At 35.2% G+C, this 243,278-nt stretch overlaps 3 protein-coding genes and 1 long non-coding RNA gene across 5 annotated transcripts; 2 read left to right on the top strand and 2 right to left on the bottom strand.

The window, feature by feature from the left end:
- The first annotated feature begins 31,704 nt into the window (after positions 1-31,704).
- On the top strand, positions 31,705-47,417 carry LOC136033366 (uncharacterized). Its single transcript, XM_065714155.1, has 4 exons — positions 31,705-31,907; positions 35,669-35,894; positions 37,717-37,922; positions 44,966-47,417. The coding sequence occupies exons 1-4, from the start codon at positions 31,719-31,721 to the stop codon at positions 45,326-45,328; spliced, it is 984 nt and encodes a 327-aa protein (XP_065570227.1). The 5' UTR covers positions 31,705-31,718; the 3' UTR covers positions 45,329-47,417.
- A 4,790-nt stretch (positions 47,418-52,207) lies between these two features.
- Positions 52,208-61,023, bottom strand: LOC136032901 (uncharacterized). The gene is made up of 3 exons (XR_010618805.1): positions 60,890-61,023; positions 56,444-56,508; positions 52,208-52,353 (listed from the first exon to the last, which is right to left on the bottom strand). It is a non-coding gene; the product is annotated as an uncharacterized LOC136032901 (long non-coding RNA).
- Positions 61,024-63,927: 2,904 nt separating this feature from the next.
- On the bottom strand, positions 63,928-117,448 carry LOC136032900 (putative phosphatidate phosphatase). 2 transcript variants are annotated; one of them, XM_065713334.1, is made up of 7 exons: positions 117,114-117,448; positions 114,167-114,318; positions 108,682-108,850; positions 83,581-83,731; positions 76,709-76,766; positions 69,447-69,623; positions 63,928-68,713 (listed from the first exon to the last, which is right to left on the bottom strand). In XM_065713334.1, exons 1-7 carry the CDS (start codon positions 117,163-117,165, stop codon positions 68,561-68,563), a joined length of 912 nt encoding a protein of 303 aa, XP_065569406.1. In that variant the 5' UTR covers positions 117,166-117,448; the 3' UTR covers positions 63,928-68,560. The 2 variants fall into 2 exon arrangements, with proteins under 2 accessions (XP_065569406.1, XP_065569405.1); XM_065713333.1 differs by lacking the exon at positions 114,167-114,318 and adding an exon at positions 111,670-111,821 and having other exon boundaries at positions 117,114-117,445.
- A 4,858-nt stretch (positions 117,449-122,306) lies between these two features.
- Positions 122,307-232,655, top strand: LOC136032898 (GDP-fucose transporter 1-like). Its single transcript, XM_065713332.1, has 7 exons — positions 122,307-122,408; positions 127,273-127,362; positions 130,019-130,220; positions 158,506-158,644; positions 162,146-162,232; positions 175,649-175,941; positions 232,338-232,655. Exons 2-7 carry the CDS (start codon positions 127,280-127,282, stop codon positions 232,539-232,541), a joined length of 1,008 nt encoding a protein of 335 aa, XP_065569404.1. The 5' UTR covers positions 122,307-122,408; positions 127,273-127,279; the 3' UTR covers positions 232,542-232,655.
- The last annotated feature ends 10,623 nt before the right edge of the window (positions 232,656-243,278 follow it).

Below are 243,278 nucleotides of genomic sequence, written 5' to 3'. Positions count from 1 at the left end.
ATCAATTTGTGAACATGGTTAACTTGGGAGTTTGCTCTTTCCACATTTTCGCTTTTTTGGCAAGTGTATTTGGGATCTCCCATTAACTTGGGTCAGGAATTGCTCTCCTTTCATGCATAAGATCACAAACAGTCTAATAGATATGTCTATTAATCTTTCTATTAATATTTCTAATAGCCTTTCGAATAATATTTTTATTCCCGATTTTATTCTTATCACCAAGACAAGGCTGAATGTCTGGTTTGAAATAGCAGAAACTCGTATTAACAAGAAAGAAAGTCATCACGATATTCATTACAACAATGAAATGTGTATCTTTAGTTGTATTTTGGGCATAAGAGGGAGAGGAGGGCTACAATGTCAAAAAAATGACCATGATACTTGAAAATAGCCTGGCATAATGTCTAAAATTCCGGTTTAAGTAATTTTTTCCTCTCCTTAATGCTTGAGTATGGCCATGATTATAATTGAAAGTTAGCTCCTTTTAACAGTTTCAACTATTTTTTAGCGTCATCTCTTCAAAATCCTTTATAAAAACAGCAAGTATTGCCTATAGCCTGATATTATGTCTAGCCATTTTGAAGGGGCTGGGTTTTTACCCAAAGCAATACATTAATCCTATTATAATTGCATATTTAAAAAATAATTATAAAGAAAATAGCTTCTACTATCATTTACCTATGTTTTTATTATAAAATTTTCTTCCTGACTTAGACCTGTTTCTTTTTTATATAACTTTAATATGACTGTTGACTGAACAAGATTCAACTGATAGAAATTGCTAACTATAGACAAGATAGTGCAAAATCTGTTTGCTTTCTTGAAAAAAAATGTTATCTGAACTTACTATGCAAGTAGGCGAAACGGGTATTTTCTTATTCTAATAAGTGAACGATTTTGTGATAACAATCAATGATCGCTATGTCCAAGAATGTCGATACTCATGTCCATGCAATTAAATCGGGAAAACCGGAAATCTTACATGGGCAATAAATAGATTACTCAGGAAATGTGCAACGAATTTACTATTCATAAAGATGGGCGTGATTTGCTAAAAGACAGGGGACAGAGGGCTGCTGCTCCTCCCAGACTTTCGTTTTGCCACCTTAAAGCACCATTATAATACTATTATACAATCAAATAGTACATTTATGGGACCAAATGGCTTTTTTTAGTTTGTACAGTCATTTTTACTTGATTTTGGAAAATGGGCTACAACTTCCCTCTTCCTCCCAAGATTTTGATGAAATTCCGCTACTGCTCATAAGAGTAACATGAATTCAACTAGGCCTACGTTGCCCGGGCAACGTGAAATGTTGCGGCAACCTTTGTCCGGCTTCTCCGGCTAAAGTGTTGCGGGAGCAACGCTTTGGTTTTGTTTCTTCGCTATCGATTAGTAATCATATGATCAAAGGCTATTCCTCAGCATTGAAAAAAACAACAGCAAAATAATATCGAAAAAAGGGACTAAATTGACTTTGCAGCCAGTTGAACTTTATTTTTTCCAGTCGTAGACATCGTGACGGATGAAAACTCAGAACAATATCTTATATAATCTAGTTGGTATTATAAAGCTATCCCTAACTTTTCAGGATCAAAATACCATAAATGACATTCTATTAATTATTACGGAACTAACTCATTGTTTTACATTTTCGTTTGTGCTTGTTTCTTCACTATCGGTTAAATGATGAGGTTGTCAGCCTATCGAAATTTTTAAAACGGTATGTTCTAACAAGAAGGCAATCAGTTATCACATGACCAAAGGCTATTCCTCAGCGTTGAAAAAACAACAACTACAAAACAATATCGAAAGAAGGGACTAAATTGACTTTGCAGCCAGTTGAACTTTATCCTTTTCAATCGTAGACATCCTGACGGATGAAAACTTGGAACAATATCTTATACAATCTAGTTGGTATTATAAAGCTATCCGTAACTTTTCAGGATTAAAATACCATAGGTGACACTAAGTATTACGAAGCAACCTCATTGTTTTACGTTATCATTTGTACCCGTTGCGTAAACACTTAATTCCGTCAGATTTAAAGAGATCGAGTACAATGTGCACCAATTTACACAAATTTCTAGCCCAAAGTGAACAGGTTCTTACTTAAAAATCCCTTTCCCGCGATAAACATCAAGTTCACCGGATACAAATAAATGGGTACACCAACTAGCAAAAGTTGTAAACCCATCATCGCTGAAGGTGATTGTAGCCCAACAGCCGACTATTAATTACAAGTCCCCAATATGTCTTACCGCTGGAACCAAATTGGTTTAACTATCAAATACACCGAAAACAAATAATAGGTACACCAACTAGCAAAAGTGGCAAACCCCTCATTGCCGAAGATGATAAAGGGCTAACCGCCGTTTCTCGCCCAAAGTGAACCAATTCTTACTTGTAAGTCCCTCTCCCGTAATAAACATCAAGTTCACCGGAAACAAATAAACGGGTACACCAACTAGCAAAAGTTGCAAACACGTCATCGCTGAAGATGATTGTAGCCCAACAGCCGATTATTACTTATAAGTCCCCTACATGTCTTACCACTGGAACCAAATTGGTTTAACCATCAAATATACCGGAAACAAATAGTAGATACACCAACTAGCAAAAGTTGCTAACCTTTCATTGCCGAAGGTGATTATTACCTAACAGCCGACTATCGCTTACAAGTCCTCCAATGTCTCACAATTTGTATCGGCCTAGATTTCGTTTCAGTGTGTACCTTAGTACTGAAGTTGTCAACCCGTTAAAACTTTCAAACTGGTATACCTCACGAAGGAATTTTTACACCAAAAAATGGATGTCATATACTTCGATCAGCTCATCAAGAGCTATCGATTGGCGTTGAAAAAAAAATTATAACTGTCTTAGTTCAAAAGTTGATTTTTTTTTTTTGCCGTAGGCCAACTTTCTAACGTCACCACTTAGAAAGGAGCAAAGGATAAGCTCCAATTTTTTAGCAATGAGAATATTTTTGAAGTTTATTAGGCACAACTTATGCCATTGTTCTACCGCAATCCCAAGTCCGAAAAACCGAATGATAAACTCAGCTGAAATCACGAACAGAAATGGATAGAAACAATAGATGGCAGCAGTTTCGGACCCGTGGGAAAATGCCACATTTTCGCTTCTTTAAATTTTTCTATTTATCACTCAAAGTAGATATATTGGCTGTGGGGCCGGGTAACTGCTGCATATATTTAACACTTATAGATTTTAGGCCATCTTCAAGTTGAAAGTGGTACCTGCCTGATTGCCTGCTAGAACGGAGATTTCCACTCGAAAGCAGAAACATGCATTGATGAAACGACAGCTTGGCGGCACAATTTCAGATACTCCTCTCTGACATATGCTATATACTCCACTTCACTTCGCACACCATAGGCTCTGGCTCGTGGACAAGCAAAAACCATCCTTTTTGGCCCCAGGCAAGAGTTCTACGGAGCTTTCCAAAATGTAATGTCATATTCATTAATCCGGCCTGAGGTCCACACTTTCCGTAAAAACTGCAAAGGTTAGACCCTTACCAGTTTCCAGGAATAAGCTGAGATCGACGGCATAGAAAAAAAAACGGGAAAAAACCAAAGTGTTGCTCTCATAACACAAAAACGTAGCAAAAGTGTAATATTTTAAGGACCGTAACGTAAAAGTAGCCTTATACTAAAACGTACTTAAAAAGGTACGAACGTAATCTCTGTGGCAATCCTTTTCACAGGATGTTAATGCATATATAAGCAAGGATATAAAACATTGAAAAGCATTCGGTATGGCTTTCAAATGTGTAGAAAATTATCAATCGGATCGTTGTTCGATTCGTCATTTCAAAATATTGCTTCATCATAGAAATGGAGTGCCTTGAATTACAACTGTTTGTTTTAAGGGGTCTATTTTCAGTATTTTATGCAATACATCTGGATAAAAGTTTAAAGGCAAAAAACGAGTTTTTTTTCATTGTCAGTCTTTAACCTACTTTATGCGAAATAGAATTCCTTTGGGGACTTGAATATATTAGTTTCAAGCCGACTAAAAACGACATTTTCGCTCATTTTTGGGCCCCATTTTTGGGGAGCACCTGCCTCAACCTAATTTTTTCGCAATAGGGTCACCCCAGCCTAGCAATTTACGCATTTAAGTTTCAAGTCGATCGAAAAAAATGTTTTTCGCCCTTTTTGAGGCCCCGTTCTTGAGTTTTGAGACAATTAATAATTTTTTTCATTTTTTTTTTGTAATTTTTGTGAAATAAGATCCCTTTAGCCCAATAACTTATTCATGCACATCTTAAACTGCTAAGGTACAAGACTTCTAGTTTCTTTTTGGGTTCCTTAGTACAAGTGTTGGGTTGGTACTTAAACACATGTATTTAAGTACAGTTCCAAGTACTTGAATAAATACTTAAAGACATTTTTTGAAGAACACTTTAAGTACATACTTAAATACATTTTTTGTGTTTTTATCTGTAATTAAGTACCAAGTACATTTTTCTCCTGAACTTCTTGAAAGTCATCTAGAAATTAGAACAAATTTCAAAATGATGTGCTTACTATAAATGAAGAACTCGATTTTTATGTAGAATTACTTATTTTTGAGGCGACGAATTTGAATGTAAATCGATGCTGGTGTTTCCTGAAGAAATCACTGGCCTGCTGAATGTGTGAAAATCTAATCCAAACGCAAAATACCTCATACAATTTTTGAAATTGGAAAAAGGAACTGTCACCATTATAGTTGGAATTGGGTATGCCATTTCTTGTTGCGTGTATGCCCTCTCTTGCATCAGACATTTGTCAAATACAAGGAGAAAGAAGAAAAAAGTCTTCTGAAAGGAAAAGACTCCTACTGGATGATGAAGGAAATGAAGAAAGCTTGGAAGAAGGGGCATAGCAAAATTCGTGTTCTATTCCAAGTACAAGTAGCTCTGAAAAGCTGCAAAATTATGAAAGAGCAAAAAACCTAAGTGGAGAATTTTTGGAAAGAGACTGGTGAAACTGAGAAAAAGACAAGTTTATGATTTGATAGTCAACTATGTTTTTGAGTCTACTTAAGCCCTTTAAGCATAGTTGAGAAACCTGCCTTCAGAAAACTGCTTAAAGGATTAGCCCCATATGCAACCGTAATGACACGAAAAGCGCTACTTTCGTGATTTGAACCGAAGTAAATAACAATGAAAAGATCATTCACAGAACCATATCGTGAAACCGACCATCTTTGCACCCCTGCTAATATTGGGAGCAGAAATCATAAAAGCTACATAGGGTTTTCGGCCCATTGGCTTGACTCTGATTATGTAAGGAAGTCGGCTGCAATTGCGTTCAGACGTTTTATTGAAACCATGATTTTTCTGCTTGTGCTTCTAATCTAAATCAAACTATGAAGAAGTTAGCTTGTATCAGACAAAAAAAAAGTCAAAACAGTCGCCGATAATGGCACAATTTTGTTAAAGCTTTAAGGAAGTATGCTGCTTCGTCAGTGATAAAGAAAGAGAGTGAACTGCCAGTTTTTAGTGTTTCAAAAAATTTTGATAATGGGTTTTACTGTGACAAAGACACTGTTACCATAAACTATGTTTGTCACATTCTTGACAACAGCATAGATGATACCAACAGTGAAAATTTTATCTTCCAGATTATTCGAGAAGCTGCAGTCATACACTGAGCCTGGTTACACAAAAAGATAGTGAGCGAGTATTTGTTAATGTTTCATTTGAAAGACTTTATTAATCCACCATGTCCGAATGTTAAAGCACATGGAATGCGACAAATTATAGTACGAAAGCTGCTGACAAGTTTTTAGAAATTACAAGAAGGCAACAAGTCGTACCAAATGCTATACACTGAAACTATCTCCATGATGTAGTAAAGTGTGTTGCAGACATTTGAAGCGAAAAAGTCATCCAGTGCCTGTGATGAACTGAAACTTTCAAACTTGAAGATGGTGGAGAGGGATCTGCTTAAGGAGTATATGCTTATTACAGATCCACTGTGCCAAGCCTTAGATTTTTTGCAAGGCGAAAACATTGCTATCTTGGTGCTGGTTAGTCAGTACTTTATGGTTTGGAGGGTAAACTAAAGGACTTCGGAATATCCGGATTGTCAAGCATGCTCTGCTATTAGTAGAGACCATTTTAGGTGGTTTGTGATCAACACTTGTCGCATGTTTTCTCAATGGAATTGGAAGAGAAAGTCTTCAGTGAATTAGTCATAGCTACTTGCTCTCACCCGAGTTTCAAATTACGATGGTTGACTCCAGCCTTGCAAGGGTAAAAAAACGAATAATAGACAGCTTAGAAATGAAAAAAGTGGTCATGCTTGTCTTCAGTGATGAGCTGGCTGAAAGTACTGAGACATCTGGCACAAATGAGACTAATGATTTATTTTTATTTATGGAAGATGATGATACTGTCAGTGATCAAGAAGCAAGTATAGAAACTAATCTCAAACCTGAATTCTCCAAATTTATTCAAGACAAGAGGAGGACCCTCGATTCTCTGTAAAAACATCCAAAAGTTGGAAAACTGTTTGAGAGCTTTAATGCCCCTCTCCCATCATCTGCCCCTTTTGAACGCCTTTTTTCCGCAGCAGGAGATGTACTGACTACAAAAAGAAACCGCTTAGAAGATGCTACCTTTAAGTAGCTTTTGCTACTAAAAGTAAACTAAGATGTCATGACTCCTCATTAAAATAAGGACTTTTTCAGACATCTTTTTCCGAAGTAGTGGGATATTAAACTGTGCCGTTGATGATAGTGCTATTGCAACTGTTTGAACAAAGTTTTCATGGTTATGTTCAGTTGTCATTGACAGGTTATGGCACCAGATTCCGGAATCCGGGCCAATGAAAGCCAGTCATCTGTTGACAGATCTGTCAAACTATCAAAAAATAACCGGTCCTCATTGGCCCAGATTTTGGAATCGGGTGCCAGAATCTGTCAATGAAGACTGAATTTTAGTTTTTTAAGTAAATGTAATACATTGTTCAAATTGGTGTGATAAGCAATGTTACTTCATTATATCCGAATATAATAAAACAGCCACATATAGCTAATATTTTGTTCATTTTGACTTCCATGTGTTTCTTGACGCGTTGACACTATCAATTAAGCATTCTGATTGCTGATGCATGCGAGAAAATAGAACCGAGGTTCATTTTCCTTACTCCTCTTATCACGTCAATGTGAACAATGCTTAATGCGTCTTTCAGACGGGCGACATAAGGAAAAAAGTTCTGAAATAGGCAGAAAAGCCTATTTGACATAACGATTAGATATTTCATGCTTTTTACGTCATCCGTCATGCTCACCCAATGAAGCCGCAATGAAAGTCTATATTGGTATAATTTTTAGACAGTTTATATTAATATAATGAATGAGAAGCCGGCTTTTTGTTTTTTGTTTGCTATAAAAGTTCTAGTATAATTGAAGTTGAGTTATTGTGGGTGGTACTCAGAGCCGTCTCAAGGATTCTCGTTCGGGAAGGATTTTACTGAAAAATTTGTTTGGAGGGGGTACCAAAACATACTCTCTGATGAACTTTTACTAATAGTCTCGAGTAAGATTAGGGCTTTTTTAGATGAATTTGCAAGTCGGAGAAGCGTTTTGGGGGAGGGGTGTCTGACCTGTTACTCCCCTCTTCCTGGATACTATCTTGATGGTACTAGAATGGAGGTCCTGGTTAGTTCTCCAATATATTCTTTACCATGCAAAGAAAGCCTTCAAGCCATATACTTCTGTACACAAGTACAATTTACTTCTAGTACTTAGTATTGATACATAATTACAGTTTTGGTTGAGTACTTGATACTTATAGTTAAATATTCTTTCGGAGTGCTTGATCCAGTGCTGCTTAGTACCTACTTATTCTCCAACAAAAATGTGCTGCCCTTTTGGTCTGTGGATTCATCCCTGAAAGCTTAAAGCCGTTCAGATAGCCAAGACAAATATGCCTTCGGCATCTTATTATAGAAGTCTATATCTGAACTGTACAAAATTCACACAATTTAGCACCCTTGCTTCTAAGACTGCTTAGGTCATGTCATCCCCGGCAGCATATCTATTTAACCTTTTAAGTTTCTAGACCCAACTGCTATCTGAAAAATTTTCCAACGCCATGGGTAGTTTCACGAGGGAGGGGGGATGGTGTTGGATGCAGGACTGCTATCCGATTACTTATGGTACGTAAATTAATTACTTAATCTTTCTCAACTTTACTGCTTCCTAGATAAAGTTTGTTTAAAAGTTTTTAATGACAAGTCAAAAAGAAAACTAGGACATTTTAGTATCAATATAGTATGCTATCGCCCTATCGTGAAATTCAATTATCCTCCCTCTCTCTCCAACCCTTCAAAGAGTGTCATGTGTACCTTATTATTCGCTAGAATAGCATTTGCATCTCACTGAAAAAGACATGTGTTTCAAACAGTGTGTTTTTTTATGTCGAAACACTGACAAGAAGAAAGAAAACAGCTAGAGTAACATTCTAAAGTAAAGGAAACATTGTGTTTCTTAAAATCATCGTGTGAGTGACTTTTACATTTTCAATTGAAATTTAATATTTTACAAGGGCAATTATTTTGTCAAAACTTTTAATTTTGATTCTATCTATTCAAATTGATGCTTAAATACAACTTCTCAAACAAACATTGTTAATTTTGAAGCCATCTGTTTACTTATGAACTGTGGAGTGTTAACAAAGGATCTTCCAACTGATTTTCCACATGTTGGAAAGCGTTATGTTTGAAAAGACGAAAGCATGTATAGAAAGTAACTGTATGCTAGACTTATGAGACTAAATTGGTTGTTTAAAATATAAGGATATTGGTTCTTGGAAGTATCAAAAGTTTTGATTTTTGATATTGTAATGAGAAAAAAAACTATTAATTTTTTTCATTAAAGTGCAAATGATACTCTGGTCGATAGAGAGTTTAAGGAGGCAGTTGTTCGACTCTTTTAAATTATTGTTTCGTTTCAACCTCAATTTTATTCGTATTTAATCTTATTTCATTCTTATTAAAGTATCAATCTTAAAGTATCAATCTCTAACTTCTAATTTTTGGGAGGTTAACCATTTTTATTCTTAGTTACTTCTGATGGTTTTAAGCTCGAATATTTGACTTTATTTTCTCTCGTTTTAGCTCTTAGTGTGTGTCTACAATTCTCAGTAAAAACTTTTTAAAATATCTTTTAAATTTGTTTTTGTTCCTTTTTAGTTGAAAGTGTTTTATTTTAGGTTAAATATAAGAGTATTTGCAAAGTCTTAGCAGGATACCATTCTTCGAAGGGGGGTATCTGAAGTATATCGCTGCCTTCCGAAAGGTGGAAACCTTTCGGAAGGCAGCGAAAGGTAGGCAGAATGCAAGACTTTTAGTAAGATATCATTCTTCGAAGGGTGGTTTCTAAAGTATCATACCCTTCCACCTTTCGGAAGGCTGCGAAGAGTAGGCAGGAGGAGGGTAGGATAACTTTAAATCCACGGAGAGGGTGTCCTTCCCACTCTACTTACCTTCTACCCTTCCTTTTATCCTTTTGAGATGGGACATTCTTTTTAGATAGGAAAAAGTAGAAAAGAAAAGTAGCAGCGTAAAAGGTTTTACCATACCCAATACCTCCTTCTGCTCTTCTATTTACCCACCGTCCCATCTTCCCTATGAAAGGTAAGGTAAGCCTTTTATCCTACCGACGCATTATCCCCTACCCTACATTTGAAGGTAGCATACCCTTGATAGAAAGGTAGAAAAGTAGATGGCCTCCTTCTAAAGCCGAAGATGGGCATCCTACTTAGAAACGGAAGAAAGAATGTTGGAAGGTAGGAATGGTGGGTAGGAAATCACTCACTGTAATTAATAGGTTGTGTACAAGGATGCGTGTTTATTTGTTTTTTTGTGTTTTTTTCGGGGTGATCGTATCGACCCAGTGGTCCTAGAATGTCTCAAGAGGGCTCATTCTAACGGAAATTAAAAGTTCTTGTCCCCCTTTTGAGTGACCAAAAAAAATTATAGGGCAACTAGGCTCCCACGCCCATTTTTTTTCAAAGTCACCGGATCAAAATTTTCAGTTGGCAATTTTCCTTAGCATGATCGAAAAATCAAATACCTGTGTCTTTGAGGAGGACTTAATCCCTCACAGTCCCCGCGGGAAGGGCTCGAAGCTATGAACTTTGCCCATTGTTTACATACAGTATTGGTTATTCGGAAGTATAAAGACGTTTTCAGGAGGATATTTCTGGTGGGGGTGTAAGGGGTATGGGGCTACGTGGGAGGATCTTTCCATGGAGGAATTTATCATGGGGGAAGAGAATTTCCATGAAAAAGGCGCTGGATTTTCCACCATTATCTAGGAAAGAGAAATGAGAAATTAAATAAAATAAAAAGTTTTTCAACTGAAAGTAAGGTACAACATTAAAACTATAAAAGGACAGAATTTATTACGTGTATGAGGGTGTTCATCTCCTCCTTAATACCTCGCTCTTTGCGCTGAAGTATTTTTGGCAATTTCAAAAGAGCTATTTATTCTAATTAAACGGCCTTTGTGATTCAGGGGTCATTCTTATTAAAGAATTCCAATTAAAGAATTGGAAGAAACTTGGAGCTTTAGTGTAAAGAGCGAGATATTGACGAGGGGGCGAACCCCCTCATTCACATAAAAAAATATACGAATATAGAAGTTCGTTACGTCAGTTAATTCGTAAGTTACGTGTATCTATTACTAATAAAAACGTTCTTAAATAAAATTATAAGTTCTAATGGCCTTTGAAGTAGCCAAAAAATTGAAGGGCAACCAGGCCCCCTCCCCAATCCTTTTCTCTCAAAATCTTCCGATCAAAACTTTGAGAAAGCCATTTAGCCAAAAAAGTAAAATTAAAAATGCAAATTTTGTTTTAGTTACTCATGTACAGTCAGCCAAAATCAAAACCTGCATTAATTCAAAAACATTCAGAAATTAAATAATTTTTTTTAATAAAAAAGTTTTTTAACTGAAAGTAAGAAGCAACATTAAAACTTAAAACGAACAGAAACTATTCTGTAAATGAAAGGGGCTGTCCCCTCCTCAACGCCCCGCCCATTACGCTAAAGTATGACTCTTTCTCACATCTCTACTTTTTAAAACAATAGAAAACTTTAGCGTAAAGAGCAGGGCGTTGAAGCGGGGACAGCACCTTTCATATACGGAATAATTTCTGTTAGTTTTAAGTTTTAATGTCGCTCCTTACTTTCACTTAAAAAAATTGTTTTTTTTTTATTTAATTTAGACAAAGCCTTGATAAAGGTGCTTCGGGGAGATATCTCCCTTTTTATTACATAAAACACTTCTTATATTTATTTTAAAGTTTCATTTATCTAAAGTGAATTGCCTCACATTTCATAAAAACTATATGAAGTAATGCGCGAGAACAAATCAGCTATATGAAGGGGTGGCGAGAGGCAGATGCCTCACAGAGTGTATTTTAATGGCCAATTGTTCTAACTCTCATTGAACCTTCATATAAGTATATAATGCGTTCTGAGAAATGAGGGGGAGGTAGGATTTTATATCTAACCCCTCTTAACGTCCGGGAATATTTTTGGCCTACACTTTTATTACTGGTACTGGGGAGAAGGGTAATAGTATCACCTAATTGTTACAATATTCTTTCTATGTAGCATAAATATTGCGTTGACAGGCCTAGCAGCACAGAGGGAGAAGGCAAGGGAGGGCATCATGGGCCTTGCCAGGAAAGTCTTGGGGATTGGGGGGTGACAAGTACTACCATGGGTTTCGTTTTCACCAACTTTCAAAAGTATATTTCCTCTTTTCCTATTCACAATGTTTAAATGTGTTTAAACATACATATAAAATGTTCTTCAACATCAAAGAACACTATTGTGGAGGTCGTAATGCCTTCAGCCAGGTAGAAGACCAAGTCACGCAGAACTTCCATGCACATGAACAATAAAATCAGTCTCTGTCTACCCGAATTTCTTAAGTAAAATTATTACTAAGAACTCATTCAACAAAACTACTCTTCATCGAAAATTTTGACTAAATAATCAGATCTTGTCCAAAATTTTACTTACAATCCAGTATTTGAATTTTCAATCAGAAAAACGGAAAATCTGAAAGCTACCCTCCAATTTACAATTATTGGTACATACACTTTAACAGTAATAAACTATGAGCTTTTGTGTCTGGTAATCCTTATTATATCATGGTTAACCTTGGGCATAATTTAAAAAACCATCAGAAATTAAATTAAAAACAACTTTTCAACTGAAAGTTAGGAGTGAAAGTTATAAAAAAATTCATTTCCCATATAAAGGGGGCTACCTCTCCTCAAAACTCCGGAGTCATGGTATATGACTTCTGGACTATTCTGAACAAAATGGCTTTATCAAAATTCTGATTGGAGAGTTTGGGTAAAACCGGTAAAGGGTCACTTGTTGCCCTCCAATCACGTTTGACTCTCAAAAAGGGCACTAGAGCTTTTAATTTGCACTTGAATGAGTCCTCTCTGAAGTTTACAGGGCCACCCCTTGTATATGAAGTGGCTTTTGGAAAAAATATTAATACATTAAACTCTTACTGCTCTTTTTTTGCGACGCAATAGCATTACCATTGACTTAAACGGGTGAGTAGAACGTTTAATTTTCCTTCTAATAAACATCTGGAATTATCCAAGGAAAATAATGAGGATTTTTTTTTGGGGGGGGATGAATTTTCCACGGGAAAATTTTCCAGAGGGAGCATCTAGACCTCCTTCTACTAACCCACCTTTCAATCTTTTCTAGGCAACGGTATCCTAATGCCTTCCCACACTTCCTAACCTACCCTATGGGCTTTAGGCCTTAGGTAGGCAGGGAAGACGAGGGAGAAAAAGAGTACAAGAAAGGCTTAGAAAGGAAGGACTTAGCGTGGAAGGCATAAAGAGATTCGTAGAAGGTTCCTTACCAACCTTTCACCTCTTTATACCCTTCTACCTACCTTCCCTTCAATTTTTGCTAGTGAAAGGTAGCCTTCTACATTTCTTTTCTTATAACTTTATATAGCCTTCGAAAGTCTGATACCCTTGATGAATAGGTAGAAATGTAGATAGCCTCCTTCTAAAGCCAGAAAGTGAACCCTACCCCAGGGGATGATGGAAGCGTTAAGGGATAAAAAAATACCTATATACCCTTCATTTTTCACCAGCCATCAGGACCGTCACATATGGGGCGGGAAGAGCATGAAAATAGTGACATAACATATACCGAAACCTCAGTCTCGGACGGTATATGCATCGGTTTTACTAACTCGAGCAGTGATTTTACGTATAGTATTTGAAACGGCCATTATGCTGATTATTAAAAAAATATAGTCGGTAATTTGACTAGAAAGTCAGTAAAATCTCTCACCCCTCCAAATATTTTGGCTAGCAATAACCCTGCCTACCACGCTACACAGCCTTCCATCTTAAAACATATCAGACATAGGGTAGGTAGGTAAGGAAAGGAGGGGATGGAAGTACTCTTCCTAGGAACGATGAGGAAAGGGCTTTAGAACGACGACCATATGGTGGAAGGCTTAAAACGAAGAATATAAGTGTCCTACCTACCCTAAATTTCTCCCACTCTTCAACCAACCCATCCTTCCATCCTTCCAAGGAAATTCTAGAATTCTACTTTTCTACTCTGCTCTTTATGGGCTTAGAAAAGTGTAATGATCATAACTTTGCTGGTCAGTCAGGTCGATCAAGGAGGCACACTCGTGCCTCTTTAAAGAGGCGGACCACGACAATGTTAAGCGATCTTCGGTTCCAGTGGTCGCAGAGGGATGGGGAGGGATGAATTTCGTAGCCCGAGCTCCAACTAAGAAACCTGCCAAATTTCATCCCCCTCCGACTTTTCCTTCATGGGGAAAATCTGGCCGAGAGTTTTGACCCCCCAGCCCCCCTTTAACGTTGTCCGATCGGGCTGAAATTCACAAGTTAAGGTCCCCTAGGGCCCAGGAGCTTATCTGCGAAATTTCAGCTCGGTCCGATAACTCCTTCCCCATTTTCCAGAAACCACGCATAGCCACATAATGTTCATGTTCTCCTTTTGTTTTGTTTTTTCCGCCACGGCTACAGGTCACAGCCGACATCGGATCTGGATGTACGAAGACTCATTCGACGCGGAATTCTCCGAGTAATTTTCCTGGAAAGTTTCGTCGGAAAATCTTAACCCCCCGATTTTCTAGCTTAGAAAAACCCATTTCCCCATAAGAGCCCATGTTAATTTTTGAAATTCTTAAAAGTTATTTATACACATGCAGGTATTTCGACTTCAAACATGCCCGGTTAGCTCAGTCGGTACAGCGTGGGACTTTTAATCCTAAGGTCAAGGGTTCAAGTCCCTTATCGGGCGGTTTTTTTTTTCACAAAATATGAAAAAAACTTCGTTTTCTTAAAGAGTTAAAGAGGCTGCGTCCCAAAGTCGAACCTTAAAACGTACAGGAATTAGGAGAGGCAGTCCTAATTCCTGTACGAGGAGTACAGGAATTATTAAATTACATCCACCATGGAATGTAGAAAAACGTACAGAAATAATATGAAAAAAACTTCGGTTTCTTAAAGAGTTAAAGAGGCTGCATCCCAAAGTCGAACCTTAAAACGTACAGGAATTAGGAGAGGCAGTTGGGGGGCTGCCACCCCCCAAACTCCCCGCTTTTAAAGACTCTTTTGTACAGGTTTTTTGTTGTGGGGGGCTCCCGCCCCCCTAACCCCCCGCTCTTGGCTTCGGAAAGGCCCTCTTTTAATTAACAAAACCCAAAACCTGTCCAAAAGAGTCTTTAAAAGCGGGGGGTTTGGGGGGCGGCAGCCCCCCAACTGCCTCTCCTAATTCCTGTACGTTTTAAGGTTCGACTTTGGGATGCAGCCTCTTTAACTCTTTAAGAAACCGAAGTTTTTTTCATATTATTTCTGTACGTTTTTCTACATTCCATGGTGGATGTAATTTAATAATTCCTGTACTCCTCGTACAGGAATTAGGACTGCCTCTCCTAATTCCTGTACGTTTTAAGGTTCGACTTTGGGACGCAGCCTCTTTAACTCTTTAAGAAAACGAAGTTTTTTTCATATTATTTGAAATAAATGGTCTCAAACTGATGCTCTGCTATCAAACAGTTCGTGGTAATGAACTGTAGTAAGGAGCAACCCGGCTCAATAGCAACCAAAACTCTAAAAAATTGAATTTTGATACCAATAGCTACATCAAAAGAATCGCATTTTAATGCTGATTTTAAATATATAAGTTTCAAAAAGTTTAGTCCTACCCATCAAAAGTTACGAGCCTAAGAAAATTTGCGTTATTTTAGAAAATAGGGGGAAACACCCCCCTAAAAGTCATAGTCTTAACGAAAATCACACCATCAGATTCAGCGTATCAGAGAACCCTCCTGTAGAAGTTTCAAGCTCCTATCTACAAAAACGTGGAATTTTTTATTTTTTTTGCCAGAAGCCAGATCACAGATGCGTGTTTATTTGTTTGTTTGATTTTTTTTGTTTTGTTTTTTTGTTTTTTTTCCCAGGGGTAATCGTATCGACCCAGTTGTCCTAGAATGTTGCGAGAGGGTTCATTCTAACGGAAATGAAAAGTTATAGTGCCCTTTTTAAGTGGCCAAAAAAGTTGGAGGGCACCTAGGCCCCCTCCCACGCTAATTATTTTCCCAGAGTCAACGGATCAAAATTCTGAGATAGCCATTTTATTCAACGTAGTCGAAAAACCTTATAACTATGTCTTTGGGGACGACTTACTCCCCCACAGTCCCCGTGGGAGGGCCTACAAGTTACAAACTTTGACCATGGCTTACATATAGTAATGGTTATTGGAAAGTGTACAGGCGTTTTGAGGAGGATTTTGTGGTTGGGGGAGGGGTTGAGAAGAGGGGGATATGCTGGGGGAACTTTCCAGCGAGGAATTTGTCATGGGGGAAAAAAATTTCCATGAAGGGAGCACAGGTTTTACTAGCATTATTAAAAAAAACAATGAAAAAATAAATATGAAAAAGTTTTTTTTCAGCTGGAAGTAAGGAGCAGCATTAAAACTTAAAACGAACAGAAATTATTTCCCATATAAGGGGCTCACCTCCTCCTAATACCTCGCTCTTTATGCTAAAGTATTTTTAGTAATTTCAACTATTTATTCTACGGCTTTTGTGATTCAGGGGTCATTCTTGATGAATTGGGACAAAATTTAAGCTTTAGTGTAAAGAGCAAGGTACTGACGAGGGGGCGAACCCCCTCATATATGTAATAAAAACATGAGAATACAAAAGTTCTTTACGTAAGCTAATTTGTAAGTTACGTATATCTTTTACTAATAAAAAGATTCGTAAAAAACTAAAAGTTCTAGTTGCCTTTTTAATTAACCAAAAAATCGGAGGGCAACTAGGCTTCCTCCCCCGCTCTTTTTTTTCAACAGAAAAAATTCGATTAAAATTATGAGAAAGCCATTTAGCAAAAAAAAAAAATATGCAAATTTTTTTAACTGAAAGTAAGGAGCGATATTAAAACTTAAAACGAACAGAAATTTCTTCGTATATGAAAGGGGCTTTAGCGTAAAACTTTAGCGTAAAGAGCGGGGCGTTGATGAGGAAGCAGCCCCTTTCATATACGAAGTAATTTCTGTTCGTTTTAAGTTTTAATATCGCTCCTTACTTTCAGTTAAAAAAACTTTTTTTTTATTTATTATTGTTTAAAATGGTACCCTTCAGGTGGTGCAACAAGAGAGTATAGCTCAAAAGTTTAGCCATCTTCCTTGCCCGACATGTACAAAATCACACATAAGAAACTACTTTTGAATTATACAATGGCTATTGACAAGGCCATATTCAGGGGGGGGGCTAGGGGGTTTGATCGCCCCCCAATGTTTTTTCGAATCGGATGAACATAACAAAAATAAATATAAACTAATCTTTGATGCGTTTTAAGGTTTTTTTCTCGCGCACCCCGACATACCCTTTTGTACCCCCCCCCCAAGTAAAAAACATGGATACTGCCCTGGCCATAAACAAATAGTTTCAAATATCCTCCCCTTAAAACTATACCCCACAACAAACAAATTCTGGCCCTTTGAATTTTGAATATGAGTATAATAAAGGTAGTCTAAATTTATAACCTGAGATATTATTTATCGCTTACTGAAATAAAATATAAGCTGAGGGTTAGGCAGCAGAAAAAATCTTTGTGATAAAAGATAAACCTCTTTTTAGGGTCATCATTTGGGAGTCAAAATTCTTGAATTCCCATCCAACGATCGGGTTTTAGCTCAGTAGACTAAGTATTGCTATTGCTACATTATAGGAAGTGTAAGCCACTCTTGTAGCTAAAAATAAGCCCAGACTTCCTAGTCATCGAAAAAAGCGTAGATTTTCCGCTTGTGGAAATCAGTTAGCTTCACCTAAAAACAATGTCAAAGAAATTGCGTATTTGGAGACCTTCATATTATTCCTTTCTATATAGCAATGGTTTTTAACGCAGGTGTTTCCCGGATTAGCCCCGTGTCATTTTGCTAGGTCAATTAAAGATAGTAAATTAGTTTTTTTTTTAATCCGCCTAATTACTTTCGACAGCCGATAATGCTCAATTACTGTGTTCCAAAACCTTTTACTTAGAGATGCATGCATTAATCCGAAGCATGGTAAGTTTATCCGAGTTTTAGTCAGTTAATAGACATCCGAGGATAAAGACGGAAAGTAATATTAGGTTTTAATCACACAACTTTGTGAAAGGTTAATTTTTGCCGCCGAATTGAGAGGTATAGAATTCCCATCAGCAGCAACTTCAGCTGTAAACACTGTCAAAGAAGTGAATAAAATCGTACCAATCAAGCAGACATCGAAAACTGGAGTCGCTAGCCTAAGACCCGTCTCTTCTGTCACAGCTGAAATACAAAATACTGAAGGGTAACGTCTCTTAATTTTATTTTTGTTTTGCCAGGGCAACCCTGTCTTTTGCAATAGCCTTCCTGTGTTTTTACATTCCTTTTTTCATTTTGTTTCTCCCTTGCTTCCTAGCTAATTTTATCTCCTCTCGCGCAATCGTTCCTTGATTTATTGTTATTAAATATCAAATGAATGAATGTTTTATTAACTATTACCACTAATTTACAAAAACTATATATGCACACTACCGCCCGGGGAAGGCTCAAACAGCCTGATATTGGACGGCTGAAATACTCTGATTCTCAACCTATTTATTTAAAAAACAAAAAATAAAGAAGGACAAAAACACTCTCACTCAATTACCCCTTAATACCAGAATATATATTAATAAAGGCTAATAATAATAATAAAAAAATCTCCCCACCCCCAATGAACGTTTTTTAATTTTACTTTAAATGACCCAATGTGTTCCGCCTCCCGAATGCCAGCTGGGATATCATTCCAAATGGCCGGAGTTAAATACCTTATTCCGAAAGCTGCACGTGTGGTGTCTCGGTACTCAACAATAAAATTATCCGCCTCTCTAGTCTCATACCTGCGGAGTGAACGATTTGCTAGAAAAAAATGGTAAAAAATGGAGGACATACATCATTGCAACATCGATACGCAAAAACAATAGCTTGATAATCTCGAATCTGACCAATATTAAGCACTCATAATTTCTTAAAACATGACGTGGTATCATTTACATTTTCTGCATAATTACCAAGAAGACGTGCTGTTTTATTTTGTACGATCTGCGCTCTTTTAAAATTTGCATAGAATTTACTAGACCAATGGACACAACCATAAAAAATATAAGGCGCAACAATGATATGATACAATAATAAAAGAACCGATATATATTTTATCACAGTTTTGAATATTTCGACCATAGGCAGCGCAATAGCAATGCCTAACTAAAGACCGATGTGGGTACAATGCATTATTTATTTTTTTTTTTTACTTTTTTTTTTTAGACCAGGGAACTTCGCATGGAAACAGCTGTCGTAGAAACTTTGAAAAGAGCTTCTTTGATTGGGAATTGGAAGGGTCTGTGCCCTTTTTAATAGTCGAAAGTGATTGGAGGGCAACTAACATCCCTCTCACGCCCGCCATTTGTGCAAACACATCTAATCAAAATTTTGAGATAACCATTTTGTTCAACGTAGTACAAAGGTCCGAAAATTATGTCTTTGAGGACGACAGCCCCCAGAGCCCCCATGGCAAGGGTTGTAAGATATGCCCTGGGGCACATACAGAAAGGGTGATTTTATAAACTTTGGAGAGGGCTCATTCAATTGGTAATCAGAAGTCCTAGTGCCCTTTTTAAGATTCAAAGTGATCCGACGGTGGATACCCCTCCCCCCCCCCCCCGACACCTCGTATTTTCCTAAAACGCATCCGATTGAAACTTTAAGATGACCAGTTTTTGTCGTAAAAACTGCGAAAAAGGCTAATTCGATTGGAAATTGAAAGGGCCATTGCCCTTTTTAATAGTTGAAAGTAGTTAGAGGGTAACTAACCTCCACCCACGCCCACCATTTTCCTAAGCATGTCCAATCGAAATTTGGGATAACCATTTTGTTTAACGTAAATGAAAGGTCCGAAAAATTATGTCTTTGTAGATAACAACCCCCCAGAGTCCTTAGGGCAAGAGTTTCCAAAATACACCTGATACAAATTTTGAGATGGCTATTTATTGTCTTAGAAACTTCAAAAAGGCTCATTCGATCGAAAATTGAAAGGACTATTGCCCTGTTTAATAGTCAAAAGTAATTGGAGGGTAACTAGCCCCCTCCCACGCCCACCATTTTTCCAAATACGTCCAATCAAAATGTGAGATATTTATTTTGTTTAACGTAAATGAAAGACCAGAAAAAATATGTCTTTGAAGATAACAAACCCCCACCCCACCCCCAGAGCCCTCAGGTCAAGGGTTCCCGAAATACACCTGATACAAATTTTGAGATGGCTATTTATTGTCTTAGAAACTTCAAAAAGGCTCATTCGATTGAAACTTGAAAGGACTATTGCCCTTTTTAATGGTCAAAAGTAAATGGAGGGTAACTAGCTCCCTCCCACGCCCACCATTTTTCCAAACACGTCAAATTAAAATTTGGGATATTTATTTTGTTTAACGTAAATGAAAGACCAGAAAAATTATGTCTTTGAAGATAACAACCCCCCCCAAGAGCCCTCAGGTCAAGGGTTCCCGAAATACATCTTCGACAAAGGCTCATTCGATTGGAAATTAAAAGGGCTAGTGCCCTTTTTAATAGTCCAGAGTAACTGGAGGGTAGCTAATCCCCCTTTCACGCCCACCATTTCCCAAAACACATCCAATCAAAATCTTGAGATAGCCATTTTGTTCAACATAATTGAAAGCTCTAAAAATTATGTCTTTGAGGATAACAAACCCCCCGGACCACTCAGGACAAGGGTTGTAATTTATGCCCTGGGAGCACATAAGATATATATATAGCAAGGGTGATCGTACAGAATTTGGAGGGAGCTGATTGGATTGATAATCAGACGTTCTAGAGCTCTTTTTAATATTCATAGTAAAGAGCCAAACAGAACACGATTTGCGCTTTACTGAAAAAAGGTATTATTTTTTTTAGACCAGGGAGCTTCGTATCAAATGAGTTGTTGTATAAAATTTGAAAAGGGCTCATTCGATTGGAAATTGAAAGAGCTAGTACTTTTTTAATAATCAAAAATGATTGGAGGGAAACTACCCTCCCACGCCCACCATTTCCCCAAGCACATTCAATCAAAATTTTAACATAGCCATTTTGTTCAACATAGTTGAAAGATCTGGAAATTATGAACAGCCCTCAGGGCAAGGGTTGTAAGTTATGTCCTGGGGGCGTATAAAGTTTCTATAGAGAATGTGGTCATAGAAACTTCAGAGGGGGTTCATTGGATTGGTAATCAGAAGTTCTAGTACCCTATATTAGATCGAAAGTGATCAGAGGTGGGGTATCCCTCCACACCTCGTATCTTCCTGAAATAAATTTGATAGAAATTTTAAAATGACCATTTATTGTCATATAAACTTCTAAAGAGGTTCATTCGATTCAAAATTGAAAGGGCTAATCCCCATTTTTATAGTCAAAAGTGATTGGAAAACAACCAGCCCCCCTCCCGCGCCCACTATTTCCCCACAAACATCCAATCAAAACTTTGAGATAGCAATTTTGTTCAACGTAGCTGAAAGCTCTGGAAATTATGTCTTTGAGGATGACACCCTCCCCAGAGCCCTCAGCGCAAGGGATGTGTTATACCCTGAGGGCATATAAGGTTTTTATGGAAATATAAACCTTCGAAGATCGAACAAAATACTTAGGAAGGGGCTCGTTGGATTGCTAGTAAGAAGTTTTAGTGCACCTTTTAAGATTTAGAGTGATGGGAAGTTTGATAGCCCCCCCCCACACCCCGTATTTTCCCAAAATATATCTGATGGAAATTTTGAGATGGTTGTTTGTTGTCGTAGAAACTTCAAAAAGGTTCATTCGATTGGAATTGAAAGGGCTAGTGCTCATTTAATATTCGAACGTACATAGAGAACAAATAACCCCCTCTCGCGCCCACTATTTCCCTAAACACATCCAATCAAAATTTTGACATAGCCATTTTGTTCAGCGTAGTTGGAAGGCCCGGAAATTTTGTATTTGAGGATGAAAACCCCCCTACTTCACCCAGGGCAAGGATTGTAAATTAAGCCCTGGGGGCAAATAAGGTTTATATAGAAAGGGTGATCGTATAAACTTCGGAGGGGATTTATCAGATTCCTAATCAGAGCATTTAGTGCCCTTACTGAGATTCAGAGTGATGGGAGAGTGGATCCCCTACCCCCCGCACCCCGTACTTTACCCAAACGCGTCAGATTAAATTTTGAGATAGCCATTTGTTGTCGTAGAAACGTGAAAAAAGGCTCATCCGACTGGAATTTGAAAGGGCTAGTGCCCTTTTTCATAGTTGAAAGTAATTGGAAGGCAAATAATCCCTTCCCACTTCCACCATTTTCCCAAACACACTGTCATTGAGAAAGGGCAAGCGAAAAGACCAAAAAAAAAAAATTAGTGAAAACAGGTGAGCTTTTCAGAAAATGTTGAGGAGGGTACTGAACTAAATCAAAACATGTTATGTGTTTACGGATTGTCAAAAGGGCGTAGCTCATGAATGACAGAGTATATCAATTTAGAACTTTCCGGGAATGACAAAGGAACATCATCAAATAGGGAACATTCGTATGCTAACACTGCAAGTACAATTACCACTAGTCCCTGGCATCACATCAATAACGAGAAGGCCTACGCGATCATTGTTGACCGGAAACATTTATTTTTTGATCAGTATTTCTCAAGTCCAATCTTTAATTTACAACAGATTTGGGCTTATTCATTAAGCAGAAACTTCGTGAGTCAGTCAAAAAGTGATTAGAAAGCAATTAGCCCCTCCCTCCACGCCCACCATTTCCCCAAACACATCCAAGCAAAATTTTGATACAGCCATTTTGTTCGACGTAATTTAAAATTCCGGAAATTATGTCTTTGAGGATGACGACCCCTCCACATTCCTCAGGGGAAGGGTTATAAGTTATGCCTCGGGGCATATAAGGTATATATAGCAAGTGTGATCGTGAAAATTTCTGAGGGGGCTCATTGGATTGGTAATAAGAAGTTCTGGTGCCTTTTTAAAGATTCAGAGTGATCGGAGGGTGGGTACCCCCTACGTACCTCGTATTTTGCCGAAATGTACGTAATAGAAATTTTGAGATGGCCAATTTCTGTTGTAGAAAATTCAAAAAGAACTCATTCAACTGCAAATTGGAAGAGCTATTACCTTTTATAATAGTCAAAAGTGATTGTAGGGCAACTGGCTCCCCTCCCACGCCCACCATTTTCCCAAACACATCCAATCAAGATTTTGAGATAGCTATTTATTCAACGTAATTGAAAGATCCCGAAATTATGTCTTTGAGGATGAAAATCCCCCCCCCCAGTTCTCAGGGTAAGGGTTGTAAGTTATGCCCTGGGGGCATATAAGGTTTCTATGCAAAGGGTGATCTTATAAACTTTGGAGTGGGCTCATTGGAAAGGTAATCAGAATTTCCATTGTTTGGGGGTGAGTGAGGGTGTTTGCACCACCCCCACCCACCCCCATCCCACACATACACACAACAACCTCTTATTTTCCCAAAATGCATTTGATTGAAATTTTGAGTTGGAAATCGGTTGTCGTAGAAAAACCGAAAAAGGCTTATTAGATTGGAAATTGAAAGAGCTAGGGCCCTTTTTATTATTCAAAAGTGATTGGAGCACAACAAGTCCCCCCCCCCCCGACATCTATTCGCAAAACATATCTAATCAAAATTTTGAGATAGCTATTTTGTTCAGCGCAGTTGAAAGGTATGGAAATTATATTTTTGATAACCTCCATAGGCTACCTTCTCAAAACCAGAACATAAATTGTACTTTACTGAAAAAATGGCTGTGGATTGTCAGATTAGTATACATATACTGATATATATTTCTTAAAGTTTTAATAATTTTTTATTAGCTAGAGTTTAAATATTAAAAAAATTTTAAACTTATTTTTAAACTCAATTTTAAACTTGAATTTAATTTCTTTTATTTATTGGATGGATTTGAGTCAAATACAACGTAGGTGGGGGGGCTACCTCCGATGACTTTAACTCTTAAGAAGGGAACTGGAACATCTTATATCCAATCTAATGAGCCCCTTCACAGTTAATACGATCACCCTTTCCATAAACATTGTATGCCCTCGGGGCATAACTTACAACCCTTGTGATGAGGGCTGCGTTGGGAGGGGGTTGTCCTCCTCAAAGACAGAATTTTCAGACCTTTCAACTATGTTAAAAAAATAGCTATTCCGTAACTTTGATTAGATACCGTTTGGAAATTGAATGGCGAGGAGGGCCTTGTTGTTTTCCAATCATTTTTAACTATTAAAAAGGCCGTTTCAATTTGAAATAGAAGGAGCCTTTTTGTAAGTTTTTACGACATCAAGTGGCCAACACAAAATTTCTATCACATGCATTTCAGGAAAATCGAGGTGTGAGGGGTTATCCACGCTCCGATCACTGCGAATCTAAAAAGGACACTAAAACTTCAGATCACCAATCCAGTGAGTCTCCTCCAAAGTTAATACGATCATTCTTTCCATATAAATCTTATATACCACCAGGGCATAACTTACAACCCTTGTCCAGAGGGCTCTGGGTGGTTGTCATCTTCAAAGACATAATTTTCGGAACTTTTAATTACGTTGAACAAAATGGCTATCTGAAAATTTTTCTGGATGTGTTAGGGGAAATGATGGGCATGGGAGGAGGGGTTAGTTACCCTCCAATCAGTGTCGACTATTAAAAAGGGCACTAGTCCTTGCGATTTCCAAGAAAACAAGTTCTTTTCGAAGTTTCTATGAAAACAAATGACCATCTTAAAATTTCTATCAGATGCATTTCGGTATAATCCGAGGTGGGGGGGGGGAGTATCCAGAATTCGATCACCCTAAATCTTACAAAAGGCGCAAGAGCTTCTAATTACCAATCCAATGAGCACCCTCCAAAGTTTATACGGTCATCGTTTCTATATAAACCTTATATGCCCCGAGGACATAACTTACAACCCTTGCTTTGAAGGTTGTAGGGGGATTGTCATCCTCAAATCGTAGTTTCAGGACCCTTCAACCACGTTGAACAAAATGGCTATCCTAATCTTTTGATTCTACGTGTTTGCGAAAATGGCGGACGTGGCATGAGGGTTAGTTGACCTGCAATCACTTTGGACAATTAAAAGGGGCACTAGCACTTTCAATTTCCAATCGAAAGAGCCCTTTTAGAAGTTTCTACGACAGCTCATTCAATACAAAGTGCTCTGGTTTAAAACCAAAATAATTAAATAAATAATACATTATTCCCACATCGCTCTTTACTATGATCATAGTTGAAAAAATGTTTGTTTCGCATATTTGAAAAAATGTCAATGTTTCAGAGTAAAAGTGAATATGATGCATATAACCAGACTACAACATGGATTGAATACAATAATAAAGCATATTAGGGACAATGGATCGACTCATCTCATGAAAAAAGAGTGAAAATATATATTATTCTATTATTACATGTCTGACAATGAAAAACGTTCTATAATTATTTGTTTTCTAGTTAGATATTTTAGTCTATCTCTAGGGAACTAGTAGGCGTTGAGTGTGCACAAAGTAGGAAGAACCTTGGCTTTGTTATTTCAGTGTATAATTGATAGTGGGAGTGTCAAAAAAAAAAAAATGGATGGATTTGAGAAACAAAAAATCGTGCGGAATCTTGTAACATTGGAAAAATGCTTGAATCTAAAAGATCAATTTCAGAAGTTATCAGTGCAAACGGAAATATTCCCTGAAAGAATGTTTTAGAAAATGATTCTCAAAGCTTGCATTATTGTATTAGGCTTTTACTTTGTGGTTCAAATGCCTCTACTGGATTTATCGTCATACTAATTGAAAGAAAAACTACAAAATGACATTGTGGATTTGCTTTTGAACACTACCTAAAACATTAAATTCTTTATGTTGATTTAGACTGCAACTGAATGATTTTTTGTGAGATAAGTCGACAATTTAAAACATCCAGTCCACACGGAAATAATCGAGTAATCACTTGATTACTCCTCTCTCACTAGAAGTAGAAAATAACATTGCTATTGCTCGCAAGTCATTTCCAATTTTGCAGTGTGAGAGTCAAAAGTGGAAAAATGTTCTCCACATGTCCACTCTGCTTATATACATTGGGCAGCTGGTCATCATATGAGAACTGAACTAGTATTAATAACTCTAACAAAAGTGTAGATTATGCAATCCACATAAAATGCACAGAAGATATGCTGTGCAAATTAAGCATTATAATTCCTGTCCTGAAAAGGTTTGTGACAAAATCCTAGAGGATACCCATGTTCTAATTGCCACTATGATAAGTGTGATCAATGGGAAAAATACTTACCCTGGTTCGATCGGAAAAAAATTAATTAAGGCATTTTACTTTACTTATAAGGGCTTTGTATCGCTGTGGATTTAAATTGTTTTGGGAAGAAGAATTTGGACCACGTTAAAGTTTTCGAAACACCAAGAGACTATGGTGTTTACGTCATCGTTGTAAGGACAATGGTAGTTATGATCATAAGCCTCCTGATTTTTATTTAGCTTGTACAGAAAGTGATTCTTCATATGAGAATATCGTGTGAGACACTGCTTCAAATAAGCAAATTAAAACATGTGAATTTTACAATATGAATCATAATAGAATCATTGGCTTCACAAAGAGATGTCATAAAAATGAAGGTACTTTATGTTGTGGCAAATGTGAACCAGACTTTGCGCAACAAGATCAGTACAAGTTGAATCATAATATATTTTCCACCACTATTCGTTGTCGATGACCGTCTAAATGATGAAAAAAGAAATCTAAAAGATGAAGACAGCGGATATTTTTATTGTATATATCTGTTTTATTAATAAACAAATTTACAGACACTATTAAAACAATTTATTCTTAGGGCATGAAATCAATATTATACAGATAGGACGGGATATTTTAAATTATGAAACCATTCAATCGAGGATTTTTTTACGTAAATGTTGAGAAATTCGTTGGAAGTATAGTCAAGGTCTCAAAAAATTAAATATGTTAATGCATGGAAACCATAGCTTTTGGTTGATAAATCTTGTACTCATTCCGATTTTGAACAATAGATTTTCCACTTATTTCAAGGAAATTTGTGACGTAAGGGAGTGTAGAATGCATACGGTAGACAAAATGGATAAAAAAAAATTCTATATTCTTCACTGTTCGAAACATGCATAGCCAATATGTCGTCTGTACCGTCGACGGTTTGCTATTAAAAATAATATCTGTGTTGCTAACATAATAAATATGTTCAAGGAAATCCGAGGGTATGCAATAGGATTTGTATTTGGATATGTATGGTTCCAAGTTGAATGCGTCGATTATTTGTTTTTGTGTTCATGGTGCCAAATCTAGCAGAGCACTGCAGTCAGAGGTAATTTACCAATAGATTTCACAGTAATTTAATGAGGTTGATGGAACCCTCTCCGTAAATGGTTCGGGAAAGGTAAAGTCTAAACATACAGTGCACGTTGGGGAAATACTCATATCTTGATTACCAGACAAGCTCAATACAATAATACCGTGACTTTTTGCGAACATTGTATCGGTTATGCCATTTTCAAATAGCTATGAATCTTGATCCAGGGATTACATTGCAATTCATATAGCTTCCTATAGGATTTATCAAAGGATAAATTTTAGAGAGGAGTTCCATTTACTTTGCACACAAGAGAGGAAAGTCCAAACATTATAAATTTGTGTAGAGAACTTGTCCATGATCCTATGGCCCAGGCACTTTTTACAAATGCCCAAGCAAGTTTTGAAGGAATTTCACCACTGATAAATGAAGAGTCGGTGTAGGTACTTGAACCAGTGGTAATATGTCGTTGATTGGAGATTTTGTGAGTAACTAGCAGTTTGATTTTATTTCCAGTGTGTCTTAACTTTTAATCGCCAAAGCAGCAGAACTCATAACCTATTGCTTTCGTGCATAAAATACTTCCAAGGTGAGATTGACATTTCCACGAGTGCTTCATCAAATCTTTTTTTTCAAAACAAAATTGGACTGAGCGAGTTATAACTTTAGGTCAATCTTAACATTGGGAGGCATTCATTGAGGTACAGTTTACCAACGAAATGATACTCCTTGCTCACCACCCAGGTGAGTTCACCATCAGTATCAACATTTGATCTATGATAATAGCCCATCGGCTGACCTATTAATTTCTTATAGAGCATTGGATTCATCACCATAAATTGTATGTAGCTTGCAGAGTTTGATAGATTGTTGCTAGTGCTCACCAATGCTCCATTTATGTAGATACATACTTGTCTAAACAAATTGTGTACTCCGCAATTTTAATAGGATAATCCATTGGTAGCGGTGGAAGTTTGATTGTCAGACTTTTTTCTCGCAAGAAGTATGTGGATTATACATCTATAAAGTAGTCTTCAATATGAATAAATTTAACAATGCATTTTTTCAGAGAGTGGTCGTTGTGGGTAGAATTGTTCATAGCAGCTATGTTGTACGCTGACATCTATACTTTTTACCCTGAAAATATATAGAGATGAGGTGGATGTGAGATGGGAATCCCTGTAGGGTAGATACGTCATTTCAGTCTAGGAACAGAAATACTTTTTCGTTATAAAAAATATGTTTCTTGGTTAATTTTTTTCTTTGGTAAGTGATATCATTCGTTTTTGACCTGAGTAGAGACTAACGAGTGATGAGGTGTTTCTCGACCTTTTTTAAACCTTTTCTACTTTGTCGTGATTTCAATCACTCACCAAGGGATCGTGCGCTGGACATGAAATTTTGTGAGAAACTTTCTTTAAAAACTTTGCCAGCCCACCAATCGAGCACTGTAGAGGCTGCAAAATCCGCAGCAACTGGAGCAATATATTTTTCAGCCAGGGGTAGTGCAGAGCAAAACCAACTGCCAAGATCATAGCCCGATATTTACGATTGACTTTTGTAATAATCCATTCCATGACCCAATTGTCGTGGTCTTAGAGTAGCAACATAGCAATGAATATCAAACAAATTTATTTATTTTTTTGGAAATCTCGTTGTTTAATGAGTCGAATATGACATATAATGACGACCAAACTTTTTGTTATAGCTAAAGGATCCCCTAATTAAGTTCTTAATGATAACTGGCAGAGTTCCAATACGAAGTTTTTGCAGGAAAATACTGAAGATTCTTTATATTGTAGTGATAAACATGTTCGTAGATGGTTTTTCATTCAAGAACACGAAGGAGGGGACCATTTGAATTGTCAACTCTCGATGTCTCAACAAAGGATGAATAAAGAAATATACAACTGTCCTAGAGGAAACCGGGTGGATAATTTGCAAAAATAGGACGATCTGTCCCACGCACAGTTCCAGCATTTTTACCATTGATTTTTCTTTATTAAACAAGAAACTTCTCACAGGTTATCATTGAGATGAATAATTTCATTGTCACTGTCACTTTATCTCACCAAGATCTATTGAACAATTAAACTGGAATGCACCATTCTTACGAGGAGACATTTTTTCTATTGATTGTACGACACAAATCAGTCATACTACCAGATTATTTGTATTTTAGTGTGACACAAGGGTATTCACTAGATCTAAGTGCTTCTATCAATTCATAGTTGACAAGGAGTGACCAATCAAATGGTCTGAATTTTATCTCATATCTACGGTCTTTTCTTATGATATAATATGTATTTTTGAGAATACAATCGACTATAGCAGCTTCATACTGATCCTCGTTGAATTTAATATCAGGGGAGAATTTTGTCCAAAAATCGCTTATTTTGCTCAAATCACTTGTAGAGGGGATAAGAGACATTGCACATAAACGTCACATAGAAGTCATTGGGCATTGTGTACGTTTTCGACGGATATCCATGTATCAAAATCAGAGTTGTATCCTATCCAACGAGCTAGCCACTGTATCTTGCCCCTATGAGTACGACTCTTTAATATCTTTTCAAGAGGATATGTTCCATTTTTATTAGCCTTTTCAAAATAATAATCATAAAACTCGCAAAGAATCCCATCGTCTTTTCTGTCACTTAGACAATATGTTATGGGTTTACTGTCTAAGATTCTGGACGATTTAAAAAGTTCATCTGACGCTAAGTAATTCCCCTTTTTCAACAACATTAGCAGTTTGATTGATTTGAACAGTATCACAGAGAATGAATTCCTTCTTTTTCGTTTTCCTCCCCCTTCATTGGAATATTGTTTAAGAAAAGCGTCAAGTGCATCGGCATCCCTTTGATGAACTTCCATAGGAGTAGAATCTGACAGGGATAGATTATGAATCAACTTGGTTTTATCCAAAACATAAATAAAAGCAACAGTGTTTTTCATTTTACATGGAAATTAAAAGTCGAAAAGTTTTTATCAATCGTTCAGCCAATGCTGCCTTTACTGGACTATGACTTTGACAGAGCATTGTGTTGTATTTCAATAAAACATTCTTTAAATGTGGATTAACACACTCACTACCCCAATCCGTTTGCATATTCTAATAACCTGTTCAGGATGGATTTAAGGCCTTTAGCGACTTGATCACCTCTCTTCGACTACAATGGAATGGCAAATGGAAAACGACTAAAAACACTAATTGCAAGTAGAATGTACTTATATGGCTAATTGTGACACTGTCGAATCTCATCTAGAGTTAAAATATCTGCTTGTAATATTAATAATGGGAAAAAGGCTTTAGTCCTCTGATTGTTACTTCCACAAACTATGATTACTATACAGGTTGTAACTTGATTCATTCTGTAAATGCTCTGCCGCTAGCTTTGTTTCAAGTCCAGTGACTTGAGCAAGTGTATTGTGTGAACTTAATTTCCCACTTCATCAATATTCCCGCTAAAATATTTAAAAAACAAACCATTTTGAACCTAAACACGCAGTGAAGTGTCCACTTTCCTTTTGCGCATTAACAGGCAGGGGTGAAGCGGTGATATTAAGACGCCAACGCTTGAGTTCTCCCACTCTCGTCAAATCATCGACATTTCCAGTTATTGTGCTAGTATTCACAAAAAAAGGATTTAAAGTCTTCTTTTGATATTTGACTGAATTTCATTAATCGTTCCAAAATGATTCTAAGTCAGAAAATTGAATAAATTCATGAATTAAAATCAATGGTCTTGCCCGACACTTACTGTGGATGGGCCCAATTTGGCTTTGGAGGCTTGTTTGCCCACCATTCCACGCAAATTAACGGTCTTGAGTCAATTCTAAATTCTTGGTCAACCTGCCTGTGACCAGAGGTAGGCATTCCTTGTTTACCTCTCATTCCAGGCAATCTAACGGTCCTATGTCAATTTTAAATTCTTGGTAAACCTGCCTAAGACTTTAGACAGGCGTTCCTTTCTAAAAGGTAACAGACAAGTGGTGTCTCAATACGACAATCATACTTACTCCTGCCGTTTACCCGTGCCATTTGACCGAACACTTGGAAAACTTTGGGCTCTATGACTATCTTCTTCAACAACACACTACAGACATTCTTTTCCTAATAGAAAAAAACACGAATGACATTTATATTATCATCATTTTGTATTTTTCAAAATATCACAAGTGATTCCCGAAAATTTTAAGTGATTTAAGATCACAAAAATGCGAAGTCCCGTAAAAAATTATAATTCAGAAAAATTCGAAATCTCAAAAATCCTGTTATGCTCACCAGGTGGGTACCGTGCGCCAGGCAGCTTGTATCCAAAGGCTCATTTCACTGAGAAACAACAGCTGGCAAGCGTTTCTTGTAAATATTTTTATCACCAGAAGCTAGGATAACGCTATGGGCTGCGCTTGTACTAATTGAATGGGTTCACTGTAGAAATATGCATACAATGTTTCCAAAAATTTTTATGGCTGTCGTAGAAGTATAGCTGAATGCAATGGGCTAGTAATTCCAATAGAAATTTCGGATAGGGCTGTATTAGAATTCGTTTACGGGATACGAGGAATTGACACCTCGAATAATACACCAGGATAGGGCTGTATCGGGATTCGTTGATCCCGTACTACTGCTTTCTTTCTTTTAGCGAGTTATAAACAAATCATTTTTTGAGTGTTCAATATTTGATTCAGATACTTTTTTTCTGTTTTTAGATTGCTTGGAAACGATGGACACCGAATTGTCAGTACTTGAAGGCATTGGCTGGATGATGATAATTGTAACTATCGTGTCAGTAATACTCAATATTCTTAGTACCTACTGTGCCTGGAGTTCTCGACAGACGTCAAGAACTTTGATTGACTACTTTATAGTGTTCTACAATGCTTCCCTTCTCCAAACTGCAACATTTGCACAAGTAAGTTCGAATACAAGCTCTTGACGCTACCGTGTTCGATCATGAGTTGTGTTTTCAGCCTCTGGGTTTGAAGCGGGTTTTGAGCTGGCTCGCCAAAATTATTTTCAGTGTCTCCGTGTTTAACCCAGCCTATATTTAAAGTTTTTTCATCTTTCGAGTTCCAAGTGTATTGGACACGAAATCTTCAAAATTTTAATGTGCCTGAATAGCATGGTTAAACACAGGTTCTAAGAAGGCCCAAACCCGCATTGAACACGGTGCTCAAAAATAGAATCTACACAACCGTGTCAGATGTGGGTGGCCTGAAAACAGAGCTTCGAAGACTGCATTTAAAATCTTTTATAGCCCACTAGTGGGTTAATCAGACCCATAAAAGTTCGAGGTCAAGGCACGTGTGGAGGAAGGGGGTTCGAGTTCCAATCCCCAAACAATTTGTGATCTCCCTTCGGTTTTCAGATAATTTGCCTGTTCCTTTTGGGGATGAATCTGCCTCCCCCCCTCGTCAATAAAAAAGGAATTAAACGTACACGTCCATTAACATATGTTGCAATTCATTTATTAGAAGGTATTATCTACAAGGCGATGGAAATATTAATAACCCATGTGCAAGACTTTCGCTACTGATGCATTTATATCCAAATTTTTACTGTATTCGATCTAAATTTTACTTTCTACAAATGTTTTTTTTTAGAAAAATTTAATTATAAATGAACATTTAACTTGCCAAAATGAAGACATAAAAATACGTTAAAAATTAAAAGCTTGATGCGGGAAAATTGCAACCACCCTTAGCATATCTTACATAAGATGAGTTTTTTTTGTTTGCTCCTGTCGAACTTTTATTACTGCTACTAAATAAGCATTAAAACCCGAAAATCACTAAGAAGTCTTATGAAAATAATTAATTTTTCAATACAGTCCTTCTTTGAAATTAGCTGTTCACTTGACTCCTAAGCAAATTTTGAAAAATTCACCCTAAGCGAATTTCCACTTTTTCCACAAAAATGATGGTAAAAAATCGACCTTAATTCAGAAGGTTGTTACGGTTTTCTTCACACTGTCCACACTTCACACTGTCCAAATACTTTACCCACACCCACCTCCCTAATGTGCAAATATATAGCCCAAATTATATATTCCTCATCTATTCAGTCCCTTCTCTGTGTTTTATCTCACGCTAAGTTGAAATAAACAAACGAAACAAACCGGTTCTACAACGCGTCAGTGGATGAACAACTTAAGTGGTCAGGGCTCTGTCCTAAAGCACTGCAAATTTTTCCGTCGTTTTAAGTTTGGCTTATTATTTATTTCCGAATGTTTTAGATTTAAACATCATCCTTTACTTTTCTTTTATTGATTGAAATCTGTTTTATATTGATCTAGCACCAGAACTACAATAAATAACGTTTTGCATGGCACACTGGAAAAAAAATACCATTACTCAGCTGGAAACGGTAACGTCTATGGGCATTTTTATAATTCAAAAGAAGCAAAAAAAAATCCCACAAAATCATACAAAAATTATTCATTCAAGAAGAAATGAATGAAACCAGGTATGTCCGTTAATTTTGAAAACGCCCTTAAAATGATTTAATGGAAGGCATTTGATTCCGGTTGTTTGAGCTTGTGTGAGAGAACAAAGACATTTTGTTGAAAATAGTTGCTCAGATCGGCATATAGCGCAGGACTGCGTATTATTTGATATTTTTCTATTATTTGAAATGGGATAGAGGTTATTTTAAAGAAAAAAAGTAGTCAAATCAGTTCTCACTAAATAATAAACAAAAACAAGTTTTTTTCAACTGAAAGTAAGCAGCAAAATTGAAACTCAAAACAGACAGAAATTGTTCCGAGTACAAAGGGGTTGCCCCCTCTCAAAACTTTACTCTTCACGCTAAAGTTTATGACAGTTAAAAAAAGAACAATTTCCTAGTCTATCGAAACGGCCATTGTATTTCAGGAGTCGTTCTTAAAAAATTGATACAAACAGTAAAACTTTACCGTAAAGAGCAAGCTATTGGGGAGGGGGCAACCCCTTAATATACGGAATAATCTTGGTTCGTTTTGAGTGTTAATGTTACTCCTAACTTTTAGTTGAAAAAAATTGTTTTTTTGTTTATTATTGAGTAAGGAAGTAATTTTATTACTTTTTATTCTTGAAATAGCTTCTTATAATAATACTTCCAAAATAACTTCTTCTAATATAATTATTGTATAATTAATAATTATTAATTTATAATTAATAATAATAATTATTATTAATTGCTGATCATTTTTCATGTAATACCCGTAATCAGGCTCACCCTAAATAAAAAATTCATTCCCCTCAAATAGAAAGTCCTCCGTTGGAAATTACTCCCACATAATATAAACTCCTTCCGTAAAAATTCTTCAGAACAATTCCATCCTCGCTACCCCCCCCCCCCCCCTGTAAGATTTCTTGCAGAAGGTTCAGCCTGAAAAATTCTTCTTAGTGTACTTTCATTTGAAAAATATTTTAAGTTCTAATCGTATCCGATCATACCGGAAATCCTCCCTTCCGTGAAATTATTTCCTGGAAATCCAAATACGCTGAAAATTTCGCCCGGACAATTCCCTTGGAAGATCTTCATATGTAAAAATGAGTACGCAAAGAGAAATAAGACAAATAAAAAGATTTCACACATCCCTTTCCAAATCCAATCCCCCCTTTCTTCCAAGTCCCCAAAGTCTAAAATTCCCTCTGGAAAGTTAATCACCAGAAATTGTACTCCACACTGAAAATTATCCCCACGGAAACTCACCCCAATCATAAAAATTCCCTCCCCTACAAAAAAATGTATGTATGCTTTACAATAACAAATATTATACGTAAACAACGGGTAAATCTTATAAGTTAAAAGTCAATCCCCAGGGTGGTGAGGGGTCATATAATCTCCTAAGGTTTCACGAATTTTCAACTCTAACGAACAAAATGGCTATCTCAAAAGTTTGATCGGATGATTTTGTGGGGAAAGGGGCTTGGGTGGGGGCTAGTTGCCCTCCATTCTTTCCATTCGCTTCAAAAAGACACTGTAAGTTTTAATTTCCGTTCAAATGAACCTCTCTCGATGTTCTGGGACCTTTGGTTCGACATGATCACCCCTGGGAAAAAAAGCAAATAAACACACATCCCAGGTCTTTCTTTTGAGGAGCTTGAAACTTCTACCGTAGGTTTCTCTGAAACGCTCAACATGATGATGGGATTTTCATTAAGTTTATTTTACATTTAGGAAGTGTTTACCCCCTTTTTGAAAATCAGGCAAATTTTCTTGGGCTGGTTGTCTTTGATGGATATCACTAAGCTTAATGAATCTTATATATTTGGAATCAGCATAGTAAGCCAATTCTTTTGTTGTATTTATTGATATATAAAATTATATCTACTAGAGTTTCAGTTGCTATTGAGGCGTGTCGCTCCTTGCTTAGAATTAGTTACCACAAACTGTCTGATCAGTGTCTGATCACTGTCTGACAGTAAGTCTTTGCTTTCTCTCCTTCAAATTCAATGTAGGATTACCACCGATTCATAGAAGCAAATGATTTCAAGTGCAATAAAATTATCAAAATTCAATGATATTGACTTAGAAAAAAATTGGTCTCTCATGCAACCCCTCCCCCCTCTGGCCACAGCTTATAGAATGATTGGCCATAGAAAACTAGGGAGGGGGTTATCACTCTGTTTTAAAATACAATGCTAGTTCATTTTCAGGGACTAAGACTGATTGTACTTATTTCAACAGGTGTTAACTGTTGTAAGGATAGCTACTTGGAAAAATGATGACAGCGTTAAACCTTGGATTTGTTTAGGAATTTATCTTTCTTCTACATTTGGTGCAATAGTGGTCGAGGTTTGCTTAACAGTCATAAGCATACTCCGCTACTTCTTCGTCTTTCACACTTCTTACGGAGTTTGGATTATACAACACGAAAAGGGATTAAGGATTTCACTTTCATTTTTTGTTCTAGGTACAGTATATTGCTTTTGTTTCTTAGCATTCTTTTTCTATTTCTTGCATTTCTTCTAATTCTCCTTCTTCTCCTTCTACTCGGCTACTTTTTCGTCTTTCACCCGTCTTACGAAGTTTGCAGGAACAAAAAAAATGTTTACGGAGAATGAGAACAACAATGCTTGTGAATGTGACGTAATTCACATGTAAAATGATTTTCAGTAAGTAAGGCTCTAAACAAATTTTCACAAAGGCGTGACCTATCTAGATCGTTTTTTCCAGGCCAAAAATGTTAGTACGTCATTAAAATATGGAGCCGTTCTCGAAAAAAAATACATACCTCGGTTCAAAAATCCCACTTCTTGGTAAATAAAACTGCACTGTAAAGAATACGGCACTGAACTTTACAATCCCTACTGACGCTGCTGAACTCCGTTGCATGGCCCTTCAGCCAAGAAGCGCAATGGGGGGGTTGGGGCCAGCCATCCTGTGCTTTCACACAGCCCTCCAATTTTTCTTTCTCAAATTTCTCTAGGTAATGACTTAGAGCTTAAAGAGTCATGCCACAGACCCCCGTCTCAAAACAAATAGCCAGCAGCACCAGAACCCGAACTCGCATCACAAGTCTTCACACAAACTCGAACTCGCATCACAAGTTTAGCGTGCTAACCATTCGACTAAAACGGCTTTATATATCTTTTCGTTCTCTCTCTCTCTCTCTCTCTCTCTCTCTCTCTCTCTCTCTCTCTCTCTCTCTCTCTCTCTCTCTCTGTGTATATATATATATATATATATATATATATATATATATATATATATATATATATATATATATATATATATATATATATATATATATATATATATATATATATATATATATATATATATATATATATATATATCTGGTCTTCTGTGTTTCTACTCTTTTAAAAAGAAAATATTTTACGTAAAACCTAACAAATTCATAAAGAGTTTTTGTAAAACAATCCCTGGTGCTTTACACATTATGGTTAATATAATAGCCGTGAAACACTATGAATACATTCTTTAAAGATAGCTGAAGTTAGCTTTTGGCTGTTCTTTTTCGGTCATCAGTCTATGAAGTTACAACAATCATCGTGAATGATACCGAAACTCTTCATAGATACAAACGATTAGGAATTCCCACAGTAATGACAAAGCTACAAATCTAACAATTTTATGGAAATATAGAATTATAGGAATTTACTTTTCTATAGAAATATATTAAGCTCAGATAATATATGAAGATATTTCAATGATTCCATCTTTTCCAAGCAAATTTAGTTTCCTTGATCCATTACTGCTAAAATCGTGAATAAAGTATAGACATAATACATGATGAAGTCCAACTTGGCTAAAGACATATTACGATGTAAACATTATAGAAGACATTTCTGAGAAGCAAGGAAGGAGTCATCGGACAATTTTTGGTAGATATCCATTCCTAGCAAAGCTTAGATACCAATATACAGTTATGAAAACTCGATTTAATTTTGGGACACAGTGCGCGGTAGCGATGCTAGCGACTGGAGACAGGAGACTGGTATTGATATCTAATTGGTAACAGGAAACTTGTATTGGCATCTAAGCTGTGTATGCAACAGCTGTGTATGCGTTCCTGCCTATGGTGTTGTAGTACGATCTACGCGTCAGAGCACGGGCTTGGAGGAGGCACCAAGTTCAGAGCTCTGTACCAAAAGCTTCTCATGGGCAAGATAGGACTTTTCATAACTGTATTGGTATCTAAGCTGTGATTCCTACCCTCCAATGTATATACATAACTTTTCCCCTTCTTGTCAATTCGTTTTCTTTTAAAGGTGTTGCAGCATTAAGGATGGCTTCAGATTTTTTCCTCAATCCCAAGTCACTTTACATGATTTGTATTGATAAAGAAACCATCGGGACAGATTCGCTTCTTGAACCTAGTATAATCTTGTTCTATGTATACTTTTTATTCACTTACGGAATTGACATGTCACTGATGGTTAAGCTGTGGGTTAAGCAGTTCAAAAGATACAGACAGGTAAGAGAATCTGCTTACTTTAAAACTGACTGCTAAATTAATGTTGCTGAGTCTCTTATTTGCATCTCGAAGTGAACTCGAATAAAACTTTAAAGAAAACTACTTTCGGTCAAACTGAGCTCAAATCCATTGGTTTAAGGTATGCCTAGTCCACATTATAGTCACATTTGTCCATAAAATTTAAACTACGTGCGACCTCACCGTCTCCGTCCGCAATTTCTCCAGTTGCACATTGTTCAAGTTTCAAGCGTAAAATTTTAGATGGACCAATCAGAGTCGAGATTTAAGGCTTAATTTTTTGAAACTAGAAAAAATGGGAGCTTTTAACAGCAGTTTTTTTACACGTAAATCTGACAAAAGTTAAGAAGACGTGGTATTAGTAGAGTGCAGCTGAAAACAAATTAGTGTTTGATTAAACTCTTTAAATCAATTTCTTGCGATGAGCAGCTAAGGACATTAAGTTGAAACTTGTATGGGATACTGAACCAGATCAAAAAACACTATGTGTTTCCAGCTAGTCAACAGGGTATACCAAGAAAATCTCGGGAACAGCTAAGACTATTAAGCTGAATCTTTCAGGAAATTTCAAGGAGAATGTTGGACAAAATCAAATGACACAATCTGCATCCAAGCTGTCAAAATTGGCTGCAACATCTAAAGAAAGGCTAAAGATATTGAGTTGGAACTTTGAGGGAATGTTAAAGTAAATCAAAAGACATTGTGCATCCAGGGTTTCAACATGGCGGATCTACATTATCCGAGGAATAGCCGAGGGAATTATGTTGAAAGTTTCGGGAAATTTTACATAAACGTTGACCTAATTCAGAAGACACTATTTGCAGCCAGATTATCAAAATAGTCAATCCGTAATCTCTCTGGGACAGATAAGGGTATTAAGTTGAAACGCTAAGTGATTGTTTAACTATTCCAAAAGAAACACTCTACGTATAGGATATCAAAATGCCATTTTTGAAATATTTTAGGAACAGTTGAGGTTACTAAGCTAAAACTTGTATGGAATGTTGATCGAGTTCAAGAGACACTATTTGCAAACATATCACCAAAAGGGTATATCTGGAATATATTAGGAGAGGCTAAAAGTATTAAGTTAGAAATTTCGAGGGAGATGTTGACATAAAGAACACTACGTGTAAATAGCGACCAACTTCAAAGAAGATACTTATTTCAGCGAAGTTCAACCAGGACTGTTGAAAGTTCAGCCAGTCCTGATTACATATTTTTTCTGGTGTTGTGCTGAAGACGGCCCTTGGACATAGGGCCGAAATATCTACTAAAATGAATACCACTGTCTTGGAAAAATATCCCTATTGTTCCTAAGTTGTGTTTGTTTGAGACAATATGTGCATCCTCGTTGTCAAAATGGTGTACCTGCAGTATCTCAGGACCAGTTACGGTTCTTAAGTTTAAACTTATAGTTTATGTAAAACACATTAAATGGAAACATCTGCAGTATCCTTAGAACAGAAACGGGTCTTCGAAATTCAAAATTCAAAGCATGGGTGCCTTTTAAGAATCAGAAGTGATTGGACGGTAACCAGCCACCCTCCAGTGCCCTATTTTCCTGCCCATATCCCAAAAAAAAAATTCTCAAACTAGTCTAAGGACTCAAAAAATATGCCTTAAGGGACGATATGACCTCCACGACCCTGTGAAAAGAGTCTTGTGTGTCCGGGTAGCTTGAAACTTTAGAAGATGATTCTTTGAGTGAAGAAAATCATCCATTTTTTGGGGGGTGGGAGGGGTCTTAAAATTTTTTGGGGGTGGGAGGGGGTCTTCCTAATTGGTCTGATTTCATCTGAGCTCTTGCAGATTGTTTGCTAAGCCAAGTAGCTAAATATTCCCAAAAGTACACATGCGCATACCCGAGTAAACCAAAGAACGCTGTCTACATCAGATTTTTCACATTATTTACGCTATCTTGGGAGCAACTTAAGGGATTGATTTGAAATTTTGGGTGAGTTTTGGGGCTCAGGTTCTGGAGGGATTCAGAGTTTGAGTGAGGGAGGGATTGAGGTAAATCGTAAAATTTGACGTGTATTTAGGCCTTCGAAATAGCACGTCTGCAATAGCTTGAGAACCACTGGGGAGGGGGTAAATTTGAATCTTTTGCGCAATATTGGAGGAAGGGAGATAGTTGAGAAAGGGATATTCAAATTGGTGCTGGGGAACAGGGTGGGCTAACTAATCTTTGTCTTCAAATCATTAATAAATAATGTTTTTTGCACCCTGAGCTCCTATGACACTTACAATTTATGCAAGGTTAAGTAAATAGATTGACCAGGCTTAGGGCATTGTTGGGAGTGGGTAATTAGACATTGAGGTGTGGCCTGAAACTGAGGAATTATTGGGTGGGGAAGGGAGTCAAAGAGATTTAAAATATGTGACATTGGGGACCAAAGGGAGCTTATCAAGGACAATGCATTTCTAAAGAAAAGTGGTTAAGTTGTTAGGCATGGTTAAGTAACTAGATTGACCACGCTTAGGACGGGGATTTCAACTAGATTTAAATATTGGATTTAAATAGAGGATTTAAATATTGGATGGGGAGGGGAGTCAACTAGATCTATTGGGACCAAGGGGACCTTATCAAAGACAATACATTTCTAAAGAAAAATGGCTAAACATGGTTGTTGCAGAAGAAAGGAGCCCATAGTTTCATTATAAACATTTGCTTTGGTTTTGTTCTAAAAGTTATTACCATCAGTGCCGGGAGTTTTGTTTTATAATGTGAGTTGTTCTTATTTGTTCTATTGTTTATATATTTTTTTCGTTGTGTTTTAGTTTTCGTGGTTTTCTTTGTGATTTTCATTACGATTCTAAGACTTTTAGTGGGTGCTACCCCTTATTTTTGAAAATAAGGCACATTTTCTCAGGCTCGTAACTTTTGATGAGTGAGACTAAACTTTATGAAACTTATATATTTAAAATCAGTTTGAATATAGTTAAAAAATTCGATTCTTTTGATGTATATATTGGCATCAAAATCCCGTTTTTTAGAGTTTCGGTTACTATTGAGCCGGGTCGCTCCTTACTACAGTTCTTTACCACGAACTGTTTTATAATCAAATACTAGTTTTTCAAAATTTTGCTTCTTTGTTGAAAAAAGGAGATAATACAAAATTTAAACTGCTAAAACTAAAGTGATTACTTGCTTCTTTATTTTCCTTGGTTGTGATTTTTGTTGATTTCACGATTCTTAAATTTCACTTCAAAATACGCACGTGTGCTCAAAAAAAATATCAAATAAATTGTACAAGGGGGAAGTCTCCGCAGCCAACTTCGCAGTTCAGGTCTTCGCACTCAAGCCAGATTCAATGGATTAGTCCCGGTTCCCAACAAGAATTTCCGTAATGGTACTGTAATTTCTGTAGGTTGCCTCATTGTGGTAAAATATTTTGTGGCAAATTTCAAATGGTCACGCCCCTTCGTGGATCCCTCTTCCACTATTTATAAAATTCCAGCTATCTCCCTGTTGCAGTGTTGATTAGAAGTTAGCACCAGAAATTTTTGTATTCTATAAAATTTAATCCAAACGCCCTTTTAGAAATCCGGGAAAGGCCAATCAGTTAAGTCATAGGTCATACCTGTGATTTGGGATAGTAGCAAACCACTTCGACGCACTATTTTTCGAAGTTGATCGAGGTACTGAGAAATATGCACTTGATCAAAGAGCATGGGAAACTATAAGAGTGGAAATTTCGGCGATTTGACATGGAAAGATAAGAATTGAAATCTACTAGCGCCAGACGCAGCGTAGTGGCTGGCGAAATCATTATAATGCCTTTCAATAAGTAGAAAACGTTCAAGTCGAACCGAATAATTGGTAAACGCCTAACCAAATAGTATTGAAAACTCATAGTTTCCCAAGGTCTTTGGGCCTGATCTGTATATTTACATCACCTAAAGGTGAAGTCTCTGTGTAAGTCTGAAAAATCAATATTTGGCTGTTTAGGGTGGGTTAACTTACTGTTTAAAAGACATATATAAGGCCTAACCTATTTGTCTATGATGCCAAAGGGTTATGACAAATTGCCTTTAATTAGATTAATTTAAATTCATTAGGCTTTAAAAATACCAAATTTCGCCAGACGCTAGATGGTGTTGGTGTTTTTTTTAAACTAGCACCAGTTTCCACTCTTATGAGTTACCAATACTCTTTGCACTGGATCGTTAAAATAGAGAAAATAGGAGGAGCTTTTATACGCACCAAGACTGCACTAAAAGATATTTTTTAGGATCATCGTAATGTTTGAATTGTTTATAGTGCCCTAAACGAAAAATAAAATCACGATGAATGATCAAGTCAAAACTAAAACATAGAGATTACCACAAACACGAGTAAGGCTAAAGTTATAAGCCTTCAAGGCGTAATTTGCGCTCTGTTGAAACAAATCTTATTTTGAGTAACGCCTTTTTATATATGATAACACCAAGAAAAAAATTACCATAAAAACCAGGATTGCTGAAGAGCTAATGAAAGCTGACTGATAGTATTATTTACAATAATATTCTTTCCTGGAAGTCTTAGCAATTTTGGAATCATTAATGTTATGGAAGAGATAATTTTCAAAACACATTTTATTTTCACTAAAGCAAAAATGACATTCTGGTCTTTAGAAGGAATAGGGGCTTTTAGCCCTACTACTGTTTGCGGTAGCTTTTCTTTGTTTAAGTTTGAGTTCATTTTTCAATGTCATTTCTTTTCGCTTCGGGTTTCAGTTATTCATTGATAGTAAATTCTGCTCCTTTAAACTATCATGTAGCTTTTTTCTGCTCGTCTTTGGTTCAATAAAGTTCTTTACTCTCTTTTCTTTGAAAAATTTTTGTTCAAAAGGCTTTTTTTCATTAAAGACTTTATAAGTGGTCTATAATAGTGATTTACCTTTGGACTACACATCTGTTTAGGGATGAACGTACCAGCATGAAATCTGATACCGGAAGTCTGTTTAAATAGCTGTTAGATAGCCCTATGCTTTTTGGCCATCTCATAAGCTTTACCCGATAATATCACGGTCTACCCCGACCGAAAAAAATGTTTCATGAGAAAAATCGGGAAAATCTGCCCTTTGGCCTTAGTCTGTTTTGTTTCTTAAAAAGGACACACTTAAAAGGCCACTTCTTTTCAAGTTTTCATTCAAAAAAATAAAGAATCAGCTGCTTACACAAACATTCTTCTCAAAGAGATATACAAATAACATTTTTGAAGATAAAGGCTCGGGTTTCAACTTGTTATACCCAGGGAAGATTCTGTTTATACAAAATTGCGTCTACAAAAGGCTGGACTCAGTAGAGTTGTTACTTAGAGTGAGTTTCAGATCATTATAATAAAATATCCAGTGTTTACCCATATGGAAAGATTCATTTCTTGAAGTAAATCCCAATAAAATTCTATTACCCAAATATTGGTCTCAAATATGGTTATCCTTGCAATATAGTATCATGTCATTTATTGTATATAATTTACTAAACGTTATCCAACTAAAACTCAAAGAAAAGGAAATAAATAAATTAATATCTAAAACCATGAGAAATCAAGGCATGAAACAAGTTAAGCTTATAACATATAGAACTTGCTTTGATTAAAAATAACAATATTTAAAACAAACCGAAATTCCCACTAAAAAGAAACTTTTGATCGACCCGATTTGGCATTACTGAAAATAACATAACGGATTTTTTTTTTATTATCTCATTGAAAATTAGAACTGCTCAAACTCTAAAGATTCCTCTTTTTGTAATGTCATTATATTTCGAACAATCGGTTTAGTTTCAAAGTCTAATATGTAACAAACCTGTATCGATAATTCGTGCCTTTTCATTACGTTTGTTTCAAAGGTATGAAAAATTCATTGGCAATTCATCTGTTGATTTACCAATTCAGAACAATACTTCCGAGGACTAATCAAATTGCTTTTAAAATTACAAACTGACAATTTATTGAGGCAAAAATTTTCTATACTCCCAAACGAAATATATATATATATATATATATATATATATATATATATATATATATATATATATATATATATATATATATATATATATATATATATATATATATGAAGACACAAAAAATTCTAGATGGGCAATTACCCCCCCCCCCCCAAAATGGCAATTCTAAGAATCAAATGTAAAAATATTGACAAAGAAAGTGTACTTAAAAAAAACTAAACTGAAAGTCACGAATTTACTTGTAAAGTTATATATTTTATTTGTGAAAGTCATGTATATATTCTAAGAAACGTTTTTTCCCACAAAAAAAATAGTCGAAATGCATTTCGCATTCGATAAAACCCAAAAGGCATCATAAGTTTCAGAGGTAGGTGGCTCAACTCTTATTGTAGCATCCTTTATTAGGTTGAAGCTACCGCAGCAACCATGGTTCTATTCATTCTAAGTTTTGTTGGATTACTAATTTTCAAGAGTAGCAGTCGTTTTAGGGGGAGGAAAAGATTAGTTTGCCTATATCTGAAGCCCTTTTAAAGGGTAGAATCTTACTATGTGTCAAATACTGAGTAGAATATTATATTAATGCGGAACTGATTACGTGTAGCTCTTTCCAATGGGTGCAATTTATATGTATGCAATTTTCTTTGGGTACAATATATCTTGACCCATTCAGGCTTTATGTTTTAACTTTCACAGATGACGTACGAATATTCATCTTTCTTTTAAGTTGGCTTATTTAGGTTCAAGAGTAAGAAAACAAGGGACAGTAAGAGGCATATCCACGGGAACCTGAAGTAATTGCCAAGTTCTGATATTGCTAGAAATGACCGGGGTGCTTAAAGATTTGTTACAAAACATCATCACTTTTTCGAAGAAATTGTTCTCACCGTGCGTTAGATAGTGACAAAACCATTACATCAATTTAGAACCAACTATGTAAAACCAACCCAATGGTCATTAGCACATATTGATGTTAAGGCAATCTTCCTCAAGTACAATATGCCTAAACCCACTTAGGATTCATGTCTGAGTTTGTAAGATGAAATAAAAATATTCATCTTTTTTTTTAGGTTGGCTTAATGAACTTGAACACAATGAACACCAGAAGACAGCAAAACCTTCTCACATTCAGTGGAAATGCTCTCTGTCGACTCTTTATGTTTCTAACTTACGTTCTTATATATGTGCAATTTGGTTTCATGAAAAGCAGTGCCTCAGTTTCTTCTAGTAGGCAATTTTTTGGGGTCACCTACCTCTTATATTTTATGATTTTCACTGTCATTGTACCTCTAGTTCAATTTTTTACCAGTCCACTCATGAGACTACCAATATTTTCAGTTTACAGAAAATTAACAAAAGCGCCGTCAAATGATATCATACACATGTCAACAAAGCGTAAAGAACCTTTTGTAATCTCTACCAGCAGAGACTAGAAGTGCACAATAATTCGGCATCTATTATCAAACATCTCGGGATCTATTAACATTTTATATTAGTTCGTGGACTTTTCTTACCTCCCACTCTGTGGACTTTTAATCTAGGCCTTGGAAACCATTTAATATCATAATTTTTTCTTCTGTCAGCCATCCCCTACTCCCAAGAAAAAGGGCATGAGTACGTCCCTAAGCTCTACCTTTTCTTCCTGCATTCCAGCTTTCAACCTACCTTGGAAATTTGTTCCAGTTTTTAGCGGAAAAGATGTCCCTGAAATCTACAATTTGTTCACTAATTTTTGACCATTTGTGTTTTACCTACTTTTTACAATATATGATTTTAATTGTGAATTTATCTTTAGTTTTTATTGTTATCAACCCATCGACGAGGCTGCTATCCTTTCCAGTTAACACAGAATTAACAAAGCGCTGTCAAAAGATGTCCCCCACGTGCTTACAAAACACAAAAAAAAACTTTTATAATCTCTAATGGTAGACCAGAGGGACAATAATTGGGGATCTTGACGATGCTTGGTCACTAAGGTGAACGCTTTTTGGTAATATAAACAAAATAAGTCATGACAGATATTATTGGACTATACTAGCCTAAATGGCAAAAATCCACAACAATCGAACTAATTCAATCTTTTTTTAGTGTGCTAAGGTTTGCTTTTTTATTACCCTGTGGAAAAACTTTTTTGAATTTGATAAGCCAAATTCAGTTCTTATCATCCCAAGCCAATAGCACTGTTTTCATATGTTTATGCACAAGTATTCGCTTGTTAATCCAATTTATTGGTTTAGCAACTTTAGTTCTAAAACATCGACCTTTCCAGGGCAACCCGTGTTATTTTCTAAAATTTAAAAACACCCATGAAAGAGAAGAATTGAATAAAAACTGTATTACATTACGATACTGTGTGAATATTCATAGCAGCAATTTCTTTCCATGACAACCTAGGGTTTCTGACAAATCAGAAGTACTTATTCCATCAATTTGGTAACATAGTAAGTCGAATCCACTCAGTATGCGAAATAGCAGCATATGCACTTTAGATATACCCTTATGATGCACAAACACCTTACCCCTAGAATAGTTTAACTAAATAGTCCAAAAAAGGATAAGGGAAACGCAAAAGCCTAACGTGGTGAGAATAACCAAAAGTCTTGGAGATTTCTTGGAAAGTTACCATAGTTGAAAAGTTTTGCATGACAATATACAGGAATTGGTTAAGTTGATTAAGGCAGGACGGACTCTCAAGGAATTTTCCTATACCTCCCACGTTAAACATTTGGAGTTTGCCTTACGTTCCTGACTTGAGTGATCTCGGCGGTTTTTATTTTAACAGATAGAAAAAAATCCTGTGAATATTTTGATCTAATCAAATCTTAAAGCCAACGATTATTTTTTTTACAATTCCAAAATAATTATAAAACCTGTTTCGGGTTTGCATTCTAGATTGCTACACTTGACATTGTTGTTGTGGGGTATCAAAAAATAGAGCAAAAAATATTCTATTCAACATTCATAACTTATTTTTATAATATATACTTACTTGTTGCAGTCCCTTCAAATACTTTACATATTCGTGTTCCGAAGTCAAAAATTCACCTAAAAGACTAGATGCAGCTGGTATCGGAGCGCGTGAGAATACATGAATTAGACCACGGGACTAACGATTCGGATTGTTCTTGAGCGATTCAGTGAAGTATTAGTTAGTTGTAACTAGAAATTGTCGACGGAAGGTTGCCAAGAAGTATGGAGATACGGGAACCGTTTATATGAATCCAATTATGCTAGGTGTAGGTAGTTGTCATGTGTAATTACTGTCTTATTCGAATAAAGATTAAAATATACAAATACGCAAGCACCACTCAAGCTTTAGAATTTTTTTTTTATGGACCCGTATAGATAAAATAAAGGAAATTGGTCACTTCGCTGCAAGCAATTATTTAGATTTTATTTGTGTAAATAGGTCTGCATGAAGTAAAAACCCAAAAACATGTACTTTTTATTTGTAATCTCCACAAGTTTTTACCGCACCCTGGCAAATAATGATGACCAGACCACAGGCACGCACACAGGGGAGGGATACGCCCTCCACCCCCTCCCCCCAAACTTTGCAAAATGCTTACTTTTCCCTACTAAATGTTTAATTTTCCCGTGTTTTCCTGGTATTTCTTACGTAAGAGTTGAACCCCCCCCCCAAAAAAAAAAAATCTCAAATAATAATTTCTCTAATTTTCTCCTCGAATAATAGTTCTTTTGCAGATAAATCTTCCTATTTACTTGCAAAATTACGAAGAATAACAATGCAATAATCGTAATTTTGAGTGAGAGACCCCTTGAGTTCAACCTTCTCATATTTGTTTAGTGGAAGCGGCAAAGAAAACTGATAACTTTGTTTTGACTGATTTACTGTATCTGAAAAAGAATTGAATAGGGAGTAAAATGTCTAGACTTCGGCTAGGCCTTAAGCACTCATTCCATCAATATTTAAACAACGTGATTTGAGTTCGTTATTTGTAAAAATACGTTAGGCGACTTGAAAACACCCTTAGAGAGCATAAATACTTTACCCATTGAATAGTTTTACCAAATAATCCGGAAGTGGGTAATAGAAAACAGAAAAGTCCCACATTATAAAAACGGCCTAAAATCTTCAGCCATTTCTTGGGAGATGGCGCCAGCCAAAAGCATTAATGGGGCGAGACAGAGGACTAAGACATGCCCAGGGGTTTAAAAATCCAACTCGATTTGAGTAGTGAGCACCTTGAAGTGGCTAATACTTAGCTAGTAATAATGAATGCGAAAATAATGTTTTTGAAAGCATGGCATTTCCTTCTTCTTCTTCGGATGAAACTTTTTTTTCGAAATTAATGGTGTAAAAAAAAAAAGGAAAAAACTGAATACTCTTAATTTTGCCTGTCTCTAATACTTCAAAGCAAACTTCAGATATTTTGGTCTATTTAAATAAAGTAGCTTTCTTTTATTTAATTATTCCTCAAAAAATTCCAAGAGCCATTTTAGTGAGGTCACTTGAGGCTAATTTACAGGCACTAGAATTGTGGAAAGCAGAAACATACTGAAAACTACACTTCTTTGATATTATCATGTCACATCGGAAAGTGTTAAATTTAAAATAGCGCTGCCCAGAGAAAAAAAAAATGTTCAAATCTTACAAACTGTTGTTTTTGACAGGTCTTTTCATACGCGAGAACCATAACTGCTAGTGATTTTATTTATTGGTTGTAAAAAAAAAAATAGCTTTTAGGCATATTTGTCAATGCTGCTAGGTTGAAATTGTGAAAAAAAGCGCAAAATTTGACTATCTTGTTAACCTATCAAAATTCAAACATTAGCAATATGCCAACTCCCAGACAACTTAAACCTTTGTATGAAAGCTTCACCTTCTTAACCTACTAACTGCATTACGTTTTTGGTGTAATTTTCCACCCATGTTTCGTTTTTTTTTAAGCATGGCTCCTTCTGCAACCCAAAACTGCCCAAGGAGATCTCTCACTAAAACTGAATTACTGATTAGAAGACTCATACGATTGTGTAAGTCTCCATTAAAACAGTTTGAACAATCAAATCTCCCTTTCACTGCTCTTGGTATCTTAAGGGATACTTAAGTTGGTAGATGGCGCTGTTGCGCTAGCACAGCTGCAGAGCCCATCTACCAAGTTTAGCTTAATAGTGCCCAATATATGTGTGCTGGTTCGTCAATGGCGTCACCAGTTAAAGCAGTGGCTATCCTGACAGTTTTCTGTGCCATCAATAAACAAATTAAGTACAGGAAAGGTGCTTTATTTGACCTTTCTTCACCCCTGTATAAGGTGGCGCCATCCACTTTTTCGAACTTGGTGACTTTTAATCTTCTGACGAAGCCACCAAATGCTGCTACCGTCCCTTTTTTTAGATGTCAGCACTGTTCACAGTAGCCGCCTCCCATCCTAAGACGTTACTTTCAACGCTCGTCGTGGTCTTCCTCGTTTGCAACACTAGATCGCTGTGCAACAAAACAGATGATTTTGAAGCTGTTATTCACCACTGTTATTTTCTTCTTTTTTTGTGTTAGTTTGTAGCATAGTGAAGCAACGCAAATTAGCTGTTAGCTACGATGTTGTTTAAATAAACCTATCTCTCTCTCTCATAAATGGATGTGGGATCGGACGGCACTCTATGGATAATATCTTAAGATGCAAAATTTATTCGGCGAGAATTTAAAACAATAAATTTTCTTTTAAACACAGAGACTCCAAACCATCGTTTAAAAAAGTGATTCCATACCGATTTTGGGCCATGCCCCACCTAATCACTTCTCAAATTCTGGTACCCTCTCCTGATATTTAAACTTCATTATTCCAAATTTACGCGTATTCACCTGAAAGAAGCTTAAAAGACCATTAACCATTAAATTTGTATCCTTTTTTGGTTCATCCTTTAGGCAAATTTTATACTGATTAAAAACATTTTCTGAATACAACACCTTTTATACAACGTATAACGTCATTGCAACACTACCATACATCTTTTTTGCTCTTTAAATTCGTGAGTTTGACATTATTTCCAGGAAAATGTTCTTTTTTCAAAATTAAGGCTCTAAAGCATAGTCAGTCAAAAGGTACACGTCCAGTCTATGAGCCACCAAAACAACGCCGTTCCCCACTGGTGAGACCTGCGTCCCACACCGGGGATCATGGCTCTACAGGCTTTGAATTTTATGCAGTGATGGTCTATTCTGTGTTTGAATTTGCAATTAAGAGTGTTCATTACAAAGAGAGTCGGCGAAATTAGTATCGTTCCGACTTAGAGCTCAGTCAGAGTCGAACCAGCAGTAAATGGGTACCTGGAGAAATATAGAGAAGGTAGACAGGAAGGGTGTGCGAAAGCACAGGGTGCCTGGCCCCAATCCCTTTTTACACTTCCTGGCTGAAAGGCTACGAAAGAGATCAGCACCACTGAAAGGACTGTAAAGTCTAATGCCGTATAACAGCCGTTGGTGAATTCTATGTTACGGTCTGGGTAACTTAGAGGTGTTAATACCGATGGACGGTTGGACGTAGGTCTTTGCTGATATATATCTTATTCATTGTTTCTTTCCCATTGATTGAAAGTCACCTTTGTTTTGGGTTCTGTATTATTTATATTTTTCATGGTTTTTTGTCGAACTACTGCTTAAAATCAAGATATAATTTTATATACATGTTATTGTAAGTTTTGAACCCTAGTTTAACAGAATTTTCTCTTTACAAGTAAAATTAAAGGAAAAACGTAAATTTTCATTTTTTACTTACATACATGCATATGACCATTCATCTGAGATTTTAATATTTTCAGTAACAATTGTTTGTATTATTATCATTTGATTTTGACACCACTGGCATGTTTCTTTTGTCTAGCAACAGAGTTAAGATAAAGAAACACGGAACAATTTTAGTTACAAAAATAAGAAACAAATTCAGCCAATACAGGTTGAGGAGGAGGGGTCCGACTAAGGGTGGTTTCAAGTACCCTTCCCCTTGTTAAAATTTGAGAATATCCACCCAAGAATGCACACTCTGAAAGTTTCACCCCCCCTCCCACTTAAGGATTTCTGTGTGCAGCAATTCACATGTGTTATTGAAGAAGTATTCTAAATGTAAAGATACATTTAAGGAGGCTTCTCTCTTAGCTCTGGGATCTATTACGGTTAATACTGGTTTCATTTGTTTTGTTGTTCTTTTTTTAACGTTCCCGAAGGTTATCAGGAAAACGAGTACACTCTTAAGAGCATATATCTTTTCGTGCATTCCACATACCCTTATCTAAAAAAAACCTGATCCCCCCTCCATTATCCCCTACTTTGTTGCTATATGCAAATATGAATAAGAAAACTACTGCCAAGTTCGACAATGGGAACAACTCAAGAAACAATTGATCAGAAAAAAGACAACTAAAAAATCTACTCATCAGCTATAAGGGGGAGGGGGTACTATTTTAGTACTATTTTCATAAGCTTACCCCTCCCATCCCCTTTTGATGAGCATTAGGGGTATTTTCTTCAAATTAAATAAAAATCTCTGGTTTTTCGTAACTGGATTTTACACAAATCATTTTCACAGAAATGTTAATGTCAAAATCTTCTAACGAATGTCATCTTTTAACGTGTCAAAAGCATCTAAGCTTTGAGCTATCTTTTGCAAAGTTATCATTTTAACACACAGAGTAGCCTTGTTTTTGCATTATATGCAAAAATCAAAGGGTTAACCATGCCTCACTGATTCATAAATGGTAAAACAGAGTGAATTTTATGTATGGCAAAACAAAGCGTAAGTCCAAGTTTCGATAGAAAAAAATCACAATCTGCCAAAAACTTCTTTGAAATTTTTATATCATAAAAATCATTTTCTACTCAAATACAAGTCTATAGGTAATTAAGATTTTAAGACTAATTACTAATAGCAAGAAACCTGCAGATTGCCAAAAATCCATACCAGCAAACAAATCGACAGCCAATAAGCCTTCATTCAAATAATGGTATGTAAAAGACTAGTTGTTAAGATACCAACAGAAATATGTTATCCTAAAATAACTAACTGATCTTACAAAAAAAGAAAAATTAAGCAACTCCAGAACGTTTTCCAGTAGCATTTACTTTTTATCCCTTTTAACTCCTGATGTGAAAGATATAAACTATCACATCTGTCAAATAAAAGGGGAAGGCGATTGTTCTTCAAGGTCCTCTAGGGAAGAAACCCCAAGTTCCTGCTTCCCCCCCTTCCCTCTGACCGCATAGGACGGACCAGTGCACAGGGTATTTTTGATTTTAGAAGACACACCTACACAGATTTTGGGTCCTATAAACTTTTCGTCTATAAACAATAAAAAATAAATTTTGATTGACCAAGTTTATTCATGGTAAGCAAGTCTATGCTGCACTTCTTTCTGCCACACGTTTTTTATGAACCTTGATCTGCTGATTTCTGCTTAGATTTCCCTTCTTTGATCTCTTCATATTTCGCAAGAATTTACGGTCAACCTAAAAATTAAAACCACTATTAAACGCAAAGAAAAAAGTATAAAGTCCTGACAAGTCATTGAAACAGACTATACTTCTTGGTGCATAATTTCTAACAACGTTAAATGGGATATACATGTTTCAAATATTGCAAAACCTGTGCTATTTTAAATTTCTGGACAAATTTAATTGCCCAGGAATACTTTCTCTCTGTGTTAAATTATCCTTTGTCAAGCCGCTATTAGAATACGCACCTATTCTAGTTCAGGCAACAAAATAGAATTGGTTCGGAAGTGTCCACACAGAATCGTTTGCAAAGAGAGTAAAACCCCCGCCATCCTTCCTCCATAAATCCGTAGGCCTTGTCGCCTTCAAAGAAAGGAATAGAAGGGTAGTATTTGCTTGTGATTCGCTAAGTCCATCCCTTTCAATACCCACACTGAGGATAAATTCATGTGTTTTTCACAACCCTGCTGGATTCCATCTCCCCTGCTTAGTCTTGTCAGCAGTTTCAATTTAAAAGCTGATCCATACTGTTATTGATAAATTTCAAAGGAGATTTTCCCTTTATCAGGAAGCAGCTTAATAATTCATGTTATAGGTAATGAATTAGTTATGGCTCCTTCATCTCTTTTTCAGTTGTTTGCATATATCCCTTTTCTTCTATTTTTTTTCCTCCTTTGTGCTACTTCTTATCTTATACCTTGTTTAATTTTTGCTTTACTCTTCTATGATATTGAGGGTGCTAGGTCTATTCCAACCTTGGAAAATACCAAATATAAAATTGAGCATCCACAGAAGAATTATGACAAAAAAAATAATGAGAAAAAAAATTTCGATTGTTATATCTATATTCCAAAATATAGGCAGAGTAAGTGGTGTATGACATGGATTGGTAACTACGACCCACGGATCACGGCAGTGTGACCCGCAGTCAACCTGATGTTTTATTTCAAAATTTATATTCAAAATTTTATTTTACTTTAATTCTTTTATCATATTTCCAGAGGTTGAGGTTAGGTATGGAAAAAGTTCCAAAGCTACCAGTAGCAGAGTTCAACATAATTCCAAAAGCTGCCGACAATTCTGCAACACAACTAGTGTTTTGACAGCTTTTCTTTGAGCAAAAAGTATCTTTATATGTAAAGATGGTATTTTCAGACAAAATCTGCCAACAAATATGAAAACTGCCAACAAATATGAAAACTGCCAAGTAACATTGCTACTTCGCTACCCCACTTTTTGCACAGCGGGTTGAGACACCATAGCAGGATAAGATAAAGGTTGACGCTAGGGCTATAGGGGTGGTATCAACCCTAAAGGTAAACTTATGAGATACTTCTAAGGTTTTTTGACAAAATACGTAGACATCTTAAAATTTTGGTATTTGATATCATAGGGATTAAAGGAGGCCCGGGTAGCAGAAAATGAACCAGATGCAAGCTGAGTATCCTCTAATAACTTTCAGCCTTCAGAAAGGACATTAGAGCTGTCAATTCCAAATCAAATTAGCCTCTTCCCAGGTTCCTAGGATAGCCCTTTCTATTTGAAGTGGGCGGGAAGACGTTTTGGTACTTCTCGGGCCCTTTTTGGGGCTTTATTTTGAGGGGAAGCAATATTTTTAATAGTCTTCCTTTTGTACTGGGGTCTTCTTAGCCTGAAGTCTCATATAACTTTGAGGCCAATCAAAAAAAAAAAAAAAAATCGTCCCTCTTTGTTAGAGGAGGTACCAATTTAAAAATCCATTGTATGTTTTTTTTAATCAGCCCCCTTGGCCCAAGGACATACGACTGTAAGTTTCAAATTGATCAGGGAAAAGAAAGTTTTCCAGATTTGCGATAAAAGAAGTAAACTAAAAATGTAAAAATGCTATAAGACATACTATTCCACATATTAGGCCTGTATTTCGAATAAAGGTAGACTATTCCAAAATGGGGTTTATTCCTCATTATTTTCATTTGTCATGCCTCCTTTGTGGCTGCTCAATCCTACATATGAGCGGGGGGGGGGGGTTATTTTTAGGGGGAACAAACTAGACACCACAACTGAGACATTGAATAAGTGAGCTCCTAGCTCACTTTTTTGCCATCAATTGTAAGAAGTTCATTATTAATTCTTAGAGAAGAAATTTTCCATGACACATTTACGAATCTGTGTGATTTTTTTTTTACCATTTTTACATTTAATAGATTTCTTTTGTTTTTTAACATTTGTCTGCTGTCTTGATTGTTTGTGCTCTATTTTCTTCTATGTTGACATAAGAACTGAATTCAGCTCTCTTAAAGGTAGCATTAGTCTTTTGAAAATAAATATTTGGAAGTGAAGAAAGTGTTAGTAATACTTATGAATGCTAGGCTACTACTCTAGATATCATTCTATATATCCATCCCATACAAGATAATTCAACATAAATTCAATAGTTGTGAATAATTCAATACAAATCTTATCCCATGACAAGCATGCAGACCTACATAGGGTTGACAATAAACATAAAGTTCAATAATTAAGCAGATAAAGTCTTTGTTTGTAATAGCTAAAATTGATGTTTTTTTTGCTTCTTTGATATTCTTCATTTTATGGTGATTTCTTTTTTGAACTTAAGAAATTATTGATATTTGTTTGTAATTTTCCCGCAATTCTTATTAATGTATTGGAAATGCTAAAGTACTCGGGAAATATCTTATTTCATTTCATAGAAACTTCAAATTATTACAGCCTAGACTTATTCTGTTTACTGCTCTTAATAACAGATTTACTTTATAACCTTTCATCTTAAAAATAGCCTTTATCTGGATCTAATCTTTTTAAATGGATCTTTCACATTACTGTTCACAGAAAAAAAAAACAACAAATAAATGCATAAAAGGTTATATAAACAGAACCTAAAGGAGTATATGACAGAGTATCCACTCTAAACAAACAGTGAAACTCCAACAGAAAAAAAAGTTTATGGCCTCTACATCTCCAGAAACATGAGAATCGTAACCTGATTACTCTCTTACATTATAAAATTATATTTCTACAAACCATAACACTTTTTCTATGTTGTTAAAACCAAAAGAATTTCCCATCAACCACACCAACTCATTCTCTCTAACCTTTATCGTTATGGATCTTGGCTACTACTAGTAATATAAAAAGCTCATAACAGCACACGGCCAAATAAACACATCCTGAAAGTCAATTTCTGGGTTCTATTTACCTTAAGGATTACCACTATTCAATGGAGAAAGTTGTTTGACAGACAGGTTGAAAAGAAACTCCCCCATTTTTCCAGATATTGTTTTGCTAACTGCACCATCAATGCATTGCAATCTTTGATGGAATATGACAAAAGGTCGAGAGAATCAGTATAAAAAAAGACGTATCTAACTGAGTTATAAAAAATTAAAAATCAAACACTTAATGGGCTACTGAATCTTACACACAAAAAAACCATCAATTGTCAACAGTACAAGCCAAGTGACATTCCGCCAGCCACAGATATTACTTGCAGTACATTCCTGATATGATCAGTCAAAGCATTAGGGAAGGTCCGATTGTTCAAAAATAAGATTAAAATCTGATAGGCCTATCAAAGACTATGTAAATTTCCATAATAAGGTTTTGATCACAGTTTTCTGGCAGCAATAGAACTGACACCAAAAAAGAATATTTTTTGGTATTAATTTATAGTACCAAAAAAGTATAAACAATAACAGACAACTGAAACCATATATCAAAATGGAGATGCCTTTTCTTGGAGGCACATTCTATCCATTTTACTTTTATTTTCTGTTAATAGAATTGTCAGATTATGGGATTAAAATGGTCCTTATCAGTGCTCTGTATGAGAAGAGGAAGATCTTGTACATTTATGGGGACACACAAGGAGCTAATAGATTTCAGTGGAGGGTAATTTCACTGTCTTATGGAGGAGTGGATTGGTTTGGAAATCTTTTTAAATAAAAATTCTGATGATTTTTAAGATTGAGCATTAAGGCAAGGGGTAATTATTATTATGTGTGACCATATTTTTTTTTCATTGCTCTGAGAGACTTTTGTTACAATTACTATCTATCAATCTATAGTATACGTGTTTAAATATAAATGTTAGATGTTATATTCTTACTCCTTTCATGGAGTCACCTGCATTTCTCTTGGGTCTCCTGATTCCATTGCGGTGATCTTTTCTACCTGAAACAAAAGAGATCAGTAAAATTTACCTCAAATTTGTGAACTAAAAACATGGCTCATTCATCTGATTTTATGGGATAAAAGAACAAATGCAAAATTACAAACTTTATAGAAGAGGAAAAATACAGTTTTAATGGGTTTTTTCTTCCTTAAATTGTAAAAATAATAACAAAATAAGATAATGACACTCAACTTATTGAACTCCCAAATCATTCCTTGGGATATTAAAGATATTCTGGGATATTAAAGATATTTTATATTGATTTACCAAGCTACTTAACTGTGAATAGATTATAGGTCCCTTGGAAGCTTATATACAGTACAACAATGTTTAGATACATTGGAGAAAAACATCTTACATCACAATCTCTAGCCCACCAGACAAAATTTGAGGTATCCTTGGCCCCCAACTCTTCCTGAAAGTTTCAACTCGATACCCCAAGATACTGCAGATGCACAATGGTCATAACTTAGTGCTTCATAGAGTCTTATGATACACTCTGCTAGTTAAACATGAATAAACTCTAATTTCCATAAAGGCTTATATTGCAAAAAGTCTAGACAGCTTAGACATGTCTAGCCACTTTCTCAAAACATACAATTTTTAAGTCTTCTTGCCCTGCCCCACTGTACTATCTTTAAGTTTCAAATATATACCTCACACCATTCCTGAGATATTTATACATGCTATTTTTATAGCCTGGGTATGCAGTGTCTTTAGATTTATCTTTATTTCTGCCCCTAAACCAAAGGTTTAGGTCCATTTAATCCCCAATCCCCCTGAAACTTTCAGACTGATCTCCTAAGCTGTTTCTGAAATTTTGAGAATACTACTGGCCCAAGGACTTTCACATATAAGTTACAAGCCAATTGCAAAAAAAAAGCTTTCTGGTACATTTTTGGAAGAGGCAATGTCTCTGGGCTAAAAAAAAAATTTTAGGCTCCATTGGCCTGGAGGCCTGCAGGTTTAATCTTCAAGCTGTTTGAAAAAAAAAAGAAAGTTCTTGGCCCATTTCAGGCCCCATTCTGAGATGAACCAAGAATTTGTTTTTCCCTCTTTTTTACTGTCCATTAGGACCCCATTGGCTCCAAAACTTATGGGTATAAGTTCCAAGCTGTCTGGATTTTTTGGGAGGGGGAGTTTTTGCTGGGCTCTATTTTCTTCACTTCTGCAATTGTTATTACTTGACTCTGCAACTTATTTTCTCTCTCTAGTCTAAAAGTCACATTTGTAAACAATTATATTTCAGAGAAAGACACCAATTACCATTTGGACATGTTAAAGGAATATGAGCAATGAACATCTCCACATCAGTAAACTACTGAACATGAAAAAATGAATACATAAATTAAAGTCTTTTATCTTTGTTGGGTCAAAAATTTTTTAGACACAAATAAAATTAAACCCTAAATGATTGTTCTCACATCAGTAAATTGTCACAAAAAAAAAAGAAATAATTAATATACAAAAAATTTACATCCAGCTTACCAAAAGTTGTAAATGTTTCTTGAAATTCTGGTGAGTTTTCTCTACATAGAATTTGCCACAGTCACATGGTCTTTGATAGACACCTCTTTGGCAAGTAACTGGAGTTTTATCTTTACCATAATTTAGGAGATTTATGATTTTCAAATTACTGATAAATACAACATACAGATTATTTTGTGTCCATACTTTTTTAAGATTCCTAGTGATTTTTGGGATATATGGGAGGTAAATTATGTTTTGGGGCTTATCAGGATTCTCAAAGGATAAATTATTGTTGATTTAATGGGAGGGTCTTTTTAGTCTATGGTTAATTGTAATATTGATAAATAAAAGAAAATATCCATTTCCAAAAAGTTTGTCCCTGATAAAGTTTAGTTTCTGCTGTGATATAGGAATCAGAACAAATGTTTAAGACACTATCATTAAGAGATATTACAACAGCTCTTTTAACTTGTGAGGGGTGGTTTGACTTAAAATGCAAGTATCTATTGTTTTGTGTTGGTTTTCTGTAAATAGTAAAATTGAGTTTATCTAAGCTACAAACAATTAGGACATCTAGGAATGAGATTTAATTTCCAATTTCAATTTCTAAGGTAAACTGTAAATTCCTATCATATTTATTAAAGTGATCTAAAAAAAACCTAAGTTCATTTTACCCAAAGTTTCAAGCGAAATTACATCATCCATGTAATGTCCCAAAAGATATGTTTCAAACAGTACAAATTTAATGCCCAATTTTTGATGTGCTCTAAATAAATATTCACCAGTAACCAGGAGAGACACACACAGGGGTAAGCCATTTATTTGTTGATAGAAAGAATTACAGAATTGGAAATCTAATCCTGTTGCTGAAACTTCCATTAAATCATAATTTTCATTTATTTTACTTTCTAATAATTGCTTAGATACTGCTACATCAATATTTGTATACATAGACACAATATCAAAGCTACTGATAATTGTATTCTCTGAGATATTTATGTTTTTTAGTTTTTCAAATGAATCTACCAAATTACATACTGACAAATATTTCCTATCAATACAGATTACATGTCACAGATCACAATAAAGACACTATTTCCTATCTATACAGATCACAAACTGAATGTATTTCACCCCATGGTCTGAGAAACCAGTTATTTCATTAGCATTAAACAAACTTTACTTCTCAACAGAACTTGATTGTGGTGGCTAAAAGACACAAGTACCTAACATACTATTCAATGCCTTTTTTTATGCTCTTGAAGAATATAATAATTGCTTCTCTTGCAAATTCAAATCTAAGCCTGTTGTGAAATCTTGAAAATAACCAAAAAATTCTAGTTTTAGGGTATAAAACAGGCTTAATACATTGGTTTTAAACTTACTATTAGACTACAAATCCAGTTTTTAAACATAAGCCTATATAATCCATAAATATTGGTTTATCACAATTAAGTTAGATAGAACATTCAAAACAATTTCTCTATTTTTCTATCTGCCATGTTTCTTCTGTCAGCTTTGATATTTTTTGAAATTCTGGTGAAATGAGTTTTTAACCAGCCTAACAGAATAAGAAGAATGTATGATAGATTTGTTTTAATTTTTTTTTATCCAACTTAATCTTGACAGATCAATGTTTGCAAATTATCCAACTTTAAAAAAATAGATTCATAAAGAAACAGTAAGTTTGTTACAAATGTCATAGCCCATTTTTATATACATAATATATAGGCCTAGAAGGAAATTATTATATTTAAGGGTCCTAAAAGGACTTAAAACCTTATTTGCAATAAAAGCAATTATTATGGTAAAATTCTAGTTTAGTGACTTTTGGCTATCTCAGAAAGGGGTTAGGTTAGGCAAATGAAACTTTAAGGAATGTATCTACAGGGTAAAGTATATCCCAGGAAGGTATTTTAAGGTACCCACCTTGGTAAAATTCTAGTTAATTAACTTATTGCTATCTTGGAAAGGATTTAGGTTAGGAAAATGAAACTTTCAGGAATGGGTCTACAGGCTAAAGTATGTCCCAGGAAGGTTTTTTAAAGTACCCACCTCTACTCCTTCTCCCTCTAGAGGGACCTGAAATTTGCCTACATGACAGCTCTATACCTATTGACATTTTGACAAAACAACATTTTACCTTAATTTTCAGTTACCAGTTGCTTTTTCTCTGCCTTTAGTTCTGAAAATTTAATTTCTGTTATTTGAGTAGAATGTTGAGCCATATCAGAACACACATATTTTCAAAGGTCAGGGCCCTCAAGAGAGAGGAGTGGAGGTGGGTACTTCAAAATACCTTCCAAGGAAAAACTTTAGTATGTAGATTCATCCCTGATAATTTCATTTTCCTAAACTAAACCCTTTCCGATATAGCAAGAAATCAATTAACTAGAATCTTACCAAAGTTCACTATATATGTAGGTCAATAAATAAACTGCTAAATATATACACTGAAAGTTTCTTTTTCCCAGCCTAACTCCTTGCATAGGCCAAAAGTAGCTAAACTAGGATTTTACCCAATCTAAGGATTTCTTTAAGGCCTAAGATACAATTTCTATCAAATAGCGTTAGCCTACTCAACTATGAAAGAACACATGAAAAGGCATCAAGGTATATATTCACTTTCACCTTAACTGAATTATGTTGTTAACTGTAGGTTTACTTCCCTTCAATGGATGGACCACACATTACAATTCAGGAGACCAGGAGGCAAAATTGAATTGCCTCGATAGACTACTGCAGCTGCTGAATTAGACAGGCTGCTTTCTAACATAGCCAAAAGTCCCTCATTTAGAACTTTACCGATTTTGTTGATCAAAACTTCTTCAAATAGCTATACCAGAAGTAAACAATTTACATAATTTAACTTGACTATAAAATGAAGTTCTGTATTCTTCGAGTACGTACTTTGATTGTGTGCAGTATGATTCTTGGATTTTGCCATGATTAAGTTCGATAAAAATTTCAGAAGAATTCGCCACCAACGTTAATATGACCTGCGCTATTTCTTCCTTAAAAGTTTATGGCGATGGCCATAAATAAAAATAATAGATGGCAAGAACATTATCAAATGTTTCTGACACTTTTTCTTACCAATCACTGGAGATAAGATATAAGTCGTTCTTGAGATATTGCTTTGTCACCTTTTTGAAAATCTATGTGCTCATATACAGTTTTTGATTTAGTTCAACATCTGCCTGTATATTCCTTACAAACTTCACTTTAATACTCTTAGCTTGCGTAGTAGCAATATAAGCAGTATCTGCATAGCACCTTTGGGGTCTAAAATCAAATTTTCAGAACGCTAAAAAGATAAACCGTTACATAAAATAGCCTAAAGAAGTTAAACTTTCAGAATTTATTTTGTGCTCAACTCTCGCTTACTGTAAATAACACAGCAACTTTAAAACGAAATAACAAAGATATTTTTTACTGACTGTTATTTTGTTCATTATATTAATATTTTTTTTTCATTATATAGGTCAGAACACATTTAGATAAGATTTAATCAGCTTTTAATCATCTAAGGTTTAAGATCAAATATTTAGATAGAGAGAAAGTTACTATAAATTAGTGACCTAGTTTCGTAACTTAATCTAGTTTAAGGTGAAGCAGTATATGATGGGTATTTCCTGTTTTGTTTGTTCATTAGTTTCATAATTTAGATACAATGAAAAAGTTAGAATTCTAATTTTTACTAAATTATTCGAGCGAGACTTTGGACTTTGTTGAATTAAAAAAAAAGTTTTCTTTTTTTTGCTCCGTACAGTTTTTGATATACTATTTCTCTCCTGTTTTCACGTTTTAAAAGAAATGGAACTCTTTACTCATTTCTCTTTTTTACTCATCCTTCGTTTAACGAATTTCCTGCTCATCCAAGCTCCTCACTTGTACTGCCTCTACTCTTCAGTCAATGATGTACCTCATAAGTCAACTTGAATGAAGCAAAAAAAAACCCCAAGACTTTACTTTATTTTTACTTCATTGCAATGAAAATTGAAATAATTGTTTAAATAGAATGATGTTTACCTCGATGTGTCTTCGCTTTGAATAGCACAGAGTTCCTTTTTATCATATAGAGTAAATTTGCATAAAAGAAAGTAAAATCTAAAGTATTAGTTTGCTATGAATGGCCAGATTTACCTGTGTTTGAATCCTGGGCCACAAATGTTCTGTGAACTTCCAAAGATTATGAAATATCGGATTATTTCAGTACTGAAGATTGACAAACACAGGTTAAAATCTTGGAGAGTAGCTTAAAGAAAAAATAAAAAAGACTTTTTAGCACTTTACATTTAATTTTTTATTTAAAGAAAAAATATACAAAAGACTTTTTAGCGTTTTGCATGCGTACTTGTCAAAACCCTAAATTTCGCATACCTTTTGTATAGTTTAAGATTTAATTGAGCTTATTTTGAATATAATGCGCCAATCAGCTAGTACAAAGAGTTCCACCTTCTAATTAAAATAAGCTGAGTTGAACATAAGATTTATCTTCCCTATGAAACGCGATTTACGAAAAGCCTATAGATGTAACCTAAACTACTTTCACACCTTTCTATTCTCCGACCCAGAATCCTGATATTGCTAAAACTTTTTTTTAGTGTCATCGAAAATCGCTTAAATCATAGGAAGATATTCTCATGTTCGAATCTTTCTGTGTTGGAAATTTATGATGACGAAAATCGCAAAACAAATTTTGAAATGTAAGTCGGTAGATAGATAAAACTGAATGCGAGCAATCAAACGGCATCTAACGTTCAACCGGTTATAAATTATGTTCATAAGTTTTTGTGTCCCTGTGTCTGAGATGGCCTCCCACGCCCCTCCTGCCCGATGTTTTTGCACTGTCCCAGCCTTACGAGCTCTGTTCTCTGTTGGGCATAATATTGTTTATGTATTTTTTAAGTTGAATAAAGAAAAAGTTGAAGTTGAATAAGATTTAAAACTACTACTAAAATATTTTGCCCATTGTAATATTTTACGTATGAAGTTAATTGCTTTATTTTGGCGGATTGCAGGAACTGTAGAAGTTCAATTTTGTATAATTGAGTTGACCAAGGTACGCATTTTTGGTTTTCTGTGGCGTCCAACAAGGAACTGTTATGCTTCATCCTCAGGATTAATGAAGTACCTCTAGAGCAGGACGAACGATGGAAGTATTTAGATGATATTTCTCTAGCTGAGTTAGTATATGGAGTAGGTAAAAGCCACACTTACAATTACAAAAGCAAGTTACCTCTGAAGTCGCTGAACTGGAAAAGATCTATGTTCAGTATATATATTTCTTTTCTTACAAAAAGCCTAATTGTGAACTTCTACTATGAACTTTCACCGCCTATAGACCAAAGCCTAAGCAAAAAGCCCTACCTTGCTAGGGCTAGTGATCTCTTCTCATCCAAATTGGCATGAAAATACAAGATTGGTGATAAGCAAGACAAACGGTGCTAACCAAATGCTTGAAACCCGAATGCAATTCTGGTTTCCACAGGGACAATAAAACTGGTCTTCATTTTCATTTGCCTACTACTATAACATCCATGTCATGTTTGACATTTCGCTGAGATAAAAGAAGAAAGTAATGAAACTGAACGGGTTCAGAAGTGATAACTATGAATCATCTACGGAGCTTCCCCATGTCCTAACTTTTTTTCTCTAAAAGTAGTTAAACTTGATCCTCTTTCTGTCAATCGTGAGAATATGTGTCTGAAATTTGGCTCGACCCTCTCCCCCCATCTACAACAACTTCCTCTCGCCTCCCTTTGTCTTGCACCAGAACTTTTGATTTTTTTTAAGCACATACCTTTTAAATCTTTCGATTATTGTCTGTTATTTATTTTGATCAAAACAATCAAGATAAGTCTCATACTTACCAGCCTAGATACTGTGCACATTAAGAACGCGCGAAGCAGGTTACTTCCGAATAAATTAAAAGTAATACTAAATAGGCATACTTTAAATATATATTAATAAAGATTAGATGATAAAATCTGGAAAATTGCACTACAATTCAGCTTAAAGTATCTCACTGGAATGCAAGATAAAATAAAGTGGCGAATGAAAACATCACCTGAAAATTCAAAGATTAAAACAAAGATTAAATTCAAAGACCATTAAATTTTTATCTAAACAATATGAGTAACTTCTATGAGTGGGAACTGGCGCTAGTGGAGACAAAATAAAATAATTAACACAATCTAGCATTCGCCATTTTTCTTCTAAACTAGGGCCAATTCCCATTCTTATCTTACCCAAACCTTTTGTCCTAATCATTAAAAGCTCAAATAATAGATTATACGATTTTAAAAAAGAAGGTAAGATGTCTTATACATTGCAATACTGTCACCACTAATGACAAATTAAAACCCAATATATATCAAAATGATTTTTCATTTCATGCGTAACCACAGAAGTTTTTACATAGGAAGAGGAGCCAGCCTGAAAGCTCGGAAGAATTAAAGGTTTATAATTAGAATTTCTTCCTAAAAATGGTTAACATTTCCACTCAAAATTAAAGATCTGATAATTTTAATTGACTTTAGTCGTTCACACAGGATAGAAGGGGTGGGGGTTATCAGTCTTATCCATTATGGACAGTGAGATTATAGAAGAAGAAAACGATGAAGTTATTTGGAAATTTATGGGAATAGATAAAACTGTGCTTTGTCTAATGCTTATATTTACTAACACTTCTAAGAAAGATAGTAGTGTTATAGAATAGAAAAGTTTTTATGAAGTTCCAAAGGGATATATCATTCTGTACCACTACGTTACTTCCTTCTTTTCAGAAACACCGGTTAAAATAGGGATTTTTGAAATAGGCTGTTTAAATATAATTGCTATAATATTTAACAAAATTAGACAAAAACTAATTGATCTTAAAATTAGGGTATACTAGGGAAAACATCATCCACATTAAAAAATTACAGTGAAAACTTTCATACTGTTGGTGAAAGATTATATTTTCAAGTGAAATATACTTTATTTCCTAAAAGAGATGCATAACAATATTTCCCACAGCTTAGATATCAATATACAGTTACGAAAACTCCTATCTTTCCATTGAGAAGCTTTCCTATCAGAAGCTTTTGGTACAGAGCTCTGAACTTGGCGCCTCCGCAAAGCCCGCGCTCTGACGCGTAGATCATACTATAACACCATAGGCGGGAACACAATTTAGTTTTGTTGCATAAACAGCTTAGATACCAATATTGGTATCTAAGCTGTGCTGCCAGTTTCCTGTCTCCAGCCGCTAGCATCGCTACTGCGCACTGTGTCCCAAAAATGAATCGAGTTTTCATAACTGTATATTGGTATCTAAGCTGTGATATTTCCATTGAAGTTAATTAAAAAAAAAAAAAAAAAAAAAAAAAAAAAAAAAAAAAAAAAAAAAAAAAAAAAAAAAAAAAAAAAAAAAAAAAAAAAAAACTTATAGCGTATTTCATTACCATTTTGCATCAAAAAGAAATTCTTTTTTTCTTCTTTTTAACAATTTAATTATTACAGCTTTTCAGTTCCACCACTAGCACAAATTCACTTCACGTAAAAACCATCAATCCTACATAAATTATAAATTCCAGAAGAAATAGTAATACATATAGATCCCTAATGGCAAAATTAAGCTGCACATTAAAGCGTAGCAAGTAAGGAGACCTATTTACAGCATACTATAAAAAAGAAAAACAGAACAACTTAAATAACTCCCAAATAAACAACTGAATAAATAAAATAAACAAACAAAAAACCGATTGGGTTAATGAATGAATCTATTCAAGCAAAGAGAGAAACAAATCATCAAAGTGTATTCTGACTTCCAGGTCAGACGTTGAATGATCAACGAGTCAGAATGTATTCTGATCAACTTCAAACAAAAGTTGAGTTTTGATTCGGCAACAGAGTTTTACGTAACCGGAAGAAAAGTTCGGGTCGAATTCGATAAATTTCCGTTTCCGGTCAATAAAATAGTGCTTTTTTATTTCTTGCTCACACAATGGCTAAAATATACTATTAGTATTGTTTTCAGATATATTTTCGAAGGATTCTTGTCCAAAAAATTTCGGAAGACTTAAGAGTTTCGCTTTCAATCCAGCATGACAGCCCGGATTTGCATAACCACGTCGGTTAACTGCTTTTACTTGAAATTATTTATCTTTTTCCGGTTGAGCGACGAATTTGGGACAAAATTTACCTCTTAAGTTAAATTCTGACAGAAGTCGAATTTTTCTGCGGTAAACGAATTTTACGTAGACTAAATAAAAAATATTAAACTGCCACATGGGCAAATATTTGGTTTGGTTCTGTACTGGATCAGAATTGAAAGATTTGATTTTCTGGCCGGAATATTGCGTTTAGAAAAAACACGACCTTTCTTTTTATGCACTGTTAAAAAGGAACAGTGAACTTGAAAAGAAACAAAAACATTCAAATTAAATGAAAGTTAGGCAATGTTAAAAGAACAACCATAAACGACATCTGATTGAATGATAGCTAGGAACGAACCAAATTCCTCCCTCCCCCTGTTTATTGCCCTTTACCTTGTTGGTAGGTAAAAATAATAAATTTTACATACTTTCCGCAAAAAATAAAAAAAATCTCTCAACAAAGCAAAGTGCGTGACTAGACTGTTAGAAATAGACATGATTAGCATGATTGACATATGAAAATGAACATAACATCCGTCAAAGACACATATAGGTTAAAACTTTTCAGTTTTCACCATATTTAGAAGATGTTTCGACCTGTCTGCTTTCAAAAACATAGTCATTTAAATATCTAAATTGTAGGCCCGTAATAATTCCTTCTTGACTTTTTTTAAACGTCCATTGGTGGAGAGCCTCTTTTAGCAGAAATTAATTCGAATTCATCAAACTAAGTTGGTTTAGATAACCAATCCAAATTAAACAATAAACCAAACGAAGTCTCAATTGATCTTGCGGGAAAAGAATAAGAGTATTTTGACCTACTCAATCCTTAATTGATACTTTTAGCCTTTCTTCGTGAAAACAACAGTTTCGTGAACACGCGTTCAATTGTGCATGCTCTAATTAATTTAATTTTGTTTTGTTGGCATTCAATACTGAATCAAATAATTGAATTATGTTTCAAAGCGTTTTCTGAAACTTACTGCTAGTATTATTTTCATACTGTATTTCAAAGATTATTAAGCTGCAATCGGCCCTTTTACTGATAGAGAATTCTTGTTGTATTTATCAATTAGGATAAGCTAACAACATTTTTCATTAGTCTCAAAAGTTCCAAGGAGTTTTTTTTTTTTTTTTTTTTTTTTTGGCAAGAAATATTTTATGTTAAAACCACGTTGAATAGAGCACAATAATTCATTTAAATTAATTATAATAAGCTATGTTGAGCATAGAGGTTGTCAAAGTGCACATCTAAAATATTTTAGCCATAAGCCGAATATATACATGATGCATCAAACAATATCCCTTCAAAAACCCTACTGAAAAATATGATAAAAAGAGAAAAAATATTCATGGTGCCAGCAAAAGCTGATAAACTGTCAGGTGCACTTGCATTATCAAATTAAACCAATAGTAAAAATGGTTGAAACTTTTCTTAGAGGAAATTAAAGGTGGGCAATTTCTATATTCCAAATTTGTATTGAGATATCAATGCATATTGTCAAATATGGTACAATATACGAACTCTTCCAAAATTAGGCTTCTTCACTGCCCGTCAACAGACGTTCTGAGCTTAGTTTATCATGTTTATATATATATATATATATATATATATATATATATATATATATATATATATATATATATATATATATATATATACATTCTGCTTTACTTTCTTTAATAACTAGCTAAAAATCATCCTTGTTGGTTAGGTTTTTTGTTTTTTCTTAATTTGGATTTTTCTTGCGTCATAGATTGGCAGTGGTGTTAAAAAAATTATTGAAAAGGATTTGAGGATAGCCAAACAACATATGTTCCTATGTTCACTTACACTCTTTTAAATTTCTCTGCTAATGGGTGGCCATGTCTGCCTAACCTTGTCTACTGGTTTATCAATTAGTTCTGAAGAGCAACGCCAGATTGCACGACATATTATTTTATAAATACCATTTCATTATTTATGCTCCAATAGGAATATGTAAATTTCTAATTTAGAAAAGATAAGAAAAGAAGAAAAATGGATTAAAAAAATTACTTATTCTTTTCAAAAAAAAATAAGAAGAAAGCTTATACGTGGTAGTTACACAAAAATTGAAATAATTAATAAGGCACTTTCCTTTTTTGACCAGAAAAAATAAATTGTACGTTTATTTACCCACTGATAGTGACAAAAGAAAGGAACAGGTATATTTACCTACATTTCCAACACAAATTATTTTTATAAGGAATCTATTCTAAAAGTACATTTTGCGGCAGTATACGTTGAATTTCCCATCCATCCTTACCGAAACAAAACTTAAAAAGAAGCCATGTTTAACTTCACGGATGGGCTAGTAAAGACAATAAAATACATATTATAATCAACAATAATCATTCCTCAGAATATAACTGGGCCATTCACCGGTTTACGTTGGCGTACAAAGAACGGCTGAAGTCACAAAATATTGTCTACAATCACTGACTTCATAGGGGAAAATTCGGAACTGGTGGCTGCTGACCTCATTCCGTTAAGCTGGTCCATTTTTGTGTCACCAGTTAATAATCTATCTTCAGGCACGAATTTGAAAAGGTGGGATACGTATAAAGCCTGAAAAAGACAAGTAACTAGAAGGGAATAAAACCTAAATCCCTGGAACTTAAGGAGAAAATTATACATGCTAACTTACTTACAGATATTAAACGCAAGAAATATTTGGACTGTCCACTTATTATGTTTTCAGACAATTAAACTAATATTTGTGCAAATAAAGCTATTTAAAGATACGTTTTAAGTACACCATTAAACAAAACTAAGGAGTCGAAAATTTGACGAACAAGTTTAGATGTGTCTTTAGTGGAACTAAAAAGTAAACCAGTACATTTTCTCTTATTTTAAATTTCATCAAAATATATTTCAAAATATAATTCAAGAAGAAGAGAGATACAACAAGGGGCTAGAAAACTCTCATTGACATAAAATCCGCACCCTCATATATAAAGGAGAAGATCAAGCAGGGGACAGAGAGAGAGACAAGGGATTGAAAGAATGAGACGGAAAAGAGAGAGAGAGAGAGAGAGAGAGAGAGAGAGAGAGAGAGAGAGAGAGAGAGAGAGAGAGAGAGAGAGAGAGAGAGAGAGAGAGAGAGAGAGAGAGAGAGAGCGAGAGAGAGGAGAGAGAGAGAGAGAGAGAGAGAGAGAGAGAGAGAGAGAGGAGAAAGAGAGAGAGAGAGAGAGAGAGAGAGAGAGAGAGAGAGAGAGAGAGAGTACAAAGTGATACGTAAGGGAAAAACGGATGGCAAAATTTCATGTTGTCAATCTCACAAAACAGAAGGATCTCTTACAGTTAAAGTGGCAATGGTAATTCCGAGTGCAGCACCAGCCAAAACATCACTCCAATGATGCTTATAATCTGACACTCTGGACAAAGCAGTGAACCAAAATAGAAACAAAGCTATGGCTTGAAACACAGGTCGCAGAAATTTTGAGCCCTTCCAAGTCATTCGAGCTTGCAAATAAATCTGGAAAAGAAAGAAGAAATGTAAAAGAAATAATAAAGATCTGTGTAGCTAGATAGACTCAGAAGCTACGTTTCTAAATTTTTATTGAAAGTATTACTTAAAACAAAAGCGAAAATACTTTGAAATATTTAAGGAAATGAGCCGAACTTAAACTAGCTCGAGGACAATTTTCTTTCTTCTTTTGCAGATCTAAGTCCATTTCAACTCCTATCAGAGCTCAGTTTAATAAGGATTAAAATTAGAATCACACTATAAATAACGTTCGTAATTTGTTGGGTTGAGAAATGTTCAGCTTTCAAACGGAAACTGTCATGGCTGACAAATTGGAGTAAAAATAAAAGGCATAATCTTTTAAAATTAGAAAAGATGAAAGCATGAAACATGATAATTCTTATCTTCACGATAAATGTTACAAAATAAATAAAGACATAATACTAGTAGACTACACCATGCATCAACTTGGTTCTGATGAAGGTTTCCGAACAAATTACTTGGTATAGCAGTTTCACTCTTTTGAACAACAAGTGTTCATTTAAAGTCAAAGAAAAAACACACACTATTCATAAATCTTGGCTGTTTTGTTAACAGTTATACTTATGGTGGGGGTTTGGTTATAGGGGGCCATATGTTTTTCAATATAAAGTAGATTTGGTTGGTTGCTCCCATACAAAGGGTAAAATTTCGTTGATTTTTTTCTTAATTCCGTTGATTTTGAAATAAAATTAAGTGGCTGTGGGCATCAAGCCATGGCTAATTGTAGAAAAAGCCAAGACAGATAGTCCGATTGAGTGAGAGGCCAATCTGGCATAATCCCTAAGTAGGATTGTGTAAAAAAGATGTCAGTTCGTTTGTTAATATATAAGTCTATCTACCATCGCTTTCTACTCGAGCTGTTTTGTTTCATGCAATTTGGCTATATTTTCCAGGAAAATTAGTGAACTGGGTTCAATTCTACACTTTCTCTTGTTTTGATAGGATGAAAAGTAGAGTGCCATTTCCGGTTGGCTTTTTCTTACAGTACGATTGGCATTTTCTCTGAATAAATGGAAGTTGAGGGGGAAGAATAATAAAAGAACAAATTTCTACATCACTGAGCAGCCAATACACCTAGATTTTTCAATGATAAAATCTGTTATGAAAAGTAAGGTAAATTGGTGGGAAATTTCAGTCACTTTTTGAATTTGAAGATAAAAGGATTACTTCTACCATAAATTCATAAAAAGTATATTTGTGTATATCTCGTATAAAAAGTATATCTTGGCCTACTACTTTCTCGCTCTGACTACATTGTAAAAAAAAACAAAAAAAAAAAACAAAAAAAAACAAGACACTAGAAACTTGCCACTTTAACAGATTTTCGATTCAAGGAAAATAGACCTTAATTGAGATCCATATTTTAAAAGATCAAAATTAAGCTGCTTTGGATTCTAGTTCTCATGACCTATACTGCACTTTTTAGGTGTGCTAGCAGTTAAGTCGCATTAAACTATGGTGAATTGTGTAGAGTCCTCTTTTATCAGGTTTTAACATTCACCTTTAATCTTAAGGGTCAATTTTTTATCTGAAAGTAAGGAGCGACATTAAAATTTAAAACGAACAGAAAACGAAAAGTATATGAAAACGAAGTATATAAAACAAAGTATATGAAAGGGGCTGTTACCTCCTCAACGCCCCGCTCTTTACACTAAAATTATTTCTTCTGTTTCAAAAATTATAGTTGAGAGAAAGAGTCAAACTTTAGCGTAAAGAACAGGGCGTTGCAGAGGGAACAACCCCTTTCATATACATATTAATTCCTGTTCGTTTTAAGTTTTAATGTCGCTCCTTACTTTCAGTTAAAAAAAATCTTGTTTCTTTTTTATTTAATACTCTTAAGGGTCAACACTCTAGCAAAATTGCTTTATAGCAAACAGTATAATTGGCTTTTGTATATAGTGAATATATCACTCGATGCCTTTTTTCTGCTTTTTACGATTATAATAATCGCATCTACTGGAAATTCAGATTTGAGCATTTTTTAACCTAACCTAACCTTGTAATAAATAATTTTAGCACTGAGAAAATGTAGCATTATTTTTTCGATGGAAAAGATGGCGCTGAGAAAACATAGTATTATTTTACGGAAAATGACCGATAAGTCATATTCTAATTGAAAATTTGTCATTTTGAAGAGCTCAAAAAGTGCTTAAATCTGAATTTCCGGTAGAAGCGATTATTATATCTGTAAAGAGCATAAAAAAATGCATCGAGTGGTATATTCACTTTATACGATAGCCAGTCATATTTTTTGCTATAAGTTAACCGCAAAATTTATACCAGTAACACTAAAACTACCTCAGTAATCAACCAATGTGAAACTCAACCAGCACAAAATGTACGAAAGGATGGCAAAAGAAAATTTCAGCAAATCCCACAGATTGTACTCTTCGCAAAAAAAAACTCCTTTGCTGTTTAGTTTTTGCACGGACAAGTTTTGTGTGAATTGAGTTCATTGACTCATAATAATAAGCCTATGCTTAATTTAGCATCAAGTTTAATTATGATTATCTAGAGTACATGAGAGTTGAGCTTGGCTGAGTTACATTTAGAGGAACTGAATTATTTTTGTCGTTAGAAATTTGTCTGGGTAGAATTATCCTGATTTAGATTGTCTTTGAATAAATTTGAAACGTAGAAATTTATGGCTTTGAGTTATGTTTGATTTAACTTTTTGGATTGAAATGCAGTGGCTGAGTGCTGGGATAGTTGAGCTTTACTATAAAACAATTCAACCTTTTTTTGCTGGAAAGATTGATATTCTTCTAATTTTCTAAAATTAATTTCCGCTGATTTTTAAAGTCCGTTGATTTTTTAATTAAAATCAAGTGAGGAAGAAGTTGAGAGCCACGGCTAATTGTAGGAAATGCCAAGACAGATAGTCATAGTGAGAGGCTAAGCTGGCATAAGCCTTTTCAGAATTGTATAAAAAGTATGCCATTTCACTTTTTGATAGTCTATCATCCATCCATCCTAGGACAGAACTATGGTAGATAGTCCTTGAATACGGGTAACTCAAAAAGTCTATCAGTTAACTTTTCATCACAGTCCACCAACTTAATTCTTAATTGATTCAATTTTAATTTGTGACAAACAACTTTCATTATTATTTTCAGTATTAATTGGCCTGGACATTTTTGTTTTACTGTCGCCAATAGCCGTCAATGCAACCTAAACGCTATATTTAGTTAGCCATTAAACAATGCCCTGCTCTACGGATAGGCCACCAAAAATACACACATCTCGCTGTTTTGGGTAGCATGTTCCATGTATGGTTACCACCACCCCTCCTTACATTCATTGATCGTCTTAGGCTCTAATGTCACCGGTACAATATAGTCAGACCTGTTGAAAAAAGCCAAAAATTATGATATTGTTTCCTTGGTTTAAACTTCAAACTTGTACTACAGCAGCCAAAATTGGCCAAAAGCAGTCAACTTTCCCAACCCAATTATGCAAAATTACACCCAACTATAGTCCAATAACACTATAGCTTCGCGCCTTACGACAAATTCATCATAAATATATGAAAAGATTCTGTTATGAGCTTCCAGCCTTTCTAATTTAATGAAAATGCGCCTTAAATATTCGCTCTAAAACTTGAACATTAGGTTTAACTAAATCATTAAGTTTAAGCTTGAAAGTTGAACATTCCTAAACCCACCTAATTACATGCTAGATACACAATCGGCGCTGTAATCGCGCGTACCTTTAATTTAAGCCACAAGTTTGACTCTAATGTGACTGGGGCAAAAGGCTTAGAGAAATGCAAGATATTTCCTTACAATTGGTCCTAGATGATATTAAATAAAAAAAAACGCAAGTTATTTCAACTGAAAGTAAGGAGCAACATTAAAACTCAAAACGAACAGAAATTACACCGTATATGAGAGGGGTTGTCCCCTCCTCGACGCCTCGCTCTTTACGCTAAAGTTTGACTCTTTCTCATAACTCTACTTTTTAAAACAATAAAAAAACTTAGCGTAAAGAGGGAGGCGTTGAGGAGAGGACAACCCCTTTCATACATGGAATAATTTCTGTTCGTTTTAAGTTTTAATGTCGCTCCTTACTTTCAGTTGAAAAAGCTTGTTTTTTTTATATTTAATTTCTGAACGTTTTTAAATTAATGCATGTTTTGGTTTTAGCTCACCGTACATGAATAATTAAAACGAAATTTGCATATTATTTTTTTGGCTAAATGGCTTTCTCATAGTCTTGATCGGATGATTTTGATAAAAAAGGGGTAGGGGGAGGAGGCCTAGTTGCCCTCCAATTTTTGGTTACTTAAAAAGGCAACCAGAACTTTTTATTTTTTACGAACGTTTTTATTAGTAATAAATATGCATTAATTGTGGATTAACTTACATAACAAATTTCTATATTTGTATATTTTTATTACATATATGAGGGTGTTTGCCTCCTCATCAATACCTCGCTCTTTACACTAAAGCTTGAATTTTGTCCCAATTCTTTAAGAATGGCCCCTGGATCACAAAGGCCGTAGAATAAATAGTTGACATTACTAAAAATACTTTAGCATAAAGAGCAAGGTATTGAAGAGGAGACGAACCCCCTTATATACGTAATAATTTCTGTTCGTTTTAAGTTTTAATTCTGCGCCTTACTTGTTGAAATTTTTCTTTTTATTAGTTTTCTCATTTTTGTTTGTTTAAATAATGCTAGAACATCCTGCGCCCCCTTCATGGAAATTCTTTTCCCTCATGATAAATTCCTCCATGGAAAAATACTCCCACGTAGCCCTCCCCCCACCACAGCGAAAAAGTCTCCCTGAAAACGTCTGTACACTTCCCAATAACCGTTACTATATGTAAACAATGGTCAAAGTTTGTAACTTGCAGCCCCTCCCCCGGGGACTGTGGGGGATTAAGTCGTCCCTAAAGACATAGTTATTAGGTTTTTCGACTATGCTGAACAAAACGGCTATCTCAAAATTTTGATCTGGTGACTTTGGGAAAAATGAGTGTGGGAGGGGTCCTTGGTGCCCTCCAACGTTTTTGGTCACTTAAAAAGGGCACTAAAGCTTTTAAGTTTCGTTAGAATGAGCCCTCTCGCGACATCCTAGGACCACTGGGTCAATACGTTCACCCCTGGGAAAAAAGTCCCCGGGGGAGGGTCTGCAAGTTAAAAACTTTGTCCATTGTTTACATATAGTAATGGTTATTTAGAAGTGTACAGACGTTTCCAGGGAGACTTTTTCGCGTTGAGGGATCGGGAGTCGGGGGGAGGGGGTTACATGGGAGTATCTTTTCATGGAGGAATTCCTCATGAGGGAAGATAATTTCTATGAAGGGGCTGCAGGATTTTCTAGCATTATTAAAAAAAAAAAAAAAACAACGAGAAAATAAATATAAAAAAAGTTTTTTCAGCTGGAAGTAAGGAGCAGCATTAAAACCTAAAACTAGCAGAAATTACTACGTATATAGGGGTTCGTCTCCTCCGAAATACCTCGCTCTTTACGCTAAAGTATTTTCTGTAATTTCAACTATTTATTCTATGGCCTTTTTGACTCAGGGGTTATTCTCAAAGAATTGGGACAAAATTCAAGCTTTAGTGTAAAGAGCGAGATATTGACGAGGGGGCAAACCCCCTCATATATATAATAAAAATACACAAATATAGAAGTTCGATACGTAAGCTAATTCGTAAGTAATGAATATTTATTACTAATAAGAACGTTCGTAAAAACATAAAAAGTTCTAGTTGCCTTTTTAAGTAACCAAAAATTGGAGGGCAACTAGGCCTCCTCCCCAACCCCTTTTTTTTATCAAAATCGTCCGATCAAACCTATGTGAAAGCCATTTAGCCAAAAAAATATAATAATATGCAAATTTTGTTTTAATTATTCATGTGCGGTGAGCCAGAATTAAAAGATGCATTAATTCAAAAACGTTCAGAAATTAAATAAAAAAAGAAGTTTTTTTTAACTGCAAGGAGCGACAACTTGCAATTAAAAAAACTTTTAATTAAGAACGTTTGATAAGATGGATAAATAAATTATTTGGACGGCGGCCGCTTACTGAAAAAGCTCTTTCAAATGTTCTTACAATTATCGCAATATATCGCAAATATATATCGCAAATATATATATAATACCATATATCGCAAAAATAACAGGTGTTATGTTCTGAAGCAAAACAACCACAAAAATCCTGACTTTTTAGAAATAACAATATAAGATGGGTTTGGTTTTATGCTTCGAGGCACAGTTTGCCTCGCACTGCAATAGTTTGCATACATGGTGGATTTTAAAAGAAAACAACACTGGTTGCGTATGAAATAGAGAATAAGCGGTTTTAAATAGAAAAGTATATTAAAACCGTCTTTAAGGAACACCATTTTTCTTTCGAAGAACAAACTCTTCTTGGGCCATACTTAATATATCAATTAATTATTTAATTTAGTAAAACAAAAACATTTGTAAAATATATACTTAATTTCTACATTATTTTGTTATTTCATTTTCATTTCACTCAAAAGCATTGAAAAAAGATTGCTAATAAAACTTTTCAAATGTCAATTCTTGAGGCAATCCATCTAGTTTTCAGCGAAGTTTAATCGAAATTCTAGCTGTTAAGGGGCTTGAAAGATTCAGCCACACAACCATAATGTGATAATTACTGTTCATATTTAGTTTAATTTTATTATTCATTTTTTCTATGTATAAATTATTCATTCTTTGTAATTTCTGTTCGTTCTCAGTTTGACTAATATAGTGACTTCATTTTTACTCTTTCCGGCTTTACATGTCGCTCTTTACTTTCCTTTGACACAATTTTTCAGAAGGTATTTATTCAAATACAAACAAAGCTTCAAAAATCGCACTTTTCGAAAACAAAACCATTCATCATTCCCAAATCCTCCCTACTAACAAGTTATTCACTACAACTTGGGGAAATAAGAACTATATAACATAATTTTTTCAGTGATTTTGCATTTCCTTTTTATTGGATATTTGCAAAATGAGTTTCTTTTTTGAAGACAAAAGTTGATAAGAAAAACAAATATTGATAATATTAAGTGTAACTTACCGCTAAATACATCATTGTGTAGGCACTAAACGATGCATGACCCGATGGAAATGACAGCCTGGCAATAAAAAAGGCCTCATAAATACTATAAAATAATATTATCAAGAAAATATCACAGATTGGTCAGCAATTTCTCAAATATGTAAGATAAAACAACAAACGTGGATTTTTTTATGACTGTTGATCCGCACGATGATTAGTGCTTGGTGGTGCAACCTTTTTTTTTTTACAAACAATATAAAAGAAATAAAATAAAAAAATATAATATAAATATAAATATATAAATATAAATATATATAATATAATATATATATATATATATATATATATATATATATATATATATATATATATATATATATATATATATATATATATATATATATATATATATATATATATATATATTTATTTATATATTATTATTTATTATTATTTATTATATTATTTATATATTATATTTATTATTATTTATTATTATATATATATTTATATATATATATAAATATAAATATATAAATATAATATAAATATAATATAATATAAATACAAATATAATAAACAAAATATAATAAACAAATATAATAAACAAATATAATAAACAAATATAAAAGAAATATAATAAACAAAAAATTGTATATGAATACTATTCGGGAAAGGGTTAAAAGTTAGCGGGATTGGCGCATATGTCCAGCAGTTTAAAAAGTGAGCTATTTGCAGGCAAAAATTTTATTTTCTTCACCGATCAATTTTTCAATTGAAGAAGTCTACCAATTTTTTGACTCATATAATCTTTTAAACACTAGTTAAATTTTCACGTAGAGTTGGGGGGGGGGGGGGGGTTGAAAGGCGTGTGGACTGGCCGCTTCTTTCATATACAGAGTAATTTCAGTTCATTTTGACTTTTAAAGTGACTCTTTATAATTATTTAGATTTTTTTTAGCTCAATTTAACTCAAAGAATCAGGTATCAGCGGTCGTTATGTTTTGCAAATATCATGGTCAAAGTGGTACCTGCAATCTAATAAGGGACGAATCACGGCTCATAGCATTCGAAAAAAAAACGTGTTCTTGATTAGTCTCAATAGCAACATGTTATTTCGAAAATAGATTTAAAGGAATTTTGAAAAATAGACTGAAACTCTCTAAAAATGACATTGGATCAAAAAAAGTACACAATCGGAATCGCCTTGGCCAAAAACCCATTAGGGGAGACTTATAGTCCCCTGGTTGAACAAATCGCAAAATTGCTTTTTTTTTGTACAGACAGTAGTTTACTACTATGTCCTCTTGTTTTTCTCCCCTTTTTTTCTCCACTGTTAGCAGGGTGTTGGAACATATCCTCCCCGTGGAATCTAATGACTTGAAAAACGGGGGGAGGGTTGACTTAATTATGCTCTAATCATAACAAGCTGCTCTCCAATCTTTTCGATCACTTCGGCTAGGAGGAGAAGTTACCTCCTGGATTTTTTTTTCTTCTCTAGATTTAGATTTTTTAAGGTATTTTCATTGCAAAAAACCAAAAAAAAAAAAAAAAAAAAAAAAAATGCCCGCGTCGACTTCGAAAAATAAAACACCTCTCCCTATACTTTCATCAATTGACCTTCCCTGAAATAATTAAATAATATTCAAACTTTTTTTCACGTGCTTAATAAAATTTAAATGCATAGGCGATCTATCGCCTTTGCTATTTTTCTTTTAATAAAAATTGTCGAATGAAACTGTTTTGAAGTCTGAAGAACCACCAACCTGATGACTAATGTGACTAATGACAATCATCATGACTAATGATGACTAAACGCGAATTTAATATATTCAGAAGATTGTGCTTGATTTACACCAAACTCAATATCTAAACAATTTTAAAGTCAATAATTACAAATATGTGGACTAAATTAAAACGTAGCATGTTGGCTAAAAGGTCCTCAATCGTTCTTTTTCTAATTTTGCAAACAGTTTTTATCGAAAGAATTCTGAGGAATTTGACTGGAAACTCGTAGAAATATTGCATTATAGATACCTAAACGAAAAACACAGTAAATACACATTTTACATATGTTGTTTGACTTTAACCTAGGTTCATCTTTAAGATTTTTTGAAGTAGCTAATTACAAATATGAGAAAAGAAATAGCAACCTCAACATATTAACAAAAGAAGATACCCAGCACAAATTTTTCAGAAGTGTTCTATGATTTCAACAATAATTAGATCTAAGTTGCATAGGCAACGTGAAGTGTAGTGGCAACCTTCGTTAGGCTTCGCCGAGTAAAGCGTTGCGAGAGCAACGCTTTGGTTTTGTTTCCTCGATTTGATTAAACGCTGAAGTTGTTAATCTGTAAGGATCTTAAAATAAATACTAGGTACACCAACTCGCAAAAGTTGCAAACCCCTCATCGCTGAAGATGATTGTAACCTAACAGCCGATTATTACTTAAAAATCCTCTACATGTCTTACCACTGGAACCGAATTGGTCTTACCATCAAAAACACTGGAAATAAATAATAGGTACACCAACTAGCAAAAGTTGCAAACCCCTCATTGCGAAAGATGATTATGAGCTAACAGCCGACTGTTGCATTAGAACTTCCCTATATGTCTCACAATTGGTATCGGCCTATTTTTTTTGTTTCAATGTGTACCTTACTACTGAAGTTGTCAGCCCCTTTAAATTTTCAGAGTGGTATATCTCATGATTGAATTTTTCTACCGAAAAATGGATGACATGTACTTTGATCAGCTCATCAAGGGCTATTTCAAGTTTTTAACGTCATCATTTAGGAAGGAGCAAAGGATAAACTCTAATTTCTTTAGCAATGGGAGAACTTCTAAAGTTTAACAGGAATATTTGATACCATTTCTGTATCGGCCTATTTTTGGTTTCACTATGTACCTTACTATTGAAGTTGTCAACCCCTTTAACTTTCAAACAGGTATATCTCATGAAGGAATTTTTCTACCAAAAATGGATGATATAGGCTATACTTTAATCCACGCTTCAAGAGCTATCGACTGCCGTCGAAAAAAAATCTATCTGTCTTAGTTCAAAAGTTGACTCTTTTGCCGTAGGCCAAGTTTCTAATATTATCACTTAGAAAGGAGCAAAGGATAGATTCGAGTTTCTTTAGCAATGAGAGAACTTTTAAAGTTTAAGAGGTATATCTGATACTATTTCTCTACCGCAATCCCAAGTCCGAAAAACCGAACGATAAACTCAGCTGAAATCACGAACAGAAATGGCTAGAAACAATAGATGGCAGCAATTTCAGTCCCTACTTTTTTATTTCTGTAACTTTTTCTATTTATCACTCAAAGAAGATGTGTTGGCTGTGGGGCCGAATAATAGCCGCATATTTTTAACACCTATAGATTTTAGTCCATCTTCAGTTTGAAAGTTGTGCCTGCCTGCTTGCCTGCTAGAACGGAGCTTTCCACTCGAAAACAGAAACATGGTTTGATGAAGTGAAAGCTTGACTGCAAAACTTCAGATACTTCTCTCTCACATAGGCTATAAAACTCCAAGTCACTTCACACAATATAGGCTCTGGCTCAAGGACAAGCAAAAACCATCCTTTTTGGCCCCAGGCAAGAGACCTTGAGTCATTTGAATCCTTTTGAAAGCCCATCAAAATGATCCATATGAAGTGGAATAGAACACAACCCTCCTTAACTCCTGTTTTAATACGAAACCAGCAGCTAATCAAAATCTTGCTCATAACCTATAAAACTGAGGACCAAAGGCGTTTGATATCAGGCACTTCTAAATTATTAACCTAAGAGTGAAAAATTAGTCGACACATCCTCTACCCTTTCTGAAACCGCACTGTTCTTCTCTTATCACTTTGTCTACAGCCTCTCTCAGTTTAAAAGGTATCATATTACTAAGTAATTTGCTACCTACAAAGACCAAGCTAATGCTTCAATAATTACCACACTCACTCTTATCACCTTTCTTGTACAGTGGTTTAATCAGGGTTTTCCTAAAATCGCTAGGTACTTCCCCTTTTCCAAAATCATATTCGTAATCTTCCGTAACTTATTTCTAACCTATGAGCCATCATAGTTAAGAAACTCATTTACCGCAGTTTTCTAAGACGTTTCAGAAACGAAAATGAATTGTAAGAACCAATTCTTACAGAAAATCTAAACTTTGGAAAAGCAAACAGTTATTGTTAAGCTGGAGGACATAGTAAGGGAAATCGAAGTCCGGCAGCTGGCAATGGAAACGGTGGGGAGGCCAACCCCACCATTGGTCCCCCAACCATAAATGGAGCATAATTTTTGGGGTAAATAGCGATGAAGACCACACTGCCTTTCCACCATAAACAACAAAATACAAGTAGAACAATAGGGATATTTTTTCTATAGGATAGCAGAACTTTAAATGACCCTACATTTAAGGGCGTTCCTCATCGAAACAAATGAAAAAAAGTTCGTTGAAAAGTTGTTTTTAACTATTGTTATTCACTTGTATGAATTACCATTTTCCACCTCACTTGATGTACCAGTCCTGGTTGAACTTCTCTGAAGTAATGATGCTAGGATTGTTTTTAAAAGATTTTAGTTCTAATGATCGTATTTTAATGTGAGTTTCCTTCATATTTTTTTCATTTGTTTTGCTGAGGGATGCCCTTTGATATAGAGTCGAAACATTCATTTAAAGTTGGCATTCCACAGTCTTATAGAAAAATATTACCTATTGTTCTACTTATATTTTGTTGTTTTAAGTTTTTGGGGTGTAAAGGCAATGTGCCTATAAGGCCTGAGCCTCGACCCGCTGATAGTGGGTCCACCCCTCCTAATAATAATACAAACTAAATAGCAGGTTTTTTTTTTTTTTTTTTTTTTTTTTTTTTTTTTTTTTTTTTTTTTTTTTTTTTTTTTTTTTTTTTTAACGAACTACGCAAGGAGATGAGTTGTGATCATAAGCCGCAGCTTTTCTTTGTAGTGCGCGATGGCTTCCAAAAGGCAACGCTATAAAAGTCTGTGTGAGATAAAATGCGTTATTTCTGAATGACACCTATTGTCTACAAATATGTTATTTTCCATTTATTCTAATTCGAGGGTTGATGAAAATAGCCTAGTTTTGCAGCATATTTGCCATAATCAATAATAACTGAATCTACATAAACTGAATACTGAATCACTGAAGTAATAATACTGAATATGAACAACTGAATACTGAAGTAATAATACTGAATCAACATAAACTGAATCTAAATTTGTGAAGCCCAAGTTTAATTATTTTCAAAATATTGGGAAAAGTCGCAACGATGATTGAAAAAATTTGCACTGTCGAAATTACGAATTTCAGAGGAAAATTTTTAAATATTTGAAACATTATATAACCTTATTGTAACAACTGCACACTAAAAAGCAGTTTCAATTACAGTATGTCTTTCTAAACTATGAAATAGCTTTAAAGACGCTTTTCAGGATATTTCTTTAGAATATCTTCAGAATAATTTCTTCAGAAAGAGGATATCTTTTTCAATGTAAATTAAAGATTCTTTTTTGTCAAAGTTCGAAAAGAAGACATTTTTAATTTCAATAAACTAGCAGTTCAGTATAATTCAATGTGACACCAATTTGGAAAAAGGCGCTTGGAATTGCCCGCAATTAATTTTTGACTGCGCTGTCAAAAGGATTATTCAAGCGTAAGCGAAAAAGTCATACACCTTTAATGTACACGTCACCGCTTATACATATGAAGCTGCATTCCCGCATGTACTTAAAAAATTAGGATCGTAAAAAGATCCGTAATGCGTTCAGGCATCCCTTATCTGACTTATCCATTTAATGGTACTTGTCCATTATTCAGAACACACCCAGGAATTGATTCAATTTACCGGTACACGGGTTGAAACAACTGAGACGCAATGGGAGATAGATAGGATATATAAATTTGGGCTAAACATTTGCACATTAGGGGGGGGCTGGGGTTAAGTAAAGAAGGGCTGCATGCAAAATGTAACCTATCCTAAGCAAAATACCAACTCTATATATTAAATATCTAATTAAAATGTATCTACAATGTAGTTTCCACTTAGCCTAAGCTACTAGTCTCCAAATACAGAAACCTAAACCGGTTTTTGTCAGACCTGGCAGTTCAAGATTCCTGGGTGTGTTCTGAATAATGAACGCACAACATACTACTCACCTATGCACGACCTAGAGTCAAGGCAGAAAAGGGCAGTTACGATTATCCTAATATGTAGTGACATTCTCTACCAAGAAGCACTCATTAAACTTGAAATCCATTAAATTGAGCAAAGACTGAGTCATCTTATCATGAGATTTGGAAAAGCATTGCTGTCAAACCCAACCTACCATGATATTCTCCCCGCAGAAAAAAACAGGCAAAACCTCAGAATGACTCTCTCTCACTCTCTCACAGTAATTACTTCTTGCCAGAATTTTTGGGTATGAAATAAGCCAACAAATAACCGGATTTCATTTGAAAATAATAACTGTTTTATAAATAATTATGTGTGTGTTTTTTTTTAATATGCTGTGTTATAAAAAATATGACCAAAAATGTTGGCAAACTTTTAAGGACTACCCCTTGCTCTGAGATCTAAGGACTATTCTTCTTTACTTCTCTTTTCCTATTTTGTCCGTAAAAACGTGAACATATGATTTTCTTTAAAATGTAATATCATGGTTGCCCCCTTAGGGGCAACCTAATAAAGAACGAACCCTAGCCCATAGTAGCCAAAAATTTAAAAACCCATTTCAGAAAAAAAATTGCCCAGTGGAGAGCAAGTAGAGCGAGGAACAAAAGCTGGAAAATTCGAGTGATTAGCTAATGTGGACATAAATTTTTTTTTAATTAATGACATATATACGTAGATGAGTAAAAAAAGGTATTTACCTTGAGTTTTTGAGAAGGTATGCGTCTCCCTCGACACATGTGAAATCTTCAATATATTTTGTTGGGGAAACACCTGGAGGACACAGCAATTCTAGGTTAGGTTTACAAACATCCATAAAATGCGGCCTGAGACGACCAATTGAATACTTCCCTGTAAAGACATTTATTTATAGTATATATGCATTTTTGCTACGCTCTTACGAGTTGGGTAAAACTTTCGAGGAGGGGGTTCAAATACTGAACCTCACCCTCTGGACAGGGCCTTACGTACAATGTGAAGAGAAAACTCAAGGAAATCACATCACTACATAATTAACATACCAGATGGATGACTAATATTTTAAGCAATTACATCTAAATAAAATTTAAAATCCGAATTTAGACTAAATTTTGCACAATATTCACAGCATAATTATTGTAAATTTAACATATCTCCAAACTGTATTAATTTTAGACAATCATGGGAGAAGAAATGGGGCAGAAGAGAGACAAATCCCCCTACCGCCCACCTAGAACTCCAAATTCACATTATATAATCAACGAGAACTTTTTGTATGTTGTAATTTTTCCGTTGGATATTCACTGGTAGATGGTTGAAAAAGCTGGAAGTAAAGAGAAACTTCCGATATCAATATTTACGTTTCGATATTAAATATTGATTTTTGGTCCGATATGTAGATACATCAATTTTGATATGTAATATCGCCCAACTTTAAACTTTTGAATTGAATTCTTAGAACAAGAAGCTGTCATCTAACCGTAAAGTGATTTGTGTCAATTCGCCTTTATGGTGTTTATGTTTTCTGGAAATTGGAAGTAGGGTAGTGGGTTTATTATATTATAGTATTGCAAAAAGATAATAAGAGTATAGTAATCAAAGAAGATTAATGTTGAGGCTACTTGAAGACTTACAGTTTTTGGTGATTATTGATGAATAAAGATTATAAATGAATAAATACACCCCCTCCACCATAGAATCGGCTGCCCCTCCTAGACAGGACGGTGTCTACGCCCATGAACACAATAGTTTGTGGCAAATTACTAACGTTACAAAATTTTTTAGACTAATTTGACACTTCAATTGACAATTAACCTAATAACTTTTAAATTTTTCAGACCAACTTAAATATTACAAAGAAAAGTTGCAAATCAGGTTTTGTATACTTCAAAAATTCATGGTATTCTGTTACTAAGAATGTAGTAGGGTTAAATGTACTTAGTGAAGTTACAAAAAAATTGGTCCACGGCAACCCTAATTTTTATTGTAAAATTATTTTAGTGTTACCCTGTAGGGTGGTAGTATCATGAAAAAACCATTGAAAGGAAAGAAAGGGTGGCACAAAGCTATTGGCAATTAAATCTTAATAGACAAACTTAATAGTAACAGAATTGCTTTAATCCTTGAAAGTAGATAAAATAGTGAACAGATACTAAACTGTGACTGTATGCCACAACCTGGGGCGCAGCTAAGGAGGGGGGCAAAGTTCCAAGGTGTTGACACTTCGGAATTTAGCTTATGTGTCAGTATTCGTTGACACACTGGATGATTTTGTCAGTACATTCTTCATACCCCCCAAGCTCAAATCCCAAGCTGCGCCCCAGGCCACATCTACATAATTCTGCTCGAATGGTTTTAACGATGCCAAAAAATATCCCACGCTTTTCGAAAAAGTTTAATAATGATTTTTGAGTTAACAGATTGTAAATCTGAGGCTAACACTGCAATACAAATGTTAAAGTCGAAACAAATTAAGTAAATATTTTATAAGTAGTAGGAAATGTTTCACTTAGTTCAAAGAGCTGCTTTTTGCCTCGTGTCCCCTCCAATACTCACCCCAACCCCACCTTCACTTATATAAACATATCGTACCCCATTTGACACACGATCATTCAAGGATTGTTTAGGATATCGTCCTAGATGATTAAGCGTTAATTATTACAATTGATGAATAACCAGCCTAAATGAAAAATCCACGAAATAAATATTTTTCAAATGGTGTTACTATCCCTTGCCCATCGTTAACGTTTTTGTGCAATTATACAACCCTAAACATAAATGACACTGAATTAACTCTTAGACTAATTAAGTAATTCAAATTAAGCTTCAAAATTGTTAAAACCAAAAATTTCCCAGGAGAAGTAGAGAAAAATTTTAAGCTTAAAAGTGGCAGAAATTACCTTATATAAGATATGAAGCCTAAAATGAGCAAAAACATAATTCTAGTTTGAACACAGTGGCAGTTTTCCTCTCTCTTGCGTCCGCGCAAAATTTTGATTAGCACCCACCCCTTGTCTCCCAAAAATTTTCAGGCCAAATTTTAACAAAAATCTCATCTACTAACTAATTAATTTTCTATTTTTTAACTAATTAGTAATTCATTTTTAATATTTTGTAAAAAAAAAGGCCAAAGATCACATAACAGGGCCTTCGGGGTTGATAATCCACTAGAGTTTGGGGCTAAGGGTTTAAAGTTATGCACCTGGAACATATAAGGATTTTATGGATGAGGTAGCCGTATAAACTTTACAGGGGACTCATTTGATCGGAAACGTAAAGTTCAAGTTCCTTTTAAGATTTAAAATTGATGAAGGGCAACTGCCCCCCCCCAACACCCTCTTTTCCCCAAACGCATCTGATCAAAATTGTTAGATAGGCATTTTGTTCACAATAGTCCAAGAAAATATAACAATGCCACCAGGGTGGACACAGCCCCTATAGTTCAGGGACTAAGGTTGTAAGTTATGCCCCGGGGCATATATGATTTTTTTGAACGGGTGGTTGCATAAACTTCGGATGTGGTCACTTAATTGAAAGTAGGAAGTTTTAGTACCTTTTTAAGAGTCAATAGAAGGCAACCCGCCCCTCCCCCAAAAGCCCTCATTTCCCAAAACACATCCAATCAAAATTTTAAGACAGCTATTTTGTTCAGCATTGCTCAAATGTCCATTAATCATGCCCTTGGGAATGCCACCCTCCCCACAGTCTTCATGGCAAGGACCGTAAGTTAGGCAATTGGTTCATTGTTTACATACAGTATATGCTATTTAGTAAGGTATGCATGTTTGACCTTTACTTTTCAAAAAGACCTAGGGCATTCAGGTGAGCCTTTCACATAATGTTGAGGGGAGCGTGGGAATGAATGAGTACATTAATTTGAAACTTTCAGAAAATTATAAAGGAAGATGAAGATGATCAACTGACCAAAAAGGCAATATCTGCACGCTACCACGGCTACTACAACTACCCAAACTACTACTAATATCACTACTACATGTACACTATGGAGGGGAAATTTGAACTAAATCAGAAGACACTATGTGCAAACACACTGTCAAAAGAACCTATCTCAAGAATGGGTTTGGGTATTCAGCTGGAACTTTCAGAGAATGAATAAATGGGAAAATCATTTGACCAAAAGGAAATATGAGCACCTAATACTAATACTACTATCACTGCTATTACTACTACTACTTCAACTACCACTTCTATTGCAACTACTTGTAAGGCTAAGAGCATTAAGATGAAAATTTCAAGAAGTATATGAACATACAGGCTATCAAAGGACATATTAGCAACGTCATAGCAACGACTTTTTGTATTAAGTTGAAACTTCCAGGACTTAACGAGAGGGCTGTTCAACTGACCAAAAGGCAATACGCTAATACTACTTCTAATGATACTAATACTAATTCTGTGACTACTATTTCAACTAAACCTAAGAGAATGAAGGTGAACTGAATCACAATACACTGTCTTTAAGCATGTTTCAAAAGGGCGTATCAGCGACATATTAGGAAATTAATTAAAGATTTATTGATTATTTTCATTTATTAATTGCACCTTCTATGTTATTTTAATAAAAATAAATTTTCAAAAATTGCAAAATGATTATAACTGTTAGATTATTTAATCTAAATTTTGATCCCCTAAAATTTCTGCACCCAGGACAAGTGCCCCCCCCCCCCCCAAAGCCTCGTCTGCTTGAGCAGTTGTTGTTTAGGCTACACTTTAGTTTATGCCTCCCTTTGATCTGAACACTATAATAATAAATTCTTAGTACATTCCAGACGAACACATTCGAAGAATTCCTATTTATCGGAAATTCACTGTAGCTTCCGCTTTAATTGTATTTCAGCCCCCTCCCCCTAATAGCTAGATATAACCTGAGGTTGAGGAAGATTGTCAAAACTGCCTATCAGCGATATCTTAATAAATTAATTTAAAATGTATTAATTATTTGCATTTATTAATTGCGCCTTCTATTGTATTTTAATAAAAATAAAAATTCAAAAATTCCGAAATGATAATAACTGTTAGACTATTTACTTGAAATTTTGCGTCCCTAGAATTTGTGCTCCCGAGGCAAGTGCCCCCTCCAACTAAAACCCCCTCTGCCTGAACACTTCAGTTGTTTAGGCACCAGTTTACTTTATGTTTCCCTCTGAACTGAACACTATAATGAAAATGTTCTTATTACATTTCAGTCGAACACATTTGAAAAATTCCTATTTATTGGAAATTCAGAGCTGCTTCCCTTTTAACTGCATTTAAACTCCCTCCTCCCTCTAATAGCTGGATATAATCTGAGGCTATAACCAAAAGTTCGTTAATTTTTTTTTTAGTTTCCATTATTTTTCACTCACAGTTGACTCATAATGCGAATTTGAAAAACAAATAACATAATATCAAGACAAAGAGGAGGGGGCCTGGGGTGCAGTTCAACTGAGAGCGACCCTGAAAAACAAAAAAATGAAATCGGTACTTTTGTCTTATTCAGAACACAATCGAAAAGTGAAGTTAGGTTAATCATAATGAAATATACGATAATACGATAAAAATACAATACTTTAGTAACAAAATTATGGAAACTACAACAAAGAATTATTTAGGGGTGCCGCAAATTGTCTGATCTGCAGATCCCAATTGTCGAGTGTGTACTGGATAAGAAACAGGTACCTTGAAGTCTTCTGAATTCAGTGGACTACGAATTGTGCTAATGTTCAAATGAACTTAGAAAATAGCGTTACCGTTGTTTAGTAGTGACAACTTAGGCAATATACGGAGGAGCATATTATTAGCAACCAGAAGGGGTGGCCATGAAAAAAAAATCAAAGGTAAACAACCGTTATAGCTTTCATTTTTGTTGTTTATAAAATGAGTCATTTGATTTTTTGCCACATCCGCCTAACTTTCAGTAGAAGAGATAAGAAATGTTTCTTTTCTATAAAGTACAGGCTTAAAACCGCACTATTATTTACCTTATCAATTAAATCATAGGCCTTAAGAATTGCATAATATTTATGTTAATGCAGCATAGAGGTACAAACTAGAAGCTATCGTATGATTTTATTTGGCTACTATTTGCTTTACTGATAACTTAATTGATGCTAGTAAAAGGAATAGCTGAAGGTCCATTAACAACGAAACTTTAGTATTGCTGAGATTAGGCTAGTACTAACTTGAACCAATCAGAATTTTCTGGATCCAATCAGAATATCTTGGGAAAAAGCTGATTGGCTCAAATCAGCGTTAGCTAAATCTTAGCATTAGTAAAATATCATTGTGAACAGACTTTAAGCATACTTTCGCAGGCAGTGCAATAGCACTGCCTTAATTAAGAGCGAAGTGGACACAATGTATTATTTGTTTCTTTGTTTTCTGACCAAGGCACTTCCCACAGAAAAAATTTTCATAGAAACTTCGACAGGAGCTCTTTGATTGGTAATTGAAAATTCTAGTGCCCATTTAAGATCCAAATTAGTGGGGGGCAACAAGCCCCCCCCCAGGTCTATCTTATCTCCAAACACATCTTATTAAAATTTCGGAACAGCCATTTGCTTAGCACGTTTAAAGGTCCAGTAATTATGATTAACCCCCCCCCCCTCTAGAGCCCTAGAAACTTCGACAGGAGCTCTTTGATTGGTAATTGAAAATTCTAGTGCCCATTTAAGATCCAAATTAGTGGGGGGCAACAAGCCCCCCCCCCCAGGTCTATCTTATCTCCAAACACATCTTATTAAAATTTTGGAATAGCCATTTGTTTAGCACGTTTAAAGGTCCAGTAATTATGATTAAACCCCCCCCCCCCCTCTAGAGCCCTGAAGACGTGCTATAAGTTATGCTAGTTGCCGATTGTTAACATACAATTTACGGAATGTGTAGACGCATAAACTCCGGAGGGGATTCAATTGATTGAAAATGGGAAGTTCTAGTGCTTTTTTAAGAATCAAAAGGTATTCTTAGGCAACTAGCCCCCCTACACCCTCTTTTTCCAATATGCATCTGATCAAAATTTCGATATAGCCATTTGGTTCTAAATAGTCCAAAGATCATACAACAATGCTTCCGGAGTTTTTACACTCCGATCGAAATTCGGCCATCCGATCAAAATTTTGAGATCGCCATTTCGATCAAAATAGTCCAAATATCATACACAAATGCCTCCAGGGTTGGCAAAACCTCAAAAGCATGGGAGCTAGGGTTGTAGGCTACGTTTCCCCCAAAAAGCTAGACTGACATTTGCGCCTGATGAAAATCACCATAATTTGCGTAAGAACATGATCCATTGCTCAATCAGTCAGGACCGCAGTCTTTGCTCTTGCCTACTATAATGAAATGATGCTGAATTCCCTGCATGCTGTGACACATCGAAAACTTTATATAAGCTGATAAAACACTATTTGAAAATACAAGCCTTTTCCTAAACAAAATTCAAGAACGGGAACCATTAGCTATTATTCCTCCAAAGTGATTTAAAGCTGAAACTATTTGTGATATGGGATTAAAGCAATAATACAGTGGGAAAACGGAACAGTGGAAGAAAGGACTTGTGGTTTCTTTTTTTCCAGTAAGTCAATTTTAGTTATTATTAAGTTATTGTAATAGAAAAATATTGTAATGTAAGATTTATTGTAATAGAAAAAAGAATAGAAGCAATTGAATTGGAGCAAATCACATTAGGCTTACAGTCTGAATTCTCCGGGAGTCTTGTAAAATTAAATGAAAAAAACTGTGTCTTAAATCGATGGGTATAAAACACAGTTCCACCTTGTGTTCAGTTTGAACGTCCGGGTGGTATGAAAGTAAAGTTTCCATGTGGCGAATGGATTGAGGAACTAGCATATAAGCCTCCCCCTCCACAGCTTCTAGAAGGGCTAAGAAATGAATGTTTTTAGTTTATTTATTGATTAATTATCTTCACTTTTTCGCTTGGTTTAATCAAATAGATACAGAAAAGTTAATGAAGATAAATTTAGAATGTTTTGGTTAATGCTGCTTTTTATTCGTGAGTAAATAATTTGATGTTTTTGTTAATCAGGAAATTCTCTGAGTGGGTGGTAGCAGGCTGATGTCTTTTTGAATGGTCTTGCTTTGTGTCATGAAGCTTTCATTAATATATTTTTTTATATGTACGTCCGCTTTGACGATATATATATATATATATATATATATATATATATATATATATATATATATATATATATATATATATATATATATATATATATATATATATATATATATATATATATATATATTGTGTATATCTAGGTCTAGATATATATATATTTAGTAGATAATGGTTTTTTTCACCGCCGCCTCCCTATACCGTCACATGTATTGGCTTTTATTAATAATGATTTGAGATTGAGTCGTCCTCGATCATTAATGATTAGGCCTACAGATACAGATCGTCCTCGTCTGGGTTGGGAGGATGTCATAAATAAAGATTTAAAGGAAATGGGAGCTACCTGGGAGGATGTAAAGAGGGAGGCCTTGAATAGATTAGGTTGGAGGAGTGTGCGTAGCTGTGTTGGCCTCAGGCGACTTGGTGCTGCATTGAGTTATTAGCAGTAGTATTAGAGATTTTGCTTTACCTCCGGAGAACGGAGGTAATTTTCAATTTGTTAATTTGTATGTTAACGCTACTAATATTTTCACAAATGAACCACCAAGGTATATTTTAAGGAGAATACACTACCATTGTATTGTGATAAGGGCCGCTTTGGCCTTAACATTTTTCATTTGAATTGTCAGGGAGTGAATTCTGCGCATAATTTTTTATCAGAATTAATAATGCTAATGTCTTTCAAGTGATCGCTTTAACTCAAACGTAATAACTCGTAATTACTAGACATCCTTGGTTACAATTTATATGCAAGGAATCGAGAATATTGCCAATTAGGCCTAGAAGCTTATATTCAAACTGAGAATAAGGCCTCAATAAGAAAAGATCTTGCAGTATAAATATAGATAAAGTTTGTGAGTGTTTGGTTCTGCATGTAACTAGAGAGAATTTGAACTTTTGTATTGTTGTAGTGTAATAGACCTCCACAGAGCCTGCTCCATGACCTTATGGACCTATTTAAAGAACAATTAATGAAACTCCCTGTTAACTATATGCCATGTTTTATTATGAGGGACTTCAATATTGACCTTATAGATCAGTCATCTACTAGCACTGAATTTATTAATAGAAGTCTATCTAATGAGTTCCATCCTTGTATAAATTAAATAAAAAAAAAAGAAGTTTTTTTTTAACTGAAAGTAAGGAGCGAAATTAAAACTTAAAACGAACAGAAATTACTTCGTGTATGAAAGGTAACTTCGTGTAAGAATTACTTCCTCATCAACACTCTGTTCTTTACGGTAAAGTTTGACTCTTTCTCTCAACTCTTCTTTTTAAAACAGTAAAAAACTTTAGCGTAAAGAGCGGGGCGTTAATGAGGAAGCAGCCCCTTTCATATAAGAAGTAATTTCTGTTCGTTTTAAGTTTTAATGTCGCTCCTTACTTTCAGTTAAAAAAAACTTTTTTTTATTTAATTTCTGAACGTTTTTGAATCAATGCATGTTTTGATTCTGGCTCTCCGCAGAGGAATAATTACTACGAAATTTGCATTTTTTTTTTTTTTTTGGCTAAATGGCTTTCTCACAGTTTTGATCGAATGATTTTGAGAAAAAAAGATCGGGGGAGGAAGCCTAGTTGCCCTCCGATTTTTTGGTTACTTAAAAAGGCAACTAGAACTTTTAATTTTTTACGAATGTTTTTATTAGTAAAAAATATAAGTAACTCATAAATTAGCTTACGTAACGAACTTTTGTATTCTCATGTTTTTATTACATATATGAGGGGGTTCACCGCTTCGTCAGTACCTCGCTCTTTACACTAAATCTTAAATTTTGTCTCAATACATTAAGAATGACCCCTGAATCACAAAAGCCGTAGAATAAATAGTTGAAATTACTAAAAATACTTTAGAGTAAAGAGCGATGTATTAGGAGGAGGTGAGCCCCTCATATGCGTAATAATTTCTGTTTGTTTTAAGTTTTAATGCTGCTCCTTACTTCCAGTTCAAAAAACTTTTTCATATGTATTTTTTCATTGTTTTTTTTTAATAATACTAGAAAAGCCTGTGCTCCCTTCATGGAAATTTTCTTCCCCCATTACAAATTCCTCGATGGAAAGTTCCCCCAACATATCCCCCTCTTCTCAGCCCCTCCCCCAACCAAAAATCCCCATGAAAACGTCTGTACGCTTCCAATTACCATTACTATATGTAAGCACTGGTCAAAGTTTGTAACTCGTAGCCCCTCCCACGGGGACTCTGGGGGAGAAAGTCGTCCCCAAAGACACAGTTATAAGGTTTTTCGACTACGCTAAATAAAAGGGCTATCTCAGAATTTTGATCTGTTGACTTCGGGAAAATAATTAGCGTGGTAGGGAGGCTAGGTGCCCTCAAATTTTTTCGGTCACTTAAAAAGGGCACTAGAACTTTTCATTTCCGTTAGAATGAGCCCTCTCGCAACATTCTAAGACCACTTAGTCGATACGATCACCCCTGGAAAAACAAAAAACAAAAGAAAACAAAGAAATAAACACGCATCCGTCTGCCTTCTGGCAAAAAAAAAGAAGAAAAAATCCACATTTTTGTAGATAGGAGCTTGAAATTTCTAAATTAGGGTTCTCTGATACGCTGAATCTGATGGTGTCATTTTCGTTAAGATTCTATGACTTTTAGCGGGTGTTTCCTCCTATTTTCTAAAATAAGGCAAATTTTCTCAGGCTCGTAACTTTTGATGGGTAAGACTAAACTTGATGAAACTTATATATTGAAAATCAGCATTAAAATGCGACTCTTTTGATGTAGCTATTGGTATCAAAATTCCATTTTTCAGAGCTTTGGTTACTATTGAGCCGGGTCGCTCCTTACTACAGTTCGCTACACGAACTGTTTGATATCCCTACAAGAATTACGGAGCAAAGCTAAGCTTCTGGATAATATACTTTCTAATGGGTCATTGAGTTTTCCCAGGGTCCTTATCAACGATGTATCCGACCATTTTGGAGTTTCAGCTGGCTTTAAAACTGCAACAAAGGAGGTTAAAGGCAAAAAATTAAGGATTCGAGTGATCAGCCAAAATGCGATGGTAAAACTAAAAATGATACAGAAAATGTAGATTGGTATGAGGTTTTAGGCGATGCTCAGGACGCGAATTTGAGGTTTGTTTTATTTTATGAAAAGTTGCAGAGTTTGATAAGTCAAGTAGTCACATTGAAACCGTTCAATAGAAAACATTCAAGCAAAAAACCTTGGATTAGTCCTGTGATTTTAAAGCAAATAAATATTAGAGATAAAATGTTTAGAGCTCAAACAGTTAACCCGAGACAAGAAAAAAAGCAATTATACAAAACTTATCGAAATAGGTTGAATAAAATTTTAAGAAATAAAAAAAGAAATATTTTGAGAAAAAGTTTAAGCAGGTCCAAGACCCGAATGATGTATCTCTTCACTTTAGACTTGTAGCAGTAGATGAAATAAAAAAAAATTGTTTATGGTTTGTGTAGTAATTCATCTGGTAGCGATCACATTACTTTGAAAACAGTCAAATGTATTTCCCTGTTATATCTTAAGTTACATGTGGATTAATTAATGAGTGTTTTCGCTAAGGAGAATTCCCAGATTGTTTTAAAGTTGCCCGTTTAATCTCAATTCAAAAGGGTGTTATTCAAATTGACCGAGGAAACTATAGACGATATCTGTTTTACTCATCATTTCTCATGTTTTAGAGAAGCGTTTTAGTATTAGAAGGATGAGCTTCTTGGAGGATCATAAGTTACTGGTAGAGACACAATTTGGGTTCCGTCGAAAAAAGAGAACCAAAAAGGCGATGAATTATTTGAAAACTATTATTAATGATGTATTAAATAAAAGTTTTGAAGTAGGTACTGTATTTTTAGATCTGATGAATGCTTTCTATACTGAGGATCATGAACTTCTACTTAATAAGTCTGAGGTGTGTGGTTTGAGTGGAAAAATCTTTAAATTTTAAGAAGTTCTTTAAGTAATCGTTATCAGTATGTCAAACTAGATGATTCTTCTTCAGGAAAAAGCGTGTTGAAATGGAGTTCCGCAGGGATCAGTTCTTGGTAATATATTATTTTCGGTACTTATTAATGATCTACCAAATTATCTCAATAATCCCGGCTACGGAGTAAATGATCTAACGGTAAGCCTGACTAATAAAACAGTTTCACTTTTTGCTGATGACACAACAGCCATTAGCCCAGCTAAGACAGTGGAGCTGTTCCAGATTTCCATAAAGGAATCAGTTAATAGAATTGTAGCATGACTGAGGGTAAATAAACTAAGAATTAACATAGTTGAGACATTATCTTTTAAGCAACATGTTACTTTAACTAGTAAAATTCTGGCTAGAAATTTAGGCATAATGAAGAAACTCTAACATTGTTTTTCTAAATATGTCCTCCGCCATATTTAATTTTCTTTAATACACCCGTATATACTTTATTGTTTAAGTATTTGGCTCTCTACTTTTCCTTCTATCCTAAAACTAATAAGAATTCTAAAAAATCATGCAGTAACGATTTTAGCCGGGATATCTTCAAGTAAGTCTCTGGGAGAAACTTACCCAACTTTGAAAATTTTCCCGGCTGCAGGCCTTCGTGAATTCTACGTATTGTGGTTTATTCAGCCTGTTGTTTTGGTGATTTATTGTCCATTAGGTCTACTGTTCGTTCTCACGATACAAGGGGTAGTGTTGACTTCTATGTACCAAGAGATTTTTCTTCCCGTTCATGTTTTTATGGCACTTAATATCTAACAAGTAACATATGGCGATCGCAAATTCTGTCGGTCGGTCTGTCTGTCCCGGTTTTGCCAGTTTAGGCGCTTCCAGGTAATCTAGGACGAAGAAATTTTGGCAGGCGTATCAGGAACCAGACCATATTAAATTAGAAATTGTCGTTTCCCCGATTCGACCAACTGAGGGGGTGGGGGGACGGTTAAATAAAAAAAATTGAAAAAATGAGGTATTTTTAGCTTACGAACGGGTGATCAGATCTTAATGAAATTTGATGTAAGGAAGGATATCGTGTCTCAGAGCACTTATTTAAAATCCCGACCGGATCCGGTGACATTGGGGAGAGTTGAGGGGGGGACATTAAATCTTGAAAAACGCTTAGAGTGAAGGGATCGGGATGAAACTTGGTGGTAAAAATAAGCAAAAGTCCTATATATGTGATTGGCATAACCGGAATGGATCCGCTCCCTTTGGAGGAGTTGGGGGGGGAGGGTTAAATCTGAAAAACTAGAAAAAATGAGGTATTTTTAACTTACGACAGAGTGATCGGAATCTTAATGAAACTTCATATTTAGAAGGACCTCGCAACTCAGAACACTTATTTTAAACCCCGACCGTATCCAGTGTCATTGGGGGGGCGGAATTCTTGGAAAACGCTTAAAGCGGAGAGATCAGTATAAAAACTTGGTGGGAAGAATAAGTACAAGTGCAAGATACGTAACTGATATAACCAGATCAGATCCGCTCTCTTTGGTCAAGTTGGGGGGGGGGGTAATTCGAAAAAATTAGAAAAAAATGACGTATTTTCAACTTACGAAGGAGTGATTTGGAAAAATTAGAAAAAAATTAGGTATTTGTAACTTACGAACGGGTGATTAGATCTTAATGCAATTTGGTATTTAGAACGATCTTGTGCTTTAGAGCTCTCATTTTAAAACCCGAACAGATCCGGTGACATTGGGGGGAGTTGGAGGGGGAAACCGGAATTCTTGGAAAACGTGAAAATTGAGGTATCTTTATCTTACGAATGGGTGACCAGATCTTAATGAAACTTGATATATAGAAGGATCTTATGTCTCAGATGCTCCATTTTCAATTCGAATCGGATATGGGGACATAGGGGTTGGAGGGGGGAAAAGAAATCTTGGGAAAAGCTTAGAGTGGAGGGATCGGGATGAAACTTGATGGGATGAATAAGCACAAGTCATAGGTACGTGATTGACATAATTGGAACGGATCCGTTCTCTTTGGGGGAGCTGAGGGGTGGTAATTTGGAGAAAATAGAAAAATTGAGGTATTTTTAACTTAAGAACGGGTGACTGGATCTTAATGAAATTTGATATTTAGAAAGAACTCATGTCCCAGAGCTCTTATTTCCGATCCCGACCAGATCTGTTGACATTGGAGGTAGCTGGGGGGGGAAACAAGAAATCTTGGAAAACGCTTAGAGTGGAGAGATCGGGATGAAACTTGGTCGGTAGGATAAGCAAATGTCGTAGATACGTGATTGACGTAACCGGACTGGATCCACTCTCTTTGGGGGAGTTAGGGGGTTTGATTCAGTGCTTTGGCGAGTTTGGTGCTTCTAAACGTGTTAGGACGATGAAAATTGGTAGACGCGTCAGGGAGCTGCAGAAATTCACTTGATAAAGTCGTTTTCCCCGATTCGACCATCTGGGAGGCTGAAGGGAGAGGAGAAATTAGAAAAAATGAGGTGTTTTTAACTTACGAGTGGGTGATCGGATCTTAATAGATTTTGATATTTAGAAGGATCTCGTGACTCAGAGCTCTTATTTTAAATCCTGACCGGCATTAAGCCACTGATTTTCCTTCTAAATCAATCTGTTGATTCTTAGAATTTTGCTTGAGCTCATATCATATGAGCTCTTGGCTCTTCCGGCCTCGTCACAAGTGCCATATGAACTCTTAGCTCTTGTTTATAGAGGTACACAGAAATAGAATAGTTTAACTAGTGATATTAAGATTACTGGAGACCCCAACATGTTTAGAGAAACTTTTAAGGAACTACTTTTTGCTGAGTTTTGGTAGATTGATCTATTTACTGTGGGGGTTTTGTTGATATGATTATCCAGGAGAAAAAGTATAATATATGATACTCTTTTGTATTTATTGTTTAGTGTGACGATATTAGCTGTGTAGGTGGCCAAATATTCTTTTTGTTTTAAGGATTTGGTTTTCTCTACATCCTCCACGGACAAGGGCTACTTTTAGGGGAAGTAGCAATATTTTTTTGTTTATATGTTTTGTCAATAAATCCTACTCTCTCTCTCTCTCTCTTCTTCGTTGTTTCTCATCTCATGATGGATCATGCACTCTTCTTTAACACAGGTTTTCTGAACTCTCGACCCGTAAAAACTACTCTGTCTAAGTGATTTCAATGGAATTAAATGTCATATTAGGGTCCACCTAATGGCAATAAATTGGATTTGCCAGTGAAATTATTATTATATTTGGAAAGAGCACAAATAAAGCATTAAATAGTCAGTAGCGGTTCTAGCCTCTTCCACCCGGGGCAAAATCCTGATTAGCACCCCCCCACCTGTCTCTCAAAGATTTTCAGGCCAAATCTAAACAAAACTTTCACTTATTAACAAAAAACTTTCAACTACGCCTTCTACCTCATTTAAATATAAAATAAACGTTAAAATAAAATAATACAAAAATGATTATAACCGTTAGATTATTTATCAGAAATTTCCACCCCAAAAATTTCTACACCCGGGGCAAGTGCCTCCTCTGTCTCCCCCAAAAAACCCCTCTGTAAATAGTTTGCCCACAATGTCCCTGCGTAAATGATAGAACCGTCTCCAAATTCGCCCTTTAAAAAGAAAAATAGTCTGTATGTTGTTCAAAATGTTTAAATTCTTTGAGAAAGCCCAGCAAAAGGCTTTATAGACCACCGGCATCTCAATTAAATTTCGATTTGCCAACTGCTGAGAACAGCAACCAAGAATGAACTGCAAAAAGGATAGAAGCCATACATAAATCTGATGGAATTTGATGCAATTTATAAATCAGTGACTCAAAATGATGCTAAAAAGTCAGCAATGTTTTTCAATTTCCAGTGTTGAATTTTCATTTAAGAAATACAAAACATGTTTCAAGTGATCTCTTCGAAAGACTTGTAGTCAAGATGCGCATTAAATTAAAAAGCTAATACATGTTCGTATCACGGTCTGACAGTTGTATCAGAAAAAAAAAGAATGAGACCGTAATTTGAAATCTAATATGGTTGCTGCCTGTTCAAAACCGAAAAACCTTGAGAAAACACTCGAGAGAGCAATCTTTCAAGAGAGGTTTTTAGGGTTTGAATGTTTTGATTTATTTGACTCTGTCTCGCAGACTAATTGGATTGCAAATTCATCTTCGGCGTTCATTCTCATCACTTATCACCCTAAATTGAAACTAGAAATTTGACAGATTCCTTCCGTCTCTGTAAAAAGCTTCAGTGGTACCCAGTTTAACTTGTGTAAATAATTGTCAGAAAAAATTCACAACTGAAGCATAATCAACGTTTTAATTATTCCACACCCGGAGGCATAGTAAGGGACTTCAGAGAAGAGAGCCCAAAACTTTTATGTGGGAAGGGGAGGGGGTGGGAGAGACTTGGGTACTTGCTAATTATACGAAACACACCCAAGAAGTGAAGTTAGGTTAATCATAATGAAATATATACTAAAATATGATGATAATATAATACTTAGGAACAACATTATTGAAACAAAAAAATTATGGAAAGCAGGCCGCGCAGAACACATTATATTAAATATCTAACCCGTAACCATCTCTACATATTGAATATCTAATTGAAATATAACTACATCGTAGATTTTTTCACTCAAAATAAGCAAATCATAACCGACTGCGAAAGGCAAACCGATTTTTGTCGAAATTCTTGAGTGTATTCCGCATATTTAACAAGTACCGAGACTTGATAAATATAAAAAAAAAACAAGTGTTTCAAAGACAAGTAAGGAGCAGCATTAAAACTGAAAACGAACAGAAATTATTACGTATATGAGGGGGTTCGCTCACTAGTCAATACCTCGCTCTTTACGCTAAAGTTCGAATTATGTTCCAATTCTTTAAGAATGACCCCTTAATCACAAAGGCCGTTTAGTTAGACTAAATAGCTCTTTTGATAGTACTGAAAAAAACTTTATCTTAAAGAGCGAGGCATTGACTGGGGCAAACCCCTCCTATACGTGATAATTTCTGTTCGTTTTAAGTTTTAATGTTGCTCCTTACTTTCAGTTGGAAAAACTTGTTTTTTATTTAATTTCTGATCGCTTTTCAAATAATGCAGGGAAATCCAGCACCCCTTCATAGAAATGTCCCTTCCTCATGGACAAGATCCTCCCGGGTAATACCGTCCCCCTACCCCAATACTTCCCAATAACCAATACTATATGTAAAAAATGGGCAAAGTTCATAAAGTGCAGCCCTTCCCCGGGGACAGTGGGGGATTAAGTCATCCTCAAAGACATAGTTAGTACATTTTTCGACTATGCTGAACACATTGGTTACCTCAAAATTTTGATCGGGTGACTTGGGTAAAAGAAATGAGCGGGATTTGTTGCCCTTCAATTTTTTTGGTAACTTAAAAAGGGCACTATAACTTTTAATTTTTGTTCGAATGAGCCCTCTCACGATATTCTTGGACCACTGGGTCGATACGATCACCCCTGAAAAAAAAAACAAATAAACACGCATCCGTGATCCTTCTTCTGGCAACAATTACCAAATTCCAGATTTTTGCAGATAGGAGCTTGAAACCTCTACAGTAGGGTTCTCTGATACACTGAATTTTATGGTGTGATTATCATTAAGATTCTATGATTTTTAGGGGGTATTTCCCCCTTTTTCGAAAATAAGACAAATTTTCTTGGACTGGTAGCTTTCGATGGGTAAGACTAAACTTATTGAAACTTCTATATTTGAAATCAGCCTAAATAATCCAATTTTTATATATATATATATATATATATATATATATATATATATATATATATATATATATATATATATATATATATATATATCATATATGGTATCAAAATTTCGTTTTCTTAGTGTTTCGGTTACTATTGAGCCGGGTCGCTCCTTACAGTTCGTTACCACGAACTGTTTAAAAAATAGGAAGGTTTTTAGGCCAAAATATCGATACTTCCCCCACAAAATTGTTTTTAATCCGGTAGTGGGGTGAGAAGACCCTTGGATAATTTTTGGGGGATGGGAGAGAGGGGGATAGTACTCAGGCACTTCTCATTGTATCCAAATATATACGCATGGTATGTTTAAAGATAGGCGCACATACCGAAGCCTTTGGAAGAGCAAAGGATGGAGGAGGTCAGAAACACCAGACATTCGGAAAAATCTTAGAAGAAATATTCATAAATAAGAAGAATAATAAATAGGAGGAACTCCTGCTTAAATAGGAGGAATATATGTATACAGCCCGTTTGCACAAATGTTCACTTCATGCTTAAGTAAATTTTAAGTGCCTTAAATCTCAACTACTCCCGAGCACCTATGAGAATAGCAGCTTGAAACTGGCTGTGGCGACGAACAAATTGCAGTGCTGAAAAACAAAGAAAAAAAATATACAAAGGCAAGATTATTACTACCAACAATGTACACCACAATAAGCCGTTTGAGACCAGCAGAGCTTTGAACACTCCTGCGCCAATTAGAAATACATAAATTAATTATCCACACCTAAACAAATGCAACATAGTAACTATTTGTACATCCAACTTTCTTCTAAACATTAAGTTAATAGCTGTTTTTCTTTCCAGTCTCCTGTCCTTTTCACTATCATTAAACGTAATTGTTAGGAATATTTTATGTGGATTAGCCACTTACTCCAACTCGATTATTTAATTTTTCCGGATATCAAAGGTTTTCAACTTTCAGCAGCAACATTAATTCCATCCTTCTGCAACGGTCAATTAAGCAGATGTTCGAGATGACCTCACTTTAGCTCCATACATTTATTTAGGCTTAACACGATCTCTTCCATGAATTTTTAGCACGACTTCGGAGTAGCTCTTGGTCTTCTCCATGATGGTTTCTTTATGGCTAATAACAGTCCTCAGAATCCCTTTGGAAACTCTGTCCCTAATTTAATTTTCCCAAAAATCTTGGGAGGATGAGGTCAGGGATTCTGAGTACCTACACGAAATTGGGCCTGAAAATTGTCAAACTGACCCCAAAAATATATTTCTTCCAATTCCGGTGCAAGTTTAAGCAGGAGCTTGTTCGACTATTCTAGATTCCAAACTTCTATATAAGGAACTATTATCACCATTCTCTAGCAAGTCTTGTCAAGCGCCTGACTTCATTTGTGCACTCACCTTTTTGAACACTGATGTATAATACCTCTAACTCTCTCAAACAGATAGGCTACAATGATCCTGAGGTGCACTAAGGGGTTCAGACCTCTCAGACAAGATGGGTTATGCAACATTGAGGCTATCGCCCTATCCCTTACTTAAAAAGCATTTAGTCATTTTTCAGGATTTTGCTCATGACACAGTGAATTGAATTGAGGTTAAAGACACTGTTTCTACCGGATTTTGTGATATTAGGATGAACAGCGACTGAATAAAGGACATATCAAAAGTCTATGGGTAACTTATGAGAGCGGGAACTAGAGCCAGTTCGCAAAAAAACGTCCACGCTATCTAACGTTTGGCGACGCTTGGCATTTGATTAATTTAACTTGTGTAGTAGGTAAAATAAGTGTAGCAATAAGAGTCTGATCTCAGTTCCTGACAGAAAACGATTACTAAGCTTAAAAAAATTGTCAAGTTTCGCCAACGCTAGATAACGTTGAAGGTTTTTTTCGATACTAGCGCCAGATTCCACTCTTATAAGTTACCTTTACTCTCTGGGACGTATTACAAAAACTGTACACAAGACTCTTTTCTTTGGTTATCTTGTAGAGGAAAAAGATCCTTTCAACCTACCATATTTATATCCAGAGCCATTCAAATGGGGGGAGGCAATCGGGTCAGCTACCCCGAGCACCGCAGCTGGGGGGCACTGCGGCTGGGAGATGGCCCACTTGGACAAGATTTTTCACTTTGGTTTGGGTTTTTTGCTCATATTTGAGTCACGAGTGGGTACTTTCCCTGGGCGCCACCAATCCTTAGAGCTGCTCTGTTTATATCCCAAACAGAATTCAAATGCCCTCAAATAAAGAGAAGACAGAATTGTGACCTCCCTAACATTTTATATGGAACCAATTAGTTAATAAATTTCTTACGATTTTATGAATGGTCTGTTATTTGAGCCACAAATGTGTGCAAAGTTTTTTCTTTGCCTGGATAAGCAATTTTAGGGGAGTTTGACATGAACCATAATTAAGTTGACGACACGTCTTGTTTCAGAAGGAAATATGGATAATAAATTGCCCTTCTTGGGTTTCAAAGACAAAATTGATTTAAGATTTCCAGCATGTTATAACCTTTTTCTGAAGCAGAAAATATTCTTAAAAAAGAATGCTTTCAGTCAAGGAGCTAGAGGGTTTAACTCCCCCCCCCACTGAAATGTTTGTCCGGCTCCTAAGAACGTAACAAAATGAATATAAACTAGTTTTTGATACATTTTTTAAAAAATTTTGTACCCCCCCCCAAAAAAAAAATCCTGGATAAGGTCCTGGTTATCAGTGGCGCTTTTTCTTTTACAACGAATAACACCCCTGTTTTCTACTAGAAAACTTACCTATGACCAACTGGCAATTAGCATAATTTATAGTAATTGCCCAAGGCTGAAGGCATGTTTTTTGGACCGTTCGACTATTCTGAATAAAATGATCTCAAACATTTGATCTGATCTCAAACATTCTCAACATTTGACAAACAATCTCAAACATTTGATCTGATGTCTTAAGGGGTTAGCAGGGGCAGGTGGCAAAGAAGGGCACGGGAGAGGGAACTGGCTGCCCTCTAATGGCTTTTCACCCTTAAAAGATTACAATGTTCAATTTCGAATCAAACTAGCCTCCTCCTAGATTTCTACGACCATCCCTTACATACGAAGTTGCCGAGAAAAAAATTAAATAAGACATGGAAAGGACACAGATGAGAAAGTAAGTTACGAGTGCCGTAATCAAAGTCATATCCAAAGAGGGGGGGTTACCCTGTTTGAAACCGCCTCCACTCACCCCAATCCCTAAATTTTCGTCCAAGTTATAAAAAAGTAACAAAAATGCATATAAATTTTTTTGTGACGGTTTTGAAAATTTTCTTTGTAATCAACCTCCAAACAAAATCCTGATAACGGCCTTGGCCCTAAACTTACCTTTTTCGTAGTCTTAAAAGATTCTTTTTTTTGGGGGGGGGGGGCAGCAGGAAAACTTTTTTTATTTTTAGTAAATTTAGTGACGTGATTTTTATAATTGTTTTTCTAATATTTTTGCTTTAACCATTTTTAGTCTTAGGCAAAAATTTTTGCACTAAAAAGTATGTCTCTTCATACTTCTGTCAAACAAGTTCTACTTTATACTAATAAATCTCACTTGTAATACTCAAACAAATCTAACTTGAAGACATTCTAAAAAGGAGAAGAATAATTCTTCTTGTAGGGATATTTGCGCTGAGGTTTCATAAAACCCTACTACTATTACTAACGACCCACTACAGCACCAAGCGACCTGAGACCAACACAGCTATGCACGCTCCTCCTCCATCCCAATCCATTCAAAGGTTTCCATTCAGGGACGACCAGCTTTCATTTGGCCCTAGATGGTTGGCTACAAAGGACGATCTTTAGCAGTCTGTCATCTTTCATCCGCAGAAAGTGTCCTAGCCATCTTAACCTTTATCTCATTATAGAAAGCGGAATTGAACTACATTTCTCGCACAGCTTACTGTTTGAAATACGATCAGCCAGACTGGTACCCTAAACAATCCATGATTAATTCCTCAATCCATGGTTCTGAGGTCAGTCACTCGGATCCCAAGACAATCCGTAGGCATTTTCTCTTGAAAACTCCTTGCAAATTCTCCTTCCTTTTTCGAAGCACCCACACTTCAAAGGTAAATCCAAAGGTAACATTAGAAATTGTCACACAAACTTAAATAGTCGGTGACCCCCCAGTTTCTCAAAGGATGCATCTTTGACATTTCGCAATAGTAAATTTAAAGTAGGAATGATCAAACTGAGAATGCATTTCAGGACACGAAAAATAAACTACATGATAAGCAAAACCAAGTTTCTAAGACCTTCAGTTTTGGACTTGTAAGGCTGTGAAGAAAGTTATGGAAGAAACTGTGTTTAAGGATTGAAGTTCCAGAATGACCACTAGCAGTACTTGAGCTTTTGCTAATCAATATAGCAAGAACAAACATCCAGATATAGCAAACTTAGTTGAGTAGTAAACTACTCAAAACCATACAAGATGACGTATGTCAAAGGTCGACTTTCTTTTCACAAAAGCCAATAAGGTTATGGTCACGTTTGACCTGGTGTTAAATAAAACCCAACCTGATACACGGAAGGAGGAAAATAGTAAGAGTAGATGAGGCCTAGTGTGTTTCATAGGAAACAACCAACTTTACAAGACTACCAAAAGCAGCACCCTCATGGCATTTATATTCATGGTTGAATTTCTAAACATCTTTTCTGAAGAATATATATTTAACGATATAAGGAATACAAATCGTTCACTAGACGAGTAATCCTTAATTGTCCAAAACCAGTTCTAAACTTGCAATTACGCGCAGCATTTAAACTCTTTTTGGTATAGGAATTCGATTGAGGCCGCCAAACAAGAACCAATTCCATCGTCATTACAGCTTGGACCAAAGAAGATAATTGACCATTTTGTTGATACAGAAATTCATACAGAAATTGGAGCGTTACATTAAAAAGAAAACAATAGATAGTAGGCTATAAGCAGCGGAATCATTGGCGCCAATTCAATATAATATTGGGAGGGGGCAAGATGTATTTTTCAAACTTTAAGGGAGGGGAGAATTTTGTTGTTTTTTAGATTATTTCAATCAAAATACCAAAAATGGGTGTTTTTGATAAAACACTGAAAAGCATATTTTTCAAAATCCAGAGGACAGGGGAAAAGCCTAGGTCAGTAGTAACTGATTTCAAATGCATAAACGTTTAAGTTTACAAAATTTATTTATAAAAACTTATTATCATAAACTTTATTATTACCTTTAAAAAGAAAAGGTGGAACTCACCAAAAAGGGGTAAGATCTTGGAGATGAAATGCATCCACGACTTTTTAAAATCACAGTCGAAGCAAAACGTATTCAAGAAAGTCAAAATTTAGCAAAAACAAGTATTTAAACTTTTCTTGGAAAGGATTTTCTCAAAAATTTCAATGAGAAAACTCTGTATTAACAGTTTGAATCCAGACTGCACAGCAGTCTGGATTCACCAAACAGTTTGAGGAGAACGAACCGTAAATAGAGAGCAACCCATGCTAATAGTAACCGAGATTTTATGTTTGTAAGTAATGTAAGTAAGTAATTTATAAGTAAGTGTTTGTAAATAATGTATACGCAAAAATTTCCATTTCATGATGATTCTGAATATTTAAAACTATTAAGATTTAAGGGACCCCTTAAAGTTATTATTAAACGTCATTTTGCAGAAGTTAAGAAAAGGGAGGGGAAACAGCCTCCAAAAGTTATTTGATCTTGACGAGAATTGCAAGACCTAAGTCTCTCTGCCCATAAGCCCCCCAACAACATTCTCCAGCCTGAAGCTAACAAAATACAGAATTTCATAAATTTAACGCCAATTCTGCATGTTAGCTGCCTTTTTTTACCAGATAAAAAAACATCCCATTAAAACAAAAAAAAAGGCCGCACTAAAAAAAGCTACAAAAACTATCATACAAAAAAGAGACTCGGGAGGAAAAAAAAAACGCAAAAACTTAGTGAGCGACACAACATGAAAGAAAAATGGGCAATTTTACGCTTTATGTATGATATTGTTTAAGACTCACTTACAGTTATGAATATAGTGCATAATCATCGAGCAGAGTCTCCTACGATCTGGAACATGTTCAGAAGAAGTTCTGTTGTTTGTAAACTTTTAATCTTTATACTTATTGTACAAGACAAATCTGTTTTTTTTTCCAAGTGCCAGGATTTGTAGAGCCAGTATTATGTTCGGGGGGAGGAGGTTTCAGAGGAGGGCTACAAAAAAGCTTTATAAAACTCACAAAAAAATTGTATATATATATACTGTTTTGTTACTTTTTTACGAATTGGAAAAAAATTTCGGGGGGGGGGAGGTCAACCCAGTAACGGCCCCCTAAATACGGCCTTATTTAGAGTCAAAGTGCTGGATCCAATTAGGTTAATCTAATCAAAAAATTAGTTTCAAAACAATTCAAATATTACCGAAACATAATTTCCGTCTGAGAAGAACCAAACAAGATTCCAAAGAACACACATGCTTGGCATTTCAATTAACGCACGCACATAAATGGCAACCGATTAAACAAAAAAGGACTTGTTTTATCGGATTCATATCTCATCTATTATGTTCAAAGCGAAATAAAAACAGCAACAGCAATATTCTTACCATTAGTTTCAGTACACTTCTGAGAGTACTGCCAAGGAAATCCCCACTAAATTACGGTTAATGACCAATCCCCTTGTACTAGAGATATTCATTACATTAGATTTCCTACCCAAATCAGGGATTGCCCCCCTCCATACAAAATTAGAGTCGGTGTTGAATAGAACCAATCTGCTCTTTATAGAAAGCCAATGAAAAAGTGCTGGAGCACTTGATGCAAACATTGGCAATTGAATAACCGCAATAAAATGGAAAAAGATTTTTAATTTTTCAAGTTTTGTTTAGTTATCAATCGTTGGTTTTATTTGTTGTATTCTATGATCTTGGTTAAGCCATCAAATTTTAATTTGGTACTCAAATAAAAAACTTCTTGGCTATATAGCTTTATTAGAAAAATACCGTAATCCATCACAAACGAAACATGACAAATAAAACATTCTATTTGAAATAATAGACTTTTGGCGTTCATGGCCAACTGGCAGTAACCAGTTCCAAAGAGAATATGGAGATTGGAGAATCCATTCTCCTTAAGATTGGCCTCTTTGTCATGACAAACAACAAAGTAAAAATGCCCCTTTATCATTTTTTGACCTCCCCCACCTTGATTCAGAGCTGTGTGCACCTATATTATCTACTATGCTCATCAAGTCTGAAAATTTTTTGACATAAATATTGCCATGGATTATGAAACTTTACCAATCAGCAATCGAAATGGTCAGCTGGTCCATTGCCAACTGATAGCAGTTAGTTTCAAAGAGAATATGGGAATTTGAGAATCACCCCCCCCTTGAGATTGGCCTCTTTGCCTGGACAAATAACAATATAAAAATGCACATATTTGGTGCTCAAATGAAAAACTTCTTGATTATATAGCTTTACTAGAAAAATACCACAATCAATCACAAACGAAACATGAAACATAAAACATCCTATCTGAAACAATAAAGACTTTTGGCGTCTATGGCCAACTGACAGTAGCCAGTTCCAAAGAGAATATGGAGATCCTTTCTCCCAAGGAACAGGCCTAATAAATAGGCCATTGGCCTATTTGTAATGACAAACAACAAAGAAAAAATGTACTTTTATCATTTTTTTACCTCCCTCACCTCGATTCAGAGTTTTGTGCATCTATATTATCTACTATGCTCATCAAGTATGAAAATTGTTTGACATAGATATAACCAAGGGTCATGAAACATTACAACATAATTGTTTCAGTTTTTATACGGTAAGAAGGGCTTCATTCCATAAAAGAAAAAAAAGAGGATTAACATGGGAGCCGATATTAGGAGCCAGAGGTCGCTACCCCATTCGCTGGAAATACCAATACATCGTAAAATTTGCATAGTACAAAAATCAAATCCCAACAACGAAGTGTTTTTGAGTCTAAATTACTTCAATTAAAATGATGGACTTACCAACGTCCGTGGCCAACTGACTACAACCAGCGCCAAAAAGAAAAGCTCCTATAAGATGTCCAAGCTCAATCACAAGTGGGTGCAACGTAAATTTACCAATTTTCAACTTTTGAGGTAGATACCGGCCTCTTCTACCTTGTGAATATTTGATCCATTCAACAGTAATCATCTAAACAGAAATGGTAAAGAAAAATAGATGGTAGTGCCCAGTAAATTTTCGATGATTCGACAGCCAAATACACATTCCTTATTTTAAGACTTTATCTACAAACATGTTTCAATGTTCAGTAACTTAAGCTCAAGCTACTGAATACAGTAATTAACGCTGTCATTGTTCAAGTTACGCCCAAGCCATTACACCATTCCTACCCATCCGTATAACTTAAATATGCAAACTAGATATGCACTGGAAGACAGGCATATGCATTAATGGTACCACATCAGAAGCTCAAGTTCAAAGATTTGAAGATTAACCAAGTTCGTCATTATGGTTCCAAAGATTTGTGCGATGTTAGGTCTATCTAGCAAAAAGTTCGTGCCTATGCATGTGTCTGACCAGTTATCTGTGCTCACGTATCTTCCATCTACAAATAAAATTTACAACGTGAACAAATTGCATAGAGGCATTTGGTTTTAGAGCCCCAAATGTTGAATTTTGGCAATCAACAATTTCCCTTTGTCACCATCGTTATTATCTGTGCTAAAAAAGAACTATCATATCCGTATTTAGTTAACCTCCACACCTAACTAAATATGCGTGTTTAAGCACGGAGGTCTCAGCAGATCGGAAGCTGGACACAACTTTAACTGAATCCAACAGTCACCAATTGTCTTATAATGATAGTCCTAATATAATAGTTCCCAAAAGTGCCCTAACGTCTTCGGTTCCAGCCTCTCCGACCTTGAAATCAATCCCCTTGATATATATATATATATATCTATTCATTGTTCTATTGCTCTGACTATTCTTTTTAATTGCTCATGTTGAACATGTTCCGAAATTAAAAAGAAGGAAAAAAGGGCACATTTTTAACAGTACACACGTGACTTTATGAACATCTCTATACATTTATGAGCCTATTTGGAAATCTAAGTCGTACGAATGTAGGGGGTATTAGTTTGAGCAGGAACGTACACAGTAATTGATTAGGGGAGGGGGGTATAACTACGAAAAATAACAAAAATAAGGCAAATTATATGGGTATGCATAAGACCCAATAGGAAATATGACAAAAGGTAGAGATATTGGGGTTTGACAGGGGCACGAAGCCTCCTCCCCTTCGTCTCCACGTCTACGCCTGGTCTCGTGGTTTTCCTTGATTGAAAGGCTTTTTCTAGAGGTAGCCTAAATGAGAAAGATTTGATCTGGACGTCCACATCGTATGGAAAACGATGAACAAGTAAGCCTGTATACCAGATGAGTAATACTAAAGCTAACAGATTGTCAATGGTATTTTACCTCAATTGCCTATGGATATCTCAGATAATTCTTCACTAAAACCAATGCTTATTAAAACTTTGCCTTTTACGTCCATGACCAGGTAAGCTAAAACCCTCCTCTTATTGCTGATTCATTACAAATTTTTAGTAAAATTTGCCAATCTCTGGGATTTGACCCTTGGGATTTGACCTTGTGTTCATCATCAGCAGTAAAACTCAAGTTTTATTCAAGTTTACAAGTTTTACTGCTGATGATGAGCACTGTATATGTGTTCGAAATATCCAGTTAAATAATTTTATATCTATTCACTGTCAATAAAAAGGTATCATCCCTATTTTGAATTGTTTTACTTTAATATAATAAATAAAATATAATTTTACTTTGCTATATTTTCTTTTTTTCAAACTTTATTATATTTATTTCATTATATTTAAAATTTTATTTTGAATAGTTTTCATTTTACTTTGAACAAACCCCGCAAGAGTAGAAGTCAGGATGAGGAAATGTTTTTTAAGAACGTTCAGGATTTTTATTTCCGCTTCTTCATTTCATTTGGAACTGGATTTAAAAAAAACACAAGGCAAACCTTTTTTTACAAAAAAAAATGGTTTTTGGAACATCCAAAACACAAAATATAGCAATGTCAGAACCAGCATTGCATTCACTTTATTTTTTTCTTATAAAAAACAAATTATTTGTAAAGAAAACATCTGGCATTAAATAGACCGAGTCCACTCATCTAAAAAATTTCAATAAAAATTCAAATATTAATAATAGCCTTAACATTGAAAATGAGTGCCTTGTGTATAAAGCCTGCTATATACCGATTTCAAGTGTCTCGAAAAGCTTTGTTACGTAGTTTTAGCAGACAAGCTTTCTTGGACTGACTTTTTAATTATATGTTTTTGCAAAAAAAGATTTTGTTTAAATTTCCATTTTATTGACGAGAAACGGTTAAATATTTTTGTTGATTCTCGATGTAAAACCTATCTTTAATAAATGCAGGGTAGCCAATTAACATAGTTCACCAGATAAAATTCCTCCAAAAAAGAGGAAATTCTTAAAACATATTTATTTTTGGGTTGTAGGTCCAGTCAATAAAGTTTTAATTTTATGTAATACATTTTTGAGACAACAGCTTATTTGATAATTTGCGATTCAATGAGCTCTCTCTCAAATTACTATGAGAGAGAGTTTGTTTTCCTAAAAATCAGGTTAGAGGGGAAAGTTCACCCTATCACCCCTGTGTGCAGGCATGGAACAGATGGTATATCACTAGATCTTTGCAAGTATGCTGAACCATCAGAATATTTTTGGACTAGATCTACACATTAGACTAATCAGCGCCTGAGTTGGCTGGATTTGTTCTACCAAAGGTGATTTCATCCACAAATACAATATTAGTAGTGGTACTCAAACGGAGTTCTGACTAAAAACTTTTTATTCGCACTGAATGAGCTTCTTAAATTTTGAAACCCTTAGCGCACTAGGTTTACCCCATATTTTGTAAGATTAAGAAACACTAAAGTATAACAAGTAAAACTCACCGATAAAACAGGCAGGAAAACACCAACCAAAAAAAGGACAAGACTGGATATTGTTGAGTCTTTGAAGGGATAGTTAAGACTTTCATCAAAGCAGTAGAAACCACGCTTGTATGGATCTCCGATTAGGAAGAAAAGAAGAACCGGAAGCCACACTGCCAAAAACATGCTTGTTATTAAAAAGCAAAAAGCAAAGTAACACAAGAGTTATGTCTGAGCCACACAATACTCACATCTGTTAAAAAAAATACTCAAGTCGTACATCAGTAGAACAAGCAGTATCAATCCCTGGGGTATTTCCTATTCAGAGCCTGCTATTCCTTTTTGGGTAGGTTTTAGTATTGTCTGAGTGACACAATACTCACATTTGTTGATAAAAATACCCAAAACATGCATCAACACTATTTGTTCTGCACTATTAAGTTTTTATATATTTTGCCAAATTCATCATTCAGAAACAAAAACTAATTCCAGGCTTCAACATTTCTAGTTTCACATACTCGCTTTTGAATCTTCATTCTGATTGATTAATTACAAAAGTTGTGTCCTGTGGTGGCGCAGTGGATTTGACCTTAGCTTGGTAATACGGGGCCCAGAGATCGAATCACGCTGCATGAATGCACTGCAGGGCCGACGCAGAGACCATAGTAGTCAAGAAGTGTCGTTAATTCTTAAATTATAATAATTACAAAAGTTACACTTGAGAGTTGACCATAACCCAACTCATCAAATTATGCAGAGAATACATTTATTGACACATTAATCATAGTTAACCTTGTTTTTATCAACAAGTGTGGTTTGGGGAATAGACAAAACAAATAGACAAATAATAGACAAACAGCTATGAAGCTTGCACAGCAGTTTTATGTTCAGAAACCATTTTAAGCAATTACAGATGTTTATTCTTGTTATATCTGTTATGTCAATGCATTGACTTCAATACTACAAAAAAGTGTCATTTGCCAAAATATATGTACACAATTAGGATCTGGCTTGGGGCATGTCAGGAAATAATTGTGGAAAAAAGGAGGAAGCACAAAGTCCACACACAGAAGTTGTTTCAGAAAAGGGGCTTATTTTATATAAAAAAGCAGTTTTGAGTTGAAACTCAAATTTGTGTGTCTGAAAGTCAAATTTGTGACAATATAATGCTGATTTTTTTTTTGGTGGGGGAGGGGTAAAGAAAATACTTGAAGGCTGACATCTGTATGTTTCATACTCATATTGCATCTTATTTTAATAGGCTACGTCAATCCCACAGTATATAGGCATAATTTTGTGCACGTCTAGTAGCTGCTATTTTTATTGAATGAAGTTTGTGGCACTTGTAACTTTGCAAAAACCAGATCTTTTGGATTAAATTACTTTTTTTAAAGCATCCTGGTTTAGAAGCAATTTGTTTACCTTTTCTATCATCATTAATAAGGGTAAATCAAAAGTACTATCTTTTCCCAGTATGCTCCTATTTCATTTTTGTACACTGTAAGAATGGAAAATGTATGACAGCTTGTATTTTTAAAGTGCCGTGAACACAAGTTTACTTCCAAAAACGTTGATGCAAAACTATTCCAGAGCTGCCTTCAAACAAAGCTTTCATTGTATAGGTTAAAAAAAAAACAACTAAAATATGCTGCAAGTTTCATCACCTTCCTATGCATAAAATTAGTTAAGATAATTTAATTTGCCAATTATAACTAAAAAATCTATAAACTTTCATTCATAAATTGCCTCAATTAAATAATTCCAAGAAACTAAAGTTCCAACAAAAGCAAGACCAAAAGTAAGTAGGTTGTCCAAAACCTAAACTAAACATGCTTGTTTTTATGTTTTTAAGGTAGAAATAGATACACATCTCTGGTTATTGCTATAAGCCCTGTTATATTGACTGCTAATGTGGAATAAATTTTGAGCACTACAAATTTTTCGTTTTTATTCTATTAGGTTTTATCGAAATTACTTATTTAACAGAAGATATATACAAAATTATTTTAGAACCACAAAGAGGTTACTTTAACTAATTAATTGGCCTTTTCTCTGAGTTACTCACTTTGAAAGTTGTGAGCACCAAATGATGTGCACCACAGAATCAATTATCAAAATACCAGAACGAGTGACAGACATGGGACTCATGGTTAAAAGTATGTGTATGATGTAAAGAGGCATGGTATGGCAGAAATTTGCCCATGGGATAGAAAAAGTGGCACCCTAATAAGTACATCAGGTTTCTCAATTTCTTGCTCAAATGTCTTACATGGAGGGAAAAGATATGAAAATTTCTTTTGTGATTCTGTCTTCTTTTTTTTAGTTTCTCAAAATTTACTTATTTGGGTTATTGAGCATCCATCTTTAAAAAAGAATTGGGATGATTTTAGGTCAAAGCATGCACTTTATTTACCCATACGTTTTGATTATATGAAATTGCTGCATCTAGCATTGGTAAGTAGCAAAACTCAAACTTTTCCTGGTTAAAACAGCTTCATGCAAAAATCAAATAACTTACCCCAAAAATTGGTGATAATAAGCAAATACCACCAATAACAAGAGTAGGTATGGTACTGTCTTTATAAGGATAGTGGAGTGAGAGATCGCCACAATGGAAGCCAACTTTAGGGGGATTTGACAGTTTGGGAACAATCAAGACGATTATGCCAACTAACAAGATAAAAAAACATACAATCACAGCAGTGGAATGTCAGACACTAAACAAATAAAATGGAGTTTATTCTCTATGAAAATCCTAGAACTGGACAACATCAACTTTGTTAGAGAAGAAAAAGTGTATATTAGAGGTTTAGATAGGTTATTCAACAATGCATTTAAACAATAAAGGCAAATATTTCATCAGATTTCCACAGTAAGGCTCTATGGCCAAAAATGCACAGAGAAAAATAAAAATTTCTACTTGGTTAACAATATGCCTTTGAATACAACTTTCTAAGACAGATTATATTGTCTTATAGGGAATTGAATTATAACTAGTGAAAACAACAAAAACAGGTGATATTCTGTTCAGTAAAATAACCAACATACAGGATAAGTAATTTTTTCATAATAATTTTTTCAATTGATCATGGTAAATTTATTAATTTTTTTACATTCAGCCAAAGGATTCTAAGAAAAATTTTGGAGATGAAGCTCTTCTCTTCAGGATTAACTAAGGTTATTTCCTTTAATTCATTTTTCAACCAACAACATAATACAAAAGCCTCCTCAACTCTGCCTAAACGAAAATGTTGCTAGCTTACTAACCAGGTTCAAGTTACTTTATGTTACTTTAAATGAAGTTACTTTAATGAAAAAACTTCCTTTAATGAAGTCCTGCCTAAAAAATTATGAAGATGCATCTATTCTTCAGGGAAAAAAAACACCTTATAGACATCAGGATGAACTATATTTTAGCTGAATTCTAACTAAAGTGCACCTACAAAAGATCATAGGGATTTTTTATTCTGCTTAATTAACAATAAATACTGGCACATTAGTTTTTTTACCTTTTTTTCTTTTTCTTCTTTATTTTTCAGACATCATATACAAACCCACAAACATACAAAAATACATACATACAACTTATTTATATATATATATATATATATATTCATACACTCAGACATATATATATATATATATATATATATATATATATATATATATATATATATATATATATATATATATATATATATCCAAGACTTAAAGGAGCACCACTTGTCACCAGGGTGTAATTTGCTATAGGGCAGTGGACAACTGCCCTCAGACCTCAAGTTGCTCCCCCTAGCCCCAAGTTTGTCCCCTACACCACACTCTGTCCCTCAGCTGATATTTAATTTCTTCAAATTCTTGTCAAAACCAAAAATGGTTAAACAAAAATGATAAGATTAAGCAACACAAGGATAAGAGAGAAATAATTTGCTTCAATGTCCAAATATTCCACCAAATTTACTATATTTATAGCTTGGAATTCTGTGAAAAAAAAGATTTTGATAAAACCAAAACTAAAAATTATGCAAAAATAATCCAAAAAGTCTTGTCAGAATTTGAGATGATGGATGTCAAAGTGTGGTAAATCTCTATGGAATGATGCAATATAAACAATAAAACTAATAACAATTATATAAGAAGAATATATAAAAGTATGGACAATTTCTTAAGTATTTCCAAATGTATGTCTAAGAAACCAAAATACTGTCTTCAGTAATAATAGATAAAATAAATAAAATTTTATTAACAACAAACCATAAATAAGGAAGACATAAACTATTTGTCGGTAAAATTCTAGTTAATTGACTTCTTGCTATCTCAGGAAGGGTTTAGGTTAGGAAAAATGAAACTTTCAGGGATGGGTCTACAGGCTAAAGTATGTCCTGGGAAGGTATTTTAAAGTACCCACCTCCACTCCTTCTCCCTCTAGAGGGCCCTGAAATTTGCCTACATGACAGGTTTCACCTATTGAAATTTTGACAAAACAACATTTTAACTTAATTTTCAGTTACTAGTTGCTTTTTCTCTGCCTTTAGTTCTAAAAATGCAATTCCTGTCATTTGAGTAGAATTTTGAGCCATATCAATTTTTTTTTTCAAAATTTAGGAAATGTATTTGCATATCTTAAAAACCTTATAAAATGGAATTGAGCCAAGTTATGAAGCTGAAAACAATTTTGTTGTACTTCAAATAAGCAGAAGATCTATTTTGCAAGGTTTCACTTTTATAACAAACATGTTTTTAAAGGTCATCAAAGGTCAGGGTTCTCCAGAGGGAGAAGGAGTGGAGGTAGTTGCTTCAAAATACCTTCCTGTGACATACTTTAGTCTGTAGATTTATCCCTGAAAGTTTCATTTTCCTAATCTAGACCCTTTCTGAGATAGCAAGAAGTCAATTAACTAGAATTTTACCCTATTTGTCAAAGACAGACACAACTTTCTATACCTTCTGTGAAAAAAAAATATATTGATTTGCAGTGAAAGCAAAACTAAAAAATGTGTAAAAACAATTGAAAAGGTCTTGTCAGACTCTGAGATGTGCAAAGACAATTTTAAAGGTCATCACAGGTCAGGGCCCTCTAGAGGGAAAAGGAGCGAAGATGAGTATTTCAAAATACCTTACCAGGACATACTTTAGCCTTTAGAATCATCCCTGAAAGTTTCATTCTTCTAACCTAACCCCTTTCCAAGATAGCCAAAAGTCAATCAACTAGAATTTTACCAAAGTAAAGAACAAATTTGAAGCTTAAAATAAGCAACACTTTTAAAGTTAGGCTACTTAATGGATTACAGTTTTTCCTCCAAATACTGAGGGACAACTTCCTTTCAGGCACTAAAAAGCACCCAATATTTTGAAGAGAAAGGTATTATATAGCCCATGCCCCTAGACTATCCAGATATGGACCCCTCTTGAACCACAATACAAATGCTGAAGATTTGCCCCTGCCTATAATTAGAAAAAAAGCTTACCAATGACAAGTGCAACAAAATCCAAGATAAATTGTATAATAGGAGAGGCCATGTCAAAAGTACGCAATCAGCTTTGATTCTGGAATATACGAAGATGTGGGCTAATCTGATTTAAGGTTCTATGAGAGAAACAATAGCAAAGTAGCCAAGAGGCTAAAAGTTAGAGTTATCCTAGTTTAGTCCAAGTCAAACTGTAAAAAGTTTCAAAACTATAAGTAAGGCATTGGCCTCAACAACTACACTTCGGTAAGTAAATTCAATCTTCTCGACTTGTAGTCGTCTGTTAACTCAACAGCTATTTTCTCTGCTTCTTTGATTTATACTTTTCAGATGTGTAGTGTTGCCAACAATATAAAAAGTAAGACATTCTTCTTTGCGCCAGATTCCAAATTTTGGTTGCTTCAAGCTCCACTTATTCGGCGGCTTGTCGTAGAAACCAATGTTCTTTTGACGGAAAATTTGTAACGTTAGCAGCAAGGTGTAATGATTTAAAATTTGTCATGAAAACTTATTTCCATTTACTTGCATACTTTAATGTCTGAAAAATATTAGAATTCAAATGCTGTTTACAGAAATATGAGCTTTACTGGTTGCTGAATTGACTAGTACTTACAACCACTGCCAAGAAGCATATAGACATGAATAATGTTCTTAAGATGGATTAACTATAAAAATATAATGTTTTTAAGTTACGAAGTCATCAGTGTCTTGGAGGTATAAAAACATTACATAAGAAGAACGGTTACGGTTTCACTGCAACTTAATATTTGGAATGTATCCAAAATGTCACAAAATAGCTTAAACTACAGTGGTCGTCGATCTTTTAGAATGATGCTTGACCTAGTAAGCCATTCAGGAGTTATTTCGAACAAAATTATAACAAATCAAGAAAAGAATCGTTTCTAGGTGTTATTGTTATAAATAAGAGCGATAAACTATATGTAATTAGTTTATTAGGTATAAATTTTGTTTATTTTTATTCATGTCTTTAAGTTTTACTGCTGATGATGAACACTGTATGTGTGTTCGAAATATCCAGTTAAATAATTTTTATATATATTCACTGTCAATTAAAAGATTTCATCCCTATTTTGAACTGTATTACTTTCGTCATGGAAAGGCAGTGTGGTCTTCGAAGTTATCAACATACAATTTCATAAACCAGGATGCACATAGTGTCTTGTTTTAGTTTAATATTTCCACCAACAATCCAGAAAAAATTAGAAAGTATCCTTAGATATTCCTTAGATATTAAACATATGCCCTTTTAACAAGCGAGATGCGCACAACATCGTTTGATTTTGTTCAAGGAAACAAAATTTCCTTAACATTCAAGGAAAGTTTCATCTCATTACACTTAGTTGTCTCTGAGACATTACAGTTACGCAATTTTGAAAACTTGAATGCACGTGGTGCCTTTTGATTCAGTTTTACATCTTTGTCTACATTCTAAGGTTACAATCTAATACATTTAGCAGTCCCGTTTATATTGCATATAAGCCCTTTTGACAATCTGGATGCCCTAAAACTTTTGTTATTTAGTTCGATAGTAGTGACAATAGTAGTGATAGTATCATCCGTAATCAGGGAAGTAATAATTGCAGCCAAAAGTAGCCTCATTCACAAGCTGCTACAGTCACAAACACAAGTAGCACAGCCGCAAGCAGTTGCAGTCTCAAGTGGTCACAGTCGCAAGTAGTCGAAGTCGTAAGTTGTTAAAGTCGCAAGTAGTTGCGGTCACAAGCAGTCACGGTCGGAAGTAGCCATAGTCACAGTCACAATGAATGGCAGCAGCAAGGACTTGTAGCCACAGTCACAAAAAGTCACAATCACAAGTAGTCGCAGTCGTAGTCACAAGTAATCTCAGTCGCTAGTTCCCGCAACCAAAATAGTCGCATGCATGTAGTTACAGTAGCAGTTACAAGTGGTAACAGTCACAGGTTGTTGTAGTGACAGTCGCCAAAATTTTCAAGGGAAAGTAGTCACAGTTGTAATTAGTCGTAGCTGCAGGTGTTAGCGGTCAAAGTCTTAGCCACAAATTGTCAAAGTTACAAGTTCTTGCAGTGAAAGCAGTAATAGAACTAATACCCCTGAACTCCTAAATAGAACTCCTAAGATATTTTAGATTTGTTCTTTGGATAATCTGGATGTATATAGGGTCTTTTAGATATAGTTGAACATGTTCTTCAGAATTTACTGAAGCTCCACCTTAATACCCTAAGCTTTTTGGTACGAACCTAGGATTAGACATTCTACCTTTCCCTATATTAAATCTCTAATGTACACAATGGACAAACTGTAAAATTTACAACTCTCTTCCCGAGGGCTGTGAGCTCACGTCGAGCCATAGAGGTTGGACTGCTTGCTCTCCGATGATTTTTCAATATGTACCTCAACATAGCTTGAATGATTTAACTTAATATACTCAGCCATTCCTGTGATATTGGTGATAGACCTTCCTGGCAAATAGCATGTGTATAGTGTGAGTGGATTTTGTTCACAATCTCCTAATTTTTCAATTTGGTGAGCCAAACCTTTTTGGAGACCAAGGATCAAACTTGCCCTCTTTTTATACTCTTTTGATTAATTTCAATTGTAAGAACAAAAGAAGTAATAGTAGTAGGCCCGAGAGTTTCAATTTAATGCCCCCAGTCGTTCTCAATATATTGCTGAGGTATCTTATTGACAACCATGTACACATCGCCTTTTGACTTAGTTTCAAAGCACAATGGGCCGAATACATAATTGGGGGGGGGGGAGGGGCTGGAATCCCCAATATCCCTAGATACATCGGCACTGTACCGTTCTACTAAGCTGAACAAAATGATTGTCTAAAAATTTTGACTAGATGTGTTTGGAAAATGAATTGGCTTGGGAGAAGGGCTGCTTGCCCTCCAATCTCTATTGGCTATTAAAAATGACGCTAGATCTTCTTGACTTAGCTCAACATTCACCTAAATTTTCCTTGAAAGCTTCACCTTAATGCTCAAAGCTTGTAAGGAAGCAATAGTTGTAGTAACCTTAGTAGCTGTATGCGCTGTGCACAGTTGGTTTCTTCAAGGTCCCCTTCAATACATGCTGAAAGTTTAACCTTAATATCATGAACCGTTCCTGAAGCATATCTGATACGCCCTCTTAACAATCTGTGTGGACATAGTATGTTTCTATTTAATTCCATACATTTTCAATTATTTTCCAAATGTTTCGTCTTAATACCCTTAGTTTTAGCAGCAGCAGTTGTAGTAGTATTAGCAGAAAAATGAATAGTAATAGTCCTAGCTTTTATAGCTGTAGTAGTAGTAGAGGCAGTAATAATAGTAGCAGCAGTAGTTGTATAAGTAGAGGCTGTCGTAATAGGATGCAAATATTTTCTTTTGGCTAGTCCAACATCCCCCACAACAAGTCCTGATAGTTTCAACTTCAAACACGAAACTGTTCGTAAAATATTGCCGATACGCCCTTTTGATAACTTGTATAAAGATGGTGTGTTGTGGTTTGGTTCATCCCCCAAAAAAAATTCCTTGAAAATTTCACCTTCATACCCTTACGCATACTTTTAATAGTAGTCATAGTAGTGGTATTTGTATTATTAGTAGTAGTATTACTATTTTGCCAACCTAAAGCAGAAACAAAGGAGTTGTTGGAACTATTTGAAATTAATGCCTTGTCTATGTCTTTTTTATGCTGTTGTAACGGTTTTTCTAGATTCTGATGGGTCCTGCCGACATAGTAATTTCCACAATCACAGGAAAAACGGTTACAACAGCATAAAAAAAGACATAGACAAGGCATTAATTTCAAATAGTTCCAACAACTCCTGTGATTCTGCTTTAGGTTGGCATATATTTAATAATCCATCTCACATGATACTTTTTGAAAAATCTTCACTCATAAGTAATGATTTGGGGATAAAACAGGTGGTTCGGGAATCAATCGGAATTAGTCTCAAAATAAATGATAATATTTCTTTGAACAGGGACTTATGGGAATACTCACTTAATTCTTTATACTCAAATTTAATTAAAAATGAGCTAATAAAATATTTTACTAAACCGATTTATAATATTATTGAACCAGCTACGAAAAGACCTTTGAGATAGGCTGCTGAAAAATCAAGGTTGGCTCTAAGAAATTGCATTTAATCACTTTGTTCTCTTTAGTTTGAATGAATTTATATTCTCACTTCATTCTTTTTGTCAGTCCTGGTTGAACTTCGTTGAAGTTAGGATGCTAGGGCTGTTTTAAAAAAAAATTATTAGTTTTAATTCTCACAATTTAATGTAAGTTTATTTATATATAAATATTTTCTCTCTCGTTCCCGTATTGTGCTGAAGACGGTCCTTGGACATAGGGCCGAAATATTCATAGAACTGATTTCCACTGTCTTGAAAAGATTTCCCCTTTTGTTTCTACTTTGTATGTGTTTGTTCCTTGTTGTTAAACTAAAGGGAGGGTAAGTTATAAAAGTACCAGAAAAGGCGGTCCTAAAAGTGTTTTATTAACAGTATTAACTCTTTTTTTGATATAAATCTATCTTTAGGAGTCATGGGCTATATTGTTTCTTACTATTAGACGTGATGGTCTCTTACTAGGTCGCTAGCTACCGCTGCAACCTCGATAAGAAATTTGGTTGTTATGAGCTCTATTCTAGTAATTACAACAATGATGAAAATGACAAGAGTGGATTTGTTTTACCGATAATTATCGGTCAACAGTAGGCTACTTTCTGCGAGATTGCAAATTTTTACTATTGTTGGAAAACAAATCACAATGTATTCATAATAAGTTGGAAATTATTTTACTATTTCCTATTAGATTCTTGTTTACTCTTGAAATTCTCACTGTTGATTGATCAAATTATAAAAGTTTTAGTTTTATATAACAAAATTCATTCAACGTCCTTCGGAGGGGAAAGGGATAGAAAATAAAAACACGTGCCTTTTCGTATCTAACTTTAGACGGGAGATCAAGCTAATTATAAATTTAACAGCCTCTTATGACCAAGAAACTGATCCTTTTCGTCAAATCCGTAATAAAAAAATTCCCTATCATATCCTGGTTTGAAATTTCCCCTAAGTTTTACCAGTATCAGATTAATGACGCTTCTTGACTACTAAAGGTCCCTGCAAAATCTTGAAAATGACAATACCAAACTGATCCACAGCGTCGCAAGAAAAGGTTTATAGATGGCTTTGAATACCACTAGCAAAAAATTTAAAATTTGTTTCACGAGATTTCCCATACAAGGAAAGAAAACACGCCAACCCTTGTGAAGAATTGATTGTCAACGCTGAGGTCAGAACATTATTCATATTATTATAAGAATATGTGGGTATTGTGTTGAAACTCCTTGATAAGGATGTCAATATAGCCTAAGCTGCAGCTAGGGTCGCTGGTTTCTGGCTAGTACTCTCTGGGGTACGAGACGTCCTCCTTTCCGAGGTTTAGTCTTGACTCCAGTCCTTTCTCCTTTATCCGAAAATTCCGATTTCTCCTCCTTTTTATGTTAGACATTTCATAATACCTACACAACTATGATTCCCCAACAGAATACTAAATAGTCTAATATTCTAGGCATTAAAAATGTATACTTTCAAGTAAGATGTCTAGTATTTTTCTCTCTAGAAAATAGTTTTTTTTATTTAGTGTATTTAAAAAAGGTATCTATTGATAGCAGTGCTATACTACACAGAAGTCCCACTCTATCAATAATAAACTAAATTGGCAGATATTTTCATCTTGAATGAATGATTCAGCATGGTAGATCTGCTGGAACATAAATAGAAATACTCTTAAATTGATAATTTCATGTACTTCTTGTGTTTTTTTTTAAATTTTTGACAATTCATCCCTAGACCCCCTAGGCTATATATATATATATATATATATATATATATATATATATATATATATATATATATATATATATATATATATATATATATATATATATATATATATATATATATATATATATATATATATATATATATATATATATATATATATATATATATATATATATATATATATATATATATATATATATATATATATATATATATATATATATATATATATACAAAGTATTTGATGAAAACTCATTCTGAAGCACATAAAAATAGAAAAAATAAGGAAATGCAATCCATTGATACTTGCTGCATATTATAAAGTAAGAATTCTACCATTTTTATGGCACTTGGTATTAACCAAGTGACATATAGCAGTCGCCAATTCTGTCGGTCTGTCTGTCGGTCTGTCGGTCCCGGTTTTGCTACTTTAGGCACTTCCAGGTAAGCTAGGACGATGAAATTTGGCAAGCGTATCAGGGACCGGACCAGATTAAATTAGAAATAGTCGTTTTCCCGATTTGACCATCTGGGGGGGGGGAGTGGGGGCCCGGTTAATTTGCAAAAAATAGAAAAAATGAAGTATTTTTAACTTATCAGCGGGTATTTGGATCTTAATGAAATTTGATGTTTGGAATGATATTGTGTCTTAGAGCTCTTATTTTAAATCCCGACCAGATCTGATGACATTGGGGGGAGTTGGAGGGGGAAAACCTAAAGTCCCGGTTTTGCTACTTTAGGCACTTCCAGGTAAGCTAGGACGATGAAATTTGGCAAGCGTATCAGGGACCGGACCAGATTAAATTAGAAATAGTCGTTTTCCCAATTTGACCATCTGGGGGGGGGGAGTAGGGGCCGGTTAATTCAGAAAAATAGAAAAAATGAAGTATTTTTAACTTATGAGCGGGTGATTGGATCTTAATGAAATTTGATGTTTGGAATGATATTGTGTCTCCGAGCTCTTATTTTAAATACCGACTGGGTCTGATGACATTGGGGGGAGTTGGAGGGGGGAACCTAAAATCTTGGAAAACACTTAGAGTAGAGGGATCGGGATGAAACTTGATGGGAAAAATAAGCGCAAGTCCCAGATACATGATTGACATAATCGGAACTTATTTGTTCTCTTTGAGGTAGTTGGGGGGGGGGGGAGTAAGTCTTAAAAATTAGAAAAATGAGGTATTTTCAACTTACGAACGGGTGATCGGATCTCAATGAAATTTGATGTTTAGAAGGATATCGTGTCTTAGAGCTCTTATTTTAAATCCCGACCAGATCTGGTGATGGGGGCGGGGAGTTGGGAGGGGGAACCTAAAACTTGGAAAACACTTAGAGTGGAGGGATCGGGATGAAACATGGTGGGAAAAATAAACACAAGTCCTAGATAGATGATTGACATAAACGGAACGGATCCGCTCTCTTTTGGGTAGTTGGGGGGGGGGGGGGGTTAATTCTGAAAAATTAGAAAAAATGAGGTATTTTTAACTTACGAATGGGTGATTGGATCTCCATGAAATTTGATTTTTAGAAGGATATCGTGGCTCAAAGCTCTTATTTTAAATCCTGACCGGATCTGGTGACATTGGGGGAAGTTTGGGGTGGGGAGACCTAAAATGATGGGAAACCCTTAGATTGGAAGGATTGGGATGAAACTTGGTTGGAAAAATAAGCAAAAGTCTTGCATACGTAATTTACATAATTGGAACGGATCCGCTCAATTGCGGGGGGGGGGGGGGGGGGGTAATTCTGAAAAATAAGAAAAATAACATATTTTTAACTTACGAAGGAGTGATCGGATCTTCATGAAACTTCATATTTAGAAGGACCTCGTAACTCTGATATCTTATTTTAAATCTCAACCGGATCAAACGTAATTGGGGGGGGGGGGGCAGTTGGGGGGACCGGAAATCTTAGAAAATACTTAAAGCAGTGAGATCAGGATGAAACTGGATGGGAAGAATAGAAACCTGTCTAAGATACGTGACTGACATAACTGGACCGGATCTGCTCTCTTTGGTGGAATTGGGAGGGGGGAGGTAATTTTGAAAATTGAGGTATTTGTAACTTACGAAAGGGTGACCAGATCTTAATGAAATTTGATATTTAGAAGGATCTTGTGCTATAAAGTTTAACTTTAGGTTCTGACCTTCTCACAAGTGCCAAATGAGCTCTTGGCTCTTGGCTCTTCCGACCTCGTACCATATGAGCTCTCGGCTCTTCCGACCTCGTCCAAATGAGCTCTTGGCTCTTGGCTCTTCCGACCTCGTACCATATGAGCTCTCGGCTCTTCCGACCTCGTCACAAGTGCCATATGAGCTCTTAGCTCTTGTTTTGGTAGGCCTAGTTTCTTTTATTTTTATATAGTGTAAGGGTATACAAGAGCATTAGAGGGGGGGGGGGATTAGAAATGAATTGTCAAAATGCAAGCAAAACCAAAAAACAAACATAAAGTTAGCAATTTAAAAGTGTTTCTTTTTTTTTTGTCACTTTCAGAAGAACTGCAATTAAAAACTTTTACTAATGATTCTTTTGTCAATTTTATTTCTGTGGAAATTTCTTCAAAGTCAAAGGACATTGTCAAAGATAGTTTATCTCCATTTTAAGGCACTTGATGGGAATTTCATTTTAATAATATAAGTTAGTAGCCTAGCTGTCAAGGCATTTAAATATCTTCATCCTTTGTTTAAGATAACCTATTTTAAATTAAATACCAGATAAACTTGGTTTGTTTGAAACTGACATGTTAAAAATAACACAAAAAACCAAATGTTCCTCTTTTCTTTGAACTGATATGCTCCTTTGAGATTTTTTCAGATGGTGATCCTTAGCTATCTAATTATGTAATAATTATGTTCAGAAATTAAATAGAACATGATAGGCTACTTATTTAGTGGGATAAATATTTATATCTTCACTTCATTTAGCTAGGATGAAAGTGAATACATCTCTTGATACCTACATAATGTTCTATCCAAATCCAATAATTGCTTCTAGGGAAAATCACATTTAGAGCCCTGAAAAATGACTTATTACCAAGATTTACTCTTGTCTTCATATTAATTTAACAGCAAACAAGTAATGTCAATTGCCAAATTCAATAGGAAAACAAAGAGCCAGCCTATGGAAAATTAATTAAGCATGTCTAATTTGGGCTATGTTTTTGTCAATTAAGGGGTGAGTAGGGATAAAGTAAAGTGTTTTTAGGAACTGCATAAGATAAGCATTTTAGAATGTTCTAGCATTGTTTTCAGAAGTTTACAATATTTCCTTCTGGAAAGAGTAACTATTAAATAAGCAATTAAAATACTGCTCAGTTAATTTGTTTCTGGATTTTTTTTTTAATTCCTTGGATTCCTATTTTTCTTCTGGATTTTGGGGTGTCATTTGAAAAAAATTTTAATTTGAAAAAAATAAAGTCCATTATTTGAAAATCACAGGTGCAATGTGAAAAGAAATTGTATCTAGGCTCAAACTCAATTCCCAAGTGTAATTGAATTTTGATTTTTTGCTGTTAGAGGGGGTAAATAAATAAAGACCTTAATAAATAATCAATGTACATTTTGGATTTGTTGCTTGTGATCTCTCGTGTTTCTAGTTTTAGAAATTCAACAATTAGTTTCAATTGTGAACCACAAGTCTCATGAAATTTGGAGTTTTTGGGGTAGTTAAACATAGGCCAAAACAAATGATCAATTTCCCAATGTAGCCTATTTTTAACAGTTAACTATTAGTGTGATTGAGAAAGTTCACTGTATGTTAACTATTAATGCAATTCCTGATCTTGGGTTCATGCATGCTCTGGAAAGTTCACTGTATGCAGATTTGCATCTTTGTTCATAAAGGCAGAAAAACTGTCTGCAATCCATAAAACTGCTAATTTCTTCTGCAAAATTCTGTTTGCTTTGTGTAAAATTAAAGCTAGACCTAATTCCAAGCTTGATTCCGCTCTAATTCATGATTATTCTGGCAAACAATGATCAGATTTAGAATTTGCAGAAAGCTCTATTTAAAGAGGCTTTATCTTCCAAAGGCAAGCTTTGAGTTTTTACCTCTTTTACATCATTCTCATCAATGCGCCTTCTTTCTTTTAACAACTTGAATATAAAGCCAAAATTTGGTAGAATTTTTATTGTGGATTGTTGTCTTCTTTGCTAGGTACTGTGAACACCTGCTTGAACCCACCCTTTTCACTGTTTATTTATTATCAGCTGATCTTGTGAACTTCATATTTTTGCTTTGCTTTCTTTTTCTTAATGTTTACATATAATGTTTAGGATAATCAGTTAATATTTGCCTTTAATTTATTTTAGGAAGAGAATGAAGTCATTGCATCAAGATGAAGCTAATGATTCTTTGATGAAGCAATATGTGAGGATATTCTTGGTAGTCTCTGTGTACTGGTAAATTTGCCATTCTCTTTAGCCTCTCTCTTCTTTTATTTGCTTAGAGCAAAAACAGATATCAAAAATATCAGAAAGACAAATTCAAAATATTTTTTCTATAAAAACATTGTTCAGAGTAAAACCTGATAAGTAATTATCATGTATGACAAGAAAATATAAATTCTAGAAGGTGATATGAAGAAAGGCTTTAACAGTTTTGATGGAAAATGTTTTTTAAATTAATGTTAGAAAAAGAAGAATGTGCTAAAAAAAATGATTCAATGAAAGTTACACAAAAGTCAAAGCAGAATGCCTTGCTTTAAGAATAAGCCTATCATGGAATGATTAGTATTACTGTATGTGTTATGGTACCAGTGATGTTAGCCCACACTTAATATGATAGCCAAGAGAAATTGTATATGCTCTAATATTATAAAATCTGCACCTTTAACCTATAACTATCTGGCCATATATCTGGTGTAGGAACTCAGTTGTCATGATAGTCCATCTCAGTTGGAACAGTGCTACCAAGCTGGTTACTATGCACTCCCAAAACAAACTAATCAACTGTAAAAAATTCCATAAGTTACTCCAGGCTAAGGAAAAATAACCCTCCTAATATCTAAGGAAAGAAACATCTATCATCATCAAGCCAACTGGAGGTATGTCAATAATTCAAAACATATAAAACCAAACAAAGAAATCTTGCCCTGCCTCAAGAGAAAATGCAACCAATGAAAAACACCTTTAAAAAACTATATTCTACTAGATAATGAATACACCATTATGAAGATAATGAATTAAAATGAGGCATACAGAGACACTGAATTCTCAACTAGCCATCCAGTTAACAACTACTTCTTAAAGTTGGAAGGAGAAAGAATTTAAAATGAAGACATTTTAAAGAACAATAGAAAAGGGAGAAAGCTATTTTATATAAAAAAGGGGAATGGCATCTATCTGACGGTCAAATGGGTATCCCAATGAGTAGTATTTGTCAGTTTATGGTTATTGAGTAAGGCTGAGGAACATTTGACAACCACTGTGACTACATATGCACACACCTCTGACCCTTGGAGGAGGGGTGGTCAGTGGAATGTGTCTTAATGTTTTTCCTCACTGTGACAATGAGTTTTGTAGTTTTGACTTTGACCTTTTGGCTGCGCTTTTTGATGTAAGTAATTTATTAAGTTTTTGATATTATACATCTTACAGCTATTTACTTCCATGGTTTACAAGATTTTGTGTAATACTCTCCCTTTTGTGCAACATGCATTTCAGGAAAGAAATTGATTGCTAATAGTCACAGATAACCATGGACTAGGTATGAACAAAATTAAAAATTTTACAGACTTACAAGGGTCTACCTAAAATTGATTTTTTTTAAAATATGTTGACCAAAGTCTTTTTCTCCATGTTTCTTTTGAGTTGAAAGTAGTATCTGTAAACAACACAAAAAGATAGACTAAAATTTGCTTAATCTTGAATTATTTTTCCAAAGCTTGCAAAAATTAATTTTATCACTGCAAGAGCTTGAAAAGATGAAATCAAATTTTTACACTTGCAAGTGAGAACAAACAAAAATATGAAGTTAATGTGTCTGTAGGAAGCACAAAAAGTATTTGCTTTTTTTGTTTGTGTCAGTATTGAAATTCGTATGTATTTATTAGAAAATTATATTTTATTATATGATATTATTTACAATGCATGCAATACAATAAAATACTGGCTTAACAACAATAATAAAAATAATAATAATAGTCTTAATAATCCTCCTTTTTAGCATATTAAATACTTGAAACTCAATTTGAAGGAGTATAAAAGAGACCCTATTTAAGATAACCTTCTGTAGCAAGATTGTTGCACACATTGACTAGTTAAGCTTTTTGATATTTATCCTATTTACAATTTTCTTTGTCATGGCATTCCTGTGCATAGGTATAGGTTGACAATTCTGTTTTCCAATATATTCAGTGGTTGAAACCCATTTTCAAGGAGTTTATTTACCTCCTTGTCTATTTAAAGATACCCTTCTTTTGCGAGACTGTTACAAATAAAGGTTTTAATTTGTCAAATTACTATGAGTGCACTCCAGAAGCAATATATAAAATTATACTTAATTTTTTTTATAATCTTAATCATAAAATGGCTCATAACTACACATTATATCCCATAAAAGATTCCCATTCTATTCCATATATGTTTGTAATAAGCAAAAGATGTTTGGCTTTTTACTTGTTTCTACACTTATAATACAAAGAAGTGACCAAATCGTTTTAATAGCTGGTGTTCTGGGATACAAATAAAAATAAATAATTAATTAAAACTAATAATAATTGCTTTCTGGAATGTATCCTGCTTCTAATATTGCTACGTACATTTTTAGGAGTTACGTCTTTGAATTAACCTTGCATTTTCATTTCTTAGTTTTCATCATCTTTTTTCAAGATTTTGTTAATTTTTTCCAGAAAAGCAACTTGTGATTTTGGCTCATTGCTTTTTCTTCTTCTGAAAATTGCTATTGGTACCAACAGCACGATTTTTTCCAAAAAGTGTGTTTTGACAAAATTTATGTGTTTTTAGTGTGTTTCAGGATTTTATGTGTTTTGATGGACATTTGTTCGTGTTGCATTATCGATTTGCCATTTGTAGTGTATTCTTAATTTTTTTTTAGGTTTATTTCAATAACATTGGTATTCGTGAACAAAAGTCTATTACCAACAGACAAGTCCACCTTAGATGCACCATTATTTGTAACGTGGTTTCAGTGTTTAGTTACAGTATTAGTTTGCTATCTTTTATCAATTTTAGCAAGACTTTTTCCAAAAGCAATCTCCTTTCCAGAGTTGAGCTTGAATACAGAGACTTTGAAAAAGGTAAGTTATTTTTATATGGCATTATTTGCAGCGCTGGTTATAGAATACTACTAGTCTTAATAATTTCCGTTCTTATCAGATTGTTACAAAAAATGGTGGAATGTTTCCTATAAAATGGTTGAATGCTCACTATAAAGGGGTTGTAACTTAAAGGAGTACAAAGGAAACTGCATTCAAAGATAATATTCTGTAGTAAGCAGTGATGTAATGTCGCCAAAATCCAAAGGGGGGGGGGAGCTGGAGCCAATTTTCCCAAATAAAATGAAAATGACAGCGAAAACCAAAAAATGAACCATGTAGTACCACAAAGTTAAAGATACACTAAAGAAAACTGACCCATTTCTGTGGTTGCTTGAATTATGCAGGTTTATCTTGGTTTTGACAAGATTTTTAAAGAAACTAAATTTCAGCCTGGGGGGAGGGTCAAACTGGTGTCCGGGTAGGGGCAAACCAAGGTCTGAAAGGGGCAGTTGCACCACACCCACCCGTCCCCTGTAGCAAATTACGCTCCTGGTAGTAATATTGTTAAACTTATTGCTTAGGAACATTTTTATCTTTATCCTACTTATGAGGTTTTTTGGCATGGCATCAGTAGTGAGTTTAGGCATCATAATCTTAGGAAGGGGGACAAGGTATGCCATGGGAGTGTAAAAATATAAAATAAAAGGATTTTCGTGTCAGATGCCAGAAAAACTGGGTAGGGGGCAGCCGTCCCCTGCTCAGGCAGAGAACCGCTGCTGCATAGGATGACTGCACATAGGGATAGGTTGAAAATTCTATTTTCTAGTGTATATAATTGTTAAAACTCGTCTTAAAGGAGTTTGATGGCGTTATTTATCTAAAGACATTCCTACGTTGTGAGACTGTTACACATAAAGGTTTTTGATGTACAAGTTTCTATGCCTTGGCATATCTGCACACAGGCAAAGATTGACAATTGTCTTTGATAATGATTGAAATCTATCTTAAAGGAGTTTAAAGATTACCTTATTTAAAACTGACCTTCTGCTGGGAGACTATTTTACATTTAGCCAGTCAAGTTCCTATATATTTATTCTTGCTGTCAAGTTTCCTACCATAGGTATAATGTATCTGCACAGGCTGCCAATTCTCTTTTCTACCACATAAAATGTTTAAAGTTCCTATTAAAGCAGCTTAAAGATGACCCTCTGTTAGAAGATAGTTGTACATTATGACCAATGAAGCTTATTGATACCCACTCCTACTTAAAGTTTCGTGCCCTAGCGTACCTGGACACAGGGGGAATCCCCTCTTCCCAAGAAAGGTGTAAAAAAACCTTCAAATGAAAATAGTGACCTGGACATCCACTTTTTTACATTTATCAAAGTTAAAAAGGCTTGAAAGCCGAATACTTTGGCAGAATATTCAATGATCCTCATTCTCAGAAAATAGAAAAACTGAAGGAAAATAATGGAACCTTCAATCTTTCCTCAGCCAGAGCAAGCAGAAGGTTGAAAAAAAGTAAGTATTGAACATGAAGCTGCAGATTACGGGTAACTAGTTAAAGGAAAATCAAGTTCATTTCTAAGAAAAAATTATCAAATAAAATTATAAAAACCCAAATAAGAAAATTGATTTTATATTTTTTTTGCATTTTTTTTTATTTCGGCTCCGTGGTGGGCCTCCGATAAAAAAAACTTTTTGTTCCAAGAGAAAACTGATAGTTATAGCTGTATACAATGAAAAAGTCTAAATTCTACGTACTAACCACACTTTAACCACCTTATAATTGATAAGAGGTAGCTTGAAGGCAAGATCCTTTTGGATTACTTTCTGACAGTTTTTGTTTTGATAAAATTAAACTTAACTGCTAACTGAAAGCCAAAGCTAAATTATAGCTAAGTTTCTTTTGATGTATCTTGTTCTTTTGGGGCTGCTTTGTTCTGGTGCTTACATAGTTTATCTTTTGTAATAAAGTAAACATGGTACTAATATGCCTCAGTCGATTGTGGATTAATGCATAATTCATGATGCTTTGTACCGTGCTGTCGGTGGTATTAGTAATTTGATACTTATTAATTAACTAATAAGTAATTAATTTTCAATTGATAAATACTTTACCAATTCGATTCTTATTAGTTAACATGGTATAGTTTCTCCTCTTTTATCAGTTTCATATATGCTCTGCACTGAACAAATGAAATAAAGTGCCTAATGAATGAAATAATTGTGTCTTAATTTAAAAAGAGGACAGAATATCCGTTGCTATGACATAGATCCTTCGAGGGATTAAATAAAAAAAAAGTTTTTTTTAACTGAAAGTAAGGAGCGACATTAAAACTTAAAACGAACAGAAATTACTTCGTATATGAAAGGGGCTGCTTCCTCATCGACGCCCCGCTCTTTACGCTAAAGTTTGACTCTTTCTCTCAATTCTTCTCTTTAAAACAGTAAAAAACTTTAGCGTAAAGAGCGGGGCGTTGATGAGGAAGCAGCCCCTTTCATATACGTAGTAATTTCTGTTCGTTTTAAGTTTTAATGTCGCTCCTTACTTTCAGTTAAAAAAACTTGTTTTTTTTCATTTAATTTGTGAACGTTTTTGAATCAATGCATGTTTTGATTTTGGCTCTCCGCAGAGGAATAATTAAAACGAAATTTGTATATATTTTTTTTTTTCGGCTAAATGGCTTTCTCATAATTTTGATCGAATGATTTTGAGAAAAAAAGAGCGGGGGAGGAAGCCTAGTTGCCCTCCGATTTTTGGTTAATTAAAAAGGCAACTAGAACTTTTAATTTTTTACGAATCTTTTTATTAGTAAAAGATATACGTAACTTATAAATTAGCTTACGTAAAGAACTTTTGTATTCTCATGTTTTTATTACATATATGAGGGGGTTCGCCCCCTCGTCAGTACCTCGCTCTTTACACTAAAGCTTAAATTTTGTCCCAATTCATTAAGAATGACCCCTGAATCACAAAAGCCGCAGAATAAATAGTTGAAATTACTAAAAATACTTTAGCGTAAAGTGCGAGGTATTAGTAGGAGGTGAGCCCCTCGTTGGGTAATAATTTCTGTTCGTTTTAAGTTTTAATGCTGCTTTTTACTTCCAGCTCAAAAATACTTTTTCATATTTATTTGTTCATTGTTTTTTTTTAAGTAATGCTAATAAATCCTGCACTCCCTTCAGGGAAATTTTCTTCCCCCATGACAAATTCCTCGATGGAAAGTTCCCCCAGCATATCCCCCTCTTCTCAACCCCTGCCTCCAACCAAAAAAATCCTCCTGAAAACGCCTGTACACTTCCCAATAACCATTACTATATGTAAGCACTAGTCAAAGTTTGTAACTTGTAGCCCCTCCACGGGGACTGTGGGGGAGTAAGTCGTCCCCAAAGACATAGTTATAAGGTTTTTCGACTACACTGAATAAAATGGCTATCTCAGAATTTCGATCCGTTGACTTTGGGAAAATAATTAGCGTCGGAGGGGGCCTAGGTGCCCTTCAATTTTTTTGGTCACTTAAAAAGGGCACTAGGAATTTTCATTTCTGTTGGAATGAGCCCTCTCGCAACATTCTAGGACAAGTGGGTCGATACGATCACCCTTGGGAAAAAAAAGAACAAAAAAACAAACAAATAAACACGCATCCGTGATCTGCCTTCTGGCAAAAAATACAAAATTCCACATTTTCGTAGATAGGAGCTTGAAACTTCTTCAGTAGGGTTCTTTGATACGCTGAATCTGATGATGTGATTTTCGTTAAGATTCTATGACTTTTAGGGGGTGTTTTTCCCTATTTTCTAAAATAACGCAAATTTTTGATGGGCAAACTTTTGATGGGTAAGACTAAACTTGATGAAACTTATATATTTAAAATCAGCATTAAAATACGATTCTTTTGATGTAGCTATTGATATAAAAATTCCATTTTTTAGAGTTTTGGTTACTATTGAGCCTGGTCGCTCCTTACTACAGTTCGTTACCACGAACTGTTTGATTTGTACTTGTATTGGGGATATCATTGGTTCTACTGTTATAAAAATATAAAATGGATCTGGATAGGAAGAGCATAGATTAGACATCCTTTGTCGTTTTGACATTCTTTGACATTCTCTGTCATCAAAGCGGCTCCCGTACAAAGCTAGGTTCAAACATAAATCAGGTCACATAGTCAAACATAAGTCAAACATAGCTCAATTCAGCAGGTGAATTTCCTAATGAAAAAAAATGCTGTCACTGAATCACACAAGAAAAGAATAATGGCAGTACGGTCAAAATTACAGATAAAAAGATTCTAGACTTGATGTCATTTGTGGCTCTAAAACGGCTCCAGTGTAAAGCTAGATTCAGACATGAGTCAAAGCTCTTTTCAGGAGCCGAATTCTCTAACGGAAGGATGGGGTCAATATATAACCCAATGAAAAAATACGAATAATACAGTCAAAATACCAAGAAAATAACCTAGACTTGACATCCTTTGTATTATCAAAGCAGCCCAATTGTAAAGATAAGTTCAGACGAAAGCCAAATCCCACTTCCGTAGCTGAATTTTCTAATGAGAAAATACAGTCAATGCATCACCTAATGACGAATTACAGGTAGTACTGTCAAAATACAAGTACAAAAGGCTCCAGTGTAAAGGTATGCTGAGACATAAGCCAAATCTTGCTTCATCAGATTGATTTTCCTCGTGAACAAAGATTGTCAGCACTTCACTCAACGACTAGATACAGTCAATAGTGATGGTGATGCTCTTGTAGTCAGCGATCTGTCCTTTTTTACAAATTAGTTTTTTTTTGGAGCAAACATAACTCAGGCCTTCATCAGAACAAAGAGTAAGCAACAATAACATGTTTGACAATATGTCAAAAGCTTGCTAAATTTGACTTCCAATCCCCTCTGACACATGTCCATGTCAAACACACGGATCATTTCAACTCCGATCCTCCCCTGGCTTCTGAGCAGGTGTTAACTGGTTCGGACCTTGCATTCTTCATTTGTGAAAATAGACCCGACCCCTCTCCTCTAAAAAATGCTTCACCCTACTTTCCTTTTCAAGTACCATTTTGCTTTCCCTTCCATCTTCTTTACCTCTGTTAAGAAACCTTCTAAATTGACTTCTCAATATCTTATCCTTGTACCCCCCTCAAGTCGTTTAACATCTTGTTACTACCCTGTTAATGTGACTCAAGTTTCAGAGTTCTTCCATGTGAAAGTTATCCTTTAGTAAGCATTAGTTTTCCTCCCTTGCTGTTTAATGGGAACTAGTATCACCTTTCTGATTGCTGTTTGTCTTCAACCTTGTCCTTTTCCCCGCCTCTCAACACCTTTGATAATTTCACACCTACCTAACGCTGCCTTTTGGGGGTCCTAACTCTCAAAATTAAAGCTTCCCAAGGATCAATCAATCCCATTTACTGTTGCGTTTTTTAAATCGTTTTATATTTCCAGAATTTTTAGTTACTAACGCCAAAAATCTTAATTTTGACAAGCCTATTGAAATTGAGGTGTTATCAGAGTTAAATCAAATAAGTCTTAGCCTAGCCTATAGGTGTTATAGAAGTACAGTACCTGAGACAAACAATTTAAATTTAACAGCAAAAACCCCTAGCCGGAATCATTTTCCACTTGTACTTTCCTTTGTACTTTCACACAACTTGTACTTGTACTTTCCACAACATTTCTTTGTTCTTTCCTTTTGTTTTTGACTCATTATGATTCTTGCTGCTGCTTATCTTTTAACAAGATATTTCTGCGTTATTCACTTTCGTTTTTGACTCGTTCCAATGGACGTTGACACAAGTATTCTATATATATATCTATCTATATAAAATATATATATCTATATATATAAAAGTAAGTTGTCTGTGTGTGGATCTGTGGATCAGGTGACGTCATGTTTGTTCGCATATGACGTCTGAATTATTTCACACTAATACAAAAGAAGAAAAAAACTAAAAAAGGTAAAAACTACAAAAAAAAACTACAAAGAAAAAAAAACTAAAAAAGCTAAAAAACTAAAAAAAACTAAAAAAAGGTAAAAATCTAATAACTAAAAAAAAACTGAAAAAAATAAAAAAAGGCAAAAACTACAAAAAAATAAAAACTAATAAAAAAACTAAAAAAGCTAAAAAACTAAAAGAACTAAAAAAAACTAAAAAAAGGTAAAAAACTAAAAAAAACTAAAAACTAAAAAAGAAAAAAACTAAAAAAAAGGAAAAAACTGAAAAATAAAAGAGAAAAAGAAAACTAAAAAAATATGAATAAATATATATAAAAATAAGTTGTTTGTGGGTTATGTCTGTCTGTCTGTCTGTCGAGTGACGTCGTGTTTGTCCGCATATGACGTCTGAATTATTTCACACTAATACAAAAGAAGAAAAAAAACTAAAAAAGGTAAAAACTACAAAAAAAACTAAAAAGAAAAAAAAACTAAAAAAGCTAAAAAACTAAAAAAAACTAAAAAAACTAAAAAAAGGTAAAAAACGAAAAACTAAAAAAAACTGAAAAAACTAAAAAAAGGCAAAAACTAAAAAAAAACTAAAAACTAATAAAAAAACTAAAAAAGCTAAAAAACTAAAAAAACTAAAAAAACTAAAAAAAGGTAAAAAACAAAAAAAAACTAAAAACTAAAAAAGATAAAACTAAAAAAAAAGGAAAAAACTGAAAAATAAGAGAAAAAGAAAACTAAAAAAATATTAATAAATATAAAAAATATAAATATAAATATAATACAAATTAGCAATCAACAAAGCACCAAGACACAAATGACGACCGGGACACAGGGAGTATAAATGACGACCAGGACATAAGTAAAAAAAAAAACTAAAAAAACTAAAAAAATGGTAAAAACTACAAAAAAACTAAAAACTAATAAAAAAACTAAAAAATCTAAAAATCTAAATAAACTAAAAAAGAAAAAAAAGAAAAAAGGAAAAAAATAAAGGAGAAAAACAAAACTAAAAAACGAATGTATATACAGACCGGGACACCGGGATACAAATGACGACCGGGACACAGGGAATATAAATGACGACCGGGACACAGGGACACAACTACAATGGGGACGCCGGGGGGCACAGGGGGATATAAATGACGACCGGGACACCGGGACACAAGGAATATAAATGACGCCCGGGACACTCAAAGAGAAATCACAGACTGGAACACCGGGACACAAATGACGACCGGGACACAGGGAATATAAATGACGACCGGGACACAGGGACATAACTACAAAGGGGACGCCGGGGTGCACAGGGGGATATATAAATGACGATGGCGACTCAGGGAATGGTCGATTAGCAATCACCATCAACAAAGCTCAAGGGCAATCATTAGAATCATGAGGTATAGATCTGAATACGGATTGTTTTCCCATGGACCATTATATGTTGCATGTTCAAGAGTCGGTAAACCTGACAATCTATTTATATGCACAGACAATGGGACAGCAAAGAATGTTGTATATTCGCAAGTTTTACGTAGTTAAAAACATATATATATATATATATATATATATATATATATATATATATATATATATATATATATATATATATATATATCTATCTATATTCACAGGTGGGACATAGGGACACAACTACAATGGCGCGTAACTAATATGGCGCGTAACGACTTACGCGCGCGGGGGGGGCTTGGGGGGGGGCGCGAAGCGCCCCCACCAACTAGGTGTTGGGGTGGCGCGAAGCGCCACCCCAACAGCTAGTAAATCATATATATATCTATCTATATTCACAGGTGGGGCACCTGTCCGACATATTACCCGAATTGTGGATATATGAATAATTTCTTGATTTCTTTGCAATAGCGCGATGGGGTATAGCACTAAATAAAGTACCACAACGAAGTGAGTAGTACTTGAAGTCCACATTAAAATTGCCTATGATCAAGAATTCATATGCACTAGCAGTGTCATCATTTAAAAGGTAAATAGACATTTATCAGAACTATCGAGCCAAATTTAACTGCCAAGCGACTCACATCAGAATAAGAAATAATCGGTGAAAAAAACTCCAGGATTTGTTAGAAGGTTTCCAGAGACATTTTCTTTTGATTGTTTTGGGTATTTGTCTGACTGATCATATTTCTAACACTTCGCTGTACAAAAAACAATTATTTAATCCTGCTTTCCAAGGCTGTAATGTAAGAAAGGTTGAGATGTTAGGACACGTTATGCAGATGAAGAATGACAAATTGCCAAAGATCATCCTAGTCAAGGAAGCATCTACCTCCAATTTAAAAAAGGCTGTCCCCAAATAGGGTGGGAGGAGACTGTAAACAAAGATTTAAGGAATTTCCTTGGAGGGTATTAAGAGACAGGCTTTGAATAGATTGGAATGGAGAAGGAGAGTGCAAAGCTGTGTTGGTCTACGATTTTTTTTTTTTGCAAAAGGAAAACAAAATAATACAAGGATGAAAAGTCAGGTTCGTTATTAAGGAATCGTTAAAGCCTTATGCAAGTTGTTTTCATCTCATCATGATAATTCTATGCTTTATCTTTCTGGATTATATCTTCTGTTAAATGGAAGACTCCGCGGTGAATAAATTCAACGTTGAAGCGTCTCAATCACTTTTAATGAGCCCAAGCTTAGTTTCAGGCATCTTTGTAGTTTAGTATTGTTTTTCTGTGGCATAGCTCGTCACTGTTGAACATTGCAACGGCGTTGTTTTTTCTAATCGCAGATTTCGTTTTGCTTCATTTCCTATTTTGATTCGTTGCAATTCTCGCTATCGTTTGTCTTCTAACCGTAAATTTTGCTATGTTGCATCTTTAGTTTTGATTCGCTGGGATTCTCGCTTTCGCTTGTCTTACCTAGTTTGATGGTCCAGGCTGTTGGACAAAATTTGTTGTTGATTAGAACGATGATCGTTTTCTATGATTTCAAATTCGGGTCCTTCGAATCGTCTGCTTGGTATATTTTTGTAAAAACTTCTTTATATATTTTTTTCCTTCTACTACGTAAGTTGTTCTTTAAATCCATGTGAATCTGACTTCATTACATACAATTTTTTTTAAAAAGAAACTAATGATCTAAAAGAATTTTCCAAACGTGGTTTTCTAGATAGTTTTCTTCAGGTTAGAAAATGCTAGTGTTCCAATTATCAGATAAGATTACCAAGTCGTTTCATGTATTATTCCTCAAAAATGGCTTCGTATTATTTTGGGGAAAATGTCATCCTTGGAGTATCTGGCTTAAAAAAAAGTCATCTATATAGGCAACCAGTTTGGGAAAATTCCGTAAGAGCCTTAATTTTGGGAAAAAATCATCCTGTAAGTGACGTCATATTTATGAGCACATTCAAGAGAATATATTACATCAGTCCCTCCTCTCTCAAGAACCATCGTTTCGGTTTTAGTATCACCATTACCATCAAATGTGACAAAACCAGCCCGAGCAGCTAAGGTAAAGGGTATTCAAATAATGTCTGAAGCAATAATAATCTAAAATGAATAGCAAAGAAATATACTGTTGGAATACTTGCAATAACGACTTTTACAAAGAGTCAAAGTTGAAAGTGAAGAATAAAGAAATATCCGGTTAGAATACAAGCTACAGTGACAATCAAAATGACACAGAAACAAAAATAAAGAACAAAGAAATATTCGTTTACAAATCATGCGACAAGGAGAACAGCACGAATTGAAAAGAAAGTGAAGAAAAAAGAAACATATGCTTAAAAAAATAGCAGAGCAGGAAAAAAGAGTTATGTGGTTAGAACGTGAGCGCCAGCGAGGATTACAAGCAACAGTGAGAGTCAGAACATATTAAAAATGTTTCGAAAAATTGGCATTTTGACTTGCAAATACGACCTACATAGATTACAAATTTGAGAAAATTTGTTTAGAGCTTTAATTATGCAAAACATTTCACATGAGCTACGTCATGTATATGAGCACATTTCAAGAGAATAATTTAAATCATTTCCATCCAAGGAGTAATCGTAACGTTTTTACATTCATCATTGCAATAGGAACATAGCTAGGTATAAAATCCAAATGTAATAAGTCTATTTACAAGAGGCGTTTTAAGCAGTTTCATAATGCCTAGAGGACAACTGAGCAACCTTAACCGGTAATTGTTTAGTTTGGTCACAAGCTGTCTGAAGTGGAAACTATGCTGCTTCGCAGCATAGTTTCCATACTATAGCTCTTAGAAATGCTAATTCTAGAAGTGCATTCATTTTCTAGTAATTTCTGTATAGTATTAACTCGAAAGATAATTAAAAAACTTACGCTTCCATTAATGCTAAATTCCAGTTTCACTTTCGAGTTGAAACTAGCCAGTGAACCGGTGAATAAGAGCGACTAGTTAAATATTACGTTTATGTTTCGTTGATTTGAAGAAATCCGACGGAATGGAGATGATCTACTTTTTGTTTGCTCATTCAGGCTTCAGGCCGGATAATTATTCAATAAATACAGAAATACAGACCTCGCCCCGCTGCCCGCGGGGCTCTTGGACTAAGTCGCTTCGCTCTATAGGTAATATTTACTCGCGAGAATCACTATTCAACCAAATTTGTTTCACCAAGGCCTTTCCATAGCCAAAGATTCTTTTAGAACAAATTTAAGCTCGAACTGAAAAGCTGTATTATCTCCATTCCGTCGGAAGGCATTTCTTCAAATCAACTGAACATAAACGTAACATTTAACTAATCGCTCTGTTTCACTGGTTCACTGGCTAGTTTAAGTTCGAAAGTGAAAGTGGATATTAGCATTAATGGATGCTTAAGTTTTTTCATTATCTTTCGACTTCCTACTATACAGAAAAAACCAGTGATGACTAGAATTAGTATTTAAAATATAATTTCATTCATATTGTACAACCCCAACTTTTCCCTTGGCTTCAAAACCCTGTCTTCTTTACGCATTTTTAGTTTGCCCTATGGAGGAGGAGGGTCAACCAGAAATGAATGCGCTTCTAGAATTAGTATTTCTAAGTGCTATGATATAGAAACTATGCTGCTTCGCAGCATAGTTTCCAGTTTAGACAGCCTGTGACGAAACTAAACAATTACCCCTAAACCACTAAACGTGACAAGACTAATCCTAGCAGCTAAATTAAAGGGTATTGATTGGAGCAGAACGAATTAAAAACTTAATGTGAAGAACAAAGAAATATGCGGTTAAAAGACATACCACAGCGAGAACAATAGAAATATGCGTTTAGAAGATACGCGGCAGCGAGAATCAGAACGTGTCAAAAATGAAAGTGCCAAGTCACTGGGACCCTTCAACGCTATATATATTCTTTTTGGGGTCCTCCATTCGCCTTAGGAAAGAGTTTCAAACAAATGTGATTCATTTGAAAGTTGCTACTTACGACTAGAATCAATATATATTTATACAAGCCCTACGTGTGTCGAGTGCTGGGACTTGGCATTGAAATTGGCTAGATATTTTTTTTTCTTGAAACGGGTTAAACGGGTATATTCTTTAACGAAAAATTTGTATTTTTCATAGGGTGGTTCTATCGAACCTATGGTTACGTCATGACATCAAGAAGAGGCTGCGGATTGAAGACAGGCGATAATGAGAATCAATGTATGTTGGCTTAAAAATTAGTCCAAAGAGTATCCAGCCGGTCTTGATTTATAAAAATCTGTGTTAAGAGTTCTGAAATAGATTATAGGGGATTAATGGACTTGGCTTATAAATAATGTCAACTTATGGGTGGTTTAGTAAACTTCCGTCTCAGGGATGGACTTTAGCCTTAATGATACATAACCGAGCTATTTGGACTTCTTAACAGTTTTAAATAAAATCGTATAGGATGTTAAATTATGTCATTATGTACTAACAGTTTTCTATATTGAAAAATCTTGTACATCGTATGTTTGTCTTTATCAAATGCATTTTAATTTTTGTTTATTTACAAAGCATTTGTCTTCGTTTGCTTTGACATCCTTGATTTCTACGAAGAGTTTTGAAGATCTATAGAAGGAGAAGACAGTGTAAAGAACATTTTCAGTATAGATCTGCATCTTAGATTGATAACACCCATATAAGAGGATCAAATATGGTTCATTTCAGATGTAAACAATGTTTTTTCGATTTTACCAATGCCCCTTTAATAAAGGATGTTTTGAAAGATGATATAGAAATGGTAGAACGTCACTTAAAGAATGGAGCAGACCCGAATGGATCACGCTGTTGTGGACTAACGCTTTTGCACTATGCTGTTATGAACAATAACCTAAATATGTGTCAGTTAATTTTAGAAAATAATGCGAACCCTAATTTGACAGAATTTGGATACTGTTGGACACCTTTACATTATGCTGCTAAGAGAGGTAACCTAGAAATTTGTCAGTTATTGGTTTCAAAAGGTGCAGCTATAAATGCCGTAGGCTACGATGGACAAACAGCTTTATACTTTGCTGTGAGTAAAGGGGAAATATCTTTGACTAAATATCTTTTAGAACTGAATGCAAACCCTAATTTGAAGTTACGCCGTAGCCGTTGGACACCTTTACATTATGCTGCTATGAAAGGTGATCTTGAAATTTCTCGGTTATTGGTTTCAAATGGTGCAACTATAGATGCCTTTACCAGCGATGGGCGCACACCTTTATGTTGGTCTGTGATTGAAAGGAAAGTATCCATGACCAAATATCTTTTAGAACAGGGTGCAAACCCCAACTTGAAGTTTGATAAGTCCCAGTGTACACCTTTACATTATGCTGCTAGAGACGGTGAACTGGAAATTTGTTATCTACTGCTTTCAAGTGGTGCACTTATGGATGCCCTAGATGCTTCAAAGTGGACGCCTTTACATTTTGCTGCTAGATACGGCAACCTAGAAATTTGTCGGTTGCTAATTTCAAGTGGTGCATCTGTGAATGCCCTGGATGATTCAAAATGGACGCCTTTACATTATGCTGCTAGATACAGTAAGCTAGAAATTTGTCTGTTGCTAGTTTCAAATGGTGCAGAAATAAATTGTTTAACATCAAAAAATGACACGCCCTTAATGTTAGCGTACTGTAATGTTAATGACATATATTCATATATTTCTGAATATCTTCTAGCAAACAAGACAAAATTTTCTGACGAGATAATGCGTTTCAGGCCAAAAGATTTTAGAACTGTTTTCCCCGATTATGATTGTGATTTGCTTGACAGTTAAATTTCACTCTAGAATCCTGACAAATGCCTTTTTAACCTTGTGATTATTGACCAGTAGCTCTTGGAACTGCTATGTAAAGGCAAAGCTCAAATTCTTTTAAGTGAAGATGATTGTGTTGCAGATAGAAAGTGCCACCCGCCCCCATATGAGGCGATATTTAGCGTTGTTGTAAAGAAATCATTTAATTATTTGTATATCTACAATGCTGGTATTACGTCAGACATCAATTACGTTGTCCATTCAAATGGGCTCAAACTGTCTCTCATTAAGGTGCTCATTGATCAGTAGAATTTTGACCTCTCATTCTAATCATTTAATGTCTTTAAGGAGTTTAAGTTTGTTACTAGTGCAAAACCGAGGATAAATAAGTGATTGGAAAATAGGACGTATGGCATAAAGAATGACTTCACTAGCTGCCTGACTCTTTGGTTTTCCGGGTTGCAAGGGTAGCCATCAACCTAGTAAGAGACGATCACATCCCTTAGGAATCCACGTTGCAGCGCTAGCTAGCAACCTAGTAAGGGAGGTAGACGTCTAATATTAATGAAAACCCATAATTGCTAAAAATAAAAAAAAGAGAGAAAAAAAGGCCCCTATTATAACCACCTTGCCCGAAACCCCTATATAGAAAATTTATCGTCCCTTGGCTTGAGAAACAAGGGAAATATATTGGCTTGAAATACCATGAAATTGGCAGCAACTACGATATTCTTAATATATACATTACCTTTTTTCTTTTTCTGGGTTGTAGTGCTAGCTGGCAACGCAGTAAGAAACGATATTTAAATTATTAATCTTCTATATATATAAAAATAAGTTGTATGTGTGTTCTGTCCGTTACACTATGTCTGTTACGCCAGATTATATCTTCTATATATATAAAAATAAGTTGTATGTATTTTTGTATTGAGGGTTTGCATATGGCGTCTGAAAAATAAAGAAGAAAAAGAAAAGAAACTAAAATGTAAAAACTGGGAGTTGCATAAATATTTCGAAATAATTTGACAATAGATTAAAGTAATTTGAAAACCTTAAAACAGATACTTAAAATTTTGAGGTTTATTATAAATTGTTGAGCTTTAGCAACCTGTGAAGATTTTTCCAACTGTCAATGTTATAGAATGTTACTAAAAAGCAAAACCAGTCTTGCGGTTCAAAGAGAAAGGGCCAGATCAGGAATGTGCAATTTACGTCAACGAAGGCGTGTCGAGGAACTACCAGAGCAACGCGAAACCAGACTTGTTGCTGAACGTGAAAATTATCCCATGGCATTCAGGTACAGCCCAGTCGATGATTATAGTAGATGTGTTCAAATCGGGAATATGTCTAAAATTTGTCCCTACTGTAAGGCCTTGAAATTTAATGGTGAAACAATGGGAATGTGTTGTGCCTCAGGAAAAGTTAAGCCTCCTCAACTGGCTGCACCCCCAGAGCCATTGAAGACTTTGCTTCCTGGAAGTACGTCAGAATCTAAGCGTTTTTGATCAAACATCAGAAAATATAACTCATGTTTCCAAATGACGTCGTTTGGTGCCCAAATCGAAAATCAAGATCAATTTATGCCTACTTTCAAAGTAAAAGGGCAAATTTATCATAGAGTAGGGTCTTTTCTACCATTCTAAGGTGAGAATCATAAATTTTTACAACTGTACTTCATCAGTGATAGCAACTCTGAATTGAATGCACGTTGCGAAATGTTACCCGACGTTGAAAGGACTATCGTTTCCGAATTGCACTTTCTTTTCCACGAAAATAATGATTTAGTGCATCTTTTCAAAACAGCTATCGATTTGATGCCTACTGATACGGATAAAATTGTTATTTCCGCTGACAAAACGCCTACTGGTGAACATGTGCGTAGATAAAAATGCTCCAACTATCGACGAAGTGGCAATCGTTATGGCGGGTGATCAGTTTTTACCTCGAGATATTATTCTTCATAAGCGAAACGCTCGGTTGGTAAGAATTGCTGAAATTCGTCGATGCTACGATGCCTTACAATATCCTATCATTTTTTGGGATGGAGCCGACGGCTATCACTTTAATAATAAATTGATAGATCCATCCACTAATAAACAAACGGATAAGAAATGCAGCGCAATGAATCATTATTCCTATAGACTAATGATTCGTCACAATGAAGATAAATATATTTTAAAATGCCTTCAATTGTTTCACCAATACATCGTTGATATGTATGCAAAGATTGAAAAGAACGTTTGCTATTTATCCGTCTGAATCAGACCAAGCTCCGCTCTGAACAATACATTCATTTGCGAGATGCAGTTTTAAATGACAGTAATACCACTAACGTTGGAGGATTAACGATTTTACCTTAGTCATATGCTGGCAGTCCCCGTCATATGCATGAATATGCTCGAGATGCTATTGCGTATGTTCGTCTCTATGGTCGTCCAAAATCCTATTTATTATATTTACATGTAATCAATCTTGGGACGAGATACAGCAGCTTTTACTTCAAGGACAATCGGTGGTTCATAGATATGACGTTACGGCCCGTGTCTTCCGGCAAAAGTTGAAATCATTGATGAACTACATAGTAAAACTTGAAGTGTTTGGGTCAGTGCGATGCTGGATGTACTCAGTGGAATGGCAAAAACGAGGTTTGCCACACGCACATATACTAATCTGGCTACATTATAAAATTACTTCTATCGAAATTGATGATGTGATTTCCGCTGAAATACCTGATGAAAATGTCGATAAGGGGTTATATGAAATTGTTGTAAAAAATATGATACATGGACTTTGCGGTGCACTGAAGGAAAATTCACCATGCATGGCCAAAGGAAGGTGCACAAAGCAATATCCTCGAAATTTAGTACCCAACACAATTACTGGCAATGATGGTTACCCACAATACAGAAGAAGATCTACTGAAGATGGGGGTAAGATAGCAATAATAAAGAAGCGTAACGGTACCACCATCGAAGTAGATAACCAGTGGGTTGTTCCATATTCCCCTTTATTATCAAAAACATTTAATGCACACATAAACGTTGAATATTGAAACTCCGTGAAGGCAATCAAATACATATGTAAACACGTCAACAAAGTGACATGGCAGTTTTTGGCTTGCAGTCCAAAATCACTGATATCGATGAAATCGTACAATATCAGGCTGGAAGATACATAAGCAGCAATGAAGCGGTTTGGCGAATTCTTTCATTTCCGATACATGAACGAAGTCCAGCTGTTGTTCACTTAGCGGTACATTTACAGAATGGTCAACGTGTTTATTTTTCGGAATCCAAGTGCATCAAAGAGCCCTGAATTCACCGGATACAACGTCAACTGCTTTCTTTTCGTTATGCCAAAATGATTCTTTTGTAAAAAAAACTGCTGTATACTGAAGTGCCTTCGTATTACACGTGGAATACTAAAAATAAATCATTTGAACGTCGAAAACAGGGTAAGTCAGTCGAAGGCCAACCTACCATCTTCAAAGATACCACGATAGGAAGACTACACCATTCACCCCAATCAACATGAATGCTTCTTTCTACGCCTGCTTTTGGTGAATGTACCCGGTCCGACGTCCTTTGAGTATTTGAGAACTGTAAACGGTACTATGCATGACACTTACCGTAGTGCATGCCAAGCTCTGAATTTATTGGAGAATGACCAATACTGGGATAACTGCATCAATGACGCGTGCGAAATGTCAACTCCAAGTCAAATTCGTGCATTGTTTGGAATCATACTAACAACTTGCTCTCCTTCAGCTCCTACAGAGTTATGGGAGAAATTTAAATCGAAAATGTCTGAAGATATACTCCATCGAAAACGGTTAGAGACGTCAGATATGACTTTTGATTTTACATCAGAAATTTATAACTACATTTTAGTTATTATAGAAGATTTGTGCGTATGTATGGCAAACAAACCTCTTCAGGATTTGGGAATGCCTTCACCTAATCGTACCGCTGCTGTTTCGACATGTGTAGAATTGGATCGTGAACAAAGTTACAACACGAGTGATCTGTTGTCGTATGCACAAAATAATATTTCTAGGCTAACGTCTGAGCAAAAAGACATTTATGACACGATAATGCATTGTGTCGATAACAACGTTGGAGAAATCTTCTTTTTGGATGCACCAGGTGGTACTGGTAAAACGTTTGTGATAAAACTGATTCTGGCTTCAATTCGATCAAAAGATGATATAGCGTTGGCAATTGCGTCGTCCGGAATAGACGACGCAATTTATAATGCGCGTAACTAATATGGCGCGTAACGAATTACGCGCGCAGGAGGGGGGCTTGGGGTGGCGCGAAGCGCCACCCCAATAGCAAGTTAAGAATAAAAAAAAATACATGACTATTTTAAAATTAGTTTCACTTATTATGTCATTTAAGACGTAATAAGTGAATGCAATATTTATATACATTTATCTTCCGACAAGATAATTTCATTTATTTTAGCTCGAGTTTAGGATTGCTAAAGCTATTATGTAAACTGCAGAAATATTTATGTGGTCTGAGCAATAATGTTGATTTTTTAATTAAAACTAAAAAAATACTTGAAAACTTTAAAATTGGTTGTGTTTTATGCTAGGTTCTAACATGTGTTTTATGCTAGGTTCTACATTTATCTTTTCTACAAGATAATTTCATTTTATTTTAGTTCTCAGTTCAGAATTGCTAAATTTATCCTTTTATTGTTTAAAGTAATCATTTTCTACGAAAAACCGCAGTTTTCAATAGCTCTGTAGTAGGGAATATTATTAACATCTGCTTGCTTCCTGGAACCAAACCTGTTTTGGCTTGACTCCTAGAGTGCATATCTCTATAACGTATTGCTTTATTTCCGTTTTTTTTTTCATTTTAGTTCTCAATTCAGGATTGCTAAATTTTTTATGTAAGCTGTAAAAATATGCATGGTGTCTGAGCAATAATTTTAAAGTTTATCAAATATAGAAAAGTACCTAAAAATTTTAAAGTTAGTTTCACTTATTACGTCATTTAAGACGTAAAAAGTGGGTGCAATCTATCTACATATATAAAAAAAAGTTGTCTGTGTGTGTGTGTGTGTGTGTGTGTGTGTCGAGTGACGTCATGTTTGTGTGTCGACTGACGTCATGTTTGTCGACTAACGTCATTATAAGGATTGAGCTGTATGCGTCATGAAGTTGTTTGTCGACTGACGTCATGTTTGTCAACTGATGAAATTACGTACCGGGACACCGGGACACAAATGACGACCGGGACACAGGGAATATAAATGACGACCGGGAACCTCAAAGAGAAATTACAGACTGGGACACCCGGACACAAATCACGACCGGGACACAGGGAATATAAATGACGACTGGGACATAGGGACACAACTACAACGGGGACGCCGGGGGCACAGGTGGGATATATAAATGACGACTGGGACACAGGGATTGTTCGAATAGAAATTACAGACCGGGACACAAATGACGACCGGGACACAGGGAATATAAATGACGACCGGGACACTCAAAGAGAAATTACAAACTGGGATACCGGGACACAAATGACGTCCGGGACACAGGGAATATAAATGACGACCGGGACACAGGGACACATCATTAGAATAATGAGGTATAGATCTGAATACGGATTGTTTTTCCCATGGACAATTATATGTTGCATGTTCAAGATTCAGTAAACCTGACAATCTATTTATATGCACAGACAATGGGACAGCGAAGAATGTTGTATATTCGCATGTTTTACGTAGTTAAAAACATAGTGGGACACAGGGACACAACTACAATGGCGCGTAACGACTTACGCGCGCGTGGTGGCGCGAAACGCCACCCCAACAGCTATTATATATATGTAAAAATAAGTTGTCTGTGTGTGTGTGTGTGTTGAGTGACGTCATGTTTGTGTGTCGACTGACGTCATGTTTTTTGATTGACGAAATTACACATCGAGACACAAATGACGACCGGGACACCGGGACATCTATATATATAAAAATAAGTTTTCTGTGTCGAGTGACGTCATGTTTGTGTGTCGACTGACGTCATGTTTGTTGATTGACGAAATTACACACCGGGACATCGGGACACAAATGACGACCGGGACACCGGGACATAGGGAATATAAATGACGACCGGGACACTCAAAGAGAAAGCGACCGGGACACAAGGAATTTTCGATTAGCAATCACCATCAACAAAGCACCGGGACACAAATGACGACCGGGACACAGGGAATATAAATGGCGACCAGGACACTCAAAGAGAAATTACAGACCGGGACACCGGAACACAAATGACGACCGGGACGAAAATGACGACCGGGACACCGGGAATATAAATGACGACCGCGACACTCAAAGAGAAATTACAGACCGGGACACAAATGACGACCGGGACACAGGGAAACAACAACAACGGGGACGCCGGAGGGCACAGGGGGATATATAAATGACGAAAGGGACACAGGGAATGTTCGATTAGCAATCACCATCAACAAAGCTCAAGGGCAATCATTAGAATAATTAGGTATAGATCTGAATACAGATTGTTTTTCCCATGGACATTTATATGTTGCATGGTCAAGAGTCGGTAAACCTGACAATCTATTTATATGCACAGACAATGGGACAGCCAAGAATGTTGTACATTGGCAAGTTTTACGTAGTTAAAAATATATATATATATATCTATCTATATTCACAGGTGGGACACAGGGACACAACTACAATGGCGCGTAACTAATATGGCGCGTAACGACTTGCGCGCGCGGGGGGCTTGGGGGGCGTGAAGCGCCCCCACCAACTGGGTGTTGGGGTAGCGCGAAGCGCCACCCCAACAGCTAGTATTTATATACATTTATCTTCCGACAAGATAATTTCATTTATTTTACTTGGATCGGTAGAGATAGTAAAGCCGGGAAAGTTTTTAGTTAGATTGCTAAAGATATTATGTTGTCTGAGCAATAATTTTCATTTTTTAATGAAAACTAGAAAAATAACTGAAAACTTTGAAATTGATTGTGTTTTATGGTAGGTTCTACCGTGCTCGAAGCATGCTTCCATGAGTATAACTCTTACATTTACTAGCCAGTATAGGCAACTTAATTATAGCTTAGATTTTTAGAGTTATATTTAAAGTCAATCAATTAAAAATTCTCTCCAACGAAGAATCGAATATTGGTCACCCGCGGGACAAGCAGGTACCCCTACCATTCTACCATTGAAGACTAATTAAAGATAAGTTACATATAAGAAATTATAGAAGACTAATGAAAGATAAGCTACATATAAAACACTAGCTGTTGGTATGGCGCTTTGCGCCACACCAACACCTAGTTGGAGGGGGGCGCTTCGTGCCCCTTCAAGCCCATATTAGTTAGGCGCTATTGTAGTTTTGTCCCCGTGTCCCACCTGTGAATATATATATATATATATATATATATATATATATATATATATATATATATATATATATATATATATATATATATATATATATATATATATATATATATATATATATATATATATATATATGTTTTGAACTACGTAAAGCTTGCGAATATACAACATTCTTCGCTGCCCCATTGTCTGTGCATATAAATAGATTGTCAGGTTTACCGACTCTTGAACATGCAACATATAATTGTCCATGGGAAAAACAATCCGTATTAAGATCTATACCGCATTTTTCTAATGATTGCCCTTGAGCTTTGTTGATGGTGATTGCTAATTGAATATTCCCTGTGTCCCCGTCGTCATTTATACATCCCCCTCTGCCCCCCCCCCCCCGGCGTCCCCGTTGTAGTTGTGTTCCCTGTGTCCCGGTCGTCATTTATATTCCCTGTTTCCCGGTATCTCGGTCGTCATTTGTGTCCCGGTGTCCCGGTCTGTAATTTCTCTTTGAGTGTCCCGGTTATCATTTATATTCGCTGTGTCCTGGTATCCTGGTCGTCATTTGTGTCCCGGTGTCCCGGTCTGTAATTTCTCTTTGAGTGTCCCGGTCGTCATTTCTATTCCCTGTGTCCCGGTGTCCCGATCGTCATTTGTGTCTCGGTGTCTCGGTCTGTAACGGCATAAAGTCTTCAATGGCTCTGGTGGTGCAGCCAGTTGAGGAAGTTTAACTTTTCCCGAGGCGCAATACATTCCCATTGTTTCACCATTAAATTTCAAGGCCTTGCAATAGGGACAAATTTTAGACATAGTCCCGATTTGAACACATCTACTCAAGCTATAATCATCGACTGGGCTGTACCTGAATGCCAGGCGATAATTTTCAGGTTGCTCCTAATTCCTAATCTGGCCGTTTCTCTTTGAACCGCAAGCCTGGTTTTGCTTTGCTCCAGTGTTTCGTCCTGGTGTTCAATTTTTGGTATTCTTTTTTTTAGTTTTTTTTTAGTTTTTTCTAATTTTTTCTTCTTTTTTTTTAGTTTTTTTTTTAGTTTTTTAGTTTTCATTCTGTTTTCTTTTTAGTTTTTTTTTAGTTTTTACCTTTTTTAGTTTTTTTCTTCTTTATTCTTTTCTACTTTCTTAGTTTTTCTTTTTTTAGTTTTTTCTTTTTTAGTTTTTAGTGACGTCATATGCGGACCAACAAACACACATATGCGGACAAACACAAAACATGGGCATACTTACAACTTATTTTTATAGAAAACTAGCTGTTGGGGTGGCGCGTCGCGCCCCCCAAGCCCCCCCCCCCGCGCGTGTAAGTCGTTACGCGCCATTGTAGTTATGTCCCTGTGTCCCACCTGTGAATATATATATATATATATATATATATATATATATATATATATATATATATATATATATATATATATATATATATATATATGTATATATATATATATATATATATATATATATATATATATTATATATATATATATATATATATATATATATATATATATATATATATATATATATATATATATATATATATATATACTAGCTGTTGGGGTGGCGCGAACAACCCACTGGTTATATGGAACAACCCACTGGTTATCTACTTCGATGGTGGTTCCGTTGCCATTGTAGGTTCTTCAGTCAATTTACAATTAGAAATTTCTCTTTCAACGGTCTTCTTACAATTAAAAATTTGTCTTTGAACGATATTCTTAAATACCTGTGTCCTGGTCGTCATTTATATTCCCTGTGTCCCGGTCGTCATTTGTGTCCCGGTATCCCAGTCTGTATTCTCTTTGAGTGTTTTTTCTTTTTAGTATTTTTTAGTTTTTTACATTTTTTCTTTTTTCAGTTTTCTTTTTCTTCTTTATTTTTCAGCTTCACTATGAAATACATATCGCCGAACCTTTGTTTTTTTAACTAAAATCTGGTAGGCATTGATGACCTTATCCAAGTCAAAATCCCAAACCCAATCATCATCGCTATCATTTTCAGTTTTGATATGTTTTGACTCTCGCTGTCCAGGTGGATCTTCATCTAACTGCGCGGTTTTGCGTTCTTTAGCCTCAAGCCTGTTTCCTTGCTGTTCTTTTGATTCCTCGGCACGTTTTCTTTTCTGACTTTCTCTATCAGCAGCAAGTTTTTTGGCATAGACTCTTTGAGCATCTTCATCGGCTTTTGCCATTGTAAGTTCATCAGTCATTTTAAACTTAAACATTAATAGATTTCTACGTGAACATATATGTCTTAAATATCTTTAATGACGTCACTGTCATAGCAAAAATGACGACAACTAACTTCATGACGTCAGTCGACACAGAAACATGACGTCACCTGACAGACAGGCACACAGACAGACAACTTATTTTTATATATATACTAGCTGTTGGGGTGGCGCTTCGCACCACCCCAACACCTAGTTGGTGGGGGTGCTTCGCACCCCCCAAGCCCCCCCGCGCACGTAAGTCGTTACGCGCCATATTAGTTACACGCCATTGTAGTTGTGTCCCTATGTCCCTCCTGTGAATATAGATAGATATATATATATATATATATATATATATATATATATATATATATATATATATATATATATATATATATATATATATATATATATATATATATATATATATATATATATATATATATATATATATATATATATAAAAATAAGTTGTCTGTGTGTGGATCTGTGGATGGATCAGGTGACGTCACCTGAAAAAACTGGATCAGTTGACAAAACTGAAAACTGAAAAAACTAAAAAAAGGCAAAAACTACAAAAAAAACTAAAAACTAATAAAAAAAATAAAAAAGCTAAAAAACTAAAAAAACTAAAAAAAGGCAAAAACTACAAAAAAAACTAAAAACTAATAAAAAAGCTAAAAAACTAAAAAAACTAAAAAAAGGCAAAAACTACAAAAAAAAACTAAAAACTAATAAAAAAAAATAAAAAAGCTAAAAAACTAAAAAAACTAAAAAAACTAAAAAAAGGTAAAAAACTAAAAAAACTAAAAACTAAAAAAAACTAAAAAAAAGGAAAAAAACTGAAAAATAAGCTAAAATAAAGGTAAAAACCAATAAAAAACTAAAAAAAAAACTGGAAAAACTAAAAAACGGCAAAAACTACAAAAAAAAATAAAAACTAATAAAAAAAGTAAAAAAGCTAAAAAACTAAAAAAACTAAAAAACTAAAAAAGGTAAAAAACTAAAAAAAATAAAAAATAAAAAAAACTAAAAAAAAAGGAAAAAACTGAAAAATAAGCTAAAATAAAGGTAAAAACCAATAAAAAACTAAAAAGAAAAAAAGGAAAAAACTAAAAAAAATTTTCATCTAAAAAACTAAAAAAAACTAAAAAAGGTAAAAACTAAAAGAACTAAAAAAGAAAAAAATAAATGACGACACTCAAAGAGAAAGCGACCAGGACAAAAGGAATGTTCGATTAGCAATCAACAAAGCACCGGGACACAGGGAGTATAAATGACGACCAGGACATAAGTAAAAAAAAAAACTAACAAAACTAAAAAGAAGGTAAAAACTACAAAAAAAACTAAAAAGAAAAAAACTAAAAAAAGGCAAAAACTACAAAAAAAACTAAAAACTAATAAAAAAGCTAAAAAACTAAAAAAACTAAAAAAAGGCAAAAACTACAAAAAAAACTAAAAACTAATAAAAAAAATAAAAAAGCTAAAAAACTAAAAAAACTAAAAAAACTAAAAAAGGTAAAAAACTAAAAAAAAACTAAAAACTAAAAAAAACTAAAAAAAAGGAAAAAACTGAAAAATAAGCTAAAATAAAGGTAAAAACCAATAAAAAACTAAAAAAAAAAACTGAAAAAACTAAAAAAGGCAAAAACTACAAAAAAACTAAAAACTATTAAAAAAAGTAAAAAAGCTAAAAAACTAAAAAAACTAAAAAAAGGTAAAAAACTAAAAAAAATAAAAAATAAAAAAAAACTAAAAAAAAGGAAAAAACTGAAAAATAAGCTAAAATAAAGGTAAAAACCAATAAAAAACTAAAAAGAAAAAAAGGAAAAAACTAAAAAAAATTTTCATCTAAAAAACTAAAAAAAAACTAAAAAAGGTAAAAACTAAAAGAACTAAAAAAGAAAAAAATAAATGACACTCAAAGAGAAAGCGACCAGGACAAAAGGAATGTTCGATTAGCAATCAACAAAGCACCGGGACACAGGGAGTATAAATGACGACCAGGACATAAGTAAAAAAAAAAACTAACAAAACTAAAAAGAAGGTAAAAACTACAAAAAAACTAAAAAGAAAAAAAAACTAAAAACTAATAAAAAAACTAAAAAATCTAAAAATCTAAATAAACTAAAAAAGAAAAAAAAAGGAAAAAAATAAAGGAGAAAAACAAAACTAAAAAACGAATGTATATACAGACCGGGACACCGGGATACAAATGACGACCGGGACACAGGGAATATAAATGACGACCGGGACACAACTACAACGGGGACACCGGGGGAAACAGGGGGATATAAATGACGACCGGGACACCGGGACAGGGAATGGTCGATTAGCAATCACCATCAACAAAGCTCAAGGGCAATCATTAGAATCATGAGGTATAGATCTGAATACAGATTGTTTTCCCATGGACCATTATATGTTGCATGTTCAAGAGTCGGTAAACCTGACAATCTATTTATATGCAAAGACAATGGGACAGCAAAGAATGTTGTATATTCGCAAGTTTTACGTAGTTAAAACCATATATATATATATATATATATATATATATATATATATATATATATATATATATATATATATATATATATATATATATATATATCTATCTATATTCACAGGTGGGACATAGGGACACAACTACAATGGCGCGTAACTATTATGGCGCGTAACGACTTACGCGCGCGGGGGGGCTTGGGGGGGGGGCGCGAAGCGCCCCCACCAACTAGGTGTTGGGGTGGCGCGAAGCGCCACCCCAACAGCTAGTATATATATATATATATATATATATATATATATATATATATATATATATATATATATATATATATATATATATATATATATATATATATATATATATATATGTTTTTAACTTCGTAGAACTTGCGAATATACAACATTCTTTGCTGTCCCATTGTCTGTGCATATAAATAGATTGTCAGGTTTACCGACTCTTGAACATGCAACATATAATGGTCCATGGGAAAACAATCCGTATTCAGATCTATACCTCATGATTCTAATGATTGCCTTTGAGCTTTGTTGATGGTGATTGCTAATCGACGATTCCCTGTGTCGCCGTCGTCATTTATATATCCCCCTGTGCCCCCCGGCGTCCCCGTTGTAGTTGTGTCCCTGTGTCCCGGTCGTCATTTATATTCCATGTGTCCCGGTCGTCATTTGTGTCCCGGTGTCCCAGTCTGTGATTTCTCTTTGAGGGTCCCGGGCGTCATTTACATTCCTTGTGTCCCGGTGTCCCGGTCGTCATTTGTGTCCCGGTGTCCCGGTCTGTATATACATTCGTTTTTTGAATTGGTCTTTTTTTTTAGGTTTTAGTTTTTTACCTTTATTTTAGTTTTTTAGTTATACCTCATGATTCTAATGATTGCCCTTGAGCTTTGTTGATGGTGATTGCTAATCGAACATTCCCTGTGTCCCCGTCGTCATTTATATATCCCTCTGTGCCCCCGGCGTCCCCGTTGTAGTTGTGTCCCTGTGTCCCGGTCGTCATTTATATTCCCTGTGCCCGGTGTCCCGGTCTGTATATACATTCGTTTTTGAAATGGTATATGATGAAATAAATTTTTGTATTTTTCCCCTTTTTTTCTTTTTAGTTTTTTTTGGTTTTTACTTTTTTTTAGTTTTTTTAGTTTTTTTTCTTTTTTCTTTTTAGTTTTTTTTTCTTTTTATTTTTTAATTTTGTTTTTCTCCTTTATTTTTCATTTTTTTTTCATTTTTTTATTTTTTTTCTTTTTTAGTTTTTTTAGTTTTTTAGCTTTTTTAGTTTTTTTATTAGTTTTTTTTTTAGTTTTTTTTGTAATTTTTACCTTTTTTTTTATTTTTTTTTATTTTTTTTTACTTATGTCCTGGTCGTCATTTATACTCCCTGTGTCCCGGTCGTCATTTGTGTCCCGGTGCTTTGTTGATGGTGATTGCTAATCGAACATTCCTTTTGTCCCGGCCGCTTTCTCTTTGAGTGTCCCGGTCGTCATTTATATTGCCTATGTGCCGGTGTCCCGGTCGTCATTTGTGTCCCGATGTCCCGGTCTGTAATTTCGGTGTCCCGGTCTGTATATACATTCGTTTTTGAATTGGTATATGATGAAATGAATTTTTAGTTTTTTTCCTGTTTTCTTTTTAGTTTTTTTTTTTGGTTTTTAGCTTTTTAGTTTTTTTTGTAGTTTTTACCATTTTTTTAGTTTTTTTATTTTTATTTATATTTTTTTAGTTTTCTTTTTCTCCTTTTGTTTTTCAGTTTTTTTCTTTTTTTTTAGTTTTTTTCTTTTTAGTTTTTTTTTAGTTTTTTACCTTTTTTTTATTTTTTTAGTTTTTTAGCTTTTTTAGTTTTTTTTATTAGTTTTTAGTTTTTTTTTTGCTACATCGGCTTGAATACATTCGTTTTTGAATTGGTATACGATGAAATAATTCAGACGTCATATGCGGACAAACACGACGTCACTCGACAGACAGACAGACAACTTATTTTTATATATAGGCTATAGATAGATTATGATTCTAGATTGTTTTTATATATATAGATATAGTAAGCTAGAAATTTGTCAGTTGCTAGCTTCAAATGGTGCAAAAGTAAATTGTTTAACATCAAAAAATGACACGCCCTTAATCTTTGCGTACTGTAATGTTAATGACATATATTCATATATTTCTGAATATTTTCTAGCAAACAATGCAACATTTTCTGACGAGATGGTGTTTTCCTGGCAGGAACTTCATATTTTGTAGTTTTTTTTGTGTTTAAGTAAATAAATAGAAAATTGTCAAATTGTCATGCCAAAAATATTTCGAAGGGGTTTCCGCAGTCATGATTGATACCGATGTGATTTGCTTGGTAGTTAGATTTCGCTCTACAGTCATGAGAAATGCCTTTTTTCTTTGTGATAATTAACCGGTAGCATCTTGGAACTGCTTTAAGTGAAGGTGATTGTGCTGCAGATATCAAGTGCCACCCACTCTTTATAGCGCGGGAAGCTATTCAAATTTAAAAAAAATATATGTTTGCTAGTGTTTCAATAAATGGTGATACAGGAAATTGAAATATTGATCCAATTTATAACATTCTTGCGAAAAATGAACCAGTTGTTAACGAGGGTATTAAGATCTTACAAAATCCCCTAAAGATGAGATTAAATACAAGGCCCAGGAGAGTTACATCGCTGATAGCATACAACATTATTATTTCACAATAGAATAATTAACTTAATTTTAATTTAATATAATTTTTATCCAGTTCCTTTGGTGCTTTCATCGAAGCAACTCTTTTAATAATAGCAACCCAAGTGATCTGTTGCGGCAATTTTAGTTTAATATTGGTCGTGTTTTTTTCTGTGTTTTCAGTTTATTTTAGTTTTTAATCTTTGTTTCTTTTACGCTGAAGACGCCTCCTTTTTATAAAGGTGAAATATCTGCGTCGTCTTAGTTTTTTTCGCTACTGACGAAGTCTCGTTTTGTCTGTTTTCTACATTGAGTTTTCACTCTTTGTTCCATTCCAAGTTTTGCCTTCTCTACTTTTACACCTCTGTTCTCATTTCCTTTTCTTCGTTTTTTCAGGTACTGCCCCTGTCATTGGTCTTCATATCTATGATTACATTCAATAACTTATGTTTGAAGTATGTTGGGGTGTCGTTTTACTATGTTGGAAGATCATTAACAACCGTCTTTAACGTCTTAATGACGTATATTATTCTTAGTAAGTTATTATAGTCAATGTGATAATGTTGGCAGCGAAAAGGGATGTCCCTCCCGTGCAATAAATAGTATTTTCTCTACTCTTATCATGCATAACGAACGATTATCATCTGTGATGATTATCTAGTAAATTGTAAATGTTATTTCGAAAGTAAATCTCATAGAACTTTGAATTTAATTTTGAAAAGCTCAGTAATGGCTCATTTGATTTCACTTCATAGCTAATGAGAAGTGTTGCACTTAAAAGACATTAAAAATCATAATAAACTTTAAAATAGTCTTATTTTACATGCACCCAAAACCAAGCAAGGAGGAGGCTGGATACAAGGAAATCTTTGGTACTTCACCATTCGGAGTTTAAATCCACTAACGCGACTCACAGAGGAGCGTTACTCAACAATACAATAAAAAAAAAAAAAAAATGCTGAACTTGAATTAAATATTGACGAAGACTGCTCTGCCTTTCCACATCAAACAAGCTCAACTTAGAAACGACCGGAAAATTTTTTCCAAGGCAGTGTAATCCAGGAATGAGTTCTGGTTGAACTTCGTTGAAGTGAGGATGCTAGGGCTGTTTTAAAAAGATTTTTTTTAAAACATTCTTATTTTTATTTTCGTATATATATATATATATATATATATATATATATATATATATATATATATATATATATATATATATATACTAGCTGTTGGGGTGGCGGTTCGCGCCACCCCAGCACCTAGTTGGTATTATACCTCATTATAGTTAGTACAATTACCACCAACTATAATAGTTGGTTATAGTTAGTATAATTACCAACTATAACTATTATACCAACTATGATTGTTGGTATTATGGTACCAACACCTAGTTGGTACTATACCTCTTTGTTCTAATGATTGCCCTTTAGCTTTGTTGATGGCGATTACTCATCAAACATTCCCTGTGTCCCCGTCGTCATTTATATATCCCCCTGTGCTCCCGGCTTCCCCGTTGTAGTTGTGTCCCTGTGTCCCGGTCGTTATTTATATTCCCTGTGTCCCGGTCGTCATTTGTGTCCCGGTGTCCCAGTTTGTAATTTCTCTTTGAGTGTCTCGGTCGTCATTTATATTCCCTGTGTCCCGGTCGTCATTTGTGTCCCGGTGTCCCGGTCTGTATTTTCTCTTTGAGTGTCCCGGTCGTCATTTATATTCCCTGTGCCCCGGTCGTCATTTGTGTCCCGGTCTGTAGTGTCATCTTATAATGACGTCATATACAAAGCCTTATATACTTATAATGACGTCATATGCAAACCCACAAACAAACATGCATACATACAACTTATTTATATATATATAGAGATATAGTTTCTTTTTTAGTTTTTCTCTTTTACTTTTTCTTTTTTTTAGTTTTGCAGCTCTTTTAGTTTTTTTTTTAGCTTTTTTTTTAGTTTTTCATCTTTTTTATTTTTTCCTTTTTTTAAGTTTTTTCTTTTTAGGTTTTTTCTTTTTTTGGTTTTTTCGCGCCATATTAGTTACGCGCCACTGTAGTTGTGCGCCCGTTGTGGCATTTCGCTTTGAAGGGTTAACTCCAGGTTTTTTACCGATCCAATAAATAAGTTCCCTTGAAAAGTCGTGCAAAGTGCTAAGCAATGCAAAATTAAAAAGGAACAAAAATGACTAGATTACCAAAATAATTACGAAATGAATAAAGTAGTTATTCTATATCTCCGCTTCCTTTCTCTCATATTTCTGAATATTTTGCCCCATAAATTTGTATTTATGTACTTCTTTTTTTTTTAGAGATATTTAAGATTTGTTCGAACCTAAAATTGAAATATGCAGATTGCAAACTATAGAAAACTGTAAAAGGTCGTAAATGTCTCTAAATGGCTAAAATATGTAAGAGTGTGCCTACATTTGACCTTTTTTTGTGAAACTGCAGTGGAATTCTCAACCAATCAATAGACGCTTTTTGAGCTCTACAGATTTTCAGTCACGTTTTCTAGAAAGCATCAAATATAGACGCGCGTTAAGAAAAAAAAATTATTTTATGCGGAACTGCAAAATTCATAGAAAATCATAACAGTGTTAAAATTTTGTAATAATAAAAAAAAAAAAACTGGCTAGAAAGAAAAATTGAATTAGTCAGAATATGTTTTAATGGGAGTATACTATTGTATCTAGTAACCTATTAAGAGTGCATATTTTAATTAGATTCTTTGAATAATGAAAGCTTTAAAAAAACAATTTTTCCACTGATAAAAAAAATATTTCAGAATTTGACGTGACTGTAGTAGAATATATATTAAGTCAAAAGACAGAAAGAAAGGGACACTACGAAAAACTGAATGAAAGATGCCTGAGCAAGAAAAGGAGAGAGAAAAAAATAAATACCATAAAAAGATACGAGAGAATAAAAAGTAACTAAAACGCGCTACCATGGACTCATTATACTGATTGACTAGACTTATTATACTCATGAACTGAAAACGAGTAGAAATTATTCCGTATATGAGGAGGTTCGCCCCCTCGTCAATACCTCGCTCTTTACACTAAGATTCAAATTTTGTTCCAATTATTTAGGAATCTTTAGGAATTTTAAAAATAATGCTGGGAAATCCGGCGCCCCGTTCATGGAAAATTCTCTTCCCCCATAGAAAACTCTTCCATGGAGATCCTCCCTTGTAACCAACTCCCCCCCCATACCAGAAAAATACCCCTGTCTGTATACTTCTCATTAACCAATACTGTATATGAAAAATGGGTAAATTTCATAAGTTGCAGCCCTTCCCCCAGGGATTGTGGGGGATTAAGTCGTTCTCAAGGACATAGTTATTACATTTTTCGACAATGCTGAACAAAGCGGCTCTCTCAAAATTTTGTTCCAATGACCTTTGGGAAAAAATGAGCGTGGGGGGAGGCGGGCTATTTGCCCTCCAATTTTTTGGTCACTTAAAAAAGGCACTAGAACTTTTAATTTCCGTTCGAATGAACCCTCTTTTGACATTCTAGGACCACTGGGTCCTTGCGATCATCGTGGGAAAAAATATAGTAAAAACAACAAATAAACACACAAAAAAATGGCAAAAAATGCAAAATTCTACATCTTTGCAGATAGAAGCTTGTAATTTCTAAAGTAGGGTTCTCTGATACGCTTAATCTACTGTTGTTATTTTCATTTTATGACTTTCAGAGCTTGTTTTCCCCTTTTTTTGAAAATAAGGCAAATTTTCTCTGGTTCTTAACTTTGTTGGGTAAGACTAAACTTGATGAGCCTTATTTATTTGAAATCAGCATAAAAATCTGATTCTTTCGATGAATCCATTGTTATCAAAATTCCGTTTTTTAGAGTGTCGGTTACTATTGAGCCGGGTCACTCCTTACTTACAGTTCGTTACCACGAACTGTTGATTGTTTTGTTTATTACGTGAATTTGTTTATTCAAAATGTTGGTACTTTAATATTGTTTTATACAACCATATGCACCATTTATTTAGGAACAATGCATGTGTAACTTATTTGGATTTCTATTTTCCAGAAACAAAGACATCTACTGGAGCCTTTGTATGTTGTGCTGTCATAGTCTCCGGATTTTGGCTAGGAGTTGACCAGGAAGGATCAACTGGTTAGTCCTTTCACTTTGTGAAATTAAAAAAGGTGTATATGTAAAAATAATGAGGCTCCTTCTCTATGATTGAAATATATATGCACATAGTAGGGCTAATCTGGTATGAGATTCTAAATTTTATGCATAGCCTAGGTTAATACAGGTTGCCTGTCTTTCAATTTATAAATGAAACTTTTTTTTGTACTATTTTCATTGATCTTTTTTATGGTCTATTCTAGTTTTGACTTTTTTCAATTTATAGGCTAAGTGTTTTTGGATTTTAAGCCAAAATATTTGGGCTTTAATAGTTTATGTCATTCACTGCTTTAATTAAAGTTTTAAAACAAAACAAATTAAATTAAAAATTAATCAAATTAAAATAATTAAAATTAAAGTTGTAAAATAAATTAAAAATAAATAAATTGAAAATATATGTGAAAATAATAAGCCTGCGCTGAGCACTCTACATGGTTGAAAGATCTATCCGCATGGTAGAGGTTTTTTCGATGTGAGATTCTAAGAAAAAGGAGTAATCTTTTTTTTTAACAATCTTATGCATAATACTACTGCTTGTCAGGTTAATACTATTTGTCATTCTTTCTATTTATATTAATAGAGAGATTGTTATTAGTAGAAATCGGTATTTTATCGGTATGATTATATTAGTAGAGATCGGTATATTTAAAAACTCGTAGCATAGCTAAATTCAGTTTTTTTGTACAAAATCATACATTTCAACAAAAATCACACACTCTAACTCAGCATTGAAAATTGGCGCAATGAGTTGGCATAACGATTAGTTCTAACTTTTGGGGGTTGAAGATGTTTTGTAACTAAGTTCGACTATTGGGAGGGGCTGGTTTGGTTAGTAGTGATTGGTGGCTCTTATTGGCTAGGGTGGATTTTCCAAATTGCTGAATAAGGTGTTCAAGCCGGACTTTAAGTGGAGATAAATTTTATTTAGTGAGCGCTTGATCATAGGGTATGTCGCAGTTTCTGAGTATATTCCTTGTTAATCTTTTCTGGACGGACTCTATGTCGCGTAATAGGTACGCTGTGCGGATAGCAGATGGACCTCACACCGGGCACGCATACTGGAGCAACGGGCGAACATAATACATGTAGGCATGGAGAAGACTTTCAGTATCACACCCAAAACGCCTCATTTTGGTAAGTGTCTGAAGGCTTGCATTAGCCTTGTGGACGGTTAAATTAATATGGGCACTGAAACTACAGTCACTAGTGAAAGTTACTCTTAATATTTTCATTTCGTTCACAATCGGGAAAGGGACTAGAGGCATATCTATATTCCGCTTCAGAGGGTTGAAACGAATTATCTTCGACTTGGCTACGTTGATGGTAAGATCATGACTAGAGCATTCGGTCTTTAGCTGATCAAATAACTGGTCTGAAAACTGCTTTGTTATAATAGTGTTTTGGACCAGGTAAGCGAGCTCTATGGACAGATCATCTACAAACTTGTAACGGTCGTCGTGATAACTAAGCAGGGAATTAAATTACACCCAGGAAAATTATTCCAGCTAATTCCGTGCCTTGTGGGGCCCCGCAAGAAGCATCTGACCATGATGAATCCGAATCGTTTTCGTGGAGTGCAGAGACTTTGTTTTCGACCAGTTAAGAAGTCAAGTACAAGGCCAAGGGTGCGCCGTTTGGCACCCATTTCCTGGAGATTCATGCCTGCTGTCAGGTGGTGGATTAGGTCAAAGGACTTTCGGAAATCCACTGCGCAAATGTTGACGAAACAGTTACTTTTTTCGAGCCATCGGAGGACACAGTCAAATATCCATACTAGGTAGATTGTAGTACTACACTAGGGGAGCCCACCGTACCAGAATTTATCAATACGCCCATGAATTTGTTTCAGAAGAAACTTGAATATGAAGGCCTCAGTTACTTTCACCAAACAAGGTGTAAGTGAGATCGGGCGGAGATCGTCGCATGCACTAGGAGGGGGGGGTCTTTTTAGGGATAACTCCAATATAGGCCCGTTTCCACTGTGACGGGAAATAGCCGGAAGCAAAACACTCGTTTATGATGATTAACAGTGGTAATGCTATGAAAGCTGCATATTCACGTAGCAATTTGGCAAGTAATTCACCAGGGTATGAAGATGTATTCGGTTTAATCTTCCGTAATTCAGTATAAACGTCGAACTCGCTAACTATTAGGTTGCTCTCAGGCTCACAATTTTCAAGTATGATGGACTTTTCGTTAGCCGTAATAGGTGGATAGGTAGTGCAGATCTTGGTGAAGAATTCGCTCACTTACTTTTCACTTTTTTTGTATTATTTTCATCAGTCTTTTTACAGTTATTCCAGGTTTTTTTGTACGTGCCTGGGTGGGGCTTTAATAGTTTATTTATTCGCTGCTTTAATGAAAGCTTCACTTGTCTGTGTTATCATTTTATTAAAAAAAAAGTTTATTTAACTGAAAGTAAGGATAAACATTAAAACTTAAAATGAACAGAAACTATTCCGTATATGAAAGAGGCTGTCCCATCCTCAACGCCGTGCTCTTTACGCTAAGTTTGAATCTTTCTCACAACTGTACTTTTTAAAACAATAAAAAACTTTAGCGTAAAGAGCGGGGCGTTGAGGAGGGGACAGCCGCTTTCATATGCGGAATAATTTCTGTTCATTTTAAGTTTTAATGTTGCTCCTTAATTTCAGTTAAAAAAACTTGTTTTATTTATTTATTTTCTAAACGTTTATGAATTAATACAGATTTTCATTTTAGCTCACCGTACATAAATAATAATAAAGAAAAATGCATATTAATTTTACTTTTTTCGGCTAAATGGCTTTTTCAAAGTTTTGATCGGACGATTTTGAGAAAAAAGGGGCGGGGAAGGGGGCCTAGTTGCCCTACTTAAAAAGGCCACTAGAACTTTTAATTTTATTTACGAATGTTTTTATTATTAATAAGTATACGTAACGTACAAATTAACTTGTTTAACGAACTTCTATATTCCTATTTATTTATTATGTATGTGAGGGGGTTTACCCCCTAATCGACACTAAAGTTCAAATTTTGTTCTAATTCTCTAAGAGTGACCCTTGAATCACAAAGGCCGTTTAATAAGGATAATAGCTCTTTTGCAATTACTAAAAATACTTTAGCGTAAAGAGCTAGGTATTGAGGAGGGGACGAACCCCCTCATATACGGAATAATTTCTGTTCAATTTAAGTTTCAACGTTGCTCCATACTTTCAGTAAAAAAAAAAAAAAAACTTGTTTTTTTTTTAATTTAATTTCTGAACGTTTATGAATTAATGACCTCTGAATCACAAAGGCCATATAATTAGAATAAATAGCTCTTTCGAAATTAATAAAAATACTTTAGCGTAAAGAGCTAGGTACTGAGGAGGGGACGAATCACCTCGTATACGTATTAATTTCTGTTCACTTTAAGCTTTAATGTTGCTCTATACTTTCGATTAAAAAAAACTTGTTTTTTTTTTATTTAATTTCTGAATGTTTTTGAATTAATGACCCCTGATCACAAAGGCCGTTTAATTAGAATAAATAGCTCTTTTGAAATCACTAAAAATACTTTAGCGTAAAGAGCTAGGTATTAAGGAGAGGACGAACCCCATATAGGTAATAATTTCTGTTCACTTTTATTGTTGCTCCTTACTTTCAGCTGAAAAAACTTGTTTTTTATTTAATTTCTCATTCATTCTTTTTAAATAATGGTGGAAAATCCAGCGCCCCTTTCATGAAAATTCTCTTTCCCCACGATAAATTCCTCTACGGAAAGATCTTCTCACGTAAAACCCTCCACCAACAGAAAAAATCCCCCCCTGAAAACGTCAGTATACTTCCCAATAACCAATAATGTAAACAACGGGCAAAAGTCATAACTTGCAGCCATTCCCCTGGGGACTGTGGGGGATTAAGTCGTCCTCAAAGATATATTTACCAGAATTTCGACTAGGCTGAACAAAATGTCTATCTCAAATTTTGATTCGGTGACTTTGGGAAAAAGTGAGTGTGAGAGGGGGCCTAGCTGCCCTCCAATATTCTTGGTCACTTAAAAACCTCACTAGAACTTTTAATTTTCGTTAAAATAGTCCTCTTGCGTCATTCTAGAACCACTAGATCAATACGATCAACCCTGGGAAAAAAACAACAGCAAAAAAAAAACAAATAAACACGCATTCGTGATTTTTCTTCTGGATAAAAAATACAAAATTCCACATTTTGGCAGAAAGGAGCTTGAAACCTCCAAAGTAGGACTCTCTGATACGCTGAATCTGATGGTGTAATTTTCATTAGATTCTGTGACTTTTAGGGGGTGTTTTCACCTTTTTTTGAAAATAAGACAAATTGTCTCAGGCTTCTAACTTTTGATGGGTACTAAACTTGATGAAACTTATATATCTAAAATCAGCATAAAAATTCCATTCTTTTGATGTATAAATTGGTATCAGAGTCCTGTTTTTTAGAGTTTTAGTTACTATTGAGCCGGGTCGCTCCTTACTGCAGTTCGTTACCACGAACTGTTTGATTTATATATCTGAATGCTAGGTAAAGCAGAAATCTTAAAGCTTAAATTGTTGGAAAACTATAGGTTCTATGAATGTCTTAGCTCTATGACTATCTACCTTAGATCTTCTGCCCTAGGAATGACGCATGGACGGATAATAAATAGACATATCTGTTAACAAATGAACTAATCTCCTTTTTATACAATCCTAATAAGGGTGGATTAATGCCAGATTTGCCTCTCACTCAATTGGACTCTCTGTCTTGGCTTTTTCTACAATTGAACACGGTTTGATGCCAAAAACTATTCAATTTTAATTCAAACTTTTAACTCGACCAAGTCCGTTGATTTTTGAATTAAAATTGAATAGTTGTGGGCATCAAGCTGTGGCTAATTGCAGAAAAAGCCAAAATAGATAGTCCAATTGAGTGAGAGGCAAATCTGGCATTAACCCCCTTATTAGGATTGTATAAAAATGATGTTAGTTCATTTGTTAATACATATTTCTATCTATTACCAGAATCAAGACAGATTGTCCTATTGTCCTATATGTCTATCTACTATCCGTCCATGCGTCATTCCTAGGGTAGAAGAACTAAGGAAGATAGGCATAGAGCTAAGATAGTCGTAGAACCTATATTTTTCCAAGTGTTTGGTTGAATGGCACGGGTAAACGGTGGGAGTAAGTATGACTCTCTTATTGGACCATTACTTGTTTGTTATCTTTTAGCAAGTCACGCCCACCTAGAGTCTCAGGTAGGTTGACCAATAATTTTAAATTGACATAGGACCATTAGATTGCCTGGAATGAGAGGTAAACAAGGCACGCCTACCTATGTTCTTAGGCAGATATTATACCAAGAATTAAGAATTGACACAGGGCCGTTAATTTGCGTGTAATTCTCTGCTTTTTGATTGAATTTTTTTTTCATTTATTGCATTTTCTCTTCTTTGTTTAATACTTATTAAATCTACCTTATTCCTAAATGTGTGATCCTAACATTATCCTCTCACCTCCCCTCCTCGAATTCTTAAGGATTTTTCTCTTTATATTGTACAGTTTCCTTGATAATCGCGTATCTTCGCTGTTTTGATGGCTCTCTCCCTTCTATTCCCAGGACCTATGTTTGTTTATACATGTTGGTCTACCTTACCATACTCACTCAACATTTAGGAGTGAATCCTATCTTAGTCTGTTGGCCGGTGACTTAAAATTCAATTCTGTATAGGTTTTATCAGTTTTCATTTTTTTTTTATCTAAAAATAGTTACTTGATCCAGGCATTTTTTATTCCCCCCCCCTTTTGTTTAAAAAAAATACCTTTTTGGGGATATTTTCATTGAAAAACCTTTGGTTTAATGTTTTCATTGGCAAAAAGTAAAAAACAACATATATGACTCCCCCCCTAGATTACAGTTTTACAGCTTTGCAGCTAGATTACAGCTTTACATTTTCATAAATTTGCTGATAAACAGTTGAAAATTGAAACTTAGAAAATCAGCTATTCAATAAGATTATCCTATAGGTCAAATAGCAACGCATTTTCCTATAAGATAGTATGTGAGTTACCAGCACCTATAGACATGGTTTTGACTTTCAAATAAGATAGTTTAACTTGCATTAAACAAAAATTTAAGACAATATACCAGTGTAAACTGCACACATACTTTGTGAACAGTATTGCCATCTAATTTTGTATCAAACTAGATTCCCTCAGAGAATCACCTACTGGCACTCCAAAAAATTGAAGAAAACCTGACGTTTTCGTAAAATATACTGCATCTTGATAATAGGTTGTATGGCGACTAGTTAATCCCGTTGAGGAGCTAGTATACGCACCACGATATATAAGCATATAATATAATGTACTTGCTACAGGTTAACTACCATTTCACCAGCAATACTTTATTGGCGTTGCTTATCATCCGTTATTGGCAAATTATTGTCAATTATTGGCTTATTTTTGTTTTTTTTTAGTGGTGGCCGGTATTTTTTTCAATGAAGAAATCTACATTTGAGTGATAAAAATTGAATGTCAATAATGTTATAGAAAAATTATAAATTGTTAAAAATGTTACGTCTTAGTAGTCTACGATTATAGTCTTTCTTGGATTTCAGCTTATTATAAATCAAACCGTCTTTATTTAATGTCAAAAAATGTTCATAGAAACCGATAGCGGTGCATTGGCAAATATATTACCTAATTTGAATTCACAATTTCTACATAAACGACGTTGCCAACATTGATGTTCTCAGTGAACTACCTACAGGTAAGTGCGCACCCAAAAACAACCAAAAACTTGCTATAATACACTGATAAGCGGCTTAAAAAGGCCAGTAAGATAGTACCGATGGAACGGTATCCGGCCTGAACATCATCTTAAAACTTGACTACATAATTAAAAGCTGTTTCTACAGAATAAGTTTTTCAAAGAAAAGTAACGAGCCCCATCTAACCAGAAATGAGCAGAAATAAAGTCAAATAATTTTCCCAGCGTAAAACTACCGCAAAATCACCATCAATAAATAAATGAAACACAAAACGAACAGAAATTAAAATGAATAACTGAGTCAAACTCAAAACGAGCTGAAATTAACATGAATAGGGTTGACAACCCCACATGCCGTCTCAAGACCAGAACATAAAAGTCAAAACTCGTTCCGAATAGAGCAAATCTGTTGTTACCAATTCGCAAATTACAACTTTTTAGGACTACTTTAAGCGGGGTAGGGCCCACTAGAAACGCTTGAAAGAGAGGTTTACGTGACGATCCGTCGCCACATGGAATGCCATCCTTATAGAGATCCTGGAAAATGTATCTCTCGAGTCGGTTAAGAGAAGACATAACTAATATTTGAAACTAGAAGCGGGGCAATTACCAGGACTAGTGTCTTATCGTCACTTGGGATGGAGCCGTGAAGCCTGTAGTGAAAAGAAGCAAAAAAAAACAAAAAAACACTAGCTTAAATAAAGTAATTTTATAGCCGCTAATAAAATTTGTAATGCATAATTCTTATCAACTATCTTACTAAATGTTAATAAAAAGAAGTTTAATCTTCTTGCTGTCTGACCACAAAGCATGGTTATATAGAAAAAAATCCTAATAATAAGAGAAAAAAAAAATCAAAAATAAGGGTGACTAAAATCGTATTATGGAGCAGATTTTAGTTGATAGGTCGTATAATATAATCTGCTGCACAATATGTGGCCACGAGCCGTTGTTTGTCCATTCCTAGTCTAGAGTATTCTTTTTTTTCTTTCCACTTGTTTTATTGCTAAACATTTTTATTAAAATAATCTTATCATAAATTTACTGATTCTATAATTAACAGGAACTGGATTATTCAACAGTACCCTTTAATTTTTTTACCTTTTTCCCAACAGAAAAAAAAAACTATTTTGAAAAACTTCATAAGCAGTATCTTAGCCGTTCTGGAAAATTAAGAGAGTATCAGAAATACTCATTTTCTTTTTGCGACAATTTTATCTTATCTGTGAATCATTAAGTCTGGAAGACATGTTACTTGTGCTTGAATCTCAGCAAATATGGTGGAAATTCCCACTCAACTATTTTACTCCATATATTGGTTGAAATGGTATGCTTTTTCCAACACAAGAATTTCGTATTTTGCAAGCCGACTGCCATGAAGTTTGTATGAGTTTAATTTTAGTCGCAAGCGAAAACTTGCAGTATCTGTGATAAGACTTGATAAGACTCTTAACATATTGTGCATTCTAATTGGACATGATTGCACGGATTGCTCATTCCGATTGCATTGAAATTGTATTGAAAAGAAATTTTAGTTTTAGGTGGAGTCAGAATTCTCTTCCTAGAACCGTCGAGTAAAGTTGTATTTTAAGCTGGTGTTTCACAGAAAAGCACCAGGTGAGTCAGACAATTGGAAATCTGGTGTTTTAGATCCACTAATTGACTAAAATTTAAAGGGGTGAATATATAATTCGAAACATCTAGTGGGAGGGAGGGATAATTAGTGATTTATTATTTTGAAATGAAAATATCAAAAAAATGTGTTTTTAATATAAATAATCCCTTAAGAGGTATTTTTCAAAATTTAAGGGGGTGGGGATGTAGTTTTGACTGACTCTGAGGATTTCTTATAACAACTAGTGAAAGAAGACTTATTTAGCAAGAAGGCGTTCAAAAAGGTATTAAAGGTGTGTGTGTGTGTGTAACTGAACCTTCGCTCAACTCGCTCTCCCTCTCTGCATTTCAACCCTCATTTAACTCAGTCTGCATTCAAATCAACCCAGTGCAACTCAAAACCCATAGAATTCAACCCCCCATGCAACTAAATTCTCATTCAATTCTGCACCATGCAATCTAACGGTCATTAAAATCTAACGCTCATGCAACTCAACACTCGTTTAACTCAACTCACTTTAAATCGACACTCGTTTTGGTAACTCAACCTAACTTTACCTAAGGGTTGAGTTCAATGGAATGTGAGTTGAATTGGGGTTGCGCTTAAAGGGAGTGTACTTATATCAGAGTTGAGCTAAATTGGATTGCATTAAATCAGGGTTGAACTGCGCGGGACTTGAGTTGATTGAGCGTTGAGTAGCACTGGGATGATCTGACCGAGCTTCGAATCGCCGGCGGGTTAAGTTAAACGAGGGTTGAGTTAAACAGGGCTTGAGTTGCATGAGGGTTGAGTTAAACAGAAGCCCTGTTAAACGGTGGCTGATTCGCACGGGGCTCAGTTAAATGGGTTGAGTTGCAAGGGGTTCGGTTAAACGAGGGCTTAGCTGCACGGAGACAAAGGTTAAAGGATTAAAAACATTAAGGAAGCAGGTACTTGCTGTATTGTAAACAAATTTTCGAAATATGGTAGTTAGTTGTGAAGTTAGGGATGAGATACCGAAAACTATAAACATGCTGTTTGCTGGAAATACGATGCACCTATTGACTTTAAGTCAAACTTTGATTGAACCTCTTTATGAAACTAATGAAAAGAGTGAATGTAGTAATTATAGAGGTATTATTCTGATTTCGGTAGGCGGTAAAATGCTTAGTATGAGGGTGTTTATGGAAGTAAGAGATGCAGTAGATAAAATTTAAAGAGAAGAACAGTGTGGTCTTGGGGAAGAGAGAGGATGCATTGAACCAAGTTTCACACTGATTATTCAAACCCCTTTAGTCATCATTCTATCGAATATGAACGGGTCAGAGGTAAGCTTCAGTCTTTTTATTTATGCCAATTAATAACGTTAAAGTGTGCTGCGAGAATGCAGTTATTGTGGTAGGAAATGGGGTTTGCTGGTTGTTTATTGCAGAATCGGGGATAAATGGGGTTACTATTCCCCCCTGTTTGTATTTAGTCCCCTCCCCCCTACTTGTGTGGATTTTGTTGTGGGATTAGTTCGGATGAGGACACGAGAGGTTTTGGAAAACTAATTAAATAAGAAAGTGAAACGGTTCTAAACATCGCTGATGGGGATGATGCGGGTATCCAAGGTTAGGTTACTACTTATTGGGAGTTTTGAGGGTACAGGGTGTTAACTCTTGTTACATTAATGAAAATGAAGAAGTGATGCCTGATGAAGATGTAAAAAGTGGAACATCCAATACCTGAGGAGTTTATAATGTTGAAAAAAGGTTTAGAAGAATAAATAAGCGTTGTGTCGTGAAGCTGTGAGATTCTAACCAGTTTTTCTTAATGAATAATTCCAATTTGATTTAGTCTAGTTCTCGTGTCACGTGTTTTATTTAAGACTTTAGTCTTCACTTTTCACCTTGTGGTGAAATTGTGAACTGATGGCCTGCTTGGCAATACAAGACTCAAAGTTTGATTCAAGATGCCCTAAGGTTGGGACGACAGGCTTGCTAATAGGCCCTGTGACTGAAATTTTGATTCTGAGATCAAAATTTGAATGGCTGAGAACCATTAAATCACTGGGCCATCAAATGTCCTTTTATCTTTACTTTCATAGTCGAAATCTTTTTAGAAAAAATGTTTTAGAAAAAAAGACATCTTTTAGAAAAACTCCCTACTGGAGCTAGCTTCCCTTTTGTTGACTTTATTCGTCAAGACAGACATAGATAATCAGGAATATAACAAATGAGTTGTTATAATGTGTTAGTGATAAAAACATGCCCTATGGTAGTGAAAGCCACAGTAATGACATTTTTTGAATAAAAATGTGTTAGATGTTTTCAAGAAGAGTTGGTTGGCAAGAATTTTTGGCACTGATCCAAACGATTGCTTATGAGAAAAGAAGTATAAAAAAAAATAAATCTTGTCCTACACCACGTTCTAGGGCTATAATGAAAGTTGAATATTACGTAAAGTCGCATGGTTAAGTTGCATTTTACTTGTAAAAGATGTTTTTTACTTACTGAAATTTTGTTACTGGGGGTCTAGATGGGCCAAAAAAAGATAAAAAAAAAAAAAAATCCTTGAACAGGATAAAAAGAGGTCAAAAGAAGAAATTTAAAGGAAATAAGAATATCTTGGGAGGAAGGGAATAGTGTAACGATAAATAATAGTTCGAATAGGGATAAACCCTTTTATTAGGCAGTAGTGAATATTCCGATCACATTTACAGTGATCGTCATCAGCAGAAATGTTTTTCACTCATTGTTTGATTTTTGTTGCACTGTGTAATAAAAGGGTCTTCGAAATTACCTAAATAGTGTCACTCTGAATATATCTGGGTGTAGGAAGAGTTTGGGCAGTTGTTTTTGCCTTGGTTTACTTGCTCCTGCAAAGAACTGTTATTAAGTGGAGCAATAACGAAAGCAAAAATGTCAGTTGCTGCTGCAGAGAGTTGTTATTAGGTGGAGCAATAACGAAAGCAAAAATGTTAGTTGCTGCTGCAAAGAGTTGTTATTAGGTGGAGCAATAACGAAAGCAAAAATGTTAGTTGCTGCTGCAAAGAGTTGTTATTAGGTAGAGCAATAACGAAAGCAAAAATGTTAGTTGCTGCTGCAAAGAGTTGTTATTAGGTGGAGCAATAACGAAAGCAAAAATGTTAGTTGCTGCTGCAAAGAGTTGTTAGTAGGTGGAGCAATAATGAAAGCTAAAATGTTAGTTGCTGCTGCAGAGAGTTGTTATTAGGTGGAGCAATAACGAAAGCAAAAATGTTAGTTGCTGCTGCAAAGAGTTGTTATTAGGTGGAGCAATAACGAAAGCAAAAATGTTAGTTGCTGCTGCAAAAAGTTGTTAGTAGGTGGAGCAATAACGAAAGCAAAAATGTTAGTTGCTGCTGCAAAGAGTTGTTATTAGGTGGAGCAATAACGAAAACAAAAATGTTAGTTGCTGCTGCAAAGAGTTGTTAGTAGGTGGAGCAATAATGAAAGCTAAAATGTTAGTTGCTGCTGCAGAGAGTTGTTATTAGGTGGAGCAATAACGAAAGCAAAAATGTTAGTTGCTGCTGCAAAGAGTTGTTATTAGGTGGAGCAATAACGAAAGCAAAAATGTTAGTTGCTGCTGCAAAAAGTTGTTAGTAGGTGGAGCAATAACGAAAGCAAAAATGTTAGTTGCTGCTACAAAGAGTTGTTATTAGGTGGAGCAATAACGAAAGCGAAAATGTTAGTTGCTGCTGCAAAGAGTTGTTATTAGGTGGAGCAATAACGAAAGCAAACATGTTTTTTGCTGCCGCAAAGAGTTGTTATTAGGTGGAGCAATAACGAAAGCAAAAATGTTAGTTGCTGCTGCAGAGAGTTGTTATTAGGTGGAGCAATAACGAAAGCAAAAATGTTAGTTGCTGCTGCAGAGAGTTGTTATTAGGTGGAGCACTAACGAAAGCAAAAATTTTAGTTGCTGCTGCAGAGAGTTGTTATTAGGTGGAGCAATAACGAAAGCAAAAATGTTAGTTGCTGCTGCAAAGAGTTGTTATTAGGTGGAGCAATAAAGAAAGGGAAAATGTTAGTTGCTGCTGCAAAGAGTTGTTATTAGGTGGAGCAATAACGAAAGCAAAAATGTTAGTTGCTGCTGCAGAGAGTTGTTATTAGGTGGAGCAATAACGAAAGCAAAAATGTTAGTTGCTGCTGCAAAGAGTTGTTATTAGGTGGAGCAATAACGAAAGCAAAAATGTTAGTTGCTACTGCAAAGAGCTGTTATTAGGTGGAGCAATAACGAAAGCAAAAATGTTAGTTGCTGCTGCAGAGAGTTGTTATTAGGTGGAGCAATAACGAAAGCAAAAATGTTAGTTGCTGCTGCAAAGAGTTGTTATTAGGTGGAGCAATAACGAAAGCAAAAATGTTAGTTGCTGCTGTAAAGAGTTGTTATTAGGTGGAGCAATAACGAAAGCAAAAATGTTAGTTGCTGCTGTAGAGAGTTGTTATTAGGTGGAGCAATAACGAAAGCAAAAATGTTAGTTGCTGCTGCAGAGAGTTGTTATTAGGTCGAGCAACAACGAAAGCAAAAATGTTAGTTGCTGCTGCAGAGAGTTGTTATGAGGTGGAGCAATAGCGAAAGCAAAAATGTTAGTTGCTGCTGTAAAGAGTTGTTATTAGGTGGAGCAATAACGAAAGCAAAAATGTTAGTTGCTGCTGCAGAGAGTTGTTATTAGGTGGAGCAATAACGAAAGCAAAAATGTTAGTTGCTGCTGCAGAGAGTTGTTATGAGGTGGAGCAATAACGAAAGCAAAAATGTTAGTTGCTGCTGCAGAGAGTTGTTATTAGGTGGAGCGATAACGAAAGCAAAAAATGTCAGTTGCTGCTGCAAAGAGTTGTTATTAGGTGGAGCAATAGCGAAAGCAAAAATGTTAGTTGCTGCTGCAGAGAGTTGTTATTAGGTGGAGCAATAACGAAAGCAAAAATGTTAGTTGCTGCTGCAGAGAGTTGTTATTAGGTGGAGCAATAACGAAAGCAAAAATGTTAGTTGCTCTGAAACAGCTTGTTTTTATAAGCCCTTTGTGTTCTGGGCCTTAGATTTTTTATATCGATTTTTTTTTTCAGGCTCCCTTTCGGTGTTTGGTACATTTTTTGGAGTGATGGCATCTCTTTTTGTCTCCCTCAATGCCATTTATACTAAAAAGGTCATGCCACATGTAAATGATAACATATGGCTTTTAACATTTTACAATAATGTAAACGCTTCCCTCTTATTTCTTCCTTTAATGGCCATTGCTGGTGAAATTGGAGCTATTAGAGATTTTGACGGCTTTTCTGATGGTGTTTATTGGACAAAAATGATTTTAGGAGGTGTCTTTGGCTTTGCGATTGGATACGTGACTGGTTTGCAGATCAAGGTAGGCTTTTTCTTCGTTAAAAAGAGAAGTTCTTGGATCGAACTTTAAGAGCAAGATATAAATTATAAAAAGATAGCTAGTAAGCGATCTCTGCTTATTTTCTAATTTTTATTCTTCTTCTTCTTTTTTGGCCCTTAAGGATAAATCAATGCTCAAAGGTTTCCCTAGCTAGCCTGTCAAATAATTAATACGGCCCTTGCGTTTCATATCCTAGGTTTCTTTTAATGTGTATTTTAAGCATGAAAGAGATAAAAAAATTTCATTTTGTGCTAGCATTGCTACTGACCTAGAATTTCAACCGTTATTTAGGTCAAGCTTCACAACCTAAGGGGATTGTTGTTCTTGAATTGAACCATCTTTTTCTTCTTTAAGAAGTTCTTAAATTGAACTTTAAGAGTAAGGTATAAATTAGAAAAAATAGAAATTCTGGTCATTAAGGTGATATGAACTAAGGAAAATGATAATATGTAGATTAACAGAGTACCTCTAGATTAGCGTCAGTAAACTGAAACAATAAAAAGCTTATAATTGGGAATCTACAACTTAGCACATGACATCTTCCATCTTATTCCTGCTACTTAGAAACATGTACTTACGTGGGAATTTATTTAGGTGTAGATGGGGGGTGGAGGATGAAATTTGAAGAAAATGAAAACCTATTGACTTACGTGAAATTATAGTGGATTTTTAGATAAATAATAAAATATTCAGGTTTTGAAGAAGAGCTGGGTACAAAAGACACTTTCTCCATTCTGTAAACGTGTCTAACGTTTAGACGAGGTATGGTAAATAAAATGTTGCTATGTATTGTTTTTATATTTATGGTCTTTAGTGGGGTTAAAGTGATCTTGAGAAGGAGTAAATGTTGTTTATGAAAAAATTGTGCTTCAAATTGGAGTCAAGGGGAGGTAAATGAAACATTTCCTTTTAAATAAAGTATTTGGACAAGGGAATCCAGGATTTATTTGGAAAGTGGGCTCATTTTTCTACGCTCTTAGAACTTGGATATAAAACGAGTTTAACATGTCTATAACATATAATGGTTTTTTGAACTTTGTTTTTTTAGAACCAAATACCCACAAACAAAGTGGCATTTAGGACACTTTTTTTCTTCGTTGTTCTAAAAAAAGCTATTTTATGTATTTTGTATAATTAGTTTCTAATATTTTACTTATTTGATGTACTTCTTGGGCTATTCAATAACAGGATGTTTTATGCCCTCCGAGGGAACAATAGCTATTCTACAACTGATCGAACTAATTTTTATTAATGATTTTAGCAATCCAGATATTTTTCTGATTTAATCCGGAATAAAATGAAAATAGATTTCTTGCTTAAATATCCTAGGACAGTTTGTACTCCAAAATACTTATCTTAGATTCACTAATTGCCGTACCTACCCATTACCGTGCATAACTAATGCATCTACTAGCCTTCTAATTATGATAGTATTTGTGCCGACTCTAGTGGTGTTTAATTTTGGCAGAAGATCAAAAGATATCGTTTTATTCCCGGATAGCTTTTGTTTTGTAGTGATTCTTGATTAGATTCGAGTGGTAACGTTCAGCTATTGTGATTGAGCACGTTCTATATCCTGTGGTTTCTTGTGATTTGAAACTGTCAACACTTTTTCTCAAGTAGTTATTGGCTTCTTAAATTATATTATTCATACAGCTTTATATGTAAAATTTATATATATATATATATATATATATATATATATATATATATATATATATATATATATATATATATATATATATATATATATATATATATGTATATATATATATATATATATATATATGCTCCCACCGTCTTTACTAATAAGATCAAAAGATGTTAAGTGAATGCTGTCCAAGTTAAAGTACAAACCAAGTTAAGTGAAGCTACCTACCTGGTCAATCTTTTCGTTACCCTGCGTCACCTTTCCATCTTCACTCATTCCTAGCCATAGTGATTTAGTCTTCTTAACATTAATTTTCAAACTTATTCTAGTACCCTGAACTTGCAAAACCTCTAAAATTTCATTCATTTTGCTAACACTTTCATTTAGGATGCTTAAATCATCAATATAACCTAAGTCCATGAGAGTTTTTCCTCCCCATTTGGTTCCATGGTTTCCCATTGCCTTTTCTGAGTTCCTTAAGACAATGTCCATCAAACTGATCCATTTCAAGGGACATAGAGCACAATCCTGCTTAACTCCTGATTTAATACAAAACCAGCTGCTAACCTCATTTCCTACCTTAACCGCAGCAGCGTTATTCTCATACATAGCACCAATCACTTTAATGTATTTGTCTGGCATACAATACAAGGATAAGACCTTTGCTAAAACTCTTAAATCAACAGGATTGAAGGCTTGCTCATAATCTATAAAACTGAGGACTAAAGGTGTTTGACAGCTAAGGCACATTTCAGTTATTAACGTAAGAGTGAACATTTGGTCGACACATCCTCTACTTTTTCTAAGACCACACTGTTCTTCTCTTAAAACTTTGTCTACAGCATTCCTCAGTCTAGAAAGTATCATATTACTCAGTAATTTGCTACCTACAGAGACCAGACTAATGCCTCGATAATTATGACACTCACTCTTATCACCTTTTTTATATAGTGGTTTAATTAGAGTTTTCCTAAAATTGCTACCGCTAAAACCTTAAAAAGCTTAATTACAGTTAAAGCTTAAACCCTGTAAAATTCTTAAGACATCAGATCTTACCTTGGAGCTAGAAGGTCTTACCTTCGAAACTTTGAGTGAAATGAGGAGCAAATTTTGAGCTTCTAGTGAGCACTAGTTTCAGCTTTCATAGGCCAATTTGAATGGGTGTTGAGTCAAACAGGAGTTGAATAGAACACATTTTTAGTTAAATGGGGATTGAGTTGCATGGGCGTTGAGTTAAATAGGGTTGAGTACAATGAGCGCTGAGTTGCATGGGGGTAGAAGAATTCGGTTGGGATTGAGTTAACGGGATTGAATTATATGTGGCTTTAGTTTAACGTGGGTTAAGTTGAACGAGGGTTGAATAAAATACATTAAGCTGTACAGGTTGAGTTACACAGGGGCTGAGTTACAATCGTGCCAACAAAATCGATTTTTGTGGATAAATAAACATTTTATCAGAAAAACAAAACTTAACGTTTTTATTGGAACAAACCTCCTACCATTTTGTACTCTGTGAAAACTATACATAAAGTTGATATCTATGAGTAAAACGAATAATCGAATTTTTTTCTTATTACGTGATAAATTTTTGTAGTCTATTTTAGTAGTTGTTTTATCTCACTTCTTACTAAAATCCTGTTGGACAGTTAAGGTCTTTTCGGTAGCAAATACATGAGTGCCTCGCAAACTTCTTTGTTCGCCAAACGTATGCTACCTAAATCGAAATAAGGAAGTGCCTTCTCGTGTCACTTATCAAAAAATAGTAAAATTTTTCGAGTATTGTACGTTATCCTAAAGTCCATTAAATACTATTCTCCCTAGTAGCATAATATTTATAGATGCGAATATATAACTAGATCTACGTCGCATGGGCGAAGTGAGGTGTTGCGGCAACCTTTGTTCGGCTTCGCCGAGTAAAGTGTTGTGAGAGCAAAATTTTGGTTTTGTTTCCTTGCTTCGATTAAACGCTGAAGCTGTTAATCTGTAAGGATCTTAAATAAACACTATATACACCAACTCGCAAAAGTTGCAAACCCTCATTGCAAATAGCAAAAGTTGCAAACCCCTCATTTCTGAATATGATTGTAGCCTAATAGCCGATTATTACTTACAAGTCCCCTATATGTCTTACCACTGGAACCAAATTGGTCTTACCATCAAATGCATCGTAAACAAATAATAGGCACACCAACTAGCAAAAGTTGCGAACTTTTTCTCTCATTGCCGAAGATGATTATGAGCTAACGTTTGACTGTTACTTAAAACTCCCCTATATGTATCATAATTCGTATCGGCCGTGTGTACCTTACTACTCAAGGTGTCAACCCCTTTCAACTTCCAAACTTGTATATCTCATGAAGGAATTTTTGTACCAAAAAATGGATGGCATATACTTTGATCAGCTCATCAAGAGCTATTGACTGCCGTCGAAAAAATCTATCTGTTTTAATTCAAAAGTTGACTTTTTTTGCCGTAGGCCAAGTTTCTAACGTCATCACTTAGAAAGGATCAAAGGATAAACTCTAGTTTCTTTAGTAATGAAAGAAAATTTAAAGTTTAAGAGGCATATCTGATACCATTTCTGTATCGGCCTATTTTTGGCTTCAGTGTGAGCCTTCTCTACTGAAGTTGTCAACCCCTTTCAACTTTCAAACTGATATAGCTCATGAAGGAATTTTTCTCCCAAAAAATAGATGATATATACTTCGATCAGCTCATCAAGAGCTGTCGACTGCCGTCGAAAAAAAATCTATCTGTCTTAGTTCAAAAGTTGACTTTTTTCCATAGGCCAAGTTTCTAACGTCATCCCTTAGAAAGGAGCAAAGGATAAACTGTAGTTTGTTTAGCAATGACAGAACTTTTAAAGTTTAAGAGGCACATCTGATACCATTTCTGCATTGGCTTATTTTTGGTTTCAGCGTGTACCTTACTACTGAAGTTGTCAACCCCTTTAAAGTTTCAAACTGATATGTCCCATGAAGGAATTTTTCTGCCAAAAAATGGATGATATATACTTTGATCAGCTCATCAAGAGCTATCGACTGCCGCCAAAAAATCTATCTGTCTTAGTTCAAAAGTTGACTTTTTTGCCGTAGGCCAAGTTTCTAACTTCATCACTTAGAAAGGAGCAAAGAACAAACTCTAATTTCTCTAGCAATGGCAGGACTTTTAAAGTTTAAGGGGCACATCTGATACCATTTCTCTACCGCAATCCCAAGTGTGAGAAACCGAATGATAAACTCACCTGAAATCACGAACAGAAATGGGTGGAAACAATAGATTTTTGGCCCTAGGCAAGAATTCTACAAAAGCTTTCCAAAATGCAATGTCCTATTCATCAATCCAGCCTAAGGTCCACACTTTCCGTAAAAACCGCAGAGGTTAGACCCTTACCACTCTCTAGGAATAAGCTGAAATCGGGGTGCTAGAAAAAAAAAACACGACAAAACCAAAGTGTTGCTCTCGCAACACAATGAGTCGGAGGTAATAGGCTTGAGATTGTCTGTGCACAACTTCGATTATTGTTGATAGAAGAGCATCGCCAAGTGCTGAAAATCATGTTGTGACCAAGATGGTCCCAGGATTGCACAAAGTCTCCATCTAACTGGAGGTCCCAGGGACTTCTTGCTGTCTGGTTCTAAGCTGGCTTAAGCGTTTGGGTGTAGACTTGAGAAAATATGTTGGTCCCCGTCCTTCACTGGTAGCTGGGAAAATTGTTTTTTCCAAAGGCCAAAACAATTTCAATGATTTCAAGAATATGCAAATTGGAACTTAGAATGTTACGACGTTAAACAGTAACTTATTGTATCGACATTTTGACTGAGGAATTCAGACGATTCGAATTGGACTTATTAGGAGTTTCAGAAACTCATATCCCAGGGGTAGGAAGCATGAAATTAGGTGATATAGAATTTATTTACTCAGACAGGAAGGATGGGGTACATAGACAGGGGGTAGGGCTTATGATGAATAAGGAAGCTGTTAACTCTTGATTAGGCGGGGAAGGCATTAACAGATGGGGTAGGGCTTATGATGAATAAGGAAGCTGTAAACTCTTGATTAGGTGGGGAAGGCATTAATAATAGTGTACTAATCTCTCATTTTACGACTAAAAAGTTCAGGGTATCAGTTATAATAGTATATGCCCATGTAGAACAGAGTGATGCAGATACTAGTGACTCAGATCAATGTTACTTACAGTTACAGGAGCAAATAGACGGGGGTCCCAGGTAGAAATATTGTGTTTTTATTTGGAGATTTTAACGCCCATGTCGGTAGAAATAGGGATATATGTGGTATCCTAGCCTAGGTAAATTTGGTGTAGGAAAGGAAAACAGTAATTGCTACGGAATGCTGCTATTTTGTAGGTATAACAATCTAGTTATAGCCAAAACAGTTTTGGTCATAAAATGGCCCATGGGTTAATATGGTATTCACGTGATGGTAAGACAGCAAACTTTATTGATTATATTATTGTAAACCGAAGACTGACAGGATCAATACAAGATACTAGGGTGTATAAGAGTGGTGTTATTATTCATAGGCAGTGCAATAGTGCGGCTGAAGTAAAGAGCGATATGGGCACAATTTTTAGACCAGGGTACTTCGTATCGAATGAGTTGTCGTACAAACTTCGAAAAGGGCTCATTCGATTGTAAATTGAAAGGGATAGTGCCCTTTTTAATAGTCAAGACTTATTGGAGGGCAAGTAGCACCCCTCTAACGCCCATCATTTCTCCACACACATCCAATCAAAATTTTGAGATAGCCATTTTGTTCAATGTTGTGGAAAGGTTCAGAAATTGTGTCTTTGAGCTTGACAACCCCCCAGCCCTCAGGACAAGGGCTGTACGTTATGCCCTGGGGGCACATAAGGCTTATATAGAAAGGCGTCTTTGTATTGGTAATCAGAAGTTCTAGTACCTTTTTTAAGATTCAGTGATCGGAGGGTGTATATCCCCCTCACACCTCTTATTGAATGAATGATCTTTATTACCCATCTATGAACAAAAAAGGAAAACGATGGAGCACAATAGAAAGGAAAACAAAACAAACATTTCATAAAGATATACACAAATTACTAATAATACCAAATCTAAAATAGTGCGCCCCTTCACGGGTGAGAAGAGGACTGGTTACTCAGTTTCTGAAACTGTTCATCCCCGGCCTGAACCAGTTCCACCACACAAAAACGGTTAACAAAATAGCACTTTCGCAGCACTCGCTTATCAGATTCAGTAAAAATGTCCCAAAATGGGGTCAAATATAGTATATACGGGAAAGCCACAGTGTTATATATTCGAGAAAGGGCTTTCCGTTCCTGATTAAGCTGCGATGTAACCACACTATCATATGCAATTCTAAGTTTGTGTTCAGCATTTCGAAGCAAAAGCCTTCGTGCCTTCTTAATCGAAGACCCAATAGGAAGACCTAAATATGTTAGTAGAGTGGTGGGTGCCACCTTACTATCACTTAGACAGACGCTATTGGGCGCATAACTACCGTGCAAATTACCGTGCGTTCATACTTAGTTTTATTTGTATCAGTAGTTATTATCTATCAGATAGGTTATCAAAACTTCGTTGAAGACTAGCTATTGACTGGCACGGATTTAACCGATTATCTGCATAACAAAGCACTGATGTTATTAAAGACGGGGTTATCACACTAGCATTTGGTTTTTCACTAGAATCAAGCAACGGAGCCACCTCACTATCGAAAGAAATTTCTACCCTACTGTTGGGTTTGTTCTGCTTTTCAGAAAGAGAACAAGGCTTCGAAAGGTAATTGGATCATTTATAATTTTCTCGGCAGTAATCGAATTGCTCGCCGCTATACGCTCCTGCAGAGCATTCCTAAATATTCTCTTAGAATAAATCCGGACCGCATTTACAACCCGGTCCTTGGCCTCCCGCACTCGTCCCAGAGCCGCAACTACCACTTCGCCGTAGCACAGGCCGACGCTAGAACTTGGTTACTAGACCTCCTGTATTTCTCACTCTTGCAACGTATCCGCCTAAATGGAATCGCTGTCCAGTGCATATAGTATTTGCTCACAGTACAGGTCTAGTTGTAACCCTAACTAATTTTTACTTAGGTTGATACTTGGCTTTAACGAATGGCATGGAACCTTCAGTTTCACCAGGATACGGTCGCAAGAATCACGAAATTCTGGTATGCATAAGTTACTCAACTTCTTCTTCAAGAACGACTTGGGTTGAGAGTCATCAGCTTTGGTCCCCACGATGGGTATCAAGACACATATAGGGAGATGGTCGCTGGTGACATTACCATCCATTACTGTCACACATTGGACTGGGATGCCCGAATGCAGTAAATGGTTCAGATTTGACGTAGTGCTAGCCTGTGATATGTACGAAAAGTTCTTGTTCTTTCTAGGTAATGAGAATGAGGGAGGCAGCATGCTTACAATAGTTTCAAAACGCAGGCATTCAGGACGGGTTAGATCACAATTAAAATCACCTGTGATAACAAATCTAAGTAAAGAATGGAGGGTTTTGTTAGCAAAATTCGCTAGCTTACGACAGGCGGATGCAAAACGGGCTTCCGTTGGGGTGACCTTGGTTCTGCCGGCAAAATGCTGTTGAAGACACTGTGACAAGAGCGTTAGGTAGGTCTATAAGAGGCAACCGGTCACAGGAAAGAAAATGTTCTTGAAGGCATACGATACCGAATTGCTCTACCAGCGATTCTAGAATAGTAAGCTTCTCACAAACCCCGCCGTTTATATCCGAGTATGCAATTAAAATGCTCCCATTACTGTCTATTTCTCGCAGAGTCAGCTACACTGTTATGGGTTTTGTTGGACAACAATTTTTTATTTTCTGGGCACTGAACTGAGTAGCAGTTGTGCCTATTCGACTTGCATGAGACACAGCTCAGGTCGCTTATGCACGGAGAATAGCGTGAGTTTATATGCCCCGGGTCGGCACAGTGAGAACAAATCATTGCGTTCTCACAGTCTTTGCCCAGGTGGTTATCAGTTTTGTGACACCTGTAACATTTCCTGGGAAGTAACAGAAAAGACTCAACTCTTTGCTCTTCGTATCCTATTTTTGACGAGTTTGCGATTGCATAATATAAGTCCGCTTGATAATGAAAGAATACCTTGAAAGTCCCTGAGTCGCCAAATTTTTTGCCTTGCTACACTTATGAATGACAGAATACAGATCATTCTGAAATTGAGGTGGGATGTGCTTTATAATTCCAATATATTGTTTTTACTTAATACTCAAAGCTGCCTCTTGATCGGATGCCTTGAATGATCTTGCTATACTTTCTGCAAAGGGCTTGGTGTTTACGAGTGCCTTTAAATCAGATCTATTTTGTCTGTCCTCGATTGTATTCTCATCCTGAGTTGCACCACATACAGAGTCAATTATATTTTTTCTTGCTTTTGCCGTTGATAATGACTTAGTCAAATTTGTTACCATTACAGAGTAAAGAAAAGAAGACGTGCCTCCACGGTTCTCTGCTAGACCCCTCATGACTGCCATCTACAGGCACTTGGTTCAACTTATCCAGGGTCTTATCAACTTTCTTGCACATTTCTTGAATTTGCACATTTCTTGAATTTTCCTGAAATGCAACTTGTAGAAATTTTGAGATCGCCATTTGTTGTCTTTTCGAAAAGAGCTTATTTGATTGGAAATTGAAAGGGCTAGTGCCCTTTTTAATAGTCGAAAGTGATTGGAAGGCAACTAACCCCTCTCCTACGCCCACTATTTTCCCAAACACATTTAATCAAAATTTTGAGATAGCCGTTTTGGTCAACGAAATCGAAAGGTCCGGAAATTATGTCTTTGAGGATTATAACCCCCACAGCCCTCAGGGCAAAGGTGTAAAGTATGTCCTGGGGGCATGTAAAGTATATATAGAAGGGGTGATCGTATAAACCTTGGAGGGGGCTCATTCGATTATTAATCAGAAGATCGAGTGCCTTTTTTAAGATTCAGAGTGATCGGAAGGTGGAAGCCCCCCCCTCACGCCTCGTATTTTCCTGAAATGCATCTAATAGAAGTTTTGAGATGGCCGTTTGCTATCGTAGAAACTTTGGAAAGGGCTCACTAGATTGGAAATTGAAAGGGCTAGTGCCCTATCTATTAGTCAAATATGATTGGAACTTTGAAAAAGGTTTATTCAGTTGGAAATTGAAGGGGCTTGGACCCCTTCTGGAAATTGAAGGGGCTAGGACCCCTTTTGGAAATTGAAGAGTCGGAAATGATTGAGGGCAACTATCCCCCTACCATGCCCCGCCATTTCTGGAAACACATCCAATCACAAATGGTGAGATAGCCATTTTGTTCAGCGTAGTTGAAAGGTCTGGAAACTATGTATTTAAGGATGACAACCCCTCCCCCACAGCCTTCATGGCAAGGGTTGTAAGTTATGCCTTGGGGGCATATAAAGTTTTTATAGAAAGGGTGGTCGTATAAACTTCGAAGGGGGCTCATTGGACTGGGAATCAGAAATTATATTTCCTTTTATAAGGTTCAGAGTGATCGGAGTGTGGATACTCCCTCCCCCACACCTCACATTTTCCCGAAATACATCTGATAGAAATTTCCATATGTTGTCGTAGAAACTTCGAAGAAGGCTCATTCGATTGGAAATTGAAGGAGCTAATGCCTCTTTTAATTATCAGAAACTATTGAAAGGCAACTAACCCCCCTCCCAAGCCCACTATTTTCCCAAACACGTCTAATCAATTTTTTTTTTAGATAGCCATGTTGTTCAGCTTAGCTAATAGTTTTGGTAATTATGTCTTTAAGGATGACATCCCCCCTCCATGTCCCTTAGGACAAGGGTTGTAAGTTATGCCTTGTGGGCATATAAGGATTTTATAGAAAGGATGGTCGTAAGAACTTCGGAGGGGGCTCATTGGATTGGTAATCTGAAGTTCTAGTACCTTCTATAATGTTCATTCTTAGTTATGCCCTGGTTATTGTAAGTTTTGCCCATGGGGTGTATTATGTTAATACAGAAAGGGTGGTTGTATAAACTTCTGAAGGCGCTCATTGGATTGGTAATTCTTCAGTTATAGCACCCTTTTTAATATTCAAAGTGATCGGAAGGCGGATACCCCCCCCACCTTGCATTTTCTCGAAATGCATACGATAGAATTTTAAGATAGTCCTTTTTTAATAGTCAAAAGTGATTGAAGGACAACAAGCCCCCCCCCCATCCATCAGTTCCCAAAATACATCTGATAAAAGTTTGGAGAGAGCCATTTTGTTCAGCGTAGTCGAAAGATCTGCAACTTATGTTTTTAGGATGACCACACCCCACAGCCCTCAGTGCAAAGGTTGCAAGTTATGCCCCAGGGGCATATAAGGTTCTTATGGAGATGGTGTTTTATAAAATCGAGACAGGCTAATTGGATTCGAAATCAAATCTTCTAATTTTCTTTTTAAGAGTCGAAGTGATTGGGGACAGCACCTACCTCTACGTCGTGTTTTCAACAAATACATCCGAACAAAATTTTTAGATAGCCATTTGTTCAGAAAGAGTCCAAAGATCATATAATAAGGCCTTTCGGATGGACAGAATCCCCCAGAATCTGAGGGTAAGGGTTGTAAGTTATGCCCCAGGGGCAGAGGTTGTAGACTATCCCTCAGGGGAATTTGAGGTTTTTGATAGAAGGGGTGGTCGTCTGAACTTTAGAAGAGCCTCATTTGATTTGAGATGTAAAGTTCTTGTTCCCTGATAAGAGTCAAACGTAATAGAGAGCAACTAGGTCCCCTCTCTGACATCCTCTTTTCCCAAAACAAGTTCAGTTGAAATTGTGAGATAGCCATTTTGTTACCAATAGTCTAAAAATCATATAAATCTAGCTGTTGGGGTAGCACTTCGCGCGACCCCACCACCTAGTTGTTAGGGGCGCTCCGCGCCCCCCAAGCCCCCCCCCCCTCACGCGCGTAAGTCATTACGCGCCATATTAGTTACGCGCCATTGTAGTTGTGTCCCTGAGTCCCACCTGTGAATATATATATATATATATATATATATATATATATATATATATATATATATATATATATATATATATATATATATATATATATATATATATATATATATATATATATATATATATATATATATATATATATATATATATATATATATATATATATATATATATTTTAACTACGTAAAACTTGCGAATATACAACATTCTTCGCTGTCGCATTGTCTGTGCATATAAATAAATTGTCAAGTTTACCGACTCTTGAACATGCAACATATAATTGTCCATGGGAAAAACAATCCGTATTCAGATCTATACCTCATTATTCTAATGATTACCCTTGAGGTTTGTTGATGGTGATTGCTAATCGAACATTCCCTGTGTCCCCATCGTCATATATCCCCTCTGTGCCCCCCAGCGTCCCTGTTGTAGTTGTTTCCCTGTGTCCCGGTGTCCCGGTCTGTAATTACGTCAGTCGACAAACATGACGTCAGTCAACAGAAAGACAAACAACTTATTTTTATATGTATAGAAGATAGATATAGATGTCTTTAGGGTGGATACAATCCCCCAGAGCTATGGGCAAGGGTTGTAAGCTATGCCCGGGGACTGTAAGGTTTTTATGGAACGGGTAGTCATGTCAGCTTTGGATTGGATGGGGCTCATTTGATTAAAATTCCGAAGTTTTAGTGCCGTTTTTAAGAGTAAAAAGTGAATGGAGGGCAATCCTAGGGCAGCTGAAGAAAAATAGTAAAAATGACTGTGGATACTGATATTTGTGCCTTAATGCTTTGATAATTTTTTATGTATGAAACTAAGGAAAGTGGAAACATTTAAAATGTATTTTGTTTTCAGTAATGCGCAAATTATGTTCTCAGCTAGGAACTAAAACTTTGGTTAAAAACTTTATGTGTAATAGAGTGGAGACGGGGCTTGTAAGAGAATTATCTGAGTGATAGATCAAATGAAAACAAGTGGAATGTAAAGAAATTGGAAAAATCATTAAAATATAAACTAAAAAGGTGTGAAGTGGAGAACATGGATGAAATTGCCGAGGATCCGGAAGATGCAGCTAGACGGCATAATAGCAAAATATTGTACAGACATGCCCCTCTCATAAATTGAGAGGGAGTAGTCAATCCGGACTTGTCCCAGTTAAATATAGGAACAGGGCCACAATTATTGATAAGGAAAGAGGTAAAGAGAGATAAATAGAACATTTTGAGAATACGTCAAACCTAGATAGAGTTGAAGGAAAATATATAGAGGAAAATAAAAGAGTATGTGATACCTTGGATGTGAAGGAAGATTTACTTTGTGAGGAACAATTAGGGACAGTTCTAAAAGGACTAAAAAATAATAAAGCCCCAGGTACTGATATTGTGGTAAATGATTTTCTTAAATAAGGTGGCTCTTGAGGCTAGAAATAAGCTATTGAAGATTATGAATATGATTTTTGAAAAAATACCTACCAATTTTAGGAAGACTCTAATTAAACCACTGTATAAGAAAGGTGACAAGAGTGAGTGTCGTAATTATCGAGCCATTAGCCTGGTCTCTGTAGGTAGCAAATTGCTTAGTAATACAATACTTTTTAGATTGAAAGATGCTGTAGGCAAAGTGATAAGAGAAGAACAGTGCGGTTTTAGAAAGGGTAGAGGATGTGTCGACTAAATTTCCACTCTTAGGCCTAATAATTGAGAAGTTCCTGATTTATCAAACACCTTTGATCTATAGTCTTATAGAATATGAGCAAGAGTTCAATTGCGTTCGTAGAAGTGCTTTAGCGAAAATCTTATCCTTGTGTGGTATACCAGATAAATACGCTAAAGTGATCAGTGCTATTTACGGGAATAACGCTGCGATGGTTAAGGTGGGAAATGAGATTAGTATCTGGTTTCCTATTAAATCAAGAGTTAAGCAGAGCTCTGTTCTATCCCCCTTTATATTGATCATTTTGAGGTACTTTGTCTTAAGGAGTGCAGGATAGGCAATGGGAGAATACGGAATCAAATGGGGAGAAAACTTTTCTGGACTTCGAGTATGTCGATGATTTAAGCATCCTAGATGAAAGTGTGAGCAAAATAAATGAGCTTTTAGAGGTTTTGCGAGTTCAGGGTGGTAGGTTTAAAAATTAATTCAGGGTAGTAGGTTTGAAAATTAATGTTGAGAAGACTAAGTCGCTAAGGCTAGGAATAAGTGAAGATGAAAAGGTTACATTGGTTAACGAAAAGATCGATCAAGTGGACAGCTTCACTTGCCTTGATAATATTATTAGTAAAGACGGTTGGAGCAGTGAAGATGTTGAAAGTAGAATAGCCAAGGCTCAGGATGTTTTTTCACAGTTGAAAAAAGTTAGGAAGAATATGAAGATAATTCTGAAAGCTAAGATTAGAATATTGGAAGCTACAATGATGACAGTGTGCAAATATGTTTCTGAAGCATGGGCACTCCGAAAAGCGGCTAAGATTTTCTAGATGTTTTCCAGTGAAATTACCTACGGATTGTTCTGGTTACCTGGCTGACTGACCGTATTTCAAATAGTAGGCTGTACGAAAAATGTTGCTCTATCCCACTTTTTAGGACTATAACCAGAGAAAGGTTGAGATGGTTTGGACATGTTCTGCGAATGAAGGATGACAGATTACCGAAGATTGTCCTTTTTGGCTAACCGTCAAAGACTAAATGGAAAGCAGTTCGTCTGCGGTTGGGGTGGGAGGATGTCATAAAGAAAGTTTTGAGGGAAATGGGAACTTCTTGGGAGGGTGTAAAAAGGGAGGCTTTGAACAGATTGAGATGGAGAAGGAGCGTGCGTAGTTGTGTTTGTCTCAGGCGGCTTGGTGCTGCGGTGAGTGGTTAGTAGTAGTATAGTTAGCCTTAGCTAAGTTCAAATCAGGAGAACCTCGGTTTTAGCTGAATTCGATTCTGTATGCAAGCTAAAAATTGCCTCTGATTGGGTTTGGACTCTATTCCAAAAATCAACGTCAGCTGAATCACGGCGTTTGCAGAATATCAGTGTCAATGGGCCTTAACGGTCACTTTTGGAAGCGCTTATTTGTCTACCCTAGCCATCTCGTATAATTCTTCATAGTCCCAATGTAAATTACCCAAATTGAAGTAAGAAAGTGTCGCTTATCAGCGATACTTTCTTGTATAAGCTCTTTCTTATTTCTTATATATAAGCTATTTTTTAAATAAGCTCTTGTCGCTTATCAGCGATGTAAAAAATTTCAATGAAATAAATGGCTCTTCGTTCAGTCTTTCCCTTGCAATATCGGCAATGTTATCACAAAGAAGACAATTCAATGAAACGTTTTAGTTCTTATGAGAATTCTCAGAAGACAATAAAAGCGAAATGTCGCTCCAGAAATGAATCCCATTCTAAATGATGAGATACTAAATATTTTAAGCTCCTATGCATGGGCTACACAGGGATGCCCAGTCAGTATTACAAGTCAACATATTACAGGAGCTTGGGGGCAAATTTGAAACTTATAATTGTAATCCCTTTATGTTTGAATTGATTAACATTAGAATAGATTTTGTCACATTCTAATCTTTGAATAGATTAGCATGGCAGCTCAACAAGACAAGCACCAGGAGCCAAAAAACTGGTTAATCTCTAATTAAACCTCAAAATTGTTTGCGAGAAAGGTTTACTTACTCAAAACTCTTTCGGGAGTACTTTTAGTAACTTTCAGATTTCCAATGGTACTTTCTATATAATTTTAGATTTTCAAAATCTACATAGAAACGAAGTACATTTAGCTTGACATATTGAAATTTTTATTTGCACTTAATGGTTAAAATGAAAGCATAATAGATTTTTTTGAGACTTTTCCTGAAAAACTCTTTTTTTTCCCGAAGGTTCTAAACTTGTAATATTTTATAGGGAGCCATTTTCAGGTATGAAGATACCCCATGACGCCCCATGAAGGCTTCTGTTTTGGCTGCCTACTAGAAATCTCGGGTTTTTCTTACTCCCTTGAAGCATATTAATTAAAAATGTTCTAGGAACCAAGGCCCACAGTTTAACCTGTGAGGCCGTTCTCCTGTTATGAAATGATATCAGGAATTTTCCTGGAGCCTCGGCAAAAGTCTTTGAGCCCACAATTCTCCTGATTTCCTGCCTGTGATATGTTTTTGGATGAAGTTAATTGTTAGACATAATCTTTGTATTTCCAAGCATTTATTTCCAACCCCTCTCCATTCTACATGCAGGTATGTGCAGAGAAACGGTGTTTTGCATTATGGGGATATGTCCCAGCCACTGAAATCGCTCTTTCAGGAAAGATACGGTGTTAGCTTGCAGAGTTTTGTTCGTAGAGGTACCTCCCCATTGCGCTCCTCAATGGTGCTGATCAATATTGATATGCCTAAAAATGCTTAGTGAGGAGGCTGCAGTTTTGCTCCTTTGTCACTGTTGACAACAAATATTTTTCGGGTTTTTCCTAGAACAAATTTTTCCTCGGGTTTTCCTAGAACAAATATGTTCTAGAGTTAAGATTTTCTCTTTAATTTGACGCTTCATATTAATACAATTTTTTAGATAGATTAACCTCTCCATCAATATCCAGGGTTGCCAACTTTGTGGCAATCCTCTGAGCATCCAACAGTGTGTGATTTTTTAGCTAAAATGTGTTCATTTTGAAATCTCAAACACTAGAGGTTATTTTTGTTGATCAGAAGACGCTTTGTAAACCTCTTTCAAAGCGGCCAGTTAATAACAAAAATCATGGAAACGAAAACAAAAATTGATATAAAATATTCATACTAAATGACTACGGGTGAAAGCACTAAATTCATATAAACTTGTAAATCCCTTACATACAACATCTCTGGCGAGACTGGATGCTAAAAAAGGCCGAGAAAAACTACCACATTAGTAGAAATTGATATTTTTTTCCAAAATATGTATCCAGTTGGGAAATGTTTCGTTTTATGTCATAAAAATACAAAATTGTCTCTTTTTGCCCTTTTCTGTCATTGTGTACCGGCACATGGAAATGTGCCCTTTTGACATAAAAGGTGTCCAGTTAGCAACCCAGTTAATGTCAGGTGAAATGAGAGGTCGAATGGCAGCTCTAAAATAGTGAGATATTCGTCAAAATCCTCCGACAACTGGTGCGCAAAACTTTGAAAAATGTAGTAAAATTCAGGAAACCACGGGTATTTTTTTCTTGGGGGGGGGGGTAAGTGCAGCAGCCCACTTTTATGCTAACTAAAACTGAGAATAGTTTATTTCTTGTTTTTCTCTTTTGATCTCTTCGCTTATACATAGTTTTGGTCATAAAATAGAGTTTACACTGTTTCTTTTCCATTGTCTATTTCCACAGAAGATTCGAGAAAAATTGACCATCATTACGGGACTGAAATTGAAAATCAATTTCTGTTTGTTCAATGTTTTATTGCTGAAAATTCTCTTTTATACTTTTCCTATTTTGAACTTTGTATTTTCCCTTGTCTACAAAAAAATATAAAACTGTTTCTTGAAAAAGATTTATTGAATTCCGTTTTCCGCTGATTGTCTTTTGTTTCTGGTCGGCTTGGGAATTTCATTTACTTTTCTTTTAATATACAGAATGTTTTCTGGAATGGGTTTCTTTTTTTCCCCTAGAAGTCAGCTTGATCTATGGCGTCCTAGTGACACCTTGAACTTTGGGTGTGATCGAAAGAGTAAATGATATTTTTTTAAATAGGGACGCCATCTGGGGAAGACAAGGGGTGTTGTCTTCTCCCTTAAAAAAAATGAAAAGAATACCCTTGTACTGCATAATGTTATTTCAATAAGAAATACACTAATCTTCCAATAATGATGGACATGGATAGACTAATATTCAATAGGATGCTATGCGATGATATGAAAAATTCTGAGTATGAAAGCCTTTAACCACTAATTGAAAAAAAATGTATCTTCACTTTTCATTGAAAGACTGTCTTCTTTTAAACCTAGCATTTGTTAGTTTTTAACTGGAATAGCATTGGTATATTTTAATAATAGCAACCTTCGCTAATAAGTGTTATTAACAATTGCAGTTAATGATGATTAGCATGCGTCATGATAGGAGTAGGTTTGGTAAAAGTGGTAGTAGGAGTAATTGTGGCAAGAGTACTTATGATAAAAGCAGTCTTGTTGCAAGTCTGGGATAGAGTAGCAGTGGCGACAACAGTCACGGTATAAGTAGTAATAATAGTTGAGGACACTTTTGTCATTTGGGTTACTGTAGTCAGTCCAGTCAGTCCAGGGTGGTAAATGTAGGGGCATTTATGGCAGGAAGAGTGGCCCAGGTCAGAAAATTTGTGGTAAGAGCAGTGGTCTAGTCGGTTTTAGGGTTGTTGTGCTAGGAATCCATGTTGTAGAAACTGCCATATTTGTAGTTGTGGTATGAGCCTTTGTAGCTGTAGAGCTGGCCACTTTCTGCGAGGCCAAAATTTTATATTCATTGGCCGGACGCTAAGGACGTTAAGGATCAGGACGCTTCCAGCGACTAAAATGTATCTGTGAATTTGTTTGTTTACTTAACAGTCTCGTTTTTTTTAGACTGTGCGCCTCTTGTCACCTTAAGACGCATGGTTTTCTGTTTTTCGACCATTTCGATTGAAATGAAAACTTCAAACTGATTCCACGTGGATTTAGCTGGAAAAAAAAAGAATGCTAACAGGGCTGTCGTATGCCTTTTTATCCATTTTCAAACAGTTCGTGGTAACGAACTGTAGTAAGGAGCGACACGGCTCAATAGTAAACGAAAATCTAAAAACTGGAATTTAATGCTAAAATAAACATCAAAAGAATCGGATCTTCATGCTGATTTTAAATATATGAGTTTCATTAAATTTAGTATTTGTCATCAAAAGTTACTTGCCTTTTTTTGGAAAATAGGGGGAAACACCCGCTAAAAGTCATAGAATCTTAACGAAAATCACACGATCGCATTCGGCGTATCAAAGAACCCTATAGCAAAAATTTCAAGCTCCTATCTACACAAATATGAAATTTCGTATTTTTTGCCAGAAGACAAATCACGGATGCGTGTTTATTTATTTTTATTTTTTTTTTCCAGGGGTCATCGTATCGACCAAGTGGTCCTAGAATGTCGCAAGAGGGCTCATTCTAACGGAAATTAAAAGTTCTAGTACCCTTTTTAAGTGATCAAAAAATTGGAGGGCATCTAGGCCCCCTCCCACGCTCATTTTTTCTCCAAAGTCAACGGATCAAAATTTTGAGATAGCCATTTCGTTCCGCATAGTCAAAAACCATAACAACTATGTCTTTGGGAATGACTTACTCCCCCACAGTCCCTGGGGTAGGGGCTGCAAGTTACAAACTTCGACCAGTGTTTACATATAATAATGGTTATTGGGAAGTGTACAGACGTTTCAGGGGATTTTTTGGTTTTGGGGTTGGGGTTGAGGGGAAGGGGCTATGTGGGAGGATCTTTCCATGGAGAAATATGTCATGGGGGAACGGAAATTCAATGAAAAGGGCGCAAGATTTTCTAAAATTACTATATAAAAAACAATGAAAAAATAAACATGGAAAAGTTTTTTCAATTGAAAGTAAGGAGTAGCATTGAAACTTAAAACGAACAGAGATTATTACGCATATGAGGGGTTCTAAAAATACTTTAGCATAAAGAGCGAGGTATTTAGGAGGAGATAAATACCTCGCTCTTTATGCTATAGTATTTTTAGTAATTTCAACTATTTATTCTACGGCCTTTCTGATTCAGGGGTCATTCTTAAAAAATTGGGACAAAACTTACGATTTAATGTAAAAAGCGAGGTATTAACGAGGGTACTACAAACCCCCTCATATACATAATAAAAATTTAAGAATATAAAAGTTTGTTACGTAAGTTAATTTTTAAGTTACGTTTATTTTTTACTAATAAAGACATTTGTTAAAAATTAAAATTTATAGTTGCCTTTTTATGTAACCGAAAAATTGCAGGGCAACTAGGCCTCCTTCCCCAGTCCTTGTTTCTCAAAATCGTTTGATCAGTTTTGATCGTCCGATTAAAACTATGAGAAAGCCATTTAGCCAAAAAAGGAACTAATATACAAATTTCATTTTAATAAATTATGTACGGAGAGCCAAAATCAAACATGCATTAATTCAAAAACGTTCAGAAATTACATAAAAAAAACTAGTTTTTTTAACTGAAAGTAAGGCGCTACATTAAAACTTAAAACGAATAGAAATTACTCCGTATATGAAATGGGTTTTCCCCTCCGCAATCCCTCGCTCTTTTCGCTAAAGTTTGACTCTTTGCCACAATTCTACTTTTAAAACAATTAAAAGCTTTAGCGTAAAGAGTGAGGGATTGCGGAGGGGAACACCCATTTCATATACGGAGTAATTTCTGTTCGTTTTAAGTTTTAATGTAGCTCCTTACTTTCAGTTAAAAAACAGTTTTTTTTTATGTAGTTTCACTAATAAACGGCTCAAAATATTAAAATTTGCCATTAAATTAAGTTTGACTTTCTCTCAACTCTACTTTTTAAACAGTAAAAACTTTAGCGTAAATAGCGGGGCGTCGATGATATAACAGCCCCTTTCATATACGGAGTAATATCTGTTCGTATTAAGTTTTAATGTCGCTCCTTACTTTCAGTTAAAAAAAACTTTTTTTTAATTACTTTCTGAATGTTCTTGAATTAATACATATTTTGATTTTGGCTCTCCGCACAAGAATAATTAAAACAAAATTTGCACATTAATTTATTTTGTTGTGGCTAAATGACTTTCTCATAGATTTGATCGGACGATTTTGAGAAAAGAAAGAGCGGGGAAGGAAGCCTAGTTGCCCTCCAATGTTCTGGTTAGTTAAACTTTAGATTTTTTACGGGTTTTTATTATTAAAACCTATACGTAACTTACCAATTAACTTACGTGGCGAACTTCTTTACTCGTATGTTTTTATTACGTATATAAGGGGGTTCGCCCCCTCGTCAATACCTCGCTCTTTACATTAAAGCTTAAATTTTGTTTCAATTCCTGAATCGTTCAAGAATTACCCCTGAATCACAAAGGCCGTAGAATAAATAGTTGAAATTACTAAAAATACTTTAGCGTACTGAGCGAGTTATTAAGAGGAAGTGAAACCCTCATGTGCGTAATAATTTCTGGTCGTTTTAAGTTTTAATGCTGCTCCTTACTTTCAGTTGAAAAAAATTTTTCAAATTAATTTTTCATTGTTTTTTTAAACAATGCTACAAAATCCTGCGCCCCCTTAATAGAAATTCTCTTCCCCCTGACAAATTCCTATATGGAAATTCCTGTTTTCTGGCAAAAAAATAGAAAATTCCACATTTTTGTAGATAGGAGCTGGAAACTTCTTCAGTAAGGTTCTCTGATACGCTAAATCTGATGGTGTGATTTTCGTTAAGATTCTGTGTATTTTTGGGGGGTATTTCCCCCTATTTTCTTAAATAGGGCAAATTTTTCTCAGGCTCTTAACTTTTGATGGGTAGGATTAAACTTGATGAAACTTATATATTTAAAATCAGCATTAAAATTTGATTTTTTTATGTAACTATTGGTATCAAAATTCCGTTTTTTAGAGTTTCGGTTGCTATTGAGCCGGTTCGCTCCTTACCACAGTTCGTTGCCACGAACTGTTTGACCAGACATCATTTGTAGAATTTGGAAAAAACAACAACTATGAAACGTGCTGAAACTTCTGAATTGGAGACTCGGAAGAGCCCCTTATATGGCAGGCCAAACGTTGTCGGTGTATTTCTGGGGCATTAAAATTATGTGCAATTTTTCTGTTAATATACCACTGCTCTGAGTTTCGTTTTGGCTTTCATAGTGACAACATCAAAGTGAAGGGAAACAATTGACAGTTATTTGTATATTCAAATAAATTTAAAAGTGCGGAAAAGTGCTTTGAAAAAAAGAATGGTTATAGTGAAGGAAACCATATGAATATCGAAAAGGTGAAACCAGTGACAGCTCTATAGAAGGGCGGCCTGATCAAACAGTTCGTGGTAACGAACTGTTTCCACAGGAGCGAACTGGCTAAATAGTAACCAAAACTTAAAAAAACCGAATTGTGATACCATTAGCTACATAAAAAAAAAATCGCATTTTAAGTTTCATCAAGTTTAGTCTAACCCATCAAAAGTTACGAGCCGGAGAAAATTTGCCTTATTTTCGAAAATAGGGGGAAACAAACCCTAAAACTTATAGAATATTAACGGGAATCACACCATCACATTCAGCGTATCAGAGAACCCTACTGTAGAAGTTTCAAGCTCCTATCTACACTAAAATGTGGAATCTTGAAGAAAATTTCGAGCGCAGGATTTTCTAGCAATATTTAAAAAAAACAATGAAAAAATAAATATGAAGAATTTTTTCAACTGAAAGTAAGGAGCAGAATTAGAACTTAAAACGAACAGAAATAATTATGCATATGAGGGGCTCACGTCCTCCTAATACCTCGCTCTTTACGCTAAAGTATTTTTAGTAATTTCAACTATTTATTCTACGGCCTCTGTGATTCAGCGGTCATTGTTAAGGAACTGTGACAAAATTTAAGCTTTAGTGTAAAGAGCGAGGTACTGACGAGGGGGTAAACCCTCTTATATACTTGATAAAAACATTCGAATACAGAAGTTCGTTGCGTAAGCTAATTCGGAAGTTAAGTATATCTTTTACTAATAAAAACGTTCGTAAAAAAATTAAAAGTTCTAGTTGCCCTTTTAAGTATGAAAAAATTGAGGGGGCAACTAGGCCTCCTCCCCCGCTCCTTTTTTCTCAAAATCATTCGATCAAAACTATGAGAAAGTCATTTAGCCAAAAAAAAAAAATATGTAAATTTCGTGTTATTTATTCATCTGCGGGGAGCCAAAATCAAAATATACATTAATTCTAAAACCTTCAGAAATCAAATAAAAACAACAAGTTTTTTAACTGAAAGCAAGGAGCGACGTTAAAACTTCAAACAAACAGAAATTTCTTCGTATATGAAAGGGGCTGCTCCCTCCTCAGCGCCCTGCTCTTTACGCTAAAGTTTTTTCTGTTTTAAAAAGTAGAGTTGAGAGAAAGTGTCAAAGTTTAGCGTAAAGAGCGGGGCGTTGAGGAGAGAGCAGCCCCTTTCATATACGAAGTAATTTCTGTTCGTTTTAAGATTTAATGTCGCTCCTTACTGTCAGTGAAAAAAACTTGTTTTCTTTTTTATTCAATAGCAAAAGGAATGGAACAGTGCCAACAAGCTCCTCAAGTGCAGTGCTAAAACAGGCAGAAAGTAAGGGAATTGTCCCATTAATAATCAAACTGAAAGAAAAAATAGCTGTATTTGTGATCTAATCTATATGTTGTATTTTGTAGATTAGATAGTGAAATACTCTGTACGGGTTTGGTCACTAAATAAAATCATTCATTCATTCATACCACGGCTCTTGTAATTCGTATGTATAAATTGAGGAAAAAAAAGACTTGTTGGACTCCCTTTTTCATTGATTGTCTTTTGGTTTCTCTTTGGCAAGGGATTTGTATTTCTTTTTTTCTGCTAATCCATCGAATGTTTTCCTGAATGAGTTTCTTTTCCCCTCCTTGAAAATAAGCTCTTGATCAATGGTGATTCTAATTAAAACTTGATATAGCTTAGCTATGTAACGTCTTTATTAGCTGTGGTGGGAATTTCATCTGCTTCCTGGTAGCTTTTTCGTTGTTTAAAACCAAAAGGAATCAATTACAATTATATTTTGTAAGCGTCCAGCCCTCTTTTTAGTGATTTCTTCTTAATGCCAATTGAGAGTTGAAGTAGAAAGAAAATCTGACTGTATGAATTGGTTAAGTGAAGCTTATACAACCATATATATCTTTATATCCGGCAAAATTGGGAATTAAGTTTTTAATGGGAGAGGCCTGCATATCCTATTGCACATAACCATATATATCCACTACATATAACCATATATATCTTTATATCCGGCAAAATTGGGAAGTCAGTATTTAATGAGAAAGGCCTGCATATCCAGTTGTACGTAACCATATATATCCACTACATATAACCATATATACGTTTAGATCCAGTAAAATTTGGAATTCAGTTTTTAATAAGAAAGGCCTGCATATCCAGTTGCACAGTTTTTGTAGCAGCTGGTGCAGAATTTAAAAAGAGAGACATGGGTTAACAATCAGCAAAAAATAGGCTAAAACAAATGGCACCAACCAGCTTAAAAAGGCATAACTTTCTTTGAATGTGTAGTTGTCTTTGGGATTCAACAGTTTGTTATTGCTCTGTTTTTAAGGATAAAAAGTGGTGTTGAATTTTGATGATTTGATTTGTTCAGTTATTTTCTCAGTTCAACGTGCAACACTGAAGAAAGTGAGGTACTTCTCTAAAAACTTAATAATTTTGAAGCAAACGCACACAAAAAAAAATATAGGAAATTGCCGTTTTCAGGAATGGAGGGACCTAAAATTTTTCTAATGGGCAATTTTTTTTTATGTTCCAGGTGCTGTCAGGGAAATTATGATTTTTTTGACTTTTTTGAAGTAAGTCCAGATGTTCATATAGTAACCCTTTTAAACCTTGTGCTTCAAATATTTGTTGAGATGACTTGGTAATTTGCAAGGATTGGTTTTGAAATTCATCATAGGCGGTGAAATAGCGCTGTGTGTAATAGAGCTAGCATGTGGGTACAATGTTTTATTTTTGGAGGGTTTATATAGACTAAGGCACTTCTTGTAGAAGGAGTTATGGGAACTTCGAAAGGGGCTCATTCGATTGGAAATTGAAAAGGCTAGTTCCCTTTTCAAGAGTTGGAAATGATTAGAGGGCAACCAGCCCCGCCCCTCCGCCATCATTTCCCCAAAGATATCCAATAACAATTTTGAGAAAGCCATTTTGTTAAGGATATTTGAAAGGTCCGGTAATTATATCTTTTAGGATGACTCCCCGTGACCCTCAGGACAAGGGCTGTAACTTATATTAGTTGCCCGTTGTTAACATTCAATGTTTTTATGGAAAGGGTGGTCATATAAATTTCGGATTTGGCTCATTCAACGGGAAATCAAAAGTCCTAGTGTCCTTCTTAAGAGTCAAAAGTGATGAAGGGCAACTAGCCCACCCCCGCGTTTTCAGAATATTCTAAGACCATATAAAAAAAACCCATTGGGACTGAAATAGCTCATCAGTAGCCTACCTAGGGACAAGGATTGTATGCTATTCCCTGAAGGCATACAAGGTTTTTATGGACTGAGTGGTCATTTGACTGGATAGGGCTCATTTGATTGAAAATTGGTAGTTACAATGCTCTTTTTTAAGTCAAATATGTTTTGAGCGCAAACAACTCCCCTTCCCCCCTCCCACGACCAAATCCTGTAATCATGTCTTTAGGGACGTCGACCCCCTGACAGCCCCTAGAACAAGGGCTGTAAGTTGGCAATTCGTTCAGTATTTAGGCATAGTATATGCTATTGAGAACATTATGCCTGTTTGACCTTAAAAAGACCAAGGGCATTCAGGTGAACCTTTCAGAGAAGGTCGAGGGGAGTGTTGAACTAAATTAAAAACACGTTTTGTGTATACGGGCTGTCAAAAGGTCGTAACTCAGGAATGACTGAGAATATTAATTTAGAACTTTCAGGAAACGATAAGAGAGAAATTTAACCAAAGTTAACCAAAAGTTAGCCGAAAAGGTAATATTTGTACGCTAATACTACTACTACTGCTACAACTACCACCACTACTACTACTACTTTCGCTACTAGTACTACAACCAAAGTACTACAGTTAAAATATTGAGGGGAAATTTGAACTAAATCAAAAGATATTATGTGCATGTATATTGTCAAAAGAGCTTATCTCAAGCACGAATTTGAGTATAAAGTCGGAACTCTCACCAAATGCTTTAAGGGAAAGATCAATTGACTAAAAGGCATTATGTGCATGCTATTACTAATACTACGACCGCTGCTACTACCTCTATTGCAACTACTTGTAAGGCTAAGAGCGCAGCTCTTAGCCTTAAGGCTAACAAGACAATTTGCGCTTTACTGAAAAATGACTGTGGATTGTCAGTTAAGTTGACAAATACTGACATTTCTTCGTTAAGATTTTGATAATTTTAATTCTTGCTCGTTTTGAGTTTTACTCGGCTATTTATTGTAATCTCTGTTCGTTTTGAGTTTCGTTTATTTATTTATAGTGGTTGTGGTAGAGCTCTTTAATTTTCTCTGAAAAACTTGTCTTGTGGAAAAAATTTTTAAATTAATTTCTGTTCATTTTTTATTTACATAGTCTTTTTCATGAAAAGAAAATTGTATATCTTTACAGTTTTCTTCTATAAGAATCTGTAGTATGGTTTGCTATTTGTATTTAACAATTTTTAATCCTGACACAAACAGTATTTTTTAATTTAATTTTATAGCTTCTGAAGTTGACCCGAAAAATAAAACTTAATATCGTTCCCAAAATCGTACACTCTTTTTATTTATTTAAATTGTAAGAACAGAAGTAGTAATAGTACTATTTTCAAGAGTTTCAACTGAATACCCAAATCGTTTTCGATATATTGCTCAGGTGTCTTATTGGCAGCAATTTAATACAATGCCTTTTGATTTGTTTTTAGAGCAGCATTTAGTTTTAAAGTATAATGGGCCAATTGCATAATTGTGGGGGTTGAGATGCCTAATATACCTAAAGACATAGTTGCTGGACCGTTCTTCTATGCTGAACAAAATGGCTGTCTCAAAATTTTGACTGGATGGGATTGGAAAATGAATGGGCTTGAGAGAAGGGCTGCATGCCTCCAATCTGTTGTTACTCTTAAAAAGAGTACCAGACACTCTTGCTGTAACTGGAGTACAAGGGGGAGGACTTCCCCTTAATATATCTAGTAAAAACATTTTAAACAAGTAAAAATAAAGTGAAAATATTTTAAATATATTTTATTTTCAGTAAAGTGCAAATTGTGTTCTGCTCTTGAGAAGGCATGGGGGTTTTCAGCCCTACTCATGTTAATTTTTGCTCGTTTTGAGTTTAACTCGGTTATTTATTGCAGATAGGAATATTAGTGAAAAAGCTTTATGTTAATAGACAGTAGAAGGGGTTTGTACAAAAAAACTATCTGAATGATAGATCATGTGAAAACAAAAGGAATGTAAAGAAAGTGAAGAAAGAATTAAAATATAAACTAAGGAGGTGTGAAGTGGAGGCCATGGATAAAATTGCCGAGGATCTGGAAGATGCAGCTAGACGGCATAATAGTAAAATATTGTACTGGCATGTTAATAAATTGCGAGGGAGTAGTCAATCCGGACTTTTCCCGGTGAAAGATAGGAATGGGGCCACAATTAGTGATAAGGAAAGAGTTAAAGAGAGATTGGTGGAAAATTTTGAAAATGTGCCAAACCGAGATACAATTGTAGGAAAAGATATAAAGGAAAATAAAAAAAGTTTGTGATGCCTTGGCTGTGAAGGAAGATTTGTTCTGTAAGGAAGAATTAGCGACAGTACTAAAAGGATTAAAAAATAATAAGGCTCCAGGAGCGATAGTGTGGTAAATGATTTTCTTAAATATGGTGGCTCTGAGGTTAGAAATAAGCTACTGAAGATTATGGATATGATTTTTGAAAAAGGGGAAGTGCCTAATGATTTTAGGAAAACATTAATGAAACCACTGTATAAGAAAGGTGATAAGAGTGAGTTTCGTAATTATTGAGCCATTAGTCTGGTCTCTGTAGGTAGCAAATTACTTAGTAATATGATACTTTTTAGACCGAGAGATGCTGTAGACAAAGTCTTAAGAAAAGAATAGTGCGGTTTTAGAAAAGGTAGAGGATGTGTCGACCAAATTTTCACTCTTAGGTTAATAATTGAGAAGTGCTTTAGTTGTCAAACACCTTTGGTCCTCAGTTTTATAGATTATGAGCAAGCGTTCGATTCTGTTGATAGAAGAGCTTTAGAAAAGTCTTATCCTTAGATGATATACCAGACAAATTCATCAGTGATTAGTGCTATGAACGAGAATAATACTGCTGCGATTAAGGTAGAAAATGAGGTTAGCAGCTGGTTTTTTATTAAATCAGGAGTTAAGCAGGGTTATTTTCTGTCCCCCTTTATATGTTTCATTTTGATGAACTTTGTCTTAAACAGTACAGGAAAGGCAATGGGAGACCACGAAATCGAATGGGGAGGAAAAACTCTCCCGGACTTAGATTATGCTGATTATTTAAGCATATCAGATGAAAGTATGAGCAAAATGAATGAACATTTAGAGGGTTTGCGAGTTCAGGGTGCTGTTTAAAAATTAATGTTAAGAAGGCGAAGTCACTAAGGCTAGGAATATGTGAAGACGAAAAGGTGACATTGGGTAACGAAAAAATTGATTAGGTTGGCAGCTTCACCTACCTTGGTAGTATTATTAGTAAAGACAGTGGGAGCAGTGACGATGTCAAAGTAGAATAGCGAAAGCTCAAGTTATTTTTCCACAGTTAAAAAAGGTTTGGAAGAATAGGAAGATAAGTCTGCAAACCAAGATTAGAATATTGGAAGGTACAGTGATGACAGCGGTCAGATATGGCTCTGAAGCATGGGTGCTCCGAAAAGTAGACAAAAATTTACTAGATGTTTTCCAGAGAAATTGACTACGGATTTTTCTGGGTACCCGGCTGATTGTCCGTATTTCAAACAGGCTGTACGAAAAAGAAGTTCAATCCTGCTTTCTAGGGCTATAATGAAATAAAGGTTGAGATGGCTAGGCCATTTCCTGCGGATGAAAGGATGACAGATTGCCGAAGATTGTCCTTTTCGGTTAACCTTTTACTGATAAACGGAAAGCAGTTCGTCCTCGTCAGGAATGGGAGGATGCTATAAATAAAGATATAAAGGAAATGGGAACTTCCTGGGAGGGTGTAAAGAGGAAGGCTTTGAATAGATTGGGCTGGAGGAGGACCGTGCGTAGCTGTGTTGGCCTCAAGCTCCATGGTGCTGCGGTGAGTTATTAGTAGTAGCAGTAGTATTTAATGTATGATTTAAATAAACAAAATACGTTTAAAATGTTTTAACTTTTTTAATTTTGATAAATTAAAAATTATTAAAACTTTAAGGAATATGTATATCAGTATATGTGTACTAAACTGACAATTCACAGCCAATTTTTTTCAGTAAAGTGTAAATAAAGGTCTTGTGAAGCCATGGGGGTTGTCAAAGTCATGATTTCCTGACCTTTCGACTACACTGAACAAATGGCTATCTCAAAGTTTGATTAATTTTGATTAGATGTGTTTTGGGAATTGGTGGTCGTGAGGGGAGGGGAGAGCGTGTTGGCCTTCAATCACTTTTGACCAATAAAAAGGGCTTTATCCCTTTCAATTTCCAATCGAATGAGTCTTTTTAGAAGTTTCTACGACAACAAATGCCAATCTCAAAATTTCTATCAGATACATTACGGGAAAATACGAGGTTTGGAGGGTGGGGGTTATCCACCCTTCAATCACTCTGAATAATGAAAAGAGCTCTATAATTTCTGATTACCTATCCTACAAGCCCCCTCCGAAGTTTTTACGAATTTTTTATATTTCTTTATATACCTTATATGCCCCCGTGGCATAACTTACCTTGCCCTGAGGGCTGGTGGGGGGATTGTCATCTTCATAGACATAATGTTCGGTCCTTTCAATTACCCCGTAAAAAATGGCTATCTCAAAATTTTGATTGGATGTGTTTGGGGAAATGGTGGGCGAAGAAGGGGGGTTAGTTGCCCTTTAATCACTTTCTACTTTTAAAAAGGACACTGGCCCTTTCAATTTCTAATCTAATGAGCTGTTTACGAAGTTTCTACAACTACAAATGGCCATCTCAAAATTTCCATCAGATGCATTTCGGTAAAATATGAGGTGTGTGGGGAGGTATCCACCCTCCGATCATTTTGAGTCTTAAATAGGGCACTAGAACTTCTGATTATGAATTCAATGAGCCCACTCCGAAGTTTTTACGATTAAATAAAAAAACAAGTTTTTTTTTAACTGAAAGTAAGGTGCGACATTAAAGCTTAAAATGAACAGAAATTACTCCGTATATGAAAGGGGCTGTTCCCTCCTCAAAGCCCCGCTCTTTGCGCTAAAGTTTGACTCTTTCTCTCAAATCTACTTTTTAAAACAGTGAAAAACTTTAGCGTAAAGAGCGGGGCGTTGAGGAGGGAACAGCTTCTTTCATATACGGAGGAATTTCTGTTCGTTTTAAGTTTTAATGTCGCACCTTACTTTCAGTTAAAAAACTTTTTTTTATATTTAATTTCTGAACGGTTTTGAATTAATGCATGTTCTGAGTTTGGCTCTCCGCACATGAATACTCAGAACATGCATATTTTTTTTTGGCTAAATGGCTTTTTCTTAGTTTTGATCGGACGATTTTGAGAAGAAAGGAATGTGGGAGGAGGCTTAGTTGCCATTCAATCTTTTGGCTACTTAAAAAGGCAACTAGAACTTTTAATTTCTTACGAACGTTTTTATTAATAAAAAATATACGTAACTTCCGAATTAACTTTCGTAACGAACTTCTATATTCGTATATTTTTATTACGTATATGAGGGGGTTTGCCCCCTCTTTAATACCTTGCTCTTTACACTAAAGCTTAAATTTGGTCCCAATTCCTTAAGAATTACTCCTGAATCACAAAGGCCGTAGAAGAAATAGTTTAAATTACTAAAAATGCTTTTGCGTAAAGATTAGAATTTTGACCCGTTGACTTTGGGAAAAAATGAGCGTCGGAGGAGGTCTAGGTGCCTTCCAATATTTTCGGTCTCCTAAAAAGGGCACTAGAACTTTCAATTTCCGGTAGAATGAGCCCTCCGGCAACATTCTAGGACCACTGGGTCGATACGATCACCCCTGGGGAAAAGAAAAAAAACAAACAAATAAACACGCACCCGTGATCGGTCGTGATATACCTTACATGCCCCTAGGGCATAACGTACAACTCTTGCCCTGAGGGTTGTGGGGAGTTGTCATCCTCAAAGACATGATTTACGGCTTTCAGTTATATTGAACAAAATAGCTATCTCAAAATTTTTATTGGATGCGATGGGGGAAATGGCGGGTTTTGGAGGGGCGTTAGTTGTCCTCCAATCACTTTCGACTATTAAAAAGGGCACAGGATCTGTCAATTTCTAATCGAATGAGCTGTTTTTGAAGTTTCTACGACAACAAATGGCCATCTCAAAATTGAAATCACATGAGCCAAGGCTCAGAGTTTATTTTCACAATCAAAAAAAAGTTTGAATGAATAGGTAGATAAGTCTGCAAACCAAGATGAAAATATTGGAAGGTACAGTGATGAGAGTGGTCAAATCAAACAGTTCGTGGTAACGAACTGTAGTAAGGAGCGACCCGGCTCAATAGTAAACGAAACTCTAAAAAACGGAATTTCGATGCTAAAGGATATATCAAAAGAATCGGATTTTTATGCTGATTTCAAAAATATAAGTTTCATCAAGTTTAGTTATTGTCATCAAAAGTTACGAGCCTGAGAAAAATTGCCTTATTTTGGAAAATAGGGGGTAACACCCCCTAAAAGTCATAGGATCTTAACGAAAATTACACCATCGCATTCAGCGTATCAGAGAACCCTATAGAAAAAATTTCAAGGTCTAATCTACAAAAATGTGGAATTTCGTATTTTTTGCCAGAAGACAAATCACGGGTGCGTGTTTATTTGTTTGTTTGTTTGTTTTTTGTTTTTTTCTAGGGGTCATCGTATCGACCAAGTGGTCCTAGAGTGTTGCATAAGGGCTCATTCTAACGGAAATGAAAAGTTCTAGTGCCCTTTTTAAGTGACCAAAAAAATTGGAGGGCACCTAGGCCCCCTCCCACGCTCATTTTTTTCCCAAAGTCAACGGATCAAAATTTTGAGATAGCCATTTTGTTCCGCATAGTCGAAAACCATAATAACTATGTCTTTGGGGATGACTTACCCCCCACAGTCCCTGGGGGAGGGGCTGCAAGTTACAAACTTTGACCAATGTTTACATACAGTAATGGTTACTGGGAAGTGTACCGACGTTATCAGGGGGATTTTTTTGGTTTGGGTGTGGGGTTCAGGGGAGGGGCTATATGGGAGGATCTTTCCTTGGAGGAATATTTCATGGGGGAAGAGAAATTCAATGAAAAGGGCGCAGGACTTTCTAGCATTACTATAAAAAAAAAAACAATGAAAATATAAACATGAAAAAGTTTTTTCAATTGAAAGTAAGGAGAAGCACTAAAACTTAAAAAAGAACAGAGATTATTACGCATGTGAGGGGTTCTAAAAATACTTTAGCATAAAGAGCGAGGTATTTAGGAGGAGATAAACACTTCACTCTTTATGCTAAAATTTTTTTAAATAATTTTAACTATTTATTCTACGGCCTTTCTGATTCAGGGGTCATTCTTAAAGAATTGGGATAAAACAAGATTTAGTGTAAAGAGCGAGGTATTAACGAGGGGACCAACCCCCTCATATATATAATCAAAAATATAAGAATACAAAAGTTTGTTACGTAAGTTAATTCTTAAGTTACGTATTTTTTTTTACTAATAAAAACGTTCGTTAAAAATAAAAGATCTAGTTGCCTTTTTAAGTAACCGAAAAATTGGAGGGCAACAAGACCTCCTTCCCCACCCCTTATTTCTCAAAATCGTCTGATCAAAACTAAGAGAAAGCCATTTAGCCAAAAAAAGAATTAATATGCAAATTTCATTTTAATAATTTATGTACGGAGAGCCAAAATCAGTCATGCATTAATTAAAAAACTTTCAGAAATTAAATAAAAAAAACAAGTTTTTTTAAATGAAAGTAAGGAGCGACATTAAAACTTAAAACGAACAGAAATTACTCCGTATATGAAAGGGGCTTTTCCTCCTCGACACCCCGCTCCTTGCGCTAAAGTTTGATTCTTTCTTGCAACTCTACTTTTTAAAACAATAAAAAACTTTAGCGTAAGGAGCGGGGTGTCGAGGAGGAAAAGCCCCTTTCATATACGGAGTAATTTCTGTTCGTTTTAAGTTTTAATGTCGCTCCTTACTTTCATTTAAAAAAACTTGTTTTTTTTATTTAATTATGACGCTGAAGCATGGGTGTTCCAAAAAGCGGATGAAGATGTACTAGATGTTTTCCAGAGAAATTGCCTACGGACTGTTCTGGGTACCAGGCTGAAACAGTAGGCTGTACGGAAAGTGTGGTTCAATCCCACTTTCTAGAGCTATAAAGAAAGAAAGGGTGAGATGGTTAGGGCACGTTTTGTGAATGAAGGATGACAGATTGCCGAAGAGTGTCCTTTTCGGCCAACCGTCTAGGGTTAAATAGAAAGCAGGTCGTCCTCGTCTGCGGTGGAAAGACATCATAAAGAAAGATTTAAAGGAAATGGGAACTTCTTGGGAGGGTGTAAAGAGGGAGGCTTTGAATATATTAGGATGGAGGAGGAGTGTGCATAGCTGTGTTGGCCTCAGGGGGCTTCGTGCTGTGGTTAGTTGTTGTTAGTAGTAGTAGTAGTTCATTTTCCAAGCGCATCGAGTCAAAATCTTGAGACAGCTATTTTGTTCGGCATAGTAGAACGGTCCAGCAACAATGTCTTTAGGGATATTAGGCATGTCCCCCCCCCCACAACTATGCATAGTTGCACAACTATGCAACCCATTATGCTTTAAAACTAAATTTTGCTTTAAAATAAATCAAAAGGCATTGTGTTTATGGTTGCCATTAAGACACTTCAGCAATACATCGAGAACGACTGGGGGTATTAAGTTTAAACTTTTGGGGATATTACTATTACAACTTCTACTCTTACAATTTAAATAAATAAAAAGACTATAAGTGTATCCAGGTTGTCAAAGAGCATTGACATAATCTTTAGGGAATGATATTAAGTTTTGTTTTTCAGGTCAACTTCAAAAGCTATAAAATTAAATTAAAATAATACTGTTTGTGTTGGGATTAAACACTGTTGAAAATGTTTCTGCAACATACAAATAGCAACCCAACCTATGGATTCTCATAGAAAAAAACTGAAAAAATATGGAATATTATTTTTTCCATTAAAATACTACGTCGATAAAAACGAACAGAAATTAATTTAGAAAACTTTTTATTCAAAACAAGTTTTTCAAAGAAAAGTAAAGAGCTCCATTAAGCCAAGAATCAGACCAGAACACAATTTGTGCTTACTAAAAGAAAAAGAAAACGAATAACCGTGCATTGTCAGTTGATTTGAATTGTACTGATATTTATTCCTTAAAGTCTTGATAATTTTTTATTTATGAAAATGAGAAAAGTGAAAACGTTTCAAAAGTATTTTGTTCTGGTATTGAAAAGGCATGGGAGTTATCAGCCCTATCCATGTCAATTGTGTTGCAAGAGCAACTCTTTCGTTTTGTCCCAGTTTTTTTTTTCCTATGCCGTCGATCTCAGCTTGTTCCTGGAAACTGGTAAGGGTCTGACCTGTGCGGTTTTCACGGAAAGTGTGGACCTCAGGCCGGATTGATGAATATGACATAACATTTTGGAAAGCTCCGCAGAACTCTTGCCTGGGGCCAAAAAGGATGGTTTTTGCTTGTCCACGAGCCAGAGCCTATGGTGTGCGAAGTGAAGTGGAGTTATGTAGCCTATGTCAGAGAAGAGTATCTGAAGTTGTGCAGCCAAGCTTTCGTTTCATCAAACCATGTTTCTGCTTTCGAGTGGAAAGCTCCGTTCTAGCAGGCAAGCAGGCAGGCACCACTCTCAAATTGAAGATGGACTAAAATCTACAAGTGTTAAATATATCCGGCAGTTACCCGTCCCCACAGCCAATATATCTTCTTTGAGTGATAAATAGAAAAATTTACAGAAGCAAAAATATGGCATTTTCCCACGGGTCCGAAAGTGCTGCCATCTATTATTTCTACCCATTTCTGTTCGTGATTTCAGCTGAGTCTATCATTCGGTTTTTCGGACTTGGGATTGCGGTTGAGAAATGGTATCAGATGTGCCTAATAAACTTTAAAAGTTCTCTCATTGCTAAAGAAATTGGAGCTTATCCTTTGCTCCTTTCTAAGTGGTGACGTTAGAAAGTTGGCCTACGGCAAAAAAAAATCAACTTTTGAATTAAGATAGATAGAATTTTTTTTTTGACGGCAATCGACAGCTCTCGATGAGCTGATCAAAGTATAGGGCATCCATTTTTTGGTACAAAAATTCCTTCATGACGTATACCAGTTTGAAAGTTTTAAGGGTTTGACAAATTCAGTAGTAAGGTACACACTGAAACGAAATCTAGGCCGATACCAATTGTGAGACAAGTAGAGGACTTGTAAGCAACAGTCGGCTGTTAGGTAATATTCACCTTCGGCAATGAGGGGTTAGCAACTTTTGCTAGTTGGTGTATCTATTATTTGTTTCCAGTGTATTAGATGGTAAAACCAATTTGGTTCCAGTGGTAAGACTGGTGGAGGCCTTGTAAGTAATAATCTGCTGTTAGGCTACAGCCAACTTCAGCGATGAGGGGTTTGTAACTATGCTAGTAGGTGTGCCCATTTATTTGTTTCCGGTGAACTTGATGCCTATCACGGGAGAGGGACTTATAAGCAAGAATTGGTTCATTTTGGGCGAGAAACGGCTGTTAGCTCATAATCATCTTCGGCAATGAGGGGTTTACCACTTTTGCTAGTTGGTGTACCTATTATTTGTTTCTGGTGTATTTGATGGTTAAGCCAATTTGGTTCCAGTGGTAAGACATGTAGGGGACTTGTAAGTAATAATCGGCTGTTGGGCTACAATCATCTTCAGCGATGAGGGGTTTGCAACTTTTGCTAGTTGGTGTACCCATTTATTTGTTTCCGGTGAACTTGATGTCTATCACGGGAGAGGGACTTGTAAGTGAGAATCTTTTCAGTTTGGGCTAGAAGTTTTTGCAAATTGGTGCACATTGTATTCGTTCTCTTTAACGTAAAACAATGAGGTAGTTTCGTCATAATTAGTGTCACCTATGGTATTTTAATCCTGAAAAGTTACGGATAGCTTTATAATACCAACTAGATTATATAAGATATTGTTCCAAGTTTTCATCCATCACGATGTCTACGATTGAAAAGTATAAAGTTCAACTGGATGTAAAGTCAATTTAGTCCCTTCTTTCGATATTATTTTGTAGTTGTTGTTTTTTCATGCAGAAGAATAGCCTTTGATCATGTGATAACTGATTGCGTTCTTGTTTGAACATACCTTTTTAATAACTTCGATAGGCTGACAACTTCATCATTTAACTGATAGTTAAGAAACAAGCACAAACGAGAATGTAAAACAATGAGATAGTTTCGTAATAATTAGTAGAAAGTCATCTATGGTATTTTGATCCTGAAAACTTAGGGATAGCTTTGTAATACCAACTAGATTATATAAGATATTGTTCCTAGTTTTCATCCGTCACGATGTCTACGATTGAAAAGAAAGTTCGACTGGCTGCAAAGTCAATTTAGTCTATTCTTTCGATGCTATTTTGTTGTTATTTTTTCAACGCTGAGGAATAGCCTTTGATCATGTGATTACTGATCGATAGCGAAGAAACAAAACCAAAGTGGTTTCTCGCAACACTTTAGTCGGCGAAGCCGGACAAAGGTTGCCGCAACACTTCACGTTGCCCGGGCAACGTAGGTCTAGTTTTGCTCGTTTTAGTTTGACTCGGCTATTTATTGTAATTTCTCTTCGTTTTGAGTTTGCTTTATTTATTGATAATAAGTTGTGGTAGTTTTATGCTTGAAAGATTATTTGACTTCATTTTGCTCATTCTTGGCTTAATGTAGCTCTTTACTTTTCTATGAAAAACATTTTATATAAAAAGTTTTTTAAATTAATAACAGTAAATTACCGAGTCAAATTCAAAACGAGCAAAAATTGACATGAGTTGGGCTGACAACCTTCATACTTTCTTAAGCCCTAAACATAATTTGCACTTTACTGAAAACAATCTAAATTCTGAATGTTTTCGCTTTCTTAACTTTAATAAATAAAGAATTAATAAAACTTTAAGGAATAAATGTCTGTATATGTATATTAAACTGACAATCTTCTGTCATTTTTTTTTCAGTCAAGTGCAATTTAGGTTCTGGGCCTGAGAAGGCATGGGGGTTGTCAGCCCTGCTCATGTTGATTTTTGCTCGTTAATTTCTGTTTGTTTTGAGTTACAGCTATTTATTGATGGTGATATGTGGTAGTTTTACTATTGGAAGGTTATTTGACCTTACTTCTGCTTATTCTTGGCTTAATGGAGCTCTTTACTTTTCTTTGAAAAACTTGTTTTGTATAAAACGTTTTTTTTTTAATTAATTACAATAAATAACCGAGTCAAACTCAAAACGAGTAAAAATTAGCACGAGTTGTGCTGACAACCTTAATGCTTTTTCAAGCCAAGAACATAATTTGCACTTAACTGAAAACAATCTAAATTCTGAATGTTTTCGCTTTTTTTTTACTTTAGTAAATAAAAAACTATTAAAACTTTAAGGAATAAATGTCTGTATGTGCATATTAAACTGACAATCTTCAGTCATTTTATTTCAGCATCACTGTTAAATAAAAAGGTGTGCTGTAATATTTTCAGTCAAATAGAGTTCCAAAATCCATATTCTTAACTTGATACGCCGAAAGCTACATTTTTTTTTTTAGTGAAAATGAGTTGAATGAACGATTTTCTCCTCAAAAAATGTGTCGATTCGAAAAATTCAATGCGCAACTGTCTCAAAAAGGTGCCAAAATGGTGCAAATGTGCCCCATCTGGTAAATATACGAAAGCTATATTTGGTCTGAGTCAGGGACAGGTTATGAAAACAGTTCTCATTGGCGGCACTTGAGCGTCAAGGTGAACAAAGGAAAAAAATTGTATCAAACAATTCGTGGTAACGAACTGTAGTAAGGAGCGACCCGGCTCAATAGTAACCAAAACTCTAAAAAATGGAATTTTGATACCAATAGCTACATCAAAAGAATCGCATTTTAATGCTGGTTTTAAATATATAAGTTTCATCAAGTTTAGTCTTACCCATCAAAAGTTACGAGCCTAAGAAAATTTGCGTTATTTTAGAAAATAGGGGGAAAAACCCCCTAAAAGTCATAGAATCATAGAATCTAGAATGTTGCAAGAGGGCTCATTCTAACGGAAATGAAAAGTTCTAGTGCCCTTTTTAAGTGACCAAAAAAATTGGAGGGCACCTAGGCCCCCTCCCACGCTAGTTATTTTCCCAAAGTCAACGGATCAAAATTCTGAGATAGCCATTTTATTCAGCGTAGTCGAAAAACTTTATAACTATGTCTTTGGGGACGACTTACTCCCCCACAGTCCCCGTGGGAGGGGCAACAAGTTACAAACTTTGACCTGTGCTTACATATAGTAATGGTTATTGGGAAGTATACAGGCGTTTTCAGGAGGATTTTTTTGGTTGGGGGGAGGGGTTGAGAAGAGGGGGATACGCTGGGGGAACTTTTCATCGAGAATTTGTCATGGGAGAAGAAAATTTCCATGAAGGGAGAGCAGGATTTACTAGCATTATTAAAAAAAAAACAATTAAAAAATAAATGTGAAAAAGCTTTTTCAGCTGGAAGTAAGGAACAGCAATAAAACTTAAAACAAACAGAAATTATTACCCATATGAGGGGCTCACCTCCTTCTAATACCTCACTCTTTACGCTAAAGTATTTTTAGTAATTTCAACTATTTATTCTACGGCTTTTGTGATTCAGGGGTCATTCTTAATGAATTGGGATAAAATTTAAGCTTTAGTGTAAAGAGCGAGGTACTGACGATGGGGCGAATCCCCTCATATATGTAATAAAAACATGAGAATACAAAAGTTCTTTACGTAAGCTAATTTATAACTTACGTAAATCTTTTACCAACAAAAAGATTCGTAAAAAATTAAAAGTTCTAGTTGCCTTTTTAATTAACCAAAAAATCGGAGGGCAACTAGGCTTCGTCCCCCGCTCTTTTTTTCTCAAAATCATTCGATCAAAATTATGAGAAAGCCATTTAGCAAAAAAAAAAAATATGCAAATTTCGTTTTGATTATTCCTCTGCGGAGAGCCAAAATCAAAACATGCATTGATTCAAAAACGTTCAGAAATTAAATAAAAAAAACAAGTTTTTTCAACTGAAAGTAAGGAGCGACATTAAAACTTAAAACGCACAGAAATTACTTCATATATGAAAGAGGCTGCTTCCTCATCAACGCCGTCAAACTTTAGCGTAAAGAGCGGGGCGTTGATGAGGAAGCAGCCTCTTTCATATATGAAGTAATTTCTGTGCGTTTTAAGTTTTATTGTCGCTCCTTACTTTCAGTTGAAAAAACTTGTTTTTTTTATTTAATCATTCAAGGCGGCTTAATAACGCTTATATTGAGTACCATATAAATGTTTATTAATTTTAACGTTTATTTTTTGCATTATTTTAAATTCTTGATTGTTTGTTTTAAAGCAAAAGTAGTCTGGCTAATTTGCATTATTGTTTTCGCATAACAGAATTATTCTTATTTGTAGCCTGTTTTTATAGCTTTATTTTGATTCTTAATTGACTTGTAGCAATCTTTTTTTTTATTTGTTGTCAACCAAGTTTTTCCCGCCTTTTTTGCTGATATTAAAGTGTGTTTATAGCTCCAAATGTCCAGCTCCAGTTTCGTACCTCCATATTAAGTGTTGATTAACTCCAAGATTAAAAAGTTTTTTTTTTCAACTGAAAGTAATGAACAACATTGAAACTTAAAACGAACAGAAGTTATCTGGTATATAAGGGGGTATAAATATGTGGTATGTGGTTTATAAGCATAATAAATTGCATCAAGGGATCTATTTACTTTCATCCTAGACAAACTATGCAAAAACTGCATATTTACCATCTGCTCTTGGTTCCTTTTCATTAATTATTCTTCTGATTTGGCAGTAAGTCGCAGTAAGCGACTTTTATATCATGTACATAATTTTCTATGCCAAATGGTTAAGTTACATTGCGGTTCCTCCGTCACTCCCTCGTTCTTTACGCTAAAATTTGACCGTTTTGTCCCAATCCTTTAAGAACGATTGCTGAATTCAAGCGACATTGATTTAGCATCACAAGCTTTTTTAAAGCGCTAACCAATATTTGCTCAACGATCAGAGGGTTGAGGAGAGAGCAACCCCCCTCGTATACGGAATGATTTATGTTTGTGGTAAATTTTAATGTTGCTTTTTGCTTTCATTTGATTATTTTTTACAATAATGATTGAGAATGAAAAAAGTAATCTTGTAAAAGAATTATTCTCATTTGTAGTTTGGTTTTATAGCTTTATTTTGATAATATTTATTTTATTTTAATACATGCGGTATATTTTAATCTCAATTGATTTCTAGCAATACGTTTTTTCATTTGTCGTCCACCAAGTTTTATCCCGCCTTTTCTTGCGGATACTAAAGTATGTTTTAGCTCCAAGTGTCAAGCTCCAGTTTAGTACCTCTATATTAAGTGTTGATTAGCTCCAAGACTAAAAAGTTTTTTTTCTACTGAAAGTAATAAACAACATCGAAAATTAAAACGAACAGAAATTATTTAGTATATAAGGGGGGTCGTCCCCATGTCAGCCCCTCGCTCTTTACGCTAAAGTTTGACTGTTTTGTCCCAATCCTTTAGAACGACTGCTGAATTCAAGGGCCGTGGTTTCGGAATAACAAGCTTTTTTAAAGCGCTAGCAAACTATTGATTAACGATCAGAGGGTTGAGGAGGGAGCAACCCACCTCGTATGCGGAATAATTTATGTTTGTCATTAGGTTTAATGTTGCTTTTCGCTTTCATTTGAATTTTTTATTTCGTTAATTATTAAGAATAAAAAGTAATCTGTTTTCCAGTACAAGGGTTAAAGGTAAATAGTAGAAATAATCTGTTTCATCGTCGGATTTTCTGAGAATTGATCTTCAACGTGTTGCATTCATCAGACATTGTTCTCCAGGAAAAAAAATTGCTTCTTCCTGGCATTCTCTCTGAAAAATATTGTATAGTCGTAACATCATAGAAAATGGTGAATTTCTCATGTCGCCAGCTGAAAAATATAGGTTCCCTTATCCTTAGTTTTCTGGAGAAGACTAAGGATGCCATAGACAATAAAAGGAGACAATAAAAATGGCTATGGCAAAGAATGGAGAGCGAGTGGCTACTATTTCTATTAGTATGGTATTAATAAATTCTCATCCATTCATTGATGTCTTTCATTGATGTATTTGCTGTATTATCTTCTCGTGCACTGAGTAAATAAAAACAGCTCGTGGTAACGAATTGTAAAGAACGACTCGGGCGAATATTAGCCGAAACTTTAGAAAGAATGTTAATAGCCGAAGAACTCTAGCTCGAAACTCTAGCCGAAGAAAGAATGTTAATAGCAATTAATAATCAACAGAATTGGCTTTTTATGCTGATTCCAAAAATATAAATTTCATTAATATTACTTATCAGAAGTTTTAAATATTTAATATTACTTATCGGAAGCTACGAGCCTGCTAAAATTTGCCTGATTTTTGAAATAGGAGTTAAAAACCCCTCTAAAAGGCAATTGATCATAAGGAAAAATATATAATTAGATTCAGCATATCAGAGAACCCCACTGTAGAAGTTCCAAGCTCTTATCTACTAAAATGCAGAATTTTGCATCTTTTTAGAAGATGGATCACAGATGTAAGTTTGTTTGATTGTTCTTGTTTTTTCCCAGGAATGATCGTATCCTAAGAGCACCAATTGTCCTAGAAGAATAAAAAGAAACCTGTTCGATCGAAAATAAAAGTTCTAGTGCCCTATTTTGCGTTTTCAACCATTTTATGGCACCGAACTGCGATTTTGACCTGCAGAGGACCAAACTGCTATCTGAGATAGCCAATCGATTTAAAAGTATCGAAAACTATGTATTGAGCTTCCGAGTTACTGAGGAAAAACCTGACATTTGTTTTAAAGCTTCATTTAACTAAACTGACTTGCTTCATATTTCATAAAACTTGTATGCATTAATATGTAAACATACATATCTATTGTGAAGAAGAGGCAGTCTGTCATTTTGTAGGTGAAGGTTGGTGTCAGATGCATCAAGGCAAAAGTAGAAATTAATTTCTAATCCTTCTCGATTCCCAGGAATATTTTTGATGACCGCATGTATTGTTGGTGTAGTGGGGGGGGGGGTAATAGTGCTCCTTCTATTACGATTTTTTATATAGGATATAATATTGTACTTACATGCCTGCCAGCACAAAGGTGAAAAAGGCAAAGCGAGGTGGAGGAGTTGCAAGTTCTACCAGAAACTTTGTTTTCATCTATTTAAATGGTAATATTTTTCTTTTCCTGCTTTTATACGATGTTTCAATATGTTTAAGCAGATGTATACAATGTGTTTAAACGTTAGGTTGTAAATGTTGCAAGGGCTTCAGACACGTATGAGGTCCAAAGCTGTTCAAAATTTTGATTCATATGACAAATAATATCCTACCCCTCTCAGTCCACCCGAAATTCTGTAGTAAAATTGTTATTGAGAATTTGTTCACTAAAACCACTGTTCATCGAAAATTTAGACGAAACATTCAAGTTTTGTCTTAAATTTTTATTACAACCTAACATTGTAATCCTTAAGAAGAAAAATCGAAAATACCGGACGCTGCCAATCAATTTGTAATTATTTATATATACAAATTAAAAGCAAGAAATCAGGGGCCTAAGGAGAGGGTAGCCAAAATCATATTTGGGTTAGGCCTGAGCATGATTTGAAAAACGATCAGAAACTAAATACCGAAAAAATAAGTTTTTTCAACTGAAAGTTAGGAGTAACATTAAAATTTAAAATGAACAGAAAGAATTTAGTATATGACCGGGACTGCCTCTCCCCAACATGGCGCTCTTTACCCTAATGTTTGACTTTTTACCCCAACTCTTCAAGAGAGAATGCTGAAACACAACCAAATAGTTCCTAGTAACGAACTGTAAGTAAGGATCAACTCAGCCCAAAGTAACGAAAACTCTAAAAAGTTAAATTTTGATAACAAGAGATACATCATAAGAATATGGCTTTTATACTGATTCCAAACTTTCATTAAGTTTAATGTTACCCATCAAAAGCTACGAGCCTTAGAAAATTTGCCTGATTTTTGAAAAAAAGTTGGGGGGGGGGCAACGTCCCTTAAAAAACAATGAATCTTATTGAAGGTCGCACCATCTGATTCAGTGTATCAGAGAACCCTGTTGCAGAGTTTTCAAGCTCCCATTTGTAAAAATGTTGAATTTTTTATTTTTTGCCAAAAATAGTGCCCTTTTTAAGTAACCAAAGAGACTGGAGTTCAACTAGTCCTCCTTCCTCGCCTTTTTCCCCAAAATCATCCGACAAAGATTTTGAGGTAGCCATTTTGTTGAGCATAGTTGAAAGGTGTAAGAACTATGCCTTTGGGGATGACATGACCCCCCTCCCACAGTCTCGGGAAGGGCTGGTTGCTTTGAAATTTGCCAATTTGTCACATGTCAGTATAGTATTTGTTATTAGGAAGTATACAGACATTTTTCGGAAGGAGAGAATTTTCTGCGTTGGGGATTTCTTACGGGGAGAATTTTCTGCTGGGGTGGATTTTCCTGGAAGTGAACTTTCCCTCCAAAGGAAATTTTATACAGGGGGAATTTGCCAGAATTCATATAAGAAACTATTTTTTTGTCTTAATTTCTTTTTGATGACTCAATTTTACTTGTGGAGATGTTTCTGGGGGACTTGTCCGGGTAAAATTTTCAGTGGGGTTGGAATTCACTGGTGGATTTTCTATGGGGGATTTTCTGCGGGAGAAACTCTCCATGGGGGAATTATTATCAGGAGCAACTCTCACGTGGAAATTCTCCGTCGGAGAAACTTTCCATCGGGGTAATGGGATTTTCGCCAAAAGTTGTTCTCATATGGGGTATTTTCAGCATGACTTGAAAAACGATCAGAAGTTAAATGAAAAACAAGTCTGTTTTCAAATGAAAATATGTTAGGGAGAATTTTTCTAGCGGAACCGTACGCAAGACATGCACACACACACACACACACACACACACACACACACACACACACACACATATATATATATATATATATATATATATATATATATATATATATATATATATATATATATATATATATATATATATATATATATATATATATATATATATATATATATATATATATATATATATATATATATATATATATATATATATTCTCAGACATTTTACCTTCGTGGGGTATATACATGTGGTATGATTTTAATCTCAAATTTCTTATAACTCTCAAACAGTGGGGAGTACCGTTTTACACACAAGGAGGTTATTGACCATGAAATACTCCCCCGATGACAAATCAATCTAAAATTGCCGATTTTCATGAGAAGTAATAAAATTGGTAAATACTTTTTCCCTATCGAAACGACCTAACATCTGTTTAGCTTAAAACTTACTTTCTCAGACATTTTACCTTCATGGGGTATATATATATATATATGTGGTATATTTTTAATCTCAAATATCTCACGGCTCTCAAACAGTGGGAGTACCATATTACACGCAAGGAGGTTATTGACCCTGAAATACTCCTCCCCGATGACAAATTAATCTAGAATTTCCGATTTTCATCGTCTGGTTGTATTAACTTAATCTCATCTGCCTTTTTCGGCCCTGTCCTCTGACTTATTTTATGCTAGAATTTGCTTTTTAAATGCTTTTCCAGATTACAGAACATAATAAAGAGACGTTTGAAAGACATTGAAAATTATTTTAGGAATATGAAAAATGATTGATGAAAAGACTTGCTTCTAAATAGTCCGGTATTCATCTTTATATTTGTTTTATCTAGCGCGAGCAGCTTCCCCTTTACAACACAATTTTTGTTTTTATTTTCTCATCGCTATATTTTTAGTACTCACTTTTCATGCATCAAAAATAAACTTTACGTTTATTATGAAATATACGCTCATAATAAAAATCGTATATTTCTCTTTCTTGTTTTTTCATGTTCATATTTTTTCAAACATTTTCTTCTCGTCCATACAAAAGAACATTTCTTTTTTTAAACATAGCCGTTAAATATAACATTTCCTTCTCTTAGTCGATAGCTCCTAGTCTTTGTATGCTGGGATAAGCTTCCGAAGTATTTTTTGTTCAATTACTGCCTATACGAACAAGGTCGAGAATCGAGAAAGAATCTACTCAAGGAAAATCTCTTGTATATTGTGTTGAATTTATCATCAAAGTCTTTTTGTAGTTTAAATTTGAAATTTATTGCATAATGTTTGGAATGTATTGGACACTACAATATTTCTTAATTTATATATAATCCAATTAGGATTTTACTGTCTTTCTTTGTAAATATAATTTTTTTTAAGAAGCAAGGACATCCAAATAAAATATTTTTGCCCATGAACCCATCTTGGGTCTATTTAGGCCTGAAAATGACGATTTTCTAGAAATTTTCTTCTGATTGTTTCAAATTTTCGAAGCTTTTAGGGCAGTTCTACATTTTGCCATTGTTGCCGTCTTGAATCGTGAACATAAATTAGCGGAACTACTTCGCTAAATTTGAATACACTTTTCGTCTATAAAACTCAAACACTAATAATTTGTCGATTTTCGATGACTAAATATGCTTTGAAAGGGCAGCTACATAATTTTAAGTTATTTTGTGCCATTTACTTTTAGCTTTTATTGTTGATTTTATACCCACGTTTCTTTTTTTTTTAATTTGGAGCCTTCAACTACAAAAAAAATATGAAATTGCACATGCAGATCATTTTCATTAAAATTGAATTCCCGATTTTACCAATTTTCTTAAGACCAAGTTCTTTTATTCAATTAGTTCACGTTCTTATATTCACAAAATACTAAAAACTACAAACCAAAAAAAAAAAGAAATCCAAAGGGTCCAGAGGCCCGTTAACTGGGAAAAAACTACATATTAATCGTTTGCAGGTTACTGAACCAGCCCTAGACAAAAATAAATAAGAATTACTACTCACATGAATGATCAAACGAAGACAACCGATCTCCACATCACCTAACACCAACAAGAGATCCCACATTGTCAGCAACATAAAGAACAAACGCTAAATAAAAAAAAATAAAATAAATAATAATAATAATAAAAAAAGCTCCATTAAAATTCCAATTTAAAATTATATTATTTAGAAAACTTCACAATCAACTATTCTTCTGCAACAAAAATCTTATTAGGTGTTTTTTAAAGGAACCAAGGATATGTGAGTTCGGAACCGAAACAGGAATAGAACATTCTCGGAGATCTCTGTGATACGTATGGCTGTGTAATTTTACACTTAGTTCTAACTAATTCAAACAGTTGGGTTTGGTTTTCACTGTCCTTGGTACTTCAGGTAGCTGTATGAACATTTTCTTATTGAACGCTATAGTATTTTAGCTCAAGTTCATGTGCTTAAGTGTATCTTAGACCAAACTGGATTCATACCTCTGCTTTCTTTTAAGACGCATTTAACCAGGGAACTGAGAACAGTCCGGTTTCGTTTTGAGCAATCTACTCTGTGTTCTTGGCGCTTAATTCCCTGGTGGAGCGAAAGCTGAAACTAAAAAAAATTCTGCTTTTTGGAAAATTGAAATTTTTTAAGACCAAAGAAGAAAGCATGCGGCGCTCACAACATAAAAACATTCGAGCGCTATTGAATGATCATGGTGATTGATTATCATGTTGTCATTGACGGATACGGTGTCGCTGATGCCTTTGAATAATTATTAGATTTATCACGATCACCCTACACTTTCAATTTAGATCGTCAAAATTTTTGATCGTCCAGGATAGCAGGGAAAAAAAATTGATTTTAACTTTTTAGTGCATTTGGAGCTCAGTGTGATTGTAGACGAGGCGTGTTCTTAAAAAGTTTTTTTTTTGTGTATTTTACTGTTTTTAGTGTCTGGTAAATCCTATAATCAGTGTTCGAATTAGTTTAAAAACAAGTTTTTCCTCAAAAGAAGTTTTCCAAAGAAAAGCAAAGAGCTGATTAATTAAGTCAAATAATTTTTCAAGCGTAAACCTATCATAAATCAATCTATAAATAAATGAAGCCGAAGACGAATAGAAATCATAGGCAGCACAATAGCGCTGCGTAAGGTAAGAGCGATGTGGGCACAATTTATTTTTTTCTTCTTTTTTATTTTAGACCAGGGCACTTAGTATCCAAGGGAGTTGTTGTAGAAACTTCGAAAAGGGTTCATCTGATTGGAAATTGAAAAGGCTGTTGCCTTTTTTAATAGTTAAAAATGATTGGAGGGCAACCAAGCCCCCTCCGACGACCAAGATGCTCATTGGATTGGAAATCAGAGGTTCTAGCTCCCTTTTTACGGTTCAAAGTGATCTGAGGGTGGACACCCCCCCCACCGCCACACACACACGTCATATTTTCCTGAAATGCATCTAATAGAAATTTTGAGATGGCCATTTGCTGTCGTAAAACCTCTAAAAATGTTCATTCGATTGGAAATTGAAGGGACTAGTGCCTCTTTTAATAGTTTAAAATGATGAGAGGGCAAATAACCCCCTCCCGCGACAACCATGTCCCAAGACACATCCAATCAAACTTTTGAGATAGCCATTTTTTTTAGCGTAGTTGAAAGGTCTGAAAATTATGTCTTTGAGGATGACACCCCCCCACAGCCCTTAGCGCAAGGGTTGTAGGCTGTAAGTTAAGCCCCGAGGGTATATAAGGTTCTTATGGAAAGGGTGGTCGTATAAACTCCGGAGGGGGCTCATTGGATTGGAAATCAGATGTTTTAGCTCCCTTTTTAAGTCAAAGCTATCGGGGGCACCTGCTTGCTCACCCCCCCTACGTTTTATTTTCCACAAATGCATCCAATAAAAATTTTGAGATAGCCATTTGTTCAAAATAGTCCAAAGATTATATAATAAGGCCTTTAGGTGGGCAGAATCCCCCTAAGTCTGGGGGTAAGGGTTGTAAGTCATCCCTCAGGAACATATAAGGTTTTTATGGAAGGGATGGTCGTATGAACTTTAGATGAGGCTCATTTGATTTGAAATATATAGCTCTAGTTCCTTTTTAAGAGTCAAACCTGATGGATACCAACTAGGCCCCCTCCTTGACACCCTCTTTTTCCAAAGCGTATTCAATTGAAAATGTGAGATAGCCATTTATTTACCAATAGTTCAAGAATGATATAGCAATGTCTTTCAGGTGGACACACCCTCCCAGAGCCCATTGGCAAGGATTGTAATTTATGCCCGGGGCATACAAGGTTTTCGTGGAACGGGTAGTCGTATAAACTTTGGATCGGATGGAGCTCATTGGATTGAAAGTTGCAAGTTTTAGTGCCCTTTTTAAGAGTCAAAAGTGAATAGAGGGCTATCAGCCCCTCCCTCCAAGCCTATCATTCCCCAAATCATATCCGATCGAAATTTTAAGACAGCTTTTTTGTTCAGCCTTGTTGAAAGCTCCAGTAATTATGTCTTTGGAGATGTTAACCTCCCTACAGTCCTCAGGACAAGGGCCGTAAGTTAGGCAATTCGTTTGTTTACACCTAGCATATGAAAGGTATGCATGTTTGAACTTTACTTTCCAAGAAGACGAAGGTTATTCAGGTGATACTTTCAGAGAATGTTGAGGAGAGTGTTGAACTAAATCAAAACGCGTTATGTGTTTAAGGGTTGTCAAAAGAATGCAATACAGGAATAACTGAGTATATCAATTCGGAAAATTCAGGAAATAATAAGGGATGCAATCGAAAAGGCAATATTTGCATGCTACCAAAACTTCTACAACTACCACCACTACTACTACCATACTGCACCATTTAAAGTATTAAGGGGGAATTTGAACTAAATCAAAAGACGCTATGTGCATACATATTGTAAATATAGTGTATCTCAAGGATTGATTTGGGCATAAAGTTGGAACTTTCAAAGAATACTGAAATGGGAAGATTATATCACCAAAAGGCAATATGTTCAAACTTATGCTAATACTGCTACTGCTGCTATATTCACTACTACTGCTTCTATTTTAACTACTTGTAGGACTAAGAGCATTGAGATGAAAATTTCAAGAAGTATATGAGCATACAGGTTGTCAAAGGGATGTAACAGCATTACTTCATTTTGCTCAAGTTGTTAGATTAGAAAGGAATTTGTTTAGCCACGATTTTCGCTTGTCCAAGGAACGCCTCTATAAAAAATTAGAAGGCTTACGAAATGAATCTTCGATGAGAAACCGTATTTATTCTCCAGGATTCACTCCTGGGCCTGCTATCGTTAACCTCTCTTCTAAAACATTGGAACCCCAGGAAATCGAAACACTAGAAAAAGGTCCAAAATTTTCTTTTCTACCGAAACAGGTTCCTGTGGCAGATATAGTTTCCTCTCTAGAGTCCGCTTTGCATAAACACTATCCTTCTGTCTCTAACCCGGATGAAGTTAGATCTGGTCTAATAAATATCCTCTATAATAGCCAAAAAAAGTTTAAGCCTCCTACTAATTCCACACCGGAAAGTTTGCATGACATAAAAATACTATCTAATCTCCGAAAAGATCCTTCTATTATAATAACTAAAGCGGACAAAAGCAATTCACTTGTTGTCATGAATACAACAGACTATGACAACAAAATTTTTTCGCATTTAAATGACACAATTACATATCAAACAATAACTCATGATCCTACTGATCAGTTCACTAATAATATAATAAATGAATTAAAGCAGCTAAAACAAAATGGTAAAATCACCCCACAACTATACAATAAATTTTTTCCCTGTGGTAGTTTCTGTCCTAAACTCTACGGTTTACCAAAAATACATAAACAGGGTATTCCCTTAAGACCTATTGTAGCTTGTACTAAAGCTCCCGCTGCCAATATTGGAAAATGGCTTTGTGCAGCTTTCAAACCTTTATTGTATTCTCAAAATTCCTATATTCATAACTCGGCAGATTTGATTAAAAAACTTAGCAACACAAGTATTTCAGAAAACACAATAGTTAGTAGTTTCGACATTGTTTCCATGTATACAAATATAGATGTAACTATTTCAGAGGAATTATTAAAAAACAAAATAGAAGAAAATTACCACTTGATCGAGACTTCAGCGACATGAATTGATTGTGAAGTTTTAATGACTCTTGTTAAAATTTGTAATAAGTTTTCTATGTATTTTCAATTTCGCGATTCTTTTTATCAGCAAAAAAATGGATTACCCATGGGGGCACCTTTATCCGGGCTACTAGCAAATATTTACGTCGAGAATCTTGAGAATTGGGCATTGAATTCTTATTTTCTAAAACATGTCTATTGGGGTCGTTATATGGATGACGTAATTTCACTTTGGAATTATGGGGAAGCTGAACTTCGGGGCTTCTTAGATCATCTTAACACTTATGACCGAAATTTGCAGTTCACCCTTGAAGTTGAAATTGAAAATAAACTACCGTTTTTAGATGTATTAATTATTCGTAATGCTGATGAACTGGATTTTACTATATATCGAAAGCCAACACAAAACAATAGATATCTTCACTTTAATTCAAATCACCCCCCACAAGTTAAAAGAGCAGTTGTAATTTCCCTCATTGATCGTGCCCTAAATATTTGCTCACATTCATATATAAATGCAGAAATAAATTTTATCAGAGATATTCTTTTTGGTAATGGATACCCCATTCCTTTTGTAAATAAAATAATTAGCCGTAGAATAAAAAGACATTCTTGTAAAATCGAAGAAGATACTTCACAATGTGAGGCTATTGATAAGCCCTCAAATATTGTCTATCTTCCGTATATCCCAAAGATTACAACAAAATTAAAAAATATTTGCACAAAAAATAATCTGTACGTAGTTTTTACTAACAATTTTAAAATCATCAATTTCTTAAATTCGGGTAAAGATAAGACCCCAGTTACTCGCCAAAGAGGGGTCTATCAAATACCCTGTGATTGCGGAAAATACTATGTCGGCAGGACCCATCAGAATCTAGACAAAAGGTTACAACAGCATAAAAATGACATAGACAAGGCCTTAATTTCAAATGGTTCCAACAACTCCTTTGATTCTGCTCTAGGTTGGCATATATTTAATAATCCGTCCCACATGATACTTTTTGAAAACTCTTCACTCATTAGTAATGATTTGGGAATAAAACAGGTGGTTCGAGAATCAATTGAAATTAATCTCAAAATAAATAAAAATATTTCTTTGAACAGGGACTTGGGGGAATACTCACTAAATTCTTTATACTCAAATTTAATTAAAAATGATCTAACAAAATATTTTACTAAACCAATTTATAATAGTACTGAACCAACTACGAAAAGGCCTTTGAGACAGGCTGCTAAACAAGCAAGATTAGCTTTAAGAAATTGCATCTAATCATTTTATTCTCTTTAGTTTGAATGAGTTTATATTTCTTCATTTCATTCTTTTCGCCAGTCCTGGTTGAACTTCGCTGAAGTAAGGATGCTAGGGCTATATTAAAAAAAAAAAATGTTTTAATAAGTGTTTTTATATTCAGTTTTAATTCTCACAATTTGATGTAAGTTCTTTTATATATATATATAGTATTGTATTGTGCTGAAGACGGCCCTTGGACATAGGGCCGAAATATCTACATAAATAATTTCCATTGTCTTGAAAAAACTTTCCCTATTGTTTCTACGTTGTATTTGTTTGTTATGGAAAGGCAGTGTGGTCTTCGTCGCTATTTTCGATTAGTTTCATCAAGTTTAGTCTTACCCATCAAAAGTTACGTGCCTAAGAAAATTTACCTTATTTTAGAAAAAAGAGTGAAGCACCCCCTAAAAGTCTTAGAATCTTAATGAAAATCACACTGTCAGATTCAGTCTGTCAGGAAACGCTACTGTAGAGATTTAAAGCTTCTTCCTGCGAAAGTGTGACATCCTTTTTTTCTTTTCTTTTTTGCAGAAGAAAGATCACGGCTGAGTGTTTATTTGTTTTTTTTTCTGAGGGTAATCATATCGACCCAGTGGTGCTAGAATGTCACGAGAGGGCTCATTGGAACGAAAATTAAAAGTTGTAGTACATTTTTAAGTGACAAAAAAATTTGGAGGGAAACTAAACCCCCTCCCACGATCATTTTTTCCTAAAGTCACTGGATCAAAATTTTTGAAAGCCGTTTTGTTCAGCATAGTCGAAAATCTAATAACTAGGTCTCTAAGGACGACTTAATCCCCAATAGTCCCCGGGGGATGGGCTGCAAGTTATGAACATTGTCCATTGCTTACACATAGTATTGCTTATTAGGAAGTTATTAGGAAGTTAGGATGTTCTCAGGGGAATTTATTCTGATGGGGGGGGGGTGAGTGAGTTCGGTGGAGGGAGTTGTGTGGGAGGATCTTTTCATGGGGGAAGAGAATTTTACCAGCATTATTTAAAAAATGATAAGAAATTAAATTTAAAAAACAAGTTTTTTCAGCTGAAATTAAGGAGCAACATTAAAACTTACGAACAGAAATTATTACGTATATGACAGGGTTCGCCCCCTCGTTAATACCTCTTCTTTACACTTGAGTTTGAATTTTGCTCCAATTCTTTAAGAATGACCCCTGAATCACAAAGGCCTTTTAATTAGAATACATAGCTCTTTTGAAAATAATAAAAATAATTTAGCGTAAAGAGAGAGGTATTGACGAGGGGGTGAACACCCTCATTTACGTAATAATTTCACAATACTAAAACTCAAAATGAACAGAAGATAAAATAAATAACCGAGTCAAACTCAAAAAGAGCAAAAATTAGCATGAGCAGACCTGATAATCCCCATGCCTTCTCAAGACCAGAACATAATTTGCGCTTTACTAAAAAAAAAAATACGTTTTAGATGTTTTCACTTCTTTTACTTCCATAAATAAAAAATTATCAAAACTTTAAGGTATAAATATTAGTATATGTCCATTAATCTGACAAATCACGATAATTTTTTTTTTCAGTAAAGCGTAAATTATGCTCTGGTCTTGAGAAGACATGGGGATTATCAACCCTACATTTGTTAATGTTTGCTCGTTTTGAGTTTGACTCGGCTGTTTACTGTAATTTCTGTTTGTTTGTCTTTCATTTACTTATTGATAGTGATTTGTGGTAATTTTACGTTTGGAAGATTATTTGACTGTATTTCTGCTCATTCTTGGCTAAATCCAGCTTTTACTTTTCTTTGAAAAACTTGCTTTATGAGAAAAGTTTTTTAAATTCATAACAATAAATAACCAAGTCAAACTCCAAACGAACAGAAATTAAGGGGTGTAAGCCAGATGCGCCTCGTGCCTTCCGTACTTTTGTTTCTCATATCATATCGTGAAAAAAAAGAATCAAACAGTTCGTGGTAACGAACTGTAGTAAGGAGCGATCCGGCTCAATAGTAACCAAAACTCTAAAAAATTGAATTTTGATATCAATAGCTACATCAAAAGAATCGCATTTTAATGCTGATTTTAAATATATAATTTCATCAAGTTTAGTCTTAGCCATCAAAAGTTACGAGCCTGAGAAAATTTGCCTTATTTAGGAAAATAGGGGGAAACACCCCCTAAAAGTCGTAGGATCTTAACGAAAATGACACCATCAGATTCAGCGTATCAAAGAACCCTATTGTAGAAGTTTCAAGCTCCTATCTACAAAAAAGTAGAATTTTGCATTTTTTGCCAGAAGACAAATCACGGGTGCCTGTTTATTTTTTTTTTATTTTATTTATTTATTTTTTTTTTTTTTCCAGGGGTCATCGTATTGACCAAGTGGTCCTAGAATGTCGCAAGAGGGCTCATTCTAACGGAAATGAAAAGTTCTAGTGCCCTTGTTAAGTGACCAAAAAAATTGGAGGGCACCTAGGCCCCCTCCCACGCTCATTTTTTACCCAAAGTCAACGAATCAAAATTTTGAGATAGTCATTTTGTTTAGCATAGTCGAAAATCATAATAACTATGTTTTTGGGGATGACATACTCCCCCACAGTCCCTGGGGGAGGGGTTGCAAGTTACAAACTTCAACCAGTGTTTACATATAATAATGGTTATTGGGAAGTGTACAGACGTTTTCAGGGGGATTTTTTTGGTTTCGGGGGTAGGGTTGAGGGAGGGGGCTATGTGGGAGGATCTTTCCTTGGAGAAATATGCCATGGGGGAAAAAAATTCAATGAAAAGGTCGCAGGACGAATCTGGTCACGTTAGAAAAAAACGTCAAATTAAGAGCTTAATATACAATGTTGGGTGTTCGGAGCCTCTCTATTATGGAGTATAATTTGAAAATAACACAACTATACGAGCGATAAAACATATATACCACAGCCATAACTCAACTAACGAAAGAACTGCTAAGAGATAACACAACTATAAAGCGAAAACAGGTTGAAACTAACGGGAAAATAAACGAACTAAGAGGTGGAAGGGGCCCAGAGAAAAAATATAATCCTTTTTCAATTTTGAGCCTAACTTCCGCAAAGGAGTAATAATGTCAGAAGCCCCAAAATACCGAATTATTTTCTTTTCAAACAGTTCGTGGTAAGGAACTGTAGTAAGGGGCGACCCGGCTCAATAGTAAACGAAACTCTAAAAAACGGAATTTTGATGCTAAAAGATACATCAAAAGAATCGAATTTTTACGCTGATTCTAAATATTTAAGTTTCAATTAATTTAGTCTTTGTCATCAAACGTTACGAGCCTGAGAAAATTTGCCCTATTTTGGAAAAAAAGGGGAAACATCCCCTAAAAGTCATAGAATCTTAACGAAAATCACACTATCGCATTCGGTATATCAGAGAACTCTATAGCAAAAATTTCAAGCTCCTATCTAAAAAATGTGGAATTTTGTATTTTTTGCCAGAAGACAAATCACGGGTGCGTGTTTATTTGTTTGTTTGTTTTTTTTTTTGTTTTTTTTTTCCCAGGGGTCATCTTATCGACCAAGTGGTCCTAGAATGTCGCGAGAGGGCTCATTCTAACGGAAATGAAAAGTTCTAGTGCCCTTTTTAAGTGACCAAAAAATTGGAGGGCAAATAGGCCCCCTCCCATGCTCATTTTTTTTCCAAAAGTCAACAGATTAAAATTTTAAGATAGCCATTTTTTTCAGCATAGTCGAAAACCTTAATAACTATGTCTTTGGGAATGACTTACTCCCCCACAATCCCTGAGGGAGGGGCTGCAAGTTACAAACTTTGACCAGTGTTTACATACAATAATGGTTATTGGGAAGTGTACAGACGTTTTCATGGGGATTTTTTGGTTTGGGGGTGGGGTTGATGGGAGAGGGCTATGTGGGAGGATCTTTCCTTTGAGGAATATGTCATGGGGAAACAGAAATTCAATGAAAAGGGCGCAGGATTTTCTAGCATTACTATAAAAAAAACAATGAAAAAAAAAATATGAAACGTTTTTTCAAATGAAAGTAAGGAATAGCATTGAAATTTAAAACGAACAGAGATTATTACGCATATGAGGGGTTCTAAAAATACTTTAGCATAAAGAGCGAGGTATTTAGGAGGAGATAAATACCTCGCTCTTTATGCTAAAATATTTTTAGTGATTTCAACTATTTATTCTACGGCCTTTTTGATTCAGGGGTCATTCTTAAAGAATTGGGACAAAACTTACGATTTAGTGTAAAGAGCGAGGTATTAACGAGGGTACAAACCCCCTCGTACACCTAATAAAAATATAAGAATATAAAAGTTTGTTATGTAAGTTAATTCTTAAGTTACGTATATTTTTTACTAATAAAAACGTTCGTTGAATATTAAAAGTTTTAGTAGCCTTTTTAAGTAACCGAAAAATTGGAGGGCAGCTAGGCCTCCTTCCCCACCCCTTATTTCTCAAAATCGTCTGATCAAAACTAAGAGAAAGCCATTTAGCCAAAAAAAAAAAATTAATATACTAATTTCATTTCAATGATTTATGTGCGCAGAGCCAAAATCAAACATGCATTAATTCAAAAACGTTCAGAAATTAAATAAAAAAAACTAGTTTTTTTAACTGAAAGTAAGGAGCGACATTAAAACTTAAAACGAACATAAATTACTCCGTATATGAAATGGGTTGTCCCCTCCGCAGTCCCTCGCTCTTTAAGCTAAAGCTTTTAATTGTTTTAAAAAGTAGAATTGTGGCAAAGAGTAAAACTTTAGCGTAAAGAGCGAGGGACTGCGGAGGGGACAACCCATTTCATATACGGTGTAATTTCTGTTCGTTTTAAGTTTTAATGTCGCTCCTTACTTTCAGTTAAAAAAACTAGTTTTTTTTTATTTAATATTACATAGAGACTACTTCGCTTTTTTACTGTGCTTGCGCTGCCTATGATCTTTGTTTACAAATACTGTATGCAGTGAAGGTGAAACAACGCCATGTTTTTAAAATTAGATTTTTGTTTTAAGTTATATACAATCATTGCAGAAAGATAGGCGTATCTATTGGAGTTTAACTTTTATTGAGCGATTCGAAGGATTTGAAACACGAGGGAATTGATGGCAAAATACTTATATACATCATTCAATCTTTTTCAAGCTCCCAACATTTGTCTATTTTATAGGTATTTATTACTAATAATAAATAATTCTTCTTGTCAATTAGGAAAACAGTTGGTAATATTTGGAGTACAGGTCTTCCTCTTCTTTAACAGAACCAATAGTCCGATCTTTAGCTGTCATCTAGAATTGAAAATATCATATGAAATCTCACTATCTCCCCTCTCATTCCTTCTTCCCCGTGCATTATTAGATATCTTTTGTTTTAGGTTACGTCACCCCTGACGCATAACATATCAGGCACAGCTAAAGCATGCGCACAAACTGTGATAGCCACCTATTGGTATTCAGAAGTTAAATCTGGATTGTGGTGGCTCTCAAATCTTATTGTCCTCGGAGGAAGTGCAGCATACACACGTGTCCGACAAATTGAAATGAAGAAAGTGAACACATATCAGGACGTGAAGGCGTAGAGAATGATATACGTTAAACGTTGCATGTTTCATGTTTGTTGTCGTAATAGGCATGGAGGTCTAAGTGTTTAATCCGTTGCAAGCGTGGAATCAAATAAAGCACAAGAAAAACTAGTTAAGATAAGTTTAACTAGTTAAAGGATTCTAGGCCTATAAAAGAGGGAGAATACCTAAATTTCAATTAAGCACTAAATCAAAAGAAGAAAATCGTTACACATCAAATAAATTAAATATAATTACATAAATTAAATAGACTCCAATCAATGCTATAAGAATTTTGCAGTTAGTGGATAAGAATGTTGCCAAATAAGTTTCTCTTTTTTTGGATAATCTATTCAAAGGCTGTTTTGATCAGTTCTATAAAACAAAACAGGAGAAAGTGTAATTGCAAAGAGAATTTTAGCTTAAGGGGAGAAAAATTTATCTGTCGTTCTAGAACGTTCATAAATATTTTTTTATGCGACATGAACTGCTAAGATGTTAGTTTCATCGATCTTTTAATGTAAACTTTTGAGCCAAGTCAAGGTGAATTTGTCATTTTGGATTTCAACCGCTCGTGGTAACAAACTGTAAGTAAGGAGTGACTCACCTCAATAGTAACAGAAAATCTAAAAAAGAAACTATGGTAACAGTTAATATATCAAAAGTAGTGGTTTTTCTGCTGATTTCAAATATGTAAAATTCATTAGGTTTAATGTTACCCATCAAAAGCTAGTAGCATGAGAAAAGGTCCCTGATTCTTGAAAAAGGAGGAAACAACCCCAAAAACTCAAGCTATTTTACGAAAATCACACCATCAGATCCAATATCAGAGAATCCTACTGTAGTGTTTCAAGTTTCTATATACAATAATGTGGAATTTTGTATTTTTCGCCAGAAGAAACATCACGGATACGTGTTAATTTGTTTGTTTCTGTTTTCCCAAAGGTGATTGTATAGAATCAATGGTCCTAGAAGATCGAGAGAAGGCTTTTTCGAGCGGAAATAAAAAGTTCTTTTTAAGTGACCAAAAAAATTGGTTTGGCAATCAGCCCGTATCTTATGCCCCTTTTTGCCCCAAAAGCATCCGATCAAAATTTTGAGACATGCAGTTTTGTGAGCGTAGTATAAAGGTTCAATGACTATGTCTCTGGCGATAACATTTCCCACCATTGTTCTTAGGAAAAAGACTAAGTTGTGTAGTTTGCCCATTGTTTACATATAGTAATTGCGATTGGGAACTGTACAGAATTTTTTTTTTTTTTGGGGGGGGGGGTATTTTCAACGGGGGATTTTCTATGGGGAGAGCTGCCATGTTTATTAAAGTTTCTGAGTGAAATTTTAAATGGAAAATTCTATACAGGAAACGGACAGGAATCTATTCTAAACGGGCAGAAATCACTTCGTATATGAAAAGGCTTTCCCTTCCTCATACTTCACTCTTTGCGGCGAAGTCTTGAAGTACTTTAAAAATACTTCTTATTCAAGTTCAACGGTCCTCATGTTTTAGCAGTCTTTCATAAATGATTTTGACATAAAATCAAACTTTAACGCAAAGAGCGAGGACTGAGGAAGGGGCAGCCTCCTCATATACGTGATAATTTCTGTTCGTTTTAAGTTTTAATGTTCCTCCTTACGTTTATTTGAAAAGACTTTTTTTTTTTTTTAATGACTTGATGAATCAATCATCTGCTGAAAAAATGTCTAGAATTTCTTTGGCATTTTCTGACGTGCTTCTTTTTGGGGACTAGAAAATGGCTTCAAGCGCATTTTAGAATGAACTTGGTTAAACAGGCTTCAAATAATGTTCATTGCCTTGGTGAAAAGAAGCTTTTTCGTTATTTTTAATACTTGAATCTTTATTTTTCATTTATTTAATCTTTTAATTTTTGTTTTTATTCTTGTTTGAGCATTTCTTTCACATTACTTTTAATTGCTAAATCTCTAGCGCTAAAATTTGCTTTAGTTTTAAAATTTTTATTGCCGAATCTAAAGTTATCTAAAGAATCTAAAGTAAATTAATTTTTGAAGACTCATCTTTCACACTGGCTGTGAAAATCACTACAGAGTGGACCAAAAGTCACTGATGCCTTCGATAAGCTCTTTGGGTTTGAATTATTGAACCTTGATTTTGATTGTAAAATTTTACAATTTGTGTACGTTGTACGGTACTGAATTTTTTCATAATTAGTTTCTAGGATCTGAAAAAAATAAAATATTAAGAAAATAATAAATATTAAAAAATAAATAAGATATTGAAAAATAAAAAGGGTCAGGAACTTTTGGTCCACCCTGTGTGTTCACCTCAGGATATCAACTAGTGCCTATTCTATAACGGTTTCGTCATTGAAAACAGGGTAATAATACACTTTTAAGTCACTTTTTTCTTTTGCAAAATTCCCTTGCCTCTAAATTATTCGGGTCTTTTTTTTGGTAAATACTACTTCAACGTAGATAACTCCTTTCACTCATTCACACTTTACTTTCTTGTAAATCCACAGCTCTCTGATGTATTTGTAATTATATGTTGTAATTATATGTTTATATGTTCGTGTTTATGTGTTATTTGTTTGTCTCATATGAATGAATGAATGAAGGACTGTATTTAAAGCCATTTTTCAGGCCGTATACATACACTAACTAACTAAATCATGTAACACTCGACTTCCGAATAATAAGACCATTCCGGACGAAATTTACGACTGCTACTATATTTACTTTTGACGTCGGCTTCAAAATTCCAAGAAGGGACTCACAACCACCCACCCTAAGAAAGTTCCCCCTTGCCTCTTTTAGCCCCTGACACCTGAAAAGAAAATGGCCCAGCTCATCAAAATCACTGCAAATCGGGCAAGTATACCGCATATTGATCAAAGACTTAATGAAAATAAACTTTGCAATTTGTAGTCTTGATTGTGTCCATAAACTACTTTAGTCCAGCAGAAGCTGAGACCTATGACTGAAATATAATCAAGAAGCCCTAAACTGCCTGAGACTGCGGTTTCAGCGCTAAGGAGCACCAATAAGGAGGAGCTTCTAGGACAGTGGGTCTGTTTGTCAATTACTGACGTTTAAAACGAATGAAAACTAAAACCCAAAAAGAGTTATTTTTCACTTTTCTGCATTCCCTCTGAGGTAAAAAAGAGTGCATTTCACACGAAAAGCGTGCAAGTTGGCAACCCTGATCTAAATGCCTGATATTCCACTAGTCATTTGCTCAGTTAATTGCGGCAATTCAATAGACGTTATGTGAGATTTTCTAGAAACTCTGGAGTTTACATCCCACCCTCTTAAGGTGAAAAAGTTCTACGGATTGGTTCAGTCTGTTCTCTCCTGTATTATTTAGCTCTTAGAATGCTTAGAAGTGTCTTTTTATTTTTTTGAAGTGTTTTTTCCAACTTTTATCACTAACAGAAATAGCTAGGGAAAGGAGTTTCCAATTTCAAAACCATTTTGGCTGCATCTTGAATACCTGAAAAACATCTACCTTGGGGATACAAGACAGGGATATGAAGGAAGTCAAGGCTGGGGGGCCTATCATTTAGGAGTTGTTAACTTGCTTTCATTTTTAGATGCTTCTCAGAGCCAGGGTCATAAATGCTCGATATCTCACTAGTCTTTTCCCCACTTCGGTTGTGGCTATTCCAATGGTGTCTTTTTCAATAATTCCGAGTTTATAGTCCAATCCCTAAAGTGAGCAAGTTCAGTCGGTTGGTTTAATCCGTTTTCTTACTTTTTAATGTGTTTCTCAAGATGCTTGTAAGTTTAGGTTTTCGTTCTTATATTCAACAGAAGTAGTTGGAAAACGGACCATTTAACGTCAAAATTGCAGTTCCTGCATCTTGTATGTCTGAACGATTAAGAATCTACTTCTTGCAACCAACTAGTCCAGAATACTACTTGTATTCTTCAAAACCTGATGACATGTTTAGCTCTAGGAAGAGTCTATTCACTATTGATGACTCGGTGATCAGTCCTGGATCTCAGCGTCTGTCATAACTCACTAATTCCGTGAAAACCCACAGCGTGCATTTTCAGCTATTCTACTCTCCTTTGAAGTTTATATTTTGATAGTTAACGCCTTTTGAGTTCTACAGCTGAATTTAATAGCTATATTCTATAGATTTGTTGAGCCTCCGCTTAAAGAGTTGACGACTATGGTGTTAAATTTTGGAAAGTCCCCTCCCTCCAAGAACCAAATTTGGTTCCATTCCATTTCCATTCCCTGGTAATTTGACCTTCTTTGAGCAAAAGATGTTGTTTCCCGGTACAAAATCGCAAAAAATACACCTTTGCTGTTTGTCAAGATGGGGGGGGGGGCTAAAAATCTCCTGATTAGGGTAGCAAAAACAAAAAATCGATCAGCTATCTTAAAAATTCTATCCTTTGGCTTGTTCACTGTCTTTAGGCCAAATTTTTTGTTTCGTGGCACCAAAATGGCAGAACACAACAATTTTCTGTTGCACGATCTGTTTTGGTACTTAAAAGAGAATTATATACGGTAATTATCTTTAAAATGAGACCTCTCCGAACATCTTACGACCAATACCTGTATACCATCACCTCCGAGAAAGAAATCAGACGAAGAAAAGAAAATGCTGCACTTTTTATTTCAATCCAACATCAAATTTTGAGGGGTTTTCACGCTCATTTTAGAAATTCTCATGAATTTATTTTCTCAATAACTTTTTACTACAGGTATTAAGACAAACGGAAATAACAGATACCATTCCTGAGTCCGGTTCAAATGGCAATTCTTTCTCGATGGGCATTTTTTTCATAATATGTTTTGAAACTTCTAGTTCCTATGGGTCATGGTCTTCTCTTTACTAGGTTGCATCCACCTGAGCGACCTTGCTGCTTGTATACGTTTTTTCTTATTTTGCATTCGGCTTTGTCTCTAACTTTTCTATACCTTTCATATTTTATAGATGATATTTTTTAATTTTGTAGCTTAGGAAGTTCAGCTGATATTGCTGGTTCTACTGTTTTGCTAATTATCCCCATCGAGCACTAGAAAGTTATGAAAGCTTAGTTTTACTTTTGTACCACTTCGTTCATAGAAAGCAAAGTGGTTATTCATATTTATTTTTAATACCCTGTGTCAAGGATACGACTATTGCTTTCCTCATCACCAACAGAAGAAACAACTTTTCATTCTCATTCTCTTTCGAGAACAAAAGTTTGAAGAAAAGAAAATGTGGTTTATTTCCATCGCATTAGGAAAGGCAGGAATTTATCTTTGGAGAAATAAATTTCCATGAGTTGAGATAGTCTCTCAGTACTATTTCACTGACCGTAATATGGATAGCTTACGGCGTACAATTTTAATTCTCCGAAACTCAAGCAAGCTCAAATTTTATTAAAGCGCTAGTTTTTAGAATTCTAAACACATTTGAAATTGTGACGGGTCAGTTTATTTCATCTAGTTTTGCAGATCTGTCTTGCGTAATCTGTGAAACAGTAATTTTGTTCGTTTTAAATTTCAACACCACTCTTTACTTCCTTAAGAAAAAGTGTTTTTTTTTTTTATTAATATTTATGGACTTGAGGCTTGCCTTCTGGACTTGAGGCTTGAATGAGGCAGTGATTTTGGACTTGAGGCTTGTCTCCATTTGCCAATTTGGCTTTTTTGTGGACTTGGTCTCGAGTGAAAAAATTAAGACCTGAATTTAGACACAAAATCGAGCTGTTCGGACTTGGGAACTGGACTTGGACTGGCTTGGACTCCCTGACTCCTCTATTTTTGATAATGATAATGTGTATTTTTGCTAATCTATCTGTTACTGGTAACCTATTTTTATTTGTAGATGCCCATTTTGACTTTGTACTAATAATACAGCTTAATTAAAAATAATTTGATTTAAATATAGTATGTTTAGGGGGGAGAATCAAAAGAAACGAAAAACATTTATATCTTTAGGGTTAGGATTATCATCAGAATCTATAAAATTGCTAATAATAAAATTTTATGTATGTGTTGGTTTAATTCTAACACATATATGTATATTCGTGTGTGTAAAGAACTATGAACTTGTTGGTAGTCAGTTGACCAACTTTCTTTAAATGTTATTCCACTGAAACATAAGGTTCTCTCTTTGTAATTGATTGTACCCTGAGTCTTGTCACAAATAGCACAGTTAGAAAATGAACCATTTTTCATGTAAAACCTCTTTTCTGTAGAAATCTTATAGCAGCACACTCAATCAAACAGTTCGTGGTAACGAACTGTAATAAGGAACGACCTGGCTCAATAGTAAATGGAAAACGGATTTTGATACTAATAGATAGATTAAAAAAATCAGATTTTTATGCTGATTTTGAAAATATAAGTTTCATTAAATTTAATCTTAACTATCAAAAGTTACGAGCCTGAGAAAATTTGTCTTTTTTTGGAAAATAGGGGAAACACCCCCTAAAAGTCATAGAATCTTAACGACATAAAAGTCGTATATCAGACCATCGCATTCAGTGTATCAGAGAACCCTACTGTAGAAGTTTCAAGCTCCTATTCACAAAAATGTGGAATTTCGTAATTTTTGCCTGAAAACCGATCACGGGTGCGTGTTTTTTTTTCAGGGGTGATAGTATCGACCCATTGGTCCTAGAATGTCGCTAGAGGGCTAATTCTAACGGAAATTAAAAGTTCTAGTGTCCTTTTTAAGTGACCGAAAAATTGGAGGGCACCTAGGCTCCCTCCCACGCTCATTTTTTCCCAAAGTCAACGAATCAAAATTTTGAGGTAGCCATTTTCTTCTACATGGTCTAAAAAACTAATAAATATGTCTTTGGGGACGACTTACTCCCTTACAGTCTCCCTGGGGAGGGGCTGCAAGTTAAAAACTTTGACCAGTGTTTAAATAAACTACTGGTTATAGGGAAGTGTACAGACATTTTCAGGGGGGACTTTTTTGTTTTTATTGGGGAAGGGGAGGAGGTTACGTGGTAGGATCTTTCCATGGAGGAATTTGTCATGGGGGAAGAGAGTTTCCATGAAGGGGGCGCAGGATTTTCTAGCATTTTTTGAAACAAAAATAATGAAAAAATAAATATGAAAAAGTTTTACCAGCTGAAAGTAAGGACCAGCATTAAAACTTAAAACGAACAGAAATTATTATGCATATGAGGGGTTCATCTCCTCCTAAATACCTCACTTTTTATGCTAAAGTACTTTAGTAATTTCAACTATTTATTCTACTGCCTTTGTGATTCAGGGGTCATTCTTAAAGAATTGGGCGGCAAACTCTCTCATAGAGGACGAGGGGGCAAACTCTCTCATATACATAATAAAAATATACGAATATAGAAGTTCGTTACTTAAGTTAATTCGTAAGTTATGTGTACTTTTTACTAATAAAAACGTTCGTAAAAAACTAAAAGTTCTAGTTGCCTTTTTAAGTAACCAAAAGACTGGAGGGCAACTAGGTCTCCTCCCCCACCCCTTTTCTCTCAAAATCGTCCGATCAAAACTAAGAGAAATTCATAGAGCCGAAAAAATTAATATGCAAATTTCGTTTTTATTATTCGTGTGTGGAGGGTCAAAATCAAAACATGCATTAATTTAAAAACGTTCAGAAACTAAATAAAAAAACTAGTTTTTTTAACTGAAAGTAAGGAGCGACATTAAAACTTAAAACGAACAGAAATTACTCCATATATGAAAAGGGCTGTTCCCTTCTCAACGACCCACTCTTTACGCTAAAGTTTTTTACTCTTTTAAAAAGTAGAGTTGAGAGAAAGAGTCAAACTTTAGCGTAAGATGTGGGCGATTGAGGAGGGAACAGCCTCTTTCATATACGGAGTAATTTCAGTTCGTTTTATGTTTTAATGTCGCTCCTTACATTCAGTTACAACAACTTGTTTTTTTTTATTTAATATATGGTAGGATCATGTTGGGGCACCAGAAGCCTAGTGTGAATAAACAGGGAACAGCATGACCTTACGACTTGCTTAGTGAGACACATAGTGAGTTGATAAAGACGTAGCCATAATAATGACTTCGCTCCATCTAGCGCATCAACAGAGCTTTTTTGTTGTCAGTTTTAAACTCCGTTGACGTTATATATATATATATATATATATATATATATATATATATATATATATATATATATATATATATATATATATATATATATATATATATATATATATTATATTTGAGACCTTAATTTTATTTTATTTTTAAAGTCGGTAAGGTTGTTTTTTTTTTAGGTGAAAGAGGCTAAACCTTGAACCTGACCTATTAAAACTGTCTAAAAAATTCTAAATGTAAAATCCCATAAGTAAATACAAATATACAGCTAGATTAAAAAAAAACCGGTTCAAGAGAAATGGGTTCGAGAGAAAAAGAGTTCAGTCAAAACAAGAGAAAAATGAGAAATATCCATCTTAGTTATGACAGTAATCAGCTGCGGTATTTCTAAAGATACTTAGTTAGAAACTACATTATTAATATAAGGGTGTCTCAAAAAGAACGCCGGATTTGAAAAGCCGGATTTTACTTTTTTGGTTGTTGGCAACATTGATTTTGCATGTTTTTTTTTTTTTTTTAGCCCTGACTATTCAGGATATGTTTTGATACTATGCTTTAGTTTTCCACGCTAATGTTTGTGGCTTATACTCATATATTCAACTTACGTAGGTCCAAATCCAGTCGTCTTTTTGAGACATCCTTTTGATCTTAAGAGAATAGAAAACAAAACTAGCTTTTGCCTGTTAACAATGGCTACCTGTTTTTTTTCCTTTTGTTATAACAACAAAAAATGTTTTTGTCATTAGCGCACCACAAAAACAAGTGCTTCGACATTGCTTCACTTCCTGAAGGTTGGAAAACAAGATGGAAAAAGAAGAATTCTAGAAATTCAAAAACATCTTATGCTCTTGAAAATGCAATGAGATGTTGGAAAACAAATTCGACCTGTCAACCGAAGGTCCTTGACTTTTGAGTTGGTGGGGGAGGGGCGGGTTACAAATTAGAGTTCTAGGGGAAAATAAAATATTAAACTCTTCAATTAGCTTTAAAATGAAGTAAAGCTCTTAAATAGAGGTCTTAATAAAGTAACATAAAAAATTCTAATATATAATAAATCTAATATGTTTATGATCTTTTCAGTCCACAGTTAACTACCAAAGGTTAGTAATGTGCTATTAAAGCTGCTAGGCGGTATAGATAAAAAGTATTACAGCAAGCTTATGGTGTCTCTTAGCGTTTACCAGATACCTGAAACCTGATAATAGTATCAGGATCGTGCGCTTATGGTAAAAAGCACCAAAATTGATGGAAATGTAGATTAAAGCACGGGAATCTAATGGTGAAGGGAAGTAATGGTTCTTTAGGTGCTTTTCACGGTTATTTGTTTTTTGTTTTTGTTTTTTTTCAGTAAAGCGCAAATTGTACTCTGGTCTTGAGAAGGTATGGGGGTTATCAGCCCTACTCATGTTAATTTCTGTTAGCTTTGAGTTTGACTTGGCTATTTATTTTATTTCTGTTTGTTTTGAGTTTCATTTGTTTATTTATAGTAATTTTCGGTAGTTTTACGTTTGGAAGATTATTTGACTTTATTTCTGCCCATTCTTTGCTAAATAGAGCTCTTTACTTTTCTTTGAAAAACTTATTTTTTCAGGTTATTATCAGGTTAAACGAAAAGTATAACTAGGATCTTGCACTTCTGGCAAAGAGCATCAAAATTGGTAGAGATATAGATTAGAGTACGGCGAATTTAATTGTGACGGACGCTCGAAAGCAACTTTACGAGCACCCGAAGCGCTAAAAGAGCAAATTTACCAGTCTCTACAGACGTATCAAAACTTCTGACAATACGATTTAAGATATGGAGATTTCAGTGGTGGCTAAATAAAAAGCAAAGGATTGCTCTGAACTGCGCAATAGAGCGCTAAAAAAGCGCGTAAAGCGTAAAATAGAAGCACCTATTCCATGAAATAAAAAACTGGCAAAGATATAGTTTAAAGTAGTAGAAGTAGTAGTAAGCTGCTATTACAAAAAGCAGCCCGAGTTTGTCTGTCTAAGCGCGTATTTGCATGCTCAAAAGCGCGCGAAAATCACAAAACTGTTTGAACGTTTTGAGAAACTTCGGAAAAAGTGGAAATATAGTATGAAATATGGGGAACCCAATGGTGATTGGTATGAAATCGAGCGATTGCTCTATAGTTCCCTATAAAGCACCCGAAGCGCTAAAAAAGCGCAAGTTTACCAGCCCTGCTATAAAAGTATCAAAGCATCCAGGCTCAGATGATGACGAAATGAAGCACTGCATCAATTGGGCAAAGGAGCGCGAAGCAATGTATCCCAATTTCGCCCTTGATCATCTTTTTTCCCTTGATCATCAAAACTATGCCCGATGGTTGTATGTACATATCAGAGATCTGCGGACACTAGAGTCAGTCTGCCCATCTGTTTACAGGGAATTCGAAGCAGAAAAGTTTATAGTTTCTGCTTCAGGCAAAAACACAGTTTAGAGTACTAGAAGTTCGGCTATTACAAGAAGCAGCTCGAGTTTGTCTGTCCAAGCGCGTATTTGCACGCTAAAAAGTGCACAAAAATCGCAAAATTGATGGAACATTTGGAAAAACATTTTCTTCTATCCTGCTAGATCAAGCGGATAAATTCAATATCAAAACTAAAAGGGTATTGGAGGGATAAGTGGACTAACCCGCAATCCATTTGCAATGAGGAGACTCATGATTGCTGCACCGGAAATGGTGAGGATGACTGAGGAATTCCGAAATGTGAAGGAA

Source organism: Artemia franciscana, chromosome 11 (genome assembly GCF_032884065.1).
Source record: "Artemia franciscana chromosome 11, ASM3288406v1, whole genome shotgun sequence".
NCBI lineage: Eukaryota > Metazoa > Arthropoda > Branchiopoda > Anostraca > Artemiidae > Artemia > Artemia franciscana.
Note: the sequence above shows the minus strand (reverse complement) of the source record. Positions and strands in the feature narration are given on the sequence as shown.

Excerpts from the sequence above, each read along its gene's own strand:
- LOC136032900 (XM_065713334.1), bottom strand. The coding sequence starts at position 117,165 with ATGGCCTCTCCTATTATACAATTTATCTTGGATTTTGTTGCACTTGTC. Across the intron at positions 83,732-108,681 it reads TCAGTTGGCCACGGACGTTG|GGAAGTATTCAATTGGTCGT; the intron begins GTAAGTCCATCA and ends ATGTCTTTACAG. Across the intron at positions 68,714-69,446 it reads TTACCATTGCCACTTTAACT|GCTTTATACGTATCCCACCT; the intron begins GTAAGAGATCCT and ends TGTCTTTTTCAG.
- LOC136032898 (XM_065713332.1), top strand. The coding sequence starts at position 127,280 with ATGAAGTCATTGCATCAAGATGAAGCTAATGATTCTTTGATGAAGCAA. Across the intron at positions 162,233-175,648 it reads TGACCAGGAAGGATCAACTG|GCTCCCTTTCGGTGTTTGGT; the intron begins GTTAGTCCTTTC and ends TTTTTTTTTCAG. Across the intron at positions 175,942-232,337 it reads TGACTGGTTTGCAGATCAAG|GTTACGTCACCCCTGACGCA; the intron begins GTAGGCTTTTTC and ends CTTTTGTTTTAG.
- LOC136033366 (XM_065714155.1), top strand. The coding sequence starts at position 31,719 with ATGGACACCGAATTGTCAGTACTTGAAGGCATTGGCTGGATGATGATA. Across the intron at positions 31,908-35,668 it reads AAACTGCAACATTTGCACAA|GTGTTAACTGTTGTAAGGAT; the intron begins GTAAGTTCGAAT and ends TTATTTCAACAG. Across the intron at positions 35,895-37,716 it reads ACTTTCATTTTTTGTTCTAG|GTGTTGCAGCATTAAGGATG; the intron begins GTACAGTATATT and ends TTTCTTTTAAAG.